At 40.7% G+C, this 288,358-nt stretch overlaps 1 protein-coding gene across 1 annotated transcript; it reads left to right on the top strand.

Annotated features, from left to right (window-relative positions):
• Positions 1–126,921: 126,921 nt before the first annotated feature.
• SPTLC3 (serine palmitoyltransferase long chain base subunit 3) lies at positions 126,922–279,108 on the top strand. The gene is made up of 12 exons (XM_066235091.1): positions 126,922–127,470; positions 157,049–157,234; positions 184,338–184,492; positions 185,542–185,690; positions 202,878–203,002; positions 204,893–204,986; positions 222,462–222,567; positions 232,221–232,440; positions 239,795–239,921; positions 267,294–267,429; positions 272,912–273,041; positions 274,633–279,108. The coding sequence occupies exons 1-12, from the start codon at positions 127,354–127,356 to the stop codon at positions 274,744–274,746; spliced, it is 1,659 nt and encodes a 552-aa protein (XP_066091188.1). The 5' UTR covers positions 126,922–127,353; the 3' UTR covers positions 274,747–279,108.
• The last annotated feature ends 9,250 nt before the right edge of the window (positions 279,109–288,358 follow it).

Below are 288,358 nucleotides of genomic sequence, written 5' to 3'. Positions count from 1 at the left end.
TGGGGGTTTCACTCAGAGCGTGAGACTGCTGGCCGGATATCCTGGTTGCAGACAGTGAGTGAGAGTTTCCTCCAAGCGCCCCGGAAGTGGGCGCCCGCTTGTGTTACCGGATAGAGTGGCAGAGCCAGAGGTCTTCGAGTGGGCGGAAAGCCCGCCTGATTATGCTAGCAGCTCTGACTGACTGAGCCTTACCCAGAGCCCTGTGCTGAGTGGAAATAGAGTGGGGAGTTGCCAGCAATTTGAGCCTCTTACTATCCAGGCAGAGGCAGCAGCAACCCCATACCTGGACTATCAGGCTACTAATTGAGGAAGGAAAGACTAGGAGAAAGGCTCCAGGAACACAGACTCTCTCACTGTCGGAGCCTATAAATGCTAATGAGCCTCGACTCCCAACGAGAATAAAGCACAATACATGACATTGCCATAGAGACTTATCAACTGCAAACCTCTACCTGAGCGTGCCAAAGGGGCAGAACCCGGGGTACAGAGTCACCGACCAGGAAGAGGGAGAGAAAAGAAAAAGCAAGAAGATAACCTCTCAAAATCAAGAATAATCTGCAGACTTTATAACCTATCCCATTTTATTATATTTGTTCGTTTGTTTCTCTTATCTTCATTCTTGAGACTTTTTTTTCCTCCTCCAATTTGGCCGATTAACTCTCTACCGGTCTTACTCTCTCCTCTCCTTGAACTACACTACCCATAAGTGTTACATCTCCCATTATCATTTCTCTTCTCTTCCTTTCTCTCTATGAGGGTTGCACTCCAAAACCCTTAACTCTCTCTCTCTCTCTCCTTTCTTTTTTGTTCTTTTAGTGGTTCCCTCTTTTTTTCTCTCTCTCTCTTTCTTTTCTCCCTCTATATTAGTTTCTTCCTTTCTCCTTTACATCTCCTCTCATTCAAACCTCAATAACAAACAAATTATCTTATCTGGGACTCAAACCTATGTTTGTGGCATTTTGGGGGGTTTTCACTTCACCTTTTTAACTCACTAGCAGTGCTCCCATCCCTGGCTCTCCATATTATCTAGTTCTTGTTCCACTAAATACAATAGTAAGTTTTTAATTTGTCCCCCCATTTTTCCATTTTCCTCTTATTCCTCTCATCATAACTCTTAGAAAACCAACACCTAAAAGCAAATCATTTTATTCTTGACCCAAATTTTTTCCTTATTTGCTTTTTGTGGGTCCATACGCTCTTTTTTTTTTCTTTTTTCTTTTTTTTTTTTTCCTTTTTTTTTTTTTTTTTTTTTCTTCTTTCTCTCTTTTTTGCCCCTTTATTACTTTTCCCCAATTCAGGCCCTCCATCACAGGCATTGTTTGTTATAACTCACAGTCCACCACAAGATTTTCTCAAGAAAGAGGGGAGAGGAGAGGAGAGGAAAAAAAGAGGGGGGGAATAATTTCCTTTTTAAAAAATTTTTATTTTATTTTATTTTTCTTTATTTCATTATTAATTTTTTTTAAAAAAACAACTCTTTTCGATTTGTTATTTTTTTATTTTTTTTAACTTTTTATTCTTTATTAAATCTCATTAATACTATCAACAAAACCACCCTCAGATGCCATTAAGGAAGAGAAAATCGAATATCATGGATACAAAAGAAAGAGAGGTAACACAGCTAGATGAGGAAAAATCTATGGAGAAAAAATTTAATATATTGGAAACCTTGGAGCTAAATGACAGAGAATTCAAGATAGAAATCCTAAAAATCCTCCGAGATATACAAGAAAACACAGAAAGGCAATATAGGGAAATCAGAAAACAACTCCATGAACACAAAGAATATATGTCCAAGGAAATTGAAACTATAAAAACAAATCAAACAGAGATGAAAAACTCAATTCACGAGCTGAAAAACGAAGTAACAAGCTTAGCTAATAGAACAGGTCAGATAGAAGAGAGGATTAGTGAAATAGAAGACAAGCAACTTGAGGCACAACAGAGAGAAGAAGAAAGAGACTCAAAAATTAAAAAAAATGAGATAGCCCTACAAGAATTATCTGACTCCATCAAAAAGAATAACATAAGAATAATAGGTATATCAGAGGGAGAAGAGAGAGAAAATGGAATGGAGAACATACTTAAACAAATAATTGATGAGAACTTCCCAAGCCTGTGGAAAGAACTAAAGCCTCAAGTTCAAGAAGCAAACAGAACTCCAAGTTTTCTTAACCCCAACAAACCTACTCCAAGGCATATCATAATGAAATTGACACAAACCAACAGCAAAGAAAAAATTCTCAAGGCAGCCAGGGAAAAGAAGAATACAACATATAAAGGAAGGCCCATTAGATTATCATCAGATTTCTCAGCAGAAACTCTACTAGCTAGAAGAGAGTGGACCCCAATATTTAAAGTCCTGAAAGAGAGGAACTTTCAGCCACGAATACTATACCCATCAAAGCTATCCTTCAAATACGAAGGAGAAATAAAAACATTCACAGATACAGAAAAGATGAGGGAATTTATCATCAGAAAACCCCCACTCCAGGATTTACTAAAGGGGGTTCTCCAATCAGATACAAAGAACAAAAAAAAACAGAGCCACAAGTAAAAGCTCCAAGAAGAACACAATAAAACCAAATTTAAACTGTGACAACAACAAAAAGAAAGAGGGGGAGAAGATGGAGATTAACAGTAGCAAAGGACGATGGAGTGCAAAAGTACTCACAAAATAGTTCGCTACAATGAACAGGGTAGGGACCCTTTTCATTACTCAAAGGTAACCACCATTGAAAAAACCACCACAGAAGCACATGAGATAAAAAAGATAGCAACAGAGGAAAGATGTATGGAATACAACCAAATAAAAACAAAAGATAGAAAAACGAAAGAGAAGGATCAAACAAGACACAAAACTAACAGAAAGCAAGATATAAAATGGCAATAGGGAACTCACAAGTATCAATAATTACACTAAATGTAAATGGATTAAACTCACCAATAAAAAGGCACAGAGTAGCAGAATGGATTAAAAAAGAAAATCCAACTGTATGCTGCCTACAGGAAACTCATCTAAGTAACAAGGATAAAAACAAATTCAAAGTGAAAGGCTGGAAAACAATACTCCAAGCAAATAACATCCAAAAAAAAGCAGGTGTAGCAATACTCATATCGGATAATGCTGACTACAAGACAGGAAAAGTACTTAGAGACAAAAATGGCCATTTCATAATGGCTAAGGGGACACTGAATCAAGAAGACATAACAATTCTTAATATATATGCACCAAACCAAGGAGCACCAAAATATATAAGACAGCTACTTATTGATCTTAAAACAAAAACTGACAAAAATACAATCATACTTGGAGACCTCAATACACCGCTGACGGCTCTAGATCGGTCATCCAAACAGAGAATCAACAAAGACATAGTGGCCTTAAACAAAACACTAGAGCACCTGGATATGATAGACATCTACAGGACATTTCATCCCAAAGTGACTGAGTATACATTTTTCTCCAGTGTACATGGATCATTCTCAAGAATTGACCATATGTTGGGCCACAAAAACAATATCAGCAAATTCAGAAAAATTGAAGTTGTACCAAGCATATTTTCTGATCATAAAGCCTTGAAACTAGAATTCAACTGCAAAAAAGAGGAAAAAAATCCCACAAAAATGTGGAAACTAAACAACATACTTTTAAAAAATGAATGGGTCAAAGAAGAAATAAGTGCAGAGATCAAAAGATATATACAGACAAATGAAAATGACAATACGACATATCAGAATCTATGGGATGCAGCAAAAGCAGTGATAAGAGGGAAGTTCATATCGCTTCAGGCATATATGAACAAACAAGAGAGAGCCCAAGTGAACCACTTAACTTCCCACCTTAAGGAACTAGAAAAAGAAGAACAAAGACAACCCAAAACCAGCCGAAGAAAGGAGATAATAAAAATCAGAGCAGAAATAAATGAATTAGAGAACAGAAAAACTATAGAAAAAATTAATAGAACAAGGAGCTGGTTCTTTGAAAAGATCAACAAAATTGACAAACCCTTGGCAAGACTTACCAAGGAAAAAAGAGAAAGAACTCATATAAACAAAATACAAAATGAAAGAGGAGAAATCACCACGGACACCGTAGATATACAAAGACTTATTGTAGAATACTATGAAAAACTTTATGCCACTAAATTCAACAACCTAGAAGAAATGGATAAATTCCTAGAACAATACAACCTTCCTAGACTGAGTCAAGAAGAAGCAGAAAGCCTAAACAGACCTATCAGTAGAGAAGAAATAGAAAAAACCATTAAAAACCTCCCCAAAAATAAAAGTCCAGGCCCTGACGGCTATACCAGCGAATTTTATCAAACATTCAAAGAAGACTTGGTTCCTATTCTACTCAAAGTCTTCCAAAAAATTGAAGAAGAAGCAATACTTCCAAACACATTTTATGAGTCCAACATAACCCTCATACCAAAACCAGGCAAGGATGGCACAAAAAAAGAAAACTACAGACCAATATCTCTAATGAATACAGATGCTAAAATACTAAACAAAATACTAGCAAATCGAATACAACAACATATTAAAAAAATAATACATCATGATCAAGTGGGATTCATCCCAGAATCTCAAGGATGGTTCAACATACGTAAAACGGTTAATGTAATACACCATATCAACAAAACAAAGAACAAAAACCACATGATCTTATCAATAGACGCAGAAAAGGCTTTCGATAAAATACAACACAATTTTATGTTTAAGACTCTCAACAAAATGGGTATAGAAGGAAAATATCTCAACATGATAAAGGCCATATATGATAAACCATCAGCTAACATCATATTAAATGGCACTAAACTGAAGGCTTTCCCCCTTAAATCAGGAACAAGACAGGGTTGTCCACTCTCTCCACTCTTATTTAATGTGGTACTAGAGGTTCTAGCCAGAGCAATCAGACAAGACAAAGAAATAAAAGGCATCCATATCGGAAAAGAAGAAGTAAAGGTATCACTTTTTGCAGATGATATGATCCTATACATCGAAAACCCCAAAGAATCCACAAAAAGACTACTAGAAACAATAAGCCAATACAGTAAGGTCGCAGGATACAAAATTAACATACAGAAGTCAATAGCCTTTCTATATGCCAACAATGAAACAACTGAGAAGGAACTCAAAAGAATAATCCCCTTCACGATTGCAACAAAAAAAATAAAATACTTAGGAATAAACATAACAAAGAATGTAAAGGACTTATATAATGAAAACTATAAACCATTGTTTAGGGAAATCGAAAAAGATATAATGAGATGGAAGAATATACCTTGTTCTTGGCTAGGAAGAATAAATATAATCAAGATGGCTATATTACCCAAAGCAATATACAAATTTAATGCAATTCCCATCAAACTTCCAATGACATTTTTTAAAGAAATAGAGCAAAAAATCATCAGATTTATATGGAACTATAAAAAAACCCCGAATAGCCAAAGCAATCCTAAAGAAAAAGAATGAAGCTGGGGGCATAACAATACCTGACTTCAAACTCTATTATAGGGCCACGACAATCAAAACAGCATGGTATTGGCAGAAAAATAGACACTCAGACCAATGGAACAGAATAGAAAGTCCAGAAATAAAACCACATATATATAGTCAAATAATTTTTGATAAAGGGGCCAACAACACACAATGGAGAAAAGAAAGCCTCTTCAATAAATGGTGCTGGGAAAACTGGAAAGCCACATGCAAAAGAATGAAACTGGACTACAGTCTCTCCCCCTGTACAAAAATTAACTCAAAATGGATCAAAGATCTAAACATAAGACCTGAAACAATTAAGTACATAGAAGAAGACATAGGTACTCAACTCATGGACCTGGGTTTTAAAGAGCATTTTATGAATTTGACTCCAATGGCAAGAGAAGTGAAGGCAAAAATTAATGAATGGGACTACATCAGACTAAGAAGTTTTTGCTCAGCAAGGGAAACTGATAACAAAATAAACAGAAAGCCAACTAAATGGGAAATGATATTTTCAAACAACAGCTCAGATAAGGGCCTAATATCCAAAATATACAAAGAACTCATAAAACTCAACAACTAACAAACAAACAATCCAATAAAAAAATGGGAAGAGGATATGAATAGACACTTCTCCCAGGAAGAAATACAAATGGCCAACAGATATATGAAAAGATGCTCATCTTCTTTAGCTATTAGAGAAATGCAAATCAAAACGGCAATGAGATACCACCTCACACCTGTTCGATTAGCTGTTATTAGCAAGTCAGGTAATAGCAAATGTTGGAGAGGCTGTGGAGAAAAAGGAACCCTCATCCACTGTTGGTGGGAATGTAAAGTAGTACAACCATTATGGAAGAAAGTATGGTGGTTCCTCAAAAAACTGAAAATAGAACTACCTTATGACCCAGCAATCCCTCTACTGGGTATATATCCCCAAAACTCAGAAACATTGATACGTAAAGACACATGCAGCCCCATGTTTATTGCAGCATTGTTCACAGTGGCCAGGACATGGAAACAACCAAAAAGCCCATCAATAGATGACTGGATAAAGAAGATGTGGCACATATACACTATGGAATACTACTCAGCCATAAGAAATGATGACATTGGAACATTTACAGCAAAATGGTGGGATCTTGATAACATGATACGAAGCGAAATAAGTAAATCAGAAAAAAACAGGAACTGTATTATTCCATACGTAGGTGGGACATAATAGTGAAACTAAGAGACATTGATAAGAGTGTGGTGGTTACGGGGGGGAGGGGGGAATGGGAGAGGGATAGGGGGTGGGAGGGGCACAAAGAAAACAAGATAGAAGGTGACAGAGGACAATCTGACTTTGGGTGGTGGGTATGCAACATAATTGAACGACAAGATAACCTGGACTTGTTATCTTTGAATATATGTATCCTGATTTATTGATGTCACCCCATTAAAAAAATAAAATTATAAAAAAAAAAAAATGGAATGGAAAAGATACATCTTTCTCTCAACAACTGATAAATCTACTAGACAGAAAGTCAACAAGGATATAGAAGACCTCAACAACACCATCAAACAACAGAATCTAATAGACATGTATAGAACAACTAACCCAACACAACATAATATACATTCTTTTCCAACACTTATGAAACTTATATCAAGGTAGATCATATTCTGGGTCACAAAACAAACCTGAACAGAATGTATTCTACCACCTCAGTGGAATAAAACTAATTATACTAGAGAAATAAAAGAAGCATTTCCAAATATTTGAAAATTAACAACACATATATTAAAGAGAATGTCTCAAGGAAAATTTAAAATACATTTAACTGAATGAAAACAAAAATATAACATATCAAAATTTGTGAAACACTACTAAGGCAGTTTTGAAAGAAAAATTTATAACACTAAATGCATATATTAAAAAGAAGGAAAGTCTGAAATTACAGACTATGCCTTCACTTCAATCATCTAGAATAAAAGTGAAATAAACCCAAAGTAAACAAACAAACAAAAAAAGAAAATAACAAAAATTAGAGAACAAAACAGTGGAATTGAAAATATGAAATTATAGAACAAAGTCAATAAAACAAAGATCTGGTTCTTTAAAAGATTAATAAAATTAACAAATCTCTAGTTAGAATGAAAAAGAAAAAAAGTGAGAAATCACAAATTACCAGTCTCAAGAATGACACAAAGGGTAAGAATACAAATTCTTTGCAAAACATGAACTGTCACAAATTCATAATCACTAATAAAAGGGAACAAATTATTGATACACTCAATATAAATTAATTTCCAAAGAATTATGCTAAGTGAAAAAAGCCGATTTGTAGTGGCTGCATACTGTATGATTCCATGTATATGACATCCTTGAAATGACAAAATTATAGAAATGAAGAACAGAATAATCTTCATCAACAATTAAGGAGGGGTGCTGACAGGAGAAAGCTAGGTGTGGCTATAAAAGGGCAAAGTTAAGGGATCCTTGGGTGATTTAAATATTTGGTATCTTGATTGTGCCAGTATCTTGGTTGTGATATTTAACTATAATTTTACAAGACATTGTCATTGCAGAAAATTGAGTAAAGAATATATTAAATTATTGTGTATTTTTCCTTACAAGTATAATGTGCATCTATACTTATTTCAAAATAAAAACTTTAATTTAAAAGGCAGCATAGTCTTGGTTGGATAATGGAATCTTAGAGATTGGAGGAATAGCTGTCTAGAAACTTTTAAGGACCAATTGTATAGCACTCATTCTGTGGCTCAAAATTTCTTAGTTTTTGTTTTATATTTATTTTAATTTTGGTTGTTATTAGTCTGTACATAGCACAGGAGAGTAAAAAGGACCTCAAACACTGTTACGAATAAAAGATTTTGGAATCTGTACCCTCCAAATTACACACGTACACATTTGTCAATGATCAAAAAGTATAATCACCATTAAAACCATTTTCTCTTACCTTACCATTTAAAAAATGTTCAAGCATTCAAGATCTGATTATATTTTATGTTCAAACCACAAACGCCAAATCCATCTCTGAAATTGTTGAGCTGTGATTGCCAGATGCAATGTCAGGATCTTTAGGGACACATGTTAATTGTAAACATTTCCACTTAATTGTTTTTTATTTTCTCATTTAAATTATTACTTTTACTTAACTTATATTTAAGTCCATTGAATATGCAGCAGACATAGTGAATGATGTCTTCTCAGCATCTTGTATTAATCAGCAATGGCCACAATTATGTTGCATAACCAACCATTTCAAAACTGACTGGCTTAAAACAGCTGGTATTGATTCTCATGCTAATAGGTCTGCAGATCTGCATCTGAGCTGATCTATGCTGGGCTCAGCCAGGCAGTTCTCCTTCAAGCTGCACATCTGCTGGGCTTGGCTTGGCTTAGCTTGGGTTTGGGTCTGACCCAAGTGTCTCTTGCATTTGTGGACCAAGGAATACTCAAGGGAAGGTTTAGATGTCAAACGGCAGTAGAGTAAAAGGTGAACCAAACCACCCAAGCCCACTTAAAGCCTCTATTTGTATCACATCTTATATTCTATTGGCCAAAGCAAATCACATGAATGATCCTGTCACCAATAAGGTGGCTAAAAATGTCTACAATAGGCAAGGAAGGAGAGTATTTGCTGAGCCTTAATCCAATATTTCACACATGACAAATTTCTTTTTAGCATTTCCTTAAGACAATGAAGGAGTTACAGGGCCCTCACTTCACCATACTCAAATGCCTCAATCAATTGGACAAAAAATATAATTACAAGTGAGACCAAATTGTCTGACTTGAATATGACTTAGAGCAGAGTTTCTCAACCGTGGCACAATTGGTATTTTAGACTGGATAATTTTTTAAAGGGTTGCCTTGTGCAGTGTATGATGATTAGCCACATTTCTGGCCTCTGTTTACTGGATGCCAGTAGCACCTCTTAGTCATGAATATAAAAAAATGTCTCTAGCCTGACCAGGCGGTGGCGCAGTGGATAGAGTTGAACTGGGATGCAGAGGACCCAAGTTCAAGACGCCGAGGTCACCAGCTCGAGCACGGGTTCATCTGGCTTGAGCAAAAAGCTCACCAGCTTTGACCCAAGGTTGCTGGCTCGAGCAAGGGGTTACTCAGTCTGCCAAAGGCTTGCAGTCAAGGCACATATGAGAAAGCAATCAATGAACAACTAAGGTGCCGCAATGAAAAACTGATGATACTTCTCATCTCTCTCTGTTCCTGTCTGTCTGTCCCTATCTACCTTCTCTCCGACTCTCTCTCTGTCCCTGTAAAAAATAAATAAATAAATAATTTTTTTAAATGTCTCTAAATCAGGGGTCCCCAAACTTTTTACACAGGGGGCCAGTTCACTGTCCCTCAGACCGTTGGAGGGCCAGACTATAAAAAAAACTAAACTATGAACAAATCCCTATGCACACTGCACATATCTTATTTTAAAGTAAAAAAAACAAAACGGGAACAAATACAATATTTAAGATAAAGAACAAGTAAATTTAAATCAACAAACTGACCAGTATTTCAATGGGAACTATGGGTTTGCTTTTGGCTAATGAGATGGTCAATGTGCTCCTCTCAATGACCACCAATGAAAGAGGTGCTTCTTCCAGAAGTGCGGCGGGGGCCGGATAAATGGCCTCAGGGGGCCGCATGCGGCCCGCGGGCCATAGTTTGGGGACCCCTGCTCGAAATATTGCTAAATGTTCCCTTGGAGTCAAAATTGCCAGCATTTAGAACCAGCACTGTAAAGAAATAGGCAAACAAGTCAATACTGATTGCCAAATAAAAAATATCAATAAAACAGTATTTTTCTATATCAAATATAAAATTTGCCCTTAAATAAACTTGATTACATCCTTTTATATGGTAGGTATTGGTTAATCAACCACAAATCCTTATAACTACTTCTGCCAAGTAGGTATCATTATTTATTTATTTTTTTTTTCTTTTTCATTTTTCTGAAGCTGGAAACAGGGAGAGACAGTCAGACAGACTCCCGCATGCGCCCGACCGGGATCCACCCGGCACGCCCACCAGGGGCGACGCTCTGCCCACCAGGGGGCGATGCTCTGCCCATCCTGGGCGTCGCCATGTTGCGACCAGAGCCACTCTAGCGCCTGGGGCAGAGGCCACAGAGCCATCCCCAGCGCCCGGGCCATCTTTGCTCCAATGGAGCCTTGGCTGCAGGAGGGGAAGAAAGAGACAGAGAGGAAAGCGCGGCGGAGGGGTGGAGAAGCAAATGGGCGCTTCTCCTGTGTGCCCTGGCTGGGAATCGAACCTGGGTCCTCCGCACGCTAGGCCGACGCTCTACCGCTGAGCCAACCGGCCAGGGCGGTATCATTATTTTATGTAATTGTTATTGAAATTGAGTTACAGCTAAATAAATTATTCAAAGACTCAAAGATTTCTTTAAAAAAAGCAAAAATGAGACTTTTGAGTTAGCTAGATGTTTACTATAAGAATACTACTGCATTCCATTTTGAAATTAGTAGGTAAAAATCTCATTGTATTGTGGGCTTTTTTGTATACAACCTTGAAACCATCACCATAGTCTATGCCATAAACATATTCATCACTCGCAAAAGTTTTCTACTGCCATCCTTATTTATTATTATTTTCTTTGAAAGAGCATTTAATATGATATCACTCACATGAGGAATCTGAAATAATAAAACTCACAGAAGCAGAGAGTAGAAATGGTTATTGTCAGGGTCTGGCAGGGTGAGGAACATGAGGAGGTGGTTGTCAAAAGGTACAAAGTTTCATTTATACAAGGTGAATAAGTTCTAGAGATGTTCAGTACAGCATAGTGTTAACTGTTAACAATAATGTTGTAGACTTAAAAACTTGCTGAGAAGGTGCAGATTATGTTAAAACAGATTTGGAAGAAGATTTTTCAACTTAAAATCAGCTTTGAATTGTAACACATATTATTGTAACACAAAGATTCTTGATTATTGCAATCGTATCTATTATGCTTCATTAGGTATTCATTTTATATAAAAATTTGTGATAATCAAAGACTTGATAGAAAATAAGCCAACATTTATGTAATATTTTAATTGAGGAGCCTTTATTCTTCACATCAGATTGAATTGCTCAAAATAATTGCTCATCATCTTCAACCACTAAGAACAGCAGTTAGATCATATGCAAATTATTTATATAAAACCTACTTTTCTTATAAACTACACCCACAATCATCAGCATCATCAAAAGCAGAAATTTCAAGTGGAAATAGTGCTAATTTACTTTTTAATTGATTTCTAGAAATCATCTAAAAGTCAAAATTCCCATCCAAGGGATTGTTATTGTTTAGAATATAACCCCTGAAGAGCTGCAAAGCTAGGCTCAATTTCTGTTTCTACCACAACTCACATCTAATCCATTAGTCAATCCTATTAAAGAATCCTTCAGAACATATCCGTAGTAAGACAATTTCTCACTATTTCTACCACCACCTTAGTTCAGGCTACAGTTTTCTCTCTGCCAGACAGTTACAGTAGACCTTACTGGTGATTCCCTTCCATCCTTGCTTCCTATTGACTCTTCATGTACAGCAGCCAGTGAGCTTTTTAAAATGTTAATAAGTAATAGTTCATCATACTCCTATTGTGAATTCTAATAGGTTCCCACCACATTTAGAATAAAACTCATTTCTTTCCAAGTGCTGCATATCTCTATAAGCTGGCTCACAGCCACCCCTCTGCCTCTCCTAAAGCTCTTCTCTCCTCACTCAGCGCACTGCAGCCATGCTGATCTACCAGCTCATCCTCAGAAACATCAAGCAAGCTTCCAAATCAGTTATTCACCTAGAATTCTCTGCCCCAGATCTTTTTTCAGACTCTGCTCAAATGCTACTTCTTCTGAGAAGCCTTTCCTGAGCACTCTATGTAAAAAGCATTTCCTAAAACTCTACTCATTTTATTCTCTTTATTTCATAGTTGAAATCATATTGCCTGTGTTTTCTGCTCTCTTGTTTATTAAGTATCTTCCCCAACAGAATGTAAGCTTTACACTGGCAGGAACAATGGTTTGTTCATTGCTCTATCTTCAGGATCAAAATAAATAAATAAATAAAGAGCATATTGCACATCTTCAATATTTGATGAGTAAAGGAATAAATGAAACCTAAATATTAACTAGCAGTTAAAAGTCTTTTGATATCTAGCCAATGTTTCCCCAAGTACCCCTACTACCTCCCACCACCACCCATACTTACTCTATAGATTCTGGAACTCTTCCTGAAACTTCTGAGAATTCCTAAAGCATTATGTCCTCAGAGCACCTCTAGTTCTAACTGCTTGCTCTGTGGTTACATATCATCTCATCATTGGATGTATGCCATCTTTATCCCACTGACAGCCTTCTTACATAAGACAGCTTGTGTGTTCGGCAAACTTTACTAAAGATTTATGGACAATTAAAGAAAGGGTTTTTACAGAAATTTTACAAAGAGAAACTCTAAAGTAAATTTCCTCATTTTTCTCAAAAGCCCCTGAGCCACCACCCACACAGGTTTTTCACGAACACGCTACCCTATAGGTTTTCCCGAGCCCACGTCAACCTCCCTGTGTGGGCTTTATGTCTTCCCCCTCCCTCATGCCGTGCCCTCCAGGGTAAAAACAAACACCTTTCTCCATCCCGCATAAACAAATCCAGTCTTCTCCTTTCTTGCCTTAGACTTTTCTGTCTTCAGGGTCTCTCTTTCCATACCCCAGAAAGCTCTTAAATGCATTGACCTAAATAGAGATTCCTCTCTCTAAATGAATGGTGCTAGCCATCAAAATTATACATATGTTGTTTCTATAGCTATGAGAGGCTCTAATATTTCACATCGACACCAAATATGGACATCTGAGTAAATATTATATCTCATTCTGACATATATATGTTAATATTTTTCAAATATACATGTACATGTGCATACATGTACAGAAACATGCATACACATATACATATGTATATAGTATGTATAATGTGTACTATTGTGCTCATAAAAGAAAAATTATTAGGACGTACTACTAAAATCACAGGAACTCATAGTAGTTCTTGGTTACTGGGTATTATGTCAATTAGTCAATTCTAGAATATCAACTTTAATCAGACAGATGCCTGAAAGCTTTAATGATGTTAAAAAAAGTTTCCGCATACTTGAAAAGTCTAATAATTTTTTGCCTAGCCTTTATCTATTTTTCAAATGAAACCTTAAAATGTAGACTAAAAAGGACAAGGAAGCCATCCTCTGTTCATGCTTGTCAAGTATGATACATTCACCTTAGAAATATCCACAAGGATGGAGAGAAAACAATGACAGTTCATTGATCTAAATCACATGAACACACTGTTAAATGAAAAGAGGTTTTATTCAAACCAATATTTGGTGCATTACCTAAAAATAAAAATATGTTAGTTGTTAGTGTTATCATTTGGTCATGAGGCACAAGGTCTCACTTACCTGGAAGAAGCAGCCCAGGACCGGTAGAACTGGAGCACCTGAAACCCCCAGCAGTGATAGCGGTGCTGGTGATGAAAGGACTGTTGTCTACCACTTGTCTGGTACCTAGACACCTCTGGGAGGAGTGTCATCCAACCACCCTGCACCCTTGACTGCCTTTCTAACAGTTGGAGACCTTTAATCTGTCATCCTGCTGCACCTATTTACAGGATGGGCAAAAGTAGGTTTGCAGTTGTGAGTAAATAAAACACAGTTTATTCTTATATTATTATTTATTAATTACTGTATTATTACATTTGCAACTGTAAAACTACATTTGCCCCACCCTGTACTAAGCGGGGTCTTGGGAAGAGTTGATAACCATTACCATGTCTCCCAAACACTGCTTCTAGTAACCCTAGTACCCTGGCATATTCCATTCAATTACGTCAGCCATTGAAATGAATTGTCTAACATTAATTTTAGATCCTAAGGCCAAACATACCATGCTAGTAGAATCTTTCTCCATTCTAAGAGGACATGGTCTCCCCAGCTGGCAAAAGAGGCTTGAGATCAGTTCTGCATTCCTAAATTAGATATTCTTGACCTATTAACTGAATCCATAGTTGCCAAATTTGGCCAACTCCATTGCTTCTATCCACCAATGGGGAAAGGGGATAGTGACTGATTTACCTCAGTGACTACACATGACTTTTCCTGACTTGGAAATGCCATTCTCCTCGGTTATTATTCCCACATAGATCATAAGACTTCCTTTTATTGCCTCAGGTGAGCATCATCTGAGCCCAAGATGTAGATAGTCATCCACCGACTCCAAGTTTTCCTGGACCTCTTCTAGAATCTTACCTGTTCTTTATGGCAATTGTGAAAAAACAGTCTCCCCAGAGTACGTCCATCAATTCAGGATCTCAAGCAAGCAGACACCAGGACACAGAAGTACACAAGAATTACTGAGAGTAACATCTGTGAAATATAAAGAGCTAAGGGAAAGCCTTCAGACTTTGATGCAGATCTGACACCAGTGAGCGGAGAAGGGAAAGAAAGAGAACATAGGGAGTGGCTCAGACTGTGGTGCAGCTTGAGAAAGTCTTAGCCACCCAATGGAAACTCCAGTGCGAAGAATGGCCATTGAGGAGTCCAACAATGAGCAGAAAAGCCCAGGCTCTAGTACTCCCGTGGTGGTCAGGCATTGGTAGGGGAAGCCCAAGAGTAGTGTGGCCTCAGCTCCGATGCCTCAGCCAATCCTGACAGTGCTACAGTTGGGTAAAGCGGCAGCAGTCTGTCTTTCTTGTTACAGGTTTTTTCTTAAAGAGAGATTCAATCAGTGTAACTCCACTGTTTCCCCTGGAGGAGACACAGCCCACTACAACTTTGATTGTAGTCTAATTTCTGGGCAGAGGATAACTGTGTTCATGAAAAAAATATAGAATTTGTCAAGCATCTAGCCCAAATAAATAACAAGATTCCCCACAGCTCAAACACCCAGAAGAGTAGCCTAAATTCTAGCATCATTTTAGACAACAGAATCACTTCATTATTTATTGGCCAGTTAGGAAGCATCTTTGCCTAGATCAACGCACCACCCATATGTACATCAGTACTGTCGAGGAGTGGGAACACTCAGCATCTCACATACGGGACAGGATGAAAGCTTGTCTAGAGCTCTCAGCCACCTATAACCTAGACTCTGGGCTGGCGCTGGGCTCCCTGAGACTCTGCTTTAGGAGAGGACTTCAAGTAATACTATGGTTTTTGCTTTTCTGCTTGTGTCATATCTATCCTCTGTCGTCTCCTACAGCAATGCCAGAGATGAGCTTCATGCGTTTTCAGATTAAAATGTAAGTCCCTGACTGAGTGGGTAAAGACACACACAACATCTACTCCAAGGGAGAAGGAGTGAGCTGAGAAATGAAGTTGAACTTTTTTGGTTCCCTGGAGGCCAGCTTCTCAGAGAAGGTGGTGGCCTCCGCAAGGGCACCACAGAGCTGTGAGTTTAAGGCAATTGATCCTGGAGATGACTGTGCTGGCGCATTTGGTCCTGTCAACGTATCTTATTTATCACCTCTGAGATGGGCTGTTAAAAATCACAGTTGTCAAATTCTCATATATCTGTCACAAGCCAAACAGTCAGGAATAGTCCACAAATAGCTGACATTTGAACATTTTCTTTTTTGGAGGAGAAATAAGTGAAAATTGCCTCTTCTCTAAGTTTAACGTGAAATCAAACTTAAAAGTAAGTATTTTCCTGCCAATAAACAGAAAATCAAAAAAATTGTTAACATCATTGAAGTATTTGATTTGAGGGTGATTAAATTAGAGGAGAGGTATAGTTATAAATTATTTGATCTAAAAAATTTGGAATAAGATTCAAAGAACTGAAATGAGGGTTAGAATGTCTAAGCATAAATGTCAAAGTCTCAGGAATTTTACTATCTCTGAACAGGTCCTGTACAACGAAGAATCTAAGGCTTACCACCAAACTCTACGTTATTTCTACATTTTTCTACTGATTGTAGGAATCCACATAGACATGTGAGACATGAGAGAATTTAAGGGAAATAATTTTTTACCACCTGTCATATACAAACCTATAGCCGAAGCTAAATTAGAAGCAAAGAAACAGTTTCAACTGAGACTCAGCAGTTGATAAGTGTCTGTCATGGTGGATCAGTGCAGAAGACTCAGGGAAAGATATGGGAAGAGACTGTCCCCAGGTAGCCATTGAGCTGAAGTTGGATGTACCCAAAGGAGAAGCATGATGTTCTAGTAACTATCAACTCTCATTTGAAGGTGCCCAAACACAGAATGTAGTCCTATGTCAGTATCTAGCTGGGAAGGACCCTAAATATTATCTAACCTTGTCCCTTCATTTTATAGAGGAAGCATCTGATCATTGAGAGTCTGAGAAGCAAAACCAAGGTTACCCACCTTCTCAGGGACTAAGCTATGAGTGAATATGGGGCCTCTTGAATCACTGTTGATCTTTCTACACATACATTATATTCACTGACCCTATAAATCATTATTGAACATTACGTGTGATTAAGGTATTATATTAGCTTCTACAGAAATAATTTAACATATGTTCACCTTTTGATCAAATACATCAAATGATCTTTACCGAAGAATCAGTTGAATAATGAGATTTAACATCACTAAGATTCATTTATTTATTCATGTCATTTCTCTCCAAATGATACTTCACTAACCACACAATCATGCTTGGGTGAGCATCCCTTCCATGACACATATCTGTGTTTTCTGATATAGTTGCTCTTTGTAAACTCTCTTTGCTGGCACTGCATTCTCTCACAAACACAACAGGTCAGCCCCCCTTTCCTCTGCAAAAGCAGAGCTACTTTCCAGCAGGCTGTAAGAGGCCATGATGCTTTAGATTGTATATCACCAAAGTGATTTTTTTCTCTATGATGCTGGTGGCCACCCCCATTTATGCAGCCACATTTTGTCTCTTGCTCCATACTGCTATGTCTTACCTGTAAGGCAGACTGAAGAGGCTGCATGGAACAAGGATTTGGTCACAGGAAAGAACACAGAGGCCATAGTAAGCCCAATATATCACAGCTTTTTATTTTATTTCATTTTTTCTATAAGTAGAAGGAGGGGAGATAGTGAGACAGACTTCCACATGTGCCTCAGTTGAGATCCACCTGGCAATCACTGTCTGGGGCCAATGCTCAATCAACCAAGCTATTTTTAGCACCTGTGGCTGACCCATGGAGACCAACTGAGCTATCTTAGTGCACGGGCCCAACTCATGAACCACTCAAGCCACTGGCTGTGGGAGGGGAAGAGGGAGAAAGGGGGAGAGAAGCAGATGGTCACTTTTGTGTTCCTTGACAGGGAATTGTACCTGGGAAGTCCATATGCCAGCTGACACTCTATCCAGTGAGCCAGTCAGCCAGGACCTATAACACAACTATTGATTCCTGCTATTTCATTATCAAATGTTTTATGGAATTCTGTGCTTTCATTATTCTATACCTTCATTTTTGTTAATCACTACCCTTTTCAGTGCAAATACTTTTGGAAAGGTTAGTTCACCAGATTCCTAATTTAGAAAACCAGGCTGTGTTCCTCCTCTATTGGAAGGAGAGGTGAATTAAGAACTGGTTAGCCTAACAATTGATGGAGTAATAAATGTGATGGCCTAACATGAAACCAATCTTGCCACGGGGATCCAGATCTGGAGGGGAAGACATTCTGTGCCGGCCCGTGGGCTCTGTCCAGCCTTCTCTGGAGGGATAATAACCATAATTGTCATTATGATCATTAAAGCAGCTGATATTTATTTATTGGGGCTTGAGTTTCAGATACTTAGCTGAAGGCATGATGTTGTTAAGGCCACAGACAGGTCTCTGAGAATCCTGACCCTTCACTTCAATCCCTGCTAGGCTGCCAGAGAGCGGTAAGAAGATCTGAGTATACATCTCTTGGTTTCACCTCCAGATGAAGTGACTGATTCTCCCCTTGTAGATCTGTCAAAATAAAATATGTTAACTGCACGCATGGTTACTTATGTAGTGGGTAGGACGTGATGCCTGCAAGCTCAAGTATACATCCAAGATACATCACTATCTTTGACAACTCAAACAAGAGCCACAGAGCTAAACTGTCCTAAGTTTGAATCCTGTTTGTATGGCTTCGATTTCTTCATTCTGAAAATGCAATGTCATCTCATAGAGTTTGTACGATGAGTAAATGAGTTGACATTTGTAAAGTGATTAGAACTGTGGCTGGCACATAGTGTCCGCAATTTAAGGGGTAGCTCTTATCATTGTCATCATTATCCCAAAATTCTGGTAAAATATACCTATGTAGAGCAGCCTGGGATGATGAGGCGTAGGCCAGAATGGAGTCTCTGTACTCTGGTTATTGCAGAGAAAGTCTTCCACCTGGTCCACAAGGCTCTTCAAGCCAATAGCCTCAGTTGTCTATGACCCTCACCAGGGACCCAGGAGCCTTCCTGTCAGACTCAAGGGGCCTGTCTCCTAAGAATGCCCTATGGCCGGTATTTCCCCAGGACTAGGCCACCTTCCAAGTGTACTCCTGGAAGGCGACAGCAGACCCACCCCCATGTCCTCCCTCTCAGTCCTGGAGCAAGGAAAACGCTTTTCTAGTCTGGCAGGCTACCAGGGACTGAGGTGAAGTTTCAGGATTCTCAGAGACCTGTCTTCTAGTCCTCTTTCTTTTTCTTAGCTTTACATCTTCTATTTCCTGCAAGAGTCAGGATTTTCGAACACAAAAGCTTGGGAGATCTGCCCGTAACTGTTGCCTCAGAGGAGAAGTGCGTAAGGCAAGGCCTGAAAACCAGCATCAGCCTGACGATCTCCCAGGTTTTTGGAGAACAAAGGTGATAATCTCCATATACTATCCTACCCGACATAAGTTAAAAGGTGTTTCTTAATATGTGATTGGGAATAGCAGAAAGTCAGTAGAAGGCCAGGTTCCAAGGTTGCGTCACTTCTGAGAACCCTAACACTGTCTTGACCTTCATTCTGCCCCCAGCATTGGCCCCGAGAGGGTACCCAGGCAAGGGGAGCAGGGGCTAATGAGTTGCAAGTGCTGAGGAGACAAAGGTCCCCTCCCTGTTTTATGCAAATAATGAGTTTCTGCAGACCTGGGACTCTAACTTCTCAAAGTGACCCCTGACCACTGAGCCACACTATCTATCTCTCTTCCCACCACCAGATAACAAAGGAGGAGGCAGTGACATCAGCTGCTCACTGGATTTCAGGCAGGTCTGACGTCACTGCCTCCAACTCTGCTAGAAGTTATTACTAGTCAGCTGGCCATTCTTTGCTTCAGCCAAGAAATACAGTTCGAACCTAAGGTCTGTTCTTCATTTCCTGCTAAGATACATCCCTTTCTCAGGGGTGTGCGTGCACTCATGTGCATTCGTGTGTGTACGTATGTATTTTTCACAGGTCTGAGTCTGACGCTGGAGGTGAAAGTCCACAGGGCATCAAGCAGCTAGAAGAGAAGGCGGCTGGCAGGTGGGGAGGAATAAGAACAAAATGGATCCCACACACATGAGCTAGAGGCCAGGAGAATGGACTGAAATCTCTGTCCCTTCTTGTTGTCTTTGACTTTCAAAGTTTATTGTCCTGCAGAAGCTGGCTCCCTCTGTTATGTTGCGAAGCACACACATGCCAAGCCCCTGAGTCAGAAGAACCACAGGAAGGCAGAGGATCACAGGACAGGGAAGCCACTCCAGGCCTGGCTGGTGCCTCCACCAATGAGGCGAGTCAGAAAATGGAATATGATGGTTTGTACCACAGTATGGCAGCCACATCGTTCTAACGCTCCCTTCTTTCTCACCTAAGAGTCAGCCAGACCTAGTCGACACATTGTAAAACCACTATGCACTTAAATGATTAGGGGGGACATGGTGGCGCAAACAGCAGAACTGCAGAAATACATAAGATGGACATATCACAGCAGCAAAGAGTACAACATACGGATAAGAGGTCGGCTGACACCCCCAACCCGTCCCTATCTTCTAGCAGATAGGAAGTATCTGGCTGGTTGGCCCAGCAGTAGAGCATCGGCCTGGCATGTGGAAGTCCCAGGTTTGATTCCTGGTCAGGGCACACAGAAGTGACCATCTTCTTTTCCATCTCTCCCCCTCCCCTTCTTTCTGTATTTCTCTCTGTCTGTCTGTCTGTCTGTCTCTCTCTCTTTCTCTCTCTTTCTCTCTCCCCCCCCTCTCCTGCACCCATGGCTTAAATAATTCAAGCAAGTTGGTCCTGGCACTGAGGATGGCTCCATGACCTCATCTCAGGTGCTAAAATAGCTTGGTTGCCCTAGCAACAGAGCAGTGGCCCCAAATGGGCAGAGCATTGCCTTATAGGGGGCCTGCTGGGTGGCATGTGCCCTTATATGGGGCACATGCAGGAGTTTGTCTGTCTGCCTTCTTGCCTCTCAATAAAAAGAGAAAGAAAGAAAGAAAAGAAATATAGCTTACAATTCTAAAAAGAGAGGCCAGCGTCATCTCTAACAATTCCAATGATGTCCCCTGCACACTTATATAAACTTTATTTCTCTCTTGCTGCAAAGCTGGAAGCCCTTGGGGAAACTGCAGAATAAGAAAAGGTTTAGGCGCTTGCATCACCTGCCAATCTGCTGGCAGGTTCCTCTTACATCTCTGAGTTGCCACAAAGCAGTAACGTTATTTTTATGCACACACACAGAGAAAGGTATAAAAATACACAAACACAAAAATAATGCTGTGGTGTCTTAGCAATGCAGATCATTTGCAGGGTTGTGCTGTCAGCCCTGTTCATCCGCGTTGGGGTACCTCAGAGAGGGTCCCAAACCAGGTGGGCACAGCAGCCAGAGACCTTGACTTGACTCGGTGGCTGGGACCTGCCTGGGAATGTGCAGCTTCCCCCAGATAAATTATGTGTTTTGGGGAAGAAAATAATTCTTCTAGACATATGGAGACAAATGGGAATGATAATAGAGAAAAATGCAGGGAAATACACCAGGTCTTAATAAAACAACTGAGAGAGAGGAAGAAAGAAAAATGCAATGTATAAGAAAAAAAAAGTGAGCCCTGGCCAGGTTGCTCAGTGGGGTTTGACCATCGTCCTGATATACTAAGGTTGTGGGTTCAATTCCTGGTCAGCGCACATACAAGAATCAACCAATAAATGCAGAAATAAGTGAAACAACAAATTGATGTTTCTCTCACTTTCTCCCTTCCTCTCTGAAATTAATAAATAAATTTTATAAAAAGAAAAATTAACAAAGATATAGACTTAAACTACAGTATGTTAGTACAGAGTCCTAGGGCACATGGTCGGGAGTCCTCTCATCATCTTGGAGAACTGTATATGATTATACATACAGCCTAGGCTGGAACATAACAGGTTTTAAAATAAATATTGCTGACTTGTTGTTTGTGTTTTTGTTACATATTCTAAATACAAAATAGAGCGCTAAATTGAAAATCTCAGGAGTAATCTCAGTGCGGGGGAAAGCCTGTTGCCTACAGTCGCTGGGCAGGGATCAAGGTGGCAGAGGCCTGGTCAGGTGTGCCGGCACTTCCCCAGAGACCACGGGTAGAAACAAGTGGATGACCTGTCTCTACAACATGAGCAATGGCTAGAATGTGCACGGCCCATGCCGCAGATCAGGGCCCACCCCGGCCAGAGCGGTGCCTTACTGTTCCCAGGAGAACGTGAACGGACTCGCCACGTTGACTGCATCGTGTGACGCTGATCGCTCTGAACTGCAAACGGCGCAATGTTTTGTCAGAGCTGCATGTCACTTTCCTTAATTATTTACTTTTGTCTCCTATGCAAACTTTCCCGCTGTGAAAATCAACTCTAGACTGAGAGAATAAGGAAAGACTGACTTTCACCCTATCTCAACCTTTTAAAATTTTTTAAAAACTTTTTTCTGTGAGTTGTATGACTTTTTCAGTTAAAAATTTTAGTTCAGAAGATCCATCATCTGCAGGTTTCCTTCTGCCATTCTTCGTAGACTAATAGCAGGTACTCACTGCAGTCCCGGAAGATCTGCTTGGAATCCAGCCCCTGACTCCAACCCTTTCTGCTGCAAAGCTGGCAGTGAGACACAGAGGTGGACCGGCCTCCTTTGCTCTGCTTATTTCAGGGCTGCGAAACCGTGACCTCCTTTAACGCCAGGACCAGAGTGCGGGACACGGCTCCATATGGCCTCCCTGCCAAGTTATTCTCTGACCACCTCTCAGAGTTTGGGTAAGAGGAATAGGTGTGAAAGCTAACCTCCATTTGGGCTCATGCTCCAGCACCTGTGTAGTAATTCTCTTCCTCAATATAGTGAGAAGAAAGAAGCAAAATGGTATCAGATAAGAAATTGGATTATGATGACCCGTTCTTTCTTCTGATCCATAAATGTCATATCTTCAAACAGTCACAGGACTTCACATCCGTCCATAATTCCTTCCTGTGTGTTTGCTCAAGAACTTGGCGCCCAGCTATGCCCTCCTCACTTGTCTGACTGTATCTTCCCCGCAAGCTCATGACCTTGCTACTTGTTGAACCATCTTCTCCAAAATCAATCACAGATCCAACTTCTTCCTCTACTTTCATGTTCAGCGACGACCCCTCATTAAGCATAATCATGGAGTGGGAGTGGGAGGACACGGGATGGATGGTTTGGAACTGGTCACAAGAAGCCAGAAGAGAAAGTAAATGAAAACAGAAGTGGGGGAAAGTGAGGCAAACGCTCTCTCCAGCCGGTGAAGAGACTCGAAGAAGACGAGCTCTAGTACAGATGGTGTGAAGACAGGTCTTGCTTTTCACTATAAAATCAAGACCATCTTCTGAGAGTCATATTAATCGAAGTTAATCCTTTTTGAAATAAAGACCTTGTATAGGCTCATTTTTATATAAATATTTTTAATTAATAGATACCTTCATCAAACATGAGAAGAATTAAGCACTAAGGCTCACCAGAGACTCTGAAATTAGATTGATTATCTGCATCTTAATTTGCTTTTTTTGGCACCACTAATTTATTTTTAATAGGCCTGTGATTTAGCTTTATCTATTTCTTATTCTGCTTGGCAGACTCAAATGCCTGCAGCTCACCAGTCAGTCTCTATAACCTTTGGGCACTGCTGTCTGCACAGTATAGTAATTCTTAAATTATCTAACTCAGTGTGCAGAAGAACTTCAATTAATTTCCATATAGGAGCCAGGCTAACACCCCGTCTTCCCCCGGTAATAGCAAAATTTTTAAATGAAAGAGAAAGCCAATTGTAAGGAGAACATTGATAAACACAAATTCTCGCTCTTACGTTAAGGAATCTGCTGCCTTTGAATCAGTGAAACTGATACACTGTTGCAGTGAAAATACATACTCCTCTGTTGTAGCTGTTTTTGGCAGACTGACTCACTGTAATATTTGTGATTGAAACATTTCAAAGGATTTCTCAATTCTTCCTCATTTCTGATTATATGCACACTGGCTATTCTGAAAAATTTACCAGAATTTCTCTCAAGCAGGAAGCTATCTTTGTTGTTGGAAAAGCCCTGGGTAACCTAATGGAGCACGAGCAAGATCCAAACAGTAGAATCGTATACAAAAAAAAAGAGGAATGGTTATGGCTCTGTGTTGGGGAGAAAGCAACGTTAAACAACAGAGATTTATTTTGTTTTGTTTATTTTGTGGGGGGAGGGTTTTGTTGTTATTTCTTTTTTTGCCTGATAAAGAGGTAAGAAAAAGAGTGCCATGGAAGGGACCTGGGTCGGGTGAAAATAGACCTAGGGGGTTTGAGTGCTGAGACCACTGCTAGAGCGTGAGCAGGGAGAGCAATCGCGTGAGTGCGGATGAAGACCATGACGGTCACAGCCAACGGCATGCAAAGGGAGACAGAGAGAGATGGCCAGGTTCCAGACACTTATTAAACAGATCCACCAGAATCACTGATGATCTCGAAACCTCTAGAATTTTATCAAGGCAAAGTGCCAAAAAAATAAAAATAAAATAATAATCATCACAGATGATTGATTGCTTGTAGTGAGGGCACATGTCATAGGTGAACTCCTGCAGCTCTGACTTAAAGTCATGGGTGACGCCTGACCTGTGGTGGCGCAGTGGGTAAAAGCGTCGACCTAGAATGCTGAGATCACCGGTTCGAAACCCCAGGCTTGCCTGGTCAAGGCTCATATGGGAGTTGATGCTTCCTGTTCCTCCTTCTGTTCTTTCTATCTCTTTCCTCTCTCTGTCTCTTTCTCTCTCTGTGTCTCCTCTCTCTAAAAAAAATGAATAAATAAAATGTAAAAAATAAATAAATTGTAAAAAATAAAAAGAAAAGAATTATAAAGTCACAGGTGACTTGTTGTTAGAGCTAATACTGAGAACAGCAACAATGGGAATGAGGGGAGGGTGGCAATGCAACTCTTCATTTTAGACAATTATGTCTCAGATGTCCGTGAGATATCCAAGTGGAAATATTACCGGAACAAACCAGAGCTTGTACTGCCCATCACGATGAAGCCAATACACAGGGACAAGGCCTGAGTTGAATGTAAGCGTCTTTAGTCAAATTACCAGTAAACCTGAGAAGGCAGAGAGCTTCAGACCCAAAGTTTGCCTTAACGTTCTCAGTTTAAAGGTTTCTCTTATCAGGTGATCAGGGCTACTTAGGGAGAGGGAAAGAACGTGGTTATGTGTCCTTCTCAGGTCCAGATGCTATTCTTTATTAAGCTGTAGCATGCTCGCCATCCTTGGAGATAAGGGTTCTGGCCTCGCGACTCTTCTCCAGAACTAGGATCTGGTCCAAGCTCTCTGTAGTCGCTGTGGACTCTTGTGTTTGATCTGGTTTTCAGTGTCTGATATCTGAGCTAGGGAAGCAGTTCAGCTGGCATCCCTATGCCTGAAAAAAAAAGAAATACACTCAGACAATTCTACAGATTAATGCATTGGGAATATTTCTACTGTCTGACCCCTTATAGAAATAGCATATAGACAGTTGGGTAAGTAAGACTAAAGCCCAAAAGAAATATCTGCCTTAGAGAGATAAAATTAAGAACTAAAATGGTGAAGGGATTAAGCAAAGGGAAAAAAAAAAAAACCCACACAGACAAAACAGAAGTATGTGATTACAAGAGGGAAAGAGGGATGAAGAGAGACAGAAGAAGGTAAAGGGGGATAAATGGTGATGGAAGAAGATTGACTTGGGGTGGTGGACACACAAGACAATATACAGATGATGTATTATAGAACTGCACACCTGAAACCTATATAATTTTATTAACTAATGTCACCCCAGTAAATTAAATTTAATATTTCCCATTATAAATAAAAGATGGAATTTAAAATTATGAAAATGGATTAGATCACTTAGGGGAAGAGATAAAAGAGAAAGAAAACACACTGACCCAGTTTTTAGTCTTTAGAAATCTCAAAATTGGATTGAAGGTAAGGAAGTGGGGAACCCGAATGGGGAGGGAGAACAGGCAGCTCTGAGAGGAAGGGCCGTTCAGGAGGGAAATCCACTTGCTGCCAGGGCAGGGGGAGGTGGTCCCAGGAGGAGCGCTCATTGTGTCCTGTGTTACTGAAAAATCAACTGACAAAGGAACAAAGTGTCAAAATTACCTCAATAAATCTGTTCATTTTTAAAATCCTTCAGAAAGCATGACGAGACTGAGTGCTGAACTCTGAGGGCAGGTCTTGATCTTCAATAAGAGTATAGACTCTTCCTCCATAAAAACAAGAGAGAGAAGAAGATAGGCATTACAGAAAGACCCCCCCCCCCCAGTCTCCACAGAGCAGGAGTCTCCAAACTTTTTACACAGGGGGCCAGTTCACTATCCCTCAGACCATTGGAGGGCCGGACTATAAAAAAAACTATGAACAAATCCCTATGCACACTGCACATACCTTATTTTAAAGTAAAAAAAAACAAAATGGGAACAAGTACAATATTTAAAATAAAGAGCAAGTAAATTTAAATCAACAAACTGACCAGTATTTCAATGGGAACTATGGACCTGCTTTTGGCTAATGAGATGGTCAATGTCCAGTTCCGTATTTGTCACTGCTAGCCGTAACAAGTGATATGACGCTCTTCTGGAGCCGTGATGCATGCGTCCCACATCACCGGAAGTAGTACTGTATGTGAGTGACGCCGTGCTTTGTGGCACTGCCACATACAGTACTCCAGGAGCACAGGATGCGGATGCATCTTATGCTTCTCTCACTGACCACCAATGAAAGAGGTGCCCCTTCTGGAAGTGCAGCAGGGGCCAGATAACTGGCCTCAGGGGGCCACATGCAGCCTGCGGGCCGTAGTTTGGGGACCCCTGCCATAGAGCATAGTGTCCCCGTGGGCAGAAGCTCTCTGAGCTAGGAAGCTGCTGATGATCTGACTTTCACACACCTCAAACACCTGCAGTCCCCTTCACACTGAATCCCAACAACACTACATCAGTCTGCTTTTCAAGGCAGCAGTGTGTGGTTCTGCCTACAAGAACTTCCTTCGGAACATATATATTCCTTGAGGAAATGAACACTGCTTTTCTCAACCCTGCCTTCTGCACAGTGCCCAACACAGTATCAAGCTTGGAATAAGCCTTCGATTTGTGCTTTTCAATCACAGTCATAGATTTTAAAATAAAAACAAAAGTCTGAGAAGTCCTTAGCATCACCATTATGTTCTAAAAGGTGGAAGCACCTGGCTCAGAAAATCTATAAACATACTGTTTTTCTAATTTAAGAGGAAATTCTCACCCAGCTAAAGAAAAACAAAAGGGTTTAATTACACAAGGGACAGGGCTCTCTGATAATGTATTAGTGGTTAGAAAAGAGAAAAGCCTGAAGCTGAGCTCAGTATTTATTCCCAACTGAAGATCGTAAGGTGAGCAGGCCAGGAACCAGAGTTCACAGTGTTTGCAGAAAATGTACCTTAAAATAAATGACTGTAGGACTCTGTGTGGTGATGCTCACTCACAACACAGGATCTGGGAATGGGGGGAAGGGATGTGTCAGATGACGTTGCTTTTATGTCTGATGCAGAGTAACTAACATTCCGAGTGCCTTTCATCCTGAGCCTATCACCCAGTTTATCGTCGTAGGAATGGCACAGTAATCTTGGGATTTATAGGAAATGTTTACACAAAATAAACGAGGCCAGAGTAAGAGAAAGATTTAGAGAGAAGGCTAGAAAAGACTAAAGAAAGGCAGAGACCAGGCAAGCCAGATGAAGCTAATTTATCAGTCTGGAGTCAAACAGAAGACTGTGACATGCTGTGCAACCAGGAAAAGGAGTCAGGGGCATGAGTGGTGACCGGGAGGCTGCTGCCCCTGCTGACCACAACTCTCCAGCCTCGTGTTGTCTGTGCAAAGTAACTTGCTGTTTCTTGCCGCGGACCAGCGCAGCTCCAAATAACGGTGCGGAATTGAGGAAACACACTTTGTCAGAACAAAATCGATGGGACCGGGAGGACTCTTCAAACTGCCTGGCAGTATCTGAGTGCCTCACAGCCCCAGTTCGCTTTATTATATGGACCTATGCAAATCAAGGACCCTGATACAAAGTTGCACATCAAAGGCTAAGACAGGAATTCTCCCAAGGCAAAAACAGGATACATTAGTGAAATTTACAAACATCTGAAACAAACAAAGAGTCAGAGGAAGGGCATGTATATTGCTTCCTGCAACCCAAGGAAGGAAGTGGAGTGGGTGCAAACACTTAGCATCAAAGCCAAATATGGAGATGGAAGGGGGAGAACTTAGCCCCCTGCCAAGCCTCGAATCTATAATGGCTTTTTGCCATTACCGGTCCACAACAGTTTCTTGCCTCATCGCTTTTCCAAAGCCCATCACCTGATCCCTCATTCGCTCTAGTCAGAATAAGACAATCTTGTTTTATGGTGGTTCTGATCTAAGAGTGAAGGTTCCAGGTGGCATCTTAGGCTCTCCTGTGTAGTGCGGACCCCTTAGACCTCTTCTACTGGATGGGTTGACAGGGTCTGTGGAACTGAGAGTCACAGAATCTACAGAAAATAACTGGGAATGTTTGAGTTCAGAACCTTTATGCTAGAATCTACAAGAGCCCAATCAAACTCACTCATTTGAAAAAAAAGAAAAATGGGAAGGAGATTCTCTATGAGTTGGAACAGGTCATGTAGCTAGTTACCTGCAGAACCAAAACCACAACTGTTAATCCAGGATAGTATCAGGTTAAGGGTCTCACCTTTTGTCTCCATTTCTTTTTTTTTTTTTTTTTTGTATTTCTCTGAAGCTGGAAATGGGGAGAGACAGACAGACAGACTCCTGCATGCGCCCGACCGGGATCCACCCGGCACGCCCACCAGGGGGCGACGCTCTGCCCACCAGGGGGCGATGCTCTGCCCATCAGGGGGCGATGCTCTGCCCCTCCAAGGCATCGCTCTGCCGCGACCAGGGCCACTCCAGCGCCTGGGGCAGAGGCCAAGGAGCCATCCCCAGCACCCGGGCCATCTTTGCTCCAATGGAGCCTTGGCTGTGGGAGGGGAAGAGAGAGACAGAGAGGAAGGAGGGGGGGTGGAGAAGCAAATGGGCGCCTCTCCTATGTGCCCTGGCCGGGAATCGACCCCGGGTCCCCTGCACACCAGGCCGACGCTCGACCGCTGAGCCAACCGGCCAGGGCTTGTCTCCATTTCTTTACCTATAAATAGAGATAACAATCACCTTGCTGGGTGGTGGGAAACAAAATAAGTGATGTCTGTAAAATGCCTAGCCCAGTGATTGGCTAATAGACTGGCACATAACAGACATCCAATAAATTCACCCTGTCTTGCTTGAACATGATGCTGTATGAAATTCTACCAGAAAAAAAAAAAAAAAAAAACAGCTTAAAGAAAACCAAACATGTTGCCAGTTTTAAGGACACCTAGAGAGGGAATTTTTACACACTCCTCTTCACATTTCAAAAGAAACATATTTCTTTATTTCCATTCACAGAGTACTAAATAGCTTAGAAGCACTTTATGTTGTCCTGCTCTTCTCACTGTGGCAACATGCTCAGGATGTCAGGAGGCTCTGGGTAAAGCTCGTGGGTCTCAAGTTCCCAGAAGCACCCTTGATGTGACCCTTCTATATTAGCTGGTTTGGACAGATTGCTCCTTGCCAGATAAGAACTGAATTCGCTTCTCCAAGCAAGCACCCCATGGTCCAGAAAATATAAATGTTCAGTGACGTTCAATAGCCATATGGACCCACTAGTAGTTTCAATATTTTTATGTGGCCAGTTGGGATGGCAACAAAATGAGAAATATATTTTATTTCTATAATTTTGGCAAAAAATAAAAAATCAGTGAAGGAAAGAGCTGGCATGTGCAGATTTTGGAATTTGCACAAGGCACAGAGAGCTGAGTCTGTCTCTCTCCACCTGATCACTCTTCTCCTGTCTTAAATATATAGTTTCCAAAATGTCGCTCATCACATTAGGTTCCCTCTAAATCCTGTCCAATACTTTTCTTTAAAAAATAAAGCCTGAAAATTATAAAGGATAATGAATACACAAAAGAGTAAAATATTCATAAATATCTGTCTGCTTTGATCCAACTTAAGCTTATTTTCTTTGAGGAATTTCTAAAGTTTATTATAGGGATTTAAGGACAGAAAATTCTCCAGAGACAAAACTTAAAATGACTCAGTCTCAGCTTAGAAAAATAAAAGAAGAAAAAGTAGAAGTTTTTACCAAGGTTATTTAAGTTCCACAGAAGGCATATTGGATTCAGGTACGTCTGGTTTTCATCTAACTTGAAAAAGGCTTAGATTTCAAAAATGAAACTATGCAAATGATGTCGGTCATTTTGTGTAAATGCTTTAGGCTTTAAATGTTACTGTGGAAAATAAAGTAAAATAAAAGAGCTTTAGTATGGTCCCAGTAAGCTTAGTCCGTGGACAGCACATTAAATCCTGAATTACATACTTCACCAAATCCTTCCTAATGAGCAATTTAAGTCTCTGATGTATGCAATGCGCCTTTTAAAAATGCATGAATAGATATTCCACCCACAGGTTTGGATGGCTCTTCTGGGTTACATAAGTTTCAAAGGAGTCCATCAGTCTCCTAGGTATAAAATTCTATGAATGCCTTAAAAATGAAAATTCAGAAATTAGAAGCTCAAAATACCTTGAAGGGAAACAATATTTCAGCCCTCAAAACAGGCCATCCAAGGCAAAGTTAATAAGACATCTGCCTCCCTGAGTTTCCTAACTTTTATCAGTTGAGTCACAATCCTTCAAACAGATGTAACTCTATTCCTTCCTTCCAACCTAATTATGTAACTCTGGCTTGCTCAATTTATAATTAGAACCCAGTGACCTCCTCAGCTCTTGTCTGTGCTGTTGTTGCATGACTGTTCTCAGATGTTGTGATGCTATTATACTGAGCAGATAGAGACAGGATGGTCAGAGCCCCAGCATGGGGTCCCCACGAGCTGTTCTGCAAAGAACGTGAAGTTTGGAGCATCCCAGCCTGAGAAAATTGATGGATTCAGAAAGAGCTGGGTAGAAAGATTACAAGAGGGGCTTATAGAGATTACTAGAATAATAACTTTTCTTCTGGGGAAGCACAAAAAATAGACAATGTTGGACTTAACAAGCAAAAGGAATCACATACAGGGGGAGAGAGGGGAAGCTGCAGAACCCAGACACAAGGGAAGGAAGAGAACATTACCTAAGAGCCTTCGTTGTGCCAGACACTGTCGTTATTGTTTTCTTCATTCACTTGAAATTAGTGAATCTGTTTAAAAGGTATCCAGAAGTTCTCAGTTACATTTATGAAACTTCTTTTTTATTGAATTTATTGGGCTGGCATTGGTTAATACAATTACATAGGCTTCAAGTGTATGATTCAACAATACATTATCTGTGTATTGTGTTGTGTGTTCAACACCCCAAGTTAATTCTCCTTTTTCTTTCCTCTTTTACCCTCTTCTACCTCCCCCCCATTTATCTATCTTAGTGCCCATTGCAATTCACCATGTAAACAAAATTATCATCATTCTATGGAAAAGGGAACTGAAGTTCAGGGAGATTTACAAAGAGGTTTTAAAACCTGTAGCATTTGGTCCTCCCTGTGGCTAACACTGGATGCGATGGAACTGAGCTCCAAGGACTGTGAAGATGGGAGAGCGTGTCTGAACAACCCCAGAGGCACTATCCAGCACAGCCTGACTGCCCATGGGCACTGTGTTTCCTCGCCTATAGAAGAGAAAGCCCACTCCATAGGGCTGTTGGGAGAATTATAAGAGTTAATATACAGAAAACATGGCACGTGTGCCTGACACACTGAAAACATTATGAGTTGGAACTAATTACTATTATGTTGTTTGTCTGATTATTTACTTCTCCAACCTGCTTGTAGTTTATATTATGGGCCCCTAGCTGTGTGTCCATGAAAGCAAGTGTTTGATGGTGTTTCGAGTTTCTGTAGGCACACCTCTTTTTTTTTTTTTTTTTACCAACAGTATAGAAATCATAAATTAAGGTGGGTCACGCATGACTTGAATGGGAACAGCAGGTTAGAAAATTGCAGGTCATTACCCGAGTTTGAAAGGAGTAAGACCTAGAAAGCTGGTCAATTCCAAAGGTTGAGGGCTAAAATAGCAATGCATTTTCATGCCACATCATTTAAATCTATAAAGAGCTGATACAAAGTAAATCTCAACACTGACAGAGGAGCAAGGAGAGAATGATAAACTCATCCAATTGATGCTCTCACTTGGTATGAGTGGACCTGGTGGCTCCAAAGAGTCCAGTGTGTCATAGCCAAGTCTGGATACCCCTCGCTGGGATCTCCACACTGCTAGTTCCACTGTGCCTGTGTCCCAGGGATATTAATGGTCATGCTGAAACACACTGAGGAATGACACACTGTCCTTGCAGTCACCATTAGTACATGATTTTCATTGCACTAGTTGGTAGACCAGATGACATCGGCGAAAATAGACAGCCCCAGCCTCCGGGATCATCCTTCGCAAGATGACTAAGATGCAGACTGAAAAAGCCACAGCCTCACAGGACTCAGGCAGGCCCCCACAAGTACAACAGGACACCTGACAACCGGCAACTCTCTGCGTATGGAGGGGGGACAGCCCTGCTGTGGGGAGAGTGACAAGGTCTTCTGTCAGCTGCCACCCTGCTCCTTGTTTGGATGCAAACCCCATCAGAGCACCCACCAATCTGTTAGCCTCTCCTCAATTTTTTCTTATTCTTCTTTTGTTTTTTGAGATATAAAGAAGAAAAGGAAAAAAAAAAAGAGGGAGTGCTTTTCTTTTTTTAATTTGTTTTTGTTTTGTTTTGAAATCCTAAGTCATGGACACAGGCTAAGCGCCATTTTTTCAAGTGGCCCTCATCATTTCAAATATCGCCTTGATCAAGTTGGAAGTCAGGAGCCACTCCATGCCTCCCAGAGCTGTGTACTCATCAAGCCACTGTGCACCTTGCCTGTCCCATCCTGGCACTGCAGTGGGCACAATAGGTAATCAGAGAAGTCTAAGACATAGTCACAGCCATGTTGGGAGACAAGGAAAAGCAGCTACAAAGATCTTCTTTGTTGGGTTGATCTAATGTAATGATAAAATTCTGACATGAAGAAGTCCAGGTTATAAGTGTTATGCTTAAAAAAGAACAAATGGAAAATACTTTCCTTAAATCAAATCCCCTAAAATCAACAGAATCACCTAAAATCCACGCTAAGGTGAGCCTGCCTTCCCAGGGGCTTAGCTCTCCTCTTGGGCTCCATCACTGCTAGCCTCGCCTCACCCTTCGGGGTTGTAGGGCCCTCGAGTTGTACTTCTGCTAACACTTCACCCCAGGTGTAATTTCCTGGATTCTAAAAAGTTCACAGACACCTGGACAAAAATCTGCCCCAACTGTCCCCTGACGCTCAGCATCCTTGTCTCAGGGAGGACAGAGGGACTTTAAGCACAAATGTTCCCCAGGAGCCGCAGTCCAATGACTTGAGATGATAGGGTAGAAATGACAGAGAGAAGAGATGTCTTAGACGCAACTTTTAGGGGGACCAGAGAAGGTGGTGAGATGGGGGAAAGATGCAGAAGAAGAGGCCATGACCATTCAGAGAAACTTTACCTAATGGCCACCGTCCACCAGGCCCTGACGGGTTGCTCCCCTGCTTCAGCTGACATTCCACCCAGAGAGGGTCTGGCTCAAACTGTGCCAGCAGCATTCCCAGCCCAGCCTACTTGGGAGGGGGAAGATTTTGAAAGAAAAAAAAAAAGAGCTATCAGCCAGTTTCCTGGCTTTGTTGTTTGCTTGTTTGTTCTCAGCTTAGTTTGGATGGAGTTTTCTTTCTCTCTCTTTTTCTTTTTTTCTTGGGGGGGGGGGGGGGTGGGATGAGGCATGAGGCTCTCTGCCCAAAATACAGTGTTTTGAAGCACAGCCCAGTCTGTTCTGAACTATAAAAGATTGAGTTAATTAACCTTTTATCAACTGATTACTTTCAACCTTTTTGTTGGCACATTGGGGAAATGTATTAGTGGTTACTAATTAAAGGTATTGAATATTCCTTTATGCTTGTTCACATTCTTGGACTCCTGGAACTAAGTTGATTAAGAAGAAAAGGGGAAAGTTTCTGTTGAATTTATTCTTGAAAATGGCTAAGAGAGAGACTATAAATAAATCCAGAATAAGGAAAGATGTGACCTTATTCTATGAACTATCTTTGTAACTGAAGTTTGGAGCTCGGGACCATTCTGTAAGAGCAATAATAGTGAGGATGTACTGTATGCTCATCAAGGAAAACAATATCAGGTTTATATGCATCATCTGATTAACTCTCACAATTACATGAGATTGTTATGAATTCCAATCCCATATTATAGATGAGAAAATTAAAGCTTAGAAGCCAAATAAATCGCCCCACATCAGAAAATTAAAACACATCACAGAAAGGACTAGGGATGGTCTTTCTTCAAAGACAATGAATTTTACTTTATTTTATTTTATTTTTTGAAGTAGGAAGGGCCTAAAAAAACCACTTGCAGTGCCAAAGGGCATCATGTTTTTTTTGCATTTCTCTCTGCATTGGATATTTATTGCTGCCTAACACATTATCCCAAACATGTTTTATCTCAATCCAGAAACAGCTTAGGCCACGGTGGTCTGGCTTCAGGTCCCTCCCAGGTTGTAGCCAAGCTGCTGGCCAAGGGCTGCAGTCATCTGTATGCTTGACTCAGGCTAGCACACTTACTTGTATGCTCACTCTTGGGATTGCTGATAGTTCCTTACTGATTGTTGACCAGAAACTTGGTTCCTCACCATGTGACCTTTCCATAAGTAGCCTGAGTGTCCTCATGACAAGGCTCTGGTATGTTTCCATAGCATAGACCCAAGAGGGACAGAATCTGTGATGGAAGAAGTCTTTTTTTTTTTTTTTTTTTTTTTACAGAGACAGAGAGAGAGTCAGAGAGAGGGATAGATAGGGACAGATAGACAGGAATGGAGAGAGATGAGAAGCATCAATCATTAGTTTTTTGTTGTGACACCTTAGTTGTTCATTGATTGCTTTCTCATATGTGCCTTGACCATGGGGCTACAGCAGACCGAATAACCTCTTACTCGAGCCAGAGACCTTGGGTCCAAGCTGGTGAGCTTTGCTCAAACCAGATGAGCCCACACTCAAGTTGGCGACCTTGGGGTCTCAGTCTTGCGGAAGACTGATGCTCAAACCTGGGAGCATCAGTCTTCCACATCCCAGTCTGATGCTCTATCCACTGCGCCACCGCCTGGTCAGGTGGAAGAAGTCTTTTATAGCCTAATCTCAAAAAAGATATACCATCAATTCTGTCATATTCTATAAGTCACAGAGATCAGTCTTGGTACAATAAGGGAGAAAAAGGGGACTACACAAGGGTGTGAGTTGCAAGAGGTGGGGTCCCTGGGGGCCATCTTCGAGGCTGCCTACCATCCTTGCCTTTCTACACTGCTCCCTCAGCATGTAATGTCCTTATCTGTCTTGTCTGTCTGCCATACTACTACTTATCCTTACAGAATAATTCAAATGTAAACTTTTTTATAAAGAATTTCCTGATTCTCATGGTTCTGATGACTAATGTGGTGATGACATCGCACTGTGGTTCCTTACTTAGCTCTGGACTCCCAAAAAGCAGAGAGGAGGTTTGTACTCAGGAAAATAACTTTGGGAAGTAATTCCAAGGAATAGGAAAAGGAGGTGGGAAGAATGAAACATGAGGGAAGGGAAAGGCCATCCAAGAGGCAATTATTGAGCTAATCGACAGTAACTGGGCTTTGTCCACTGGGAAACATGGGAGGGATTGTGTAAAGTATGCCTAAAATAGTCTGCCTACAAAAAAAAAAAAAAAAAAAGAGTATTTACTCTCCAGGTCCTTTCCCTCAATCATCAAAGGTGGATTCAGAGGATGTTGATCCTAATGAGAAAAGCAAGAGCTACAGGGCACAGCACATGTATCAGGGAGACACTGGTATGCAGCAGGTTATGCAGCAGTGGCCAGAATGTTGGGATGGGTGGACATAGTTGTAACACATACATGTACGAGTTCCAGTTAAGGTCAAGCCTCATTCACCTCTGTATCCCAGTGCATTGGACAGGACCTAGCATCTAGAAAACTTGTGCTGTCCCAAGCAACCATCATGGAGACTCAACTTATTCAATAAATAGGTATGAATACATAATATGAGGTAGGCACCTTGCAAATTACTGTGATTTACAAACTATTCAATAACTAGTGATGCATACATAGTGACCAAAGTGAACACCAGCCCTTCACAAGCAGTAAGTTTATCTGTAAATTTACTTTCTTAATCTGAACCTGGAAACAGTTAAATATTTGAGGCATAAACAAAAAATATTTACACATGTGATTAAGTGATGGGTCTTTTGGGATTTGGGGATGGAGTATAAAGAAAAGAGGTGTTGTAGGGCGCTTTCAAAACAGGGGAAAAGAACGGTCATTAGACATGAAGGAAAGGCATTCTCAGGATAGAGGGGAGAGAGGAGAGAAATGATGCACATGAAAGTACAGATCATCCATGTCTAAGTAAGTGGACCCTCCTTTCATGCAGCTGAGAGTCAACCAGAAAAATTACAAAATGTCTTGAGAATTATGAAGCATTGAGATAGAAAAGTGCAAAGTGTAAAATGGGATGTTCAGGGTTATATTAAAGATGTGAAACTTTATCCTAAGGAGCTATTGGAAGGGAAGTTTCATGTTTTTCTGCAGTTGGGATGCTGAGCTTCTCAAATTGCTGCTCAGAAATGTTTATGGATGGAGTAAATGGGTGGAGTTTAAACGTCCCACTTTATAATGAACAGACAAAACTCTGGCTTTCTGTTACATATTTTAAAAGTTGCAAGACACTGTCATCTCCACCATAACCAAGAATGCAAAAGAAATAGACTTTAAAATTATTTTTCAAACCTATGAGAGAGCTGAGGTCACAAAGAAACCTAAATGATCTAAGACGTGCACAGTAACAATCTCTTCCTAGGAGAGAAGAGAATCAAGCCTACTTCCATCCCAGCAGAGCTGGAGGAGGAGGAGGACTTGTCTACAAATAGGGACCATACTATAGGAGAAGCTAAAAGATGTTTTACAGGCTGAACAAAACTATCAGATGGGAACATCCTTAGAAAAGAATGAAGAATACCAGAAAGGGTCAACATGTCAATAAACAGAAAATACTTTTTAAATTATCATATTAAAATCAGCTTATAATTAAACTCTTTTAAACATCTATTGATTCAAACAAAAATGAAAAGGTATTTTGTAAGGTTTATAGCATATAATCGTAATAATAAAGGACGACAAGAGAATACAGGGAAGGGGAGAGTAAATTTAAGGTTACAGTTACAATTTCTAGAGTGGGTGTGAAAGAATGTAATATGCACCAGTAGACTGTGATTATTTTAAAAAGTTTATTATCATCCAAGTTGGCCAATAAAAACATGACAAAAAGAGATAAAGCTAACAAAAAAATGAGAGATGAAATAAAATGGAATATTGAAAACATACTTGATTCACCCAAAAGAAGGCAGGAAAGGAGAAGTGAAGGAAAGATGGGAAGGTGGGCAAGCAGAAAATAAAAATAAATATCAAATAATAGTCATAAACCCATTACTATAATAATTACATTAAATTTAGATAGACAAAGAAAAAAACAACCTCACACAGTTGAAACAGATAATATCTGACCAGACCAAAAAAAAAAAAACAAAAAAAAAAAACAAAAAAAAACAGTCTAAAGAGACTATTTAAATATAAAGACATAAACTGGTTGGAAATAAAAGTAGGAAAAAGAACCTAACATATAAATAATAAGCAATAAAAGCTGGAATGGCTATATTCATATCAGACAAAGTAAACTTCAAGATAGAAAGTATTATAGGAGACAGATTTTATAATGTAAAAGAAGAAATTTATTTAGAAGACAAACAATCTAAACAAGTGATGCAATAAATCACAGAACTTCAAAACACATGAAGTAAAAACTAAAATAACTAAAGGAAGAAATAGACAAATGCACAATAATAATCAGAGATTTCAATGTTCTTCATTATTGATAGAAAAATCTTGGAGAAAATATTTGCAGTGCATAAAAGACATGTGTCTAGACATATTAAAAAAACTTACAACTCAATAATAATATAAAAAATTTCAATTTAAAAAATGGGAAGAAAAAAATAGGCAGAAGACTTAGACACATAAAAGAAGATATAGTAGCCTGACCAGGCAGTGGCTCAGTGGATAGAGTGTTGGACTGGGATATGGAAGACCCAGGTTTGAGACCCCAAGGTCACCAGCTTGAGCACAGGCTCCTCTGGTTTGAGCAAGGCTCACCAGCTTGGACCCAAGGTCGCTGGCTTGAGCAAGGGGTCACTCGGTCTGCTGTAGCTCCCCCCCCCCCCCGCAGTCAAGGCGCATATGAGAAATCAACCAATGAACAACTAAGGAGCTGCAACAAAGAAGTGATGTTTCTCATCTCTCTCCCTTCCTGTCGTCTGTCCCTATCTGTCCCTCTCTCTCACTCTCTCTGTCTCTGCCACAAAAAAAAAAAAAAAAAAAAAAAAAGGAAGAAGAAGATATAGTAATGGCCAATAAGCACATGAAAAGAGGCTCACAACCATTGGTCACCAGGGGCCTGAAAAGTAAAACCATAATGAGATGCCTCTCCACATCCCCTGGAAGGCCTAAACTTAAACAGACTGGACACACCCAATACTGACAAGCATGTGAAGGCACAGGAACTGTAACACATTGTTAGTCAACAGTAATGTGGTTGACCACTTTGGAAAACAATTTGACCTATGACCCAGTAATTTCATTTCCAGATATACACTGAGGAGAAATGAAAGTATGTCCATACAAAGCAGCTTTACTTAGAAGACCCCAAATTTGAAACCACCAGGTACATGTAGAAACAAATTGTGGTACATTGCAGTACTATAGCTATACAATGAAGTACTTATCTGCAGTAAAAAGAACAAACTACTTATGCACACAACATAAATAAATCTTTTAAAAAAACATACAATGACCAAAACAAGCCAGACACTAAAAAGCTATGCTGTATGAAACCCAAGAACAGGTAAAACTAACTATAGTGATAGAAATCAGAAAGCGGTTGCCTCTTGAGTGTTGAAGGCAAAACTGGTGAAAATTGATACAAAGGGATTTGCTGGAATGATGGAAAACATTCAGTAGCTTGTTTGGGTGGCTGTGTATAACACTATCAAACTTCATTAAGTATGGTAAAAGTAGTAAGATCTATTCATTTTAGTGTACACAAATCATACCTCAGGTCAAACCCCGTTCCACTAAATCTAAGTAAAATTAAGAAACTTGAAGGTCTTTATATTAATCAGGTGTTGCTGTAATAATGCCTGCTGCCAATGTAAGGTATTTTTCCCCCGCCAAGAAGGAAGGAAGGGGGCCGGAGCCACAAGGTGTGGAATAGTAAAGGCTTTATTCAGTCCAGAGCATTTCTCAGATGAGATTCACTGGCCTGAGAGATGGAGGTCAGGAAAATCGCACATGGAGAGACTACGTGGGCAAATTTAAAGGGGTCTTCAAATCGGGCTAATATGACGTAGCAAAATCTCACTGGGTGACAGTCAGTTGCTTTTTTCCCAAGGACTCCTAGGAAGTTTCTTTTGGCGTGCTTGGTTGTGGGCGGTCCTAGCCAAAGTTTGTAGTCCTGCGTTCCCTACGTGACCATCCCTTATTATCCACCAACCTTACAGCCAAAAAACCACAAACCTCTGGCTTGCAATAGCAAAAATGTGTTTCTTGCTTACAAGCATGTAGTTTGGCCAGTAGTTTTGTGGGGCTAGTCTTTTCTGGAGGTTCTACCAGCTGCCCAAGGAAAATTCTTCTCATGGTGCTGATAAAATCAGAAGAGCAGTGAGCCATGAGGGCCCTTTGAGCCTCAGCTTATAACATGCATCCTGGCATGTCCACCTCCCATTGGCCACAACAAATCACATGACTAAGCCCACAGCCAATGGGGCAAGCAGGATCTTCCTCTAGTGAACCATGAAAAGGATGGAGAGAGAAAGAAGAACTGTAGACAAGTATTACAGTCTCACTATCTCCAGGTAATGTAAGAGGTGGGACAGAAACCAGGTCTCCTGCCAACTAGGCCAGTGCCTCTACTAGGCCAGATTACGCTGTCTCCAGGCAGTCTGGAAGCCAACCAGCTTGACCCAGCTGTGTTCCACAGGCACATTCCAGCACATCTTCACACTCCCAGACAGAGGACTGGGATGAAACCCGAACAACACAGTGCTCTGTGCTGGTCTGAGACACAAAGCCCTACCCTGCTTTTCCTAGTGTTTGTTCAGCATGCGGGAGGCTGCCTTCTTCCCAGGAGCTGCTGAGCATTCTGCTTCGGAATAAGAAATATGTTGTTGGAAAGAAAGGCAATACAGCCATCTAATGGATCCTGGGTGTCATAGTGTTTCTGCTTCCCCAAGATTGTAGCCCAAAAGGCACTGTGTCCCCACTTTGGTGGTTGATGTTGTTGAGCATAGGTGTCTGTAGGCAGATGGCCACCTGGAAAGAGGGAGGCCTTGGTGTAGGAGCTGTCTGTCACTGAATGTGCTTCTTCGATGCTTTGGCGGTCAGTATTACCTGACTTGAGCCTACCCCAGCATAAACACCAAAAAGGAGATTAGACATAACTCTGTTTCAAGAAAAGGTAAGAAACTAGACCGATTTTCCCCCACCTACATCCGGTGGAGACCAGATCTGAAGACAGGTGGTGCCCATTTCCACCGCACGTGCTTTGATAAAACAACAGAAAGAAACTGATCTTTTCAGAACTGTTAAATCATTTTTCCCTAAGTGGCCTTGGACACACAGCGCAGCAAAAGCCTCTAAATTCAGACTCTTCCCACAAAACTGTGGGTTCCCCAGATCCTCCTGACTTCAGGCATTTGTCTACTACTCCAGTCAACTGCAGAGGTAATAGGCTCCCTTCACTCTTCCAATAAACAGTGACTGCTTACCTTCTCTGTGTTAGGCACCCTGCTAAGCCTGGGGGATAAAGCTGTGAATGAGATAAACATGGCCTCTTCCTTTCCGGGGCTTAAAAAGCAGATAAGGTAGACATTAACGAAGCAGGTTCAGTGGACGGACAGGACTTAAGAAGCAGAATGGTACTAGGGTCTTCAGAGCCTCCTGAGCCACAGGAAGGACTCCCACTTCATCCTGAATGCTGAGGGAGCCGTTAAAGAGACAGTGCTACATGCTTGTGGCCTGGCTAGAGTGGTTTCCCTACAAGCTGCCAGGAAACAGGGAAGTGCTTCAAATTCCACATCCTTCTGTGAGCTTCATCTCCCTGGAGGTGGGGGGTGGAGGCATCAAGCTTAAGCACATTCGAATGCACTTAAGTTTTAACAACAGCAGTAAGTGGAACATTGAGAATGGAAAAAGTATCTCTGGTCACACCCAACAGAGATTAGAAATAGCTTTGGGAATCTCAGGGGCAGCTGGCTGGGGCAAGCAGTGGTTACAGAGACCACACACAGGCCCCTCTTACACACTAACACCTCTGCCTGTACTTTCCAAAGGCTGAGGGGAAGAAATAGTGCTTGCATTGGGATAAGGGCCAAGCATTGCCGGCCATTTTTTAAAGTCACCTAAGGAGGCAGTCTGAAGATTCTGGGTTAGCACACCACCCACCGTGTGGGGCTGGGAAAGTGACTTAAATTCCTATCTCCTTTTCTGTTTTCCATGAGTCAAGTGGGCAGAGCAAACCTGAAAGACAAAGGTCTAGCTGACATTCTGTTGTAAAGTATCATACCTTACTTCCACAGGTTATATAGAGACACCAAAGCAGGATACAAAAGAATTTTTAAGAGGAGATTTATTAATAAGCAAGCTGCATATAACTTACACGGGGTATAGCTGACCCAAATTGTGTAGTGTCGAATATAGCTTTTAGGTTAGTTATATATTCTTGATCACATACAGGTTGGGGGGAAAGGAGAGGGTGTGGTCTCGTGACTCTTTTGCCTAGATCAGGGGTAGTCAACCTTTTTATACCTACCGCCCACTTCTGTATCTTTATTAGTAGTAAAATTTTCTAACCACCCACCAGTTCCACAGTAATGGTGATTTATAAAGTAGGAAAGTAACTTTATAAAATTTATAAAGCTGAGTTTCAGCAAGGTAAAGCATATAATAATAATTACTTACCAAGTACTTTATGTCGGATTTTTGCTAAGTTTGGCAGAATAAATCTTTAAAAACAACTTACTTTAGTTAAATCTATCTTTTTATTTATACTTTGGTTTCTCCGCTACCACCCACCATGAAAGCTGGAATGCCCACTAGTGGGCAGTAGGGACCAGGATGACTACCACTGGACTATAGGTACATATATCAATCACACGATTTCAGGATGGGAGGGAGCTTACATGATGTCAGAGGATAAGCATTGATAAATCTCCCATTAAGGAGAAAGAAAGGGGAAAGGAAAGGGCTACTTAAATCTTTCTTCCCTCTCCTGCATTCCTGGCTGGCTGTTTACCTTCTTCCTCACAGGGTGGGAAAGAGAGGGGGTCCAAGTCTCCTTACTCCTTCCATTCAAAACCTAGTACAAAAACATCTCTATTTACAATATAATAGCCTGTTGGTAAAATAAGTTTGCAAATGTAATATATATGTTTGCTCGCTTATAGTTTGCATTGGGTGAGGGGGACACATTGTAAACAGGCAGGATCCTTATAGCCTAAGGCTTAGTTTTAAAACTAAGCTTTTCCCCACACCCTTGACTGTTGCATGGTGGGGTGATGCACTCTCATGAGGAATCCCATTATGCCTCAGATAAGTGACTTTGATTTTCTTGTTTGTATATTGGACTAAAGGTTTTGATTTCTACACTATAAAATGGGGCAGAGGAGCTCATGTGGGAGGACAGCAGAAAAAGGCCATGTGGAAGAAAGGAGAAGCAGCCAATATGGAGGAGTACTTGTTGGGCAGATAAAATGTATTATGCTCACTTTGTTAAAGATAACAGGAGGAGGCCGTCACTCAGGTGATATTAATGTGTGTTGGGGTGGGCTAAAGGCAGGCAGAATCCTTTAGCCTGGGGCTTGGTTTTGGGATTAAGCCTTTCCTACCCTTTTTGATGTAGGGCGGTACAATCCTATCATGCCTCAGAGGGTGACTTTGTATTAGAGACTTCCCTGTTTTGTATATTGGATTAAGGGTTTGGATTTCTACACTATAAAATGGGGATGGAATGAGAGTTTGGGTCTTGGTTCCTGAGGTTAGCATGAGAGAGCAGAGAGAATAGAGCCAGCAGCGGGAGGAGGCCACGTGGAGAAGGCCAGGAAAAGCAGCCAAGATGGAGGAGTGCTGAGTGAGATGCCAGTTTATACAGAGTTTGTATCTGGGATAAGGAAGGAGATGGGGAACTGAGGAGAATAAGTCTGGTGAGCTAGAAACCTTTGATTCTAGGAAACTCGGATAAGTCAGTAGCTTTGTGAGCACTGAATGTGACTGGGTTTTTGGAGCCCAGTGTGTATTTTTACTTGCCCGCCGGGTGCAAGGTAGGATTAAAGGCTATGGCCCACCAGTTTTTGGCTCCATGGTTTCTTTACCGACTGTCCGAATCCAATGCGAACCTGCATGGGCCAGGCGGCTGCTGTGATAGTGGCCCTGGCCGTGGCTTTTGGCTTTACAGTACTGAAGAAGAAGCCAGTTTCTCCAGAGTTTCTGCAGAGAGAGGGTGTAAAGCCAGTATCCACAGCCACCATCACAGCCACCTGGCCCATGTAGTTCGCATTGGATTCAGACAGTCGGTAAAGAAACAATGGAGCCAAAAACTGGTGGGCCATCATCTTTAATCCTAGCTTGCACCCGGTGGGCAAGTAAAAACACACACTGGTCTCCAAAACCCACTCACATTCAGTGCTCACTGTTGGGCAGATAAAATGTATTATGCTCACTTTGTTAAAAATGGCGCTGCCCACGTGAGGCCATCGCCCAGGTGATATTAATGTGTGTTGAGAATCCTTGTAGCCTGGGGCTTGGTTTTGGGATTAAGCCTTTCCCACCCTTTTTGATGTGGGGTGGTACAATCCAATCATGCCTCAGAGAAGTGACTTTGTATTAGAGACTTCCCTATTTTGTATATTGGATTAGAGGTTGTGAAGCTACAATATAAAATGGGGCAGAACGAGAGTTTGCTCTCTTGGTTCTTGGGATGATTAGCATGAGAGACCAGAGGGAGCAGAACAGAGAGCAGAAAGAGGCCATGTGGCCAGGAGAAGCAGCCAAGATGGCGGAGTGCTGAGTGAGATGCCAGTTTGTGCATTTTGTATCTGGGATAAGGAAGGAGATGGGGAACTGAGGAGAATAAGGCTGGTGAGCTAGAAACCTTTGATTCTAGGAAACTCGGATAAGTCAGTAGCTTTGTGAGCACTGAATGTGACTGGGTTTTGGAGCCCAGTGTGTATTTTTTACTTGCCCGCCGGGTGCAAGCTAGAATTAAAGACTATGGCCCACCAGTTTGTGGCTCCGTTGTTTCTTTACCGACTGTTCGAATCCAATGTGAACCTGCATGAGCTGGGCTGCTCTGGTGGTAGCCTTGGCTTCTGGCTCTACACTCACAAAGCTACTGACTTATCCGAGTTTCCTAGAATCAAAGGTTTCTAGCTCACCAGACTTATTCACCTCTGTTCCTCATCTCCTTCCTTCTCCCTGCACAAACTCTGCACAAGCTGGCTTCTCCCTCAGCACTCCGCCATCTTGGCTGCTTCTCCCGGCCTACTCCACATGGCCTCTATCTGCTCTCTGCTCTGCTCTCTCCTCTAATGCTTTCTCAGGAACCAAGAAAGCAAGCTTCCGTTCAGACCCCATTTTAAAATGTAGAAATCAAAACCTTTAATCCAATATACAAAATAAGGAAGTTTCTAATACAAAGTCACTTATCTGAGGCATGATGGAATTGTACCACCCCACATCAAAAACAGTGGGAAAGGCTTAGTCCTAAAACCAAGCCCCAGGCTACAAGGATCCTGCCTGCCCACAACCCACCCCCAACACACGTTAATATCACTTGGGCGACAGGCTTCTATGTGGGCAGCGCCATCTTTAACAAAATGAGAATAATATATTTTATCTGCCCAACAGAGGGGAATGGGGAACAGAGTGAATAAGGATGGTGAGGTAGTTACCTTTGATTCTAGGAAACTCAAATAAGTCAGTGGCTTGGGAGCCTTGAATGGAAAAGGAAGTGTTTTCCCACTGTGTGTATTGCTTGCCCGCCAGGTGCAAGCTAGAATTAAAGCTAATGGCCCACCATTAGCTTGGCTCCATTGTTTCATTATTGTCTGTCCAAATCAAATGCGAACCTGCACGAGCCAAGTGGCTGTGATGGTGGCCATGGCTACTGGCTTTACAGAACCCTTCCTAAGCATGAATGTGATCAGCCATCTTGAGCTGGTGAAATCACACACAAGCATAAAAATCATATTTACAAAATCTCTCTGAATGCTTTACCTAAATCATAAAATGCCTTTTAAGCCTCTTAGTAAAAGGGGGTTTCTTATCTCAGTATATAGTATGTCCTTTGTTGGGCAGATAAAATATATTATGCTCACTTTGTTAAAGATGGTGCTGCCCACATGGAAGCCCATCGCTCAAGTGATTGCTTGGGATGAGCATGATAATAGTAATGTGTGTTGGGGGTGGGCTGTGGGCAGGCAGGATCCTTGTAGCCTGGGGTTTGGTTTTAGGACTAAGCCTTTCCCACCCTTTTTGATGTGGGGTGGTACAATTCCATCATGCCTCAGATAAGTGACTTTGTATTAGAGACTTTCCTATTTTGTATATTGGATTAAAGGTTTTGATTTCTGCACTATAAAGTGGGGCAGACCAGGAGCTTTCTCTCTCTCAGTTCCTGAAATTAGCATTAGAGAGCAGAGAGCAGACTAAGGACATGAGGAGGAGGCCAGGAGAAGCAGCCAAGATGGTGGAGTGCTGAGCTAGAAACCTTTGATTCTAGGAAACTCGGATAAGTCAGTAGCTTTGTGAGCACTGAATGTGAGTGGGTTTTGGAGACCAGTGTTTGTTTTTACTTGCCCACCGGGTGCAAGCTAGGATTAAAGATAATGGCCCACCAGTTTTTGGCTCCATTGTTTCTTTCCCGACTGTAAAGCCAGTAGCCAAGGCCACTATCAGAGCTGCCTGGCCCACGCAGGTTCGCATTGGATTCGGACAGTCGGTGTTGGGCAGATAAAATATATTATGCTCACTTTGTTAAAGATGGCGCTGCCCACGTGGAGGCCGTCACCCAGGTGATATTAATGTGTGTTGGGGGCGGGCTGTGGGCAGGCAGAATCCTTGTAGCCTGGGGCTTGGTTTTGGGATTAAGCTTTCCCCACCCTTTTTGATGTGGGGTGGTACAATCCTATCATGTCTCTGATAAGTGACTTTGTATTAGAGACTTCTCTATTTTGTATATTGGGTTAAAGGTTTGGATTTCTACACTATAAAATAGGGGCAGAACTGGAGCTTGCTCTCTTGATTCCTGAGATTAATATTAGAGGAGAGAGCAGAGAGGAGAGCAGAAAGAGGCCATGTGGAGTAGGCCAGGAGAAGCAGCCAAGATGGCGGAGTGTTTAGTGAGAGGCCAGTTTGTGCAGAGTTTGTGCAGGGAGAAGGAAGGAGAAGGAGAACAGAGGTGAATGAGTCTGATGAGCTAGAAACCTTTGATTCTAGGAAACTCGGATAAGTCAGTAGCTTTGTGAGCACTGAATGTGAGTGGGTTTTGGAGACCAGTGTTTGTTTTTACTTGCCCACCGGGTGCAAGCTAGGATTAAAGATAATGGCCCACCAGTTTTTGGCTCCATTGTTTCTTTCCCGACTGTAAAGCCAGTAGCCAAGGCCACTATCAGAGCTGCCTGGCCCATGCAGGTTCTCATTGGATTCAGACAGTTGGTAAAGAAACAACGGAGCCAAAAACTGGTGGGCCATTATCTTTAATCCTAGCTTGCACCCGGTGGGCAAGTAAAAACAAACACTGGTCTCCAAAACCCACTCACATTCAGTGCTCACAAAGCTACTGACTTATCCGAGTTTCCTAGAATCAAAGGTTTCTAGCTCATCAGACTCATTCACCTCTGTTCTCCTTCTCCTTCCTTCTCCCTGCACAAACTCTGCACAAACTGGCCTCTCACTAAACACTCCGCCATCTTGGCTGCTTCTCCTGGCCTACTCCACATGGCCTCTTTCTGCTCTCCTCTCTGCTCTCTCCTCTAATATTAATCTCAGGAATCAAGAGAGCAAGCTCCAGTTCTGCCCCTATTTTATAGTGTAGAAATCCAAACCTTTAACCCAATATACAAAATAGAGAAGTCTCTAATACAAAGTCACTTATCAGAGACATGATAGGATTGTACCACCCCACATCAAAAAGGGTGGGGAAAGCTTAATCCCAAAACCAAGCCCCAGGCTACAAGGATTCTGCCTGCCCACAGCCCGCCCCCAACACACATTAATATCACCTGGGTGACGGCCTCCACGTGGGCAGCGCCATCTTTAACAAAGTGAGCATAATATATTTTATCTGCCCAACACCGACTGTCCGAATCCAATGCGAACCTGCGTGGGCCAGGCGGCTGCTGTGATGGTAGCCCTGGCTACTGGCTTTACATGATGGCCCACCAGTTCTTGGCTCCATTGTTTTATTACCGTCTGTCAAATCTAATGTGAATCTGCATGGGCCGGGTGGCTGTGATGGTGGCCCTGGCTACTGGCTTTATATCCTTGTAAGCCAGGAAGCTCCCCCATTCTTCTCCCTTCATTTTTCACAAAAAAGAGGGGGAAAGAAACCTGACTCTTCTTTCTAAAATATTAATATTAATTTTTGCAATTCTTCGGTACCTTATCACAATTCGTGCAGTATTAAGGAAGCCCTAGTAATAAGAAAAATAAAAGGTCTTTCTGTAGGGTCAGTGGCCACTGCTATCATCGCCATGGAGGTTCTCATTAGATTTGGCAGATGGTAAAGAAACAGTGGAGCCAAAAAATGGTGGACCATTTCATTTATTAAAGTTTCATACTGGCAGATGACTAAATAGGCAGGGAAGACCACTTCCCTCTTTTTCTTTGCTCCCAAAGCCCTGACATATTCTCCAGTTCCAAATCCCAGAGAATCTTCTCTGGTTCCTCCTGGAATCGAAGGAAGACCTCCACCAGCCTCTGCAGAGCTCCAAAGCCTCTCAGCTCCAGATCCATATCTGCACTCTTTTTCTTCCTGCAAAACCCAGGCTGGGGAAAAATCCGTTCTCCGGCAAACATTAGTAATACAATGGCCCCTCCCAAGCAGGAAGGTAATCCACAATTTGCAATCTGCTGCCCTGAGGGCAGGCGCAGCAGCCTTTCACAGACTACATACACATGACACAGCCCAGGCCAATGCAAAATATAAGCGAACAAACCTAAAAAACACATTTTACAAACTTATTTGCCCAACAATTTCCCACAGAAAATGTAACTGAGAAAATGTCTTTAGTTTCAGTTATTTCTCAGAAATGGCTTAGAGCCAGGGTCACAAAAAAGATGAACAACTGAGCAACAGTTGCTTTTCTGGGGGGATAAGGTTGTGGATTCCCCCCACCCAGAATGCTGTCTGTTGGTCAAATAAGTTTGTAAATATGATATATATGTTTGCTCTCTTATAGTTTGCATTGGGTGTGGGGGACACACTGTAAGCAGGCAGGATCCTTATAGCCTAAGGCTTAGATTTAAAACTAAGCTTTCCCCACACCCTTGACTGTTGCATGGTGGGGGGTGGTGCACTCTCCTGAGGAATCCCCTTTGTGCCTCAGATAAGTTACTTTGTTTTTTTGTTTGTTTGTTTGTTTGTTTGTTTTTGTTTTTATAATAATTTTATTTTTTTAATGGGGTGACATCAATAAATCAGGATACATATATTCAAAGATAACAAGTCCAGGTTATTTTGTCATTCAATTATTTTGCATACCCATCACCCAAAGTCAGATTGTCCTCTGTCACCATCTATCTTGTTTTCTTTGTACCCCTCCCCCTCCCCTTTTCCCTCTCCCATCCCCCCCCCCATAACCACCACATTCTTATCAATGTCTCTTAGTTTCACTTTTATGTCCCACCTACGTATGGAATAATGCAGTTCTTGGTTTTTTCTGATTTACTTATTTCGCTTCGTATCATGTAGATAAGTTACTTTGTATCAGAGACTTGCTTATTTGTATATTGGATTAAAGGTTTTGATTTCTACACTATAAAATGGGACAGAGAAGGAGAGCAGAAAAAGGTCATGTGGAGGAGAGGAGAAGCAGGCAAGATGGCAGAGTGCTGAAGGAGAAGCCAGTTTGGGCAGAGTTTGTGCAGAGAGCAGGAGATGGGGAACAGAGGTGAATAAGGCTGGTGAGGTAGAAACCTTTGATTCTAGGAAACTCAGATAAGTCAGTGGCTTTGGGAGCCCTAAATGGAAAGGGAAGTGGTTTCCCACTGTGTGTATTTCTTGCTCACCGGGTGCAAACTAGGATTAAAACTAATGGCCCACCAGTTCTTGGCTCCATTGTTTCATTACCGTCTGTCCAAATCAAATGTGAACCTGCACGGGCCAGGTGGCTGTGATGGTGGCCGTGGCTACTGGCTTTACACTATCTTTAAAGAAACTACTATTAGCCAAAATTTGGTACTTGGACAACCTAGCTTTCTGTTTGTAAACAAACACACAGCTTAAACATGTTTCTTTCAGCTCCCTAAATAGGAATAAAATCACCTGTCAGGCTTGAAGAGGTGTAAGGCCAGTAGCCACAACCACCATCACAGCCACTTGGCCAACGCAGTTTCACATTTGATTTGGACAGATGGTAATGAAACAATGGAGCCAAGAACTGGAGAGCCATTACCTTTAATCCTAGCTTGCACCCAGCAGGCGAAAAATACACAGTGGAAAAACACTTCTCTTTCCATTCAGGGCTCCCAAAGCCACTGACTTATCCAAGTTTCCTAGAATCAAAGGTTTCTACCTCACCAGACTTACCCACTTCTGTTCCCCATCTCCTTCTCTCTGCTCAAACTCTGCACTAACTGGCTTCTCCTTCAGCATTCTGCTATCTTGGCTGCCTGTCTTCTGCAATGATGATGACAGGATCTGAGCAAATGTGTCCCCGGTCTGCCCCATTTTACAGTGTAAAATCAAAACCTTTAAGCCAGTATACAAATAAGGAAGTCTTTGATATAAAGTCACTTATCTGAGGCATTAATGGGATTCCTCATAAGAGTGCACTACCCCACATCATGCAACAGTCAAGGGCATGGGTAAAAGCTTAGTTTTGAAAAGATCTTAGTATTAAAAGGGCAGGAAAGGCTTTGTCTTAAAAACTAAGCCTAGGCTATTATGACTTTGCCAGCTTACAGCCTGTCTCCCACACCCAATGTAAACTATAAGCAAACAAACATATATATCATACTTACAAACTTATTTGACCAACAAGAGGGGTTGGAGCTGTGGGGTGGGAGCCTTGGAGGAGCTTAGGAGCTTGATGCCAGAACCAGTAGAATTGACTGAGGTCGATTTCCTGTCTCTGACTGGGTGGTGTGGGGAAAAACAACTGTGTTAGGCTTGCTCGCTGTTTTACAGGTTACAAGCAGTTTGCACAATTAGTGCATGAGCACGTGACCACACTATTATAAAGATATAAGTTCTTCCCCTAAGGACCATGAAAGCAGATTGCAGTGAGGTAGGTTTTGTTTCCTGTTCCCTTGCCCTCCACTATGAAAAGCAGGGTTTTCTTTGTTTTATTTTTGGGTTTTTTTTCTTTCTTTCTTCTTTTGGCTTGCCTGTCTTTGTGAGCATCCAATAAATCGATATGGCTCACCCTTTTCCAGCTCCACAGTTCCCTTACCGTCTGCCTGAATTCAATGCAAATCTGCACGGCTAAGGCCACCAGCCCTACAGGTAGGAACACTATAAAGAGAGGACGTATAGGAAAATGATTCTTATAATTTGTTCCCAGAGAAACCCAGAATGACAGCTTTGCCCTGCAGCTGAAGCACGGCCACTCAGGGAATACCAGGCCTTGGGGAGAGGCCTGTCACACCTCCAGGTGGTGCCCGGTTTTCCTCCAGGCGGGCTCTGCTCCCGCTCCAGCTTGGGGCAGCTTCGACACTGAATGCAGCTGGGTCAGGGGCTGGGGCTCCCTGGCTCCTGAGTCCCACCCTCAGCGCTCTGCCTGTCAGCCGATTGGGAGAAGACGAGATTGATTATCTCGGCCAAGGGACAACCTGATATAAATGTCAGTGCCTTCATTTCTGCTTAAAGACTCCAGGCCAGCCACGCCTCTTCATTTATAGACAGGGTTTCCTGTGATGTCAGAGGAGCATGTGCACGCACACACGTGCACACACACACACACACACACATACGCAGAGGCCTCCGTTTTTAGCTGCACCTTCTCCTTTCTTTCAGCAGACATTTAGGAAACCCCTGTGCTGTGTGTGTGACAGGACTGGATCTGGGAGTCAAGTGGTCAGTCCAGAGCTGATGATTGAAACAGGTGCAAACAAGTTCTAGAGTGGACAAGGACAGGGGGGCATGAGTGATCAGAAGTGCTCTCAGCACTGTGGGAATAGGTCTGAGGATCCTGCAAGGTCTTTAGTGGGTCTCATGGTCCAAAGATCTGAGATCAAAGATGTGAAACTTTTTATTTTCCCTCATATGACTGTTTTAAACCCAGTAGAGAGAGCAGGAAGGAAAGTGTCTTCCATGGAAAAAGGAGAAAATGGTTTTCTGTAAAAGGTATGTGTCCTTCCTTGGCTGGTCAGTGTCTTTGTCCACTTCCCCCCAGGACCCACCTGTCCCCGGATATAGACCGGCAGTTGCAGTCTTACCCTGTGTGGTAGGCTGAGTTGCTGTCCTTCAGAGATATCTTTGTCTTAATTCGTGGAACCTGTAAATACATTATTTACAGAGCAGATAAGGAATATGTTACTTACAGGGCCCATGTGATTAAGGGCCTTGACATGGGAGGGTTCTCTTGGAATGTCCTGGAGGCCCAATCACAAGGGTTCTTATAAGAGGGAAACACATGGGTCAGAGTCAGAGAGAAGGAGGCCCATGCAGGAGAGAGAGGCGGAGGCCAGGGGGGAGATGATGCCACATTGCTGGCTTTGAGAACAGAAGAAGGGGCCGTGAGTCGAGGAAAGAAGGGGGCTGCTAGAAGCTGGAAAGGCAAGGAGGTGGAACCTTCCCTGTAGCCTCTGGAAAGGATGCCGCCCACAGCGCCTTGACTTCAGACTTCTGACCTCCAATATATAAACTTGTGTCCTTGGCCCCTAAGCTTGTGGTAATCAGGACATAACTGAGGCAGTGGTAGAAATGAATAGGAAACTAATGCGCCACATTAGTATAAGCCTGTGTGGCTTCCAGCTGCCAGCTTCTGTTTCTCTTTCAGACCTCTGTGCTTCCCCACCTGTGGCGTTCCAGAAATACCTGAAGATGGACTCTTACCGCCTCTCCCCAGCAGCTCTCAGCCACTGAGGGGCTCCAATGCACAGAGGTCCCAGCTCCCTTGTCCTCGGCTGGGCTGCTCTGCAGTCTGGGTTCCACGTAGGTTCTGTGCTCCCCTGTGGGAGTGAGACTCAGTGCCCAGGGTGGCAGCTGACATGGTTCGGTACCTGGTCACCTTCCCTTCCCTGTCTCTCCTCCCCACTGCCCTCACCTCCCAAATATACTATTTGTACTCAAATGCTTATCTCCTGGTCTGCTTTTCAGGGAACTCAAGCTAAGATGGGTAATATCAGATCTATCGTTTCCTAAGCGAGAATCACTCACTTGAATCAAGTGACTCAAGTCGATAGTTTCACCCTGGAGTGTGGACCTCAAACAGAGACAAGAACCCTTAAACCAAGCAGTGCGGGATCCTGGGGTAGCCCCCTGACCACCCTGTTCCTGCTAGCATCTCGCAGTCTCCACCTGCTTCGGAGCCCCTGTGAGCCTTCTGCAGAATCCCTTTCTCTTCAGTTGGCCATGCTCAGTTACCCAACTTTGCCATCAAAGAACTTTAACAGATGGAGAACTGAGGAAGGACTAGGGAGTCTTAGTTAAACATAGCCTTTCAATGTTTTTCAAATAGAAGGTTTCAGGGTGTTCAATTTGCCCTTTCTCTGTGGGTGTCAGCACCCCTCTGGATAAGCACTGCCTAGATACGGCCACACGATTATGTTTAGTCACGACAATAACTAAACTAGGATTTAACTGTTCTAAACTTGAGAAAATTCTTTAATAAGCAGAAATGCAGGAGCTCAGGAGACCAGCTCTTCTCATGTGCCCGGGTGGGGGTGATGAGGACCCTCTTCTGTTGTTCTGGGTAAACCCATAATGAGATGAGCCCAGGATGTGGAGAGTTTGTTCTCTGATATCAGGACAAAGTAAGGGAGAGAAGCATTGCTATTATTCCCAAGAAATCTGGAGTAAACCTGTTTAATGGTTTATGGACAGCAATAACATGTCAAAAATGAGAGAGATACTTAGGTTATAGAGAACTGGTCTCTAGTTCGAAGTCTGCCACTAACTTTGTAATGGTGGGCAAGAAGTTTCACCTCCCTGAGTCTCCATTTCCTTAAATCATGAAGTGAGAGGATTGGACAAGGTGTTCAACTCCTTGGTCTTGTCTATTAAGAGCATCATTCTTAGATGATATGACACCAGCCAAGTTGCCATAGCAATGAAGTTGAACAAGCATATTCCCCCTGTCCTGCATGGCGACCTTTTCCTCATACCAAGCCTTGGGCAACCAGGGACTTTGAAGATGCTGTGGAGGAGAGACTATTCTATGATGTGACCACTTTCTGTTCCATGAGCTAGACCCAGGCCAGAGGTTGCTTTCCATAAACTTCTCTTAGAGACTGTCTGATCATAACTGATTTTCATTGTGATATAAATCAGCACCCCTCCCTTGCCTCCTGTGCTGTGCTGGTTCCTGGAACAGGGTGTTGCCCTGACCTGGTCAAGTGTGTGAAGTTAATTTCCCATACTCGTTAACATTCATGTCCTAGTACCTATGACTACTTCTTCCTTTTACCTAGATAATTCTTAGACACCTGCCAAGAGGCATGGGTGACCCATTTCATCCTGCAGCTGCCCAAGCCATGCCTTCTGTGTAAGTTTCCCTTAATAATAAACTCGGATAATTGCCGGACTGGAGTGGCCAGCCTTGTTCTTTCTCTGCCTCCCACATAGGAAAGTAGATTTTCAGTCTCAGGGCATTTCACTGGGTGGGCATGTATGAAAACATGGGAATGCAAGTCCTTTTCTTTCAATGTGAAATAGAGGCCAAAGAAATAAAGGTAGGCACAGCTCTAAGCTTCATTTTGCTTCTAAATTACTGGTAGGTCAGAGTTGTAGGTGAATGCATTGGCTTCCAAATGAGAAAAAGCCAAAAGTATATCTTATTCCTCATTAGGCATAAAATGAAAATATCTCTGTTCTCTCCAGAATGTGACGGCATTTCATTCCTTAAAGATGCTTTAAAAGAAATATGTGTATTTGGGGGATACTTAAGTTTACAGTATTCCATAAAATCACTACTTCTTAGGATACTGGCAAAAGCTCTACTCTGCTGAACCACAGCATCTAGCAAACACTGTGAGCACTTGCCATACACCGAACACAGTGAAGCAGTGGCAGTGCAAAGCCATATACTATATAATGCCTTTTATTTAAATGCTCACCTTTATTCATTAAGTCTACAACTACATTCTGGGCACCTATTATATACTAGAAACAGAACTACTCCCTGGAGAAACAAGAATAAATCAGACACAGCCCTGGCCGGTTGGCTCAGCAGTAGAGCGTCGGCCTGGTGTGCAGGAGTCCCGGGTTTGATTCCCGGCCAGGGCACACAGGAGAGGCGCCCATCTGCTTCTCCCCCCCCTCCCCCCTTCCTTCCTCTCTGTCTCTCTCTTCCCCTCCCGCAGCCGAGGCTCCATTGGAGCAGAGATGGCACGGGCGCTGAGAATGGCTCTGTGGCCTCTGCCTCAGGCGCTAGAATGGCTCTGGATGCGACAGAACGACGCCCCAGAGGGGCAGAGCATGGCCCCCTGGTGGGCATGCTGGGTGGATCCCGGTCGGGCGCATGCGGGAGTCTGACTGCCTCCCCGTTTCCAGCTTCGGAAAAATGAAAACAAAACAAAACAAAAAACAAACAAACAAACAAAAAACAAAACAAAACAAAAAAGAATGAATCAGACACAGTCTCTACCATCGAGCAGTTCCCAGGACAGGGGTGCAGAAGGCCAAAAATGGGCGATTCTGACATTGCACAGAGGTCTATTTATATACACAGGGTGCTGAAAGTAAGGAGTGATCAGTGCGATGTGAAGGAGTCAGAAAAGGCCCCTCGAGGTGCTGACTCTTCAATAAAGGTTTCAAGGAGCCTGGTAGATGGAGAGTTGGTCAGAGCAAGATTGATCAGGAGAATTGTAGGTAAGGAGACAAGAGTGTGAAAAGGAAATCTGCTTCCTTGTTAAGGGTTAAAAAGACCGAACTTGACAACAGCAACAGGAATAAGGAAACACAGCATCTGCCTAAATCATCTTCCTTTCTCTCTTCCCATGGATGTAAAAACCATTCAAACAGCTCCCAGTGAGCGAGAAAACTCATTGAAATTTTGATGTCATCAGTTGTCTTCTCCCTCCAGGAAGGGAAGGAGGAGGACTACACTCACTCTATGATGTTGGCATCTCTCTGGTTGGGATCAATCCCAGCTCAGCCACTGTCTAGCTCCAGGGCCTTGGGCAAGCTTCTTTAACCTCATCTGTAAAATGAGATTGAGAAAAGAATTTTCTTGGCCCTGGCCGGTTGGCTCAGCGGTAGAGCGTCAGCCTGGCGTGCGGGGGACTCGGGTTCGATTCCCGGCCAGGGCACATAGGAGAAGCGCCCATCTGCTTCTCTGCCCCTCCCCCCCCTCCTTCCTCTCTGTCTCTCTCTTCCCCTCCCGCAGCGAGGCTCCATTGGAGCAAAGATGGCCCGGGCGCTGGGGATGGCTCCTTGGCCTCTGCCCCAGGCGCTAGTGTGGCTCTGGTCGCAACAGAGCGACGCCCCGGAGGGGCAGAGCATCGCCCCCTGGTGGGCAGAGCGTCGCTCCTGGTGGGCGTGCCGGGTGGATCCCGGTCGGGCGCATGCGGGAGTCTGTCTGACTGTCTCTCCCCGTTTCCAGCTTCAGAAAAATACAAAAAAAAAAAAAAAAGAATTTTCTTAAAATTTTTGAGAGAATTAAATGATAAAATGGAGATAAAGTCATCAACTAAGGGGTCAGTAAATAATACAATTATTTAAATTTTCTTTGATCTTTTATAATGAGTTTTTTTTTGGTCTCGGTGACAAATACTTGTAGTTATTCAGTGTGTTGAATAATAATTTCTGAATTGCACAGGCTTATTCTTTACACCCGCTCTGTGTCAAACACAGAGCTAGTCTTCTTCATTAAAAATAAGCAAACAGTCATTTGTAAAACAGATTCTGGTCAACATTTCCGAGTAATTTCATTTTTTTTTTTATTTAAATTGTCACCAACATGAGGAACACTAATGTCAATTTCTCCTTTCCAAGTGGCAGTGCTTGTAAGTAGACATTTCTTTTAGAAAATCCTGGCAGAGTTCAAACAATGATTCTGTGTGATCTGAGTGTGATTTTGAACTTGGTAGAGTAATGCATGTATTTGAATTTTTAGCTTCTCATCTACCACTTACTAGCTGTGTGACAGAGAAAGTTACCCCACCTCTTGTGCTTCCTTTTACACATATTTCATATTGCGTGAGACTATGGAGTTGTGAAAATTAAATCAGTTAATTCAGCAAAGCACTTAGGACAGTGCCTGACGCATATCAAGTTCACAATAAAAGTTAGATAATATTTTTACCACAAAAATCTTAGACATTCAACCAAATGGTTTGTAATTAGTAAAGACCATAATGATCTCCCATCCAAGTACTAACCAGGCCCGACCCTGCTTAGCTCCCGAGATCAGACGAGATCGGGCGCGTTCAGGGTGGTATGGCCATAGACAGTAAAGACCATAATGAATATGGACTGTGGAACTTTCTATATTTGTCATTGATTGCTATGTAACAAGTCGCATCAAATCTCTGTGGCTTAAAACTAAAATAATTATTGTCTCTTATGGGCTCTGTGGTTCAGGAATTCAGGAACATCTCGGAGGAGTAGTTCTGCCCCATGTTTCTCAGGAAGTTGCAATCAGCTGGTGGCTGACTGGGCTTATCTCAACCAGACTCAGGCCGGAGCAGCTGAGACCCCTTAGACAACTCTGTCTCTATGTGGTGTCTCTTTGAAGTCTCACAAACAGGGCGCTTAGGTGGCTAGAATTCTTGCACATGGTCCAGGATTTCCAAGTCTCCTGAGATAATTATATATATTACATATACATATGTATATGTATATATGTATATGTGTGTATATACATATATATATATATATATATATATATAGAGAGAGAGAGAGAGAGAGAGAGAGGGAACCAGGTAAAAGCCTGTCACCTCTCCTGACTCAGCCTCAGAGCTCATGTAGCATCATTTCTACCATATCCATTGTGGTGACAAGCCCCCCAAATTCAAAAGGAGTGATTTTCACATTATAAATAGAGCATGTGAGATAGGAGGTGAGAAGTAGTAGACAGACAGACTGGTAGATCGATCTGTGAAATTACAGATCCGCCAGCTTTTCCTCATTGACCCTGGAGACATCCCCCCCCCCCCCGTCCCGCCACCAGCACAGCTCATTTATTGACTTGAAAAAGACCAGAGCCTTTTGACACTTGAGTTTGGGAGCCTGTAAATCCTTAAAAGGAGAGATATCACACGGTAGCAGACTCTTGAGGGAGTCTGCCTATAATTAATTCGCAGTCCTTTGACTTATAACTGGGTGGCCCGGGACAAATTGCTGACTTGCTTTGTGCCTTGGTTTCCTCACATGTTGCATGAAGGGAATAATGGTACTCATCCCAAAGAGTAGCTTTGAGAATGAAAGATGTCAGTGTATGTCAGTGCTTAAAACAGGACCTGCCAAGCTGGAAGCCCTCAAACAGGTAAGGTGTGCTCTATGATAACTGTCATTATCATTGTCACCATCACTCCTTCAGTGGCCTTTACATGGATCTGCTGAAGAGGACAAGCAACAGAAGCATCGTGGTTTGAGTCCCACAGCAGCAGTGTCTGAGACATGAGCTTGGGTGTCAGTTTTGAGTCAGTGAGTCTATGGAGCAACAGTGAAGGAGCAGAGAGCGTGAGCCAGGGCAGGGGAGACGCTGCTAAAATGTGTGTAACGGAGCTGTTACTGTGACGGCCACCAGGGCGCTGGGGACACAGAACAAGCTTCCGAAGTTTCCCTCTGATGAAAGCTGGAGCACTTATCCACCAACCCTGTTTGAGGTTGGGTTGTTGGTTGATGGTTCGCTGAGGGTCGTTAACTCACCATGTCCACACTGTGCTCAAGGACAGACCAAGCAGCCCTTTCCCGCTTTAGAAAAAAACTCAGCAGCAGAAAAATGAAGATTTGCTGAAGCAGAAGCCTGGCAGCAGGCACCAAACTGCTTTCCATAACTCGCCAAAATCGGGGAATGCAGAGCAAATGCATAAAGTGCATCTGCTGCCGAAGGTGTTCCAGTGCAGTCCAACCCCTGGGCATGGCGGCTGGCACCCACTCGGCCTGGAGGGACTATGGCTGCTGGTAAGCCAAAGGGCATAACTGGGTGCTGGGCTCCGAGCAAGGCAGATACGGATCTGCTTCTGGTCCTAAGAGTGTGGGTACATGGGCAGTATTGCCGCCTTCTTTTTTATTTTCCTCTTCTTTCCCAAGTTGAGAGCAGAGAAGATAGAGAGACAGACTTCCACATGCGCCCGAAGCCCTGAGCGGGATCCACCTGACAAGCCCCGTCTGGGACAGATGCTTTGCCCATCTGGGGCCATGCTGCAGATGAGCTATTATTTTTAGCGCCTGAGGTGGAGGCTTCATAGAGCCATCCTCAGCGTCCCACCAATGCACTTAAAGCAATTGAGCCATGGCTGTGGGAGGGGGAAAGAGAGAGATTGAGAGAGAGAAGGGGAAGGGTAAAGGGTGAAGAAGCAGATGGTTGCTTCTCTTGTCTGCTCTGATCAGAAATCCAACTGGGACATCCACATGCCAGGCTGACACTCTACCCTTGAGCCCACCAGCCAGGGCCCAGTATTTTCTTCTGAATGTGTCTTAGTACGCCTAAGACCCAGGAGAGCAGGACCCTTGTTTTAGTCACTGGTGAATAGTACAATGTGCCTAGAAGAGTTCCTGACACATAGTATGCTCTCAATAAATACTTTTTGAATCAATGAAGGAATAAATGAATGAGCCTTCAAAAGCCCGATATAAATCTCTGGCACTTTCAGGAGTCTCTCTGTTCCCCTCTCCATACTTGAAAGAGAAGGACCCACCTTCATGGCCTAGAAAAAGAATAAAGACAATTTAAAGATTGTTTGAAAAGTAAATCATTAAAAAGAGATCCAAGGTTCAAATGGCAACCTGTCTGTCCGAGCAGACCAGTCAGGGCCGGGGCTGCCCTCCGTGGCCGCGGAGGGATCCCCCCGCCCCCGTCACTCTGGAGTGACCCGCGGAGTAGCAAGGGCGCAGGGATAATTGAATGTCTGGCCATGCCGTGATTGCAGCTTTTGGTTCTTTTCTGAGCCACCAACGAGAGCTCTGAAGACCAATTTGCAGGCTGCTGTTTGGGGTCAAGTGGGGGACTTTTCTTCCAGAAGCAAAGCACTTAGGGACACCATTCAGTTCTGAGCCCTACCTGCCTATCTATCTACTCCAATGAGAAGCTTGCTAATGAGCCTGGCCCCACTTGGAGCGTTGTGCTCTCCGAGGCACTGTCGCAGGGTGGTTCTCTGAGGCTCCGAAGAGCAGGTCCGCAGCCCCTGAGAAGGAAGTCAACAAAATAGGCTATAGGTTGCTGTGTGCACATGCAGGGGAAGCAGAGAGAGCCCTGACTCCTCAGATGTGGGCGAGGAATTAAATGAACCCTGCCATCGGTGGCAAGTGTAGGCAAGCCTGACACTGGCAGATTATACACAGGCGGTACACAACATGATGTCAACCGAACATCCCCATAGGCAGAACCAAGACAGAGAAAAATCACCCACACACAGACTGGGGACACTGTGCACACTCAAAGCTGAGGAAGTTTGTGTCAGCTCGAGAGTACGAGAGTACGTGAGATGAGGGGAGCCAGACACGAACTGCTAGGACATGTCTGGTGCTTTTAAAGTGGTGGCTTTAAAAGTGCCCAGAGGGATGTCCTTCAAAAACACTTGCACACGTGGCACTGCTGTGCTGCTCACTGGAGGCTCTGGGGAAGGGCGTTTCCAAGCTCGTTCAGGTCATTGGCTGAATTCGGTTTCTTGCAGTTACAGGTCTAAGATCCTGGGGTTTTTTGCTGTCAGCCAGGCTAGTTGCTGCTCCTATAGGCTTCCCACAAAAGCATTGTACTCTTACCTGGAGAATCTAAGTCACTTTGACGCAGGAAACAACCTGGACTTAGAACTCCTGTGTGGACCTTCAAATAACAGGTTCCTGGCCACACTCTTTCACACCTACCTTAACTATACTGTTTCAAAGGGAAAGGACCCTGGGTTCTCTTTGTGTACAGACATGATGCTGACCCCTTACACACAGCCCTGCTTGGCTGTGAGCCCATCAAAATGCCGCTTCAGTTAAATTTCAACTAAACTCGACCCTTCTCCAAAATCCTGCGATACCGCCTGCTTTCACTTCTTTGGTAAGATGCACGCACCTCCCCTGCTATGTGCCCTTCCTCGTTTCAATGGCTCAATAACCTGACTTAGTAGATCTAGCGGCTTATTATCCCTGCTGGTCTTGGGCTGATTGAGCTAGAACAACTTAAAGTGCTTAATACAGAGATTGGCACATGGCAATAATGGATTTAATTTTATCTGTTGTTAAAAATTCAATAATAATAATTATCATTATTATCATAAACTCTGTGGGAAATGCAAACAAGAGGGCACCGATGCTGTGCCAAGAATGGAAGCTGTGACAAAGCTGACATGCCTGTCACTGCAGAATCTGATCGTCCAGGGGCAAATGTCCACTTCGGGATTCCCTGTGACTGTCATGTGACAGTACCCTTGGTGCTGGCAGAAGCTTCCGGTCATTTGGAAGACTTCTTCAACGTGCAGCATGGTCCCGTGTCTGCTCTTCTGGACAATGAATTAGAACAAGCCACAGCATTTAATACAAAAATGGATAAAATTAAATCCATTATTGCCATGTGCCAATCTCTGTATTAAGCACTTTAAGTTGTTCTAGCTCAATCAGCCCAAGACCAGCAGGGATAATAAGCCGCTAGATCTACTAAGTCAGGTTATCGAGCCATTGAAACGAGGAAGGGCACATAGCAGGGGAGGTGCGTGCATCTTACAAAAACTGCTTTAAAATGAGACCTCTGACTAATTAATGCTAAGTGAAAAAAATAAGTTGATCTCTGAGATGTTTCTCACTTTTTCTTACTATAAATGTAATTTTTTTTACATTTTAATAATTATGGATAACCCTAACATAATGTAAAAGGCTTTGGGCTTTGGGGATCTTTTAGAAACATGCAGACACAATTTGGGATTCAAGGAGGAACTGGTGAGAATGGAAGACATTGAGGACCATAAAGCAGTCCCTCGGGGAACCCTATGTTTCTGGACCACCCAAACAACATCTATCATTTTGGGAATTAATATTCAGAAAAATAGATTCAAATGCTGTTCATCAAACACCCAATTTGGAAGAGATGAGTCAGTATCCAGCATTGCTCAGCACATAAGAGACTGTCTATAAATATGTACTGAATGAACAAATGGGCTCTGATATGTGCTTCAGACAGAACACCACCCTCTAGAAATGTAAACATGAGAGAAAGTACTGACACGGGCATGATAAGGAGCATCCAGACAACAGTGTAAAAATAGTTCAAATATAAATGGACAAAACTTACATAAAATTCAGGAGACACAAAGCAATTTTGTTCGCTTCTATTGGAAAAGCTAATCACTTCTTCATTCTTAGGTCAACTGCCCAGTCTTCTGCAAAGCTGTGGGTGTTCACCAGAGAATGCTGGGTGCACCAACCTCTGCATTGTGTAGTGTCTTTCCAATCTTAGTGACTCCAGTGCCATTTAGACTTCTTTGTATGAACACTTCTGATATTCACTATACAGGATCTTACTAAGTTAAGAAGTAACTACTATTCACGGAAAATACATAAACACTTGATTCACTAAGATGTTATTTTTTTCTGTTGCTTTTTGTTGATTTACTTTGGGGCAATATTTAAGATGCAGCAAAAGACATGAGGAATGAGCCTGACCAGGTGGCGGTGCAGTGGATAGAGCGTCGGACTGGGATGAGGAAGGACCCAGGTTCGAGACCCCGAGCTCGCCAGCTTGAGCGCGGGCTCATCTGGTTTGAACAAAGCTCACCAGCTTGGACCCAAGGTCACTGGCTTGAGCAAGGGGTCACTCGGTCTTCTGTAGCCCCATGGTCAAGGCACATATGAGAGAGCAATCAATGAACAACTAAGGTATTGCAACAAAAAACTAATGATTGATGCTTCTCATCTCTCTTCATTCTTGTCTGTCTCTCCCTATCTATCCCTCTCTCTGACTCTCTCTCTGTCTCTGAAAAAAAAAAGACATGAGGAATGATACAGTGATCACTCAGTGTAAGAAATAAAACAACAATCTAACTGACATCCTCATTTCTGATTACAGACTCCTCTCTCTTCATCAAGATATCAACAATCCTGAATTTGAGTACTGTTATCCATAACTTCTTTAAAGTCTTAAAATATTTGTAATTCTTCCTTTTAAAATATATACAATACTGTTTACATATTTTGCATAAGTATTACTAGTGTCATACTTTATCTGAAAGTTATTTTTTAGTAAACAATATATTTTTGAGATTGATCCTTGTTGCTATGTATACTGACCATATAGTATTCCATTATATGAATATAAATTTTATTCATTCATTCTTTTTCTGTTAAGTAAGTTGTCAAAATGTTTTGCTATTATAAACAATGGTGTTATAGGTTTCCTTAGGGATATGTGCAAGTTTTCTACAGTACATAGGTAACAAAAAATCAGATGTTATGACTACTACTACTACTGATAAAAGGTAACTTTCATTAGTCTATTTTATGGTTTCTACCTCATTTAATACTATGAATTCTGAGAATGACATCAGAGTAATGGCAGCATGAGAGATACTGCTGATCTCCCCCCTTGAAATTTCAACAAACTGAACAACTACAACACAGCGAAGGAAATGCAGCCGGGCTCCTTGGCGCACCTGAAGGGTTCACGCACTGAATGGACTAAAGGTGGGATGAGGTGAAAAGGGGGCAGAAGATGAAAGCCATTCATGGTCTGCTCTGGGGAAGAGACAAACCCAGAGTGACTGGGGTTTTTTGTTTGTTTTTTGTTTTGTTTTGTTTTTCTGCTGGACTGCAAGGAGGAGAGAAGCTCGGGCTCTCTGGAATTTGTCTGAGGGGTACAGAGGGGAAACTCAGAGTGACTGGATCTACTTCTATGGGGAGGAGCAGTGAGACAGAGGGGAAGATAAACCAAAGTGGCCAGAGCACAGAGTAACAGCCAGTGTTCCTGCGGTCTGCCTGCAGCTCACACTCAGCAGAGACAGAGAAAGTTAAAGTGCGGCACCCAGCCTCCCAGATCCCGTCTCCCTCACCTTGAGGTATGGAGAGTGGCAGAGACAAACCCCACAGCTAGCTCTCCAGAGCCACTCTCTCTCCCTGAAGAAATGAGGTACTCTAGATCTAGTCCTGGATCTGTTGAGAAGTGGGAAGGAACAACCAGTGGCCTGAGATCACTAATGCTAGAGCTTCAAAGCCAGAAAAGCAAAGCAATAAAGCCTTCACAACACTCCCACCCACCAATGCAACGGCAGCCCCGACTACATCATTCTGACAGCAACATTTCAGGAGAGAAAAGCTCAGGCCCTTCACAGAGCTAAAATTTGTAATTCATTGACACCTACTGGAAGAAACCTCTCAAAACCAAAAATTTTTTTTTCATTTTTTCTTTTTTTTATTCTATTCTTTTTCTTTTTTGATTTCATTTATTTTAATTTTTATTCTTATTTTTCTATGGGTGTTGTGTTTTTGATTTTTTTGTTTCTTTTTCATCTTTTTTTCCGTGGTTTTTCTTCTTTAGTTGTCATAATTTTTAAAATTTGTGTTTTGTAAATATTCCCCAACATGTTTTATGAGGCCAACATAACCCTCATACCAAAATCAGTCAAGAACAATAAAAAAAAAGAAAACTACAGACCAATATCTCTAATGAATACAGATGCAAAGATCCTAAACAAAACAATAGCAAATCAAATACAAGAACACATTAAAAAAATAATACATCAGCCTGACCAGGTGGTGGCGCAGTGGATAGAGCATCAGATTGGGATGCAGAGGACCCGGGTTTGAGACCCTGAGGTCGCCAGCTTGAGCGCGGGCTCATCTGGTTTGAGGAAAAGCCCACCAGCTTGAACCCAAGGTCGCTGGCTCCAAAGGGGTTACTCGGTCTGCTGAAGGCCCGCAGTCAAGGCACATATGAGAAAGCAATCAATGAACAACTAAGGTGTTGCAACGCACAGTGAAAAACTAATGATTGATGCTTCTCATCTTTCTCCGTTCCTGTCTGTCTGTCCCTGTCTATCCCTCTCTCTGACTCACTCTCTGTCTCTGTAAAAAATAAATTAAAAAAAACCTTTAAAAAAATAATACATCACTATGAAGTGGGATTTATCCCAGGAGTGCAAAGATGGCTCAACATGTAGAAATTGATCAATATAACAAAGACCAAAAAATCATATGATCCTATCAATAGATGCCAAAAAGTCACTCGATAAGATACAACATCCCTTTATGTTTAAAACATTCAATAAAATTGGAATAGAAGGAAAGTACCTCAACATAATAAAGTCCATATATGACAAACCATCAGGTAATATCATACTAAATGGTAAAAAGATGAAAGCTTTTCCTTTAAAATTAGGAGTAAGACAAGGCTTCCCACTCTCTCCACTCTTATTCAACATAGTGCTAGAAGTTTTAGCCAGAGTGACTAGGCAAGAGAAAGAAATAAAAGGCATCCATATTGGGAAAAAAGTAATGGTATCACTTTTTTGCAGATGACATGATTCTGTATATAGAAAACCCCAAACACTCCACCAAAAAACTATTAGATACAATAAACCAATACAGTAAAGTCACAGTATACAAAATTAATATACAAAAGTCTATTGCTTTTCTATAGATCAACAATAAAACTTCAGAAAATAAACTCAGAAAAACAATTCCTTTTGCAATTGAAACAAAAAGAATAAAATACCTAGGAATAAACTTAACAAAAAAATTTTGATCATAAATTAAAAAAAAAAAACCACACACGAGAGTGCTCTAGAAGAATTTCTGACTCCATCAGAAAAAGCAATATAAGAATAATGGGTGTATATATATATATCAGAAGAAGAGAGGGAGAAAGGAATGGAGAGCCTATTTAAATAAATAATTAATGAGATTTTACCAAGCCTATAGAAAAAATTAGAGTCTCGAATCTAATAAGCAAACAGAATGCCAAGTTATACGAACACTGAGATAATATAAAACATTATTGAAAAAAAATTGAAAAAGACACAATGAAATGAAAAAAATATTCCATGTTCATGGATTGGAAGAATAAACATAGCTAAAATGGCCATATTACCCAAAGCAATATACAAATTTAATGCAATGCCCATCAAAATCCCTATGTCATTTTTTAAAGAAATAGAACAAAAATTACCAGTTTTGTATAGAACCACACACAAAAAAACAAATAGCCAAAGCAATCTTGAGGATAAAGAATGAAGCCAAGGTATCACACTACGTGACTTCAAATTATACTATAGACCCACGATAATCAAAACAGCATGGTATTGGCAGAAAAACAAACATACAGACCAATGGAACAGAATTGAGAACCCAGAAATAAAACCACATATATATGGACAAATCATCTTCAACAAAAGAGCCAAAAACACACAATAGAGCAATGAAAGCCTCTTCAATAAATGATGCTGGGAAAATTGGAAAACCATATGTAAAAAAATAAAACTTGACTACAGTTTGTCCACCTGGACAAAAATTAGTATCAAATGGAACAAAGTCCTAAATATAAGACCTAAAACTATAAGTTACATAGAAGAAAATATAAGTACTAAACTCATGGACCTTGGACATAGAGAACAATTTATGAATTTGACACTTAAGGCAAGGGAAGTAAAGACAAAAATAAATTAATGAGACTATGTCAAACTAAAAAGCTCCTGCACAGCAACAGAAAATGACAACAAAACAAATAGGCAGCCAACTAAATGGGAGATGATACTTTCAAACAACAGCTATGATAAGGGGATACCATCGAAAACATAAAAAACAACTCACAAAGCTCAGCAACAAACAAGCAAGCAATCCAATTAAAAAATGGGGAGAGGACATGAACAGACACTTCTCCCAAGAAACCATACAAATGGCTAAGAGATATAAAAAAATATGCTCGGCCCTGGCCGGTTGGCTTAGCGGTCGAGCGTTGGCCTGGTGTGCGGGGGACCCGGGTTCGATTCCCGGCCAGGGCACATAGGACAAGCGCCCATTTGCTTCTCTACACCCCCCCCCTTCCTCTCTGTCTCTCTCTTCCCCTCTCACAGCCAAGGCTCCATTGGAGCAAAGATGGCCCGGGCGCTGGGGATGGCTCCTTGGCCTCTGCCCCAGGCGCTAGAGTGGCTCTGGTCTTGGCAGAGCGACACCCCAGAGGGGCAGAGCATCGCCCCCTGGTGGGCAGAGCTTCGCCCCTGGTGGGCGTGCCGGGTGGATCCCGGTCGGGCGCATGCAGGAGTCTGTCTGACTGTCTCTCCCTGTTTCCAGCTTCAGAAAAATACAAACAAACAAAAAAAATGCTCATCTTTACTAGCTGTTAGAGAAATGCAAATCAAAACTACAATGAGATACCACCTCAAACCTGTTAGATTGGCTATTATCAAGAAGACAGGTAATAACAAGTGTTGGAAAGGCTGTGGAGAAAAAGGAACCTTCATTCACTGGTGGTAGGAATGCAAATAAGTACAGCCATTATGGAAGAAAGTATGGTGGTTCCTGAAAAAATTAAGAATATAATTACCATATGACCCAGCAATCCCTCTACTGGGTATCTACCAAAAAAGTTCAAAAACATTGAGTTTTTGCACCCCCATGTTCATAGCAGCATTAGTCACAGTGACCAAGACATGGAAACAACCAAAGTGTCCCTCAATAGAAGATTGGATAAAGAAGATGTGGTACATACATACAATAAAATACTACTCAGTCATAAGAAATGATGACATAGTGACTTTTATGATAACATGGATGGACCTCGAGAACGTTGTAATGAGTGAAATAAGTAAATCAGAAAAAGCTAAGAACTGTATGATTTCACACATAGGTGGGATATAAAACTGAGACTCATGGGCATAGATAAAAGTGAAGTGGTTACCAGGGGTAAGGAGAAGTGGGAGAGAGGGTGTTAGAGAGGTGGGGGGAAGGGTGTAAAGAGGAACAAGTATAAGGTGACAGCAAATGATTTTACTTTGGGTGATGGGTATACAAATTAATCAACAATTCAAATGCTATAGAAATGTTTAGCTGAAACCTATGTACTCTTATAGATCAATGTCACCCTGTTAAAGTTAATTTTCTAAATAAAAATTTTTTTAAAAATCTATGAATTCTATGAAGTAGATACATTTTTAACTCCATTTTACCAATAAGAAATACATTAGAAAGGAATTAATGAGTTGTAGAGTGTAAATTTTTCACCTTATAAAATATACAAAATAATAAAAGCTGATTGTTCCTGTTGGTCATTCTCATCATAACTTGATACTATCAGATTTAAAATTTGTCTTCAAATATGTATAGAGAGACTGATAGTGTGAAAAATATATTCATTGACTATTTGGAATATAGATCAACAATAATTGAGAAAGAGAGAGACTGGGAGAGAGAGAGAGAAGGAAATCAGGATAAAAGAAAGGGTGTTTTAGGACAGCATCCTAACTGAAGCATTAAGCTTAAATGATAGTCTCACGCATACCCATCCAAGCAACAGAGCCGCACACATGCCAATTCTTTTTGCAGAGCTCATCTGGCTGTCAGATTACAGGGGGATATCTGAACGGAAAATTCCTTTATCTCTAGCTCTTAATTCTTCCATACTTTTAACATTGCAGCCCTTCAATAAATGTTGTGTCCCTAAGCCCCTCTGCTTTCTCCTTTTCATTATGAATAATTCATATAGTACAGAGCAAATCAATAACACTCTTTTTAACCTAAAGTTATCACTTTATACCAGCAATCGCTCATTTTCTTTTGTCTTCTCTAAGAGGGAGATATGTGTATTATGTATGCTTGATCAGTGAAAAAACATACCCAAACCATGAACACAAGAAGATTAAAAGTGTTAGTACAAATAAGACCACTCCACCTCCCCCACCCTTTTAAAAAAAAGAAACCTTTATAACTCACTAGACCTTGAGAGATGTCAGTTCTCACTAGATCGTTAGTATTAACCCATTAAGCCCACAAGGACTTTGGAGTGGTACCAATGGGAAAATTCCCACAGTGTGGGAAGGAGACTTCTCCCCATAGCTGTTACATAGTCTTCCCTCATCAAAGGGACTTCTGTGTTGAGCAGATTCCAGAAATTTGGGCAGTTTTGCAAGGGAACTATGAAAACATGCTTAACCGGAATAAAGGGTAGCCTTGTTCTACTAAAAAAAAACTAATTCAGGCCATAAAAAGTCAAGAAAGGCTCTAACAACAAAATAAATTATATTTTAGTTACACATCGTCTGTTTTTTATGGGAAACTTCTTTCTCCACAGAAAAATTTTAAGGTACTGTCTCTTCCATTTAATAGTATACCCTAAATCTCAAGGGAGAATTGTAAAACTCTGAAAGTTCTAGGTCCCTATTAAACTTTATTTAAGAATTTTACTGGCTATCAACCACTTTCTTTGACCTTGCAGCGTTAACAAAAAGCACCAACAGTATCTCCCTTCTTCTGTTTCTCAGTCCCATCCATTTTGAAACAACCGGAGTTCTTAAAATGCCAACCTTGATTATCCAATGGAAAATGCTAAGAGAAATACATATTTTGCTTTGGCATCCCAGTTTCAAAGAGAAACCCAGGTTCGGTATCATTGTCACATGCAAAACCACTTAGAGTCAGGGATGGAAAGAAGGTCTCATCCCTCCCTCTTCTCTGAAGCAGAGTAAACATGCCTCAGGGTACCCCTTCCCCACTGGGTTTTCAACACAGTTGGCTGGAATAAACAGTCTTTATTCTTGAATGAAGCCACTGGAATTTAGGTAGAATCTGCCATGATTTCAAAACTAAAGAAATTACCTTTTATCATTTTAAAAGCTATTTCTCTCCATCTGGTTTTTGATCAAGCTAGGATACTCCACTAAGAACTTTATGTCTGAAACCTCTTAAGTTACTCAAAACTTGTAGCTATGATTCATGATTCTAAGAACACCCAGCAACTTTTTTTTTTTTTTACAGGGACAGAGAGAGAGTCAGAGAGAGGGATAGATAGGGACAGACAGACAGGAGCGGAGAGAGATGAGAAGCATCAATCATCATTTTTTCATTGTGACACCTTAGTTGTTCATTGATTGCTTTCTCATATGTGCCTTGACCGCGGACCTTCAGCAGACCAAGTAACCCTTTGCTCAAGTCAGCAACCTTGGGTCCAAACTGGTGAGCTTTTTGCTCAAACCAGATCAGCCCACGCTCAAGCTAGCGACCTCAGGGTCTCAAACCTGGGTCCTCCGCATCCCAGTCCGACGCTCTATCCACTGTACTACCGCCTGGTCAGGCAACACCCAACAACATTTAAGAAATATTCTAACTAGCAGTACTTGAGCTCTTTCCTCAGAAAACAAATGTCTTTTAAAATAATTTGGCAATAAGTAAGGATATCAGGTGTATTATGCAGAAATGTGTTAACCATCTGGCTAATGCCAGTAGGAGCCATCTAAAGCTGGTCTTCTTTTTAAGGTGTGTGTAAGGAGTAGGAGAGGTCCAGAAAAAAACAAACGTGGGGAGGAATATGGATTGACAAGAGGAGGAAAGAGGCAGGAAAGAGAATATAGTTGTCTTTTCATTTATGAAAGTGGGTCTGGAATCATGAAAATGTGTCTTGTGTTCTGTAATTTCTCATCACATAGAATCCTCCCATCAACACTTGAGCAAACAGCCTATTATTATATGGTAATGAATTTGGCTGGCTTTTGCCCCTGGATCCTGGGAGAAAGCTTCTAAACTTTTGAAATCTCTTCAGCAATAGAACAACAAAGATACTTCTATCTCCAGTGTGGATGAAATGTTGCTCATCCAGATCATGCTGCCTGGAAGGGGACTAGAGTTAGTCTCTGCTGCTCCTTGTTTCAGGATGAGTAGTTGCATCATCTGACATGCCAGTGGCTGCCCAACAGAATTTAAAACTGGATGGGCTAGATCAGTCAACTATATTGCAGGCAGTAACCAGAAACAAAAATGGTTATTAGCCCTTTGTAACAGACCAGAATCACAAAACCAAGGCGAGAAAACATGGCTTTAAATTCGGCAGATTTGGTTCTAGAAAGGTGAGTGCCTTTTCCTTGGAGCCTGTTCACAGGCCATTTTACTTGCCTGGAATAGGTAGGTGAAACAAGAAGTGTTTGCTGTGGCTAGTTAACAGAAAATTAAGATCTTTTTATTATTCATGACAAGTCTGGTCAATAAATTCAAACTAGCTTGTTGGGTTTCCAGAGAAGAAATTGTGTCACTCATGACATCTGCTAAGGTCAGAGATAAGTTTTGGATTTCGTACAGTTTTTCCGGTTGCATTATCCCTACCATGGAAGTTCTCCCTCATATTGTATGCATGGAGAAGTCAGCCCTTTTGGGTCTTTCTCAAGTAGACTCTGCTTGCCTCTTTCTAGAAGTTTCCACGTATTTTTTATTTGGAGAAATACTAGAGGTATAGTAATTTTAACTATCTAAATGTCCTAAATATGCAAGAAAACACTAAGTTATTCTTGTATTCAGGTTAAGCCTGGTGGCCACATAGCAGCAGATTCTAGTGGAGCGTGAACTTTATTTAGATTATTAATTTGTAATAGTAGTGATGAAATATTTTTATCTAGGAACTAAACATCCTGCAAAGCATCTTGGAGTGTATCTATTGGACCAAGCAGAGTCCAGTATCAGTCCCCACTAGGCTAGGCTTTTCTGAGAGGGTTGTAATCGCTTTAGCAGAAGTGTTTTGTCAATATGGATCAAGGTTTGATTTTTTTATCAGACTAAATTTGAAACCAGTTATGTGAGAGAGACTTATGTGCCAAAAAATAATCTATAGAAGAAAATTTTCCTTGGCTGTTTAAAAGGACAGTAATTTTTTTCTCAGAAGAATATGCCAAAGGGCTTTATTTATTCTAAAGTGGCAAAATTTCATGGTATCGGGGTTGGGGGTAAGAGGGGTCAAAAGTAACAGGATGGAGTGAGGAAAAATTACATTAAGAGAGTGACAAAGTACAACACTGGGCATGATTTGATTAGTAGTTGAGAAGGGAATAAAGAAGGATGCTGAAGAATCAGGAAATGCATCTTATTCTGACATTTTGGGTGACAGCTAACAACATCCGTACTCAGGAACATCTGGTGAAAAAGGCTTCAGTTTCAGGCCTCCTAGAAGAATGATCATCCAGTAGACAGAAGAAAGGGAGTTGTCTTTTATTTGGGGAAACATAAACTGATACCTTAGAGTTTCACTGTGTTAGTAACAGTCCTTGATTGAGTCTTTTCCCACTGAAGGTCAAGGGCAATTTTTCTCAGCTGCCTTTTTCAGAGAACCAAATCTCTAGGTCTCAGATCATGCAGAAGCTGCTTTGGTAGCTGTTTTAAAAATTATGTGTACCTGTTGGTGATAAAGCCAGAGGGAATGTATGAGTACTTTGCTGTAATTGCTCATTTCTGCCTATAATAGAGTAGCATCTAGAATTAAAATTCATTCTCATAATTTTGAGGCATCCTGTTATTAACAGAGGACATAACATCTGAACCGTGGAAGGGATTGATCTTACTGACATCAAGGCTAATGGAAATAAGACTTTAGAGATTTGAGGGTTTTTGAGAGCTTCGATCATTGGAGTTTTAGGATTCCATTAGTTATTTATTTCCCCAAAGGTTTATGGATGATGAAATAAAGTTTCTGAATAAAAGATAACATTTACAGAGTTCTTAATGATAGTATGGGTGCAATACGTGTTCCTTTTCCTGCAAAAAGAGGAGTTAAGATTCCCCAAGTCAGGAATGCAAAAACAAGCAATATTTTCCCCTTCTCATTATTGCCATAGCTCTCCTGAAGGAAAGACCCCAACCATCACCGGGTCCCACCTTTAGTCTTTTTGTGTCATCTGCAGGTAGGACATGATCAAAAATACCCTCAGTAAAACCTTCATGCTCTTGTGAATAATATGAAGCATTATCACAAAATTCTGCCTTCGTTATGGCTTATCATAACTTCAGGTAAAAGGAAAATATCTCATTGTCTCTAATTTACCATCTTGTAGAGGTCAGGACATCTCTTTGTTCCTGAAGTCTTTCAAAGTCATGAAATAACCTAAAATCCTACCTACTATCAGGATATATATATATATATATATATATATATATATATATATATATAAGGTCTACCAGAAAGTTCTGTTCGTTTTTATAATAAAACAAAATACAAATTTTTCTTACCGTCAATAAACTTTATTAAATAATATAATTGCCATTATTATTGATGATTTCTTGCCAGTGTGAGGGCAATTTGTATATCCCATTTTTGAAAAATGTTTTATCTTTTGATGCGAAAAATTGAACCAGTGTTTGTTTGATATCTTCTTCATTTTTGAATTTTTTGCACTTCAAAAAATTTTGTAAGGACAAAAACAACTGATAGTTGGAGGGTGCTAAGTCCGGGGAATATGGTAGATGCGACAGACATGCTTCTGTAGCATTTCTTTCTTGTTGAAATTTGTAAAAATTACAATGGCGTAAATGAACTTTATTGGTAGCCATGGGTACACTATGGCTTCACACATAAGACTAACGTGAATCAACTTTGTTTTAGTTAATTTGCTACGTCAGTATGTATACATTAAGTGATAAAAATAGAGAGGCACACATGCGCCAAATAAACATGTGCTTACGTGTCGAAACTTGTTGTGGTCGAAACAAACAGAACTTTCCGGTAGACCTTATATATTTACTTCTTTACCTTTTGTCAGCTGACAGGTCTGGGTGAAGACAGTTAAGTTAGCCATCTGAAAATATTTATAATTTCTGAACAAAGCTTAGATTCAAATTTCTGATGGCATAACCAGCTCCATAAGTTTTATTTTTTCTTTTTAAGTATGAACCATATAAAACCAGAGTTATCTCATTTAATAGGTCCATACTGGTGATAGATAGTTCCCAAAATGATGTTAAACAATTATTGGGGTCTCTTTTCTTCAGGCATAGAAAGGAAAGTGGTTAGATTTGGAATGGCACAGCAATGGATCAAGATGTCTGAAGGAGAAAGCAGATGGCTATGGCTACCGGGCAGATACGTTTGTAGTTCTTTGGTACCAAATCTTTAAGGAGCATTCCATGGGGCATGGCCTAGGTTCAACTGACGTCCAAAATAGAAGAGGCTTCAAGCAGATACAGGAAATCAACATGTTTCATTGCCTTTGACATTTGAGAAATAAAAAAATAAAATAAAACCTGGGCTGCCACCAGTGGATCAAGATTATGTTAGTTTAAAAGACTTGATAATAAAAGAACTTTGAAAGACAAGTTCTCAAAGAATTTATTTCTGCATCCATGTGTAGCACTCTCGTGAGAAAATCGCTACGTACCTTCAGGTAGCAGCAGTAACCGATAGATGCTTGGTCCACACCCCGTGGGTAGGCTCTGAAGATAAGTGGCTAAGACTTTTCCTCTGCTGTCCAAACACTTTGCTGCAAGGACAGCGGCATCTTCAACTCTAGACTGCTGGCCTGCTCTCCATAGCACAGGAATGGCCCGCTACTGCTTCTGTTTCTGTGACAGCTGTGCTTCTAGATAATCTTCTGTTGTGTTTTGGTAGTTGTTTGATTAAATTTGTAACTGTCTTGATGAGAATTTTGTCACTATAAAAGTGCTGAACCTAGCCCTGGTTGGTTAGCTCAGTTAGTTAGAGAGTAGTCCCAACACACCAAGGTTCTGGGTTCCATCCCTGGTCAGGGCACATACAGGAACCAACCAATGAGTGCACAACTAGGTGAGACAACAAACCGATGTCTCTCTCTCTCTTGCTTTCTCTTTCTCTAAAATCAGTCAATAAATAAACTTTAAATAAAAATGAAACTGCTGAGCCTATACAGGAAAAAGATGCAATATCTTTCTTTTCAAAAAATTTCTATAGAGATCTGTAAGAATTGGCTAATACGAATTCAGATGGTCAGTACAGGATTATGTCGTTATTTCTGGAAATCCTAAAGTCCCACTTTTCATCAGCAAAGCATTGACACATTCTAGTAAAAAAGAAGTGTGGTTTTTTTGTTGTTGTTTTGTTTTCTGTATTTTTCTGAAGCCGGAAACGGGGAGAGAGTCAGACAGACTCCCGCATGCGCCCGACCGGGATCCACCTGGCACGCCCACCAGGGGGCAATGCTCTGCCCCTCGGGGCATTGCTCTTTTGCGACCAGAGCCTCTCTAGCACCTGGGGCAGAGGCCGAGGAGCCATCCCCAGCGCCCGGGGCCATCTTTGCTCCAGTGGAGCCTCGGCTGTGGGAGGGCAAGAGAGAGACAGAGAGGAAGAAGAGGGGGAGAGGTGGAGAAGCAGATGGGCGCTTCTCCTGTGTGCCCTGGCCGGGAATCGAACCTGGGACTTCTGCACGCCAGGCCGACGCTCTACCACTGTGCCAATCGGCCAGGGCAAGAAGTGTGTTTTTAAGTTATTCTCTGGACCCTTTTTAATATTGCAACTTATTTCAAATATAACAAGTTTAAATATCTGTTTTGAGAACATTTTGTTTTAAAGATTAATGAAGTCATATATTATCACTATTTGGGTCCTGAAAAATTTTTAGAACCAAAAAAGTTACTATGATGGTTATGTGAGATGTCGCTTGCAACTGCGTCTGGGATGTGTGGCTGTGCCCCTACCACAACGGCTTTTGCTTCAGTACCTCCTGGTGTCTGGAGCAAGAGCCTCCAGAGCCAGGAGCCACTAGTAGCATCTGTATAATTTGTCTCTGCGTGGGTTTGTTTGTTACCTTCTCCCGGGTTCAGTGCAAAGATAGAGGCATGGGTGAGCAGGAGTCAAATCAGGCATGACTTGGCTTGCCTATGGATACCTGTCTCCAGGGCTTGCCATAATTGGGGTGGGTTAGCAGTAAATGTATGTCTTTTTCTTTTTCTTTTTTTTTAATTTATTTTTTTCTTTACAGGGACAGAGAGAGAGAGTCAGAGAAAGGGATAGATAGGGACAGACAGACAGGAACGGAGAGAGATGAGAAGCATCAATCATCAGTTTTTCGTTGCTGCTCCTTAGTTCACCGATTGCTCTCATATGTGCCTTGACCATGGGCCTTTACCAGACTGAGTAATCCCTTCCTTGAGCCAGCGACCTTGGGTCTAAGCTGATGAGCATTTTTTTATTTTGCTCAAGCCAGAAGAGCCCGCGCTCAAGCTGGCAACCTCGGGGTCTCGAACCTGGGTCCTTGGCATCCCAGTCCAACGCTCTACCACTGAGCCACCGCCTGGTCAGGCAGTAAATGTATGTCTTATTCAACTGTTTTCTCACAAATTTAGTCCTTTATTTTGGCAACATTGGTAAAGCTAATATGAGGTCTGATTTTAGTCTGTTAATTCTTAGTGAAATATAGTTAAAGGAAAATGTTGAAAATGGAGCAGTTTTAAAGCCCCTTCATTTTTTTTAATGAAATGTTTTATATTTTTATATCTTCTAAAGTATGACACAGTTTTTAAAATGTGGGGGGGAGGGCAGGCCCTGACCCTGGCCCTGGCCGGTTGGCTCGGTAGTAGAGTGTCCGCCTGGTGTGTGGTAGTCCCAGGTTCTATTCCTGATCAGGGCACACAGGAGATGTACCCATCTGCTTCTCCACCCTTCCCCCTCTCCCTTCTCTCTCTCTCTCTCTCTTTCCCTCTTGCAGCTGAGGCTCCATTGGAGCAATGTTGGCCCGGGCACTGAGGATGGCTTCATGGCCTCCACCTCAGGTGCTAGAATGGCTCAGGTTGCAAAGGAACAATGCCCCAGATGGACAGAGCATCACCCCCTAGTGTGCATGCCAGATGGATTCTTGTCGGCGCATGTGGGAGTCTGTCTCTGCTTCCCTGCTTATCACTTTAGAAAAATACAAAAAATAAAAAATTTAGTGGGGGGAACATAATTTGTGTAGAATGAGAAACCATTAAGGGTATTAGAGACCCTATAACTAAATGAATAAGAGTTTTCTTACATTTGCTATTGTTTTTGTGCATCTTAAACAAGGTGGGTGTGGCTTGGTTACTGGATCTAACCAAACAGTAAAATAGGCAGGAGGCCTCTAATACTTTCCACGTCACTGAGTCAGTACTTCTACTGCTTGTTCAAAACTTTCATAAATAAAAACAATGAAAGAAATTTGTGAATCTAGAGTCTTGGAGAAAAATCTTTTGATTAACAGTTATTCAGTATGTATGCTTAAACATGAGCATGCTTCTTTAGTTTGAAAAATATACAATTATTAAAAACTATTTCTATTAATACATGTTACTTCTATACAATTCAGCTAGAAGATAAACTCTTTTTTGGATTTGTTAGGTTGTAAAGTTTGTTTTTCTGTTTGCTTTTTATATGTCCAGATTGGAGGTTAACGTCTTTCACTAAATTTTTTAATTAAAACCTAAAGAATTTTAACAAACCTAATTATTTCTATTTTCTTTTATTTTGTGGGATAATACAAAATTATTATTATGAATTTTGGAAGTTCAAAATAAAGACTGATAGCTGCAGAAGACATGATTATAAATTATAATTATCCAAAATCAGAAAGAATTTTAGACATTGTAAAAACATAAAAATAAAAATTTTAATTAAAAACAAAATTAACAAAAAAACAAGGAATTTATGAAAAATTGATGAAAGTGTAAAAAGTGTGCTAAGGTTTAACAATAATTAAGTTACAAAAGAAAACTCCATATTCTAAGCATAAAATAGCTCATTTATTTTAATTTTTGTTTTATATTATTTATATAACAATTTGGAGTATAGAAATTATTTATTTATATATATAACATACATAGAAATTAATACATTTTTATATGTATATATAAACATGCACAGATATATAACAGGGAATAATTTAAGTTTGTACCTAGAGCTTTAAAATATAATTATAATTAATCAGAATGTTAAACAATGTATATTTTATTAAATCTGCCTTATGAATAAACTGTTAGAAATGTCTTAAGAAAAAAATGTACATTTTTCTTTCTTTTTGTGGCAGAGACAGAGTCAGAGAGAGAGAGAGACAGACAGACAGGAACGGAGAGAGATGAGAAGTATCAATCGTTAGTTTTTCGCTGCAACACCTTAGTTGGTCATTGTATTGCTTTCTCATATGTGCCTTGACCGGGGAGCTACAACAGACTGAGTAATCCCTTGCTCGAGCCAGCATCCTTGGACTCAAGCTGGTGAGCTTTGCTCAAACCCAATGAGCCCGCACTAAAGCTGGCGACTTCGGGATCTTTAATCTGGGTCCTCCACATCTCAGTCCGATGCTCTATCCACTGTTTCACTGCCTGGTCAGGCTGTACATTTTCTTTATACATATTTCTACTTCTCTATCATAGCTTATGTAATTAAGTAGTTGTATAAAAATAATCTTTAATCCAACTAAACAATTTTTTTCAGATACAAAAAAATGAATTAAAAGACAAAAAAAACTAGAATTGTTCTGATATTTTTCTCTCTCTGAACACTTACATAATTTTAACAATTGAGTTGTGTGGATACACACAAATATAAATATATACATATGAATTTTATATTTGTATACTTTGGTGAGACAGATGTCATACAAAAATAATTACATATTTTGTTATTAATCTATTACAATTTAAAACAGAATAGAATTATGTTTATTAATGATTTGTGTCTGCTTTTTACTTAGAAACATTCCAGGCTTTCAAAACTTATTAAATGACTCATCTGTCTAAAATCTTAAAGTCAGATAAGAATGGGGAACTTATCATTTAGATAACACATTAATTCTTTATGACCATAAGAATTTAATAAAATCAAAACCTTTGGCCCTGGCTGGTTGACTCAGTGATAGAGCATCAACTTGGAGTGTGGAAGTCCCAGGTTCAATTCCCAGTCAGGACATACAGAAGAAGCGACCATCTGCTTCTCTCCCCTCCCCCTCTCTCTTACCTCTCTCTCTTTTCCTCTTTTGCAGCCACGGTTTGATTGATTCAAGTGCCTTGGCCCTGGGCACTGAGAATGGCTCTGTGGAGCCTCACCTCAGGTGCTAAAACTAGGTCAGTTGTGAGCATGAGCCCCAGACAGGGGTCACCATATGGACCCTGGTTGAGGTGCATGTGGGAGTCTGTCTCTGTATCTCCCCTCTGTGCACTTAAATAAAAAAAGAAATAAAAAAGAAAAAGAAAACTTTTAAAATGACATCCATTATTATCATTTCAGTTATTTTATTATGTATATATATACATAAACTTACATTTATACATATAATTTTAAATTTTAAACCAGCATGTAAATAGTGGTTAACTTACATAATTTATAAATCTAATACAAGAAATTTATGAAGTTTAAATAATGGGAAATTTCACTCTGGTCTTTAACAAACAGTAATCCTTTTCTGACATAATTATATGGTAAACTGATTTTTAACAGTAACAGCAAACCACATTCAAATCACTCTCTTTACTTTTATTTCTCTTCACATATACTGTGTGTGTGTGTGTGTGTGTGTGTGTGTATCTTTTCAGTCAGTTTTAAGAGAAACTTGTCTTCTTATTATAAAAAGCAGATATGTCAGCCTGACCAGGTAGTGGCACAGTGGATAGAGCATTGGACTGGGACACGGAGGACCCAGATTCGAAACCCTGAGGTCGCCACCTTGAGCTCTGGCTCATCTGATTTGAGCAAGGCTCACCAGCTTGAGCCCAAGGTCACCGGCTTGAGCAAGCGGTCACTCACTCTGCTGTAGACCCCCCAGTCAATGTACATATGAGAAAGCAATCGATGAACAACTAAGGTGCTGCAATGAAGAACTGATGTTTCTCATCTCTCTCCCTTCCTGCCTGTCTGTCCCTATCTGTCCTGCTCTCTGTCTCTGTCACATGTACACAAAAAAACTAATTAATTAAATTAATTTAAAAAAAATTTTTTTACAGAGACAGAGAGAGAGTCAGAGAAAGGAATAGATAGGGACAGACAGGAACGAAAAGAGATGAGAAGAATCAATCATTAATTTTTCGTTGCAACACTTTAGTTGTTCATTGATTGCTTTCTAATATGTGCCTTGACCATGGGGCTATAGCAGACCAAGTGACCCTTTGTTTGAGCCAGCGACCTTGGGTTCAAACTGGTGAGCTTTGCTCAAATCAGATGAGCCCGCGCTCAAGCTGGCGACCCCGGGGTCTTGAACCTGGGTCCTTCCACATCCCAGTCCAACACTCTATCCACTGTGCCATTGCCTGGTCAGGCTAATTAATTACTTAAATAAAGAGCAGATATGTCAGAAATAAGATAGCATAATTAGGTGTCTTGAACTCTTCCACTGTAAGACATATTGGTGCATGTGCCAGTGGCCACTATTTACATCTTCTGAGCAATGCCACTTACCTACACTTGGCTCTGCTGTCCTCAGAGAGGCTCCTTTTGTGTTGTAGTCAGTTTCTGACTTCTTAAGGCTTCATGGCATCAGTTTTCCTAGTAGTTGAGTGGCCAGCAAGATATTTTCTTGCCTTGAAGGCTTTTCACTCTCCTAAAACCCAGGGGCTTCTCCAGGGTAAACTATGCCAACACACAAGGCCACGTATTTGAGGTCTTTCTCCAAAACCTCTGCAGGAACTTATTAACAGCAATGATTTCATGGTACCACACACGAGGTGAGCTGCGTCTTCCTCAGCCTTCTCTTCTAATTGACCTTGCCATAAAGCCTTAACTCTTTCTTCTGATAAGACACCTTTCTCATCTGCGTCGTGACCCAGAAAACCTACATGCCCATCCCGTCACAATAATGCAAGCCTCTGAAGCTGCTCTTGGGGTCCTTGAAAGAGTGCCATTAGGAAGAGGTCGTGGTGAAAGGAGCCAGAAGGAGGAGCAGAAGCCCAAGTGTCACCCCTCCATATCCAGCTTTTCTCTGCTGGGCTGAGGCCCTGGCAACCCACCTTTAATCAACCCTTCTTGTCTGCTTGGCCAATCCCAGGCCCTGCTCTGGCAGGGCACAGTGAGACCTTTGTGACCTTATGTCCCCCTCTCCCACTCTTGATTCAGAAGTCCCAGGAAGTCCCCTTGAGCTGCTCCTGCTCCAGAGAGCTCCTAGTTTCCTATTTGTTCTTGTTCCCCATTTACCCATCCTACCTCTCTCTGCCCACTGTGAAGCTACACATCCTAAATGTTCATGGGCCAGTAGTTGGACAAAGGAGTGAGCTGAGTCTGAGAATCCAAGCAGATGGGCTGCCCAGAAGCACTGAGTGTGGGGCCACCCGGCAGCTCTGAGTCCAGCCCATGCATCTGACCCCACCCTGAAGAGCATCTTCCAGCACACTCCGCTGAGCTTTCCAGGATGACAGTAAACTAGCTCAGTAAACAAGCTCTGATTGCCTTAAATTCCAAGTCCACAGATCATACTCTGAATAACAGTTAGGCACTATTTCCTCCCAAAATATGGGGCGCTTTAATACATAATATTTAGTCCATTTTTATATATTTAACAAATCATATATGGCATACTGCCCTGTACTTAGATTGCTCTCAGTACTTATTAGAATTATACAATGATACTGCCTTGGGTTCATAATCGGTTATGCCCTTGTACACCCAAGAAGTCTTTTTACACAGTATTTTCTTCAGTTCGAATCAAAATAAAGGTTTGTGCTATATTTGTATTATTTTGACAGTGTCTTTTCTTGGTGAGAACTCAGCAGCAAAAGGTTTGGTTAATAAGAACTCTCACTCAAGCCTGACCAGGCGGTGGTGCAGTGGATAAAGCGTCGGACTGGGATGCAGAAGACCCAGGTTCGAGACCCCAAGGTCGCCAGCTTGAGCGCTGGCTCATCTGGTTTGAGCAAAAATGCTCACCAGCTTGAGCCCAAGGTAGCTGGCTCAAGCAAGGGGTTACTCAGACTGCTGAAGGCCCGCGGTCAAGGCACATATGAGAAAGTAATCAATGAACAACTAAGGTGTTGCAACGTGCAATGAAAAACTAATGATTGATGCTTTTCATCTCTCCATTCCTGTCTGTCTGTCCCTGTCTATCCTTCTCTCTGACTCTTTCTCTCTCTGTCTCAAAAAAAAAAAAAAAAAAAAAAAAGAATAAGAACTCTCACTCAAAGCACAGTGTAATCATTGATTCTTCCAAGACTATTTTCTTACTTTATTATTTATCCCAATTTCTCACACCTCCCCCAAAGGATATCATTACATATGTAATATGTCTTTTATTTTTATGAGTGCATATAAAACGTGTGTTTTAATGTGTGCATATGCTTTAATTTTACTAAATGCTATTATGTTCTATCTCATTTTTTTTTCTTGCTCTTTTAGTCTTAACTTTCTCTACACCACGCCAGGAGTATGGGCCTTGCTGGCACATTAGTGAACATTTTATTTTCACTCTTTTTAAAGGACCTAACTAGATTTGTGGTTGGCAACCACTGCTGGCTGTCTAGATCTGGCCCTGTGTTTCTTTATAAAAATAAATTTCTAGTGGAACACAGCCATGCCCATTTACTGGCGCACTGTCTATGAATGCTTGCATGCAATAACGGTCAAGTCCAGCAGTTGCCACAGAAACCATATGACCTCCAAATCCTATCACATTCACTACCTGACCCTTTACAAAAAGTTTGCAAACCCCTGAACCAGATGATCCACTACAATTTTTACCATATTTTTGTTTTCCAGAGTTTTCCTTTTTCTACTGCCATTCTTTCTATAGGGACTTGAGCTAATTGAGGAAGACAAACAAGCAACATTCACTCTGATGGCAGACATTTTTCCAAAAGCAACTTTCCACTTCAGAAACCCCATTTGCGGTTATGTGACTAGGCCCCAGCATGGCACAACCCATCACACGCTGGAAATGCTGCTTCAACAAGCTCAGTGTAAGCGCCTGTGGGTTTTATGGGCTTGAGCAATTAAGTCATAGTGTCTAAGACTGTTTTTTAAATCATTCCCTTAGCTAATGCTCAGTGGGAAAAGAAACTGATCTGAGTAAGAACTGTTTCTCACTCTTTATTGCTAAGTGTGCTCTTATATTTTTAAATATTGATTATTGATGGCAATTGTTATCAGTATGACAGATTGCTATAAAAGGCTCCAGGATTTGAGGGAAACATTTAAAAATACAGAAGAAACAAACACTTGGTGGTTAAATTAGGGCTTGTGAGGACAAAGAACCCAAAGCTATTAGCATCAAACAAAGTTCTTTCAGAATATTATCACTCTTTGGTCTTTCTATGCTGGCTTAAGCAGCATCTCTTATTGGGATAGTTTAAGAAAGATTCAATTAACAATGGCTATATCACAGTGTAGTACAGTGCTAGGCACATAGTAGGTGCTCATTAAATGTCTGTGGAAGAATAAGTGGGCTGTAATGGGTGCTTTCAGTTGAACTTCAACCCTCTAGAAACTTTAAATGTTAAAGAAAACACTGTCAATGACATTCACTGATGGGCATCCACAGCAGAAAAAAGAGTTCAGACATGAATGAACTATGAATTATGCTAAAGACCCTCTCAATGGCCATGGGGTAAGAGGGAGAGAAAGGTTGGGCAGGATACAACAAAAAATTGAAATGACGAGCTTCACTGAAGTCTTATTTACACTCAACTGGTACAATTAACTTCAAGAAAACTGTTCTGCCATTATTAACCCCATCAGTAGGTACTTGCTACATGAATTTTCATGGTGTATTTGGATTTTATTTGTCTTCAATTCTTTTGCAAGGATTCAAATTAAATCAAACCTTCATTATTTAAAGCACATATTCAAGTCAAAGGGCCATTTTAGTAAATAACTTTTTCCAATAAATATATAAAAATATGGTTCATCAATATGTTATTTGTTCTTTACTATTGCTATTTGTTACTTTTCAATTTTATTATGCAGTGTATAATATTTTCTGGAAGACATAAGGAATGGTATAACAAACATGCATTTACACACTACCCAACGTGATAAATTAAATGTTTTCAACCCAAAAGAAGTCCCTGGTGAGTGTTCTCACCCCTGATAACAAAATTCTTTCTCCTCATTAGATGTAACAACTCTTAAAATTCTGGAGGTTATTATTACCATGTCTTTCTTTATACATTTCTACATATGTATTTATTCCTTGAAATATACAATGTTGTCTACACACTTAACACCTACATGTAATGTGCATATTTTCTGCAAATCATTTTACTTCACTCAGTGTTATATTTTTACTTTAATCTATATGAAGAGTCTAGACTATATAATAAACAGAATCCCTTTAAATGGAGCTGGAGCTGCCCTAACAGAGAATTGTCTTGCTCATCTTATACATCAAACCTTAGAATGTTGGAAACAGAGCAAAATTACCTTTGGTTTGGACCTGAGCAACCTTGTACCTTGCACACACACAAAAAAAAGTCACTTGCAAAGACAACAAGAAAGCAGTTGTTCTGACAACTAGACTGAAGACAACTGGACTGAAAACTGAGAACATTGTTTAGAATTAACATTATCTGCACCAGTGAAATACCTTCCTTCCACTGATAGAAATTTTCCCCCTTCCTTTCTCATCAATACCCATTGCCTTTGTCTCCTAATCAGAACGTTATTTGAGTTTCTGCCTGAATTAATGATTCCCAAAGGGCTATTCTTATTGATCTAAAAAAAAAATGCTTGTTTGCCTCTCACTTTGAAAGGGCTTTTTTATTTTTAGGTTAACAACACATGCAGCTATTGAATAATAGTCTGTTGTATAAATATATAACGTGATACTTTTAGCCATTCAATTTTTTATTTAATTTCTTTCAAAAAACTTTTGCCACTATTAACAATGTATTTGTGAACATTCATACACATGTGCATAATTTTGAACATCTGTAAGAGTTTTCTAGGGTAACATTTAATAATAATAGATAATACTACCACAAAAAAATCAGATCTGCAACTTACTGAAAGCTTAAAGTGTAATTTCTAAATATTTTACATTTATTAAATTATTTTATGCACACATTCACACTATGAGATGATAACTGTTATTTTCCTTTTATGAATACAGAAAACATCATTGAGCAGTTAATAGGTCCTGTGATGTGCAAATTTTCAATTTTAACAGATATAACAAATTCTCCTTAAAGTTATACCAATTCCCATTCCTATTAGAGGTATATACAAGTTCTTATTGGTCTATTTTCTTGCAGCACTTGAAAACGCCAGGCTTTCAAAAGTGCGTTTTAAAATCTTTAGAGATAAGTTATATATATTTGTGTATTATTTGTATCAATAACTCAGATGGGGAAGAGAGAGACCAAAATAAATTCTGTCTCGAGAGTGTGGGTGAGTAAGGCAGTCACAGAGGTTGGAAAGTGACAGCACAGTAAAATGTCTTCTAGAGAGCCAAATGATCAACTGGCAGATGTTCAAAGGGTGGAGCCACACACAGCGATATCTTTGTATTCCCCATTCTCATAGGCTTATTGAGCACTGATGCGAATGTCTAAAGTCAGAATCAGAGCACAGAGAAGTCTCATCTTCAACTTTTAATTTTTTTCTGGCTTGAACACTATAACTTCATAGCGAGTGATGCATTCTAAATGCCTCTACCTCCTCTTTCTATTTGGGAATGATTCAAAAAGCACAGAGAAAATAGTACTTTTTTTTAACCCAAAAACATTTTTTTTCCAGAATTGATTCATTTTTCTTATATCTCCTAATGGAAAGCATGTGTATTACATGTGTTTGATGGAGAGACATACTCAAATCATGAACACAAGGAGATTAGGAATCTTTAAACTATGGTCAAAGCAGATAAAGATAAAAGTTTCCAACTCATGGCAATTGTGGGAAATGTCATTTTAAACAAACGCACTTATATTTACACTTTAAACACAGAGAGAACTTAAAAACCCCACCCAACTGAACATCCCCCCAGTGTGGGAAGCAGGCGTCTAGCCGCAGGGATTGCGGATCCCCTCCACATCCCAGGGATCCTTGGTGTTCAGTAGATTTTGTTTCAGAAACTAGAGCAATTTTTATAAAGGAGCGCTGGGAACACACTCGACTGAGTGACAGTATTAAATTAACACTTGTTTTGCAAAGAAACAAAATTCAGACCATAAAAAGTTAGGATGTGCTCACAGCAACAAAAAAATCTCCATTTTAGTCATATATCCTATGTTTTTAAGGAAAACTCCTTTCCTCACAGAAATCTTATCAGTACTATCCCCTCTGTAACATGGTACCCCCAATCATCAAAGGGAGCTTTCAGAACTCTGAAAGCTCAGGTTCCCTATGGAATTTTACGAAAGGATTGCTTCTGCAATTGCAGAGAGAACATCAACAGTAACAACAGAAGCTTCCCTCTGTTGTTTCTCAGTGTCATTCCTTTTGAGAAGGTCTCTAGAGTACTTTAAACATCAACCTGGATTATCTGGTAGAGAAAATAAGAAAAATAAACATTTCTTCCTAGAAGTTCAGTTATGAAGAAAAGCCCAGGATCAGTGTCCTTGTTAATGGCCAAATCCTCCCGACTCAGGATTAAAATGTCCTCTCTTCCTCCAGCCTGGAACAAAGAAAATATAATTCTTGGTGGACTCTTGGTTCTGCAGGGTTTGGCTTCCGAGTGACTTAGTGATTATAAGAAGACGCGGATTAAGCTGTGTTGAGTCCCTGGGCACAGAAAAAAATACGGGCCCCTTAAAAGAGAAAGAGAGAGAGAGAGGGGGGAAATAAAAATACATGTTAAGCATATTTTTAAATAAATAAAAAATATTATGTACTATTAATGTTAAAATTGCACATATGAAACCAAACTTGGTGTTATTAGAAAAAAGTATAGATTTGGGGTTTTGCAGGACCCTTCAGAAGTTGGGGCCCAGAGCGCACGCATGGTGTGCCCACCGTTAAATCCGCCTCTGATTATAAGCCAGTCCTTAATGCTCCCATGAAACTACTTGAGAGCAGATGGAGGCTGCCATGGTATTTTTTTTTAAATATCTCATTTTTAAAAAAATACTACTTCTCGTCTGAGTTTTGATTGAGCCAATGTGTGTCTATTCTGCATCAGATCTGTGTTAGGCTCTCTTTAGGTATCAGAGATCTCAGACTATAACACATGACTCCCAGATTGCCCATCCCACTAAACAATATTGTACTTAACAAGACTTCAGCTCACGGCCTGACCAGGTGGTGGTGCAGTGGATAGAGCGTCAGACTGGGATGCGGAAGACCCAGGTTCGAGACCCTGAGGTTGCCAGCTTGAACGTGGGCTCATATGGCTTGAGCTAAAAAAAAAAAAAAAAAAAAAAAAAAATGCTTACCAGCTTTAACCCAAGGTCTCTGGCTTGAGCAAGGGATTACTTGGTCTGCTGAAGGCCCGAGGTCAAAGTATATATGAGAAAGCAATCAATGAACAACTAAGGTATTGCAACAAAAAACTGATAATTGATGTTTCTCATCTCTCTTCGTTCCTGTCTGTCTGTCCCTGTCTATCCCTCTCTCTGACTCTCTCTCTGTCTCTGTAAAAAAAAAAAAAAAAGACTTCAGCTCACGAAGTACTCAGAAGCCAACATCTTTTAAATGAATTTAGTACCAAAAACAGATCTTGCAAAGCATGCTATTATCTGTGCAACTATGTTCATCCTGTGAGAGGTTTCCAGTTTAGTCATCTGATACTTCTTGTTTAAAGTGGGGTAGAATGTTGGAGTTCACAGAAAGACAAAAGATTAGGAAAGATGCATGACCAGGAGGTGGCACAGTGGATAGAGCGTCAGACTGGGACACGGAGAACCCAGGTTCTAAACCCAAGTTTGCTGGCTTGAGCGCAAGCTCATCCAGCTTGAATGCAGGATCACTGACTTGAGTGTGGGATTATAGACATGACCCCATGGTCACTGGCTTGAAGCCCAAAGTCGCTGGTTTGAGCCCAAGGTCACTGGCTTGAGCAAGAGGTCACTCGCCCTGCTGTAGCCCCCTGGCCAAGGCACATATGGATGCTTCTCATCTCTCTCCCTTCCTGTCTGTCCCTATCTGTCCCTATCTGACTCTCTCAGTCTCTGTCCAAAAAAAAAAAAAAAAAAATTAGGGAAGGAATGTGGAGAGATAAAAGGAGGGGAAAGAAACAAGAGAAGGTCTGATGGAAAAAATAGAAGAACTGTTCAGTAGAATGAATCCCATCTGTTAAAATATTTCATCCCCTCTGATAAATCAGCACATTCGGAAACCTGTTTTCCTTAAAGGAACATTTATCTTTGTTATCTTTAAGATATTCTCAAGTTACTTCTCTGGAGTTATACTGCACTCTGGTGAATCTGTATTTTGGGTAGGGGAAGCAACCTAGATGCTATCAAACATAATGATTAACTTTAGAGAGTATGCTAATGAAAACATGCATGTATCTACCAAAATAAACCAATACCCTGTTTCTAAATCAGTCTCATACCATGGTCGGCAAACTCATTAGTCAACAGAGCCAAATATCAACAGTACAATGATTGAAATTTCTTTTGAGAGCCAAATGTTTTAAACTTAAGCTATTTAGGTAGGTACATTCCTTATCGAGGTAGCTCCTGCATGTGGTATTTTGTGGAAGAGTCACACACAAGGGGCCAAAGAGCCTCATGTGGCTCCCGAGCCTCGGTTTGCCGACCAGGGGCTATAGCAACAGTGGGAAGGGGTGGAGAACAGAATGAGGCAATAAACTCAAGAGTCAAAAATTGGAGTCAATACTGTTGGTCATTGTCCTAGTTTGGGTTACCCCAGAGGCAAATGCTAAGACATGGATTTGAAGCAATTAGTGTATCTGAACAGTGAAGAAAAAAATAAGTAAAATTATAGAGAAGTGAGACAGAAAAGAGAACTCACCCAATAATGATATCAGGCCAGTTGTTACTGGAGTAACTGAAGCTCAGACACATTGGAGAGTTCTGGGAGTCAGTGTAGGACACATGCTTGAGTATTATCTCTCTCTAGGAGCAAGGGAGCTAGGATATTAATTGAATGCTGCTTTGAGGAGCATTAATTCTCTGACACTTTCAGCACCTTCCCTGAGCAGACAGTGCCAGCTTCACACACCAGAAAGAGCCTACTGGCACAATGGCACAGGAGCTGGCAGCTGGACTCTATGGATGTACACTGAGGTGGTGGGCACCAACAGTGCTGGCTACAGTTTATATTCAGCAGGGTTAAATATAAGAAAAAGATTGTCCTATTCCCGGATTGCATTATACCCCACAGAGCAGCTGACTTCCATGTAGCACAAGCTATTTTATAGATACATCACTTCATGTGGCAGATTATTATGCAACATTAATCAGAGACCAATTTAATTTTAACATTGCCAATGCAACTAGCATTAGATCTTCCGCAAGGTACCAAAGCGCTGGAAATGTGGAGCTCCCATGGGAATTACAGTGCATGGGCGTGTTCTGTCATTCCTGAAGACTGATGTGTAATGATCAGGACATACCCTGTGCATGCACTGTGCCACGGACTTGGGTGGCAGCGTCTCTTGTGTTCTTACAAGGTTGAGGGTAGAGGGTGGCCCAATGCACAAATGACCTCACTGGTGAGGAAGTAGCCTGAAATTAGGTGGTTCACCTTAGGACTGTTAAGAGGTACGGACTTGACTCACTTTCTTATTTCTCTTTTCTCCTTTCTGTTATATCTTGCTATATTACAAGTCTATGGACAATTTGCAGAAGGTTTTAGTTCAAGTTCATTTAATAACTCCAAGGATATTGGGATGTTTGTTATACTTCCAAATTATTTCAAAATAAAAACAAAACCAAAGAACTAAGGTAGTTTCAACAACTAACACATCTTTCATGAGAGTTTGAAGAGATGATGACCAAATCTTCTTTTATATTTCCAGTCACCTGAAATTAATTCTAGATAATTTACTACTCTAGAGAGTATTAAATATAGAAGCAGCCTGTGTTTCCCCACGTGACACCACTGCCGCTGTACTCAGGAACTGTCTTCCAGGGCTGCAGATTTTTGACCCACTTTCTTTAGCAAAAGCACATGAAGTGAATCCACGCTTTTGCTCACATTGCTCTCAAATGTATGGAGAAGTTTGGCATCTTTATTTCTCTAACATTGATGTTTTGCTTCTTACAAGTGCCACCTGCTGGGCTGTATGTGCATGTGCTTAGGAATGTGCCTAGAGTTAGGAGGCAAATTTTCCAGCAAATTTTTTTGTTGAATGATAACATATGTGGGAATATTTTAAGTGTCCAGCTGCATGGGTTTTTGCACAGTATACACAGCCATGGAGGGACCCTCAGATCAAGGACTATCAGCAGCCCAGAACCACCTCATGCCACCGCCCTGTTACTAAGTCTGGAGTATGGGGTGATGGATATACTTCAGTCTGGTCACCTCAGTGTAATTCAATATTTTAAACTGTGCATAAAATTGTTCACTAAGTAAAATGTTCAGTCTGTCAGATTGCACACCATTCTCCCTTCTTCGCCCTCGGCAAGAGTGCATCTGAGTACAGAGGGTGTAGGGTAAACGTGGTCTCATGGTCTGGAGGCAGAAGGGCCTCAGCTCTACACTTCGAGTCCTCACTGGTTCTGGAACAAGAGTCTATGCCCAGCCTGCTGTCATCAGCTGCTGGCTGTCTGCACCACTCGGGTAATGCTTAGCTGAGCGGTGCTCAGTGCTATCCCTACCGGCTGGGTCCCATCAGCACCTCAGCGCTGGGTGCTGTTCCGAGTCCCTCCCCTTTTATGGTCATGACGTTGGCCCAGACAGTTCCAAGATGGTGCTTTTCTCACTACCATAATGACCATTCTTCCTATCATCTCTATTTCTCCTCTCAAGGGGCATCATGAGAGTACGTGGGTTGCATTCTTGTCACACAGGAACTGAGAATAGCTTGGGGAATACCCGATTTTAAGCCTTCTTGTGCCTAAGTACATTTCACTGCCTTTATCATCGTGAAGGTTTCTTTTCCCAAGGTCATAAACAGGAACAATGTCTCAAAATGGATCTGAGACAAGTTTGATTATCTATGTCCCCTACAGGAGCACCATGGCCCGCTGTCAGACTGAAAGTGGCCAGATACAGTGCCCTTGTAGTGACCTACAGGTTCTCTCCAGGGTGCCCGGGGAAGCAGACCACAGGCCCAGAACTCTTGGGCTACTCCAGACCTATCAGTAAGAACTTAGGAAAAGGTAGTCACATTACTGGAATAACACCTTCAGCAACAATATATTCATTCTCCTGCATCTCTTGTCTTCCTCTCCTCAGAGCACTTTGAGTATTTAATGCAATAATCTTCAGGCTTGGCTTTCTTCAATATTATATTCTAGGACAGAAGCCCTTCTACTGGATTCTTCTTTTCTCCACTGTCTACTGATTTCCCCTTCCTTGGTGTCACAGATGGAAGAGATGTGGAAGAACATCTATGATCTGAGCCTCCAAGTCCAACTCTTGATCTGTTCAATGGGACTTAAAGGAATTTTGGGAGATCTTTTCTCTCATAATTAAGACTGTCAAAACTCTTGTTTAAAAATGATAGCGACAATTGTCCATATCAAAAGACTATCTTCTGCTCTCTTTGAATTTCTCCTATAACAATTCTTATCTCTCCCACCCCAGCAGTTCTCCCACATCACCCACCTGTTCAGGGCCACAGGGCACTTACTGTAGGTTGACCGAAGCCATATACACAGAAACATAAAATAACATTTTCTCCCAATATGACTGCATTGGCATAGAACGATATATTACAGCTAACGGACACTAATTTACTAGCTTCAGAGGTATTAAGAAGACTTGAAATGCCAGTCAACAGACACTTATGGTTATATATATATATAAATATATATTCTTCCTGGTTTACAAGATGCTTTCCTGTAAATTACCTCACTGTCTGCAGTCAATGAAGCATGTATTACTGTCCTCATTTGGTGGCCCACAGAGGTGAAACTCCTTACCATCAGCATAGAATGATATGGCGACAAACAAACAAACCTATTTTAAAATACATCTTGCATGTAGCATTGAAAGTAAAAGCTAAAATTATGGACCAAGATAGACTCCCTTGATTTTGAAAACCGTCCTTCTGAGACACTTTGGTCATGAAATGTATCAATAACAGGGCCCATTATTCTTGGGAGAATTCTGAACATTGGCAGCACTATCTCAATTAAAATGCTTCACAATGTCCTGTTTAAAAATGTGACCAGCCTGAGTATGGGCAGGCTTATCACTGCAGAACTCAATATGGCAGATTCAGCTTCGCTTCCATAGACAAGAACCAGAGGCAGGAAGACATTAAAAACTTAAACTTTGCTTGGGACAAAGCACATGCCCCAGTAACATAGCATAATGTTAGAAACTATGGCCAGTGGAGAAATGAAAGGGAAACAGCAGTTGACAAGTTCCAGGGAAACAGAGTTGGGAGTATATTTTTGTTTCTCTTCCTGCAAGGCAGTTTCCTCATGTTATTCTCAAGTGTCAGGAAAGTCTCAATTGGAGGGATCATCTTTGTCTATATTCTCTGACAAAACAGACCAGAAAGAATAACTACAGCACGGGAAAGGGGCCATGGTTGAGAAAGAGGGAGAGAACAGAGCCTGAGCTCAGAGCATGAAGTGCTAAGGGGCACAGGTGGGCCTGAGGAATATTCTAGCACTCCTTGGGGTTCTCAGAGCTAGCTGACAGTACCCACAGGGCACTCAGATTACAGTAAAGGAAAGGGGACTTCCCATACACTGGGAATTAATTGGATATTAAATTAGTAATATTTATGGATAACTTTTACCTGTGGCATTTGGATTAACCAACAATAAATTATTACAGTTAAATAGTATCTTTTCCATAGAAGAAATGTCATTTAAATGCAATTAAAGAATATCATCATACAATCAAGATCATGATTTTGTCTTCTTATATTCTGTGCTCAGGGCCACCTCTCTGTCCAGCCATGTGCCAGCCTGTGGGAATCATTGCTTAGGGAAGCTCCTATTTCATATCCAACCAGAAGATGTCAGCCCAAGCTCAGTCATCTTGGCAGTTTCCTGGACCACAGAGTAAGTTTCGCTTTTTCTCCTCAAGACCGTCAGGATCAGGTACAGTGACCACAGTGGCCACTTGCCTTGGAAGCTCTTCACAGAGGAAACCCAGGGCCTCTGTGGCTCTGAACAGACGAACAATCTTGGGATTGTGGGCACTAAATAAATAACAGTTGATTGCACTGAACTCTAGACACCTCAAAAGGGCCTCTGCTAACAGCAGTTTGCACAATCTCCGGAAGAGCCACCTTTCCTTCCCACAGAAGTCCCGAAGCCTGGGAGGGCACTGGAATTTCCTGTACAACAACAGGAAACAGAAGTCCTGACCTGCGCTCTGAGGACACCCCATACCTACATCCGGCGAGGTGCAGGTGGGCAACTCCAGGGCCGGCTCAGCAGCTTGGCGATGCCTTCGTGATGTAAATGACCTCTCACTTGCAACCTGTCCTCCCCCATATGTCAGCAGAACCTCCGGGGTCCTAGATGCCTGTGGTAGCTCTAAGAATTACAGTCTTACCACGAAACCAAGAAGAAAAAGTGGGAGAGGTGTTGCTTCTTTTTCCTCGTGGGTTTTTGTGAGGGCAAAATAACCTCTTCCAGACACCTCCCAGCAGGTATGGGTTTACAACTCCCAGGCCAGCCTGTCCCTGCAACTGTCACCAGGAAGAGGAGTGGGGGGTGCCATGGTAGGTATTGATTGGTTATTAGACCATCCCCTGGGGCATGACATTGCCCCACACTTGAACAAAGCAGGACTTTATTGTCAAGGCTGTTGGGAGAGCAGCTAGCAGAATCTGCTTCACAAGTAAAAATGGCTGCCAAACATCCACATGAGAGTATACTCTATTCTATTAAATCAACATTAAAAACGTATACTGTCCAGGCAACACCATCGTGAAATCTTTTGTTTTGTGTAGCTCTATTGACTGCTTGCAAAGATAATTTGTGAAAATTGTATTTTGAATGCGTTTGGGGGCAGTTTATTAAGTTTCACTATAGTGGGGTAAAAACGGAGGTTTTCTATTTCCCCCACTATTACTTTCCTTGGAGACCTGCTAGAGCTCCGCATCCAGCCCTTTAGGGACCTCCTGGGCAGATTCCATCATTTCCTAGTTGTTTCCAATTACCAAGATTCTATTCTATTCATTTTAAAGTCTGAATCTAAATAGCTATCTCAATCTCATTTCTGCCCTTCTCCAGAGACTCCACACACCTGAAGAACGCTCAGAATGGGTGAGTTTGTGATCCACTCTGTTCTTCTCTCTACTCTAGCACTTTGAGGTTGGTCAATGGGGAGACATACTGCATCTTCTTCAGTTCCTCTTGGTGCTCTTTCTTCTAGCCTCTAAGTCCTCTGAAGTTGAGTGAAGATAAAAGGATCAGAGAAAATGGTCAAAAGCCTTTTAACTGACCAATTTTGTCATCATTTCTCTGTAGTGGTGGTTGCTTTTACATTACCACAGACTGTCCACCATACCCTCCAAGTGAAAGGGATATTCAAATACTGGCTCGCTCACATGTTGCATGCACAAAATCCTTTGAAGGATTTATTAGGATCCTTCTACAATGTGCTGATGTAATAATGGCTCACTTCAATCTCTTTCCACTTCCCTGACCTCCCTCTCGGGTAGGAAACTCTACAAACTTGTTCCATATAGGCCACCTTTACAGCCATGTTCAGTGGAGAACTGACAAGACAACACAGACTGGTTCTTTTCTGTGATACGATGGAAAACTCTGCATTCCAGTTGTGGGTGTGCAAACATCTCCACCGGGGGTTCTTGCTCTCTATCCTGCCTCCTTGTCCTTTCCCCCACTTTCTATTTCGGTTCTGAGGCAGATGGGCAAGTTTGTTTGCCTTGAAGACATCCATCTCAGAAACAGATCCAGCCTTTCCCTTCTCCAGGTGCCCCTCAGCCTCATGGAGAGATCCTATCCCCTGGCTTTGGAGAGGAGACAGCACCTTTATCATGAACACGTGCTTCCCCAGGCTGTCATCCACACTTCCTGTGAATCTGCTGGTTCCGACAATGCTTTCTGGATAGGCTGGGTAGTGACACTACTGACCTTCATGGACCAAAGGGATGATGGGTCTCCTCTCAGTAAGCCTTGGGCAGGGCCGGGCCTGGTGGTTTGCTGCTTTTTTTAGGGGTGGGTAAGTAAATCACTTCATCCTTAGGTTTGGTTCACTGCTGCCACTATAGAGCCATGGTGAATGGCCTCCTCAACATCTTTTAAATTCTGGATAGAAAACAATTATTAAAGAGAATTTAAAGTTTTAAATTAGGGGATATTTTATAGCTTCATATTCATTTTAAAATATCCCCTAATATTTGTGAGCAGTATATATAAATCAGTATGGTGCATTCAAGAAAGAAAACTGTAACGTGTTTTGAGCACTTTATTTCATTTAATTGTCATCAAGGCAATGAAGTAATATTATCCTCCCTTGACAAATGAGGAAAATTTAAGAACAAAAACTATTCAGTGACTTAAAATCTTACAGCTAGTAAATGGAACAGAAGCACAGGCCTAATTCCATGGTAAAAGCCCATACTTTTACCACTTCTGCTGCTTTCTATGCAAATAGTATCTGCTAAGCCGGTTTGATAATCTCTCCGAAGAACCAGTTTTAGAGGAGATGAAACCACAGTACAATTCAATTAAAAAAGAGTGACCACCACCAGTCAGAAAGAGCACTCGCCATTTCCACGTACAATTCACTTAGTGTATTCATTCCTTCAGTGAAGTGTGCTTGAAAGTCCACTGAAGAGAGAAGAAATGGAATATGACTTGACTTTCAACTAAGTTGTGATTAGGAAAGGTCCTAAAAGCACACAGAAAATGAACTATAGTAAAAGGTGAAAATGAAACATACTTGAACAAAGGCAAATTTGACTGGAATTCTGAAGTTCAGTGTCACGTTTGGGGAAGCCAGTGTCCTAGACAGTTACAATCTGTGCTGAGTCCCAGGATGGCTAAAAAGATGACCGATGTCAGGGAGGAGCTGTAGGGTAGAAGGGGGCAGAGAGAAAGGCAGAGAGGCAAGAAATCATCTACCAGGTTCGGGGACGGACAGCATAGCTAGTTTGGCTGGAATGTAAATTGTGTGGAATTTATAGATTAGAGATTGGGAGATAAAATTAAAAATTCAAGTAAAGGTCAGATCACAGAAAACCTTCAGTGTCAGGTTAAGGTAGTGACTAGGACACCATTGAAACAATTTAAGCTGAGTATATCTCTAGATTGAGTCTTAAGACAGTGAGCCTTGGAGCAATGTCAAGCAAATATTACAGCTGTCACGGGATGCACTGTAAGAGGAAACACTGCCAAAGATGGGGAGGACTGGAACTTTGTGCACTGCTGTTGCCAGTATAAAGTAGAACAATCACTTTTCAGAGTTTGGCAATTTTTTATAAAGCTTAAGTTTACTTTATGACCTCAGCAAATTTTCTTCCTACATACTACCCAAGAGAAATGCAAACACACATTTTTTTTAATTTTTTTATTTTATTTATTCATTTTTAAAGAGGAGAGAGAGACAGAGAGAGAGAGAAGTGGGGAGGAGCTGGAAGCATCAACTCCCATATGTGCCTTGATCAGGCAAGCCCAGGATTTCGAACCAGCGACCTCAGCATTTCCAGGTCGACACTTTATCCACTGCGCCACCACAGGTCAGGCCGCAAACACACATTTAACAAAAGGATTTGCATGAGAGTATTTCTAACACCCTGACTCAAAATATTGAAAAACTAGAAACCATTCAAAGGCCTACCAATAAAAAAAACAACAACAACAACAGATAAACAAACTCAGTATATTCATTTAATGGAATGCTATTTAACACTAAAAGGAATGAACTACTGAATGTTAATCTATGGCCATAGAAATCAAATGCTCAATGTTGAGGGAGGGAAGGAAAGGGACGACGGACCAGTGGTAGTCAACCTGGTCCCTACCACCCACTAGTGGGTGTGCCAGCTTTCATGGTGGGCAGTAGTGGAGCAACCAAAGTATAAATAAAAAGATAGATTTATAGTAAGTTGTTTTATAAAGATTTATTCTGACAAACTTAGCAAAAATTCAATATAAAATACTTGGTAAGTAATTATTATTATATGCTTTAACTTGCTGTAACTCTGCTTTATAAATTTTATAAAGTAATAGAAAGTTGCATGAGGAAACTTTCCGGAGGGTGAAAATGTTCTGCATGTTATTTTTGGTGGTTACACATATAAGTGTTAAAAACTCATCAATCTGAACATGTGATTCTTCTGCATTTTATGTTATATTAATTATATCTTGGTTTAAAAAAAAAGATTCTAGCTAGGGCCCTGAAAATGTAGCATCCATTTAACTTTTCTGAAAACAAAACCTAACAAATTAAAACATTCCAATGCATTTCCTAAGGGATCAATCTAGATAAAATGGTAGAAATAATGGTTTAAAAATGTCTAGAGGGGAGCAATAAAACCAATAAAAATGTATAGTAAAGATGAAATTATATGCTTAGATTTTTATTTTTTTATCCTTTTTTTTTTGGTGACAGAGACAGAGAGAGCAACAGATAGGGACAGAGAGAGATGAGAAGCATCAATTCTTCGTTGCAGCACCTTAGTTGTTCGTTGATTGCTTTCTCATATGTGCCTTGACTGGGCAGCTACAGCAGAGTGAGTGACCTCTTGCTCAAGCCGGCGACTTTGGGCTCAAGCTGGCAAGCCTTCCTCAAACCAGATAAGCCCACACTCAAGCTGTAAACCTCAGGGTCTCAAACTGGGTCCTCCGTGTCCCAGTCTGTCTCTCTATCCACTGCACCACTGCCAGGGCAAGCTATGCTTAGATTTTTAATTAACTTAATCCTTTTTGTAAGACATAATGTTATAAAATTAGTATTTTAATAATAGCCTATATCTCTGGCCTGTGGTGATGCAGTGTATAAAGCATTGACCTGGATCGCTGAGGTTGCCAGGTCAAAACCCTGGACTTGCAGGGTCAAGGCACATACGAGAAGCAACTACTGAGTTGATTCTTCCTATTCCTCCCCGCCCTTCTCTCTCACTCTCCTCTCTCTAAAATCAACTTAAAAAATAATAGCCTTTATCTCAAATCTTAAATTATGGCCAAACATTCTGAGAAGTCAGTTGGAAAAGATAAAGCAGTAGAGTGGGTTTTTTTAAATCTGTAATTAAAAGGACTAGAATTCTATTGCAGAAAAAAAACCAGTATTGTGCTCAAATGCTATATTTATACATTTAAGGGTATTCATTGTAAGCTCTTCTAAGAAATATTTTTTTTCAATTAAGTTCATGGTTCATAAAATTTACCTTGGAATTAAAATGAATTTGCTGCATTTGCTTTCACACTGAGAAATAATATAGTTTCTACTGAAGTGTGTCATATCTGTTGGGTAGATAGAGCTCATACATACATCAAAACAAAACAAAACAAAACCCCAGCATGTAGCTTTATGTAATTAGCTTAGGAAGCAAAATTAAATTATTATTCACTATCTCTCACCCAGATAATCTGTAAGAAGTATATACTTAAAGTTACTTGTTTGGGGAGTCAGAAATTACATTTCCTGTTTAAAAGCAAGATAGAAATCTGTAGAACTGTCATTCTGGTGACAGTTCACCTGCTTGGTGAGCAAAAGTGGGTTAAAATGAAAGTCCATTCAAAAAGGAAAATGTAGCCTTCACCATGTGTAACTCGAGTGAGTCTCTCAAGAAGAAAAGATAAACTGCTACCTGGAGATGTATTTTCTGGTGATAAGCAGGTGATGTTTATGTGTGGAAATCAGATGCAAAGCAGACAGTGACACACCAAATACAAACTCCTGAAATATGTTACAATAAGTTGGATCTCCTCTGCTCCCTACTCTGGATACCTGTAAATTCTCTGGACTTTTTCTACTCTCAAATACTAGAATTTAGTTACTAGAAATAAATGAAATGATTCTTAATGGGCAAGTGGTTGACTAAGTAGTGGTAAATCTTGACAAGGAATATTAGACAGTTTATAAGTAGAGTTAGATATATAATGACATTGCGTAGTGTTAATATGTTAAAAGAGAAAAAGAAAATTTCAGAATAATGTGTATTGTGATTATTCATTTTGGTAAAAACAAAACGCAAGGGAGAATATCTTAATACAAGATATAAAAATAGGCCAGCAAATGCCATTTTAGAAGAGTTAATAATATTGTACAGATTTAAGAGGAAAGACTTGACAGATCTATTTATAATGCATGTGGCAAATATATACTATAAGGAAATAACTGAGGAAATGTATAAGAAAATGAATGGACTATGAATGAAGGTTCAGAAAAGATGAGGTAACATGGATGGATGGATGGACTGACTGATGAACAGAGAGGAGAGAAGAAAAGAAAAAGAAAGGAAAGGAAATTATTTTTCTTCAGAAATCTAAAGGCATTTTTCTATTATTTTTTAATGCCTAATGTTTTCAATGGTAAGTCTGTTGCTAAATATTTTTTGTTCTCTTAGTCTGATATATCATAATCAGAATCTAGATGTAACTCTTTTCTATTCTCTTCCCCTTCAGATCTGTGTGGGTGGGTGTACAATTGAGTTATCCTAAATCAAAAGAACAGGGAGTGAGATTATGACTAAAGGACAAAAGATGTCCACATTTTCCAGAAGACAGAGAATATATTAAGGATCATTGATGACTGAGGAAGAGGCAAGGAGGAAAAACTGTTTCTTAGAATGTGTGCTGGGGAGTGAATGTGGAAGAAGAAGTCAACGACCTGGTGGAAAAAAGTTGCCACCAGCACTGCCACATTATCTATTGAGCCTAAGAATTTCACTATATTCTGAACTTTCAATATTATGCAATAGATCAAATTTACAAGAGGATATGAAATATATTTTTATATGTGTGGTTTCATTACCCAGTTTAAGACATTGAAAACATAGTATTTTGCAGAGTATTCTAGAAGCTGCTCTCTGTGGCTTGTCCAGATCACATCTCTCTCTCACTCCTGATCTTGACTTTTGTTAATCATTCTTTTCTTTCAGCTTGTTTAGTTTCATCATCTATGTTTGTATCTTTTTTTTGTGGTTTTTTTGGGGGTTTTTTTTTGTATTTTTCTTAAGTTGGAAACGGGGAGGCAGTCAGACAGACTCCTGCATGCGCCCGACCGGGATCCACCCAGCATGCCCACCAGGGGGCGATGCTCTGCCCATCTGGGGTATCACTCTGCCGCAATCAGAGCCATTCTAGCGCCTGAGGAAGAGGCCACGGAGCCATCCTCAACACCCGGGCATACTTTGCTCCAATGGAGCCTTGGCTGTGGGAGGGGAAGAGAGAGACAGAGAGGAGGTAGAGGGGGAGGGATGGAGAAGCAAATGGGTGCCTCTCCTGTGTGCCCTGACCGGGAATCAAACCCGGGACTCTTGCACACCAGGCCAACGCTCTACCACTGAGCCAACTGGCCAGGGCTATATTTGTACCTTTAATATTTATATTATCCCTAGTCTGTTTGCTCAGTGGTAGAGCATCAGCCTGGCATGTAGATGTCCCAGGTTCAACTCCTGGTCAGGGCACACAGGAGAAGCAACCATCTGCTTCTCCACTCCTCACTCTCCCTTTCCTCTCTTTTTCTTTCTCTCTCTCTCTCTCTCTCCCCTCCCACAGCCATGGCTCAATTGGTTTAAGTGCATTTTCCCTGGGCACTGAGGTTGACTCTGTGGAGCCTCCACCACAGGTGCTGAAAATGGCTCCATTGTGAACATGGCCCCAGATGGGCAGTGAATTGGCCCCAGACATGAGTTGCTGGGTAGATCTTAGTTGGGGCACATGTGGGAGTCTGCCTCTATCTCCCCTTGTCTAACTTGGAAAAGAAAAAAAATATATTAGATATATATCACTTACACATAATTATGTGTAATTATGTATATAAATTTGGTTTTGAACTTATATAAACAGAATTTTGCCTTAATATTATAATACTTGTTTCTTTCATTCACCATTAAGTTTTTGAGACTCACTCACATTAAGACATGCTGCTGTCATCCTCATTTCTGTATTATAATTTATTAATTCACTCTACTTTAATGAAAATGAGGTTGCCTTTAGTTTTTGGCTATTATGAATCATGATACTCTGAACATTCTTATCCATATGTTCTGTTACATGAGTGCACAATTATCTCCTGAAGAGAATCATTGTGTTATGAAACTGCACAAGTTCAGTACCATGTTAGATGCTAAACTGATTTCCAAGTTGTAGCGTAACACCCAAGTCCACAGTGGATAAATATTCTAGTTCCTCTACATCTTAAAGATTATTTGATGTCATCCAATATTTTAAATATTATCAAACTGGTAATGTGCAATGGTGTCTCTATTTTAATTTGTATTTATATTCTTACAATGAATTTGAGCATCATTTCATTGTGTATTGTGATGTTTTTTTACTGTGGGTGACTCATTTTATCTGGGAAATGTTCCTAATGTGTCTGAAATTGCGTTTTACAGAAAAGGTGGGCATTTTCGTCATCCAAATACTATGAGCATTATCAAAAGGCATCACTTAAATGATCGGATTGAAATCCTCCAGACCACAGAGGCAGTGTGAATATGGACTAAAACCCTTGTGAGAGCTGGTGCACTATTACCTGGTTTTAAAGAGGATTGTTATTATTTTTCTATTAAGTATCAAAAAAGACCTATTCTATTGATACTCCTTTTTGCAGAGTGAGGTTTCTTTCTAGTTCACCTTACCTCCAGTGGCATCACTCTTAAGAATCCCAGAATTATGAGGAAAGGTCCTAACAGACGTCTATTGTGGGGACATCTTAAGGTTTGTTTCCTGCGCCCTTTATCTCAACAAGTCCTCAAGTTTCGTAGAAACTGCTGGAGAAGTTCCAGCTGTGGCACTGAGCCTAACTCACAAGGTTCTTGTTTTTACTTCAGTTTGGAAGCTACCAACTTCTTTTTTTTTTTTTTAAACCAGCTCACTGAGGCACTTACATTTTTTAAAAATATATATTACCTGACCTGTGGTAGGGCAGTGGATAAAGCATAGACCTGGAATCCTGAGGTCGCCGGTTTGAAACCCCGGGTTTGTCCAGTCAAGGCACATACAGGAGGCTTCCCACTTCTCCTTTGACTTTCTCTCTGTCCTCTCTCTAAAAATTAATAAATAAAATCTAAAAATATACATATATTATATTCACCACTTTTTTTTTTTTTTTTTTTTGTATTTTTCTGAAGCTGGAAACGGGGAGAGACAGTCAGACAGACTCCCGCATGCGCCCGACCGGGATTCACCCGGCACGCCCACCAGGGGCGATGCTCTGCCCACCAGGGGGCGATGTTCTGCCCCTCCCGGGCGTCGCTCTGCCGCGACCAGAGCCACTCTAGCGCCTGGGGCAGAGGCCAAGGAGCCATCCCCAGCGCCCGGGCCATCCTTGCTCCAATGGAGCCTCGGCTGCGGGAGGGGAAGAGAGAGTCAGAGAGGAAGGAGGGGGGAGTGGAGAAGCAAATGGGCGCTTCTCCTATGTGCCCTGGCCGGGAATCGAACCCAGGTCCCCCGCACACCAGGCCGACGCTCTACCGCTGAGCCAACCGGCCAGGGCCTATTCACCACTTTTATTGTTTCACTTGGAAGAATAATTTAACATATTTAATATAATCTAATAGGTTATAAATCCTACTTCTTTCATCTTTATCAAATAGACCAGTGCTGCCCAATAGAACTTTCTGTGTTGACAAATATTACATCTCTCCACTGGCCAATATAAAAGCCACTAACCACATGTAGCTATGGAACAACTCAAATATGATTCGTGTGATTAAAGAAGTAAATTTTTATTTTCACTTAATTTTAATTGTTTAAAATTTAACTTTCCAACGGCCACTTGTGAATAGTAACCATTATATCAGACCGCAGAGAAGTAGAACTTTAGCCACCATTACATAAATGCTCTTATGATGCATAACTATTAGAATTATATATATAAATCAGGAGATGGCATTGTTGCCTACATCAGTGGTCCTCAACCTTTTTTGGGCCATGGACCGATTTAATGTCAGAAAATATTTTCACAGACCGGCCTTTAGGGTGGGACGGATAAATGTATCATGTGACTGAGACAAGCATCAAGAGTGAGTCTTAGACGGATGTAACAGAGGAAATCTGGTCATTTTTTAAAAATAAAACATTGTTCAGACTTAAATATAAATAAAACGAAAATAATGTAAGTTATTTATTCTTTCTCTGCGGACCGGTACCAAATGGTCCACAGACCAGTACTGGTCTGTGGCCCGGGGTTTGGAGACCACTGGGCTACATGATTGAGAATGCTACAGCCAAAGAAAAAACAGTATTAAAGAAAGTTTAAAAGAGAGATTAAAGAAAGAGGCCTTTCTTTAATCCTTCCTTTCTTCCTTCCTTCCTTTCTTTCCCTCCCTCCCTCCCTCTCCTTCTCTCTCTCTCTCTTTCTTTCTTTCTTTTTTTCTTTTCTATCTTTCTTTCTCTCAAGAAGAATTTTGGATGTGTGGCATCCACCTGACTACGTCACAACAAAGGACTTAGCATAGTTTGTGGGATTGCACAATTCAAAAATATAAACAACAAAGGAAGTGACAGGAGGCACTCCCCAGGAGGTTTCATTAGGACAGATCTTATCTCAGCTGCAGTGGCCTGGCCTACCAGCCCAGTGAGCTAGCTCTGACTCAGACTGGCTCCTTGAATTCACACCGAGGCCCGGACCTGTTCACAGCTGGGCTCTCACCACGCAGCCTCTCGTGTTTGTATCTGTGACTTGAACCTCTCCTTTCAACTTTGGAGAATCAGCCATTCAACACTAGGCCCATCCAGAGAGGGGCCAACCCCGGAGTATTTCTACTGGACACACAGAATTAACATTTCTTTTAAAGAAAAGGAATAAATATCTGAAGCATTCTTCTCTCTGGAGGTACATAGGATGGGAATAGTTCTGTGACAAGAGCACACACAGGACATAGGGTCGGGAGGAGTGGGCTCCTGCCCCAGCTCTGTCATTAGCTGGTGGTGCTCTCCCTGGGCCAGTCACACACTGTCCAGGCCTCAGGGTCTCCTGCTGGGAAGGACCTGGTTCCACCACATCAAAATCCACTCATACAACTCAGAACCACACCCCAGATCATGGTGGTAAACTTTCACAACCTGGAAAATGTCGAAACAGCCGTTCCTATTTTTGTTTGTTTTTTTATTAAATCTTTCGTCAAAACAGTTCCCTCATCACAGTCTAATTGGGAAGGTTGTGTTACTACCCAGAACTGACCCATGTAAACATGCAGGAGATGGGACAAATTGAGGGTTCACCTTCCATGTAGCTGGAGTCTCATAATAGGGCATCTCAGGAGAAGGAAAACCTACGTGGTAACAGATGTCTTATTTATGCTGGAGGACTTGAGGACACAATTTGGTGTCCAGGTTGCATCATTTGTCTCAGTAAGCCATGAGGCTCCTCAATGACACATAGAGAAGAGCAGCACTAGATGGGCAGGTCGGATGGGGATACGGTAGGTAAGGAGATACTTTCGATTTCCTGCATCTGGAGCTTCCCAACAGGCCGTGGCAGATGGTCACTGTGAGCTCTTTGTGTTGCTGTAGGTAGCCTTCTTTACGTCAGTCATTATTCATCCTATTTATCTTTCTTTTGCACTTTATTCTCACTGGCCTGTTTTCTAACTTAGAGGAGCTTAAATACTCACAGTTTCCGAGAGTATTTCTGAGTCAATTTCTGGGTTTGTGTCCTCTCTTTAAGAACAATATTTTATTTGCCACAAACCACTTCCAGAAATAAAATCCTTTGCATTTATAAGATATCTGACAAGGTAGAAATTATAGGATAAAGTTATTCTTAAACCAGTAGCTTAGTTTTGTTTTAAATTTTAAAAAATGGGTTTAATTATTGATTGGAAAAATACAATAAATACACCAGAGAGTATCAAAAGTCTAAAAACAGAAAAAAATAATAGTACCTGTGCCACACATAATACAGATAGGGACATTGAGTCTCAGAAAGGCTGATAGCTCAGTTAGTAAGGAACAGATTCAGATCTAGAATTCAAGCCACTATTGCCTGCCCTCAAAGCAGCTTAGCTTGTCTCACATTAAGTATAAGCACCTCAAATCAGAACCAGCTCCCTAACACATTTGTATATATTTTTTTCACATTGGAAGCTTACAAATAACAGTACAAGACACCAGCCAACCCACCTTGCAAGAGATTGGATAAGGTGGTGAAGGCACTTTTATTGTATAATGGAAGACTCTAATTAAACTTTGATCACATTAATACCACCACCCCCCAAAATTCATAATCTTTTAAATTTTTTCTTAAAGAATTTTCTGAAAATATCCCTATACTTTTCAAAAGAAAAGTTTTTATGTTGAAGCTCATTCTGTGTATAACCTGTGTATAATTAATGTGCACATCAACGTCCTCCGATTAAAATAGAGTGCTAATTGCAGGGTGCTGTCATGTCTAACTTGTTTCTGCAGCATGTGGCCCAGTACACTAGCAGCTACGATGATAGAGACTTAAAGAATCTTCAAATGTTTGGGCAGCATGAGAGGTTATAATAGGCTACTTCCAACCTCCTAACTTCACAGATGAAGAAACTGGGAGTTATTCATTTATTCAGTACACCTTTGTTGAACATCTGTTGGATGTCTTCCATCAGATTCAGGACACTAGGTGAAAAAAAAATGAATCAGCTCCAGGAAGTCAAATGATTGCCCAAGAACACTCGCAGCTCCACGCCACATCCAGGGTAATGATAATTGGGGCAATGGTGATCAGAGAACACTGAGGAGTTAAATGAGATCGCTCAAGGATGACATTATTTATGAAGGTGCTAATAGTAAAAAGCCCAATGAATGCAAAAGTCAGTGAGCAGCAAAGGAAGGAAGTCTGGGGGATGTTTGTAAATATTAAGATAAGAGGACCTCAAAGAAATATGTCAAAGCCTATATAGCAATGCCACTTATATTGGAGTGACATGACCTGAGTGAACAGTTGAGCATTTACTTTATTGAAATCTAAGAAAAATACAAGTTTTGCTGATGATATGATGTCTAGTAACCTCAAAAAGTCAAAAGGCCTTGCTAGAAAATAAGTGACAGTTACTCAAGGGTCTTAGTGTTTGCAAAGTGAAACAAACTACACACAACATAGATATGTTGCAAAGAAGAAAGAAAAGCTGAGGGTTCTTATAGTAAAAAGCACATTCTTGAAAAGAATCAGTCCTGTGTTCTTTGCCCTTGGATTATTTCCAGATGGTAATTTTCAGATGTCCAGTGGTTCAGATAATGAAACAATTTTTTTAAGTCACCTACATTCTTTTTCTTTTTTAAAAATTTGTATTGAATTTATTGGGGTTAGGACATTAGTTATTAAATTATATGGATTTCAAGTGTACAATTTTATGATATACAATATCATCTGTTTATTGTATTGTGTGTTCACCACCCAGAGTCAAGTCTCCTTCCATCACCATTCATCCCCCTTTACCCTCTTCTATCTCCTCCACCCCTTTTTCTTTTTGTAATCACCATGCTGTTGTCTGCTTTTAGAGTACATTTTTTTCTTTGCTTAATCTTGAGGTCATTCAAATGGTCATCTGAGGATTCAATGCCTGTCTAAGCATCAACACACAATAATTTAATGGGCATCTAGGTATTAACACATGACTGGAAAGTTCAGAAGTTTAAGTGGCTAGACTAGTTGAGGCAAAAATAGAACTCTTTTTTTATGCCGAAACCTGCCTTATTTTAATAATTTAGCAGCTTGACCAGAGTAACCTCATTTTATTTCTTCACTCTATTTCTCAGGGTAAATATAAATATATGCTACATATATATTTGCACTTATTTTTTTTCCCTTGGTGAGTGTGTTTACTCAGACAGTTTCCAATGCAAACTACACTACAAACAACTCATGCATAAACAAGAAACAGAGGAGTTTAGATATGAAATGTCACACTCTCTTGCTCTAATTTAAGAAATCACACTGAGGAGTTATTGCTCTAGGGAGGTTCTGGGCTTAGGTATAAAGAATTAACAACTGATTGGTGTTCAGAAATGTCATCCTGTTTTTCATATGCTATTTAGAAGACTGTTTCTCAAACTCCCAGGTAAAACTATGTGTGCACCTTCATTTACAAGGTGAGATCAGGCAATTAGCTTAACCCCCCTTAATATAATTTTATATTCCTAAAATAAAAATAAAATTTCTGTCTTTCTCTCTTTCATGATTGTTGTCATATGTCATCACATAAAGTAGAAATTATAAGACAAATATATTTCTATTTTAGTAAAAATAGCCTCATTTAAAATAAAAATAACTTATCACTTAAAATTTATGTGTATATTAGAAACATCCTGGTACATAACATCAGTGAGATGGCAGGACAAGAAGTCCCAGTCCTTAATCCCTCAAAAATATATTTCACAGAGATAAAATCTCTTTTGGAGGCCCTGGCCATTTGGCTCAGTGGTAGAGCATTGGCCTGGAGTGCAGGAGTCCCCGGTTCGATTCCTGGCCAGGGCACACAGGAGAAGTACCCATCTGCTTCTCCACCCCTCCCCCTCTCCTTCCTCTCTGTCTCTCTCTTCCCCTCCCGCAGCCAAGGCTCCATTGGAGCAAAGTTGGCCTGGGCACTAAGGATGGCTCTATGGCCTCTGCCTCAGGTGCTAGAATGGCCCTGGTTGCAACAGAGCAACACCCCAGATGGGCAGAGCATCGCACCTGGTGGGCATGCTGGGTGGATCCCAGTCAGGCACATGCAGGAGTCTGACTGCCTCTCCATTTCCAATTTCAGAAAAATACACACAAAAAAATTATCTCTTTTGGGGAGGTCTAGCTCACATTACAAGTTTATAGTATTCAAGATAAGTACACCTGTTTGATGGTAATCATCGAAATATTTTGTTAAGAGAATTTTCTAAGATGGTGATGGAGGAGGTAGATGTTCCAACTACCACCTCCAAGAACCAAATTGGATTACAACTTAATTTAAGAACAATCATCTTGAAAAACCAACTTTGGACTAAATGAAGAGGAGCCTATAACTAAGGATCACAGAAGAAGCCACATAGAGACTGGTAGGAAGGGTAAAGGCACAGAAAAGGCTGCTCTGTTCTCAAGAGTGAGCAGAGTGGAGGGGCTGGAGGATTCTCACTGTGGGGAGGTTTGCCCTGAGGGGGAAGGGACCTAAACCCCATGCCGGCACCCCAGCCTAGAGCCCCAGAGCCTAGAAGAGGTGCCACATAGCATTTGGCAGTGAAAAGAGCTAAGGTTTCTGTTTCAAGAAAGAGATAGAGCTCTCAGAGACACAGGCTCTGTCTTAAAGGACCAGCGAAGAAAATCTCATTCACAGTCACTTACCTGGGGCTCCAGTGGGGGAAGGCTGAGAGGACTAGAGTTGCATGAGGAGAGTGTGAAGTCAGCTTCCCAGGGAGAGATGCTGTGGGGATGGCCACTGGAACCCCTGTGCTGAGTCATTCTCCAATACCGCAGTCACCATCTTTCTTGGGTGGAGCAGTCCCCTCTGTGCAGCATTAGCTTAGGGGAAAGCAACAGCCCCATCCTTGGAAGTTTCTCCTGCACCACTCTATGGAGATGGGGCAATTTTGAGAAGTCAGCCAGGAAGCAAGGGGTGCATCAGTGACTCAGTTTTCTGGCATTGAGGCTGGAGCTTTTTTCCCACCCCCTCTCAGTCTATGACTGGTGCTTTTGCTTCATGGGAAACTCAGTAGAAACTGTCAGAGACCACATCCACTTGATACCTAGGGGCAACACTACACTGATGTCTGTGAAAAAACTCTAGACAGACTGACACTTGGGGCTGAGAGGTAGAGCCACACCCACCACCCTTCCTAATCCTTGAATTGCCTCAGGTTCTAGACTCTACCAGAGGTTTTATTTCATTGGTTGAGCCTAACAAGCAGCCAGCAGAAAGAGACTTCAGGAAGTGGGGCTTAGGGAACCTTGGCCTTTAGCAGATCTTCTCCCAGGCCCAGTGTGAGTAAAAGCCAGCTTAGGTGTCTGGCTTGGTATTTTCATGTGCACCTGGGCCCAGCAGAGGCAGCCACAAACTCTGGATCACTTGTAGATCCAAGAAGGTTGCTGAGGGTCAGTCATGGGCAGTGTCCCCCACTGGTCTGCTCCAGGCTCCTTCCAAGGAGCCCCAGGGCCAGCACATCCAGTGGCCAGCTACAGAAAGCATCGGTTCAGGACCTAACAACCCTTGTTGCTGGCATGTCCTAAGGAAAGGCTCATTGCACACTGGGTCTAGCTGAGTTGAGTTCTGCTTTCTGTGATCAGAATGGGCAAGATAGTTCATACACATTGGAGAGGATGGAGCTCCATAGTCAGCCAACCTGAATTCTAAATATCCTTCCCTGCTAGGTTAGGTTCCACAGGGGTAGGAAGAGAGGCTTGAAGCACAGACATTCAAAGAGTAGGTTCCTGCAAGCCTATTGTTGAGTCCAGTCAAGGGACTTAGCCACTTGGGGGGGGGAGCACAGTCATTCACAGGAGAGGACTCTCCCAGTCTTTCTCCATGATACCAGGCTCTCACCAGCCTGGAAGAACTTCTGCAGAAGACTGTTGGCCCCACCCAATCTGAACCTGCTCACCTCGCTGGGGAGAAATAGAATAGCTCAGGGATTAGGCTCTGGAGTAGGGGCCAGTTTCCCCATACTGAGGCTCTGACCAAGAGATCCCTGAAGTAAGGGTTTTAACTAATGTATTCCCTAACATTAGCTTCAGCTACCCTAACCCACCAAGCTTGCAACCTGTAGAGGGGTTGGTTAGGTGAGTCTGGTCTGAGCTCACACTACAGCTTTCTTACAGAAGTCTCTGTGGGAAGACCATGCATCTTCAGTGGAAAGTAGAGCAGCTAAAAAGTGGAGACAAATTTTACAAAGTTTGGGGTTTTTACAGAGCTTCTGTCATCTCTAAGCAGGAAGAAGCTGATCCTTATACACAGATTGACCCCCCCATACTACCCAGGCCCAGAAAATTCTGACACAAACAGAGAACAGAGCAGTAGCTGCAGACACATAGCCCACAACAGGTTACAAACAATGGCTGATGCCAACCCAAGAAGACTCAGAAAAATACAACCAATAGTGAGTGGCAGAGAGCACCAAAACTAGACTCAGATAGCTACACAAGCAGCACACCCAAAAGGAGGAGTACAGCGGGCACCAGACACTGCAGAGAATAAATATGCTCAATAAGACAGACACTGCACAGTGTCTAATACATATGATCAAGGGTGACCCTTAGAGCCAGTCAGCCTGAAGGGATAACTGCACCCATGAAAGGACCAACTGCATTCAATACTCACATACAACAGGAAGGTAAATGCCACTCTCAAAAAGCATTCCTAGAGCAAGGAAAGAGGGTGGTCTGGAGCTCAGTACCACTGAGCCCATATTTCTCATAAAGACACCACAACAAATTTCAAAGTCAGAACAGAGCTACCTAATACACAGACAAAACGAGCAGATAAAGATATATGGCCCAAATGAATCAATAAGAGAAATTCCCAGAAAAAGAATTAAGTGAAATGGAACTAACCAAACTACCAAGCACAGAGCTTTAAAATAATGATTATTAGGATGCTTAGGATCTTAGAACAACAATGGATGGTCACAATGAGAACTTAAGCAAAGAGATAGCAAACATCAAAAAAGCCACTGAAATCATAAAAAAGAACCAATCAGAAATGACAAATACAATATCAGAAATGGATGGTCACAATGAGAACTTAAGCAAAGAGATAGCAAACATCAAAAAAGCCACTGAAATCATAAAAAAGAACTAATCAGAAATGACAAATACAATATCAGAAATGAAAACTGCACTAGAAGGAACAAAGAGCAGGCTGGATGAAGCAGAGAATTGAACCAGAAATTTAAAGAACAAGATAAATATAAGCACAGAAGCAGAACAGCAAAAGGAAAAGAAGCTCAAAAAGACTGAGGAAACTCCAAGAGACCTCTGCAACAACATGAAGAGAAACAAACATCAGCATCATAGGGGTTCCTGAAGAAGAGAATGAACAAGAGATAAAAAAATTGTTTGAAGAAATCATAGCAGAAATTACCCTAAACTGATGAAGCAAAAAGTCACACAAGTTCAAAAGCAGAGAGAGTTCTATTAAAGATGAATCCAACATGGCCTACACCAAGACACAACAATATTAAAAAGCCAAAGTTAAGAGACAAAGAAAGAATACAAAAAGTTGCAAGAGAAAAGCAATTAATTACTTACAGAGGAGCCCCATAAGGATGACATCTGAATCTCAACAGAAACACTTCAGGCCAGAAGGAATGGCAAGAAAAGTTCAAAGTGATGCAAAACAAGAACCTACAACCAAGACTACTTTATCCAGCGAGGCTGTCATTTAAAATTGAAGGAGAAATAAAAAGCTTCCCAGACAAAAAAAAAAAAGACTCAAGGAATTCATTACAACCAAACCATTACTGCATAAAATGTTAAGGCACATACTATAAAAAGAGCAAAGGAAAAAAAATTGAAAGAAAGAGGATTGTAGGTTTAAAGAATAAAATGACAATAAATAAATACATTTCAATAATAACCTTAAATGTAAATGAATTAAATGATCCAAACAAAAGACATAGGGTAGCTGTGTGGATAAGAGAACAGAACCCATACATATGCTGTCTACAAGAGACACACCTTAAAACAAAAGATGCACATAGACTGAAGGTAAAAGAATGAAAAAAAATATTTCATGCAAACAGAAATGAAAAAAAGCTGGGGTAGCAATACTTATATCAAACAAAATAGACTCTAAAACAAAGGCTATAGTAAGAGATAAAGGAGGTCACTACATAATGACAAAGGGAGCTATCCAACAGGAGGATATAACCATTGTAAATATTTATGCACACAATATAGGAGCACCTATACTGTAGACATAAAGGTCGAGATCAAAAGTAGTATGATAATAGTAGGAGATTTTAATATCCCATTAATATCAATAGATAGATTCTCCAGACAGAAAATTAACAAAGAAACAGCAGCCTTAAATGACACACTAGATGAACTGAATTTAATTGATATCTTCAGAACCTTTCACCCCAAAGCAGCAGAATATAAATTTTTTCAAGTGCTCATGGTACAATTTCTAGGATAGACCACATGTTCAGACCAAAAACAACTTTCAATAAATTTAAGAAGATTTAAATCATATCAAACATCTTCTCTGATCACAATGGCATGAAACTAGAAATCAACTACAATAGAAAAACTGAAAAACATTCAAACACTTGGAGGTTAAATAGCATATTATTGAATAATGAATGGGTTAACAATGAGATCAAGGGAAAAATTAAAAAAATTCTTTGAAACAAATGTACATACAACAACCCAAAATCTGTGGGACACAGCTAAAGCAGTCCTAAATCGGATGTTCATAGCATTAAAGGCATACCTTAAGAAGCAATAAAAAGCTCAAGTAAACAACCTAATCTTGCACCTAAAAGAACTAGAAAACGAACAACAAATAAACCCCAGAGGAAGTAGAAGAAAGGAAATAATAGAGATTAGAGTGGAAATAATAACTTTTAGTGATATGCTATATAACATTGTCCTTATAGTTAATAATATGGTACATACATTTAAAAATTTGTTAAGAGAGTAGATCTATTCTTACAACAATGGGGAAAAAAAGTAGGTATGGGCCCTTTTAGGATAACACACTTTTATAACCTAAAACATTGTAATGCTGAATTCCAAAGTCAATTATAGACTTTGGAAATTAAGCCTTATCATTAGTTAAGGACAGTCTTTGTGGGATATTTGGTGAAACAAGAGGTTTATGGTAAAAATTCCCTGAGATCTGAAGCAGTATCTTCTCTTTTTCTGTAATTCAGTCACTTTATAATTCTGCATAATACATAATAGAAATTTGAGCTCTGTGCTTTGGGGGACAAAGAGGTAAAAATCACTTGTTGAAGTTTTCTCATCAGAATATAAATGCTGGAAAAGAAATGTAGGTAAAGAAAAAAATTAACCAAATTTGTGCCCATAGGTAATGATTTCTCTGGAGCATCAACAGTGGCCCATCAGCCCACTTGGTTAGTTGCACCAGGTTCTTGATCAGAAGATCTTTTGGCAAAAGGTACATGTAAAACTCAGGAACATTGCTTGTGATAGACCCTGGGGACTAGACACCCAATTTCTAAGCATTCTAAAAGTGTTTCCTCTGGTCTCTTCATGGCTCTGCCACTATACTTGCTGGATAATTAAGAGCTCTTATCCCACCTGTCCTCACAAAGCAGGTGGCTCCTTAGGACAAGGCTGAAGGGATTCTGCTCTTCAATAAAGTTTGGAGGACATGATCAGGGTTGAAAACTGGGGAACGCCATCAGCTACAACTGGATGGTGGCTCAACTTTCTGCCCTGGCCTGTTATAAATAAACAAAGGAAGGGGAGACAACATTTCACCAACTTAAAGTAAGTCTCATATTTTTATTACAGTAACAATTTTTACAACATAACAGATATAGAAAAAAAAAATCCCTCCATAAATATTTTCCAGTTCTTGTCCAAATGCATTTGAGTTTTATAAAGATATGGATCTAGTATCATGCAGTTTGGCACTTTGTGTTTCTACTAGACATTTCAAGATAAGTATTTTCCCTGTTGTTATGGAGTCTTCCATTTAACAGCTGCTTAATGTTCCATCATTAGTATCTATAAATTAATTAATGATTCATTTATTGTTGAATGTCTGAGTTACTTTGTGGCTTAATAATTACAGATAACTGTAAAAGTATTCAAAATATAAAATCATCTTTTTTAAAGCAGATTTACTTTGAATAAATTACCAAGAACAGAATAGAATAAATGTTTAACAGATCTGGAAACATATTACCAAATTATTTTCCAAAAGTATGGAAAATAATTTATGCAGGCATAAGCAAAGGATTAAATTTCTGAGTAAAATTTAAAGATCTCTAAATAAAAACCCAGCAGTCTTTATTTTTAATGAGTTGATGGGGGTTTGTTTATTTTTACATTTTAAAACTATTCTTTGATATTATAAGCAGTGGTTATCTTTGGGGGAGGCAATGACTAGAAGAGAGAGCTAGTGGGATTCCACATCCCTGGTTGTATTCTGTTTCTTGATTTGGAAACTGATTAGTCAGATGAGTTCAGTTTGTGAAAACCAAGAGAGCAAGGCACTTAGGATTTCAGCATTTTTCTCTAGTATGTTATACATCAGTAAATGTTCAAGAACTGCATTTTGGAGATTTCAAGAAAATGTCTGTCACAGTGCAGAGACATAGGAACAATCTGGAACATTCTGCCAAACACCACTCTAAATTGGAATTGGAAATCTGTATACACTCATATATTTTGCTACAAACCATCAGATGTTTCAAAACACCAAGTCTGTGGATATTAGAAAATAGCTTCAAGTCCCAGATGACCAAACAATCTTTGTTTTCTGAACTGTGACAGCAGTCTAACTTTGGCACACTAAGAAAACCAGATCTATCAGCTTGGAGCTTACTGTCTATAAAAAATGAGCTTTGAGAAACTTACCTCATGAGGATGCACAGAGAGGTGAAATGACTGATCTGAGGCACTCAGCTAACTAACTAATGGCAGAACTACAATCAAACCCAGGTCTCCAGTGTACTGTAACAGGACTTTTCCCACTGTAGCAGGTTGCTTTCTGTCTGAGACAAGCACCAGACAAAGTCACTGTTGAGTCAAGTCCTTCAGCAGACTCCCAGGGGGACTGGTTTCAGTTCTCTGATTCTGTCTTTAGTCCTTTCCCAAGGTGTTCCAGCGCCGCTGCTCTTTTATTACCTCCCAACACATACTTTCACCCTGGAAAAAATATGTACTTTTATGTTCTGCACCTGTCACCTCCTTTACCTGAAAGATCCTCTTGTGTTCAATCGTTTGTGTGTGTGTGTGTGTGTGTATTATCTCATTTAAAACATTCCCCACAAAAATCTTTTTTCCCCCCACCCCCCACTCCTGTTGCCATCACATTCTTGTTCATGTCTCTGAGTCTCATTTTATGTCCCTTCTATGTATGGATTCATGTAGTCCTTAGTTTTTTTTTCTGATTTACTTATTTCACTCCGTATAATGTTATCAAGGTCCATCCATGTTATTGTAAAGGATCTGATGTCATCATTTCTTATGGCTGAGTAGTACTCCATAGTATATATGTACCAAAGCTTTTTAATCCACTCGTCCACTGACGGACACTTGGGTTGTTTCCAGATCTTCGCTATTGTGAACAATGCTGCCACAAACATGGGGGTGCATTTCTCCTTTTCGAGCTGTTCTATGGTGTCCTTGGGGTATATTCCTAAAAGTGGGATAGCTGGATCAAAAGGCAGTTCGATTTTCAGTTTTTATGGAGATTCCCCACAAAAATCTTATAAAGTAGGTTTTACAAATGAATCCATGAGCACACAGATACTAAATGTGCACCCAGTTCTGTTTAATTCCAAAGTCTATATCTGAGCCACTTCTCCCTGTTGCCTCTGCTCCTGTGAGTCTTAGCAGTTACGTGCACATTTGCACAGCCAGAGTCTCCTTTGTCCTTCCTTACAACTCTTTGAGCTAAGCGTTATTATTGCCCTCATTTACAGATGAGTAAACAGAATCTCAGAAAAGTGAAGCGACTACCCAAGTCACATGATGATTATAGCCCCTACCACATAACTTAGTCTGGTTCTATTGTTATCTTTTAGTTAATTACAGTAATACTTATTGAGAATTTACTTGAAGAGTGCTAGACTAGATACTCTGAACATTAAGTAGATTGCTTCCTGTGTTTGCTATATATCTTACATCTAGTTTATAACATCCTAAAGAGAACAGAACTCATCCTGCTTATCAGCTTCCTACACTGCTTTGATCAGCCTGGGGCCAGAATCAGTAAGTATGTATTACTAGACTGATTACCTTAGATCAGTGATTTTCAACCCGTGTTTTGCAAGAATTTTTAAAACATGCCATATCTGACTATTTAGTTAGGGGCACTGGCCTCTTTTCCCTTAGATTGTCAAATTAAAAAAAATGACAACAGCCAACACAGCAATAACAGTCTGGTGTGAATACCTTGTCTTGAACCATAAATACAAGTCAAATAGTAGGGTTGCATCTTACTGGTCACGTTGCATAATGAAGTGGCATCTGATTAGTTAATTCTTGGTACCATAAATCTTTATATACAATTATGGCACCTGCTTTTGTAAAAAGTGACTTTGGAGCAAAAATGCTAATTCTTATTATTTTTTATAAGTCAGTCAAAATTATACCTTTTTTTGTCAGATAGGTAAAAATGATAATTTTTTTTGGTGTGCTGTGGAATTTTGGTAATTAGTTTATGTGTGCCATGAGATGTAAAAGGTTGAAACTCGCTGCCTTCGGATCTTCTCATCTTGGTTGCTAAGATAACCACATGCCAATCAGCTACCATTTTTATCCTGTGGTTGATTCCAGGGTCATTCATCTTCTGGGCATCCTTATTTCCCTTGTTAGAAAAAAAAAGCCATTAAGATTTTTTTAATTTAAACTAGCTCTAGGTAACCAGTGGGAATCCCAAACTCCTCGAAACATAAAAAATCATTTACTGCTTTGCTGTTAGAAATTCTTCCCTAAAATTATAGTAAACATATTAAGTTCCAGGAAAAGAATACAATTAATTTTTAAACATTAATAACTCAAAAATGCTTTGAAATCTTACATAAGAATAAGTGCAATGGCACCAAAAGCACAAGTGAGAAAGAAAAACAGATAAATTAGACTTCATCAAAGTTAAAAACTTTTGTGCTTCAATGGATACCATCAAGAAAGTGAAAAGACAGGGACGTATATTGCAGCATAAGAATATAATCAATACTATTGAAATAACTATGTATAGTGTCAGAGGGGTATCAGATTAATCAGGGTGATCACTTAGTTATATAATGTCCAAACACTGGGTTGTACACCTGAAATGAATATAATATTGTATGTCAGCTTTAATTGAAAAAAACCAACACCCCTCCCCCATACACACAAAAAAGAAAGTAAAGAGACAACTTACAAAACAGGAAAAAATATTGCAAATCATTTATATATAACATAATACTTGAATCTAGAATATCTAAAGAATTCCTAAAACTTAATAATGAAAAGACAGCACAGTTTAAAAATGGCAAAAGAGGCCTGACCTGTGGTGGCACAATGGATAAAGCATCAACCTGGAATTCTCAGGTCACCAGTTCGAAACCCCGGGCTTGCCTGGTCAAGGCACATATGGGAGTTGATGCTTTCTGCTTCTCCCCCTGTTCTCTCTAACTCTTTCTTCCCTCTCTCTCTCTTTCCTCTCTCTATCTAATAAAAAATGAATTAAAAACATAAAAAATGGCAAAAGATTTGAATAAACATTTCTTCAAAGAAGACATAGACATGATCAATTAGCACAAGAAAAGATGTGCGATATTATTAGCCATTAGGGAAATGAAAATCAAAACCACAATAAGATACTACCTCATACCTACTAAAATAGTTACAATAAAAAAACCCAGATGATTGGAAGAATTAATGAGGATATGCAGAAATTGGGACCCTCATTCATTGTTGTTTGCAATGTAAAATGATGCAGGCATTTTGGAAAACAGTCTGGTAGTTTCTACAATGCTAAACAGAAAATTAATATATAGCCCAGAGATTCCTATGCACATACCCCCCCCCAAAATAAAAACTTATTTCCACATAAAAACCTGTACACAAATGTTCATAAAAGCATCATTCATAAGAACCAAAAAGTAGAGACATCAGTTGATGAATCAATAAACAAAATGTGCTGTATCTATACAGTAGATACATTATTCGGCCATAAAAAGAAATGAAATAGTGAAAGAAACCACTAACAAAAGAACATAAAGTGTATGAATCCACTGATAGAAAATGTTCAAAAAATGCACAATGTTAGAACATTGGGGAGGTGTAGAGTATTGGCTCTCTAGCTAGGGGCAAATGGGGAGGGAGAAGGACAGAGGGAAAAACTGGGAGTAAATAAGGAGTAACTGTCAGTGAGTATGTAGTTTCCTCTTAGGGTAATGAAACTCCAAAATTTATTGGGGTAATGACTACACAACTCTGTGAGTATAATGAAAACTATGAATTGTATTCTTTAAAGTAGTGAATTGTGTGGTAAATAAATTATATATAAATAATTTAATTAAAAATAATAAAAATTAGTCTTGGAAACTTCAAAAGCAGAATAAAATATTTGATGGCATACTCCTGCATTCAAAACAGTGAAGGTGTAATTGATATATATCTTCTTTGCAGTCTGTTTGTGTGATTTTTCTTATAAGTCATTATATATGTGTGATTCCCTCATACTCATCATCGTACTAACATGATGAGATCTAAAAACCAACTAATAGGCAATGGGGTGAAGAAAAATGGTCAGGTTCCCAGAACTGGACAAACAGGTTAAATACAGATTTGTCATGTCTCCAGCTAAAGTTTCCTGCACTAGCTTACTCACAGAAAGAAAAACCTGTAGCCATTTGGAAGGGAAGACAATGTGATTAAATGTGTCAAGCAATATCTTAGGGAGATTGAACACATCTAGTTTCTGAGCAACAAACAACCTATATAAAAATCAAAACCCAGTAGCGGGCAACCTTCCCTTCCGTACTTCCATTCAGAGTAGACTGAATCATCATAATGAGTGTGAGTGTGTGTGAGTGTGTGTGTGTGTGTGTCTGGAGGTATGTCTATGTGTGCTCATGTCAGAGGTAAATTCTGGAGGAAAATGAACCTTACTATGATACTAGTGCTAACAATTTTAAGAATCTATAACAATGAATGTTATCCAGCAATAAGAATGAACTAATTATAATTATAGGCAGGCATATGGAAAAATCTCACAATCATCATGTCGAGCAAAAGAAGCCAGACTCACTCTCACACACACAGAAAGTATATTCTACATGATTCTATTGATATAAAGTCAAAAAGAGGCCATGCTAATCCATGCTATTAGAAGTCAGAATGATGGCTATTCTTGAGAAAGTTATGACTGGGGGAAATACAAGCTAGACTCTAGAGTGCTGGTTATGTTCTGCATCTTGTTTGAACAAAGTCCCCTCGTTTTTATTCTTTATCAGGCCTGCACATTAGGTAGCTGGTCCTTCTATACGTCATTTGACAGAGTGGGGCAAAAGTAGGTTTACAGTGCTGGGTATGCGAAACACAGTTTATTCTTGTATTGTCATTTATTATTGTATTATTTTCCATATGAACAACTGTAAATCTACTTTTGCCCAAACCTGTATTTTCTTCTGGAAATTCAAGGAAAAATGTTTACAGCATCTCCACGAAATATCATAAATCATGAGTTCAGAGCAGGGGGAAAAAAATCAATGAAGACAAGCCAGCCTGAATAAGTGTGAATTCTTATAGACATTATAAGTACCCTAGTACTGATGCCATTCAACTTTGAATCTTACCTTTCCCGTGTTGTGCAGAGGGGAGAACAAGAAAAACCATCAAGATGGACTGAATTTTGAACCTGATATAAAACATGATTTTTGTGTGTTTTTTTTAATTTCATAAAGGAGAACAATTCTTTTGATCACCCATTACTAATTGGTTGTGATGTCTCATTCATTTCTTTTCTGAAAAATGCCGCTTAGATTTTTTAATTTTATGGATGTTTTAAAATGTGACATGCCTATGCTTTGCCTTCACAACAAGACTGTTGAATATTAGTCACTTAAATACCATATAGTCCTTGGTGTGAGTGACAACTATTATCCAATCTCCCACAGGCCACCACCCTCTGTAAAGTAGGAATCCTGAAGTTAATTGGCTGACCAGTTTTGATTCCTTACCAAATGTTCCTTTAAATTGAAGCATCCCCAAGATAACAGTTTGCTTTTTCTTAAAATGAGAACTATCGGGTCTTCTAATACTTTTCATTTTAAAGGAGAATTGTGCAGTACTGAGCAATTTTTACTTTAAAATGGTTCAGCATAACACAGGGGAAAGGGTTTGAAGCAAAGTCAAAAATTACTGAAAACTCAGCTATATTGCAGAGTATTCTAATTATCTGGGACCTACAATTAAACAATCATTCTTTGAGCCTCAGTTTTAAATGTTCAAAATGGAAATTTTATTGACTGTTATTGTGGAAATTATTGTGAAGACTAAATAGAATTTGAAAAAAGCCTGAGAAACTATTTAGATTATTGTTGATGGAGCAAGAAGAGGATTAGAGGCCATTTAAATACCAAAGAAACAGCTTATTCTACAAACTAAAAAGCATAGTTTTCAAAAAGTAAAAAGTAACTTTCAGACAAATATAAAGTGAAAAAATCAAAATTTATATTTAACTTATTAATCAATAATATATTGAGACTGGGTCAAAGGAAAATTTGAGAACAGATAAATATAGGCAGATATAGATAGATACATAGAAAAAAGACAGGGTTGCAGAGATCAATTTTCTAATATATAAAACTACTGAAGGGTGTCCATTAAGGCAATGCACTATAATGTTTGAGGTTATCTTTTCAAATTGGCAGAAACCAATTGTATCTCTACCAGTCAAATTTAATTTGCATTTTTAATTGAATTTACTAGGATGACACTGGTTATTAAAACTATACAGGTTTCAGGTGCCCTATTCTACAACACATCTCTGTACACTATATTGTGTGTTCACCCCCCCGTCCAAGTCAAGTCTCTGTCCATCACCATATATCCCTCTTCCACCTCCTCCCTTCCCATCAATCCCCACACTATGGTCTGTGTCCATGAGATTTTATTTCTTTTATCCTTTTTTTTTGCTCAATCCCTCCACCCCCTATCCATAAAGAAGATCATTAGCATTGCTATTAGTTCTCTGCACATTAACTTCTATCCAAACAGAATTGTAAAATAGCAAAGGGCACACACTTATAAAATCAGATGACTCCTGAGATTTCACTAGACTATGTGCTACCCTCCACAGAAAGGCACTTTGCCATTTTTCTTGCCCATTTCCAAGTCTTGGGCAATTGTATCTTACAACATTATCCACAGTATAACTCAGTGTAAGTGTATGTGCATGTGTATGTGTATGTGTAGTTGAATTGCAACAATGTGAAGTGTCTAATCTCATACACATTCATTTCAAATGCTATCATGGGCCAATGCATTTGATTCTTCTTTTGTATTATGTGTTATATGTTGTAAGGATGGAGGTGAGTTACTGTTGTAGAATATTATTCTAATAAATAGTAACTGATAGGCATTGTGAATCTCTTCTGGATTCCTTATACTAGCTGTTAAGTTGCTCTATTCTAATTAAACCAAGAAGGAGTGCAAAATACAAATAACCTTCCCTGGACTTCTATGTTCCACAAATGAAAACCTTAGAGGAAAACAGGAGACACACATGACAGCCCAGGTGTGTGGAAGAGAACTGTTCTCAGGACTAGAAATAGACGCTTCCAGGTTGGGAAGAAGGAAATCAGAAGGGAAATGATAGGAGCAGAAGCTTTCCCACATGGCACAAGGAGAGCAGAGAGAAATCCACTAGCACAGGAAAAGGCAGAAGAGCACATGAAAAGATACTCTGTAGCACACGTCAATGACCAAAGACTTTGTCATCCTCCAAACTCCACAGTAATCTGATTCCATATCAAGTACCCCGTACCTAGGCCACCTGATGGAAAGGAGGAAGTGTTTCTTCAAAATTAAAAAGTTATGTTCTAAATAAGTTATTTATTTGCACAGCTGAATTGTGGGCTTGATGTATGCTATCTTTATGAGTACTGGGTTTAGAGAGGTCCAGCCCTCAGCCAACTCAATGCTTGTTATCTAGAATCTACAATACAGAACTTCTTATTGTTGTTATCAGAAAGGCCCAGCCACAAGCCCCTTGGAAACTTAGAAAATTTTTCCATCCCAAAATACTCGAATCACTTCCGAATTTATATCCAGGGTCATGTCATCCCAGGATAGGATTACCCTACAAGTGTCTGGAGCCAGGGTAGGGTAAGAGAGTGCATCTTGAGTACCTTTTTTATAAAGTGAGAAGAAAGGAGATAGAGAGATAGATTGCCTCGTGCACCCCTACATAGCAGGACCCACTGGACAACCACCGTCTGGGGCCAGTACTCCAATCAACCAAGCTATCCTCAGTGCCTGAGGGAGAGAAAAAGAAGAGAGAAAGGGAGAGAAGCAGATGGCTGCTTTTCCTGTGTGCCCTGACTGGGAATTGAACCCAGGACGATTGCATGCTGAGTCAACACTCTATCCATTGAGCCAACCAGCCAGGACCTTGTGTACTGCTTAGAAGTACCCAGCTCTGTATTTAGAGAATCTGAATTCTAGACTTTTTTTGTTGTTGTTGTATTTTTCTGAAGCTAGAAACGGGGAGAGACAGTCAGATAGACTCCCGCATGCAACCGACTGGGATCCACCCAGCACGCCCACCAGGGGCCACGCTCTGCCCACCAGGGGGCGATGCTCTGCCCCTCCGGGGCATTGCTGTGCCACGACCAGAGCCACTCTAACGCCTGGGGCAGAGGCCAAGGAGCTATCCCCAGCGCCCGGGCCATCTTTGCTCCAGTGGAGCCTCGGCTGCCGGAGGGGAAGAGAGAGACAGAGAGGAAGGAGGGGGTGGGGGGTGGAGAAGCAAATGGGCACTTCTCCTATGTGCCCTGGCCGGGAATTGAACCCGGGTCCCCCGCACACCAGGCCGACGCTCTACCACTGAGCCAACCGGTCAGGGCTAGACTTTTTTTTTTTTTTTTTTTTTGTAGATGTTTAGTTTCATAGGCAAAGAGTTATGACATCTGTAGGGAGGATGTAAACCTGTTTTTTGCTCAGGGGCATTCTGAAGGTAGCTGCCATTACAAGAAATTGCATGAACACTACTATCTGGAAGAAAAGCAAAAAAATATTCCATTGTTGCTGACCTTGGGATAGAGTCATTGATAACATGTGTTTCTAACTTAAAATAACATTGACATTCCATTAGGCCATGTTTTGAAAGAAAGAAAGAAAGAAAAAAAAAAACCCTGACATCTGACATAATGTTGGTATCTGGCCTTCTATGTTATTGTGTTTACAATCTATTGATAAGAAAGATTTTGTGCCATATTATATCTACACTGAAAATTTTCCAGTCAAAATGTTTTAGAAAATTTAAATACTTCCCTGTAAAGTAATCCCAGACTATCAAACCCTATTAGATATTAAGATGTCATTAGATCTTTGCCTCTATTTAACAGATGACAGCATTTTAAAGAATCAGAAAGGCAAAGTAAACTATTTTTATTTGTGTTTTGGCCTATTCAGTGAAACTTCCCAAGTTCTAACAGTTTCTGTTGTCTTCTTGATCTGGGACAACAGCTGCAGGGAAGATATGTATTACAGAAAGGGGACTTGCTCTGGACACAGAAAGCCTAGCATTTGGGACCTACTTCTGCCACATATTCTTGAAGCTTCAAAAAGGTCACTAAACTTGTTGGAACTTTAGTTTTTGTGTCATCATTACCCTCCATTATATTAGTAAAGATTGATTCACTAAATATACATAGATTTCTAGTTACTGTACAATTCTAACCATTGATTCTGCTCATTTCCTCCCCTTTCTGTCAACTTTCCTTTCTTCAAATGGTTCCCAGCGCTTTTTCAAACACATTACCAGGCCTCTAAACTTTCTTTTCTTGCCTACCCCTAGAAACTGGTATGTGGACAAAAATGTTCCTTCAGGGAATACAACAAGGTCATTGTTAACTAATTTTATCTTTGTCCTTAATACACTGAAGGACAGGCTTATATTTACCTTCAATACTGAGAGATCTTGAGTGGAAGACATTCAGCGGCTGCTAACTCTTACTTTTATTGAGGGTCAAGACTCTCTGTGTCTTGTCATTGTTGTAGTGAAGGGCTTGGCAAATAACCTTCTATACAATAGTTATACAAGCATTTATTGAGTTTACTGGTTGATCTGAAATACATTTAGTTATTCAGAGACACTAAACCAGTGGTTGTCAACCTGGTCTCTACGCCCACTAGGGGGTGTTCCAGCTTTCATGGTGAGCAGTAGCGGAGCAACCAAAGTATAAATAAAAAGATAGATTTAACCATAGTAAGTTGTTTTATAAAGATTTATTCTGCCAAACTTAGTGAAAATCTGACATAAAGTACTTGGTAAGTAATTATTATTATATGCTTTAACTTGCTGTAACTCTGCTTTATAAATTTTATAAAGTAAAGTTGTTTCCCTACTTTATAAATCACCATTATTGTGGAACCAGTGGGTGGTTAGAAAATTTTACTACTAACAGAGATACAAAAGTAGGCGGTAGGTATAAAAAGGTTGACTATCCCTGCACTAAATCACACTCACTATTAAGTCTATGTTTTACTGTTGATTAATGTCTTAGCCTGTACAGGTCAATATAACAAAATACCATTAACTGAATAGCTCATAAACAACAGAATTTATTCATCACAGTTCTGAAAGTTGAGAAGTCCAAAGTCAAGGAACCAGAAGATATGGTGTCTCGTGAGGACCTGCTTCCTCAAGGGGCATCTTTTTGCTATAACCTTACATGGCTGATGAGGACAAGAGAGCTTCTTGGACATCTTTTTATAAGCACACTATTCCCATCATGAGGACTCCATCTTCATGACTTAATTACCTTCCAACAACCCCACCTCCTAATATTATCGCCTTGGGAGTTAGGATTTCAGCATATGAATTTTGATGGGGACATAAACATCCAGACTATAAGCAATCAGCATTCTTACACTCAAAATTACCACTCACTTAAACAGGCTTTCACCCTTATTTTCACTGGCAGTGATATGAAACAATGAGCCATCAATGACTATGCATATATATCCTCAGTACTTGAGGCTGAACGGGTGGTGTCTTCAGATGGCTCTGGGCACACAGCAAGCCACATAATCCAGCGTGTCAAGTAGAAAAGTTTCAAGAGTAAGAATATGTGTGATTCCCTAATCTTGGCAAATTGGGATATAAAAAAGTAAAGCAAATTTCAGTTGTTTTGAGATTTCTTTTATATATGGTATTTGTCCCCTTGTAAAAAGAAAATAAATAAAAAGAAGAAGAAGAGAAAACAAGAAAATAGGTGAACAAGAAAAACTCAAGGCCCTGGCTGGTTGGCTCAGTGGTAGAGCATCGGCCTGGTGTGCGGAAGTCCCGGGTTTGATTCCCAGCCGGGGCACACAGGAGAGGTGCCCATCTGCTTCTCCACCCCTCCCCCTCTTCTTCCTCTCTGTCTCTCTCTTCCCATCCTGCAGCCAAGGCTCCATTGGAGCAAAGTTGGCCCGGGCGCTGGGGATGGCTCCTTGGCCTCTGCCTCAGGTGCTAGAGTGGCTCTGGTTGCAACAGAGCAACACCCCAGATGGGCAGAGCATCGCCCCCTGGTGGGCATGCCGGGTGGATCCTGGTCGGGCGCATGCGGGAGTCTGTCTGACTGCCTCCCAGTTTCCAGCTTCAGAAAAGTACAAAAAAAAAAAAAAAGAAAGAAAAGAAAAACTCAAGAGAGGGAGAGAGGGAAGAGAAAAAGAAAGTAGAAAAGTTAAGAAGGAGAAATAGAAATACTATAGTTCATGTTCAGAATTGAGTTTCATCTCCAAATCTCATTTTAGAAATAATTTAACAGGTCAATAGAGCTCCATCAAAATAACAAGTGTCTTTAACTTGTCTTTCTAAGCTGATGCAGTCAGGCCAACAGTCATCAGTGCCTGCTCCCTCCTACCTTTCCATCTCTCCTTTGCTCAAGTCTAGAGGGAAATAAGCCAACAACACAAGTTTAGCTCCCTCCCGGTGTAATGACCATGGACAAGAGACCAATAAAACACTAATGCTGCCCTAATGGCCATGGTTAGGTGGGATACTATAAAAATTCTGAACGTGAGATACAAAAGACACTAAGTTGGTATTAACTCCATCTCATTATTTGACCCAAGATCTTATTTCTTCAACTCTGCAGGGGATAAAAAAATAAAAATAAAATAAAAAAAAGACAATGCCTCATATGCAAATTATGTTAAGAAAAGTTAAGAACCAGGAAACCAGGTTTTGACCCAAAAAAGCCACGCCTGTCTTTATATTTTTGTTTTTCCTTTGTTTGTTTGGTTTTTGTCCACTGCCCAATAAATGCCTTGTGTTAAAGAAGCCTTGATTCAGGAGAACAATGGAAGTGGGCTTGGAAGGACTCACCAGGTTTTAACTGATTGACACTCTAACACACCATATCATTACCAGGCCATTCAATAGTGATAGGAGAAAACATGCTTCCGGTGATGGTGCATTGAGAGTTTAAGAGTTAATCAGTAAACTAGAGGTGTTTGGGATGGGAGGCTGCAGTCACGATCTGCCTCACAGCATCCGGGTCAGTAACAAAGCCATATCAGTGTCTTATTTTTCTACTATTTCATCAGGCATTAGCCCACAAAAATGTTTTATTGTTGTTGTTTAATTTTTTTTTAATTTTTATTAGTTGATTTTAGCAAGAGAGGAAGAGAGAGACACACACAGAGAGAGACAGGAAAGTTGATCTGTTCCTGTATGTGCTCTGACCAGGGATTGAATCAGCAACCTCTGTGCCTTAAAACAATGCTCTAACCAACTGAGCTATCCAGCTAGAGCCCCACAAAAATGTTTTATCTCATTCTATAGGTAGAGAAAGTGAGGCATAAAGAGAAAAAAAAAGGCTTTTCCAAGGTCACATGCTAAAGGTAATGCAGTCAAGTTAAGAAACCAAATATTCTGTCTCCTAGAATTCTTAATGAGTTAGTACTGCTCATTTTATAATTAGTTTTAACATTAGGTTAAACATTAGGTGGGTTCTGAATGTTCTTTTTTGTTGTTGTTGCCATTTTTGTATTATGGTAAAATATGCATTTACCATTTTAACTATTTTAAAGTGTACAGTTAAGGGTGTTAAGTACATTCACATTATTACACAACCATTACCACCCTCTATTGCCAAAGGATTTTTGTCTGCTCCAGTTAAAACTCTGTCCATTAAACAGTAACTTCCTATTCTCTCCTTCCTCCAGCTTCTGGCAATCACTTTTAAATGTTTTTCGCAAGAAAAAAAAATAGTGACTTTGACCCTGATATACAACCAAAAAAAAAAAAAAAAAAGTAACTAGATGCAGGAGGGAAAGGTGAAGGACAGATGGAACTTCGTTTATGTGTAGAAGACTCCATGTGGGTGTGCTGCTGTGTGTGTATGTGTGTGTGTCTTTAAAAGAGTTTCCTCCTCCCAGCCCGCCCTCTCAGAGTTTGCCACTGGGTTTTACAGTCTCCTGATTTCCTCAGTCCACAAGAGGAGCCAACATGGGCAATCTCCTTCCTAGTTCCAGGAGCTAGTTTGTTGCCGGGAAGTTACATTCTGAGTTGAGAGGTGGAAGCGTAACTGTTTGTTTCATTTCAAAGATCTGCCCAAAAGACACTGTTGCTCTTCTTCTGGAAAAGCCTGATTGGTAGGATTCCGCCAAGGGCTCAGCCCCGAATGCTTTATGCCATCCCCTCACCAACTTCAAAACTGAAGCTTGCAAAGAACCATCAGAGGAAGACCTACTGGGTTCCATCATTTCACACAAATGGCCAATTCTGGAGGTGGTGCTGTCTGCAATGGGAATCTTCACAATCACAAGAAACAGAGCGACAGCTCACAGAATGGAAACTGCACAAAGAATGGGATAGTGAAAGAAGCCCAGGTAAGAGGCAACCCCTTCCTGACTCTGAATGACTGGAGCATTTTAGTAGGTCTTTATAAAGCTGTTTGAAGCTGCCCTAACTGAAAGTACTTCTTATGAAGTGTTATGTGTTTTGACTCTTCACTCCAGCTCATTTCAAATTCTTGGCTGCCGAAATGGTTAGGTGTGGATTAAGGAGAGAATTTCTTCTCTATATAAGAGAGTAAATACCAAATCTCAAGAGCCTTTTAAACCCTGAGAACACAAACATACTTAGGAGACTTTAATTTTCTCTCTAGTGTTTCAGGGGCAAACTTGTGAAGGCTTAAACCTTTCAGCTAAGATTCAATCCATCAAGAAATCGTGACAGGCTGCATCCATCATGCTTCATTAGAAAATGAGGAAGTGGAAATGAAGTGAAAGTCGCTGAGATTATGTGGTATGGGTGGCATTTTTCCTCGTACACAAGAAATGCCTGTCTGGGTGAAAGATGAATTATTTGGGGTGTTTAGTGGAGCATTGTCATAGCTTCGTTTGATCTGGGACATCAAAAGCTTGACATCACAGCATTCCTTTGGAAGACACTTTAGAAAGTGTGGCTTATTGTTACATTCTGCATGCAGGAACCAAACAGACTTTTAATTGTTTTCCATTTGATACTTTTTTTTTTCCTTGGCTCCTGCTGAGACAGAATGTTTGATGGGGCTATACTGAAGAAGAAGAGGAACTCTAGAAATACTGTCAGCTTATTCAAAGAGGGAGCTGGGTTCTCTGAGGCGCTTGTTCAAAGGCAATTCCCCACTTTCCACATGATGCGCGGGCTCACTGTCCGGAGTAGCAGGAATGAGTTCACCTGCTTCAGAAGCAAATTAGCATAGCCAAACAGGTAGCTTCACTGTTGGGAAATAAGGGGCTGGGCAGGGCACCTGCACAGTCCTCCATCGCTTATCCATCCCAAAAGAACTAGCATCCACCCAGAGGAGAGGTCACAGGACAGGTTGGGTTCTCAGGAAGCCAATCCACCACACGGCACATTAAATCTGTGTGTCCAGTTGGAAGAGGCAAAGGGGCGGCGGGGAGAGGAGGGCTCTGCAGTGTGAGCTGCATGTGAATAGGTTGTGGTCCTCTCTTAAAAAAAGGCAGGACCCTAGCCTTAGAAGGATTTACTGAAAAGCTCAGGCCCAGCCTCTCTCAACTAAGTATCTGAAACCTAGTGCAATGTCATGAGAAGACATACATCTCACACGATTTGCATGAGGCCAATCATAAAAAGATGGACTATTGGTCACTGTGTCAATTCAGACTGGTGTCACCCAAGATGCTCCTTGTCTCTGAAATGGCTGTGACACTGGAAACTTGCCAATTCACCTTCTTTTTTTTTTTTTTACAGAGACAGAGAGAGAGAGTCAGAGAGAAAGATAGGGACAGACAGACAGGAACGGAGAGATGAGAAGCATCAATCATTAGTTTTTTGTTGCGCATTGCGACATCTTATTCATTGATTGCTTTCTCATATGTGCCTTGACCACGGGCCTTCAGCAAACTGAGTAACCCCTTGCTTGAGCCAGTGACCTTGGGTCCAAGCTGGTGAGCTTTTTGCTCAAACCAGATGAGCCCGCGCACAAGCCGGCGACCTTGGGGTCTCAAACCTGGGTCCTCAGCATCGCAGTCCGACGCCCTATCCACTGCGCCACCGCCTGGTCAGGCCCAATTCACCTTCTGAACTATCCTGATCCCAAAGGCTTTCACTAGGACAGAGGTACCTTCAAAGCCATTCTTCTTTCTCCTTACTTACCTTGATTTCATAACCACTTTCTGGTGTCTGAGGTTAGAAACTTAGCTAGATGGTAACAACCATTCCTAAGTAAGGGCAAAAGCCAGCATCCAGGGGTTCGTTACTAAACCCTCCTACCAGACTGTAAATAGTCGTGGACTTTGAGGCTTTCCTGAGAGCAGTAGAAGTATCAGGGCTGCTGTTACCTTTTCCAACACCTCTTTCTGAAGGGCCATCCAGAACCTGTTGGCTCAGGTCAATCTAGATGTGACTAAGTTGGAGCTGGCAACCACTGAGAGCCTTGATTATTGCTTAAAAGATATTTTCTAGTAAGAATGAAACCCGCTGAGATTTTAATGTAGTATAGAGCAGACTAGGGCTTGCTTTTCTCACCATGGTGTGGATGAAATCATCTTTGTTATCATCATCTTCAGTTACTAGTTCTAGTCCATTTCACCTCAAGGCCCTTGAACAAACTGGGTCGTGACCAAAAACCTTGATGGTTGTTAGCAAGCAATCCATAAAGGCTCTGGATGTCCTGGGCCAGTCGTCTCCCAAGTGCATCTGCCATGCCTAGGGTCCTATGACGCAGCTTCGGAAACCCTTCCAGCTCCTCTAATGATCCCCTAACTCTTCTCTTCCTGCTTTTTGAAACCACGTTGCAATATATTGGTCTCTGCTATCTACTGGGGGACCCTGTAAGATTCTGTTGACATAGGTTCTCTGGAATAAAAAACAATTTGAAAAGCACCATTAGGTAGTCTCTCAGGACCCCTCCTCTTCTTTGTTCTAATGAAGCCTGGCTTCCACACCAGAGCTCTGGAGGCTGGGCTCACTTCCCCAACCTCGCAACTGGCAAGGGAGCCAGACTTTTCCCATTCTGGAAACTTTCTAGAGTTATTTTCTGGATCTTTTATTATTATTAGTGTTAAGTGAGAGGTGAGGAGGAAGAAGAGAGACAGACTCCTGCATGTGTCTTGACCAGGATCCACCTGGCAAGCCCCCTATGGGGGGATGCTCTGCCCATCTGGGGCTGTAGCTCCATTGCCTGGCAACTGAGCTATATTAGTGCCTGAGGCGAAGCCATGGAGCCATTCTCAGTACCCTGGACCAACTTGCTCGAATTAGCCATGGCTGCAGGAAGAGCGGAAGAGAGAGAGAGAGAGAGAGAGAGAGAGAGAGAGAGAGAGAAAAGAGGGAAGGGGAGGAGTGGAGAAGCAGATGTTTGCTTCTCCTGTGTGCCCTGACCGGGGATCGAACCTGGGACTTCCACATGCCAAGCAGACACTCTATTGCTGAGTCAACCTGCGAGGGCCTGGATTTTTTGTTAACTTGACTGTATTGCCTGTTTTTCTTTTCTTTTTTTTCTTCAAACCTCATACAACCTGAGGATGCACTGATTATTGGTTTTCATCACTGATAAAGTCCGTTTCTTTGTTCACTTCTAATATGTTATTTTATCTCTTAGTTCTGATGGATGGAGCTATTGTCCTAGAGGATTTGTTCTCCCTCCTCATTAGCATATCCATGTAACAGAGAAAAGGGCCTTTCATATCTTTATTCCAAACCTGATATTTCCAATAATTTCTTATTCATTACCTTAATCTCTATATAATTAACTTGGAATTACTATTCACATAATTGCTCTCTCACCCCTCCCTACTCAGTATTTTGAACATGGTCATAAATTTTATTAGGGAAGTGTGCCTTTGTTGCTTAATACTTCATTTCCCCAGAGGTATCATTTCATGGAATGGAGTCTGCATTTTTTTCTATTAAATTGATCTTATAAGATAAAAGAAAACTGTTAAAATTTTTCCTAATTATTTCCTTTCCTAGCAAACAGAAATGTCCAGGGTTAAAATTATTCTATTTCAGTGAGTTCTTGACCCTTAATGTTATAACATGACAAAGTGTTGTGCAGTAAGCACTAAAGAGGTAGTTGTTTATTCTATTGTTTATTCATTCACACACCAATGTTTTTAAGAATCTATTATCCTTGGGACATATAAAGATATATTATACAGTTTATAATTTACCTATTAGGAGAAAGTTTATAATCACTGAAGCTGACCTTCCTGTTCTCCACACCTATCTATGTCCTCTTGAGACCCACAATATCTTGGTACATCTGCTTGTCTGTTATGATGTAAACTTCTAGAAAGTAAGAACCATGACTGATAGTTCAAATGCACATAGTGGTGACTGCCTGACAAGCCCCTGTAGATACTAGTGTCTGCGGGGCTCATCTAGGCTGCACATTGATTGAAACAGAAGTCAAGAATTTTATCATGCCCTGGTTGATTGGCTCAGTGGGAGAACATTAGCCTGGCATGTGGAAGTCCTGGGTTCTATTCCCTGTCAGGGCACACCATAGAAGCACCCATCTGTTTCTCCACCCCTCCCCATCTCCTTTCTCTCTATCTTTCTCTTTGCCTCCTGCAGCCAAGGCTCCATTGGAGCAAAGTTGACCTGGATGCTGAGGACGGCTCCATGGCCTCCGCCTCAGGCACTAGAATGGCTCCTGTTGCAATGGAGCAATAGCCCAGATGGGCAGAGCACCTCCTCCTAGTTGTCTTGCCCAGTGGATCCTCGTTGGGCGCATGCGGGAGTCTCTCTGCCCCCTCACTTCTTACTTTAGAAACCCCCCCCAAAGAATTTCATTAGCTATTAGAACTCATGAACCAAAAGCTTTGGAGATCCTTTCAACTACTCTGAATTGTATTCTCATTCTCATCTTCCAGTAACTCTCTAGTGCCTTTTGATTTTTTGGTTCTCATTTCCCCAGAGAAAAAAATCCCCAATATGACAAGTCTTCTCTGTGATCTCCCTGACAAGCCCCCCTTTTTTATGCAATCATCATTGTAGAGCTTTCTTGAGTCTCAAGGTAAAAATATTCTATCCCCATTTATGCACAGCTCCCAAGTGTGAAAGACAGGTAAACCAGTAATTATAGTATGTAATGGAAAGGTCTATTATAGCCATTACAGGTATCTATTGCTATGTAACGCCATCACAAAACTCAATAACTTAAAACAACCACTGTATTGTTCATGATTTCTGGGGGCCAGCGACTTGGGCAGGGCTTGCTTGTCTCTCCTCCGTGTGTTGGATGATGTGTATTCCAGAAGGACCTCCTCACATGTCTGAGACCTTGGTGCTGGCTATTTTCCAGGGCACCCTGTGTCTCTTTCCCAAGGACACCATCTCCGTAAGGTATCTCATTATCTGCAGAGTTATCTAAGCTTCTTTACACAAAGGCTGTTTTCTAAGAGAGTGTAAGTGGAAACTGAAAATCCTCCTAAGGTTTAGGCCCAGTTCTGCCACATTCTGTCATCAAGGCCAGTCACAAAACCAGCCCAGATGCAAGGAAGGGTAGGGCAAAAAAGATTCCCCTTCATAATGGGAAGATCTACAAAGCCACATTGCAAAAGTTTGTGAGGGATTGGCGAGATTACTGTGACCATTTTGGGGAATAGTGGATCACAACAGAGATATGTAGACCATGTTTGGGAGCATAGAGGAAGGGGCATCTGACTTAGGTTAGGAAGGCAAAGGTCAGTCTAGACAGAATGACATTCGACTCAAGTCTTAAAAGAAAAATAACCAAGCACACCATCATGGAAAGGGAAAGTTCTTAGAAAGATAGAAAACCTCAGAATATGATGTGCTTGGGCCTTTGAGGTGGGTTGAGACTAAGTTAAGGATGCTTAATGAAGAGAAGCAGGCAATGAGGTTGTAAAAGTACATGGGATAAGCCCGTAAAAATAACTTTGTCTTATTTTACACTCCCCAAGAAACAACCCAGAGATAAGGATTTGAGTGCAACAAAAGCATCTGGAAATTAAACCCAGAAATTAGGGAAATGGTGAAGTGAGACACAGAAGAAAAGGAAGCCAATACATTCATGAATAGGTTACCACCGTGGGAAATTGGGGCTCAGGCTTTCCTGACGTATGGATGATGATATAGAACATGTCTTAAAGTTTCTCAATGAAGGCACAAGTAAAAGAGATACATACCAACTGACGACTGTCCAATACCAGTTGAGGGATATTCCCAAGGACATTAACCACATAGCACTTTTGTCCTACTAACATATGACTAGAGAAAGCCCTCAAATCGATCTTTCAGGATGAGAGTATCAGAGTTCAAGGTGATCTGGATGTGGCACCATGGGTCTCTGCCTTAATATATATTCATAAAGGATGGATGTTTGAGAAGAGAACTGGCACAATCAGAAGTGGCTTTTTCAGTCTGTGTGGGTTTTATCTCTGGTGATTTTAGAACATGGCTTATGGATTATCTATGGCCCAATGGGCTAATCATTGTGGAAGACTGGTTTATGTTATTAAGCAATGTAAATAGAGCCTACCTACTGTGTGTGGCAATGGAGAAAACATGAGGGACATGTCAAGGCTGTATAGCATTACCATGATTTGCTCCCTTTACACTCAAGCAAAGTGAAAGAACAGAAATCTTGAAGAAAAATTTAGTTGTTTTATTTACATTAAAAAAATCTAAAATTCTATATGGCAAAAGATGTTATAAAGAATGATGAAGAAATCAATTGGAAAGTGTAATTGAAGTAAAAACCCCATGTGCAATAGCATCAGAAACATAAAACATCTGGGAATAGATGTAAGAAGTAAAGTTAAAATGAACTTGAAGACTCTGAAAATGCTACTGAGGGACATGAAAGAAACGGGAATAGGTGAAAAAACATACTATACTCATGAACAGGAGATTCAAGATGAAAAATATGTTAATCTTGCTTAAATTAATCTACTAATTCATGTGAATTCAATAAATAAAACAACATAATTGCTATGAACCAGACAAATATTGTTAAAATTTATTGAAAAAACTAAGAAGTTAAACAGAAAACTTATGAAAAAGAGTAATAATAAGGGGTGACTAACCCTGCCAACTAATAAATCATGTATGCAGCACAAGATTTAGAGCAGGCATGTACCAGCACATAGATAGATACTTATTATATTTAAGTGTTTATTTAAATTAACTTTAAAAGCGCTCAAAATATAAATTTTAAAGTAATATAAGCATGAGAAAAGTTTTTATAACTATGATATAATAATACCCTGAAGCCATAAAAGAAGAGGTAAAAAATTTGACTACATAAAAATCAAACAGTTTTTCCTTCATGATAAAACAAGGGAAGCAGGAGCTTGAATCTGGCACCTTAGACCACTCGGCCATCCTGACAAGGACTTATGATAAAACAAAACAAGCTAAAGTAACACCATAAAATACTCAAAGGGCAAATTACAGATCAGGAAGTATTTGCAATACCTATTACAAAATGCAACTTCTTAATATAGAAAAAAACTTTTAGAAATTAACACAGAAAACACTCAAACAACAAAGAGAAAATAATGGGCAAAACATGTGAAGGAAGTAGAAATTAAAATAGAAAAAGTGACAAAAAAATTTTTTAAAGGAAAAAAAAGGGAAGGGAAGTAATGAAAAGAAAGAATAAGCTAAAATCATCTTCCATGAGAAGATAAAAAAAAGTACATTTTCTTAGGTTGTGTCTATAAAGCATGAAATTAAGTTGAAAGTTAGACTCATTCAGTTCTTTTGATCAGCTCTGTAATAATATTGAGTAAATAGCACTGTTGGTAGCTGCTTTGTGCCAAGTCACTTTGCCGCAATTTGCTATCATAACAATACTGCAAACTGAGTACCATGTATTAGCCATGTCTGTATAGATGAGGAAATTGGGACTCTGAGAACATAACTTCTCCAAGATCACCCAGCTCTAAAAAAACTGGAACATAAACTCTAAATAATTTAGCTTCGCCCAGCTTTTTTTTTTTTTGTACCAGGACCCCATGATATTATCCACTTCTTACTTTTAGACCTAAAAATCCTTATTTTAAGAACTGAAAATTCTAGTTGAAAAAGGTATCAGTAGCACATCAGAAAAGCAAGGAGATTATACTTTCATTGTGACCATAAATATTCAAGAATATCATGTTCTCCTTCCTAATACATTGGCCTATAGTTAAAAACCTTGGGAAGTAACCAAGAAAATAATAATTATGTATTGCATAATCCCTGACATGCATCGAATTCTTTCTAAGTGCCAGGCATTCTAACTGCTTTGCATTTATCATCTCCCAACATTCCTGCAAGGTAGATATTATTACTATCAGGCCCATTTTAGAGCTGAGGAAACAAAGCTTTAGCATGTTAATCAAAGTCATCAGCTCAAAAGCATCAAAACCAGTTTTGGAACCCGGTTTTTCCAATTTTAAAACCCAAGTTATTTGTTAGTCCATGCTACCTGTCTAAACACAGATGTTAGTAGAAGTGAGTTTTATGCCTGCTTCCACGGGGAAGGGGCAAGGTAAACACAGCCTTAAAGGGCAGAGTCATTGAGAATTAAAGTTTCATGGGTTGTTTTGCTTGCTTGCTTAACTGTTGTTAATGGAAACTTCACATTATTGCAAATGACACCCAACTGTCACATACCAGACCCTTCAATATACAGCATTATCCATTCACAGACACACTGCATCAGTGTACTGGTCACCACCATTTCTTCATTTAAACAACTCTGAGTTAAATAAACCAACTATATGTAACTCTGAGTCATATGGATTTATACTGAGTCCCAGATGGAGCTCTACAGATAATCTGCCTTTCAAAAACTTTCTTCAAGAGTACATGGTAGTACTCCTAAATAGGCAGTTAACTTAGCACGGCATTTCCTGGTAACAGTGATATCTTAGATATATGATGCAGTAGATTAAAAAATAGTTACAAATTATTTGATATATTTTCTATTAAGAGGTGAAATCTATTTTACTCCCCTTCAATCTGGGCTGGACCTAATGATTTATTTGGTCTATAGAATGTAACAGAAAGCACTATCTGGGACTTCTGAGACTAAACTGAAAAGAATCCTTATAGTTTGAACCCTGTCCTCCTAGAACACTTACTCTTAGAGCCCAGCCACCATGTTTGAAGGAAGCCCAAGCAGTCCAGAGGAGAAGCCCAAATAGCAAGAAACCAAGTATCCTTACAGTGCTTGTAGCTGAAATGCAACACCAACTTGTAAACTGTATGAGTAAACTATCTTAGAAATGGATCCTCCAGCCTGGGATTTATTTATCAACTCTAATTGATACTTCATGGGGTATTGGTGGGTTGTCCCTGCTGAGTCCTGCCCATATTACAGGTTCTTAAGCAAACAAATAATTTTTTAAGTGTGGTGATGGTTTGTTAAGCAGAAATACTATATAAGCAAACCCATTCTTCAATTTATCATCCTCATTCTCAGTGCTGGTATGTACATTTTGAGGGAAGAAGTTTATTGTGGCCATCTATTTGCTCTCAGTTTGTTTTGTGCTTTGACATAAAGACTGTATGCTTACGTAAGTATCTGGTTGGTTTAGCCAAATTCATTGAACTCAAATATTATCCATGCAAAGGTACAATCATCTGAATGCTGCCAAATCTGAAGCGTAATTATTCACCTGCAGCGATCTGTAACTTAATTACATTGCCTATGAAGAAAGAGCTGGCTCAGATGACTGTGTATTCGGGAGTAGGTGTTTTCATAATTATAAAAATACAAGTTTTTGAGTATATTTAATATCAGCCAATTATAAATTAATTCTATCTATTGGCTAAATTTTCTTTTAAAAAACTATTTTGGAAACACTGTTAGAGGTAGATTGATGTTAATGTTAATCTGAATACTTGCAAGGAATCTACTACATTCATTTTAAAATACCCTGAATTTAATATTTTTACTAAATATTGACTTCTTTATCTCAGTTGGCCTGAACAAATAAGAGTTTTACTGGAATTCTAAAGTATACCAATCTGTACATGAATGTGAGAAAAGAGTTGTTGCCACCTTATTAGAAACCAAGATATTGACCAGATGATTTGCAATTTTGATTAAACATTAGGAGCAAGGGGACACTATAAGCATAACTCAAAGAAGTATTCAAAAATTGTTCTCCACAATCTATTTAATCCATCACAACACCTTCTGAATCCTGCCCCACTCAAGAGTCTTGTCACACTGGGGATCAGTTGATTACAGCAGAGACTGAGGTCACAAATGCCTGGAGGGGTGGGAGGACCTGGTATGGAACAATAGGAAGTGGTAAGAACGGGTTTGCCTAACAAAGCTCTCCCAGAAGAAAGAACTTGTCCTGTGTTGACAGATTTTAGGGTTTTCAAAAGAAGTTGTAAATCCAAAGGAGGTGAAAGGAGGAAAGAATCTCCCCATTTTAATAAATTAGAACCTAACCTTTAAAAAATTCAAGTCCTGTAGATTTCAAGGAAATATTGCTACTGGCCACAAAGGTGTGATCTCTGAACTATAGGTCAATGGGGTGAGGAAAAATAAGAGGTTATAAACGTGATATTTTCTCATATACATTTAGAAAGGATGGTTCAAGGAATTTGACTCCTCTTAATCAAGATTTACTTCTTTTTTTAAAAAAAAGATGATATAAATATATATCATTTTCCTGAGTTGTCATATTAACACTTGACCCTGGAATGTGCAAGTTTGAGGAGCAGTTATGACCAACTACATACACTAGACTTTCCTGACTAGCCCTGATTTTAAATATTAGATACCAACATCTGACAGTATTTTACTAATCAAACTTCATCTCTCAAACTTGATAGGAAATGACGTACAAACCTTTCGTTAGACAATGCATCATAAAGCTTTGTCACCATTATTATTCTCTGGATATGGTGTAACTAGGCCTTCAAAAGTTGCCCAAGAAAGGCTATGCAAACCATAATTATTCTGTTAACTATAAGTTATGCCTGAGTGCTTTCTCTACCAGCTGAGGCTTAATCATTTGAAAGTCAAGGATCCTTTGAGAAAAGCTGATAGATAATTTTTATAGAAAAATGAATGTGTTCATAATCACCAAATTTTCCATGTAGAGAGTTCATTTACTCTGACTTTCTCAGAGCCCTAGGTTAAAAACCTCAGTGATGGAATGCTTTTATTAATTAGGATACATCTGCCCTCACAACCTAACCAGAAAAACCAGCAAATCAACCTCTGTAGAGGAGAAGCATAGGTATTCATAAATTGATTCACCAAGGACAGAAAACCACACAAAATCCAAAATGATTTAAGCAATATACACACATGGGCTATTCATTTATTTTAAAAAATTATATTTGAATTTTGCATTCCGATGTACTATATTCTATAATACATTTATATTTTTTATCACAAATGCAAAATTACTTTTATGTCCTCCCTTAAAACCTTGAGTAAACATAAACTCCCAGAAGGATGTTTCTTTCCTAATGACCTTTCATACCCAGAACCCCTCAGGATTTCCCAGGGAACCTCTTAAGGACGAATGCTATTAGGAAGATCAGTCACTTTGACATCAAACGAGACTGGGTTTGCGAGCCAGCTATGCTCCTTACTAGCTGTGTCATGTCGGGCAGATACCTTCGTGTCTCTTATTCATATTTTAAAAAGCTATGAAGATGAAATGAGATAGTCTATATAAGGTTCCCACTAACTATCAGATATATAGTAGATATTCAATAAATGATAACTATAATCTAAAATTTGCCTGAAGCTATCTCTTTCTTTACTATTATAATAGTGTGCAGTACAATGCCTGGCATATAATAGGTGCTCAATAAATGATAGTCTTATATACCCTCAACTTCTCTCATTCAATGGTGGCTTCTCAGTTCTCATTGTACTTGGCCTGTCAGCAGCGTTTGACACAAGTAATCACTTCCTCCTCCTTGAAGTACTTTCATCTCTTGGATTCCAGAAGATGACTCCTATATCACTAGTTTCTTTCTATTCCTGGTTCTTCTTCATCTCCTGGACCTTTAAACACTGGAGTTATCCAAGGTTCATTCCTTGTACCTTTTTTCTTTTCTAACTGCATATCTATCATGATCATCTGATCTTGTCTCCTCACTTGATGTAGATGTCATTTCCAACTGCCTACTTGATCCTTCCACTTGAATAAGCAAAAGCCGTCTTCAAGTTCACATGTCCAAAACTGAGCTCCTAACATTCCTGATGCTCCTCTTTCTGTCCCCAAACATGCTCCTTTTACAGTTTTTCTCCCATCTCAATGAATGACAACTCTATCCTTCCAGTGGCTAGTATGGCCAGGAGCTGCCATCGTGGCCATTCACATGCAGGTTCCAATTGGATTCAGACAGACAGTAAAGAAATGGCAGAGTCAGAGGATGGTGGCCCATTCTGTTTATTGGTGTCTCACCAAGACAGGCAAGCCACAAGAGAAGCCAAGGGAAAAGCAGAAAATCTGCTTTTCCCATGGAGGGCAAGGGATCAGGGAGGTCTCTGCAATGGTGATAGCAGGAACCGAGCGTGAGCAAGCACCCGGTCTGCCCCATTTTACAGTGTAGAAATCAAAACCTTTAATCCAATATACAAACAAGGAAGTCTATGATACAAAGTCACTTAGAGTAGGAAAGGCTTAGTCTTAAAACTAAACCTTAGGCTATAATGACCCTGCCTGCTTATAGCCTGTCCCCCACACCCAATGCAAACTATAAATAAGCAAACCTATATATCATATTTACAGGCTTATTTGACCAACATGGCTCAAACCAAAAAGTTGGGTATCATTCAAGAGTTTTCTCTTTCATTCTACATTCAATCAATCAGCAAATTCAAGATTCCACCTCCACAGTGTATTCAGAGTCGGACAACTTCTTACCTTCCCTACAGCACCCACTCTGATATCAGTTAGTATCATTTCTCACCGGGACAGGTACAGGAGCCTCATCTCTTCTCCCTCTATCCCAATTATCCATTGCTGCATAACAAACCATCCCAACACACAGTGGCATCAGACAACAACCATTTTATTATGCTTCTGGATCCTGCTGATCAGCAATTCAGAAATATACAAAGTGGGGACTGCTCTTCTGTGTTTCATGATATCCTGGGCCTCAACTAGGATGACTCAATTGGCTGGGCCTGGAACACCTGGATCAGGAGGGTTTTTCCCAAGATGGCTTCCTCACTCCTATGTGGCATCTGGACTGGGATGGCTGAAGACAGGACAAGCCGGGACTGTGGACCAAATTGCCACATGAGTTCCCTCTAACAGGGAGGACTCCAAGAGAGAGTTTTATAGTAAATGAAGTAGAAGTCTCACCACCTTTTATAACCTATCCTCAAAGAGGAGCTTCCCTTCCATCCTACTTTATAGATTAAAGCACCACAAACAAGCCCATTCGTTTCAAGGGGAAGGGACTATCCCCCCCTCAATGGGAAGAATATCAGAGAATGTGTTGAACAGATTTTAAAACTGTCACACCCTTCTTCCACCCCTGACCTCTCCTCCACTGCCACCACCAAGACCACAAGACCATTATCAACACAACAGCCAAATGATCTTGAGAAATGAAATCAAGATGTCACTCTTCTGTCCAAATCCTTCCCATGTCTTCCATCTGACTCAGAGAAAAAGCCAAAATCCTTCCCATGGCCATAAGGCCCCATGGCTGGGTCCTCCCTGACTCATCTCCTGCTCTTCTTCCTGGTGCTCAACATATTCCAGTCACACTGATGCAAACAGCCATGTGTGCTTCCCCCTGAGGCCATGAGCACTTCCTCTCCCATTTGTACTTCCCACAGGTCCAGGTGCCTGTGCCCTACCTCGTGTCAACCCTTTACGCAAATGTTATCTTCTCTATAAGAGGTCATCTTAGTCTTATCTAAAATGGCAAACCTCCTCACTTCTGGCCTCCTTTTCATGTTTGTTTTCTTTAGTACCTACTATTAGCTACAAGCACACCGCACATACACACGATCTATTTCCTATTGGTCCATCATGTGAGCTTCACATTGTCAGGGATTTCTATCTTATCCACTGCTGAATGCCCAGTACCTAAACCAGGGCCTGAATAGTTTGTGCTCAATAGTATTTGTGGAAGAAATAAAGAGCATCTTTTTTATTAATCTTTTGCTTCTAAGAATTCTCATTTCAGCTTGTTTTGTTCGCTTCTCAAACTGCTAGTTGCTATCCACAAGCCTAGTTCTTCAAAAGATTTAAAAGGCCCCGCTCACGATAAACAGACTTCTTTGTAGACTTCAAAGTGTATAATCTCTTACAAATTAATTTCCAGATTTTTCTAACCTCTGTGGGAGAGCATTCACTGCCCTTATTTTTAAAATGATTCAAGCACTGGATGATTTTGTGTGACCAGGTAGCTACATGCTATTTTCTGTCTGGCTTATTTCATTTAGCATAACGTTCTCTAGGTCTAGCCATGTTGCAGATGACAACATTTCATTCTAATTTATGGTCAGGTAATACTTTTTTGTACATATGTGCCACATCTTTCTTATTCATTTATCTATCAATAGACCCTAGGTTGTTTCTGTATCTTGCCTTTAGTAAATAATGCTGGAATGAACATGGGGGTGCATATATCTTAAATTAGTGTTTTGTTTTCTGTGGATAAATACCCAGAAGTAAAATTGCTGGATCACATGGTAGTTATATTTTTAGTTTTTTGCAAAACTTTAATACTGTTTTCCATAGTGGCCACACTAATTTACAATCCAACAAACAGTGCACAATTTATATAGATATCCAGATATTATGAATAATTCAAGCCTGGGGTTAGAGAACATGCCTTAAGCAAGTGAAACTTTTTAGGGAAGTGAAAATAGAAATTAAATATTATTAATACTGATAATTCTATTACCTCTTGGCAGGAAATAAAATATGCCTGGATTAGAAAAAAAATGACTAATACCTCTGGGTATACAGACTGTCATCTGGTTTTAATAAATTCTCCATTCTCAGGGTTGAATGTCCAAGAAAGTCAGTACAATTTGTTTTCTCACCAATGATCTTATATATGAGATAATTTTTAAATTTTTATTTAACATTTTTGTTATACTACATATAAAGAACTTTACAAATAATAACTTATTTGATCTTCACAATATCATTATGTGTTTGATACTGTTACTATATCCATTTTTTTTTAGATGAGGCAACTGATTATACAAACATTAGGTAAATATGCCCAAGATTAAACTTTTAGTTAGTACTACAGGTTGACCCTTGGGTCTGTGTCTTTATACTAGAAAGAAAATTGCCTCCGCTCAAACATCTTATTATAAATATTTGCAACCTCACAGCAGAATTCTACAATGAGTGCTTGTATATGTACCACCTGAATTCTATAGTTAACATTTTACAATATTTGTTTTATCTCATTTTTATCTATCTCTCCATTCTTCTCTCCATCTATCAATTCATATGCTTCATGCATTTTTAAAAAAGTTATTGAATCAATACATTTTACCTGAACATCTTCCATAGACGTATCATTAACCAGACTTCAAATTTTGTTTAAAGTTCCTTTCTTCTTTTTTTTGAAATATAATGAAATATACAAATATAAAGAAATGAAAAAATCTGCATTCAGTGAATTTTGACTTGCACAATGAATTATACTACCTTTTGATTGTTCTTATTGGAAATGGTTTCATAATATAGTTTTGACTACAGAAAGATACAATCAAACTGTTAACATTGGAGGGTTTAATTTCTAAGGGAAAGAACTGAATAATATGTAAATTAGCATCTAATGAGGCAAGGAAAGGGCTTAAGTGAAGGCTGACTCACTAGACAAGTTCTACTGTACACATTTAATTCCAACAACACCGAGAGCCATTTTCCTTTTTGATCTTTAGTATAATCCAGCTAGTAGTATGGGACCTTAGTTTAGAAATTTTTACAGTTTCACTCCATCTCCTGTCTCCTTACACATGGAGAAATGAGACTCAGCAAAGCTAACTAACTGACTGGCTCCAAAGTCACACCTACGTGATACTCCCTTGGTCTCTTGTCAACTGAAACAAAGTCCTCTCTGGGAAGTTGAATTTTCTGTGAAACCTCCAGAGAAGGACCCTCAACTGAATCCTTGGCCAGTTTCTCCCTTTATGAGTAGGCAGGCTTCCTGAATTTCATGGTGCTGAATGGCAGGGACTGTTTGGTCAAGCTTCGGGGAATAGGAAGTTTTGGGTGGGGTTCAGGATCATGGAGGTACAAAAAGAAATTGTTTCAATTTGACTCAAAGAGAAATATTATTGTTTATAATCCAAGTTGAATCCACTGAGTTTAGCCAAATAACTCTCAGAACCACATTTGTGTTTCCAGGGGCCCCACCCTTGCCATAGTTCACCTATGAGTCATTGGCTGCTTGCAATGGGCAATGCCACTGTGCACACCTTGCTGTAAAGTCGAAGCACATCTCTGCTGTTGGTTCATTCTCATGCAGTTTAGGAGACTGCTTTCTTCTGATTTCTGGTTGTAAGTTCAAAATTTCAAAATCAACTGAACAAGTTTGCTTCATTAACTCTTATTCTTCAATGGATATGTAGAGACTTTCAAGCACCAACCACAGAAACATGAATCACTGTGTGTCACTGAGTGGGAGACCTCCTTGGAGGACGTAGTCTCCATCCACACAGACTTGCAGAGGCCCTCTGGAAAACACATACCCGATCAGAATTGTAAGCCATAATTTGCTTAAAACTCATCAGTGGCTTCCCTTATTAGGATCAGTGCTGCAGTCCTAAACTTGGTTAATGATCTCTGCATAACCTACTGGGCTATTCAATCATTCACCATTTAATCAATACCTACTTCATATCAGATGCCATTCTAGGCACTGAAGTAATAGCAATGGACAACATTAATGGAGTCACCCTCCTGGAACTGACAGTCAGCCAGACTTGCCCCCTCACTGTCCCTGCCAAACACACACACACACATGCACACGCACACACACACCCTTCCGGAAGATTTTCACACTCTTCTTGCTTCTGGGAACACTGTGCCAGGTAAACCCCTACTGATTACTTCAAACTCATTTTAAATACCATCATCTTTAGGGATGCCTTTGTCTTTTCCTGACTGGTTCAGATCCCCGTCCTATTCACTCCTCAGCATACTTACTTATTCACCACTTCCTTTTTGGTAAGAATGGGTTCTGCATCTGTATTTCCATTGGAGCAGGGGTTAGCAAACTTTTTCTGTAAAGAACCAGATAGTAAATATTTTTAACTCTGTCTGTCACTACTATTGAACTCTGCCATGATATTGTGAAGGCTGCCATAGACAATACATAAACAAATGGATGTAGCTGTATTCCAATAAAACTTTATTTAAAAAAGTATGTGGTGAGGCCCTGCCCGGTTGGCTCAGCGGTAGAGCGTCGGCCTGGCGTGCGGGGCACCCGGGTTCGATTCCTGGCCAGGGCACATAGGAGAAGCGCCCATTTGCTTCTCCATCCCCACCCCCTCCTTCCTCTCTGTCTCTCTCTTCCCCTCCCGCAGCCGAGGCTGAATTGGAGCAAAGATGGCCCGGGCGCCGGGGATGGCTCCTTGGCCTCTGCCCCAGGCGCTAGAGTGGCTCTGGTCGCGGCAGAGCGACGCCCCGGAGGGGCAGAGCATCGCCCCCTGGAGGGCAGAGCGTCGCCCCTGGTGGGCGTGCCGGATGGATCCCGGTCAGGCGCATGCGGGAGTCTGTCTGACTGTCTCTCCCCGTTTCCAGCTTCTGAAAAAAAAAAAAAGTATGTGGTGAGTCAGTTCTGGACTGTGCACCACAATTTGCAGACCTTAGACAATAGAACCTACTGAGCTGATAGAAATGTGGTCTCTCTGCACCTCCAGTAATGTAGCCATTAGCCATATATGGTTATTCAGTATTTGAAATGTGGCAAGTGCAATTGAGTATCTAAATCTCTAAATTTATTTAAACTTAGTTATTTACGTTTAAACATAAGTGCCACATGTGGTTAGTGATTACTGTATTGAACAGCATATAGGTAGACCCTGAGTGTTGTGAGGATAGAAGATGTGTCCCTCTTAGTCAACACTAGTCACCTGGACCCAACACAGCAGCTGGCACAGAATAAGTGCTCAAGATGTGTTTGTTGAGTGAATAAGCAAATATATAAATATGAAATGACTTATCAATCGTTTTGGATTTGGGGTTTTTTTGTTTGTTTGATTGCTTGTTTTTTACCACTGCTATACACTTGAATAGATGTTGCCACTGGATAATTCTTACTCTCCAGTTTTAAAATATTACATTTTTGTATGCACATTTTATCTCCCCATTATTCCATGAGTTCCATGAGGTTGGGAGCTATCAAAGAGACTAGCTGAATGCTCTTCTAGTGTAGCACAGGTCCATGAGCATGGTAGTCAGCCTTCCCATGGAGTGTTTGCCACTACCAGTACCCCCTGGAAAGAAGAAAGATTCAATCCTCTTACTATATTATTTCTGAAATATGCTCCAATCTGTCATGTCGTAAAAATCGAACTTCCAGCTCTCCTGCCTCAACTCTGGTGTCGTGGAGTTAAGAAAGCCAACATAGTTTTGCTTTTTCCTGCTTTGTAAACTTGGGCGGGTTTTTTAATGCCCTGTGTCTCTTTTATTAAGTGAAGATAATTCTAATTCTATTACAGCTACTTACCACCTACCTTTTGTAATATTATGTAAATAAATAAAATCATGGTCATAAAAGCTCTTTAAGCACCTCAGAAATAAGCACTGTTTTCACATGGCACATTATAACTGATCAAGAAGATAGTAGGTAATAGTTATTCTCGGAAATTAAACCACTGGTGCATTCTTTGCTCTGGTTTGTCAAGGTAACTTAAAAAGCTCTGTGATCCTCAAGTGAGTCAGCAGGTTACAAATAAGATCAGAAGAATATAATCATTGCAGGGTGATAAGAGAGCTACACTGTGTTCCAAAGTTGAATTATGTCTAATTGGCTTCAAAGCCTCCACCCCAGCTGTCATCCCAGGTAGGATCTTAGGACCCTACAAATCTTTCCACCCTGCATTCCTTCAGCAGTTCTCACTAGGGGGCATTCCAATAAAAGTACATCTTTCTTCTACTGCTATCTAAAATAGAAAGTCTGGCTCACCCTGCCATAAAAGGCCTATTACATTACAGTGGGCTTTATACATCTCATCTCTAAGTAGGTACCACATGAGGTCCAGCCAGAGGTCCATGCAAGCTCCTGCTTATCTTGTTTTATCCCACTAACAAGAGCCTATGTTGGTCCTCCTGTCCTAGAAGGCCCTCACTTCCTCTCACAACCTTTTCCAATCTTGGCTTTCTCTCTATCATTCATTCATTCATTCATTCATTCATTCATTCACTCTTTTATTCCTTTCTATAGCAGAGAGTCACTGGCATTCTGCTGGGGACTCTGTTTGGACCCCTTCGTGCAATCTTGCTCTTTCTGTGAACGCTTCACTTTCAAATCTGGGTGTGCCCTGTGGAGACTGAGGCTCACTTCATAAGCTGCTCTGACTTATTAGCTAACTTCACAGGTGGTGAAGAGAAAAGTGAAGACAATTGGAAACAAGTTAACTACTAAAAAAAACCTAACTTGTTTACTAATGAAAAGAAAGGGTTGGAGTAGCTAATATATGTATAAAGAACTGGTCCCCTCTATAGTTCCATGTGTATAATCCATCTTTCTCTCTCTGACTTCTGTGGTCACTGAAGCCTAAGTCTTACCATATATGGTACTTTCCTCCCCCTATCATGTACTGTTTCACATGCCCCAGATATAAATTTGAATTTTGGTCAGCTCAGATGTGCCCTGATAACAGGTTTCCTTGGGAAGGTAACACAGTTCTCAGACTTCTTTCAATTGCTTCTAAGCAAGGGTTAAAAATGGAAGTATTGCCTGACCTGTGGTGGCGCAGTGGATAAAACATCGACCTGGAAATGCTGAGGTCACCGGTTCGAAACCCTGGGCTTGCCTGGTCAAGGCACATATGGGAGTTGATACTTCCAGATCCTCCCCCCTTCTCTCTCTCTGTTTCTCCTCTCTCTCTCTCCTTCTGTCTCTCCCTCTCCTCTCTAAAATGAATAAATAAATAAATAAAATTTTTAAAAAAGAAATGGAAGTATTTTGATTAATTTCTGTAATGTGTATTCATTAAGGTAATGCTAGATTTCAAAATAAAAGAGGCACCAAATAAAAGTTAATTTTTCACTCATGTTACGTCTAATTGGCAGTGATAAGACGTTAAGAGGGAAGGTGATAAGGACTCTGCTCCACACAGTGATTCAGGGAAGCAGACTAACAAAAGCTCTGAAGTCCTTAACACATGGCCTTCTAGGTCATCTTGGCTATCAGCATTCAGATGGCAACAGCGGGAAGAGAGAAAGAGATGGGAGAGAGGCTTTTATGGGCCACTCCTGGAAGTGGCACATTTCTTTTATACCCTTTTCACATTGGTGGAACTCCATCACATGGCTGCATTTGTCTGCCAGGTTATGGGAAATGTAGTCAAGCTGAGAAAAAATGTAAAGGATAATGGGTTTGGTGAACAGCCAGTTTTTGCTACACTGGACAACAGGGGTAAAATCTTTGATATATTTGAAAGGCCTGGATGAGAGATAATAAAAGCCTTTTTCCGTCCTGCTATCAAATGACTTGTCTTTTAAAAATATTATTGTAATACAATGTAGTGAGTATAATAATAGTGTTATGCAGTGAGAACATCTATATTTTTTAGAACATAAAACTGGGTCTTAAACAATGGATTTGAGGCAGGTAAATCATATATGTATGTGGAATAGGAGAGGAGAGGTGGCAGCAGAGGACAGTTTAAAAAAGGAGTGAAAACTAAAGAAATTACAGAAAAGTTTGAGGGGGATAATAATCAGAGTGTAAAATGGAAGAAGTCTGATTGTGCTTAAAAGCAACAAATGGAAGACAGGAAATTAGCAGACTTTAGACAGGCATTGTCCTCTATGGATGCTAAGAAACTTAGCTTTCTAGTAGAAACAAACACTTTCCAAATAGAGTTTTGTCATGGTATAGGTAAATTCATATGAAAGGTGATAAAGACATTTGGAACATGTGCTGGGTTTCCCAAAGTGAAATAGATATTCACTTTGGTATTTTAATAATATTCAATAAGCCAAGTTGATCAGCAAATGTTTATTCAGCACCTACTATGTGAAGCTTTGTGTTGACAATGGGATTATATACACTGTGAAGACCACCCAGGAGGTACAGAAGTATGTAACCTTTCCAAATCCCTTTTTGTTGATGACCATCTCTAGGGAATACTATAGAAATGCTGTTATAAATAGTGCTTCCATGTGAGAAATAAAGATGAAGTTATTTAGCAACTGCAGATTTGGAGAGTCGGGCTGGAGTAAAAAGACCATCAGGGAAATGATTGCAGTGGTCCAGGAGAAAGGGTGATGAATAGCTCCCTGATGCTCTCAGTCCTATCTTGGAGATTTCTCTCTATATATGCATTCCTACTGCCCTTATCCTTCCAGCCCTTATACTTCCAACCCTTGGTCAACTGTCTTCTCATTCATGAAAGCTCCTTACCTCCTCCAGCTGGTGCTAAATGCATCTTCCTCCCAGTTCCCAAGGTACTGTGAGTGCCCTGACTGTCTCTCCATGGTACCATTTGTCAGCCTGTCGTAAGTCTCAGAACATCCTGTCTCCTAGAAGAGCATTTGGTAATACAGGCACTCAGAAAGACTTGGTTTAGTGTTTAAAAAAAAAAGAATAAAACAACAATAAAATATGTTTTAGATCAGGGGTCCCCAAACTATGGCCCACAGGCTGCATGCAGCCCCCTGAGGCCATTTATCCGGCCCCCGCCCAACTTCCGGAAGGGGCACCTCTTTCATTGGTGGTCAGTGAGAGGAGCACATTGACCATCTCATTAGTCAAAAGTAGGCTCATAGTTCCCATTGAAATACTGGTCAGTTTGTTGATTTAAATTTACTTGTTCTTTATTTTAAATATTGTATTTGTTCCCGTTTTGTTTTTTTACTTTAAAATAAGACATGTGCATAGGGATTTGTTCATAGTTTTTTTTATAGTCTGGCCCTCCAACAGTCTGAGGGACAGTGAACTTGTCCCCTCTGTAAAAAGTTTGGGGACCCCTGTTTTAAATAGACGGGATAATGGAATTTTAGGGCAATATGAAAACAATAAATTTTAATTAGAGTTGACATATATTAGTATATCTCAGCAGTCTGAACATTTGAGTTGACTGAGCAATTCAGGCTATTCTACTCCAGCTGTCCACCTGGGATCTCCTAGATTGGAGGTCCAGCTGGCGTGTATCATGTGGAACATCATATTCCAGGGTCTGCCCATAGGTAAATGATTACTTGCATCAAGAGTGAATCATATGAGTTTCATAAAGCATTTCTAAATACATGATAAGGCTATGGTTAAGATACTCATTTTTCAAAAATCCCCAGACAACTTTAAGACATGAAGTCCTTTTCCAAATAAGGTAGAACTGTGTACTCTCATCATTTGTATATCATTTCACTTTCATGCGCTTTGGTGCTTGTAGGGCCGGGGGCAGAGGCTGTCATTGAGCAGGTTCCCATTGGATTCTAGCAGATGGTCAAGGAACAGTGGAGCCAGAAAGTGGTGGGCCATTCCGTTTATTAGAGTCTCACAATATTAGATGAGCAAGCAGTCAGGGAAGACCGCTGCCCTTTCACTCAGGGCTCCCAAGCCCAGAATTGGACTCTGGTTCCACACCACGGACTCATTCTCCAGACTGACCTCTGGACTTGTAGGCCCCAACAAGCCTCACTAAGGCGCTCTCTCTCTCTCTCTCTCTCTCTCTCTCTCTCTCTCTCTCTCTCTCTCTTTTTCTCTCCCTCTCTCTGTACTCTTCTGCAAAACAGACTGGGGGAAAAAAACCTTCTCCAGCAAACAATGGCTCCTCCCAAGCAGGAAGGCAATCCACAATTTGCATTCTGCAGCCCTGAAGGCAAGCATGCACAGCCTTCCATAGACTATACACACATGGCGCTGCCCCAATACAAGTGAGCAAATCTAAAAAAAACTTACTTGTTTACCTAACAGTGCTGCATTAATTATATAACTTCAACCATATCTAATGGCATTCCATACATGTCAGAAGAAAATTAAATGGCAACCTTGAAATCAATATGACACTCAAACATTTTAGAGTAAAAGTGAAGAATTCTACTGAGGGAAGAGCAGCTTTAAATTTTACCTACCAGGTCGCCGGTTCAAAACCCTGGGCTTGCCTGGTCAAGGCACATATGGGAGTTGATGCTTCCAGCTCCTCCTCACCTTCTCTTTCTCTCTCTCTCTCCTCTCTCTCTCCCTCTCTGTCTCTTTCTCTTCCTTTCTCTCTCCTCTCTAAAATGAATTAAAAAAATTAAAAAAATAAAATTAAAAAAAAAAAAGAAATCTAAATTTTACCTACCATTAAGGATAATAATTTGTGTGTGTGTTCATGTGCATTGTGGCCACTTGTATATCTTTGGAAAATGTTTATTCAGATTCTGTGCTCATTTTTAATGGGATTATTTGTCTTTATTATTGAGCTGTGAATGTTCTTATATATTCTGGTCACTAAATCCTTATCAGATAAATGATTTGCAAACATTTTCTCCAATACTGTGAGTTGTCTTTTCATTTTCTTAATCCTTTGAAGCACAAACACTCCTACATTGGATGAAGCACAACTTGTCTGTTTTGTCATTTGTGCTTTTGGTGTCCTATCTAAGAAGGTTTTGCCTAACTCACAGTCACAAACATTTTCTTTTACATTTCCCTGGGAGAATGTTACAGTTTTAGCTCTCACATTGAGGTCTGTGATCTACCCGTGTTTCCCCATGTATAAGAAATACCTTCTCTTGAAAAATTTGGGGTCTAAAAACTAGGTGCCTCTTATACAGTGATTGTAGACTATTTTACTTGCATTTCTCGCTTTCTCACTCTTGTTTTTGTGCTCATTGCAGAAGACAGTGATTGGTCATCAGACACAGATGAGGACAAGCTAATGAATGGGAGTTTTGACAGTGATGAGGAGATGTATGGATTTTATGATGAATAAAACTTGAGTTCAATAGCTTTATGTAATACATTTTTTCAAATTTTGGGCCCCAAAATTAAGGTATATCTTATACATGGGAGCATCTTATACATGAGGAAACATTGTATTTTGTGTTCATTTTTGTGTATGTTGTGAAGAAGAGGTCCAGCAACACGTGCTCAAGTTTTCTTGTGCAAATCCCCATATATGATGGTCTTTCTCAACTTCGGTTTCTCCATCCCCACCACTCTTTCCTCTTTGACCTTCCATTTCCTTTTTACCTCTCACACTTGCTGTCTCGTGGGGGACTCTCACTCTCCCATTACTCCTTCTGTGGAAGGATTGGCCATGGCTCTTTATATATTCTTTCTCTTCTTTTCCAGATATTTCTCTAAAAGCAACAACATCCATTCTAACAGTTTCATCTATCATCTCTATTCAAATTTAATGAAGATTGTAACATGTAATGGGCACTTACTCTCTGGAAAATTCTGTGCATATATTATCTTAATTAATTTGTGGGCTAGGTCATACAGACAGCAAATGAAAGTGCCTGGATTTGAACCCAGGCAGTCTCATTCCTGTGCAAACACTCTCCACCTTCACGCTGTATCCTGCATAAGACTGGGCTCAAATCCTACATTTTTCAGGAGTCTACTCCTGATCACTTAATGTGATACAGTCTCTCCAGTTGTGTCACTTGTATGCCACTGACTTTTTGCCCTATGTGTTAATCATTTGCACTCACTCCCTTTGTATACCATTATCTTATTGATTCTGGAGGAAAAAGACTGGATTTATTGATTTCATGTCCCCTTAATAATATCCTAGAACAGTGAAAAAGGGCAGCTGGTGAATGACCAGCTAATTTTCAAGATGTTTATTGTCAGATGTGACAGGAGTACAGGAAGTAAACCAATCCCTGGGGGTCACAGTGTCCCAAATGACCTAGCACTCTGGCGAGGTGGCTCAGGATCTCCTCATTTTCAAGGCTATGAAAGAAAAGCTACAACAAAGAATGAAAGTGTGTTACAGATAAGCATGCTGTTGTCTGCCTTAGCCACCAACTGATTAAGCAAAATTTTATGCTCCATTTACTTTGATAGGGCAAGTTCTCATATTTCAGAATAACCAACCCTGGTCTGAGCAAGGCTTCCCATGAGGCATGACTAACTTCCACTTGGAATAAAAGAATGTAGTAAATGGGTCACTTTCCATCTGTTAAGAAAGACCTGTATGTTCCCAGATAACTTTATTCTCCATCGAGGCATCTTATTTTTTTTCCTACCAAATGAAATCACATGACATTAAATTAAAAATAAATAGTTACATGAGAGAATAAAGCAGATATTGATTTGGACTGATGGATATTGTTGAAAGTGTCATCTTTGTGTTATAAATATCATAGAGAAAAAGTCATAGAGGCAGAAAACAAAAAACAAAAAAGTTACAAGGACTCAGACTGAGCATCCAATGGAGGGTCCTGTTTGTATGTCAGTAGAGTCTGTTATGTCCTGGGCAGTTTGTCTCAGAGCCTCAAATATCAGCAGAAAGTTCCCATGAATTTCAGGGGAAACGTTCAGCTTATTTTGGCCACATACAGAGTTCAGAAATGGATAAGGGGCCAGGAGAGAAGAAATGGAAAACCTTCTGTAGATCTTTGACTGTCTTGGCAGTTCATTTTTTTCTCATGTGGCCCCAGAACTCAGCTGTCCTCAAAGCCAGGGAAGGTGTTAACTTGTAAGCAGGCTAAGTCGAGGTTTGGAAGTCACCCACATGGGGTCCCCTTGACTCATGCTTCCCTTTTAAAACAAAGGACCCCCAAATCCTGTCCCAAGCCCACTGCTCTCCTCTCTTTATAATTTGTCCTTTACCACATTCAACCATGGCTTAAACTGGGCCTCACATTCTCTATTTCAGCCAGGCTTTCTTTGTGCATTGCTCACTGCCTGGTGAACTGTCCCTCTTTTGCATGCAATCTCCACCTCCAACTTAGCATGTCCCCAACATAGTCACTGTCTTTCCCCATAAGTCATTGTCTTTCCTTCTTCTTATCACCAACATTATAATGCTTCTTGCAAATACCTTTGATTTTCCTCTTCCTTGACGTCATAACTAACCAGTCACAAAATTTTATCAAATCTTTCTTCATGAGGAATTCAGTCCATTTTTTGAGAATCCATACAAATCCCAAAAGAAAGGAAACCAATTGCATGTCCCCATGGTGTGGAAGGAACAAGGACATGGATCTTAACTGGGTCAGAGGTCACCCGGAATACTAAAGACAGACACTGTTCGAAGGTCAAACACAGAATAGAGCCCTGGCGGGGAGCCAAAAGTTGGCAGTAGAATAGTAAAATCAGTCATTCATCAGACTCATGGGACTAATGTGTGGACTTAATGAGAGGAAGGTCAAGAAGTCAGGAGCAAGAAACATGTCTGTTTGGTCATCTTTGATTTCCCAAAACCTAGGCCATTGGCAGCTGACAGTAGACACTCAATAAAGGTCCTATATTCCCAAACACAAGATATTTGATATAACCTTTCATTCACCTTCTATTTAAGATCTCATATTAAGCAATGCTCTCTCACTTTTATTGTTTTAAACCACCAGGTAGTGTTTGGGAATGATACGTCGAGCAAGAACAATCTTCTTCCATGTTAGTTTTGGGTGGTTAAAGAAGAAACCTGATATAATGGATAAATAAGGAGGCAAGGAATTTTAATAAGATTTGATAATATTTTGTGGGGTTTTGACTCAAGAACTTAAGGGTTATATGTCATTATTAAAAGGTGTTGTTGTTGGTTTTTTTTTTGCCCTGGCCAGTTGGCCCAGTGGATAGAACATTAGCCCAGTGTATGGATATCCTGGGTTCAATTCCTGGTCAGGTCATACAAGAGAAGTGACCATCTGCTTCTCTTTCCATCCCTCTCCCCTCTTCCCTCCTTCTTCCCCTGTTGCAGCCAGTGGCTCAATTGGTTCAAGCATCGGCCCAGACATTGAGCATAGCTCGATTAGTCTTAGTGTCAGCCTCAGGCATTAAAAATAGCTTGATTGATTAGATGTCATTCCCAGACAGCAGTAGCTGGGTAGATCCCAGCCAGGGAGCATGTGGGAATCTTTCTATCTTTCCTCCTATTACTTAAAAAAAGTTTTTTTAATTGTCTTAAAAACAGGTAATATAGGGATCAAAAATAGTCATCTACACAAATAGATTTTTTAAATTATCATATACTTTATGGATTAATAACTAAATTATGGAGATTCCAAAAATTCTCCATTTCAAACAACATAGAGGAATCAAACAGTGCTTGTAGTGATGATGAAGAGAACATGAGTGACAAAAAACAGTATTTCTCATCGAATGATTTTACAAAATATCTTTCTAAATATACATGTGTAATATAAATTAATACATTAACCATTAACTATCTATAAACATTTGACAGTAGCATTAGAAATGATTTTTAGTGTTGGATTTCACTAATCCATCAAGTTATGAGGTATAAATCAAATAAACAGAAATCCAAATGGTTCAGTACCAAAAGTCTACTTTCCACTGGAATGTTCACATCTAAAATAAAAGAGAGAAATACTTTAACTTTTTATTATGAAGAATTTTAAACCTATAGAAAAGTAAAAAAAAAATTAACAAGCATTCATAATCTCTACCTACATCCAAAAGTTATTAACTTTTTCCCCAAATTGCTTCATGTATATATTTTATGTTTGATGGATAACTTAAAAGAAAATTATACCTGTCATAGCTTTGCCCCCATAACACTTCAGCATGCATCTACAAAGATTAAACCATTCTCCCACATAACTATAATACTATCATTCCTAACAAAATTCATAATTCCTTAATACAATATATTTTCAGTTCACTTCTTGATTTCTACAGTTGTTCAAAATATGTAATTTTACCTTTTCTTTTTTTTTTTTTACAAAAACAACAGATTCAATGAATGACCACAATGCCTTTCAGTCTCTGCCTCACTTTTTTTCTTTTCTTTACAGTTGAGTGAAGTATAACTGACAAATAAAAATTGTATGTATTTGAGGTGTACGTGATTTGACATAAGTATATGTTGTGAAATTATTATCACAATCAAAGTAACACATCTATCACCTCACCTAGTTACCAAACTGTGTGCGTACAGTGACGGCATTTTAGATCAGCTATCTTAGTAAGTTTCAGGTGTGCTATATAGTATGTTGTTAGCTGTAGTCACCAAGCTAAACATAGATACTCAAAACCTATTCATCTTATAACTGAAGCTTTGTACCTTTTGACCAACAGCTCACCATTTCCTCACCAACACTCTGTTCTCTGCTTCTGTGAGTTCAGCTTTCCTAGATTCCATGTTTCAGTGACAACATGCAGCATTTGCCTGGCTTATTTCACTTAGCATCATGTCCTACAGGTTCATCTATGTGGAGCACATTTTCAAATATCTGTTGGCCATTTGTATGTCTTCTTGGGGAAAATGTCTGTTCATTCTATGTCTTCTTGGGGAAAATGTCTGTCTGTTCTGGTCCTTTGCTCATTTTTTAATTAGGTTCTTTAGGTTTTTTTTTTTAATTATATGTTTCCTATATATTTTGGGTATTAACCCCTTATCAGATATATGGTTTGCAAATATTTACTCCCATTCACAAGTTACTGTTAAATATTTTTTGATCATTTTGATTGCTGTGTAGAAACATTTTAGTTTGATGAAGACCCATTTACTTATTTTTGCATTTAAAGACCAAATCAGTTGTCATATAGAAAATTCCACATGTGGATTATCTGATTGTTTCCTCACGAAGCAATTTACCATGTTCCTCTATCTTGATATTGCTTATGAAATGGAAGTTAGATATGAGAGTTTGACCAATTCCAGTTCAAATGCGTCATTGCATATTGACTACTACAACATAATAAGAGCACAGAGTGACTAATTGTTCCAGCATCTGTGATGTAATTTTATCACCTGTTTAAGGTAGTAGCCCCAGCTATGTGACGAGGTAGTAACCTATGGGTGATACTTTGTCATCTTATAAAAACTTGATTCTTTGCCTGACCTGTGGTGGCACAGTAGATAAAGCATCGACCTGGAAATGCTGAAGTCGCTGGTTCGAAACCCTGGGCTTGCCTGGTCAAGGCACATATAGGAGTTTATGCTTCCAGCTCCCCCCCTTCTCTCTCTCTCTGTCTCTCCTCTCTCTCTCTCTCTCTCTCTCTCTCTGTCTCTCCCTCTCCTCTCTAAAATGAATAAATAAATAAATAAATAATTTTTTTAAAAACTCAATTCTTTATTAACTTTTCACTTAACAGATTTAGCATCTATTGAGAATTTTTACCTTAATTATTTTTTAGAGGGTTGTAGAATAAAATGTACACTTCTGACTATGTTTTCAGTTATCAATTTCCAAAATGGTTGAAAGTCCAAACTTAAGTATTATTCTTTTCTGAAGCTGGAAACGGGGAGAGACAGTCAGACAGACTCCCGCATGTGCCCGACCGGGATCCACCCGGCACGCCCACCAGGGGCTACACTCTGCCCACCAGGGGGCGATGCTCTGCCCCTCCGGGGCGTCGCTCTGCCGCGACCAGAGCCACTCTAGCACCTGGGGCAGAGGCCAAGGAGCCATCCCCAGCGCCCGGGCCATCTTTGCTCCAATGGAGCCTTGGCTGTGGGAGGGGAAGAGAGAGACAGAGAGGAAGGAGGGGTTGGGGGGTGGAGAAGCAAATGGGCGCTTCTCCTATGTGCCCTGGCCGGGAATTGAACCCGGGTCCCCCGCACGCCAGGCCGACGCTCTACTGCTGAGCCAACCGGCCAGGGCCTTTAAGTATTATTCTTTATTGTAATGGGAGAGTACTAACTGATTTTTTTGTGTTTGTTTTTAGCAAAATGGGAAGCTTCATTTTTGTGATAAGCCAATTGTTGAATCCTTTGAGGAAGCACCTCTTCATGTGATGGTTTTCACGTATATGGGATATGGAATTGGGACTCTGTTTGGCTATCTCAGAGACTTTATGAGAAACTGGGGAATAGAGAAATGCAGCGCGGCTGTAGAGCGAGAAGAACAGAAGGTATGTATGCACACCTCGAATCTTTGACAACGCTCTTCTGTTCTATGTGTTCTCAGAAGTGGTGATACAAGTACAAATCGTCAAAAGAGGGAGGAGCTCAGAAACTACTCAGGGGAGATGCTATTGGTTTCCACCCCTAGACCCCATTCCTTGTATGTTCACGGACTTGTTTTTCACAAATGTTCATTGAGAAACTACTATTCACCAGATACTGAACTAAGAGATTTTTGTTACACATTACCATATTTAACATTTACAAAACTCCATGAGATAGAAATTAATACACCATTTTAGAGATTTTTAAAAAATTGTAAGAGCAAGGCACATAGATGGGACTATACTCTCGTCTTCTAGTTTTAAGATAAATATTATTTATGTTCTCTCCTGTAATGGAAAAGTGTGTCTAAATGAAATGTGAGATTTTTATTTCAACTGAATCAGGACTTCTCAACTTTGGTACTATGGATAGTTGGACTGGAGAGTTCTTTGGTGTGGGAGGGCACCCTGTGCATCATAGAATTGTTAATAGCATCCCTGGCCTCTACCCACTAGATGCCATCAGCACTCTCCCACACACTAGTGATGATCAAAAATGCCTCCAGACATTGACAAATGTTTCATGGACGGCAAAAGCACCTCTGATTTAGAACCACTGCTCTAGATACTTTCAATAGCTAACCTATAAAAGTCTACATCATCCTCTGTTCACATAAAGCTAACAGAACAACCTGAAAACTATTCAGAGATCTGCAAAGAGGCTACATTTTGTTAACATGATTTCCACACTGGTTCAAACAATTTATGATACCAAGAATCTTTTTTTTTTTTTTTGTAAAAATGTTTTGTAATATTATAAATGTGGGCATGGATTATTTGACATGACGAAGCCTTATACATATCTAGGTAAAGAAGATGAATGAGGCATAAATTTTAATGTAATGAGAGAACCTGAAATTCTGAAACCTAGCTACCAGTACCAATGGTGAGATAAACACTTATTACAGTAACGCTTCCATGAATAAATCATGTGGCCATTTCTTTTGGAATTGTCTTACTTTAAGTACATCATTTTTAGAAGAAAATCAGGCTCGGGTTTATTATCACAATTCCTCCCACCTTTAGCAAGCATGTGAGCATATGTTCTATACCAGCTAGGAGGTGCCAATATACCTAGAAGAAAAGACAGGTTCTGCTATCAGAGAATTTGAAGTCTGGTGTGGAAAAACAGATTCATGAACAAAATACATAACAAAAAGTGATGATGGGGAGGAGTGTGATGTGGGAAACAGGAATCTGTGATCTGTGACTCCTTGAGGAAGGAAGGAAGGAAGGCAGGATGCTGGGGTTTGGATGGTAAGCAGGAATTTGCCTAGTAAGCAAGCGCAAAGGAAGACATTCTTAGAAAAAGGCCTTTCCTTTGCCAAGGTATTCATTAACTCATTAATCAAGTCCGATTCTCTTTGAGCATGAATTTCTGTGCCAGGTGAGTGCTGCAATCAGGGATACAGGAATAACCAAGGCAGATATGGTTCTTGCCTTCGGGGAGCTAGCTATATAAAAGAAATTGCAATAGAATTTGATAAGAGGTAGCATAGAGGATGTCAAGAAAGCTAAAAAAAAAAAAAAAAAGAGAAACATCTAACCCAGACTTGGTGGTAGGTGAAGGCTTCTGGGAGGAAGAGAAAGTTAAGTTGAAATGTGAAGGCTGAAAAGTAAGTAGTAAAGCAAAGGATAAGGCAAGAAGAGGCTGAAGGATTCTGCAGGGAGACAAAACATGGTGAGACCTTGGCCGGTTGGCTCAGTGGTAGAGCATCGGCCTGGTGTGCAGAAGTCCCAGGTTCGATTCCCTGCCAGAGCACACAGGAGAAGCACCCATCTGCTTCCCCACCCCTCCCCCTCTCCTTCCTTTCTGTCTCTCTCTTCCCCTCCCGCAGCCAAGGCTCCATTGGAGCAAGGATGGCCCGGGCACTGGGTTTGGCTCCGTGGCCTCTGCCCCAGGCGCTAGAGTGGCTCTGGTCACAATAGAGTTACACCCTGGAGGGGCAGAGCATCACCCCCTGGTGGGCAGAGCATTGCCCCCTGGTGGGCATGCCCGCTGGATCCCGGTAGGGCGCATGCGGGAGTCTGTCTGACTGTCTCTCCCTGTTTCCAGCTTCAGAAAAATACAAAAAAAAATAAAAAAAAATAAAAAAACCATGGTGAGAAATAGTTCAGAGGTAAGAGAAAGTGTTTTACATTCAAGGAACCAAAGAACTCCAATGACTGAAGTGAGAGCGAGAGAATGTGGGGAGAAAATTGAGAGGCAAGTGGGGCCAGACCATAATGGGTGTTTAAAAACCATAGATATTTATTAGAAAAACAAGGGGGGCATTGAATGGTTTTAGAAAGAGGAATGCAGATTGGCAGATTAGAAAGATCATGTTCACTTGCTTATGAAAAAGGGATTGCAGGAGGATAACAAGAAGCTAATGTAGAAGTCCAGATTAAAAAAAAAAATCTAGGTTAGAACTTGAGCTGGGATCATGGTCATGATAACTGGGGTGCTGATAAGAGGTAAAACCAAGTGATGTTTAAGAAAATAGTAAGAGATGATTGGTTCGACTTGAGGAATTAGAGAGTTGGACAGACCAAAGACCACACCCAGACTTACAACTTGGGCAGAAAAAAGAAAAGAAAGAGAAAAAGAAAGAAAGAAAGAAAGAAAGAAAGAAAGAAAGAAAGAAAGAAAGAAAGAAAGAAAGAAAGAAAGAAAGAGAGAGAGAGAGAGAGAGAGAGAGAGAGAAAGGAAAGGGAAGGAAAGGAAAGGAAAGGAAAGGAAAGGAAAGGAAAGGAAAGGAAAGGAAAGGAAAGGAAAGGAAAGGAAAGGAAAGGAAAGGAAAGGAAAGGAAAGGAAAGAAAATAGAGGGAGGGAGGGAGGGAGGGAGGGAGCAGTTAAATTAAACAGGAAACAGTCTAGTACACTTGCAAAGAAAGATGCAGATTTCTCAGGTTGTAGCAGTGCTGACGATGAAACTGGAAAATTGAGAGGACGTTCTCCTTAGCCACATGGGTCTCCATAGACCTTCCTCTCTCCCTGACGCCAGTTGGTCTGTTCTAGAAACTCATCACCGGTGCTCCCCGGGTATAAGTAACTTGTAGCATGCACAGTGCACACTCCAGAATATTTGCTGGAACAAAGGATCAGAAATTTACATTTCTTAGTGTGGCATCTGTTAGGCTTTAAATTTGCTATCCCATTTCTCTCTGTGTGTCTCTTTTTCTATGAGAGAGAGAGAGAGAGAGAGAGATTTTTTTTCAAACAGAAAGGAAAGGAGAGAGATGAGAACTATCAACTTGTAGTTGTGGCATCTTAGTTGTTCATCGATTGTTTCCCCTATGTGTCTTGACTGGGGGGCTCCAGCCAAGTCAGTGTCCCCTTGCTCAAGCCAGCAACTTTGGATTCAAGCCAGCAAACTTGGGCTTCCAGCCAGCAACCTTTGGGCTAAGCCAGTGACCATGGGGTCACGTCTATGATCCCATGCTCAAGCAGGTGACCCTACACTCAAGCTGCTGATCCTGCGCTCAAGCCAGATGAGTCCATGCTCAGTGAGTGTGCTATGCGTGGTCAGGCACATCCAGTTTCTAACCTGTTTCAGTATTTTTGCTCTGTTAATCCTGTGGGATTGGTTGTTTTGGCTTTTCTAAAGCATGTCTTGCATTTCAAGCATATATATATATATATATATATATATATATATATATATATATATATATATGCAAGGTGGTTGGTCCTTAGTGCAACTGACTCTGAGATGGTTGAGGGCAACAAGGTTATAGGAGTCCTGATATCAACACTCAGGAGGAAATGAAGGGGCGAGATGATGCTGGTGAATTGTGATGCAGTCCCAGCAAAGGTCTCACATGAGAGGGCCCTTCAGAAGCATTGAGGCGAAGGGTTGAGCCTTCAATGATGATAGATGGGGCTGCCACCAGGGGGGCATTTGACCTTGAGTCAGGCTGCTCCCTTCATTGAGCTGTCAGCCCCCAACACTCCCAGCACCAGGAAAGGAAGAGGTGCGTCAATCTGAACGAGGATAGGCACAGCGCACAGCAGCTGGTCTGTAACACCCGGCACTGTTGCTGCAAGAACGGCTTGCAGCAACACCTCTCACGGGGAGGACATTGCATTCAATGAATCAGTATGTTGTTTCTCTCTACAAAATAAGTAATTTCCTGCCCAGTTGATCTCTGTGAAGTAGAGAGCATCAGTCAATTGATACACCTTAATAGATACTCCTTTTCTATGGTACCTTTTTATTGTGTGTTCCTTCCTTCTGAGCCCCTGGAGAGATTGAAGCTTTCAGAGTGACTGGTCCTAGTCAACTGTAATGGTTGCAATCCCTAGATACTTTTTTATGGGACCTGGTCACTGGACACTATCTGCAGGCTGACCTTTATCCTTTTAATTGCCTGTAACCCTGAACTTCTACCAATATCTTTGCTCTGGGTTTCTAAACAATCTGAGGCACATCTTGAAGTCTCTGGCTAGAAACATGCAATTTGCTGCTTCTCGATGACCCCTGGTTCTTTTAGCAAAAGTGAACATTACTCAATACTAAAAACTCGTCCCTGGGAGGACAGAATAGATTGTCCCATGAGAGAGACCAGCCATGCACAAAATGACTCCAGGAAAGAAAGCAAATCTGTGAAGAGATGGTGGACAAGAATTATTCTGTTTTCAAAAATATCATAAATGTAGGTTCTTATTTCCAATTACACTCTTTGATTCTGTTCATTTTTAAACTTTTTAAATCTTACTTTTAATAAAAAATTATATATTTCTTGATATTTTTATATTCATAATGAAATGTAGATAAAAATATAGTCAAACTAATGGACATGTCTATCTCCTTACTTCTCTTTTCTTAATCAAAGATGAGCATTTATTATTAATAATTCAATTAAAACATTTTCATTGCAATGCTGTGTTCCCATTAGACCCAGATAGTCCCCAGTGCCCCTACAAGTCAATCCCAGACATTTCTGACCCATCCTCAGAGATTTTTTTACTTCCACATGAAAGAGAGAAGGTTCAGCAAGTTATAGCTATAGAAAATTTTAAGACACATCTACAAATGAATTAAAACTTGTTGTTTTGCATCCTGATGCAGCAGCCCAATTCTCTCAGAGAGACTCTCTTCTGAGTCATTTAAAGTATGGGGTCCATTAAGATCACTGAGTGTGAGATACGATTTTATGCAAAACAAACAGATGGCCCAAGCACTGTTTGAACCTGGATGCCTCCAAACTGAGAGAGCTGTGCTGGGTCTTCCCTGGGAACCTAACATGTAAGCCAGCTGGTTGTAGAGTGTATCAGATGGGTGCTCTCAGCCTTGGCTGTGCACTGGAATTACTCGAGAAGTGGTTGTTTTGTGGTGTGCCCTGGCTAGCGGGGTTCAGAAAGGTTTCCCAGGTGCTTCTCATGTGCAGCCCAAGTTGACCCTTTCCACCAGTATCACCTGCCACTTCCATGCCCTCTCTCGTGCATCACTGTAGTTACCTCCATGTGTTCCCCAACCCAGAAGACTTTGACTGCCATCCTTTTGAGTTTTTACAAATGCTTTGTTACATAGTTATGATTGATTAAATCGGTCCTCTCCCCTTCTTAAGGCTGGGGGGGGGGGGGTAGGACTAAAACCCTCTAATGACATAGTTGGTCCTTATGCTTAAGTGCTTTCTAATAATCACCTCATTATCACTATCTCTCAATCAACCCTGTCCCTGGAGCCTATGAGCCCTCAATTTTAAGCCTTTTCATTTTCTTCCTCTTATCCAGCTGAAATTTCATGGACTTGATACACCCTCAACTGGATTCACCCACCATACTGATGGGTCTTTTTTTTTTTAAGTGAGAAGAGGGGAAATATGAGACAAGCTCTTGCTTGCGCCCCAATGGGAATCCACCCAGCAACCCCATCTGGGGCAGATGCTTGAATCACTGAGCTATCCTCAGTGCCAAGGGCCAATGCTCTAATCAATCAAGTCCCTGGGTAGGGGAGAGCAAGGAGAGAAGGGGGAGAGAAAGGAGGAGAGAAGGAAATGGTTGCTTCTCTTGTGTGCCCTAACTGGGAATTGAACCCAGGACGTCCATACAGCAGGCTGGTGCTCTATTCACTGAGTGAAAAAGCCAGGACCTAGGTCTTCTTTAAAATTCAGGACCACTGTCCTCAAGGTGGCCTTCAGTGCTGCCTGCTACATTTCTTTAGTACATTTAGTCACTAGCTCTTATAGATGACTATTTTATACTTTCTCCTTTCCATCCAAACTTCCAACACTTTTGTCGCTCCTGACTTTCAGCTAATAATCTTTTTTCTCTTTCACTGCGGAAACAGAAAAAGGTCAGAACTTCCATACACTTCCTCAGCTGCCACTAACACGTACCGGCACTCACATATTTGACCTTCTCACCACCTCTCGTGACCATGGAGTAGGTATATGAGCTCCTGTCTGGGCCAAGCTTCCTACCTGTGCATTGGATGCCATTCATTAGCAATCACTCAGTCTTGCCATGTTTAAAACTGTGCAGTTGAGCTTCCCCTTTAAGTTTGTCCTTTCTTACAACCTTTCTCAGATCAGTAAGTGGCAACCCCATCAGTCCAGCTATTCTGGCCAAAAACCTCAGTCATTCTTGAACCCCTCTTTCTCTTGTTTCCCAAGTCAAATTTGTCTGCAAATACTGTTGGTGCTGTGCTCGAAGTATATCTGTTCTTTGTCTAGTGCTTACCATCCCTGGTGCCACCAGCTTTGTCCCAACAGCCATCTTCTCTTGCCTAGATGGATCCTGCTTTCCTGCTCGACCATTCTATCTTCTCAACTAACAACCAACATGGTTTCCTTAAAACCTAAGTAAGGTCACATAGCATAGCTGGGCAAGAACCTTTAAAGCCTTCTCAGTCAGAGTAAGACCCAGAGCAAGCCAAGGCCCTACAGAATAAAGCCCCGCTTGGCCTCTACCTTCATTGTTCTACTCCTTGGCTCTCACACTCTGCCTCAAACAGGGGGACCTCCTCATTCTTCCTCAAGAAGAGCTCACATGTACCTGCCTCAGGGATTTTTCTCGCCTTCCCCTCTTCCTGACATCAGTGGTGGGATTCAGCCAGTTCACACTGGTTAGGCAGAATCAGTACCTAATTTTTTGTTGAGTTGGTGAACCGGTTGTTAAAATGGCACTTGTAATCAGGGTTCTAACTAAGGTGGGCACCTGGGCAGCTGCCCAATGTGGAAATCATCACAAATTTACATCCCTTATTCTTTTTTTATTTTTATTTTTTATTTTTCCAAAGTTAGAAGTGGGGAGGCAGTCAGACAGACTCCTGCATGCGCCTGACTGGGATACACCTGGCATGCCCACCAGGGGGCAATGCTCTCCCCATCTGGGGTGTCACTCTGCTGCGACCAGAGCCATTCTAGTACCTGAGGTAGAGGCCATGGAGTCATCCTCAGCGCCCAGGGCCAACTTTGCTCCCATGGAGCCTTGGCTGCGGGAGAGGAAGAGAGAGATAGAGAGAAAGAAGAGGGGGAAGGGTAGAGAAGCAGATGGGCGCCTCTCTTGTGTGCCCTGACCGAGAATTGAACCCTGGACTTCCACACACTGGGTTGGTGCTATACCACTGAGCCAACTGCAACTGGCCAGGGCCTCCCTTAATCTTTTTTAATGCTCACCTATGCAACATCATATTCTAAGCACCTGTAGTAATGTTCATTCTGTCCATAGATGAAAAAAATTGCAAGTGAGGATGCCAATCAAGAAGCAATATGGAAATAACTTAACAGTTTTATTGTTTTTTGTCAGGTACTATTTAGTATTTTTTCATTAATATTTTAAAACACTTTCTTATAATCTAGTTTTGTGTACCCCTTTTATTGATCTTGTTTAAGCATTAAATGCATGAAGTAATAAACTACCTTTCACTATATACAGTGTGTCTGTAAAGTCATGGTGCACTTTTGACCGGTCACAGGAAAGCAACAAAAGACAATAGAAATGTGAAATCTGCACCAAATAAAAGGAAAACTCTCCCAGTTTCATACCTATTCAGTGCAGTTCAACGTGGGCTCACGCACAGATTTTTTAGGGCTCCTTAGGTAGCTATCCCGTATAGCCTCTACAGACTCGTCACTGACTGATGGCTACCAGAATGGGGTTTCTCCACCAAACTGCCAGTTTCCTTCAACTGCTTATCCCACCGAGTAATGTTATTTCTATGTGGTGGCACTTTGTTATAAACGCGCTGATATTCACATTGCACTTTGGTCACGGATTCAAATTAACGAGCCACAGAACACATTGAACTTTCCTCTGTACCGTCCACAGCTCGACTGGCATGGCCGTGGGCTGCTCCGCTGTATACACGGTATTACGTCATCTTCTGTGCATGCACACATGCTGCTACATCATCCTACAGAAACTGGGAGGGTTTTCCTTTTATTTGGTGCAAATTTCACATTTCTATCGTCTTTTGTTGCTTTCCTATGACCGGTCAAAAGTGCACCATAACTTTACGGACACACTGTAGTTTTGTTATACTTAAAGCGGTCATTAGGGCAGAGAACTAGTTGTTAAGTTATTTGAATCCCACCCCTGCCTGGAACGGCCCTCCCTCAGCAGGACTCAGTAACCTACTGCCCATTGAAAGCCCCAATCCCCCCAGCCCAGCTTAATTGCAAATACCTTCTGGCTGCTTCTAAAAATTATATACACCTTCACAAGGGGTAAATATTTTTCACAATGACATCTACCAGAAGATCATGTCCCAGAGGCTAGCAAAACAGCTCCAAAATCGAAGTTCTAGAAATATTTAGTAAAATAAGGCCATCAGTAAAATTTGAGCACAGCCACCCCACAGTAAATACTCTGGTCAACATTTATACACATATAAACACATACACACTGTGGTGGGATTCAAATAACTTAACAACTGGTTCTCTGCCCTAATGACCCTTTCAAGTATAAAAAAGTGATATACCAAAAGGTAGTTCATTATTTCATGCATCTAATACTTAAATAAGAACAATAAAATAGGTACACAAAACTAAATTATGTTATAAGAAAGAGTTTTAAAATGTTAATGAAAAATATTAAATAACACCTGACAAAAAACAATAAAACTGTTATTTAAGACATTTCCAATGACAGCTTGTCACCCCCTGGTTGTTTGGCACCTTTCTTTTTTACGTTAATTGTTTGTTTACTGAAATGACAAACGTGAGGGAATCAAAATGTAGTATTTCTTAAAGGTATAATGAGTTTTATGAGATTAATAAATAAATATTACAAGCATAGTCCTGTCAATTTTTTTTTCACTTATGGACAAAACGAACATTACTACAGGCCCTTAGATATGGTATTGCGCAGATGAACATTAAAAAGAGTAAGGAATGTGAATTTGTGATTTCCACATCGGGCGGCTGCCCAGGCGCTCACCTTAGAGAGAACCCTGATTACAAGTGCCATGTTAACAACCAGTTCACCAAACTCAACAAAAAATTAGGTATCGGTTTTGTTGAACTGGTGCAAACTGGCTGAATCCCACCATTTCATACACATCTCCAAATGTCCAAATATATACATACATATACTCATGTACATAGACACACACACAAACACAATTTCTGAATGTCATTAAGTGTTAGGGAAATAATTGTTCTAATTCTTTTGCAACATAGAACTATCTGCTTTCCTTTGCCAGAAGGAATATGTGGTAATAGGCAGAGTTGATTGATTTTAATAAGGTAAAGCTTTGCTAATGTATAGCAGCGAGTACTAAGCCAATGTGAGGGATAGGTGGGTTATCCTCAACCCTAGTCAAGAGCCCTTCCTCGCCCTGGCCCGTTGGCTCAGCGGTAGAGCATCGGCCTAGCATGCGGAGGACCAGGGTTCGATTCCCGGCCGGGGCACACAGGAGAAGCGCCCATTTGCTTCTCCACCCCTCCGCCGCGCTTTCCTCTCTGTCTCTCTCTTCCCCTCCCGCAGCCGAGGCTCCATTGGAGCAAAGATGGCCCGGGCGCTGGGGATGGCTCTGTGGCCTCTGCCTCAGGCACTAGAGTGGCTCTGGTCCCAACATGGCGACGCCCAGGATGGGCAGAGCATTGCCCCCTGGTGGGCAGAGCGTCGCCCCTGGTGGGCGTGCCGGGTGGATCCCGGTCGGGCGCATGCGGGAGTCTGTCTGACTGTCTCTCCCTGTTTCCAGCTTCAGAAAAAAAATGAAAAAAAAAAAAAAAAAAGAGCCCTTCCTCAAACTCATCTTTGTTGGGGTTTTTTTTTTTATGGAAACAATGAGCAAAAGTAGTCTGTGCATCCTTTCTGTCTTTATCATGTACTTTATTACGCATGTATTCATTTGCACTTACTCTGTCTTTCCCTTAACTTAAATGAGAGTATATCATACATACGTGTGACTTACTTCTTTTAACCTAACTATACATCTGGAGATCTTTACAGGCCAGTACAGGATTACAGTATTTCTTTTAACAATTGCATAATGGCATTCCATAATGTGGGTAGATGATTCATTATTTATTATTATAGCCCCATATTTTTATTATTGTAAATAATTATTTCATGAACAGCACATACAGTTATTTGAGGATAATTCTTAGAGGTGGTTTTCTGGGTCTGAAGGATGTACATTTTAACTTTTGAGAGATTGGCAAGTTGCCTTTCAAAAAAGTTCGCCTAGCTAGCCTCCAGTCAGCAGTGCCTGAAAATTCTTGCTTCCTTGCCAGTACTTGATATGTTGACATTATCAGCATATTTTTTTTTATTTTTGCCAATCTGATAGGTAAATATTTTTGTTCTTGTCTTAATTTGCATTTACTGATTAACAGTCAGACTGAACATCTTTTCCTATGATTTTTAGTCATTTACACTTCTCTTTAATTGCTTATTCATATCCTATGCTCATCATTTTATTAAATTATTTTTTTTACTGATTTTGAGAAATTCCTTCTATATATCTTTATATAACAATTAGTTCACTAAATGTATTTTAAATTTTTATTTAATTCTGTTTCTTGTTTCTTAACTTTTTCTGTGTTATAGTTAGCCACACATACGGTTTTACTTTTTGTCATAAGTATAAAACACTTGTTATTTTTGTTGTTGTTGTTTTGATGTTATTTTCTCTTTGAGGAGGAGGACTTAATCATGTTTAGAAAGATATTTTTTAATCTTAAAAATTATAACAAATTTTTCTATAATTTCATTCAGTACTTTTATAATTTGGGAAATTTATATATTTAATTCACAAATCCATCTAGAATTTATTTCTTTGTGCTCTGTGAGGTAGGAGGACTATTTTAAAAGAGATTTTTAGGTTGATTCAGTATCAATTAAATAGGTGGTTTTTTACCCACTGATTTGAAATATTGACCTATATTTTTAGGTAAATATACAATTTTTGGTAATTCTTAAAGCTTTTCCTTCTTTGTATACTTTAGAATTACCTTGTTAGATACTGGATTTTAAGAAAAGAACTCGTTATTTTAACTAACAATGCATTAAACTTACAAGTTAACTGTGCAAGATTTGACATTTTAAGAATATTTAGTCTTCCTGTTCAGAAACATGATATGTCTCTGCATTTATTTAGAAATTTAATAAAATTCTATATTTTTATTTATTCTAAAGTTCTATCATTTCCTCTTTATTAATTGGTTATGATTTTTTGATGGTGGTGTTATTTGAATACTATCTCTTTTTTCCCTATCCTATATTCTAGTTATTGATTTCATATAAGAAAATTATTGATATTAATATTTTCATATTAATTTCAAATGCTACCACCTTAATGAATTCTTACCTTAGTTGTCATAGCTTCTCAAATAGTTGTATTGCAATTTTTTCCCCTGAAGCTACTGGGCATGTATTCTCATTAAATTCTTCAGGCATCTATGAAATAAGAATAATTATTCCCGCCTGACCTGTGGTGGCGCAGTGGATAAAGCGTCAACCTGGAAATGCTGAGGTCACCGGTTCGAAACCCTGGGCTTGCCTGGTCAAGGCACATATGGGAGTTGATGCTTCCAGCTCCTCCTCCCTTCTCTCTCTCTGTCTCTCCTCTCTCTCTCTCTGTCTCTCCCTCTCCTCTCTAAAAAAAAATGAATAAATTAATTTAAAAAAAAAGAAAGTACTGACTTAACATCACATAATAAACCTTCATGAGGACACTGAGCTTAGAGGGGTGAAAACTTTGGCTCCAGGTTATCCAAGGAGTAAGTGGCAGAGCCAGATTCACACCCCTGTGCCTTTACCCACATTCACTCTCCTCTGCACGAGAACATCTGTCGGGCACTGAGCTTTCCTACATATTTCTGATCACTTCACCACAGCTAGCCTTTATGTTCTCTTAATGAAGAGGATATTAATATCAGAGAAGTTAGCCTGACCTGTGGTGCCACAGTGGATAAAGCGTTGACCTAGAATGCTAAGGTCACCAGTTTGAAACCCCAGGCTTGCCAGGTCAAAGCACATACAAGAAGCTACTATGACTTTCTCTCTCTAATATCAATAAATAAAATCAGAGATGTTAACTGACCCATTCAAGATCATAAAGCAAATAAAAAACGGAGCTGGGTTCAACCTTAGGTCTGTCTGGCTTCAAAGCCCTGTACTCTTTGCTGCCTTAAACCAACCCACCTTTTTTTTATTTTTTATTTATTTTTTTTTTCCGAAGCTGGAAACGGGGAGGCAGTCAGACAGACTCCCGCATGCGCCCTACCGGGATCCACCTGGCATGCCCACCAGGGGGCAATGCTCTGCCCATCTGGGATGTCACTCTGCCCCAATCAGAGCCATTCTAGCGCCTGAGGCAGAGGCCACAGAGCCATCCTCAGCGCCCGGGCAAACTTTGCTCCAGTGGAGTCTCGGCTGTGGGAGGGGAAGAGAGAGACAGAGAGGAAGAAGAGGGGGAGGGGTGGAGAAGCAGATGGGCGCTTCTCCTCTATGCCCTGGCCGGGAATCAAACCCCGGACTCCTGCACGCCAGGCCGATGCTCTACCACTTAGCCAACCAGCCAGGGCCCCAACCAACCTTTGTTATAGACCAAATATCCCTGGCAACTTAACCCTTCATCATATGACATGTTTGCTGTCAGAATCATTTGAACATACATGCACCCATCCTGGCTGTCCTTCTCTGGGCATAGCTTGTCAAAAGGACCTTTTGAAATCTGATGCTGTCCTATACACACTATTCTGGATGTGTCTGACCAGCACAGACGATCAGACTCCTCTCATTTCTCTTGATTCCTTCGTTCTCAAACCCTTGGGTTTGTGTGTTTGTATAACAGCACTTGATTACATCATGGGTTGACCACTCAAGGTTTATGTGTATGATTTATTCCCCTAACTAAATTAGTATCCTCTTGAGTGCTGAAATCATGCCCCATACCTGAAACTTAAGTGTTAGTGGATAGATATGTTATTTGGTACTTAGATCACATTTTCCCATAGAAACAAGTTATTTTAAAGACAGCTGGTTTCTGGGCTAGGGTCAACGGCCCATTTATTTAAAGATCAGTGATCTGGAGGAGAGGATCCCATAAGATTTCAAAAGGACAAATGGGACCTCCCTCTACTTTCAAACACAGAACTAGGCCCGGGTAAACTCTGAGATGATACTTCAATTTCTTATAAGTTTTCCATGTGTGCTGTGAAAATCTACCAATTGTCCTCTCAGTCCATTACAACACACTTGTTAATTTTGTTATTTGAGTCTGCTAGACTTCATTTTCGTCTACTTAAACACGAATTCTGAGAAATATGTGTTAATGCCTTCCACTGTGACTGTGGATTTGGTAGATGTTTCCCTCATGTATTTTGATGTAACTGTCAGACACTTAAAAGTCTATGGCTCTTACCGTTCTCAGTGGCTTTTTCCTTTTATCATGCTTTTTCTTTGTACTTTGCTTGATATTAATACAGGTACATCTGCTGCTTTGTCAATAAGCTCTCATCATTTTCAGGCTTCAGCATTTTCAGAAAATATGTATCTCTTGGAATCAGCATATACCATAGGTTTATTTTGAAAACAAATGTGAAAGCTTCTGTATTTTAATAATATAATTTATAAAAAATTACTTAAACCATATGAAATTGCTGTTTTTATAGGTCAAAAACTCAAGCTTTGGCAATTCTATATGGTTAAGCCTAATATCTTAACTATGCATGTGTTTAAACTTATTCCTTGCATCTTTATATTTTATACTTTTTGTTATTTTTCATTTTAACCATTTCTACATTTTTTTAAAAAGATCACACAGATTTTTATTATGAAAGCTCATTGTAAAAAACTGTGGGTATATACACATAAAACTGTAAAGACCATTCATGATCCCTTTCACTCAAGATAACTGTCAACAATTTTTATTTAGTATTCAAAATACTTTTATTGAAATAATGAATAAATCAAAGAATAAATAAGCCACTTTTAAAATAGGAATCTTAATATAAAACTACCTCTTCTTTTGTACCTTTGGTACATTTAGTTGAATTTTCTTTTTCTGAATTTCCACTAAGAAGTTGTGTATATACATCTCACACAAATTAGGGGATATTTTAAAAATGAATATGAAACAATAAAATATCCTCTAATTTTTATAAGCAGTATAATATTTCCCGTTATTTTTTTTAATGATTATCTTTGAATATTTAACACATATATTTAGATGTTAGATATTATTATTCAGTAACTAGAGTCCCCCCTGCCAGGAGAAGAATTTAATAGTTTCACTTTCGTTCTCCCATGTGGGAGGAGTGGAGATAGAAAGACAGACTCCTGCATGCGCCCCAACCAGGATCCACCGGGCACCCCTGTCTGGGGATGCTCTGCCCATCTAGGACCATACTCACAACTAAGCTATTTTTAACACCTGAAGCAGAGGCTTCATGGAGCAATGTGCTGGAACCAATCGAGCCATGGCTGCAAGAGGGGAGAGAGAGAGAAAGAGAGAAAGGGGGGAGAGGGGTGGAGAAGCAATTAATCACTTCCCCTGTGTGCCCTGACTAGGAATCGAATCTGGGACATCCTCACACTAGGCCAACATTCTACCACTGAGCAAACCGGCCAAGGACCAGTTTCTGCTTCTTCATATTACATAAATAAAACTACTGGGGCTACCCGTATTCCATCAGTGTCTTCACTCACTATTTTTCCTATTATTTCTGGCATCTCTTGCCCTCCTCCTTAGTTATTTCATTGTTTGTTTTGTTGAGGTATACACTCAAATATTGCAGAAAAGGCCTAAGGTAGTTCATTCAACTCATGACTTCTTTTTTATATTGGAATGTTTTTATGTGGATTCTCATTTGATTGTTGGCTTGACTGAGCGCAGGATTTTAACTTTAAAATAACTTTCCCTCATAATTCTTTCTATACCATTGTCACCTAAGTAAAGTCGGAAACAATCTAGTTCTTATTCCCTTCTATATAGACTGCCTTTCTCCTTTTTCTGAACACCTTTGAGATTTTCCCCCTTTATCTTTGAAGAGCTGAAATTTAACCAGAATGTATACTGGTTTTGGTTTTTAGTTATTTGATCCATTAATACCTAACTGATCATTTATAATTCAAACCTTTCTTCCTCTCTGGAATTTTTTACCTCTTCTTCCTCCTCCTCCTCCTTCTTCACCTTTTCTTCCTCTTTCACTTTTCCTTCTTTCAATCCTGCAACTCCTATTACATCTTCTAAATTGGTCCTTCATATCTCTTGATTCTTCCTTCATATTTTCACTTCTCTTTCTTTTCTTACTAGGTCCTGAAAAAGTTACTCAGTTTATTATTTTAGCTTATTAATTTGCTTTTCAGCTGTGTCCATTATATTTTTAAATATTTTATCTTTTTAAAGGATACATTGTTTTGTTGTCTTTCTAAAGATGTCATATATATGTATTTATATATATCCATATATAAATAATTCTGTTTGCTCTATTGTCTTTTCTTTTCTTTTATTGATTTTAATTTATTGTGTTTACATAGATTCTAGTGTCGCCCCGAATGCATCCCCCCGCCCTATATTCCTCTCAGCATCTCCCTTGCCCCCCTCCCCATAGTGCCCTCCCCACTTCCCTTCAGGATTATCCTATCCTCTCATCCCCATTCCCTCTGTCCTCTTTTCCTCTGGTCCCTTTAATCCCTCCTCTGTCTCAATTCCGTTCCTCAGTTCACATTGTTCATTAGATTCCTCAAAAGAGTGAGGGCATATGATATTTTTCTTTTTCTGCCTGGTTTATTTCACTTAACATAATAGTTTCCAGGTCCATCCATGTTGTTGCAAAAGGTAATATTTTCTTTTTCATAGCCCCATAGAATTACACTGTATATATGTATCACAGCTTTTTAATCCACTCATCTACTGACGGGCACTTGGGATGTTTCCAGATCTTTGCTATTGTGAACAATGCTGCCATAAACATGGAGGTGCATTTCTTCTTTTGAATCAATGATATGGTGTTCTTGGGATATATTCCTAAAAGTGGGATGGCTGGGTCAAAAGGCAGTTTTATTTTTAATATTTTGAGTAATCTTCATACTGATTTCCACAATGGCTGCACCTGTCTGCATTCGCACCAGCAGTGCAGGAGGGTTCCCTTTTCTCCACATCCTTGCCAGCACTTATTCTGTGTTGTTTTGTTAATGTGTGCCATTCTGACTGGTGTGAGGTGGTATCTCATTGTGGTTTTAATTTGCATTACTCTAATGATCAGTGATGTTGAATATTTTTTCATCTGTCTATTGGCCATCTGTTTGTCCTCTTTGGAGAAGTGTCTATTCATTTCTTTTGCCCATTTTTTGACTGAATTGTTTATCTTCCTGGTGTTGAGTTTTACAAATTCTTTATAAATTTTGGTTATTAACCCCTTATCAGACATATTGTAGAATAGGTTCTCCTATTGTGTACTTTGTCTTTTTATTCTGTTCATATTGTCTTTAGCTGTGCAAAAGCTTTTTAGTTTGATATAGTCCCATTTGTTTATCCTGTCTTTTATTTCACTTGCCCGTGGAGATAAATCGGCAAATATATTGCTGCGAGAGATGTTGGAGAGATTACCGCCTATGTTTTCTTCTAAGATGCTTATGGTTTCATGACTTACATTTAAGACTTTTATCCATTTTAGTTTATTTTTGTGAATGGTGTAAGTTGGTGGTCTAGTTTTATTTTTTTTCAGGTAGCTGTCCAATTTTCCCAACATCATTTGTTAAAGAGGCTGTCTTTACGCCATTGTATATTCTTACCTCCTTTGTCAAATATTAATTGTCCGTAAAGGTGTGAATTTATTTCTGGGTTCTCTGTTCTGTTCCATTGATCTGTATGCCTGTTCTTATGCCAGTACCAGGCTGTTTTGAGTACAATGGCCTTATAGTATAACTTGATATCCGGAAGTGTGATACCTCTCACTTTATTCTTTTTCATGATTGCTGAGGCTATTCTTGTTCTTTTTTGATTCCATATAAATTTTTGGAATATGTGTTCTATATCTTTGAAGTACGTCATTGGTACTTTAATTGGTATTGCATTGAATTTATAAATTGCTTTGGGTAATAAGACATTTTAATGATGTTTATTCTTCCTATCCATGAACACGGTATATGCTTCCACTTGTTTGTATCTTCCTTGATTTCTTTTATCAATGTTTTATAATTTTTCAAATACAAGTCTTTAATCTCCTTGCTTAAATTTACTCCCCAGTACTTTATTTTTTTGGTTGCAATAGTAAGGGGGATTGTTTCCTTAATTTCTTTTTCTGACTGTTCATTGTTGGTGTATAAAAATGCCTCCAATTTCTGAGTATTAATTTTGCATTCTGTCACCTTGCTAAATTCATTTATCAGGTCCAGTAGTTTTTTTTGTTGTTGTTGTTGTTGTTTGTTTTTTGTTTGTATGTTTGTTTTGTATTTTTCTGAAGCTGGAAACGGGGAGAGACAGTCAGGCAGACTCCCACATGCGCCCAACCGGGGTCCACCCGCACGCCCACCAGGGGTGATGCTCTGCCCACCAGGGGGCGATGCTCTGCCCCTCTGGGGCGTCACTCTGCCTCGACCAGAGCCACTCTAGCACCTGGGGCAGAGGCCAAGGAGCCATCCCCAGCCCCCGGGCCATCTTTGCTCCAATGGAACCTCGGCTGCGGGAGGGGAAGAGAGAGATAGAGAGGAAGGAGGGGGTGGGGTGGAGAAGCAAATGGGCACTTCTTCTATGTGCCCTGGCCGGGAATCGAACCCGGGTCCCCCACACGCCAGGCCAATGCTCTACCGCTGAGACAACCGGCCAGGGCTAGGTCCAGTAGTTTTTTGACTGAGACTTTAGGGTTTTCTATATACAGTATCATATCATCTGCAAATAATGATAGTTTTACTTCTTCTTTTCTAATTTGGATACTTTTTATTTCTTCTTGTTGTCTGATTGCTGTGGCATGGACCTCCAGAACTATGTTGAATAAGAGTGGTGAAAGGGGGCACCCCTGCCTAGTTCCTGATCTTAAGGAGATTGCTTTTAATTTTTGCCCATTGAGTATGATGTTGGCTGTGGGTTTGTCATAGATGGCCTTTATCATGGTGAGGTATGTTCCCTGTTTTCCCACTCTGCTGAGAGTTTTGATCATAAATGAGTGCTGGATTTTATCAAATGCTTTTTCTGCATCTATTGAAATTATCATGTGGTTTTTCTCCTTTTGTTTATGTGATGAACCACATTGATTGATTTGCAAATATGGTACTAGCCTTGCCTCTCCAGAATAAATCCCACTTGATCATGGTGTATGATTCTTTTCATATATTACTGGATCCAGTTTGCTAATATTTTGTTGAGGATTTTAGCATCTAAATTCATCAAGGATATTGGCCTATAATGTTTTTTTTCTTTGTAGTGTCTTTGCTGGTTTTGGAATCAGAATTATGCTTGCCTCATAAAAAAAGCTTAGAAGTGTTTCTTCCACTTGAGTTTTTTGAAATAGCTTGAGAAGGAAAGGAGTTAGTTCTTCTTTGACTATTTGGTAGAATTCACCTGTGAAGCCAACTGGCCCAAGGCTTTTGTTTGTTGGGAGGTTTTTGATAACTGTTTCTATCTCATTTGTTGTAATCGGTCTGTTTAGGTTTTCTAATTCTTCCAGAATGATTTTTGGAAGATTATATGTTTCAAAAAATTTGTCCATTTCACCTATGTTGTCTAATTTTTTGGCATACAGTTCTTCATAGTATTTTCTTACAATTCTTTGTATTTTTGTTATGTCAGTTGTTATTTCTCCACTGTCATTTCTAATTTTATTTATTTGAGTCCTCTCTCTTTTTTTCTTGGTGAGTCTGGTTAAAGGTTCATCGATCTTGTTTACCTTTCAAAGAACCAGCTCTTGGTTTCATTGATCCTCAGTATTGTTTTTTTAGCCACTAAAAAACAATTGTTTTTTTTCCACTGTGATCTTTATTATTTCCTTCCTTCTACTACCTCTGGGCTTTACTTGCTGTTATTTTTCTAGTTCTTTTAGATTCAATGTTGTGTATTTGAGCTCTTTCTAGCTTCTTAAGGTGTGTCTGTAATGCTATGAACTTCCAACTCAGTACTGCTTTTGCTGTGTCTCATAAATTTTGAGTTTTTGTATGCTCATTATCATTTGTTTTTAGGAATTTTTTTAATTTCTTTTTTGATCTCATTGTTAACCCATTTGTTATTTATAATAGGCTATTTAGTTTCCAAGAGTTTGAGGGTTTTTATGTTTTTCTATTGTAGTTGATTTCTAATTTCATGCCATTGTGATTAGAGAGATGCTTGATATGATTTCAATCTTCTTAAATTCGTTGAGACTCCTTATGTGTGCTAACATGTGGTCTATCCTAGAGAATGTACCATGAGCACTTGAAAAAAATATATATATTCTGCTGCTATAGGCTGAAAGGTTCTAAAGATATCTATTAAATCCAGTTGATCTAGTACAGTGGTCGGCAAACTCATTAGTCAACAGAGCCAAATATCAACAGTGCAATGATTGAAATTTCTTTTGAGAGCCAAATTTTTTAAACTTAAACTATATAGGTAGATACATTCCTTATTGAGATAGCACCTGCACATGGTATTTTGTGGAAGAGCCACACTCAAGGGGCCAAAGAGCCACACGTGGTTCATAAGCCGCAGTTTGCCAACCAGGGATCTAGTGTGTCCTTTAAGTCTCTGTTTCTTTGTTAATTTTCTTTCTTGAAGATCTATCTAGTGATGGTAGTGGCGTATTGAAATCCCCTACTATCATACTATTGCTGTTAATCTCACTCTTTATATCCATCAAAGTCTGCTTTATATATTTAGGTGCTACTATATTAGGTGCATAGATATTTATAATGGTTATATCTTCCTGTTGGATTGCTCCCTTTATCATTATGTAGTGACCTTCTTTATCTTTTACAATAGCCTTTGTTTTAAAGTCTATTTTGTCAGATATAAGTATTGCTACCCCACCTTTATTTTTCATTTTTATTTGCATAAAATATTTCTTTTCAACATTTTACTTTCAGTCTATGTGTATCTTTTGTTTTGAGGTGTGTCTCTTGTAGACAGCATATGTATGGGTCCTGCTTTCTTATCCACACAGATACCCTATGCCTTTTGATTGGATCATTTAATCCATTTACATTTAAGGTTATTATTGATATGTAGTTGTTTATTGCCATTTTATTCTTTAAAGCTACATTCCTCTTTTACTATATTCTTTTCTCCCTTTATTCTGTTTACAACAGGCCCCTTAACATTTCTTGCAACATTGGTTTGGTTGTAATGAATTCCTTGAGTTTTTTGTTTTGTTTTGTTTTGTCTGGGAAGCATTTTATTTCTCTTTTAATTTTAAATGATAGCCTTGCTGGATAAAGTAGTCTTGGTTGTAGGCTCTTGTTCTGTATTACTTTGTATATTTCTTGCCATTCCCTTCTGGTCTCAAGTGTTTCTGTTGAGAAGTCAGATGTCATCCTTATGGGGGCTCCTCTGTAGGTAATAGACTGCTTTTCTCTTACAGATTTTTGTATTCTTTCTTTATCTCTTAGCTTTGGTATTTTAATTATGATGTGTCTTGATGTAGATTTCTTTGGGTTTCTCTTTAATGGAATTTTCTGTGCTTCTTGAACCTGTGTGACTTTTTCCTGCATCAATTTAGGGAAGTTTTCAGCTATGATTTTTTCAAACAAGATTTCTATCCCTTGTTCTTTCTCTTCTTTTTCTGGAATGCCTATGATGTGGATGTTATTTCTCTTCATGTTGTCACAGAGCTCTCTTAGAGTTTCCTCAGACTTTTTGCATCTCTTTTCTTTTTGCTGTTCTGTGTCTGTGCCTTTTTTTTTTATCTTGTTCTCTAACTTGCTGATTCAATCCTCAGCTTCATCCTTCCTGCTTTTAATTTCTTCCATTGTGGACTTCATTTCTGATATTGTATTTGCCATTTCTGACTGATTCTTTTTTTATTATTTCAATGTCCTTTTTAATATTTGCTATTTTTTTTTATTTAGGTGCTCATTATGTCCATCCACTGTTGTTCTAAGATCTTTGAGGATCCTTACAACCATTATTTTAAACTCTGTATCCAGTAATTTGGTTATATCTGACTCACTCATGTCCTTTTTTGGGGATTTCTCTTGATTCATTTGGGTTGCATTTCTCTGACTTCCCATTTTGTCTGTGTTTAAGAAAGGTTTGGCCACTGTAGTCTAATGGGTGCAGCCTCTGTGTTTCCTAGGTGTGATTTATCAGCAGGCCTGCCACCCCCTCTGCTGCTGCCTCAGGTGTTCAGGAATGCGCATTGCTGGCGCCAACCCATTGCAGCAGTCTCTGTGGTTTCAGCCTCTCCTCTGCAAGTGGGGCTGTATTCATGTGCCTGGGCTACAAGCCCTGGCAGGCCTTAGCTGTTATCCTGCCCCCACGGGCAGGGCTGCACTCGTGTGCTATGCCAGGGCAGCAAGCCTCAGCTTTGCAGGTGGGGCTGCACACCTATACTCAGCTGCAGGTCTCCATCAGTTCTCTGGCTTTCTCTCTGCTCCTGTGGGTGGGGCTGCACTCATGCGCCAGGGCACAAGCTGGCTCTGTGGGCAGGGCTACACACCTGCGCTCAGCCACTGTTCTTCATGGGTTCCCTGGCTTTTGCCTTGCCCCTGCAGGCAGGACAGCAGGCTGGACTGCTCTTGCTCACCCTGCCCACAGCCATGGGTCCAACCACTTTGGTGTACCCCTTCTGCCCCCATGGCCACTCTCAGCTTCTGCCCCTGCCAGGCAGGACTGAGCTCACACCAGGCCTCAGTCGTGGCCAGACTGGCTTCTGCCCCCACTGACAGGACTGCGCTTCTGAGTCCCACCGCCACCACCTGCCTTCCAGAGAGCACTCAGCAGTGGGGGGGGGTGATGCAACTCAGACTTTAGCACTCAATACTTTATTCCTGATTGCTCCCTCCTTCTAAGTGACTCTGCTCTGAGTACTGTAGGAGAGCTTCTGTTTGGCTGGTGTCCTGCTTCCCTTTGCTGGTATTGCTGGTTCCAGGGGAAAAGATTCACTTTAGATTTGGGGAATGACTCAGCCCAGGGTTTAGGGTTTGAGCTTTCCCTCAAAGTATTTCTCCCTGTACCTCCTAGATTACACTTTCTTCCTGCTACTCTGGTCCTCTCATCTCTCCCCTGATCCCTGGGTGAGTGGTTGTGAAAGAGGTTTACTTCGCAGACCCTCTAAGATGAATCCTGGGTCTGAAAAATATGTCTCTTTCTCACAAACAGTATCCCTGCTTGTTTTGCTGCTAAATACTGTCTATACGCCTCTTCTAGGCTGGGGCTTCATTCCTGGGCCCCAGAACCTTCCCCTCTCCACTAAACTCACTTCCCACCAGGTAAGTCTCTCTGGGCTGCCGTTCACTCCCAGGAGCTGGGCAGCCCTCTCCGCATTTCTACTTTTCCTACCCGTCTCAAGTGTGGCTTCTTCAGTAATCCTTGGTTAAAGAGTCCTCTTAGTTTAGTCCAAAGTTGGTTTTTCCAGATGATGGTTCTTAAAATTAAGTTGGAACCCACATCTGGGATGTGAAAATTGGTATGTCCGCCTACTCCATCGCCATCTTGCCGCCCCCCCTCTATTGTCTTTTCTCTGAACTTTAGTTCTTCTGCTTGTTGAATTGGGTGTCTCTTATTAGTGCTAGTTTTTATTAAACAGCAGGGACACATTTTATGTTCATTTTTTTATATTTAGCACCCTTATTTGCCCACATATTCACTTATCTTAAGTGACTATACGGGAAATTAGAATGAGTTGTCAGTAATAGTCGTGTCTGTTCTTTCTGTTGGGCTCCCCACATTGGGGCATTGTTCTTCTGTTCAGCTCTTGTTGCCCACCACAGTGCTTTGTCCTGTAGACAATATTATTTCTCCTTACTTATTAACCCAATAAAAGGAGGACAAAAAGATCTAGCTTTCCAGTTACTCACCCTAAGAATCAACTTCTTGCAGGTACTGACTCTCAGCTGGAAACTACCTTATGGGGAGCTTATGCCCACTCCAGTCTTCTTTGAAAATGTTTCAGAGCTATAGTTTCCTGTTGTTTTACATCTCCATTGACCAGATCTTATTACTTTCTATCTTTTGTGATCCTTCAATATTTTTGACTTATGATATTCTTGACTATCTTTCTAATATTTATAAATTTAGTTTTTAAATTTCTATTATTTTTGCCACTTTACAGGACTTTCAGACTAGTGGTAGAATACATACAAGCACTGAGTCCACCATGTTTATTCAGCCTGCTTCTAATTTCTTAATAAGAAAAATTAAATTTAAGCCATTTTTCCTTTGTGTTTCTCATACTTTAAAAATCTGTTTATAATAGTTACCCTTTTTAACAGGAAAAAAAAGCACAACATATTTTATTATTATCCTGAGCTCAACTCTGATAAGAGAAACAACTATTTTTCAAAAGGAAATAATGATATAAAATAAAATACTAGGTGAGAACAGAAGTGTCAATATAAGAACAAATGAATAACAGTGCTCGATAATAATTCTTTCTCTCTCTACAAATCCATGGTTCTATTTGCTACTGAGTGGTTGTAGTTAATTCAAATAAGAAAAACTATGCTTTCAAATTTGATAGTAATTTTTTTACAATATACCATGGATATGTTCTTTTTATTTCTTTATAAACTCCTAGCCCTGCAGTATGATTTATTGAAAAGAACATTGGTTTAGAACAAAGTACAATTCGAAATTTTTCCACTCAAATTTTCTGCATTTTCATTAATTTGTTTATTAAACTTGGATAGAAATATATGTAACACTTGGAAAATTATAAAGTACCTAACAAGCTTAAAGGTGGAAAAAGAAAGATTGTCATATTATAGAAGAAACAAGCCATTTTTGTAGCCCCATTTTTAGCTTTTGCTGAACCCTCCTACTCCTTACTCCTAAAATCATTGCACCCTTATAGCCTGGGGTTTACTCTCATATCTAGTCTGTTGTGTCAAGGAAAAAAATAGAGTGAGTAGGTCAGGTGACAAGTTAAATCTACAGATGGATAAAGATATCACAATGCTATTGCAGTGCTCTCCTATTGCAATGCTTGGTTTAGCAATATCTAGTCTAATTTCATTTTCTGGTATAGTTAAAATGCTGTGGGAGGCTTACCTGAGACTAGAGGACATTGACCTTTGCAAGGTGTTGACTGATCCTGAAGAAACCTCACTGATGCTCAAAGGAATGGGGTGGGGTGACAACAAACACGTGCAGTGGTAGGGAGCCATGCAGGTGCAGAGGAGGTAGTAGAGGAGGCACTGTAACCAAGGCAGCCTTCCCTGGACCAGATCTTGAGTTCTAAGTAGGTTTCCAAGCTCAGTTGTCCCTCTCAGGAACGTGTAGACTGCTGAGCTTGATTTTCAGACCTGGGCTTGTGCTCACACCACCCAGATGCAAAATAGCCCATAATTTTGACAAAGACATTTTAAGCACTTAAATAATAAAAATGTATTTTGAATGTAAAGGTCATTCCCTAGCACAGGTGTCCCCAGACTACGGCCCGCGGGCCACATGTGGCCCCCTGAGGCCATTTATCTGGCCCCCACTGCACTTCTGGAAGGGGCACCTCTTTCATTGGTGGTCAGTGAGAGGAGCACTGTATGTGGCGGCCCTCCAACTGTCTGAAGGACAGTGGACTGGCCCCCTGTGTAAAAAGTTTGGGGACCCCTGCCCTAGCAGAAAGTTTTCTCTGATCCTGCAGAACAGGTAAAAATCTTTGTATTTTTCCTCTGAGCATTTATTCCAGTTAAGAGCTAGCTGCTGGTTTCCTCACAGACAGAAATTTTGGATCTCTGAGCCAGAAGCCAGAAAGGTTTGGCATGATAGAATGTTTTCTCACCTCCCCTCGGGGCCATGATGGCACATCTTTATACAGCATCAGTGATGGGAAGCCCCTAGTTAGTTGCTTACTGGGCCTAACTAGTAACACCTCAAAGCCTTTCCCCAGGGTTCCCCTGTTCCCTCAGGAAATTAGCTCCATTTCATAAGGAGAAGAAGAACAGAGAAATAGGATGGGCGGGAGAATGAGAAAGCTCACTCCCAGTGATTCAGTGGTTCCCCACTGCCTCCAGGATAGTGCGTGAGTTCCTCATTTGGACACTTAAGGCTCCTGTGTTCTGCACTAGCTGACATGACAGCCTCACCCACACCATGGGGAAGAGTAGAGGATGGCACCAGAGAGGGAGCAGGAAGCCAGACCAGCCAAGATCCTGGCTTTAACTCCCATGAGGTGGGAGCCATTATAGGTTCTAAGCAAAGAGTAACAGGATATGCCTTCTGTTTTATTCAATCAATGGGCACTTGGTCTTGTCCAAACTGCCCACGGAGACATTTTGATATTTGGTCCTGTCCAAAGTGCCCATGCTTAGAAAACCTCCCTCAGTTTAAACAGCCCATAACGTTCATTTTTACTTTTGGCTTATAAGAGTTACACATTAATATATATATATATATATATATGTATATATATATATATATATATATATACACACACACACACACACACACACACACACACACACATATATATATAATGTTTTACTGGTCCAATATTTGTGTTGTGGCTGTATTGCAAATAATAACCCTTCTCGCCTCAGTATCTTAGCTGGTAACGACATACAGGGTGAAGTAGATGGGTCTGTGTGGATCAAATGTCTCCATAGACCTTTTGTTACATGACCAAATGTCCTGCAAGCATTTTATTTTTATTCATTCTTCTCAAATATACCCTCCATTTTCAGAATACGGACCCCCTCACCCTGACTGGGTCCAAGCATTCCAGCCAACAGCAATCTCATTCTACCTTTACTGTCCCTTCTACATAAAGCCACCTTGATTCTTCCAGCAGACGTGTTTCTCCCACCAGTTCTAATCTTACAAATTCCCAAAGTACTTGGCTTGGTCCAAGGTTTTGTATTTTCTGCCTTATACTGACTGTTAGGAATTAGACAATAACATTATATGTCTTGCTTTGAACCTCATCTGGATTGCAAAGCCCTCGGGTATAGATTACATTTTACATAGCACAACAATGCTATTATTTCAACTGTGAGGGCAACTCAACTCAGTTTCTAGGTCCCTGGCTATATGACAGCCAGTTACCTGCCAATAGTTTTGCAGGTCCAAAGTACAAGTTCATCCACATTTCAAGATATACAATTCATGTTTTAAAAAGGGAAGACCAATGTGTCACCCAACCAAGATTATCGAAATTTCTTTGGACATAAACACCTATTGTGACTCTTCAATAAAATTCTGCAGGTTTTCAGGGTTTTCACCACATGTTTTGGGACTTGTTTTATATTTTTCTGTCATCCTTGTTATTCTTATTTGCTACTTTTTTCTTTTTACTTTACCACTAAAATGTAAATGCTTTCGGCATGGAGTCCTCACAGTTATTTATGGCCCCAGCTTGTCCCCATACCCACAAATCCTTGCTCAAAAAAGTGTTTGCAGATGGAATATTTGCATGACTTTTCCAGGTCTTCTCTTGCACTCAATTGCAAATGAGATGCAAAAAAGCAGGGGACCAAAGGTAAACTTCTGCCTCTGTCATACAGGATTTTGTGCCACTGTATCAAAACTTTGAGAATTTTTACACACGGAACCTTTACATGAGAATCCGAGACAACTGGAACCGGCCCATTTGCAGTGCCCCGGGAGCTCTGTTTGACGTGATGGAGAGGGTGTCGGATGACTACAACTGGACATTTAGGTGAGGCAGCCTCCTGGAGGTGCTTGGTTGAAAGAAAATAATTTCAAGGATATCTCATCACGGGCACCAGATTACAGATCTGGAAAACCAAAGCATGGAAGCAACTGGTCTTCCATCATTCCGCCTTTTTCGAGCCCTCACATGCCAGTGAAGGAAGTCACAGGAATTATGCTGCCAAAGGTGGCTTGTTTATATTGCAATTTAAGCGAGACCCATATCAGAAGGTGTAGGATACACAGAGCTAGCAAGGAAAATCCCTTTTTATCTTTATTGACAAATTATATCTTCCTACTTCTTGTGGAAGGAGAGAGTGATGACCATGGTATTTTCTCACTTAGAAAGTTGGAATTTGGCCCTGGCTGATTGGTTCAGCGGTAGAGCATTGGCCTGGCGTGCGGGGGACCCGGGTTCGATTCCCGGCCAGGGCACATAGGAGAAGCGCCCATTTGCTTCTCCAACCCCCCTCCTCCTTCCTCTCTGTCTCTCTCTTCCCCTCCCGCAGCCAAGGCTCCATTGGAGCAAAGATGGCCTGGGCGCTGGGGATGGCTCCTTGGCCTCTGCCCCGGGCGCTAGAGTGGCTCTGGTCACGGCAGAGCGACGCCCAGGATGGGCAGAGCATCGCCCCCTGGTGGGCAGAGCGTCGCCCCCTGGTGGGCGTGCCGGGTGGATCCCGGTCGGGCGCATGAGGGAGTCTGTCTGACTGTCTCTCCCGTTTCCAGCTTCAGAAATAAAATAAAATAAAATAAAAAAAAGAAAGAAAGTTGGAATTTAAACCAGAGCATAGGAGTCATGAAAGCAAGTGCCCAAGGAAAATCAAGCTAAGTAACATGGCACGGCTTGGGGTATCTTTTCGTAATACTTTACCTAGCTCCATTATGGGGATACTTTCCTTTAAGGGCAAACCATTTTGCGATGACAACAATGCAAGTCTAAAAGAAAATATATGATTAGGGCCAGGCCCAAGATCTCTTTGTGAGAGTCTTTTACGGAGCACGAAGATGATATTAAGTGACAGAGCCCTTTGTGCTCACCTGCCTTTCTCTCTGCAGGTTCACTGGAAGAATCATCAAAGATGTCATCAACATGGGCTCCTATAACTTCCTTGGCCTGGCAGCCAGGTACGATGAATCTATGAGGACAGTGAAGGATGTTTTAGAGGCGTATGGCGTAGGTGTGGCCAGTACCAGACATGAAATGGGTATGTATGTTCACTATATTGAAATTTTGTCTCAGAGTCCCTGTTGCTACTTCTCAAATCTAGATCGCATCTAGACTGTGTGCCCCAAAAAGCTGTTACAAACTGCAAAAGGGAAAAGGTTTACAAATGTCTTTAGCGAAATTCCAAATGTTATGGTCTTGCCAAATAGTTTATTAATTATAGATTTTAGTTATTCAAGATAAAGAAATTACATCTTTCCTGACTATTATAATCTAAAATAATAACTATTGTCTCTTCTGCCTGGTCCCTTTCTGGGTATTTTCTCCTCCCACTTTTCTTTTTCTTTTTAAAACAGCTTTATTGAAGTATAAGTGATATTCAAAAAACTATACTTATTTAACATATACAATTTGATAAGTTTAGACATAAGCATACACCCATGAAACCAGCACCACATTTAAGGTAATAACACTTACTATGATATCCATCTTTTTAGCAAATTCTCAAGTGCATGACACAGTATTAACTATAGGCACTATGTTGTACAGAGAATATCTGGAGCTTATTCAATTGCATAACTGATACTTTATACCCATTGAAAAATAATTAGTCATTTGGAGTGGACTCTTTCTCCCACTTTTATAAATGACATTCATCACTGATCTTATGTTTATATTTGTATGTTGCATGTCTCTACAGAACACGCAATACAATTCACAGATGATGTATTACAAAAATGTATAACTGAAACCTGTATAATTTTATTAACCAATATCATCCCAGATATTCAATAAAAATTTTCAAATAAAAATAAAAAATAATTCTGCAACATACATAGTAACCTTAACATAATATTCAAAAATTAGTAGCATAATTTTGAATGCCATTTATTTCAAGATATACAAGTAACTTTCAGAAAACTTATGCTATGTGGTCTTAAGAAAACTAGTTAATAGTGTCAATGTATTAACAATAAAAACTTGGGAATACAGAGACTTAATTTTTAGTAACCAAAAAGCTTCTTGAATAACGAAAAGTAAAAGTTTAAGAGTGTTTAACCACTTAAAAACACTTCCCAAAGCTTTTATAAATAGTTTTCAATGTCTTGGGAGTGGAAGGGGGGAAAGAACACAGAGATTAAATGGCAAAATAGGAAAATTAAGCATAAAGAATATCAAGAGAAAGTACACTGTATTTTATTATTATTTTTTTTTATAATTTTATTTTTTTAATGGGGTGACATCAATAAATCAGGATACATATATTCAAAGATAACAAGTCCAGGTTATCTTGTCGTTCAATTATGTTGCATACCCACCACCCAAAGTCAGATTGTCCTCTGTCACCTTCTATCTTGTTGTCTTTGTGCCCCTCCCCACCCCCTATCCCTCTCCCATTCCCCCCTCCCCCCCGTAACCACCACACTCTTGTCAATGTCTCTTAGTTTCAGTATTATGTCCCACCTACGTATGGAATAATACAGTTCCTGGTTTTTTCTGATTTACTTATTTCGCTTCGTATCATGTTATCAAGATCCCACCATTTTGCTGTAAATGTTCCGATGTCATCATTTCTTATGGCTGAGTAGTATTCCATAGTGTATATGTGCCACATCTTCTTTATCCAGTCATCTATTGATGGGCTTTTTGGTTGTTTCCATGTCCTGGCCACTGTGAACAATGCTGCAATAAACATGGGGCTGCATGTGTCTTTACGTATCAATGTTTCTGAGTTTTGGGGATATATACCCAGTAGAGGGATTGCTGGGTCATAAGGTAGTTCTATTTGCAGTTTTTTGAGGAACCACCATACTTTCTTCCATAATGGTTGTACTACTTTACATTCCCACCAACATACACTGTATTTTAAACATGATAAAAAGATAAAAAACCACATATATTATTTTGACCAAATATATGTAACTAGAACACGTTTGCCTACTGAAAGAACTGAGATTTGACCAAAAACATAAACTCAACTATGTTTATAATAATAAAAAAATACAACTAAATTAAACTTGTTTCAAGGGATAAAGGTAGAAAGATGAATCCCAGCTAGGCACCTCGTTCCCACTTTCCAGCTGCAACCACCACCAAAATCCCTCAGTGCCCAAGAGGGAGGTCAATTTAGTTGAAGGAGCAACAAAGGAGTCCAAGAATAAGGTTGTTTGCCAAATCTGCACCTGCAGATATTCTGACTAAGCCTAAAATACAGCTGAAAGCTATACATTTCTAGACACATATTATGGATTTGCAAATGCTGTTTTGAAGAACCAAAATGATGTGCTGTTGTTGATTGTTGTGTGCAACTGAAAAAATAGTGGAATATGGGATTAACAAAGGCTTTGACTCTCTTGTGGATCAATTTAACAAGCTGCAGGCTGATGGGGCTGGGAGGATTGTACATTTAATCATTATTATTATTTTTTGTATTATGAACATTAGGCAGAGTGAAATGGCAATTTGGAGTCATAAACAAGCATTGAAAATGTCTGACATTTTAAATTTATATCTCCTATACTCGCGTTGGTTTTTATTAGCATGCTCACCAATCTAGACTGTCTCCTTCAAATTGTGTGCTATGTGTAACAACTTCGGTAATTTCGGCACAGTTTTTCCTAATAATGTTGTTAATGTGCTGTGACAGGTTATAAACTTTAGAGGAGTTATGTGTGTGTGTATTCTCTTTTAAAGGTGGTTTGCACCCCTATTTTTACTCGGAAAGTTGTTAGAATAACTGCAAAGAGATTCTAAAACTACATGGATCTTTAAACCTTCAGCGTTGAGATTGACAAATGTGTACAAATTTGTATAATGACTGAGTATTGACATCAAACAATAATCAGTGCTATCTCCATTATGCAAGATATTTTCACATTGATCTTAGAGTTTCTTTATCTGAAAGAACTATTTTATTTTTTTTCTGTATGTGGAAGATGTTTGTTTGAATATATTGGTTTAAAAATGAAAGACATAGTGCAGCTCCCTATAAGGCAAAGTAAATGCATAATTGCTTGTTTTTCTTTCATATGAATTAAGCTTCAAGTAAAAAAAAATAAAACAAAACTTAAAAACAAATAAACAACAGCTTTAATGTGTGTTACAAATAGAAACAAAAAGGAAAGCAAAAGTTAAGCTTAAGTTATAAATCAGTAAATATATTTACCTTAGAGAAATTATACGGGGAGCGTGTAATGAAAATAACTACAACATCTATATTCTCCATGTATCAAGTACCACAGCAGAGACATATATAGCTGTTTATTTTTCTGTACAACTAGAAATCAGTATGATAATGAATATGAGAGGCTCTGAAAATCATGTGGCTCAATTTAATATTCCACTAGCTAATTAGAAACAAAAGCTAGAAAAATTAAATAGTGATAGATCATAATGTATCTCCTAGTCCTTGAAAAGGAGAAAATAAACAAATAAAGACATAAAAGATATTAACAATGTAATTGTTGAGTTTAGATTAATATTAATATATTGATCGCTGACCCTTAAAATATATTATCAGTATACTGCATTTTAGTTAAAATGCAAAAGGTTGAAGACAAAGAAAGAATCTTGAAAGCAGCAAGAGAAAAGTAGTTAGTTAACTACAAGGAAGCTCCCATAAGACTGTCAGGTGATTTCTTAATGGAAACTTTGCAGGCCAGAAGAGACTGGCAAGAAATATTAAAAATGATTAAAAAAAAACCCCAAAAAACAAGAACCTACAACCAAGATTACTCAGCAAAGCTATCATTTAGAATCTATACAAATCATTGGATTCTTGAGTCACAGTAAAACAAAGCTAAAAATGAATAGCAAAATTAGAAACAAACACTTTTTTAAAAATCAATGAAAGTTTTAAGTCCTCTTCTAAGATGCCCTTGACTCAAAAGAGGAATGAAATTTACAATGACATCACATATAGAAACAATTATGGGAACCCCATAGGATCTAGCTAGTTGTGTATTCAAGGAAGTGTGTATATATATATATATATATATATATATATATATATATATATAGTTTCTTAAAGAAGAAAGATTGAAGCTAATAAATTAAGCATCCAGTACAGTAAGAAATAAAAGGAAAGCAAAAGTTTTAAATTATTAACAATAAAAACAAAAACTTATGAATTAGAGAAGATAATTTCTATTCAGCAGAGTCATCTATATTTTAATGTCATTCAGACATAATTCTGATAAGCAACCAGAGTTCACAATTCCTGAGTCACATTTTCTAATCCCCAAATTTGACAAGCAAGCATTTAATAAAAGGAAAATTGCCCCTGGCCAGTTGTGTGGATGTCCCAGGTTCAATTCCTAGTCAGGGCACACAGGAAAAGAAACGATCTGCTTCTCCACCCCTCCCCCTTCTCTATTTCTTTCTCTCCTCTTTCTCTCTCTTCCCTTCCCGCAGCCATTACTCAAATGGTTTGAGCAATTTGGTCCCAGGCACTGAGGATGGCTCCATGTCCTCTCTTCAGGCACTAAAATAGCTTGGTTGCCAAGCAACAGAACAGTGGCCACAGATGGGCAAAGCATACTCAGTAGGGGGCTTGCTGGGGCATATGTGGTAGTCTGTCTCTGTCTCCCTGCCTCTCACTTAATGAAAATAAATAAATAAATAGGCAATATTACTTAGAAAAAATATTTTAAAAATTGGCATTGCAATTCCAACAGTATATTCAAATAACAGAATACTATGATTTGTTAGTGCTAGTTAGTTCAATAATAAGAATTTATAACATTGCAAGATTCAAGAAGCAAACATGATTATCATGATAGATGTTGCTAAAGCATTTATAAAATTCAAAATATATTTCTTATAAAACTTTTAAAAGAATAAAAATAGGATATTCCTGATTAAAATAAAAAATATCTAATTCAAAGAAACTACTATGCTTTGTGATGAAACACTGAAGTTTTCACTTTAATATCAGGAAAAGATGAAAATGTCTTTTTGCCATCATTTTTAATAACCTTTAGAAGTACATTAGACAATGTAGTTATTTTGATAGAAAGTATTAATCACACTTAGATTTTTTGCATAAATAACAGGTTGTAAGGATACTATTTCTTTCTTAATGAATAATAAATTTCCTCAAAACTATTTATTTAATACTTTATATTTTCTACACTGATTTGAATTGCCAACTTTATGATATAATATATCCTCAAATGTGCCTGGGACATTTTTGATGTGTTATCCTATTGCCCTAATTTACTGAAGTCATAGGAACAAAATCAAAATCTCAAAATAAGCAGCAAAGTACTAGCTAGAATTCAAAATTCATTCATGTAGAAAACAATCTTAAGATTTTGCTAAAATAATCTCTTATTCCACATTATTCATAGCGGTCCCACTTTCCTGATTGAACCTCAACTAGTACAATAATTTTACTTACGGTCTACTTCTTAAAATTAGCCAAGTTTACAAACAATATATATTGAACTTTATCATAAGAGATGTAAGGAGACAATGAAAGAAGTACATTATAAGAAAGAGCAGTAGAATAAAGTAAACCAATTAATAAGAGGTGGCTATTTCTATTCTACTGATGAGAAAACTGAGGTACACAAAAGTTATAAAATTTCTCCTATAGTCATATATCAAGAAAGTGGTAGAGCACAAATTTAAACATAAGCAGTTACACCAGATTCCATGTACTTAACCAATAGATGCAGTGACTTCCAGTTGGAATAGGATTAAACAGTCATAGTGCAGAATAGCTCTTCAAGTGCTCCTGTAGTGTTTAGTCCAAGCATATTTGTTTACCTATATTCCCCTACTCACTCCTATAAGAAAAATCAATCAATTTCTGCATGACTACAATTTTAAATAAAAATCCTAATTACTCCTTTTAACTAGCTAGGGCTTGAAATAAACTAGATGTCTTCCTATTCCTCAATTTTCTTATTTTTAAAATAGAAAATGCATCATTAAAAGACTAAAATAAGATATAAAACAATATGTAAATTATGGCTTCACTTTTTTAATACATTTTACATGAATGCCTTCATTGATAATGGTAATTATGTTTTATTTTGTAGTATTTTCTAATTTTTCCACAATGAACATATATTTTGGGAATTAATTATTTTCTTAAAAGTCAACAGGAGTCTAAAATGAAGGCACAGTCTTACAAAAAGAGTTCTGGCATTTCCAAGATATTGCCACTGACTCAGACTGACCATATTTTTCAGTCTGCTGGAGGAACCCTGCCCAAGCTCTCTGGATTCTTTAGCTTGTTCATTGAACTCAAAAAAAGCCTGGAGTCTTTAGCTACAAATAAATGATAAGATTTATTCAAGAGTCTTAAGGTTTGCAAACCAGAAGTGCAATTAGCCACTACCCAGAGTGTTCTGAAGAAGAAAAGGTTCATATCATAAAAAGTACATTTTTTTTTTTACAGGGACAGAGAGAGTCAGAGAGAGGGATTGAAAGACAGGACAGAGAGAGATGAGAAGCATCAATCATCAGTTTTTCATTGAGACACCTTAGTTGTTCATTGATTGCTTTCTCATATGTGCCTTGACCTTGGGCCTTCAGCAGACCGAGTAAGCCCCTGCTTGAGCCAGAGCCAGAGACCTTGGGTCCAAGCTGGTGAGCCTTGCTCAAACTAGATGAGCCTGCGCTCAAGCTGGCAACCTCGGGGTCTCGAACCTGGGTCTTTCCGCATCCCAGTCTGATGCTCTATCCACTGCACCACTGCCTGGTCAGGCAAAAAAAAAAAAAAAATAAGTACATTCTTGAGAAGAACCAGTCCTGTATTCTTAGCCTCTGGATTGATCCATGACGGTAATCCTATATATAACCCAGGAGATAATAGATATCAGGTGGTCTGAATAGGTAACCACTCTTTCCTTAGACCTCTAGGACTATCAGAGAGTTATCTAGACCAGTGGTCCCCAACCCCCGGGCCTCAGATCAGTACCGGTCCATGGGCCATTTGGTACTGGTCCACAGAGAAAGAATAAATAACTTACATTATTTCCGTCTTATTTATATTTAAGTCTGAACGATGTTTTATTTTTTAAAAAATGACCAGATTCTCTCTGTTACATCCGTCTAAGACTCACTCTTGATGCTTGTCTCTGTCATGTGATACATTTATCCATCCCACCCTAAAGGCCTGTCTGTGAAAATATTTTCTGACATTAAACCAGTCCGTGGCTCAAAAAAGGTTGGGGACCACTGATCTAGAGGTTGGTGTATATCCAGGCATTGACACAGAACTGGAAAGTTCAAAAGTTTAAGTTCCTAGGCTAGTTAAAACAAGAATAGAATTACACCCTCAAGCCTCAATCTACTTGATTGTAGTAATTTAGCAACTTGATTGTTGTGACTCCATTTTATTTCTTTACTCTATTCCTCAAGTTTAAATCAGTGGTTCTCGAAGTTTAGGCTCACATCAGAATCACCTGCATGGCACAGAAAAACACAGGTTGTTATATCTACCTACAAAGCTTCTGATTCGGTTGGTCTGGAATAGGACCTGAGATTTTGCATTCCTAATGAGTTCCCAGGTGATGTTGCTGCTTTGGGGACCATATTGGGAACCACTGGAAACCTTTAGCATGGCTAACTGTTAACCAAATTAGTCTAAAAATTTTCAAAATGTATTTTACTTTGTGTGAAGTGAATACCTTATATGCTTAGGAAATGGAGTCTATCAATAAAAACTGAAAAGTAAGTAATAGACACCCCAGAAAATCAGTGAAGATAATTGGTTTTGATAGCTGAACATCGCGTACCTGACACACATCGCTGGTCCAGATTTCCAAAACCAGGAAAGGTTAAACTTATGCCCCACTTTTATTCTACAAGGGTATATAGGAGATGTGTAGTAACAATATATTATTTGACTATGTATACTCCATTAAACCTTTTGTGCTGCTGTAGTTTTACCCAGCAACTATCAGTCAGAAGTTTACTTCTAGGAAAACGAACTCCCGGAAAGCCACAGACTAACTCTGTGCCAATGCAAGCTCATCAACCTTGTGTCTGATTCATCTCATTAGGCACCCCTGAATAGTATGCATTCCTAAAAAGTGCTTATTTGAGGACACCTCTTCAATTATAATTGCAGTTTCAAGAAGTGGCCTTCAAATATTTTTTACCTTAAAAACATCAGAAAGGACACATTAACTTGGGAATCAATGCAACTCAATATAACAGGAAATTTTTTTCTCTACCCAAGTTTCAGTTGTGATTTTTGTGTTAGGTGTAATATGCAAATTTGCTCAAATGTCTTTCCTATTTCTCAAAGTTTGAGAACATTTTCTTTAATCATTAGATGGATTGTTTCCTTCTTTATCATCCAGGGAAGTTCTCTGCTATCATTTAATTCAAATTATCAAGGCTTGTGTTTTATTCTCAAGTGTTTGTTGCTAGATACAGGACATGTGCAGTTTTGCTAACCTGAACTACAGAATAAGGGGCCAGCCTAAATTTGCAAAATATTGAAATTAAAGCTTGTTTCAAATAAATATCAGCTTATGGCCTTCAAATTCTCATGGGAGTGAGCAGTTTCAGAAAAAAAAAAATTGTTACCAAGTAGAGATCTTGCTGCCTTGAAGAACAAAAGCAATTTTAATTAACATGGTTTTATGCAAATCAATGCTATAAACATGCTTAAAAGCAGTAGGTTCATTTAAATAAGCTATAAACATCCCTACCTCAATTAGTTTTACATTCTTAATTTACACAACAAAACTCTTCTTCATAAACACTGTCAGTTTCTCTCTGACCAAATTATTATAAAATCTGATTAATGAGATTTTTTTGCTATTCTCTCAAGCTTTCTTATTTTCCACTAAGAGTATTTATAAAGGGAGAAAGGCTCTTAGAGAAATTGTTTGGGAGTAGGAAAATAAAAGTGCATCTTGATTTCTGAAAGCCTTTTGGAAATTTCTTGATACCTGTTGTAGTTCTAACAAGATAACTGCCCTTCTCCTGGCACTGATAGAAAGTATAGCCCAGCCAAACTTTGCAAATGTAGAATTTGGCCCTGAAGGCTCAACTAAGCCAAGCAGACATCACAATTCTACAAGATATGCCAATAATTTTCACAAGGATGATTGAACAAAGCTAGAACTGAGGGAGTTTTAGAATTTGTAGATAACATACTACCTTTACTCCAGCCATGCAAATACCATATGATGAAATACATGTCTGGAGATTTTTGTGAATGGCTTGCAGTGAGTGTTCATGTAGTCACGAGGTTGAGAAGCCAAGGTTAGACACTCGTTCTCCTGACTCTCACAGAAGAGTGGTTCACACTATCTTAGACTGTTCATAGCTAAAACCAGAGACCGTCTACATCAGGACTCACCAAAATGCCCCATTGCCATACTGCACACAAGTTACAAATAATTTCTACAGTTCTACGTTGCTTTAAAATAAAAATAAAAATAATATTTTGCAACATGTAAAATTATATGGAATTTGCCCTGGCCGGTTGGCTCAGTGGTAGAGCGTCGGCCTGGCATGCGGGGGACCCAGGTTCGATTCCCGGCCAGGGCAAATAGGAGAAGTTCCCATTTGCTTCTCCACCCCCCCTTCCTCTCTGTCTCTCTCTTCCCCTCCCGCAGCCAAGGCTCCATTGGAGCAAAGATGGCCCAGGCGCTAGAGTGGCTCTGGTCGCGGCAGAGTGATGCCCCGGAGGGGCAGAGCATTGCCCCCTGGTGGGCAGAGCGTCGCCCCTGGTGGGCGTGCCGGGTGGATCCCGGTCGGGCACATGCGGGAGTCTGTCTGACTGTCTCTCCCCGTTTCCAGCTTCAGAAAAATACAAAAAATAAAAAAAATTAAAAAAAAATTATATGGAATTCAAATTTCAGTATTCGTGAGTAAAGTTTTATTGGAACGCAGACACACTCATTCTCTTGTATATTATCCATGGCTGCTTTCACATTATAATAGCAGAGTTGAATCATTGTAACAGAGACCACAAAGCCCAAAATATTTTGTGTCTGACCCTATATAAAAGTTTACTAATGTAGACAAGTTCTTACCCTCATAGTAACTTGTAAGAAGAATCCTGTAGATTTAATAATTGTCCAGATACCCAAATTCAGTGTATATCAGCATACATTAAATTTTAGTCTTCTTTGCTTTATTCAGGCTAAAAATCCTGTTTCACCCAAATATACTAAGGATACAGATGAACTTTTATTGGCATAGGTACCTGGTATACCCTTGAAAGCCACTGATATCAACTTGAGGAAGATGCAAGACCAAGGACATTGGCATTGTCTACTACTAATTTTCCACATTTGGACAATTATCTGTGGGAATGGGAATATCTGGAAAGACAAAAGCAATACTGGACAGAAATGTGATACCCATTTTTTCTGTATCTTCTTTACAGTGCAAATGAGTTAGATGGTGGTATAATCAAAGACATTTAGATTATTTTGGCACTTGTGTTTCTTCTAAGACACAAGATATAACCTAGATACAGCTTCACACCTGGTGGTAACAAGCACAATTAATAAAACTTGAGTTGCAGTTAAGGAATTTATCCAGGCTTCTTCTATTTTCCCCCCATTTATTTAATGTGTCTTTCCTACTTCTCTAGTGAAAACACCTGTTTATATTTTCTTATACTCTATACCAGCTGGACACGCTGTATACTGCAAATATATTTCAGTAAGCCAAGAGGAGCAGGATAAGCTCTACAAGTAAAAAATGAGAATTGAAAGACTACATAGGAGCCTATAAATTAATTTCTTTTCATGCTACCAGGTAGAACTTATCCATTTTATCATGCACTGTGTCCAGACTTAATTCTCTGCTATTTTATGGAAGTAAAATGGAGAAGATAATGGGAATCACAACTGAGTGTTGGCAGGTCCTTAGTGTTTCATCTAACTTCCTCTTATAAAAGAGCATACCTAAGTCTCAAATACTTTCCCAGGGTCACATAGTTAATGAATGAAAAGCCAGATAGTTCACAAATTCCGATATTCCAGAAGCGTTCAAGTTCTTTAAAAAAAAAGTGAAAGTTACCTCTAAAGCCCAATCTAGCTGTCCTATTTTTAGTTCATTTTGGGGCTCCCATTCATCAGAGAGCAAATGTTCTGGGTATTGCATCTCCCTGGTCTTTGGTTTTCTGTTGAGAGGCCCACTGCAAACACCCATGGGCCAGCAGCCCAGGGATTTTTGCCCCATGCTAGGGCCGAGGCATGGCTGGTATGGATAGGAAGCCCAGTGGCCAGCAGTCAAGCTACACTTACGCACCTTGCCGCTGTCCTCTCACAGCTACCACCAAGAAATACACATAGATCTGTCCCCAGTCCTGATCAAATCCCCCTTACCCTCTCTGTTTCTCAGATCTCTTCATTTCTCTCCTTTGAGTACACCTAGTGGAACTCCTTCAATTTGTGTAGGCTTTTTCTGGAGACAGGAAGGAAACAATTTTCACTTTGGGCTCTATTTCAAGAGCCTCTCCAGAAGCACAGGCTAAACAGTTCCTGGTTACCTACTAAATAAACATGCAAGAAAAGAAAACTATTTAAGGAGAGCATGAATGAGTTATTATTTCAAACTGTCCTATGATGTTTCTAACAACAAATCTTTTCATCTTTAAAAACCTATAGATGCTTAGTACCCCTCAGACCAGACTTTGGAAACTGCCATGGAACAGTGAAGGTTTCCTTGTCTAGAGTCCGACTTGCCTGGATTGGAATCTTGGCTCCAGGCTTACTAACTGTGTAGCCTTGGGCAAGTGAACTCTCAAGCACTGATGCCCTTATCTGTGAAATTGGGATAATAGTAGAACTACCCTCCAAGAGTTATATTACAATTAACTGAGATAAATCTTTAAATATTTCAGCATGGTGGGTTGACATATCATAAGTAGGTGGCCTGTACTTACTAGTCTGTGTTTTTTAGGCAAGTGACATCACTTCTAAAACTATTTCCTCATTGATAAAGTAAAGACAAGAGTGGCTATTTATAGTTTGTGCAGGTGCGATGATTAAATTAATTATGACATATAAATTATCATTCATTATAAGTTGCTTCATTCCACTTCCTTCTACCTGTTTTGTTTTAGAGATGGGATTTAAAAGTGAGAGAATCAAATCTGAATTATTTTTATACAATAGATAATACTATTGTATCAATGATAATAGTACTGTGGTTACATAGAGAACTTCTTGTTTTTAGAAACTGTATACTGAAATACGTAGGGGTAAATGACATGGTGATTGCAATTTACCAAGTAGTTCAGAAAGAATTACAAATATATTTATGTTTATATATAATATTTATATATGTGGAGAGAGAGGGGAGATACATTTAAGAAAATATTATATAAAACAATAACATTTGGGGAATCTGAGTGAAACATCTAGAGAATATTAGTACTATTCTTGAAACTTTTCTGTAGGTCTGAAATTACATCAAAATAAAACATTAAAAAAAAAAAGAATGGTAACCCTGGCTGGATGCTCAGTTGGTTAGAACTTCGGCCTGGTTCAATCCTCAGTCAGGGCACATACAAGAAAGGATCAATCTCTTTCTCTCTCTCTCTCTTTCTCTCCCTCTCTGGCAAAAATCAATAAATAAAAATAAAAAAAGCAGGGTAAGAACATAAATTTAGTGATCATGGTAGGGGTGAGTGAGGTACAAGTCATCATTGGCCTACTTAAAAATTCAACGTAAAATGCTAAAATAAAAATTCTTCTCTTATCAGGATCACTTGTGACAGGAAGGTGCATAATAATTATATACTCATACCTCACTTAAGGTTTTTGTCTGTATCAGATTCTAATGATTTACTACTGCTTTAACCTGCCAAGAGATGCAAGTGGTTTGCTGAAAATGAAGGCTTGGGTAGGTGGGCAGGTAACAGGCGTTTCTTCTATTTCATCAGGATGGAAGGTCTTTTAACTCAGAAGCAGTGGCCTATGTGCAGTATAAAAGTATGTTCTAGACCCATTTTAGACACCAGCTGTGGCTGTTTTACACTTATTCTGAATGTTTCACAGAAACACAAAGCTACTGAAGAGGCATCGTAGCTCTATAAACCCCAGCAGACTGAACACAGTGGAATAAGGAGGAAAGCAAGGGAGTCTAAGAGCTTCTGGGTGCTGAGCTGAAAGGTAGAATTCTTTAAGTAGTAGCGTTAATGCTGGTTTTAATGTAGGAATTATCAATTCAAAGTGGCTCAGAGGTGTGCTGATCATCACAGCACAACTGCAACAGTGAGGTGAGCCAGCTGGCAGGTTGCCATGGGAAATAATAGCCTGCTCCTAGGTCACATCTAAGGGACAATCTACAAACAGGATACTCTGGACAAATAGTGACTATAGTCATAGTGTGGAAGATTTTGTGGCTGGCACAGGATTGTTAATAATACCCACACTCTTTACTAATTAATCAGTGTTAAAATGAAGGCCAGCCATCTACATATTCTAACTAAAATGTATTAACTGGTCAATATCAATAAAAATCCAGCAGAAGTTATGTTATCCATAAAGTAATATTGGTATTTTTTTCCTGAATCTGATTTTTATTTATTTGACTGATAGTGGCAAACCCAGTATTTGGCACATAAAATAATGCTAGGAGTGTTGGCAAGACGATACACCCAGCTTGTACTTATTCTTTTACTCAGTGTCCCATTGGATAAATAAATCTTCAGGAGGAAAACAAGTGTCAATATATGCACAACATAGCAATTTGAAGAGCCTTCATCACTGCCTATTTTACAACTCTTATTGACCTTCAGAGACTAAAGAAAAGACTAAAGTCATAGAGGAAAAAGAAATAAAAATCATTGTTAATTTATCTTTATTTAGGGTAATAACTGTAATTTCTTGAGATTAAAAAAATGTTCACATTTAAAGACAAAATGTCAAATATAATTTCTAGAAGTACTGAAGTATTCGGACCTCCTACTGCAACTTGGCATGAAGATATGAACTGAATATTTGTGGAAACCAAACTAGTTCAGTTTCTTGTGACACCTTTGTTGCCCCCAAGATACTCCTACAGTTTTATTCCTTGACTGTCAAGTGCAGGAGGAGGAAAGTAACCCTTGATTAATACAAAGGAGTCATACTTTTTATTATTCCTTGTCAATCCCTACCCATCCCCACACTAGCCCAGGCTCGCTTTAAAAGACACGGCTTCCTGAAGTAGAAAATGGCAAAACATCCTGGGGCTTTCTCTAATTTTTTTTATGAAATTTGAGCTATGAACACTAAACAAAGAAATTCTATGATAATGAGGTTTGGGATTAGAAACTGTTGTTTTCGATAAATGAAGGTAAGCCCCTAGATACACAACACTCATGACTCATAACTCAGCTGTGAGACATCTTGTTACAGAAATTGGTGTGGCCCTGGCTGGTTGAATCAGTGGGAGAGCATTGGCCAGGCGTGTGGATATCCCTGGTTTGATTCCTGGTCAGGGCACACAGGAGAAGTGACCATCTGCTTCTCCACCCCTTCCTCTCTCCCTTCGCTCTCTCTCTATATATATATTTCTCTCTCTCCTCTCTCTCTCTCTCTCTCTCTCTCTCTCTCTCTCTCTCTCCTTCCACAGCCATAGCTTGATTGATTTGAGCACATTAACCTGGGCACTGAGGATGACTCTGTAGAGACTTCTCAACGCTAAAAATAGCTCAGTTGTGAGCATGGCCCCAGGTGGGCAGAGCATCAGCCCCAGATGCGGGTTGCCAGGTGGAACCCAGTCAGAATGTATGCAGGAGTCTTTCTCTCTATTTCCCCTCCTCTTACTTGGAAAAGAAGGGGGAAAAAATTAATTGGTGTACTTAAACATTGCTTTACTAACCACTGCACCACTAGAAATTCAGAAGGCTTGATCTGGAGACCTCGTATAGATACCTGCATTTTCTCTCTTCCTCTTCTTAAGCCAAAGTTAAGACCTCATAGATGGCAATTTCTCAGGATATCCTTAGATATATGCATTTCTCATTAGTTGGTTAGCTGTTTGGTTGCTTAAAACACAATACTATATTAGTCTAAAAAATTGTAATGACACAACTGTAATAGAAGAACTGCTGCAATGGCAGATTTGGAGAAGATGACATTGGAAGAAGATAGCACAAAGATTCATTAAGTCCTACTCACTCATTTCTGGGTGACTAGGCAGAACACTATTGTCCCCTAATCTTCTAGGCAGGAAAATTTCTTGGGGAAAGTTTTAAAAAACAGGTACACTCCTTATATTTTCCACCCAATATATCCCAAATATTATCACTTAAACATATGACCAATATAAAAATATTCTAAGCTCTTTTACATTATTTTTGTTGTACTAAGCCCTTAAAAATGGGGTAGATGGGCTATATTTTGCCCTTATAGCATATCTTAATTCAGACACTACATTTCCATTGAGTAAAGTAAAATAAGTGGAATGTAACCCCATAAAAACAATAAAGTTGTATTTAGTAGGAAATATTTTACAGTTCTTCAGTTTTGGAATTTAAATTAAGTTATATAAAATTTAAAACTCAGTTTCTTTATTGCACTAACCACATGTAGCTATAAACTACCCTATGAGACAGTGCAGATTAAATCTTGATGTTAGAGTATGGCAAACAGACAAATATAGGAGCACTAGATGTGCTCTCAGTAAAGTATGAGGGCATTATGTATAAAAAAGGATTATGGAGTAATCATGGAAAAAATAGTACGAGTGGTAAAACATGAACTTTGGAGTTAGACTAGATTATCTTCGTTGCTTTTTCTCTGTAAGCTCTTTACACTTCAGTTCTCTTATCTGTAAAGCAGTAATACCTGCATGATTGGGCTATTAAGATTAAATAAGATAACCTAAATAGTGGGCTTTGAAATCTAGCACATTCCAAAGGTTCAACAATTATAACTGGAGTTATTAGTATTTATGGAAGTCATGGGTTCTGTTTGCATTTAAGTGTGGCGAACCTCTGAGGAGATATGATTTAATCAATTAGATGTAGGGTTTAGAGCAGGGGTCCCCAAACTACGGCCCGTGGGCCACATGTGGCCCCCTGAGGCCATTTATCCGGCCCCCGCCACACTTCTGGAAGGGCACCTCTTTCATTGGTGGTCTGTGAAAGGAGCATAGTTCCCATTGAAATATTGGTCAGTTTGTTGATTTAAATTTACTTGTTCTTTATTTTAAATATTGTATTTGCTCCTGTTTTGTTTTTTTACTTTAAAATGAGATATGTGCAGTGTGCATAGGGATTTGTTCATAGTTTTTTTTATAGTCCGGCCCTCCAACGGTCTGAGGGACAGTGAACTGGCCCCCTGTGTAAAAAGTTTGGGGACCCCTGGTTTAGAGAGAAAGAAATTGTGGCATTTTTTTGTAAGTTTTATTGCATTATAAGATATTTACATAGAGAAGTGCACCAATCACAAGTATGCAGTCCATGGATGTGCGCAAAGCAAACATACCTGTGGAACTAACACACAGGTCTAGAAATAAAGCACTTAGAGAAACTCAGAGCTCTTCTTATGTTCTCAAAGAAACCATCCTGACTTCCAACACTATAGGTTAGTTGTATCTGTAAATTTTATATAAATGGACTCATACAACCTGTATAAACAAAGGTAGTCAACCTTTTTATACCTACTGCCCAATTTTGTATCTCTGTTAGTAGTAAAACTTTCTAACCACCACCGGTTCCACAGTAATGGTGATTTATAAAGTAGGGAAGTAACTTTACTTTATAAAATTTACAAAGCAGAGTTACAGCAAGTTAAAGCATATACTAATAATTACTTACCAAGTACTTTATGTCGGATTTTCACTAAGTTTGGCAGAATAAATCTTTATAAAACAACTTACTATAGTTAAATCTTTTTATTTATACTTTGGTTGCTCCACTACCACCCACCATGAAAGCTGGAACACCTACTAGTGGACCGTAGGAACCAGGTTGACTACCACTGCTGTATAAATGTAAAAGTGTCAGACTTCTTTCATGCAATCATAAATTTGTGAGATTTTTTATGTTGTTGTGTGGGGCAGTAATTTGTTCTTTCTTATTGCTGTGTTGAATTCCACTATATAAAAACTCCCATAATGCATTGATCCATTCTATAGTAGATGGATATTTGGGTTATTTCTACATTGGACAATAGCAAATGTATGTGCTATGCACACTCTTATCTATGTATATTGGTGATGGATATGTACCAGAAGTTGAGTTTTTCTTCTTGGACTTGTTGAAAGAGAAGGATCACTCATCCTACTTTTTCATTTGCAGGGACCTTGAATAAGCATAAAGAGTTGGAGGACCTTGTGGCTAAGTTCCTGAATGTAGAAGCAGCCATGGTCTTTGGGATGGGATTTGCAACTAACTCAATGAATATTCCTGCACTAGTTGGAAAGGTGAGAATTTTTTAACATAATTATCTTCTACTGTATTATTCCTAAGAATTATAACTGTGAGAAAGTCTTTTGTTAGGTTTTCTTCTGATGTTAAACCTATTGGAGATCAAGCTTTTTAAATAAATGTATAAGCTTAGTCCAACACATCTCTTTACCATGATATTCTGGTTATAGAATTGCAGCCCCAGATGTGTGTCTGCCATGATGGTTTAGCAAAATCAATTGAATTTTAGACTCCCAATTCATCATTTGTAAAGTAGGCAACACTTATTAAGCATTTGTTTAAACAAAACATTTTGTTTGTACCACTCATTTATTATTCGTTCAATAATCCCTGATTAAGAAATTGCTGTGTCCTACTGTCAGGCTCGATACAGGGCATACAAAGAGAAGCAAGCCTTGTGCCTTGTAAATGTATGCAGTGTGCATTCTAGTAGGAGAAAAACACACCAAATAAAATAGGATGACTACCACAAAATGTTTCCCCAAAACTCTTCTTGAGAAAGCCTACGTAAAGTGGGTGATGTGAGAGCTTATCTGGTCAGATTTAAGATAGGTAAATTAGTAAGACAAGGAAGAGGAAGCACATGTGCAAAGCCATAAGTTTAGAAGACCAGGAATATAAGATAATGGATAAAGAAGAGTCCAGATATCAGAGATAAAGGCAGATACCAAATTGCAGAGTCTTACAGTATAAATCATGTTAGAATGTGTGAATTTTTTCCTGTGAAAACTGGAGAGTTGATTGGTTCATTTTAATTAAAAGCAAATGTTATAACCAGATTTATATTTATAAAAAAAAAATCTGACTCAAGACAACTAAATGTAATGGATAGTCTTTGATTGGGTCATGCATTTAAAAATAAAAGGAAAGAAAACATTGATAGGAGATATTAAGATAGTTGGGAAAATATAAATTTGAGATGTATATTAGATAATAATATTATATGAATGTTTAATTTCTTGGACATGGTAATTGCTTTGTGATTTCATAGGAGAATGTTCTTGTTCTTAAATATATGCTGAAGAACTTCAGGGTGAGGTATCATGAGGGTTACAAGTAACTCTCAAATGTTCATCAAAACATAATAAATACACACACATGTCTAGACTATAGAGTATGAGAATGTTGAGGTTCCCGCCTCAAAAAAGTAAAACACTATATATATGAAGTTTCCAAAATATAAGGAAGAACTCACAGAGTCTACGAGGCCATGGAAGACAAATGCATTTCGGGTAGGGTTGAGCAATTTCATAATTTAAAAAAAATTAATTAAAAAATAATAATTTTACAAGATGTAATTTATAAGCAGTAAATTAAATTGGGCTTTTTCACGTGCTTCAGGCTGAACTGCCACTCATACTTTTCCAAATGCAATGTGAATTTTCAACTGTAAAGCAGCGATGCCCTTGTTACATGGAGTTCACACAGTGAAGAATGAGAATTGGAAAACAAGAGTTCAAATTGTCGTGCAGAAAACACCCCTGCCTTTCACAGGAATATACCAAAACTGTCCCAAATAATACAGCATGGGATCGAAGGGTCCCAGTAAGTCCACAACCCACCCAAAACTATCAGTTTTCCTGTCAAACATAAATTCTTCAAACAATAGTGAGTGCTTAACCAAGATCTTAAATGACCTTTTCTGCTGAAAATTACATGCAAATGACTGAAGATGAAATCCCTTAAAACAATTCCATCTCTATCAGCTAATTTGCTGCATAGCACTTTTTTCATATAGATAGAAGGTTGAACTCTTGGGCCTTTAAAATTGAAGAGGGTTTGCAGATCTATGTTTCAAGTCTCAGTGTGTTTTCCTGTTCCCACATGTTGGGTTTTCCTTAGTTTTAGTTATGTATCTGTATTTTGTGTGCTTGTTTTCTGAACAGGGATGCCTCATTTTAAGTGATGAGTTAAATCATGCATCTCTTGTGCTTGGGGCCCGACTCTCAGGTGCAACCATAAGGATCTTCAAACACAACAGTGAGTATCAGTATGTTTATCCAACATGCACTGCTTATTTCTATAAGAAAGTAGAAATGATTGATGGGGCTTTGTCCTTGCTCTTCAAACTGGAAGCTTAGCCTAATGAAACACAATTATGTTTATATTCACTACTGGCTTGTTGACCTCTGCTGACCTAGAACAAATGGCTGAAGTGCATAAAATACTCGGATTGTTAAGTGCAACCCAAACACATTAGCATCACTGTTATTGGTAGTCTTGCAATGTGGCCTCTGAAGTCATGACCACTCTCTTAGGACTGCCATTTAATGATCAGAAGTGTTATAACTCTTCCTTTTCTATTGCTCTGCCTTGCGAAACTTTGAAGACTTATTTAAGTTGTATGTTATGGTCAGATAAGAAGTAATCTTCCTTGTCATAATGCTTCCTTTTACTGTCCCCTCCCACCGCATGCTCAGACACTGCCCTCGCCCAAGCGGTCTGTCTATTCAACTTCATTGAAATGTTCCTTCAGGCTCTAAATCAGTGGTAGTCAACCTGGCCCCTATCGCCCACTAGTGGACGTTCCAGCTTTTATGGTGGGTGGTAGCAGAGCAAGCAAAGTATAAATAAAAAGGTAGATTTAATTATAGTAAGTTGTTTTATAAAGATTTATTCTGCCAAACTTAGCGAAAATCCGACATAAAGTACTTGGTAAGTAATTATTAGTATATGCTTTAAATTGCTGTAACTCTGCTTTATAAATTTTATAAAGTTACTTCCCTACTTTATAAATCACCATTACTGTGGAACCGGTGGGCGGTTAGAAAATTTTACTACTAACAGAGATACAAAGTGGGCGGTAGGTATAAAAATGTTGACTACCCCTGCTCTAAATGGTCTGGTTGGGTGATGAGGAGGAAGCAGAGGCTATTTATTTTTAGAGACTTGGTGAGGCAGTATGGACAATAGTACAAAATACTTCAAAGGAGGTGGTAGGGGACACCTGTATTCTGCTGTCCAGCTTGCCCCTGGCTTGTTGCATCATCTTGTGTAAATCCTTTATTCATTCCTGTACTCAGTTTTCTCATCTACAAGATATTTGGGTTGAACTACCTGATGTGCAAGAATCCTGTTGGTTCAGTTTCTAATTCTAATTCTTCGTTACTATCATCGGAACCCTCCTTTCTTTCTATGTGTGCACATGTGTGGACTCACACATATACACACATACACACTCTTGTCTTGTTCCCTCTTTCTTTCTTTTTACCACCTTTCTTTCCTGCTTTCCCCTCCTGTCCACTCTTTCCTTTTCCTCTTCCTTGGCACTACCCTCCATGCTCCAAAGAAGTAGCAAAGACTACAGTGAGAAGAAAAGTAATAGAAAAATGAGGAAGAATTGTTCTGGTTGTTATGTCCACCTCACAAAACAAACCAAGGAACAATTGTTACACAGGAAGAAAGGCAAATGAATGGGAGAGTTCTAAAGTGAATCTTGACCCTGGCTGGTGGCTCAATGGTAAAGCGCCAGCCTGGCATATGGACATCCTGGTTTCAGTTCCTGGTCAGGGCACACAGGAGAACCAACCATCTGCTTCTCCTCTGCTCCCTCTTCCCCTTCTCTCCCTCCTCCCCTCCCACAGCCAGTAGCTCAATTGATTTGAGTGTTACCCTCAGACAGGGGTTGTTGGGTGGATCCCAGTCAGGGAGTGTGCCTCACTATCTCCCTTCCTCTTACCTAAAAATAATAATAATAAATTTTTAAAAATAAATAAAGTAAATATCCTTTTTAACTTGTAGAGTTTTTTAATGAAAAAATCTATTTTCCTCACTATATGGGGTGAGATCTGGTTATGCCTTTACTGAACCACCTTCAGCAATTGTGTGAATATGAATACTCTAGAGTGGAGTTCAGAACCAGACCCTCTGGAAGAACCAGACTTGAAGTCACTCAGACCTCACTCAATTATGACATCTAGCTCAATGGTAATTCAAAATATGTTTTCTCCATTTCTTAATTTTGCATCAAACAATCATGGCTAGTCTCTGATAAGCTAAATTACATTTCTCTAGTTCTATTTCATTTACTATTGATTGTCACATCTATACTCAAATTATTTTGACAGTGTTGGGAATTCATGTTTGGAGTAGACATCTTTTAGAGGTTCAAGAAGTGATATTTTAAGAGATCACAAGAAATATCTTTGGTATTAGCACAATTATGCTATACCTTTTTAATTCTTTGGCATGACAGGTGATTGATGATCAAGAATTTTATCTACTTGGGAAAGGATAAAGAATAATTGACAATTATTCAACTGTAGTTTCATCCATAGATATGATTAAATGTAATAATATTATTCTTGGAGGGAGACATATTCAGGTTGTTATCTCTAAGGAGCTAGTCAACCAGATCATAGTCAAGATGAACCTCTTATTCCTTTATTCTACTGAGAACAGTGGCTCATGACCTTAGTTGTACAATAGAGGTATCTAGGGATTATCTATGAAAGATGGATGACAGGACCCACTTTCAGACCAACAAAATCCAAACATCTCAGTTGGGGTAAAGGCAGCTGAATTTTTTCAAAGTTCCTCCATATGATTCTGATGCATAATAAGGACTATAAACCCTAGACTCTTATTTCCTAGCCTCCTTTTGTTTAGGCTGACACTGGATGGTGCCAATATATCCTGGGATATTTCACCACACAACACATTGCCATGTTAACTATCTGTGCTCTTCTTCTCACCATGGCTAGCACTCTTTCACACTCTTCATCTAAAGTTGACAAAAGAAGTGAAAAAGGCAGAGAGAGTTTTCCAAGCCAAAATTTATTGAGCACTTATTTATTGAACACCTATTCTGATTCAGGCACTGTGTTTGGCCTTTATAAAATATGATAAGGTAATATCTTAGCTATGAGAGCTTACAATCTAGTAGGAGAGACAGATATAACCATACTAAGGATTAAAGCAAAAAAGGTAATGGCAGTATCAAGCTAAGAGTACAGGCTCTGGCTGGTGCACTCCCACTAGAACAGCTAGAATAAACAAGATGACAACACCAAATGTTAGCAAAGATAAGGAGCAACTAGAACTCTTGTCCATGGCTGGAAGTTGAATGATACAACTTCTTTGGAAAACTCTTTGGCAAAGTCTTATCAAGCTAGATATATCCCTGTACTATGATCCAGAAATCCCACACCTCAGAATTTCCAAGTGAAAGGAAAGCATATGTTAACAAAAAGACTTGTACAAGAAAGTTTATTTTTTTATTTAATTAATTGTGTTTATATAGATTCTAGGGTCACCCCAAATGCATCTCCCTTCCCTCCTATTTCCCTCAACATCTCCCTTTGCCCCCATCCCTAAAGCACCCTCCCCTCTTCCCTTCAGGTTTATCCCATCATATCATCTCCTTTCCCTCTGTCTTCTTTTCCTCTGGTCCCTTTAGCCCCAAACTGGAAACAACTCAAACATCTATTAATAGCAGGAAAAAAAATGTGTGACTTATTCATACAATAGAATATGACTCAATAATAAAAAAGGAATAAACTACTGATACATAACATACATAACATGTATGACTCTAAAGAAACATTTTCATAATCAAATAAACCAGACACAAAAGAGTACAGATTGTATAAGTTTGTTATAGAAAATTCAAAAACAGACTAAATTTACCTATGGCAATAAAAATCATAGCAGTTCTGGCCTCTTATTGGGGGAAGAACTTGGTGAGAAGAGGCAGAAAGGAACTGTCTAGGTGATAGAAATGTTTGATACTTTAATAGGGTGATGCTTACCATTTTATTAAAATTCATTGGATTGTACACTTAAAACTTGTATATTTCCTTATAAATAAACTTCCCTAAAAATATTAGGATGATACAGTAAATGTAAATTTAAAACCATTAATTTGGTATTTAAGTGTGTGTGTGGGGGGGGGGGGTAGGCTTTGACCCAAGTATTTCTGTTCTTGTTCTATAGCTTATATTGTTCTAGGCAAATTACTTAACCTTTTGGGATCTCAATTTACTTATTCTAAAAACAAAAATAATTACAATACTTGATTCTTGGTATGTTGGAGGAAGCATATAAAAGTACTTAACTAGCACAGTACCTGGTAATGGAAACTTCTGTTTGTTTGCACCTGCTGTGTTACTGTGATGGAATCGTTGTCATCACTAGCACCACTAAGGAATAGAAAAACATTATGTGACTCTGAAGAATACAGAGGTCATTTTATTTGTGAGACTGCATGAAATGGATAGTATTTGCCATAGACTTTGAAAGATTAATAGACTTCTAAGCAGGAGTGAAAGAAAGGATATTTCAAATAGAAGAATGATCTGGAGTGTGAAAAGTGCATCAGGACCTCCATTGTGCCCAGACTATGGGGCTGAACTACTGGAGAAGAACCTGAAAAATAAAGCCTTAACCAATTAATATAGAGCCGCTAAGATGTATAAGCTAAGAAGTATGTATTTAAGAAGCAACAAAGATTAGCTGGGGCACTTGGCTTCATGCCATGCTGTTCTCTGGATGAACTGGCTTTGCTCAAAGTATTTGGTAACCCTCTCACATGTGCAGTGGAGATGAAATAGACATACAAGCTTTGAATTAAATTAAATCTTTAAACAGCAACAGATAGAAAAGAATATTTACTTATGGATTGTATAGTTTGGCTTTCCCCATAACACTTCTGTTACACCTCCTCTCTCCTGCATTTATTATTGTTTGAAATTCAGTCCAAATTCTATTATTCAGTATCTGTGAAGAGTCTATAGCAAGAGTCCCCAAACTTTTTACACAAGGGGCCAGTTTACTGCCCCTCAGACCGTTGGAGGGCCGGACTATAAAAAAACTATAAACAAATCCCTATGCACACAGCGCATATCTTATTTTATTTATTTATTTATTGTATTTTTCTGAAGCTGGAAACTGGGAGAGACAGTCAGACAGACTCCCGCATCCGCCCGACCGGGATTCACCCGGCACGCCCACCAGGGGCGACGCTCTGCCCACCAGGGGGATGCTCTGCCCCTTCGGGGCGTCGCTCTGCCGCAATCAGAGCCACTCCAGTGCCTGGGGCAGAGGCCAAGGAGCCATCCCCAGCGCCCGGGCCATCTTTGCTCCAATGGAGCCTTGGATGCGGGAGGGGAAGAGAGAGACAGAAAGGAAGGAGGGGGTGGGGGTGGAGAAGCAAATGGGCGCATCTCCTATGTGCCCTAGCAGGGAATCGAACCCGGGTTCCCCACACGCCAGGCCGACGCTCTACCGCTGAGCCAACCGGCCAGGGCTCCGATCTTATTTTAAGGTAAAAAAGCAAAATGGGAACAAATACAATATTTAAAATAAAGAACAAGTAAATTTAAATCAACAAACTGACCAGTATTTCAATGGGAACTATGCTCCTCTCACTGACCACCAATGAAAGAAGTGCCCCTTCTGGAAGTGCAGTGGGGGGCCGGATAAATGGCCTCAGGGGCCGCATGTGGCCCGCAGGCCGTAGTTTGGGGACCCCTGATCTATAGAGATGATGACAATGTTGAGTGTTATAGATAGCTACATGTCAGATAGATAGAAGATAGACAGACGGACACATATATATGCATACATACCCAACTGGGAGACTAAGCAAAAGCTTTATTAATCATTAACCAAGCAACCCTAATCTCCAGCTTAAGACTTTTAGGTAGTGATCCTCCTGGATGGCCACCAAAGATCCCCTTCCTCCTGGTACTTATGTCCTTGTATAGTCCCCTCCTGCATTGTCTCAGGATTGGTTTGTGTGATAAAAAAAAATACAGTAGAAAAGATGATATGTCACTCTTAAGATTATGTTTTGAAGACATCATGGCTTCTGCCTCTCCTTTCTTGGATCATTTATAAGGATATTCAGACAGCTTATGGAGAAGAACTGGGACCTCTTGCCAGCAACTGTAGGAATAGGACATCTTATCTAAACTTCTGGCCTCACTTCAAGCCTTCAGATGACTATAGGTCCAGCTAACATCTTTAGCCTCACAAGTTTCTTGGGCCAGAATACCCAGCTAAGGTTCCCAAGTTCCTGGTCTGCAAAATCTATGAGATAGTAAGTGTTTGTTGTTTTAAGCCTGTAGGTTTTGGGATACTTTGTCACATAACAATAGATAACTTATATACTTTCTCTGGCCACCATTGCTGGAGTAGAGGTGGACACCAAAAGACTTCCTACTTCCTCCATCTTTGACTCTAGAACAAATAACTCATTCTAAAATAAATGGCCCAGCGGAACCTGAGTCCTTCAACCCAACTACTTATTCACCCTATCACTGGCAAAGAAGCCAAAATAAGACAAGTTGGAAAATAAATCATACACCAAGATAGATGGACAAACTGATGATAGACAATGGTAGATAGATAGATAGATAGATAGATAATAGATAAGATAGATGATAGACAGGCAGATAAATGATAAGATGATAAAGCAAATGGTAAAAAGTGTTAATAGCCCAATCTGGGTAAAAGGTATATTCTTCTTTGTAATAGTCTTCTCCTTATAACTTTAAAATTATTTCTAAATAAAGTTTTGTTTTAAATCTTTAATTCGTTGCTGAAATTGTAATTCGAGAGTTTAACTTAACCTTTCAAGTTTACAAAGCTCTTAAAATATTCAGTAATATGGCCCTGGACGGTTGGCTCAGTGGATAGAATGTCGGCCCAGCATATGGATGTCCCAGGTTTGATTCCCAATCAAAGCCCACAAGAGAAGCACATCTGCTTCTCTCTCCAACCCCTCCACATCTCACTTTCTTCCCCTTCCACAATCAGTGCCTAGATTGGTTCAAGCATCAATCTCAGGCACTAGAAATAGCTTGGTTGATTCAAGCATCAGCCCAAGACAGAGGTTGCTGGGTGGACCCTGGTAAGGGTGCATGCGAGAGTCTGTCTCACTATCTCTCCTCTTCTCACTTAAAAAATAAATAAATAAAATAAAAATTTAAAATAAAAAAATCAATAATCTATTCTTCATTCCCTCCTTTTGTAGTCCCAGAAAATAGATAATAGTTCTTATCTGTATCTTTATAATAAATGTTAGCTGTGGTTATTTTATACCAGCAACTAGCATTTATTGAGACCTTACTCTGTGCCCAATGCTGAGCCAATGATCTCCTCTTATGCACTTATTTAACCTTTGAACAACCCCATGACGTTGGTACTGGTTTACAAATTAGACAATTCAGGTTAGAGGTATTAAACCACTTGTCCAGGATCATACAACTCTTCAGAGGTGAAGCCTGGAGCTGTCTATATAAATGATGTCCTTCCTGACTAGCAGAGAAGTATGTGCTGTGAGGGTCAGAAGCCCATCAGCTAAGCCACGGCAGTCTGTTAGCTATGAGCTACTGCTACACTCCCACTTCTGCAGTAGGTAAAATAATAGCCCCCAGAGATGTCCGTGTCCTAATCCCTAGCTCGTATGGCTATGTGACGTGGCAAAGGGGAAGTAGGTTGCTACTCCTCTAACCTGAAGATAAAGAGAATCTCTGCATGGGTCCCGGATAATCACAGACTTCCTTAACCATGGAGGAGGGAAGAAGAGTGTCAATGACGCCAAGTGGCAAAAACTTCAGTGGTGCTGCTGGCTTTGAAGATGGATGAGTGCCGCAAGGCAGAGAGAGCCAGAAGCCTCTAAAAGGTGCAAAAAGCACAAACCCAACTCTCCCCTGGAGCATCCAGAAAGGCGGGAAGCCCTGCCAGTGCCTCGATTCCAGCCCAGGGAGACCCATGTCTGACTTCTGGCCTCCACAGCTGTGAGATAATAAATTTGTGTTGTTTCTAAGCCACTAAGTTTATGTTCATTCCTTACAACAGCAGCAACAGGAAACTAATCCCCTTTCATCCTCAGGTGCACAGAGCATCTTCCCACTCGCCAATGTCTCAGTAGAACTTCTACCCGTGAGCATACTCTCTCTATTGTTGTATTTACATCACGAAAATAGCCACCAGGGAAAGCAGGAGCATCTCCAGGTGCCTGAGCATCTTCAGACTTACCTGAGAAGTGAGGGCGTGAGAAGGTGTATGAAGGGGAACAAACTGAAATGAATTATAATATGTATGACATCAGTTCCTGCTGGTTCTCCGTCCTGGTCCACTCATCCCCGGATAATACTGACTACCTCAGTAAACAATGATGCTTTAATCCTTACTATACATCCACGCAGACTGGAACGATGATGTGGAGATTGTGTAACGATCCACAGAGATGTCAAGTTGCCTTCCTGTGTGTGAATGAGGCAGGCAGCCAGCCCGGGGAGAAGTTAATAACCTGCGAGACAGGTTCTTGCACATGGCCGCCTAACCCAGAATGCCCTTCAACCTCAGGAATATGGGGTTTCACGCCACTCTACACATGCTTGCCCCCTGGACGTTACCCCCAGTGCATCTGCTGCTTACACATCAAGACTGATCCCTTGCCTTTTGCAAGAGTGGAGGTTCTGCTTTATGTAGATCAGTACCAGAGGATTTGTCTGGTACTGATTTGTCATTTGTCATTGAGAGCAACTCTAAGTAAATCATAATTCTGAACCCTTGAATTCTGAAACTCTCCATGGGGAAAAATATACCTAAGGTGTAGTCAAACCTGTTCAGACTACTGTAATAAACTCAGAATTCTTTGTGAACAGGCTTGACCAGGCTATTCATCATTTCTCTTTTTTATTTCCCACAAAATCAAAACAAGGAACAGATAAGACTAAGCAGAAAATGTTCTGAAAGGAACAATATTAGAGCAATGAAAGGCTACTCTCTCAGGACTCAGAAGTGCAGTGTTAGCAGTGCTAAATTCAAACTTGGGTACCAGAATCCTTTACTGCCATGGATTAGTTCTCCCTGGACAACACAATGTGAAGTTACTAAGATCGTAACTAACTTATTCAGCATTTGTGGGGACCATGAAATGCATTGAGCCTTGTACAGAAGCAGTCCACTTAATTTTAACCAAAACCCAGATTCGTACATAGTTCTCTTCATTATTCACACTTAAGGAAGAGAAAAGTGATCACTAAAGTGATAGAATGGCCTGCTCGAGGTCACGCAGTTGATACATAATGAAAGTCAAAATTCAAACCCAAGCCCATTGCTCTCGTCTTGGTTCATTTCTCCCAGGAGCAGACCCGGAGACAAGAGTCTGAGTCCAGTCACTTCTTCTGGAAGTGGTCCCGGGAAGCACCAGCAGATGAACAGGGAATGGAGACAGAGCAGGACAGGCAGCCAATGAGGGGCATGTTGTCAAACAAGTTACCACAAAAGACAAGTGGAGCTTAATCCTACCAGGAAGCTCTGGGTGGCTGTGTCGACATCTCTCAGTATCATCCCATCTCCGGGGTAAAGGAGCTGGGTATTTATATACCAATTCACGTTTGTAGTTGGTGGAAGGTTGTCCCTGCTCATAGACTGAGTTTGCTCCCACAGCTTGAAAAAGAAAAAAGTTCTTGAACCAAGAATGGCCTAAGTCTGCAGGAGGAGCTGTGCTGAGGGCTATAGGCAGGGCGCACACAGCACCTGCTAACACTCCTACCCACCACCTAAGTCTAGCTGCTGCCACACCATAGGCAGGACCCAGAGAACTGGAGGTCCTTGTGTCAAAATCAGTCTTATTCTGTTCGTAGCTTGAATTTCAACCCAGAATACTGAAGTTTGGCTTCTAAATTCTCTGGCTCAGTGCTAAGAATAGCTCTTGGATTTTTCTACTGTGGGCAGCATCAGTGAACTAGCCAGTCCTCGGTTTGCTTTTGTGATTCATTGGGTGACACAAAACAGAGCCTCCAGACATTGCACACTCTAAGCTAAAGCATCAGCTCCAACCACAGATCAAGCTGGATTACCACTAGGATTTTAATGCATTTGAGTAAATGGGCCAGAGTCTCTTGTGGCACTTGTCTGCCTTTGGCAAACACATCCCTCAGGCTGAATGTGTTCACACCGGGGACCTCAAACCCTTGAGTATGTTTCTAATCTCTGCAAAGGTCAACTTCTTCTGTTAGAGATTTGTACATATTAAGACTGAGTGATTGTTTCCCCCTGAATCTGTTCACTTCACTGGTAAATACGTATAATTTAGATTCTAGAGCTACGTTTCTCAGATTTTAATGCACACAGGAGTTACTGGAGGTCTTGTTAAAAGGCAGACTTTGTAGACTGGGGTGGGGCCTGAGTTTCTGAACTTCTGACAAGTTTCCAGGTGACGCCTACATTCTTGGTGCAGGACCACACAGGAAACAGTGAGGCCATGGGCCATCTCCGTCCTCCAGCGAGCCACAAAGGGCTCTTGAGCTGGCCTTGGTGAGGAGAAGCAGTCTTTTCAGCTAGGAGAGTTGCCATGAGGTCAGTGGGCTGGGTAGGCCAGGAATTTGGATTGGTTTGCAAAAATAAAGCAGAGAAGAACCAAGACTCTACCTAGAGGCATTTAAAGGCCAGGAAGAGGAAGAACAGAGAGTGCAGTGTTAGTGGGAAAATGGAGTCCCACCTCATCCGCACCACGGGGGCCCCTGAGGGCTGTCTGAATAGAAGGTCAGACCTATAAACATCACATAGGTGACTTTATAAGCCGTGACCTTTTAGATCTCAAATATGACTTGGGTTCCCAAACTAGGATCCTTACTTTAATAAATACAATCGCCTCTATATTATAGTTTTAACAATAACTAACAGTAAAAACCCTTGCTATAATGAGCTTTTTTACATGTGTTAGCTCATTTTAGCCTCACAACTATGCAAGGAGGCACCTGCTCTGATTATGCCCTTTTTATAGATGGAGAAACAGAGGCACAAAGTGGTGAGCTGATTTGCTTATTAGCACAGAGTAGAAAGAGGCAGAGCTGGGATTTAAACCAAGAAGCTCTGACTACAGAGTTTCCATTTTTAGGCACAATGCACCTGACCCCATACCGGGCCTCGTCCGGCCTCCACCTCCCACACAACTCTCCTGGAGTCAGGGCAGTGGGGTGCAGTGGGTGCAGCCAGCATCCCTCCAGCTTCCCTTGCTGACACCTTGCCCTGAGATTCAGGGTCCCAACACTGATCTCTGAGCTTCCATATTGCTTCCTGAATCACATCTCACCATCCTGCATTGAACCCACTCACTTAGGGATCCTCTTTCAGTACCTTGTCTAATGTACAGTCCCCTGCCTGCGGATCGCAGTCTCACATGCTGCCTCGGGTCCAGAGCCTGAGTGTGTGGGACATACTAGGCCTATGGATTAAGCTTGGCCTATTCTTTGTCCCATGTCCTTAAGGTCAGAAGTTGCGGGCATGACCTCCTTTCCCCAGTCACACAGGCCTTGTCCTAGCACCTGCCTCACTTTCAAACCCAGTCCACACCCTCTGCTCCCCAGCTGCCTTTTGAACTCTCCCAAGAACATCATTTGATTCTGTGACTTATCAAAGGCCGTACAACACCTGTCCACATATTTTCAGAACCATCAAGGGAACCTGAACCACAAAGTATTTGCTCAAATTGCTTTGCAAAATTTAAAGCACCAAATTGTCAATGCATCAGAAATACCCTCGTTGACCTTGTGGAAAAGAGACTCGGTAAACGTGACTTTGAGGAAAACATTTGCTTTGTTTGCCAAAGCTGGACATTATGATTATGTTTTCTTCCAAAGTCTAAATGAGGGAATGAGGGCCAGTTCTTTTTTTTTTTTTCTTTCTTTCTTTTCTTTTTTTTGAAGCTGGAAACAGGGAGAGACAGTCAGACAGACTCCCGCATGCGCCCAACCGGGATCCACCTGGCACGCCCACCAGGGGCGACGCTCTGCCACCAGGGGGCGATGCTCTGCCCATCCTGGGTGTCGCCACGTTGCGACCAGAGCCACTCTAGCGCCTGAGGCAGAGGCCACAGAGCCATCCCCAGCGCCCGGGCCATCTTTGCTCCAATGGAGCCTCGGCTGCGGGAGGGGAAGAGAGAGACAGAGAGGAAAGCACGGCAGAGGGGTGGAGAAGCAAATGGGCGCTTCTCCTGTGTGCCCTGGCCGGGAATCGAACCCGGGTCCTCCGCACGCTAGGCCGACGCTCTACCGCTGAGCCAACCGGCCAGGGCGAGGGCCAGTTCTTAAATGTAAAAATAATTTCTCTGTCATTGTTCACAGTTATTTAAGTACCTATGGCTTAATGTTTTAATATTTCACATTTGGGCTCAATATTGAATGATGAAACTGGGTATCTCTGAAGAAACAAAAGGAATGGGAGAAAAGATGGGGACCAAGGAATTATAAAAATTAACAAGCAGCATTCCATCATCCAACCATAATTTGATATAAGCACTAACTGTTGAGTGCTTATCATGGGCGTGTATAAGAATATCTTGGGTGCTCAGCCCATGGAATGGAGAAGCAGAGGCTGTATCTAAACACAGCTAAGGGTAGGGTTTGCAGAGCTTTCAATGATGAAGGATGAACCACCAACCACACTGGGCAACTGGGCTGCATGTGGAAAGTAAAAGCTGACCCTCATCCCAACTAGGGCCACAGGCCCTGGCTCCTGAGAGGAAGAAGGGCCCTGAGGGATGGGCAGGGAAGGGAGTCCTCACGTCTCCACAAAGCTCCGGTGCACAAGAGAAGAGGAAGGAGGAAGCTTGGCAGAAGAAACAGTGTTGTCCCTTTACCACAACATAAGGACGAAGCCATAAATCTAGTTCTTATCTTCTGGAAGGCACTCTATAAGCTACACCCACCCTTTCTGCTCAGAACACTGTGGCTGGCTTCCCTGTTTCCTGGGCCCTCTTTCCCCAGGGCTGTATCCTCAGCTTTCCCAGCTCCCAGAGGCTTTGAATTTAGGACATGCCCAAGAAGAAGCTCTCAAAGTATATTTGTTCCCTAAGCCTGATTCTAGTTTTTGGCACATAGTTGGGTGATTGTGGGTATTTAGGAAGCAGTACTCCAGTAGCCATGCCTGTGACAGAGCAGGACCAGCTCTGCGCAGGACCCACCTGGAATGAGGTCCCCACCTGGTCATTCCTGACAGCTGTGTGCTTATCACCCACCACGCCAGCCAGGCCCTCTCACCCCTTCTCAAACGCAGGGACACAGCCCCGGTGAGGCAGACTTAATGGCAGATAGTGTCTAAGGCATTGTTGGCACTCAAATTTGTGATGATTACAGGTCTATAGTGGGCCATTATAACTTCATAACCACATTGTACAATGTATAGATGCGCCTTATTGGTGTCCAGTATGTTCTTTTCATTTTTGTATCTCAGAGTGTTTTTTATACACTGACAAGAAAGTTGTTTGTTTGGGATTGTTTTTGTTTTTGTTTCGAGGGGTTGATGTAGCTGTTGATTTTATAAACCTTATAGCATGAGCTTGCTCATCTGAAAAAACAAACACCAATCCTTCTTCCCTATCTCTCAGACCTGTCATGAGGACTAACAGAATCCGAGTATAAGTGTTTTAATAAACAGTACCTAAAAATCCCTTGTAGATGTTAGTGTGCAGCTTGTTAAAACAGTAGACCCTCGGCCCTGGCCGGTTGGCTCAGCGGTAGAGCGTTGGCCTGGCGTGTGGGGGACCCGGGTTCGATTCCCGGCCAGGGCACATAGGAGAAGTGCCCATTTACTTCTCCACCCCCCCCTTCCTCTCTGTCTTTCTCTTCCCCTCCCGCAGCCAAGGCTCCATTGGAGCAAAGATGGCCCGGGCGCTGGGGATGGCTCCTTGGCCTCTGCCCCAGGCGCTAGAGTGGCTCTGGTCGTGGCAGAGCGATGCCCCGGATGGGCAGAGCATCGCCCCCTGGTGGGCAGAGCGTTGCCCCTGGTGGGCGTGCCGGGTGGATCCCGGTCGGGCGCATGCGGGAGTCTGTCTGACTGTCTCTCCCTGTTTCCAGCTTCAGAAAAATACAAAAAACAAACAAACAAACAAAAAAAACAGTAGACCCTCATAAGGTTTGCAGAACATAAGACACAACGTCCTGATCCCTGTCGGTCTGTGACCTACACGCTGTAACATGATTGAGCAAGACCGTAGGAATGAGAGAGAAACTACCAGATGCTAACATGGGTCCAGAAGCCCACGCTGAGTGGCATCATCCCTTTCCTTATCTAGTTTCTGTGATTCAAAGAGGTCAGTACGTTTGTCCCCCCACAGAGACAAACTGCTAATTGATTTTCCTTCTGCCGAAGGATTCCAGGGTGTGGACACCAGGGGTTCCGGGAAGTTCCACCAAAACCCTCTCCCCACGGAAGTCTCCATTCGCTTTGAAGGCAAAGACTTCCCTTGCCGAGGAAAGACCTGGGATCCCCCTGCTCCCGTCTGCAAAGTGCATAAGTCACATCACGGCCGTTTAAGGACTTGTTTTCAGATCTGGCTTGTTCTTTAAAAAGTGGAGAGAAATTTCTCTTCTCTTTAGTGGCATTCATTTAAAATTTAATCCCTGACTAAGTCGATGCTATGTCTGTGATCTCTTTGACTGCATAAAGAAAACCAGAATCTCTTCCTATACAGAGTTTTCAAAATCTTAGAATATCCATTTTGAAACGACTACTAATTTGGTTCACTTGGGTATTGGAGCCACATTCACTGTGTGTCATTTGTGTACAAAACTTATAGATTCCAAGTCCCAGAAGATAAAACACTACAAAGGAATACTTTTATTCATCATCTCTTTGTTTCATTCAGGGACTAACAGGCTTGTGGTGGGTTATATAAATGGAGCTGGTTCCCCAATCATATGGGTTCCTTCAATGTTTTAGAAGCCCAGCCTAGAGCAAAAGTGAAACCAAGTTGTCAGTGCAAGTGAAAGTTTGCTGTCCCTAAAATTCTCAAAGTAAGAAAGCTGCTTTTTGTTTCCTTGGCTGCCATCTAGTGGTTAATGATATAGTGTCAATAAAACACTACATCCGTGAAGACAGGGCTCCTTAAAGCAAAAGCAAAAACACCGTTAAATAAAGAAATATTATTGCAGACAAGAGGCTTTCTTAGTAATTCACAGTTAGTTCCATAGTGCCATTCTCTTTTCTAGTTCTTGGTCCACATTCTATTCTAGGAAGAAAGAACAGATTGAATTATCAAATATAGATTTAGCAGTAATGCTGTGCTCTAGGACTAGGGCTATTGGGATAGATAAAATAATGTGCCTGCCTTCCATGGACGGGAGATATAAAACAGAATAATGAGAAACATAATGAGTGCTTTTAAAAAAAGGCACCAAGATGACAGAATATCTGTCAGGTCAGCCAGAAGAGTTTGAGTTGAGGCTTGAGTGATGACGGAAAGTTCTCCAGAAAGACAAGGGGGAAGAAGCATAAGGGAGCCCCGGGAGGCTGTGTGTCAGGGACCATCAACTATGTCAAGAAGATAGGCAGGGCTGCCTCAGGAGATAGTCCCCCCCATCCACAGTTTCACTTCCAAAAGTTCAGTTACCTCAGTCCACCATGATCTAAAATATGAAATGGAAAACTCCTAAAACAAACAATTCATAAGTTTTAAATTGCATGCTATTCTGAATGTGATGAACTCAAATGTGCTCGATCAATTAAAAAATACCACCTGGAGGCCCTGGCCAGCTGGCTCAGTGGTAGAACGTCAGCCTGACATGTGGAAGTCCCAGGTTTGATTCCCGGCCAGGGCACACAGGAGAAGCGTCCATCTATTTCTCCACCCTTCCCCCTCTCCTTTCTCTCTATCTCTCTCTTCCTCTCTCACAGTCAAGGCTCCATTGGAGCAAAGTTGGCCCCGGCGCTGAGGACGGCTCCACGGCCTCCACTTCAGGCACTAGATGGCACCTGCCGAAACAGAGAAATGCCCCAGATAGGCAGAGCACCACCCCCTGGTGGGCATGCCAGGTGGATCCTGGTCAGGCATATGTGAGAGTCTGTCTCTCTGCCTCCCTGCTTCTGGCTTCAGAAAAATACACACACAAAAAAAAATTTTTAAAGACCACCCATACCTTCACAATTTTATTTCAGAGAAATACTGGGTGGCCTCACTGGGAGCAGCAAGGTTGCAGTGTGAAAAAGTAAACGCCCCCTCGATGCATTCAGCCAGCTGTGGGGTAACCCAACACAGAAAGGGGGCTAAGAGACAGAGTGGAAGGCTCTCCCCTGAAACCAAGAATCTCAGCTAACTCGAGCCTGCACCTGTGATAAACCTACAGATGCCTGCCTCTTGAAAGCTGGTGTGCAGTGGCCAAAACCAATACTGACAGTACTGTTTCAGATTTCTCTTTGCTAGGTTTCTCTTTGTGAACATTTTAAATTAGGTTGGAGAATGACTGGTGACCAGTATGTAACAGACAAGCCAGCAGTTCGGTAGCATTCCTATCTTTTCAAATTAAGATTGGGTTCTAGGTCCAAAGTATTAGGTCTCAGGTTTTCAAAAAAGGAGTGCTTAAGGGGTACAAGGAAATACAGCAGAAATATAATGAGTGTAAAAAAGATACACATAAACCTCTCTTTTTTTTCTCTCTCTCTCTAGACTTTGCAGGCTACACACACACACACACACACACACACACACACACACACACACACACGGCTGGGTTGGTAGGCAAGTCGTTTCTAAAGGTCTGTCAGCCAAAGCCCAGCCATCTATGTCTGATTGCAGATAAACGAAAAGTCACTATTGATTATATTTGACATCAAAAGTTAAGAAACCTCTAGCAGACATTCATCTGCCCTTGTTCTACATCACTGTGGAGAATGCGTGGCTCTCACGGAAAAGATAGTAGTTACAAAGGTGGGTCATGGTACAAGACCACGTAGGTTCAAATCCTGGCTTCACTATTTATGACCATAGGCCTCAGGCAATTTACCAGAGCTTTCTATGCCTCCATTTTCTGAACATTAAAATGCAAATACCTCCACCTAGCGTCATTGAAGGAGTTAAATTGCTTATTATAAAGAATGTGCTTAGAAGGAATACAGATAGGGCATAATAATTGTAAGCTATTATTAATGTGTCCAGAAGTCTACAAATGTTTTGCCAGAAAAGGCAAGCTGTCCCACTGCCTTCACACGCTGACAGCTCTGAAGTTGGAATATGCCAACAGTCAGTTCCCACAGCCCAGGAAGCTGGGCGGCTACCTGAAGTGCTGTCTCTCGATGCAAACTCAGCTCAACTCTAACACACTCACGTCTTCGAAACTAAGGCAAATTCATTATGCCTCTCATAGTTCCATTTAACCTGGCAAGAAAGCTTATGCCTAAGAGGTGCACTCCATGGAGAATTTCCGTCTCCACTAAGGGCAGGAAAGGAGAGCGTTTGAAGAGTCCATGAAGTCCTGTGCCTCCAATGGAAGTTTATTCTGCCTGTTATATTATACAAACCCCAACTTGTCAGAGTTCCATTTTACTAACAAAAAGACTCCTCTATCCCACCGGGTGCTCTCTGATTCCATCCAGCCTTGCTTTCTGAAAGTTCAGGTCAAGCCTGAGCCTAAAAAATCTGGTACCTCCCCCCAAAAAAGGTAATGGGGGAAGACAAAAAAAACACTCTAATAATGACTCCTTTTTTTTATGGTTTATTTAAAGACATGCAAAGCCTAGAGAAGCTCCTGAGAGACGCTGTAATCTACGGCCAACCTCGCACCCGCAGAGCTTGGAAAAAGATTCTCATCCTGGTGGAGGGCGTCTACAGGTATGTAAATAAGCAGAGATATTTGAATATTCTTAAGTCCACAGCAAGCTGACAAATGGGGAAAGGCTGACCTCTCCTAGTGAAAAGGAACCATGGATTTGATATAGACATTATGGAGAGAGCTAGAGCTATTCATGGGAGCTGTCAGGCCTTGGGTCCCCTGTCTTTCTAATGAATATATATATGCTAGAGCATCTTGGAGGCCAGCATGCTGGTGAAGACTTCTTCAGAGCTACCCTCACAGAGCACTGATGACTTGCATTGACTCTTTCCTTTACCTTTGGCTACCCCACAGTTTCAAAAGCCTTTGGGGGCTGAGTGATTTCATCTCAGAATGCTCCTTGCCTTTATAACTCTAGTAGATGTTGCTCTTGGGCAGCTGGATGTCCCTAACTTCACAGGGCCCTCAGTCTCCGGTTGCTTGCTGAACTTGGCCAGTAGCTGGTATCGGAATACAGAAAGCTTACTCATTTTCCTCAACCCAGAGCACAATTCTCCATGGAGAGCCCGGGGCAGTGGGAACGGTCTTGGCATCTGAAAGTATGCTCAAGCCTGAGTTCTCCCACCCCCTTTTGAGCTGAACAGACAAAGTACCCATTAAAGCCATTCAGAGATGCCCTTTTATATTGCAGCTTGGGAGTGATTGAGTTTGCCTCATTCTCTGTCTGAACTGATTATTACCTTCTGTCAAGTACCCTAGTCTGAGGGTCAGGGAAACATTAACTCAGAGTTACTCACTCCTAAATCAATTCTCAAACAATCCTAATAGTAGAGGAATTGAGGAAGGTGTTTCCTATGAGATAATTATAGAAGAGTGGAAAATATGAAAAGGAAGGGAATAAGTGCTTACCTTGCCAACAAAGAGGAATGTGGCTGCAAAGGAGAATTTAGAAGAAGTATCATTTCTTCCAGTCAGTTAATCTGATTGGTCGTGGAGCACACACTGTTTCGCTTACATACATAAACAACAGGCAGCTGATGAAATATGTCTTTATCTATTCTGGGGGGAAAAAATGCTTTCTCTCAAATTTAGAGCTGTCGTCATCATAGTATCATTTTGTTTTCTCCTTTAGTACTTACTGCCCCACTGGTTGGTGTTCTGGGTGTTCTGTGCTACCCCAGGGTTGCAAAGTTGGCATTTCAAGTTGCTAGAAGGCCACCCTCTGCATCACCTACTGGGATCCCCTCAGGTCAGCCCAAGAGTGTGGCCTGTTTATAAACTCTGTGAGATCACCTGAGAGCAGTGTTCCAAACCAGGGCGACTTCTCACCACAACTCACCCCCGTTCCAGGCACATTTGGCCAATTTTCAGTTGTCACAACTGCAGAACATGCTGGCATCCAATGGGAAAAGTCCAGGGGTGCTGCTAAGCATCTCACATATACAGAATTGTCCCCTACAACAAAGAATTACTCAGCTCAAATGCCACCAGGGCTGAGGTTGGGGAACCCTGCTGAGAAAGAATTGAATAATTCCCTGGCCCCAAACTTGCTGCTTTTAGGAAATAATCTTTTCTTGTCTCTGGGTTGTGATAACCGCAAGCATAGATCTCTCTTCCTGGGCGACTGGTGCCAGCTGTCAGTGCCAGCTGTCAGCCTGGGAGGGGAGTCCTTGTCGAAACACCTGCCACTCAGTCCTGGACTAGCAGGAGGACGTATCAGCTGCAGGAGAGCAGACTGGGCATCTCTGTTAACCAGAGTAAACAAAATTCAACTGCAAATAAATAGAACTTGATTCCACTAAAGGGAAATTGCATTTTAAGCACTCTGGTTGTGGCTGAAATCAAGTGGACCACTGGCAATTGACTCTCCAATATTCCCATCAGTAACAAGGGAAATCCCTCCAGCAGCAGTCTTGCTAATGGCTTCAGTGGGTTTATGTCCTACCATGTTCTCAGGAGAACGGGGAGCTGGGTGTGAACTTCTGGCCTGAAGCCAGCATGGCGCCAGACCTCACTGAGGCCTCACTAGTAATGATGACTGTTCTTTTATCTGCTGCTGCATAACAGACAGCCCCAAACATAATGGTTTATACAACAATAAGTTGTGATTTCCCATGCTACTGTGTGCTGTCTGCCCCAATTGAGCAGTTCTTCTGCTCCACATGGTATTGGCTAGGGGTCACTCACTGGGGCTATATTATGCTAAGAGTTCAGCTGGGGCAGGAACATCCAAATGACCTCACTCACACATGTGGGCTCCTTGTTTCAGCTGTTGATTGAAGTGCCTGGTTCTCTTCTCTTTGCTGAGGGGGGGGGGGGGGCGTTCTCTATATGTACGCTCGTCTCATTCAGCCAGAGCTTCCTTACAACATGGCGGCTGGACTCCAAAAGAAGGAAACAGATGCTGCCAGCCTTTTTAGGGCGAGACCCAGAGCTGGTACAGTATCAGTCTTGCCATACTCTATTGGTCAAAGCACATGCAAGGCCAGCCCAGATTCAAAAGAAGGGGAAATAGAGCCTATCTCTTGATGAGAGGATTGGCTGATGTGTACAAAGGTGGGAAGACTTATGGGCAGCCATCATGGGTGGGAACCAACCCCAATGTCTCAATTAATATGGCACGTATACCGAGTGAAGTGTCTACTTCCCATGGACGTGCCATCACTGAGAGGCTGCTTTAAATCTCACCTGCATAAAAATCTTGTCTTTAAATGAGTCTGCACTACAAGTCTTCATTCATAGATAAGAAACAAAGCACCTCTCAGATAGGCCTCAGGACCTCCTGGGACCTCTGTTTCCTCATCTATAAAATAAGGCTAGCCTAGGGTCGAGTTCTGGAACCTATGGATGTTCTCAGATGATGCAGTCACCAGAAAATGAAATTCTTTTCCACAAGATTTTGCCCAAGGGCCAAGGTTAGGAATGTGAAATCAATAGTTTACAAATGCAGGTTGACTTTGTAGAAATGTACTGTGGATGCATACTTGGTTGATGTCTACATGAAGTCCTCCTTTGAACTTCCACTCCCAGGTATTTATCTCTTGCTTATGGTTTCCCACCATGGGAAAAGTTCTCCCACCACAGAGAGCTCACATGCATTAATGTTTCCGTAACCCCAAAATAAAGCAGTCACCAAACCAGAAAGTGTCAGGCAAGTATCAATGTAGAAAGGGATGCCGAGGTCGAAAAGCCAGTAAATTCCTCAAAAGCAGTTATGACAGGAACAGCAATAGTAATAGTAATGTCACCATCCATAAATCCTCTATATATTATTAGGTGCATATGGCATGTAGAAGAGTCAGGATTTAGAGGGAGGCATGGGACCTGGATTCACACCTTATCATTGGTGCCCATAGCAGAGTGCTCTTCATAATGTTCTTTTGTGAGCATTAAATGAGGTCGCATAAGTTAGTGTTTGCCAAAGCCCAGTGCATAGTAAGCCTGCCACCAAAGGTAGCTGCCTTCATCAAATTTATTTTCAGTTGAGAAGGTTGCGGCATGGAAAATAAACCATCTGTATAGCGAATCCATTTGTTCTTCACCCACCTCAAGAAAGGGTGTCAGAGGAAGGCACTCACACTGATCATGTTTCTCCTTCTTGCTAAACATTTCACATGTGCCATCTTGAGTAAGCCTCCCCATCTCCTGAGGTTACTGTGAGGATGAGGGCATTGAGGGTCAGACACATGGAGAGCTTGCCCCAGGGTAGAGAGCTGAGATAAAACAGAGTGAGGATCTAAACCAGGTGGCCACTCTGGGACAGAGGCCCTCTGTAAACAGGGGAGTCAGCTAATGTGTCCTCGTCTAATGAGGTAAACATAGAAACGGCCAGGTCATCCACTTGACTTTCAACTGTGCCCATTGAGAGCTTAGTTTCTTTGTCCGTAAAACAGGAAGATTGAAACTTGTAGTCTAAAGTTCCATTACTCAGTGAATTTCAGTTTCAAAGCGCAATAGCAATATTTTACTGTTCCAATTTTTGTATTTCCCTTTAAGTATTGTTTTAAAGTCACACTCTTCTAATTTTGTGTCTCTGCAAAGTCTAGTTTTGGATTCATTGTGATTGAAATCTCAAAGTCATTCAAAAACATACTAGAGAAGGAGAGAGAAGTCCCAAATAACCTGAGATATAAACTAGCATAGGTGGAGCACAAACTTTCAAAATAAAATTAACCAAGAAACAATATCCAGCCCTTCAAAAATAGCACATATATGTATACACAAATGCTGAAGTCTCAGAATGCCATTTCCTCTAAGAATAGAATCCATTCTCTGCCTCAAAATAATGTACATTCAAGGATTGAGAACTTCAGTGGTATTTTCTAACCTATATCTCTGTCATTTAAACAGATATTGACAAAGAATAAGAAAACACTAATTACTCTATTTCTCATTAGTCTTGGCTCTTTTTATTCTCTCTTTCCACCTTCCTTTCTTGTCTTGGATTATACTTTGGGCCAACCAAGAAGATTTTTCCACCATGTAAGTTGGCAAACCACTGGTTTAATTCCTAATCCTGCCAGTGGATAAAATGGTTTATATGTGGAGGGAAGGTGGTGAAAGGGAGATTTCTAAAAGGAGTCCTGTCACTTAGCTAATACATTATGTAATAGAGAAGATATAAAGAAATTATTCACTGGCTTGCTAGTTTAAAAATAATTCAAATCCCTGACAGAGCTTCAAATTAAATGATGGAGTTATCTTTACCTACAGTTGTATTTTAGTTGATTTTCTTCCATTGAAGTCAAAAGAAAACACAACTTTCCATTCAGGAAGAATAAAATACTCTTGTTTTCTGTATCATTTTTGACAAGAATTCCCGGGAATAGCATAGATAGCATTTTATGCATGCACCAAACTCAATAGCCCACTATGGAAATGGTTCAATTCAAAGTGGGTCACAATGAGAAATGGAAACTTAGTGTGAGTAAATATAAGTCTTTATAAAAATCTGCGTTCTCCATGGACTCATGTGTGCCCTGCATAAACTCCAGAAATCAGCAGCATTGTCGAGTCATTAATCTTACCGGGATAAATATAAACCAGGTGGGCCGCCTCCTAACATCAACTAGACCAGCCCCAGTGAAGGATGGCTAATTAGCGGCCCTCAGTATCTGCAAACTGTTCAACATTAACTCTGTCTCCTGCCAAATTCAGTTCCAGAACAAAGAACGGTTATTTGTGACATGTCAGGTTTTTAGTATATTTGTGTTAGCAACTTAAAACATTTTAAAGATGAGAAGAAAATTCTAGAATTTTGAGGGCATAGGGCCATTTATTATGTATGACACCCATATGCCTCTTTCCTAGAAGATGCAACACAGAGCATTGTCAAGGGCTCCCACTTTCTCAAGTTAGACATTGTTGTAACCATTTTCTCTAGCCTCCTCCTGTTCTCAGGAGCAACCCAGTTGAGCACTCATGTATGTGTCAGATGGTTTACCAGCATTATTTCTAATTATTCTTATAAAGACATTATAAGGAAGGTCTCATAGTCATGTTTATTTTACATATGAGAAAACTGAAGCACAACACAACATAAGTTGTATACATCTTCAATTAGTAAATGGTATGGCTACAACCTGAGCTTGTACTTCCTCCTTCTCCATGGAAACAAGTTTAGCAAGCAATTAGTTACAGAAAATATTGGAATTAAGTCATTAGCTTATGTAAGAGAAGATTTGGTCTTCATTTCATTGAAATCTGGAAACAGCCATTCGGAAGAACCTTGTGTGAATCACAAAAGCAATAATCTGGACTTTATTACAATTAAGCACTTCTGCTTTGCAAAAGACAATGTCAAGAGCATTAGAAGACAAGCTACAAACAGGAAGAATATATTTGCAAGTGCTACATCTGATAAAGGACTGTTATATAAAAATATAAAAGAACTCTGAAAGTTCAACAATAAGGAAACAACCTGATTTAAAAATGAACCAAAGATTTTAACAGACACCTCGCCAAAGAGAATATACAGATGGAAATATTCATGTGAAAAGATGCTGCACATCATATGTCATCAGAAAATTGCAAACTAAAACAGCAATAAGATACCACCACGCACCTCTTAGAATGGCCAAAATCTGGAACACTGACAGCAATAAATGCTGACAAGAATGTCTTACAACAGGAACTCTCATCCAGTGCTGGTGGGAATGCAAAATGGTATAGCCACTTCTTTGGGAGATAGTTTGATAATTTCTTACCAAACTAAATGTACTCTTACCATACAATTCAGCAATCATGTCCCTTGGTATTTATCCAAAGGAGTTGAAAATGTGTGTCCACACAAAACCTTGCACATAAATCCTTATAGCACCTTTGTTTATAATTGCCAAGCCTGGGATGCCATCAAAGTGCCGTTCAGTCATTGAATGGAAAATAACTGCAGTACCCAGGGGTCAGGAACCTATGACTTGCGAGCCAGATGTGGCTCTTTTTATGGCTGCATCTGGCTCGCAGACAAATCTTTAATAAAAAAAAAATAACGTTAAAAATATAAAACATTCTCATGTATTACAGTCCATTCATTTCCTACCACTCATGTTCATGGTTGTGGGTGGCTGGAGCCAATCACAGCTGTCCTCTGGGACAACACCAAATTTTTATTGGATAATGCATAACATACACGGGTCATTGTATGGCTCTCACGGAACTACATTTTAAATTATGTGGCGTTCATGGCTCTCTCAGCCAAAAGTTTCCCAACCCCTGAGCTAGACAATGGAAATTATTCAGGACTAAAAATAAATGAGCTATTAGGCCATCAAAACACATGGAGGAGTCGTTATTGCACACTACTAAGTAAAAGAAACCAATCCAGAAAGATTACAACTACATGACATTCCAGAAAAGACAAAATATTGGAGACAATAAAAAGATCAGTGGTTGTCAGGGTTTGGGTGGGGGCAGAGATGATTAAGCAGACCACAGTGGATTTTTAAGGCAATGAAAATAGTCTATATCAGTGGTCAGCAAACCGCGGCTTGCGAGCCACATGTGGCTCTTTGGCCCCTTGAGTGTGGCTCTTCCACAAAATACCATGTGCAGGCGCTACCTCAATAAGGAATGTGCCCACCTATATAATTTAAGTTTAAAAAATTTGGCTCTCAAAAGAAATTTCAATCGTCGTACTGTTGATATTTGGCTCTGTTGACTGAGTTTGCCGACAACTGGTCTATATGATATAGTCATGTCCATATATATATATATATATATATATACACACATTTGTCCAAATTCATAGAATGTACAGCACCAAGAGTGAACCTTAATGTAAACTATGGACATTGGGTGGTGTGTCAAGGTAGGTTCATCAATTGTAACAATTGTTCCACTCTGTGGGCAGGATTTTGATAATAGGGACAGTTATACATATGTGTGAGACAGGGAATATATGGAAAATTTCTATACCTTTCTCTCAATTTTTCAGTGAACCTAAAACTGCTCTAGACACAAAGTCCTTTAAACAACCCCCCCCCACACACACACACACACTGCACTCAGTTCTCATACTCCCTCCAAACCAACACCATTGGTCAGGGTAATCGTACAACCAGCTGGACTGTTTTGATTGAATTGACCTAACACTTAAGTTTATTTTTTAATGTATGAACTTTAATAAATAAACTAATTAGGAAGAAAGGAAAAGTTCAACTCTCTGTTTGCGTCAGCTGATTAGTTCTTGAACTAAATTGACGAGTTGCTTGAATTGTTTGACAAACTCCTTTGTGTGGTGAGGGTGCGAGTCTGTGTGTTTTCATAGGCCTCGCCTGTCAACGCAGTCAAAACTGTGTGCAGTGTAGACACAGCTCACCAAGTGTGCTGAGAACTGATTAAAGTCAAAACTTCTGTTAAATCCATTGAGTTCCGGAGTTGCCATATAAATATAAATTATAATTTTACTTATTTATTTACTTTGTATTAATATTTTTTCCATTGCTGAAGAACTTGAAGTGTTTTTGCAATTTACAATACCATGAAAAATTATGCTCTTAAACAAAAATAGTTTATCTGTAGCAGCGGTTCTTCGGGTGTTGTCCCCAACCAATAATATGGGCATCTCCTGGGAGCCTGGTAGAAATACACATTCTCAGCCTGTCCCAGACTTTTGAAATGAGAAACTCTGGGGTTGGAGCCTAGCTATCTGGGCTTTAATAAGCCATTCAGGGGGTTTGGATGCTCACAACACTAGATTGAGGCCCTAACAGAGCAGAAAGAGGGGATGCCACCTGATGCCTCAAATGAATCCCTGACTTCCTATGAGCAGTAGTCCCCTGCATCCTCAGTTTTGCTTTCTGCTGTTTCAGTTACCTGTGGTAAATCACAGTCCAAAAAATAGTAAATAGAAAATTCCAGGCCCTGGCCAGTTGGCTCAGTGGCAGAGCGTTGGCCTGACGTGTGGATGTCCCAGGTTCGATTCCCAATCAGGGCACACAGGAGGGGTGACCATCTGCTTCTCCACCCCTCCCCTCTCATTTCTCTCTCTCTCTCTCTCTCTCTCTCTCTCTCTCTCTCTCTCTCCCCCCCCCCTCTCCCCCGCAGCCATGGCTTGAAATCAAGTGAGTTGGCGCTGGGTGCTGAGGTGGCTCCATGGCCTCCACCTCAGAGGCTAAAAAGATAGCTCAGATGCCAAGCAACAGAGCAATGGTTTCAGAGGGACAGAGCACCCCCTCATAGGGGGCTTTCCGGATGGATCCCGGTTAAGGAACATACAGGAGTCTGTCTTTCTGCCCTTCCCTGCTCTCACTTACTAAAAAAAATAAAATAAAACAGAAAAAGAAAAGAAAATTCCAGAAATGAACAATTCATACGTTTTAAGTTGTGCACCATTCTGCATAGCGTGATGGAATGTCTCCAATCCACCCAAAGTGTGAATTATCCCTCTGTCCTGAGTACCCACGTGGTATGCCCTCTCCCACCATCTGTCACTTAGTAGTTGCCTCAGTTATCAGATTAGTTATCAGAGAGAAAGACCAGATTCACATAACTTTTATTCCAGTATGTTGCTAACATGATTCTATCTTATTATTCACTATTGTTCATCTATTATTGTGCTAATTTATAAGTTAAACTTCATCATAGATAAGTATATATAGGAAAAAACATTGTGTATGTAGGGTTTGGACTCCCCCAAGGATAAGTGGGAATGATTGTATTGAATAAGAGATCCTATGAACTTTCTCTTGTGCTTTAATTAATACTGTGTGTCCTAAATAAAGTTATTTGTGTGTTTTTAATTCCTTCTTTAAATCTTTGGCAGTTTAAGCACTGAGTTTAGGTCAGACAGAACTGGTCAAATAGACAGCCAGACAGGTGGATAAGGATGGATCGCATAGAGCAATATAATTAAAACTAAAAAAAATAGCCCAATAATGGTCAGTCTAATTAAACCAGTCATCTTTACAAATAAACTGATCAACAATGCTGTGCGCCAGTTGCTTACTTGGGAATTAGCTAGCACAACTCTAAGTGCTTAAACCCATTGAATGTAAATTATCATTTTCATATAAAATACTGCCAGATTAGCCTTATAAGATTGAGAAGGTTGTGTCAGCCAAATGAAATATCCCTGAGAAGAAAGGAGCGGCACAGTCCTGTCAGGCCCAAATGGTGTCAGGGCAGGCTGTGGGAGAAACACTGGGAGGGGGACCGACACCGCGCTTCCTAGGAGGGTACACACGAGTGACAAGCATTTCTCCTTATGTCCTAGCATGGAAGGTTCCATCGTGAATCTTCCCCAGATTGTGGCTCTAAAGAAGAAATACAAGGCTTACCTCTACATAGATGAAGCTCACAGCATTGGGTCCGTGGGCCCAACTGGCCGGGGTGTAGTGGAATTCTTTGGAATGGACCCTCGAGATGTCGATGTGTTCATGGGCACATTCACCAAAAGCTTTGGAGCCTCGGGAGGTTACATAGCTGGAAGGAAGGTAAGAGAGGGACTCCTCGTGTTTATTTAAAACTTGGACAATTGGGGGGATGCAGTCTGAATGGCTTCTCTGGGTTCCATGAGAGCTGAGGTCAGTTCACCACCTCTCAGTTAATAACTGAAGCCTCCAGAATGTCAAGGAGCTCACACAGAGGAACATGTGGTGAGTAATATCTGAACTTTGCCCATTGTTTCTTTGCATTTTCATGCCATGAAAACTACTTTACTTACAGTTTTGTAGCATCCCGTCATCATTTCTGTGGTTTGGTATACAGAATGAATACCAAACATTCTGATGAAACGGCAATGCTAGCCTTGTGCACAGGTGAAGGCAGTGTGGAGGAGAGGACTGATTAGCTCTGCAGGGCAGCGTGGGAGAAGTCTTAGGATGTCAGTTTTGTAGACGGATCCTGGCAGGTTATAGTTCTGTATACCAAACCACAGAAATGATGACGGGATGCTACAAAACTGTAAGTAAAGTAGTTTTCATGGCATGAAAATGCAAAGAAACAATGGGCAAAGTTCAGATATTAAGGAGAAAATCCCTGTGCTACAATGTGGACTTTAAGAATTATAATCAAAATAGTAGTAGCAGGGTCAGAAATATCCTTTACAGGGATTTTTGTCTGCAAAATAATGACCTCTCACAATTCTGGATAAGTCATGGATCAAATCTTGTCCTCCTCTAATATCGATAGGCCTTCACAATCCTGATCTGATGAGGTGAGACTGTTAAGTGAGTGTCACTTGGGTTATTCTAGTGCCACTATCACCAAGGGGGTTGCCAATATAAACTAATACATGTTTTAAAGAAATGTAACAGAAGAGGTAAGCAGGAAAAGAAAATGAAGTGTTTCAACCTGGGTTTGAGGGTTAGAGGAGACAGTGCCCGCTTCATTACATGATGGTTCTACCCAAATCCTGAGTGCCTGTCCCAAAGAGACCGTGGTGTCGGCTCTGCCCAGGAGGGTACAGCAGGCCCAAATCCAGCCTGAGCAGGTAGCATCCACGGCTTACCAAAAATCCCTAGTTCCTTACTCTTTGTGACAGGCAGGAACAAGAGCCCAGACTCCTGGTAAATCAGTTAGACACACCAAGGAAGACAGCTGAAAACAGTGTGGTCATTGAAAGCCAGTAATTTAAAAGGAGAGATTTCATTGTGGCCACTTGCCCTGCTGTAAGCTGCACAAATGCTTCAAATGTTGGGAGTTTCTGGGGGTCTTTCCCCTTCCATAAGCACTCCTTCTTTCTGAGCTCAGAGCATTGGTTTTCATCCTGCGGGAATTAGCTGGGTAATGCTAAGAACATAGGGAATGCCTGGGGTCCTCCGGAATCCAGCTAAAACCACAGAAAGGTTAAATGTTCTCTTCCTGGATGGTGGAAGCCCTGGGATCAGAGAGTCTCTGGGCGCAGGCACTCCATCCTTTAAGGATACAGTGCTGCGTGAGCTGGTGGCTGTGTGATTACTTTTACAGCAGTTCTGAGCTACAAAAATTTTAACCAAGCGTAACTGTTTCCTGAACCAGAGGCACCTGAGTAAACGGAAGCGAGCAGATCCTTGAAAATTTGTCAAATTGGGTAGATGTCACGTGTTCCCCTTAGAAGTCCTTCACTTTAAACAAAGGCTCGTGATTACCCTGGAGTGGGGACCAGCTCACAGCCCTCTTGCACTCTCTATCCCAAAGTCAGTACGTAGAGTTGTAGATGAATTTAAAAGTGTATTTGCTCTTGTCTACATAACTGCTGTTCATTTGGGGTAGATACTCAGCAATTGTGAAAATTACTATGGTTTGCATTAATCAGGATGCAGAAAATGTATGCAGAGCTGTTCACTTTCTTGCTCTTTACAATACTGATGCTGTGCACACCTGGATCCAGAGAACTGCATCATTCCCTCCTTCCTGCTCCCCAGAGCCTCTTCCTTGCCCTCCCTCTTCTTCACCCTCATGTTGCCCTGCAGTCTCTGAATTTACCACTAGATGGCAGCTTTTGCTTGAAAAAAATCTTGTTACTTACCTAGTTAAATAATTAGAATACAATTTTCGGAGTTTTATCAGATAAATTTTCCTGAATATCTTTCAGCATATGTCGCAATTTGAGGGGTACTTCAAATTATTCAGGATTCTAAACCAATGGGCACAAAAGCAATAAAAATGTTAACCATAAAAAATGTTAACACGCACGTACCATGACTTTAGGTTTTTCTGAAACCTTAGTGATTTCAATTTTGCTATGCTCATAGAGCTCTTAGTAAATTGTGAAATTTGAAAATAATTACTTAGGTCCAAAAATCTAGAAAAAGATGGCTTACTGGCTCTTTCCTCTCTCTATAAATGCTAATGTTAGGGTTAGTAATGGAGGAACTATATGTATGCCCACTAGTGGTAACTGGCAGGTTCTAGATAGAAATCTTTGTGGAGTTAGTCATGGTGAGAACTACGTACATTAGTAACCAGACGCATCACATGAACAAAAGTATTTGGAAATAAACAAGGGGAGAAAACAATGGTTCGGTGTGAAGATTCTACCACAGAGAGTAGAGATTAAATCCTGCCTTCGGTCTTCCTGACCTTCATGTTCACCTCTGCTTACTGCCGTTTGCTGCCCTGACCTTGACTTTCTCTCCCCACCTCAGAAAAACTTCTTCAAGGTCTCTCAGAGGTCAGCGAGATCCTGCTATTTTGCTCACTTTGAGTTTAGAGCTGCTATAACCCAGCGTGGAGCATTCTGTCCTTGTAAGACTTTGGAGGTGAAATATCAGGTCATTCTTTCACCTGTCAGAGCTCCACGCCATGACTAGCTTCTTTAAAGAGTGCCTGAGATGGTGGCGCTAGGTTTCTTGTTTATTCTTTAACTTTTATTGATCCAGTTGAGATTGGTCGACGCTGCAAACCCACGTTAGGGGGTCTTCGTGTTTCTCAGACACGGCCCTGAGCTTTCTGGCAGGCCTGGAGCTGACCACAGTCTTTCACAGCTCCCGCAGGCTGGCCAGAGACTTGCAGATGAATGAACACAGCAAAGGTAGCCCCCATGATTGATAGTTTGCAGGGCTGGAATGCTGGAGGAGGGAAGCAGCACAGGGCAGCCAAGTTTGGAGCGAGCGTTAGCCCCCAAGCCTGTGTGCCAGACGAAGGCGGGCCCCCACAGAAGCCAACCCTGTCCCGAGTGCTCAGCCCTGACTGCATTTAACAGGCCTTTGAAGTAAATGGGGGTCATGGAATGAATGCCAAGATGTTTATTCTAAGAGTCTCCTGTCTGATTTTCTCAGAAAAGCCACCCTTGTCCTTGAACTCCAGGCCTATGGGTAGAGAAAATAATCAAGGTTTTGAACGTACAAATGGACATGGAAACTTCGGTCTGAGAAGACCTCTAACCCACCCTGAAGGAAGACACAACCCAGACTCGCCTTGCAAAAGACCAAAGCCCACTTCTAATTCGTGGCTCATGGCACCCAATGGGGAACGCTAGGAGGGAATTTTTAAAAAAGCAGAAAACAAGGCTTTCCTTGATGCTCTGCAGAAGTTACTCCAAGAACACACTTTCTGAACCTCCCAAATTAGCCCCCATCCATACACTCAGACTCGTACAGAAAGTGGACTCAGTCTAGCATAAGCGAGATAGTCTTCATGTCAAAAAAAAAGAAGTGATATTGGACTGATGAGGTATTTATTCAAACTAAGAATGCACATGATCTTGCCTTGATGAAAGTTCTCGATTTTCTAAGGAAAACTGGGGGTTGGGGATACTGAGACAAGCCCTTCAGGGATCAAAGGCAGCTTTGTTTTATTTCTTTGTCTGACCATTGTCAGCAATGCCCAAGGCTAAGAGAGTATTGCTGCATTTTTTCCTCCTAAGAATGCAGCTTAGTCTACCCCTGTATCCTTCAAGAACCCTCACCATCCTTCCTCAATCCTTAAAGTTCCCGGCTCTCCATGAGACCATCAGTATTCACGAGGCCCCTGCTGACTACCCACCACTGCAGGTGTTTAGGGAAGTATTTAACTTTGTTCCCTGCTCTCAAGAAGGTTTCAGTCTCTTTGGAGAAATAAGATTAATAGACATTAAACATTTGATACTGGTGATTTCACCATTATCTCATTTTTCAGACGAGAAAACTAAGGCACAGAAAGGTTCAGTAACTTGTCCATGGTCACATATCAGTAAGTAGCAGAGCCCGGGTTTGAACCCAAGCAATCAGGTTCCAGGGTCTGTGTTGTAAGTCCAAGGTCAGACCTCCCCTCAGGGAGACAACCCCTCATCACCTTTTCTTGGAAGCACTGGTTTCTCTCTCTACTCCCAATCTATTCCCCCATTGTTTGCTGATTAAGATGCCATCTTTATTCCTGATTTTAGTACTATCAATCTCCTGCTTAGTACTATAAACATTTGAGAACATAAGGAATTCTCCCATCCTCCCCTAGAAAAGAGGAATGATTTCTATGGACTAGAAAAACGTCAAAGTGAAGGTGGTCTTCCCTGAGCCCTCCAGGTCCCCTCTTCTGGCCTGGAGAGGTAATATAGTGTGGTGTTAAGGGTGGGGACTCTAGAGCCAGATTTTGGGGGTCCAAATCCTTGTTATCCAACCACTATTTGCTGGCTAATTTTCTGATCCTCTCTGTGACTCAGCAGTCCCATCTATAAAGTGAAGATAAAAATCGTACCTACCTCAGAAAGTTATTGTAAAGCTAAAATGAGTCAACACATAATAAATTCTTAAAATGGAGCCTTGAGCCATGAATGTCAGTGGTGGAACTATCAATGGCTATAGCAGCAATGCTATCTCTTCAGCGGCGCGCAAGGATGGAGGAAGTGCTAGGTTGAAACTCTCTGGTCTGATGTCTGGGTCCAGTGCTTAGTTGCAAAGCCTTAGAACATCATCCTCTGTGAAAGCTGGGATGAAGAGACTCCAAGGAGTTTTTATATTTTCGTTCCCTCCTCCCACCCCATGCTCCCCGTTCTAAGACTCTCTGAGTTCGGAATTCATTAATTGCCAATAGTATCAGGTATTCACTATGTACCAGGTACTATTCTAAGCACCATATGTGTATTAACTCATTTAATCCTATAATGACTCTGAGGTAAGTATCACCATTATCTCATTTTTCAGACGAGAAAACTAAGGCACAGGGAGGTTCAGTAACTTGCCCATGGTCACATATCAGTAAGTAGCAGAGCCTGGGTTTGAACCCAAGCAATCAGGTTCCAGGGCCTGTGTTGTAAGTCCAAGGTCAGACCTCCCCTCAGAGAGACAACCCCTCATCACCTTTTCTTGGAAGCACTGGTTTCTCTCTCTACTCCCAATCTATTCCTCCATTGTCTGCTGATTAAGATGCCATCTTTATTCCTGATTTTAGCATGTCCATGCCTTTCCTTCTTCTGCATGTATCCAAATCTACCCATCCTTCAAGGCCAGACCACCCTCCTGAATCAGCTCTTTCCCGACTCAGGTGCACAGGAGTTCCAGCATCCCGTCTCCTGCATCCCTCCCAGGTGACCTAGTTGGCTTCCTCAGCATCCTGGGAAGGATGCACCCGGAGGCACCAGTTCTCAAACAGGGAAGGAAAACCCTGCTGCAGCTCAGAAAGGAGCGCTGGACACAGAGCTGTGAACACAGCCCGGCTGCAGCTACTGAGAAACGGCTGCCTCCTCGCTTTGAATCCCCTCCCCCACCCTCCAAAGTGAACTTCCCAGCTGTCGTATGGCCAATGCCTTGGGTCAGGCCATCATCTTTAAATATGGTGGAAACCCACCCAGCTGTCTTTATGAGATTCACTAAACAAAAGAATAGACAGATATCAAATTTTAATTTTAACAGAAGTGGGTAAGAGCTGCCAAGGATGAGTTTTTCTAGCCTTCTGTTTTTGGATGCCCACATCCCAAGCAGAGAAAGAAAAAAATAATAAGAAGGGAGGGAGTCAGAGTAGAAGAAAAGAGAAAGGAAAGGAAGAAAGAGGAATGAAAATGAAGAAGAGGGAAAAGGAAATTAGGGACACAGAGAGCATGGAAAAGGGGATTTAGAATGAAGGACGTATTGCAGGAGGCAGGGAGGACAGAATGGAGCTACTGGCTCCCCTCATGGCCCAGGTAGAGGCGTCATGTCAGCAAGCAGGTGTACCAAGTCACATTTAGCGCCTGAGGCTGATGTCCTCGGCTCAGCACCCAGGGCCACACTTGAACCAGTGGAGTCACTGGCTGCAGGACAGGAAGTGGGAGAAAAGGGGGAGGGGAAGGGGGAGAGAAGCAGTTGCTTCTCCTGTGTGCTCTGACTGGGAATCTAATCTAGGATGTCCATTTGCTGCACCAACGCTCTATCCACTGAGCCACCGGCCAGCGCCAGTGGGAGTCTAAACTGTCATGTTATTCTAGAAGAGAAGGTAGCTGATCCTCTACAGACCCCACTGCTGGTACAGCGAGATGTCAGCAGCCCGTTAGCTTTTTGCTTTTCTGCAGAACGCCCTGAAGGTCCCCAGCAATGAACCAGCACAGGTGGGCAGACGGATGGTCTTCCCAGCCAGAGCTGAGCACCTCCAGATGCCAGCGCCAGGCCCTCCTGACTGTGACACTAGGTTACAGGAGCCTCTTCAGGATCTCAGCAGGCTTACCCAGACCTTACGTTTGGCCTCAGGAGGCAGGCATGCAGGTGGAGAATCATTCCTCCCACTGATTCTCCAACATTCTGTAGTGAGTTGGCATTCCAATAGTGTTGCACAGAAACTCCAGTAGTTTCCCAGCCCCCAAGGTATAACCAGAGTTTATCTGGTTCTGACCTCTACCCTGATTTAATTTCCCAGCTCTCCCTTCTGCCACTCTGTCGCCCCACCCAAGTTTTCTTTTGCTCTATAGTTTCTTTATCAATTTCTCTTTCTCACTGGAACCTTCCCTATCTACTCTGGCTAGCAATGCTCCTCCCCTTCCTCTGCAGCCTGTATTCCCATTGCATATACTACTTTGTATGTCTTGTTACTTTTCCTACCATGACTTTTCGTGGGCACCACGTAACATGCCTAATGGCAAGATCACATCCTATATTCTTTGGATGCTGCTGAACACTAAGCCAGTGCTCATACATACTGGGTCATCAACAAATGTTTGGAAAATCACTTTTACACATCCAGCTTGACCTTACAGATCTCAACTCCAAATTTCAGCCTTTGCTGCATACCTCCTAAGTTTTTTGAGGGAGAAACAAAGAAGAGGGATAGAAAACAAGTTTGGTAATACCCATTGAAAACTGGACCCCATTCAAGTATCCAACGTCTTATGCTGTGATGATTGGGGTTGGAACGAGATATGATGACCACCCTCAATGCTGAGTCTGACTTGCCTTCTTTTTGGATTTCCCTCCTGCATTAAAGGACCTTGTGGATTACTTACGGGTTCACTCACATAGTGCCGCTTATGCCACATCCATGAGCCCCCCGATAGCCGAGCAAATCATCAGATCAATGAAATTCATCATGGGCCTGGATGGAACCACGCAAGGTAAGAGGGCCTGCAGTGAGCACAGCTCCCATGGAATCCCTTGCCAGTCCCTTCCCCGTGTCCTTTTGTCTCATCAGTTTCTCTCTTCTAAAATATATACACCTGACTGAATGCAACCCAACTCATTAATCAAGCCACACGTACATAAATAGTACGGGGCTAGGATGTATATATTAGAACTGCTGTCAGCACACAGAAAATAGTTGCATTTTTTTAGAAGCAAATTAAACTTTCTAATTTACCTCATGACGTGATCAGAAAATTGGATAATTTTGTGTAATGAGTTGTGTTGAAATGAATCAAATAATAGCGTGTGTCTGCCTGTGCTGTCTCAGGCTGTCAGTCAATTTAATATTTACTTATCGATCCACCCCCTTCTCTTTCTCTCCCTCTCTCTCTCTTTCCTTTCTGGGAGAGGAAATCCACCACTGGCCATTTGAGAATATATGGACAAAACAACCCACAATGGTAACTTTCCAGCCGTTTCTTTAACATTGGATCGCCACAGCTTAAGTGTGCTACCTTGCTCAACCCAAATGAGTTTAACCTTCTTTTTGAAAAACTGTTTCATCAAAACCTCTTAGAGATCTTCTTCTATCATTCACATATAGTGTATAGAGCTTCAACTACATATCACAGTGCATAAACAGTGGTGAATAAGGCAATTCTTGCTGCCAGACAATCTAGTGAGTGCATTCATGGATGTAGAAAATTATTCTAGCCCCGGTAGGCCCTGGCTGGTGGCTCAGTGGTAGAGCATCAGCCCAGCGTATGTACAACCCAGGTTCAATTCCCAGTCAGGGCACACAGAAGAGGCAACCATCTGCTTCTCCATCCCTCTCTCTTCCCCTTCCCTCCTTCTTCCCCTCCAGTAGCCAGTGGCTCAGTTGGTTCAAGTGTGGCTCCAGATACTAAGGATAGCTCTGGCAGAACCTGTCAGCCTCAGGTGCTTAAAAATAGCTCAGTACTCAAGCACTGGCCCCAGGTGTGGTTGGTAGGTGGATCCTGGTCAGGGTGGATGGTGCATGAGGAAGTCTGCCTCCCTGCCTCTCATCTAAGAAAAAAAGGAAAAGAAAAAGAAAAAATTATCCTGGCCCAGAACTGACCACTGGGCTAAGCAATCCATGTGCTCCATGCCTCCTCCCAGCTGACATAAAGTCCTATTATTTTGTTTAACTTACAAGTTTACTACTTCAGTAGAAGTCTGGAGAAATCCATTACTTTTTAATTTTATCATAGTGGCAGAATATTCACATACAAATTGTACCCAGAAGCCTTCTATTTAAAATAGATTAGAACAGGGTTGGTCTGTTCTAATTTCAAAACTGACAGCCCCTGAGACCTTCCTACTGAGCTGTAGTGTCTCCAGGTCACTCGTTTGAAAATCCCCAAGATAGACCTTTTTCCACAGGCAAGAAAATGGCTCACGGGGAGTTTCGTTCCTCCTCCATGTAAAAGGAAGTGATTGATTGATTTGTAAAGTCCCTTCCAGCCTTATCTTTTGGGTATTATGATTCCTTGGCTTATTGGACAGTCCGTGTGGAAAGAAAATGAAAATCCAACCTAGGAAAGCCGCTTGGCGCGACAGTTAAGGGCACGGACTGGCTTTGGCTCCTAGGATACTACTTCCTCACTGTGTGGTCTTAGGCACGTACGTTACTTAGCTTACATCTTTAACCCCGTGGGAGTTACTTCTCTGTGCTTTAGTCCCACCAGCTGTAAAATAAGGGAAATATTATTGATGCATGAAGGTTTTTATGAGACATGTAAAATACTTAAAATTATGTCTGAAAACAAGTATACGGTGAACATTGTATCATTGCTTGCTATGTTATTTGCTGTTATTATTCCTGAGGTGTTCAAGAAGTCTTTGGACCATGTCTCAGGGCTGCTGTGGGGAGGATTCTTAGGATGGGAGTGAGTTAAGTCCACATGGACTTCAAGGTTCTGGATTAGTCAGGATTAATAAAACCAAGTTTCATTTCTTGTTTGTACTACATCTAATATAAATCGGACAGCTGTGCACAGTTTGCCTCCATGGGGGCAGTGAATCAGGCTGCTGCTAGCCAGGGGGGGTGGCCATTTCAGCCCATGGCTTCCATGGTCACTGTCATAGAGAGAGAGCCTCAGCCTGGAAGAGACACTTATCACCTGGCTTACAGCCCATTGGCTACAGCTAGGCACATGGCCACACCCAAATTTGGGGAAGGTAGTAAATTAAGGGATATGGATATGATATGGATGCACAGATATCTATCAACTTCTTAAAACTGAAGCAAGAAATAGAGCTATTTCCATTCCCACACAAGCTGTCACATTGCATGAAATACTGGTGTGATACCATGGCTTTCTCATGAAGCCATTTAATGATCTTCTTAAACTCTGTGCGTTTCTTAATGGAAGACAATTATTTGAGATTTAAGCTAGAAGCAAATTAAATAAATTGTCTTACAATGTCCACAATTATCTTTTGATCTTATTTTAGAGGTGACTAACTAAAAGAACAGTTGCTCTGAAAATTAGCATATTTTTTAAGCCCTTTGGTGTATATGTTGTCAGACTCGGATGATTTGCATGTTCCCATCTTGACAATCATTTCCTTCTTTCCTGCGGATGGCATCACCACTTCACGCCAGACAGAACTCACTCTGTGTCTGATCACAGCTGAAGATCTGCAGAAATATTGCATTAAAGATATAATCATTTCTCCTTTGATAGTTGCCTATCATCAATTTTTATTCCTCTGAGGTGGGAGATGTTTTTCTTGGTTTTCTCTGTTAGCCTTAAAATTAAAGAATTATTCAGTTGTTATTTTTAACCTCCTGTTTCAAGCTTCTCACTTCACTGCTCTTGCCATCTTAAGAGAAAAGCGAGATAAATAACAGAGAAGTCTATGTGGACTGCCTGTTTTCTTAGAGCCAAGATAGAAGAGCCAGGGAGAAAGAGAAGACAGTTTCTTTTCAAAGGAATGAACAAAGGCAAGGAGTAGGGAAGAAAATTGACAGACCCATCAGCCACGTTTCAGATGGTTCTGCCTGACACGTCTTTTGAAGAATTCAAAGGCACACACTGAGTGATCATGCTGGCCTCATTTACAACAAGGCCTGCTTTAAATAAAATGAGCAGGACAGGTTAGGAACATTGCGTTAACTCACCCCTCTCTGCTGAGACAGACTCTCGGGGTAAAGTTGCCCCAACACTCAAAGGGAAGCACTGTGTCATGCCGGAGCTGCTGTACAGGATCTAAGAAAGAGAGGGCCCAGCTCCAAGCCTTCATCCTCGGCCGCTACTGTGATTGGAGCCTTTCAAGGCTTTGTTTCGGGTTGGGTTTGCAGAGCGGTTGGCCAGATCTCTTCCTTGATGAATGTCTTCACTTTAATCTGCAATGCAAAGCCATACGCTTCAAAGAAAGGCAAGCTACAGGAATAAGGTCAGTATTCCTTTGAAGCCAAGGTTCAAAGATGAAATAGAAGTCCCAGCGAAATGACAGTGTTTATGCACAAACAGCCACCTCCACTCCACAGCAGGCTGCTGGTGGAGTTAATGCGCACAGGCTGCGCGGGTGGGTCCCACATGCGCCGAGCCCCTCTCGGCCCCTGGCCTGTCAGTCTGTGCAGCACAACGAGCCCAAAGTGAAGATTTGGTTTCTCCATCCTAATGTATGTTGGGTGGTCCACCAGCCAAACCCATGCTGTAAGCCCCTTAAGGGCTAGAAATGTGTCTTGAATTAATTTGGTGTTCTTCTGAGTGTCGAAGCCAGTGCTCAGCTTAATAAATATGTCATGACTCGGCTTCCATCTTGCCAGCCTGCTCGATTTCAGGGTCAGTGTTATGCTAAACAAGATCACAGGGATGCTTATCTCACAGAACAGGGAGCCAGGCATCAGTTCCATACCCGTTGTGGCCCCTCAGTGATTGGGGACCCTCAGTGACTGGCATCGCTTTTAAAGTGGTCCAGAAAGATTGCAGCTCAATCATCTTTATCTAGACAGATGTGGCGCAAGCTGACACAGGAGGGTGAGCCCCGAACCACACGCCAGTGATTCCCCTAAAGCAAGCATTGTCAATAGTTCTCTTGTTATTTATTTAATTGTCAATGCGTATTTTTCAACTAATCAGTCAACACTCTCTTTGAGCTCCCAGTCTTGGCCCTGCCTTGCCACCCTCCCTCTCCCCAGCTCTGGTCCCCTTGCAACTTCTCAGAGAACAGAGAGGACGTCACAAAGAGGATTGAGGGTGTGTGTTCTGCAGCCATACTGCTCAGCCCATCCCCTGCCTGGCGCTTGCTCCGCAACTGGCAAGGTGCTTAGCCTCAGTTTCTTCATTGTAAATTGGGGTTGTAGTGGGCAAAGTGGGGGAGAATTCAATGACGTAATATAGACAATGAACTTGGCATGATGTTTGACACACAGTAAACTCTCAATAAGAGTTAACAGTTACTGCCTGACCAGGTAGGGGAGCAGTGGATAAAGCATCAGACCGGGATGCAGAGGACATAAGTTCAAAACCCCAAAGTCGCTGGCTGGAACAAGGGCTTATCTGGCTTGAGCGAGGGCTCAGCAGCTTGAATGTGGGGTTGCTGGCTTGAACATGGGATCATAGATGTGACCCCATGGTCTCTGGCTTGAGCCCAAGGTTGCTGGCTTGAAGCCCAAGGTCACTGGCTTGAGCAAGGGATCACTCGCTCTGCTGCAGCCCCCTGACCAAGGCACATATGAGAAAGCAGTCAATGAACAACTAAGGAGACTAAGGAGTCACAATGAAGAATTGATGCTTCTCATCTCTCTCCCTTCCTACCTGTCCCTATCTGTCCCTCTCTCTGTCTCTCTCTCTCTGTCTCCGTCACACACAAAAAAAAGTTAAAAGTTACTGTTATCTTTAACTCATCTGATTTCTTCCTCTCTCTAAATTGTCCAATAGTTTTGAACCCATTCTTGAATTCTGGTTTCTCTCAGGCCTTAGACCTGTTCCATCGGCGAATCCTAAGGACTTCCTCTGACCCATGTCCAGAACCTGCTCCCCTCTCTCCACACTCCTCCTCCCTCTGTCAGCTCTCACCTGGATGGCTGGCATAGCTTCCTGAACAGTCCCCCCTTCACTTCTGTTCTGGCTTTTTAAATACTTGTTCTCCATACAGAGCCAGAATTATATTTTTAAAAAATGTCACTCAGGCCATATCACCCCTCCACTCAGTGTGCTTCCCATCTTACTCAATGTAAAGCCTAACTGTGGCCTTCACGGCTGCTCACAATCTGGCCTGTCATTTTCCACCACTCCTTCCCTTCTGTCCATTCCAAACAGCTGGCATCCTCATTTTTTCTAGAATGCAGAGAACAGCTCCCACTGAAGGGTCTTAGCTTTTGCTGGCCTCTCTAAAACACCATTTCTGACCAATATCTGCATGACCCATACTTTTTCGTTCCTCGCATCTTTGCTCAAAATCAACCTTATGAAGGGAGCAGCCCTATCTTAGATTGTACACCTCCTTGTCCTTCTAATGCTCTTCAACTTGCTTCTGTCTTTGTAGCATTGACCAGTGCCTGACAGCTTATATATAAGTGTGAGTATATCTGTGTCTAATTTAGATCTACATCTAAGTCTAAATCTAGATCTAAATATAGGGCCTGACCTGTGGTAGTTCAGTGGATAAAGCATTGACCTACAACACTGAGGTCACCAGTTCGAAACCCTGGGCTTGCCTGGTCAAGGCATATATGAGATTTGATGCTTCCTGCTCTTCCCTCCTTCTCTCTGACTTTCTCTCTCTCTCTCTCCTCTCTAAAATGAATAAATAAAATCGTAAAAAAAAAATAGAAGTACAATCTTTTGCCTGACCTCTGGTGGTACAGTGGAGGGAGCGTTGACCTGGAACACTGAAGTCACTGGTTCAAAACCCTGGGCTTGCCTCAAGGCACATGAGGCAAGCAACTACTGCTGCTTTCTGCTTCTCCCCCCTCTTTCTCTCTCCTCTCTGTCTCTCCCCTCTCTCCAGAAATCAATACATGAAATGATTTTAAAATAGATCTAAATATAGATATAGATGTATACTGCTCACAAAAATTAGGAGATATTTCAAAATGAATATGAAACTATAAAATATCCCCTAATTTTTGTGAGCAGTATAGATCGATAGATATAGATATACTTATTTTCTGTTTCTTTACTATAAACTTCGGGAGGAAAAGTATTTTGTCTATTTTATTCATTCGACTGAAAACAGTGCCTAGCAATTTCAGGTACTCAATAAATATGTGTTGAAAGCTAGACTCCTTCTATATTTCCCTCCTAACTCAGCAAATAAAATACCCTTACCTCCTCCACATCTCGGTGCTTGATTCTCTCCCTTTTTACCTTCTGAAAGCACTGGGCCCTTTTCTCAATGATGAACTTATGAACCTGGTCATTTCCTTCCATCTAAAACCTTCCCAGCCCTGGACAGTTTGCTCAGTGGATAGAGCTTCAGCCTGGTGTGCCATCATCCCAGGTTCAATCCCTGTTCAGGGAACACATGAGAAGCAACCATCTGCTTCTCTCCCCCTCACACTTCCCCTTTTTTCTCTCTCCCCTCCCACAGCAAGTGGCTCGGTTGGTCCAAGCATCGACCCCAAGCAGGGGTTGCCGGATAGATCCTGATTGGGACGCATGTGGGAGTTTGTCTCACTATCTCCCCTCCTCTCACCTAAAAAACAAACAAACAAACAAACAAAACCTTCCTTTATCCCTTCTCTTTCAAACAGCCACCAAGTCCCATCCCTTCCATTGCTGCATGTAAGGCTTCTTGAAAACATGGCCTATTCTGCCCCACCTCTCTCAGCACTCAGTACCTTCAGCCTGTCTTCCGTCCCTGTCCATATCTGCTCCCTCGGATAGCTGCCCTGCCCAGCTACCCACCTGACCCTCCTCCAGCCAGATTTAACTGACCCCTCTGCCTTCGTCTCTCAGTTTGAGAACAGTCTTCCCTTAGTTGTGGGGAAACTCTCCCTTTTTAGATTTTCTGTCTGTTCTTTCTCTTTTTTCTGTTAAGCCTCTTCCCTCTCTGCATTTGCCAGAATTTTCTCTTTGGTTTTATTTACAGTCCCCTCTGCACCCTATTTCTTTTCCTTTTCTTTCCTTTCCTTCCCTCCCCTTCCTTTCCTTTCCTTCCCTCCCCTTCCTTTCCCTTCCCTCTCTTTCCTTTCTGTAAAGACACAGTTCCGAAACGTGAGTACGCTCAGTGTCATCAGAGGGACAATAAGAACAGACTGCAGACCCTGCCCCCGGAGTCTCTTGTTCAGAAATGTGTGTTGCAGTCTCATGAGTTCCAACGTGATGCTGGTGCTGCTGGCTGGGGAACCACACTTTCTGCGTAATGATGTCATAATCCGTCACTCTCTCTCTATCATCAGACACCAATGGACTGTGTATTTCTTATGAACAGAAACCATCTTCATATCACCAGTGATCAGCACAGCACTTGACACATAGTAGACCTCCAATATGTATTTTCAAGTTGAATAAAAAAAGATATGTTCTCAGCCCGTGCTGTACATCACCATGATTCTGATGCCGGAGAAGTATCTGTCAGGGCCATCTTTTCATCAGTGGACTCAGCAGAATCTCTAAACACTGACTACTGGCCATCTCAGCATCTGAACTTGCTCACCAAGGCCAGACTTTCGTTAGCATTCTTGCCTATGTCCATGTCTAGTTTTGCTCATTATATTTATATGCTAATTATAATGCCACGAATGTGGGGAAAAGTTGCCCATGTGTTCCCAGTCATCTGAAGTGATGGGTCTACCTGATGGGAGAGAAAATGAATACAAATCATTGTACACAGGAGATTCTCGAAGTGTGGTCCCTGAACCAGCAGCCTCGGCATCCCCCGGGACCTGTGATAACTGCAACAAGCATTCCTGAGTCGGAAACTCTGAGGGTCAGTCAGCCATCTGTTTCCACCATTCCTGCAGATGATTCCGCAACAGGATCAAGTTTTAGAAGCATATTTCTGTGTAAAGGAAAGAGGTGAGGATATTGTGCTGCAGGGAAGAAAACAGAGGATGAACTTCTGGCAAATGCAGACAGGGGTAGATGATCTAGCAGCATAGGTGGAAGTACAACAGACGAAAATAAGAGAAAACCCAGGGGGGAAAAAGCATAGAACACAGTTCCATCTACTTCTTTAAACCCCTCTGATTCTTCAACCCTGTTCACTCGGTTACTGCAAAGCACCTCATCTAATTCCTCCCAGTGCCTGCGACCACTCCGATATCAGGAACAGCCAAGAGATTCATGTCCTCGTGAAATATATATGTGCTTCGCAACAGGCTCCCACTGAAACCTGTGTTTCCATATATAACTTTTTGAAGTCTGTAAAGTCATTAAGAGTTCACAGTCGCAAAATTGCTTGACTCAATAGCAGGCATCTGGCAGAGATACTGCCATTTCTGTAATAACTCATGGCTCTTGGTATGGACAGAGTACTACCCATATAATTAAATTTTTTACCTCTTTAATGCATCTTCAATAGATAGAATCCAGTTGGTAAAAAAAAGAAAATCATCAATGGGCAACTCTGCTAAGTTTAAATTATGACAAATTAAGTTTATGTTAAATTATGACAAATTCATAGCTTAGAAAGGATGGCTTTTCCTACAATTATGTGGAGTCTGCTTGACTTTACACTATAATTATCACCCTCCTGTTGGCTATTCATTTTCCTGCTCTGAGGGTTACAATTTTTTATAACAGTGTTAAAGTGGTACTGGTGCTTTTCTAAGAAAAGATGGTCTTGCTCAACCCGTAGCCACCATGGAATATCAGATACTAAGATTCCTGCTACGCTTTCAATTTCATATTTCTCAATCGTTTTAGGTATTAGCAATAAAACTGGGAATATCATTTAGATAATTACCTCAATTCTCCACTTCCAATCTGAACATAAAGCTTACTAAGCCTTCAGAGCACAGAAACCCAGCTCTCGGGGAACTTTAGAAGAAGGTCAATAAGAGAAAGATGAGGAAACTGAGCCTGACAATTAAAATGAAGTACCTCCAGCCACGTGGCAGCACCAGCCACCCTTCCTCCAGCCAGCTTCCTTTGCCCTTTAGAGAATGGAAACCGCAATCAGCCCAGGGTCTGAGGAGGAAGTATTAAATAGACACGCTCCCCAACAGAGGGCCTCCTCACACTAAATCTTTCTGAGGTTTTAGTTTTTGCTTGACTTGGGAAGTATTCAAAACATTCTGCCTGCGAAGAAGTTGTCACCTCAGCCCTAGAACTCTGTTTGCACTTCACGTGCTGCCTTGGCAGGTCTGGGGACAGAAGGCTCTAGTTAATGGGATCACCCTTTTTTTCCTGAGTATCCAGCTCTGGGAGGAAGACTCCGTTCCTGAGCTAGAGAGGCAATGTCCTTTAAATCCACGTTGGGTTATATGGTGGTGTAAGTGTTTTATGGTGATGTTGTCTATTCTAAAATTAAAACTGGGTATTCCATCTCTTCATTGCAAAATCCCTGGTCCTATGAATGGAGAGCATCCAAGGGGCTAAGAATGACTGTTTTCTAGGCAAACAGGAACAAGAAATGGATGGGGGGGGTGCGGGGGGCATGTGTTTGTTCTGTTGAAGGAGTTCAGATCCTGATCAGAATCACAGAGAATTCAAAAATTGTCACTGACAATATTCTTAACCCCACAAAGAAAATTTTTTTTTTACAGAATCAAAGAAAACAATTGGGGCCTTCTCTGCTTATTCAGTTACTCATCAGCTCCCCTTCTATTTGACCCACTGACCACCACACAGACCTTCCTCACTTCCTACCTCAGACACAAATGCCCTCATGCTTTTCTGCTACTTGAGCTTATCTCTCAGAACAAGCCCAGACTGAAACTTGGGGCCCAGATAATATATGGACTCAGAACAGTTTGGAATGGTGGTTCATGCAAAAGTGACCCTCCTTATTTCTGTCACCAACCCAGAGCGACTTTCTCTATCCACCCTTCCTAAAATGTCACCCTGTTCCTTGTGGGTTACTCTAGATACTCCCTTATTCTGAACCATTCTTTTTCACAGCATTATCACCATCTGAAATCATGTAGAAGTCTCCTTGATTATTGTCTGTCTTCCCCAGGAGAATACAAGTGCCATGAGGGCAGGGACGCTGTCCTTAACCTCAAGTAGTATATGTTGATTAAATGAATGACTTCATTCAGTGAAATCTTTGGCCATATCCCATCAACTATTCACTAGGCATTGGTACCAGGGTCTGGTATTGCCTTTATCTGAAAGGACCTTATCTTTCTCCACAACTCATTATACCTATTCTTTATCTTCTGAGCCCCTACTCAGCCTTCCAAGCCCTATATTGATGGCTGCAGTCAGAAAACAATCCTTCCCTTCTTAATCTCATGCAATCTATTGCTTCTATAATGTTAGTTATATACACCCTACTCTACCCTTTCAAATAGGTAGTGATTAGTTCATTAATTATGTCTTAAGAATCATATACGTGAATGAATGAGTACCAAATGGTTGGTTGGTTGGTTGGTTGGTTGGTTGGTTGGTTGGTTGAATGAGTATTAAATGACCGGATATGGTTTTTAAAGCAGATATCTTGGACAAAACTTAGAATCTGATCATCATCTGTAAACAATTACAATATCATTTCTTTAGAGGTTACCTATAGAATGATTTGGATTCAAATACTGGAGTTATATTTACTTCCTTGGTGGATACACGTACAGGCCAAAATTTGAAATTCCTTTTCTAGTTTTTTGATAAATGAATGATTTTACATTTTTACATATATACTAAAGCTTTGACTAGATACCATCTAAATAGAGGTGAGTAAGCTGTATAATTCAAGCCAATGATGCCCAAATAGCAAAAGCAAAACTGGAGTCTTTCCTCTAATTGTCCAAGCAGTTAGCTGACTCCCTCACTTTAGGTTTCCTGTGGGGACACCATCCAAAGCTCAAAGGTGTATTTGACTTTTTTATACACGGTCACCAGCAAAAAGTGGACAAAAGCCAATCTTCTATGTCCAAGTCGAAGTACATTTCTAAAATGGAGGAGAGTAGGTTGATTCTTAAATATGCAAAAAGTGCATTTTCCTACGCTGGACGGACTTCCCTCCTCTTCCCCGTTTTAATGATGATTTGCACTTAGGATCTTTTTCAATCAAGACACTTAATGTTTTCACAGCATTACTTGGCGAGAAGTAATGAGAGGTTGAGAAATGAGAATTCCCACAGAGAAAGCAGTTTTCCTTTACACCATATAGCCAATGAAAACTAAAGGGCGTTAAGCTTTTGAATCCTAAAAAATTTTAGAGTATCTTTCTTTATAATAAATTAGTACATTAGTTATTGTAACGGACTAACCCAACATATCAGCGGCTTAACAGAATAGGAATTTATTTTTTACTCCTACTAAGCCCAAACGGGTATTCCTGTTGAACATGTCCCTCTTCCAGGGACCCAGCCTCCTTCCTTCTTGCCCTCCTCCAGCTTGAACATGTGGCTTTCAGGATTGCCACCAACATGGTAAGGTGCAGAGAAGATGGATCATGAGTGTGATATTTTCAGGGACCAACACTGGAAAGGCACATTTTATTTCTGTCCACATTCTATGGACTGTAGCTCAGTCACATGTCCTTGCCTCACCACAAAGGAGCCTGGGAAATGAAGTTCAGTTTCTCATCGGCCAAGGAAATGGGTTCGGTGACGAGCTAGCCAGTCTTTGCTTCAGTTCTTAACCTCAGTCCAGCACATCCTTTCCCCAGACTTTCTGATGGGTGTACACTGTAGGAAGACACTGTATATTTTAGACAGTTTCCCAATCTTTCTCTATTGACTCAGTAAATAGACTCTTGACCTGGAATGGAATCAAAGTAGCTAAGGACAAAAGAAAAACAAAGTCTGAAGGACTGAAGAAGAATCTCTCTCCCTTTTATAGGGACTCTCAGGGCTTATTGTCTGGCTTTTACTACAACCACTTCTGCTTCTTTTTCATGGAAACTTGTCCCGGGCCATGGTGAGGGTTGAGATCATTATCGTTATTGTGTCGCTAAATTTCCCAGTGCTGTGTACTATTTTAAGGGTGAAAATGAACCCTGGGCATCATGCTTCCCCAGAAGAAATGAAAATAACATGAAGTTGGAACAGCCCTGGAAGTCAGGCCAAAACAGGAGAGAATGTATATTTTGGAAGTAGTAATACGCTTTCAGACATTCAGAACATTTTTTTGCAAGGGGTAAGGGGGTATCATGAGACAGAAAATTAGAAATTGCAGCATTATCAGAAAATTGTAAATTGCACTTTAAAACGTGCAATTTAAAAACATAGACATTTAAGTTAGCTCTCTGTGCTGGATGGGTTTATTTTGAGGCTCCCCTCCTCTTCTGTTCAGCCACACTTTGGTTCTTTTGGGACTATGGACTAAACAGAGTCTAAGAGGCTTGAACAAGGATCAGATCTCTGATGTTGACCACATCAGCACCTAGCACTTAACTTGTCAAAGTAACCAATCACAAGAGAGCCCTACTAGAGATAAAACTAATGACTCCATATCAAGATTAAATTCATGGGATAAAATGATCCTGATCAGCATGACTTAAAGCACTTCGTCTACTTTGAGAAGCACGAACAATGTATTTCTGCTGTAATGTCCACATGGGCGAGTTCTCTCCAGATAATTCATCCTGTGTCATATCCGAGATTTAAAAACGTTCTTTTGCTAAGGCTTAAATTTCTGTTGTTTATTCAACTATTAGGAGAAGAAGTTGTATAAAATGGCAGGGCCTTTCAAGTAACTTCATTAAATCTATTAATCTCTATTATTTTCTTGTTCCTTTCCCCTCCGCAAAGAAAATATAAGATAAAGGGGTAAAAAGGGAGACTTAGAAAGCATTAGCTCTGGAAAATACAACCAGGCCTCGTTTCCAAGTCATCTCATCTGGATTATTTCATTCATCCTGATCATTTGTGAAATTTTATCATAAGAGTGGCAGGTGAGGCATTGACCTGCCTCTAACCCAACACGGACTTGGAGAAGTGGCACCAGCACCTTCCAGCTGTGACCTTGGACCTTTGCTTTGGTCCCTGAAACAGGGCACACACATTTTTGCACTTCAGTTTGATAGGTTTAAAAAACAGAAGTGGCTAACTGGGAAGATTTAGGGCTTTGAGGGAGGAAAGGAAGGAGTAGGTTGGGTGACAGCAGTTCGCTCTCTGGAGGGGAATTTTCTCACTTTCCTACTGTTTATATTTGACACGAGATACGTTCACAGACTTCTCTCGGAAGATGTTGCTTTTCTTCATTCAGCGCAGCCCGTTTGGGGTCTGCAGACCACACTTACTCATTCATGCAGCATCGAGCTTAGCTTGCAGCTGTTCTTGCTCCTTTACTCTCCATCTCAAATTCTGCCTCTTCCTCCGCCAGGGGAAGAGAGGGAGAACCAGAAAGGACTGTGTTTGCGGCGATAGCACTATGATAGTTAGACGCAAGGTTCCCAAAGGCCTTGTCACATTTCTCGGCCCCTACCTTGGTGGAGAGGTCAGTGCATGCAGAATTGGCTTCCTATGATTTCTTCTCTCCCAACAAACCCAGGAAGGCCTGTCAGTCCATCCAAGAGCCTTTAATGAATGCGAGGAGGCCGTGGAGGATTCTACCTGAGTGTGCCGTCGGAGGGCCCTGGCACTGATGGCCCTTGCATTGTTGAGGGAGAAACTAGCTGCTGCTTCTTAAATACATTTGCTACTTGGTTACCGGCTGGAGACGCAGAGAGAGGCAGAGAAAGAGGGCATGGAGAGCCGCATTTTCTAAATGGTTTCAGACCACGGGCATTTCAGCAATCACTAATACAGAACAGATGGCGGGTGCTACGCTCCGCTGGCCTTCAGCTGAGGGGCTGCCTGCGTCCGTGATTAATCACCTGTGCTGGGGAGGGAGGTTCTACCTGGTCCTTTTGTGTGTGTGGACCTCAGGTTGTGGTTAGCAGGCCAAGTGACAAATCTGGTCTCTCTACCCTTTTGCTGCTTCTGTTCCTGTAAGTGACTCGGGTTTGTCCCACAAGCACAGAATTAGCCAGCAAACTGAACTTTCGCTAGGAGAAGGGAGTTTGTTGGTGCCGAAATCGCTTGCCAAATGTTCCACAACCTTCTCTGCCCCTTTATTCACTTCATCTTCACAGTTAGCCAAGGGTAGAATTTTTATAGCAGCTCGGTAAACTCTATACTTGATTTGGGGGCTGCAAAAGTGTCCCTAGCAAGAGTGGAAAGTACATTTGTTTGTCTTTTCGATGGCAATGGGGCAAATGGATAATGTGGCCACTTCCTTCCACCCAGCCTGCAAACAAGGTATCCTTTTACACCATGAGCCCTACAGAAGCGTCCTCTTCGCTTTTGTTTCCTCTGCGGAGACGGACTCTGAGACGGGGGAGTTGTGATGTCGCACACCGGGAATTTCGCATCAGTCGGCACAACTGGAGAGGAGAGAACACGACTCCAGCTGTAGCATCTTTTGAGGGTGGAGGGAAGCTCCTCTTCCTCCTTGATCTTTGTTTTTCTCACCACGGGTTCATTTTTAGCTAAGCAGCAAAAGCCCCAAATGCAGCAGGGGCCCCACCTCAGCCCCACGTTTGTCTGGAGAAGTTCGTGGAGAAAAGCGGCTACCCTAGCAGCCACAGCTGGGGAGAATTAAGCAGGTGGATATGTGCCTGGGGAAGCCTAGCGTGTGTTCCGGACCGGAGTGAATGGATTCGGTTTCTATCTCTAACAGATTACCACAAACCAAAAGCGGCTTAAGACAATGTCCATTTATTATCTCACAGTCTCCTTGGGCCAGAGTCTGGGCACAGTTTGTTCTCTCTGCTCCTGGAGACTGCTTGAATCCCTTACCGCATGGCCCCATCCATCTTAGAGCCAGCGATGGACAATCTTCTTCGGGTCAGACACCCTCTTCTCTTCTTGAATCTCTTTCTTCAGGAAGAGCCCAGTCCCTTCTAAGGGCTCACCTGATGTGTTTTTAAGTACTAGTTGATATCCTTAAAATGTATTTTTACCTTTGCAAAATAGGAGGACTTTATGTAATTAGATTTCCAGTGATCACATGTTTCAGCTTGAATACTAAGAATAAAAATTAATTTCATTCTTAGTATTCAAGCTGAATACTTAATCCCCGGAGATAAAAAAGATATCTGAAGACCTATCTCAGACACACACACACACACACACACACACACACACGACTTAGGAGGGCACAGGAATAGCCAGATGGGCTGCAGGTGCCACAAGGTCACTTTGATCGATCACAGAGGTCCACCCGTAGAGGGCAAATCCAAGTCATCCAATCTTGTCTTTGGTTCAAGTGAGTGGTTTTCAGTATTTTTGAGCCGCAGAATTTCTTCCAAATGAAATGTACATAGAAGTTCATTTTATAAAATATATATAGTTTTTACATTTTACAGCACTCATATAGGGCTTAGTGTGTGGCTGACACTCTTCTAAGTACTTACTTAATACTTAATCCTCGTTAACAGTATGTAATGGGCATTATTATTATTATCACTGCCATTAGTCCCACTGTACAGGTGAATAACCTAATATACAGAAAAAGAAAGTACCTTGTCCAAAGTGGAAGAGCTGGACTCACAGTCCTTGAGCACTTGGCCTTGGTGCTGCCGTTGTAGTGGGGTCTGGCTGGGGAGTGGAGTGGTCTGACCTCCCATTTGCTGAGCCTCCGTGTAGGCAGCGCTTTGGATGGGGCTTCCTGGTGGCCACTTTCACTTAGTTGCTCAAAGTCCTTTCAGAGCTCCCAAAACCCGGTTCCTCAACCTGGGACCTGTCCTTCGCCACCTCCTTGGCTTTCTTGTCATAACTCAGACATCTGCTGTCACTCTGGCTTCCTACCTTGTCTTGCCACCTCCCATTTCTTCCTTATCCTAATCCATGCAATATACACAAAGAGTTTTTCTCTTCCTAAACTCCCACGGAGCATGGCATTGCCTTCTTAGGATGCTGCCACGGCTCCCTGTTACTCACCAGAACCTTCCAGCTATTAGGTCAGAATTCACAGATCTCAATGGTCTGACTTTCTTGTGATTGTAATCCAAACATTCTAGGCAAGTAAATTATCCATCGTCCTGGTGATTCCCGACCCAGCCTCACCTTTAAAATTACACGCACAAGATGGTAACCTATCACCTCTAAGTCTTTGCTCCAAATGCCTTTAGCATTTCTTCCATGAATTGTTCAATTTTACACCTTTCTTTATAATTACATGACTTATTCTAGCTTATATGCTCCTAGAAAATCATTGAAATCTTTGCTTTTTAATCCTCCACTGATAATAATAGCGACTAAATAGCATCCTCCCCAAAGTCCTTGGAAATGGATGAAAAGCTATTGTTATCATCCCTAGTTATCAGATGAGTAAATTGAAACTCAGAGATAATGAGTGACTTGCTCATCTTCATAGAAAAAAAGGAAAGGTCAGATGGAACTTGGCACACAGATCTGTTGATGGAGGGCAAAATACTGAGACTAAATTGCTCTCTGGTGTCTTTAATTAAGGCCAGCCTTTTTATCTTTTTTAATTGAATTTTTTTTTAGTGTGACAGAGACAGAGAGAGAGGGACAGATAGGGACATACAGGAAGGGAGAGATGAGAAGCATCAATCCTTTGTTGTGGCACCTTAGTTGTTCATTGATTGCTTTCTCATATGTGCCTTGACCAGGAGGCTACAGCAGAGCAAATGACCCCTTGCTCAAGCCAGTAAGCTTGGGCTTCAAGCCAGTGACCTTTAGGTTCAAGATAGTGACCATGGGGTCATGTCTATGATCCCATGCTTAAGCCAATAACCCACGCTCAAGCTGATGTGCCCAAGCTCAAGCCAGCAACCTCACGGTTTTAAACCTGGGTCCTCTGTGTCCCAGTCTGACACTCTATCCACTGTGCCACTGCCTGGTCAGGTTTTAATTGAGTTTATTGGGGTGACACTGGCTAACATAAGTATTCAGGTTTTAGGCACCCAACGCTAGAACACATCCCTGTACACCATATGATGTGTTCACCTCCCTAGTCAAATCTTTGTCCAACATCATTTAAGCCCCCCATGCCCTCCTCTTCCTTCCTTTCCCCAATCACCACACTGTTGTCCATGTCCATGAGTTTTTATCCTTTTTTGCTCTAGCCCTCCACCTCTCTCATCCAACACCCCCTGACCACCGTCAGCCTGCTCCCTATGTATGAGACTGTTTCTCTTTTGCTTGTTAGTTCATTTTGTTCATTAGATTTCACATATGAGTGAAATCATATCGTATTTGTCTTTCTCTGACCATCAACAAAATAAGAAGACAACCCACTAAATGAGAGAGCATATTCATCGATATAGCTAATAAGGGGTTAATACCCAAAATTCAAACTCAACACCACAAAAACAAACAATACAATTAAAAAATGGGCAAGGGCCCCTAATAGACACTTTTCTAAAAAGGACATACAGATGGCCAATAGACTTATGAAAATATGCTCAATGTCACTAATCATCAGAGAAATGCAATTTAAAACTATCATGAGATATTACCTCACACCTGTAAGAATGGCTGTCATCAACAAGTCAACAAACAACAAGTGTTGGCAAGGGTGTGGAGAAAAGGGAACCCTTGTGCATTGTTGGTGAGAATGAAGATTGGTGCAGCTGCTGTGGAAAGCAGTATGAAGTTATCTCAGCCGCATTATCTTTTTAGAATCAAAAGCACCACAATATAATTTGTGACTTGGAGTGATGGTTCTTAACTGGGGTGCACACCAGTTTTTCAGAGTTTTGATAGAAGGTCCACACCAGTTTTTCTGGATCAGAATCTCTACAGAGAGGGCCTTACTGTGTGTATCCTAGAAAAAGAATCCAAATGACTCTGTGTTCTCCTGCTGAAGAATCGCTGATTTACAAGTTTCCCAGAAGACTCTAGCCCTGCAAATTACCCCACTTAATGTGCAAAATTTCATAACTGCTGACTTTTGAAGATACTGCTCTCTATTTCATGCATGTTAAAATTAAATCATTATTCATCCTGGAAATATTCATGAAGTACTAGCACGTGAAAAGCCTGCTCACTCCCTTGATAGCTGTCTATGGCTCTTCTTTTCTGTTGTATATTATCTGATACCTGCTGTCTCCACCAGTAAGTCATTCCTTTGTAAACAGCCTCGGGGTGTTTTCATCTTCTGCCCCAGCTGGCCTGGCTCTTGTGCATAGTGAGTGCTTTTCATTTGTGAAATGTATGAATCCATGAATCATGGAATTCGCACCTCATCAGGAATGAGTTTGCCAGCTTCTTTCCAGAGAGCAGATTTTGATAGACTCAGAGGCACAGCTCGTTTCCGGGTCAGCTGGGTAACGCATTAATGATCTCCCAGCCTCAGTTTCCTCATCTGGAAAAAGGGCCCAAACACACCCTGCTCAGCAGGGTGCACAGGTGATGTCCATCCGTGCCCCTCTTTGTGGATTAAACCGCTGACGGTCTATTTAAGCAGCAGAGTGTGGGGGTTGGGTTGGAGGAGGTGGCGTCTTCCCGGGGCCCTTGAAATCAGGCCATGCAGACAGACGTCTACCCTTGATGTCCGGCCCGCCGGCTCCCGCACGCATTCCACAGGGGCAGGACTGAGCAGCCCGGCGAGTCCTTGGAAAATGTGTATGGGACTATAAAACATGCCGTAACCTTGGAATCGGGACATCAAAAGGCAGAGCTTCAGTGCCTGATAAAAATGTGTGTTGCTCTCAGCCAACCGCTCCACACACTGTTTTCCCCATCCTACCGGGAAGCTTGTCACTGCTAATGCAATTCTTACGAGTCTTGCCGCCCTGTGGCCTCTTGATCTTTACTGAGATCTCTCTGCCCCTGAGTGTGTTGGAAACAAAATGTCCTGTCTGGTGTCCAGAGCTTAAAATAATAGACGCTGGGTTCCTGCTGCCACGTTGAAACTTTACTCCAAGGTCTCTCTCCAACACCCTCCCCCCGGTGCTTCCCACCCCCTTCCCATGTCAGGGGGAGAAGCTAGGCTAACCAGCCAGACAAAGAAGGGGAAGAGGCAGGGAGATTAGGCATTCTTAGAACACTGCAAGCATTCTTTAATATCAACTTGGTTTCGCAGTGAGACATGTATGGAAAGCGTCTCCCATCTCCGAAGACAAGGATGCCGGCTTCCATGCAGTACTTCCTAGGAGCGAGCTTGAGGTCACGAAGTCGGTATTCAGACAGTGGGGTATGCTAAAGAATTTAAGGGAGGAAGGCAGCATGGATTTCTGCATGTGCGTTTTCAGCTCGGAAAATCAAGCGGTGTCGCCCTGTGGCATCTGGGCGTATTCATGTTTCCTCTGTGTGAAAGTGAGCTTGCAATGTCTGCAGAAAATAGAGAGAGGCAATGGTGTTGGCTCGTGAACTCCTCAAATCTGCCTCTTTTGCTTAGTCTCACGGGGAGAAATGCCTGTCTCTCTTTTTTTCTTTCTTTCTTTTTTTAATTTTTTTTTCTTTTTTTTGCGTGCTGATGGTTCAACAGAAAAGACATTTTCCTTCTTTAGCTTCCGACAGGTTATTCTGTGAGTCCCCACTGTCCACAGTTCCTTCTGGCCCTCTGGAGACTGAGTTGTCCCAAACATATTTTTGGAAAGGCCACAGATGATTGTTTTTATTAGGGGACTGCAAAGCTTTGTAGTGGGATGCTTTGTGTTTTATTTGTTTTCCTTCCCCTGCCCCAGCTGTTTTTGTTTTAACAGCATTGGAGGGAAGGTTAAAGTAGCCGTGCCCTCTGTGAACCTAGCCCGTCTCTCCAGGCGGCTGAGCTCGAAATCTGAATGGACGGAATAGTGGCATACCGGTCACCCACCCTGACAGGCTCATCCCGACTTCATCCACCCTCCACGCTCACGAGAGGGGTGAGGCTGACACTGGGGCCGACCTCACACTAAGTGAGCACTTCGGAAGAGATAGGTATCAGGGGAGCAGGTCACCCCACAGTACTACTGTCTGAGTGCCCACGCACTCAGTAACTGCGTCTTGGGATGTCGTCTTGCCCAATGACAGGCTATGCCATAAACCCGTATTTTACTCTCTGTGTCCAACCAGGGAGCATGATGCAGCCAGGACACGATCAGCATCTCCCACCGCCATGCACGCCCTGAGGGGTGAGCCAGAATGGCAGTTATTTCGGAGACATCTGAGTCTCCATGGCTGAACCTTGTGAAACCCAAAACTCATGCCTGGTCCCATCCCAAGAGAACCTCTTTTAAATGGTCTGGGACGCAGGCTGGGTATGGGCTTTTGCCAAGCTCTCCAACTGATTCTGAGGTGGCACCCAGGCTGCTGATAATGGTTGCCCTATGAAAAAGGTAATAACCTTTCAAGCAACCTATTGTATGCCAGTCACAGTGCTAAGCGCTTTCTCTGCTTTAACCCCTTTATTTCCTCCGACTTTCCTTGGAGATGAGCTTATTTATCTCTATTTTACAGGTAAAAATGAGGTTTTAAGACCTTAGGTTGTCCAGGTATAGTTTGATTCTCAGACCATTTAACTCCAAAGGCTGTCCTTTTCTACTCACCAGCCTCTTCAGAGAACCCAGAAGATAGCAAAATAAAACACAGATAAACTCTCTAGAACCCTACATAAGAGATCAGCTCATTCACTTATTTATATGCTCCAGGACATTCCCTGTCTTCTACAGAATAGGTGGGAGGAGGATCAGAAATTAATGATGGACTTTGCGTGTCATGAGGGGAACGTGACTGCAATGGCCAGTCTCCATGTCATCTTGGAGTTAAGATGGCTGTCCCTGTACAAAAGGACAAGTACTAAAAATCCCTTCTACTTTTACAAAGCATTCTCCAAGCAAGGATCTCAGAGCACATCGTAATTAATAAAATCACCCACATCCTGTCTAGATGAGTAGCATTTTATATGTACAAATTCCTCTCTGCCCCCGGGCCCTCCAAGAGTAGGAGAATGTTTCCAATTTTAAAGAGTGAGCAATAGAGTAATTGAAAGGAGCTGTATCTTGGCCAACTCAAAAGACCTCAAAGGCATTTATAGTGACCTATACGAGAAAACATGGTGACCACAAAGTGTGTCATAATGGCTTGTAATCCATGCTTTGCTAAATGGTTCAAAGATAGGAAAGATAGGGCAAGAATAAAACATTCAGTTCTTAAGAGTCAGCTACCCCTGGGATTGATATTCTGATCTGTTCGGTCAACTCTCCAAAAGCTCTACAAGGAATAAAGTGATGGCATTAGCTGATGATTCAGTTACTTGGGTTAATCAAGGCAGAGGAGACAGAGGGGGCCAATTAAAGTAACTGGGCAGCCCAATGATAGATGATTCATTATGGGCAAGTGCAAAGATAATGCCATTGGGAGAAGCAATTTACATCATTCATGCACTTCCAGGTCAGGAAATCCTTCTAGTCTTTGAGGGGGATCATTTAGGAATGACCAGACCTAGTCCAATGAAGCCATCTATTCATTGTGCAACTAACGATCAACAAAAGAACTGAATGCGCAAGGGGACAGGCCATATGGAATATATAAATATTTTGGTGGCTGGGATGTGTATCTGCCATTTCAGTCACCTTTTTTAAAACAAGTCTTACTCCATCCCTCTTTTCTTTTCCTTCCCTGTTCACAATCTCCCAACTCCTTATTCTCTCATCTCACTAAATACACAGATTCAATGTAAGGATGAAAGAGTTTTAAAAAGAAAAACAAATACTCTCCTTTCTAATTTTTAGTTCTTTCCTTCACATAGGTTGCTCTCTCTATATATGACAAGGTTCCAAGGGATGTTTTAGCATGTTAAAAAACAGATGGTTTTTTTGTTTGTTTGTTTGTTTTTTGTTTTTTTTAAGCACCAAGAAAGCTGTGTCTATAAAATTTATACAGGTGGGTCTATGCCTCTCTGAACTCCTTACTTGTATTCAAGTTTTAAAACTAGAAATTTAGGGTGGGAGAGGTATATCTTTTAAAAAAAAAAAAAAGACAGTGGGTGAGGAAATAAAAGCATATGTGAGTTAAAGTAAACCATACTCGCAACTACTTGGTTTTTGGTTTGTTTGTTTTTCTGTATTTTTCTGAAATTAGAGGCGGGGAGGCAGTCAGACAGAATCCCGCATGCACCTGACTGGGATCCACCCAGCATGCCCACCAGGAGACAATGCTCTGCTCATCTGGGGCATTGCTCTGCTGTGGCCAGAGCCATTCTAGCACCTGAGGCAGAGGCTATGGAGCCATCCTCAGCGCTCGGGCCAACTTTGCTCCAATGGAGCCTTGGCTGCAGAAGGGGAAGACAGAGATAGAGAAGAAGGAGAGAGGGAAAGGTGGAGAAGCAGATGGATGCTTCTCCTTTGTGCCCTGACCAGGAATCGAACCCAGGACTTCCACATGCAGGGATGATGCTCTACTGCTGAGCCAACTGGCCAGGGCCTCAACTACTTGTTTTTTAAAACCAAAATCCCAATAAGGAACCTGAAAGTAAAGGTTATCAATGATGGGTACATTGATAAATCCAATGAACACTGTTGGGCAGATGAACATCAAAAAAAAGGAAGGAATATAAATTTGTGATTTTCACATTGGGAGGCTGCCTAGACACCCACCTTAGAGAGAACCCTGATTACAAGTGTCATTTTAACAACCAGTTTGCTAAACTCAACAAAAAGTTTGGTATCAGTTCTGTCAAATTGGTGCAAACTGGCTGCATACCACCTCCCTCCCTCCCTCCCTCCCTCCCTCCCTCCCTCCCTCCCTCCCTTCCTTCCTTCCTTCCTTCCTTCCTTCCTTCCTTCCTTCCTTCCTTCCTTCCTTCCTATAGATATGGCTCTAGATTGTGCCTTGCCAGCAGGTTAAGCAGAGGATACCTCCTGTTCAGCATCCTTCCTCCAGGGGACCATGATGTTCAGGGTGATTTTGCCCTGCCTTTCCATTTTGCCACAAAGGTAGCATGTGATCAAGCCCTGGCCAATTGGACTACTTCATTTCCATAGGTGAAAAAAATTGCAAGTGAGGATGCCAATCAAGAAGCAATATGGAAATATCTTAAATAACAGTTTTATTATTTTTGGTCAGGTACTATTTAATATTATTATTAATATTTTAAAATTCTTTTTATAACATTTTCTAGTTTTGTGTGCCTCTTTATTGTTCTTTTTTTATTAATTTTAATGGATGACATTGATAAATCAGGGTACATATGTTTAGAGAAAACATCTCCAGGTCATTTTGACATTTGATTATGTTGTATACCCATCTCCCAAAGTCAAATTGTCTTCTGTCACCTTTTATTTGGTTTCCTTTGTGCCCCTCTCCTCCCCCACCACCTCTCTCTTCTCCCTTCCCCTCCCCCTGGTAACCACCACACTCTTGTCCATGTCCATGAGTCTCATTTTTGTGTCCCATCTATGTATGCAATCATACAGTTCTTAGTTTTTTCTGAATTACTTATTTCACTCAGTATAATGTTATCAAGGTCCATCCATGTTGTTGTAAATGATCCGATGTCATCATTTCTTATGGCTGAATAGTATTCCATAGTATATATGTACCAAAGCTTTTTAATCCACTCATCCACTGACTGACATTTGGGCTGTTTCCAGATCTCTGCTATTGTGAACAATGCTGTCATAAACATGGGGGTGCATTTCTCCTTTTGGAACAGTGTTATGGTGTTCTTGGGGTATATTCCTAAAAGTGGTATAGCTGGGTCAAAAGGCAGTTTGATTTTTAATTTTTTGAAAAATCTTCATACTGTTTTCCACAGTGGCTGCACCAGTCTGCATTCCCACCAGCAGTGCAGGAGGGTTCCCTTTTCTTCATATCCTCGCCAGCACTTATTCTGTGTTGTTTTGTTGATGAGTGCCATTCTGACTGCTGTGAGGTGATATCTCATTGTGGTTTTAATTTTCATTTTTCTAATGATTAGTGATGTTGAACATTTTTTCATATGCCTATTGGCCATCTGTATGTCTTCTTTGGAGAAGTGTCTATTCATTTCTTTTACCCATTTTTTGATTGGATTGTCTGTCATCCTGGTGTTGAGTTTTACAAGTTCTTTATAAATTTTGGTTATTAACCCCTTATCAGACATATTGTTGAATATGTTCTCCCATTGTGTAGTTTGTCTTTTTATTCTGTTCTTATTGTCTTTAGCTGTGCAAAAGCTTTTTAGTTTGATATAGTCCCATTTTTTTATCCTGTCTTTTATTTCACTTGCCCATGGAGATCAATCAGCAAATATATTGCTGCAAGAGATGTCAGAGAGCTTACTGCCTATGTTTTCTTCCAAGATGCTTATGGTTTCACGACTTACATTTAAGTCTTTTATCCATTTTGAGTTTATTTTTGTGAATGGTGTAAGTTGGTGTGAGGCTTTTTCCTGCCTCAATTTAGGAAAGTTTTCAGCTATGATTTGATTGAACAAAGTTTCTATCCCTTGTTCTTTCTCTTCTTCTTCAGGAACCCCTATGATGTGGTTGTTATTTCTCTTCATGTTGTCACAGAGCTCTCTTAGAGTTTCCTCAGACTTTTTGAGTCTCTTTTTTTTTTTCTGCTCTGCTTCCATACCTTTGTTTATCTTGTCCTCTAACTTGCTGATTCGATCCTCAGCTTTATCCATCCTGCTTTTAATTCCTTCCATTGTGGTCTTCAATTCTAATATTGTATTTGTCATTTCTGGCTGATTCTTTTTTATTATTCCAATTTCCTTTTTTATATTTGCTATCTCTTTATTTAGGTGTTCATAATGACCATCTATTTTTGTTCTAAGCTCTTTGAACATCCTAACAATCATTATTTTAAACTCTGCATCCAGTAATTTGGTTATATCTGACTCATTCAGATCTTTCTCTGGGGATTTCTCTTGATTCGTTTGGGTTGCATTTCTCTGCCTGCCCATTTTGTCTGTGTATAAGAAGGGTTTGGCCTCTGGAGTCCAATGGGTGTTGCCTCTATGTTCCCTAGGTGTAGTCTGTCTGCAGGGCCACCACCCCCTCTGTCACTGCCTAGGGCATTCGAGTATGGGCATTGCCGGTGCCGGCCTGCTGCAGCTGTCCCTGCGATTTCTGCCTCTCCCCCACAGAGGGTCTGTGTTCACGTGTCTGGCTCTATAAACCTCAGAGGGTCTCAGCTTTTGCCCCGCCCCTGCGGGTGAGATGCATGCCGGGCACAGACCACAAGCCTCAGCACCAAGGGTAGGGATAAGCACCTTTGCTCAGCTGCGGGTCTCCGCCTGTTCCCAGGTTTCTGCCCTGCCCCACGGTCAGAGCTGGTTCACATGGGGGGGGAGGGCACAAGCCTCGGCTCCGCAGGCTGGGTGGGGCTGTGGCCGTGCGCTCAGCTGCAGATCTCAGCCTTTTCCCAGGCTTTCACCCCGCCCCCACAGGCAGAGCCTTTATTGTTTTTATTTAAGTATTAAATGGATGAAATAAACTACGTTTTGCTATATAATTTTTTATATACTTACAATGATCATTAGTGCAGAGACCGGTTGTTAAATTATTTGGATCACACCACTGAGTAAAAGACACATTTACTGAATGTTTTACCCATTTGAAATCTGTAGGCAACCAGGAGTGATGCTCAAATTATTGAATCACTGGTAGTGCTACAGCTCTAATCAGTTTGAATGGACACCTGACCAATTAGAATGGAGGTCAATGGTAGCAGCACATTCTTGCTGAATAGTAACCTTGCATCAGATGCAAATATTGTACTGATTTCCATGGGACTTCAACACCCAATCTTTTTTTTATCTTATTTTTATTAATTTTAATGCAGTGACATTGATAAATCAGGGTAAATATGTTCCGAGAAAACATCTCCAGATTATTTTGACCTTTGATTATGCTGCATACACCTCACTCAAAGTCAAATCGTCCTCCGTCACCTTCTATCTGGTTTTCTTTGTGCCCCTACCCTCCCCCCACTCCCTCCCTCTCCTTCCTCATCCCTTTCCCACCCCTCATAGATGGGACATAAAAATGAGACTCAGAGACATGAACAAGAATGTGATGGTAACACCCAATCTTATTCAACCTTCTTTATTGAGGATTACACTGACTAGTTGTGGCTGATTTGCTGACTTTTCTGATTAGAGGCAGGATTGGAATAGACAGATATCTTTTTTTTTTTTTTTGTATGTGTGACAGAGACACAGAGAGAGTCAGATAGGGACAGACAGACAGTAATGGAGAGAGATGAGAAGCATCAATTCTTCATTGCAGCTTCATTAGTTGTTCATTGACTACTTTCTCATATATGCCTTAACCAGGGGTCTACAGCAAAGCAAGTGATCCCTTGCTCAAGCTAGTGACCTTGGGCTTCAAGCCAGAGACCTTTGGCTCAAGCCCGTTGCCATGGGGTCATGTCTATGATCCCACGCTCAAGCCAGCGACCCCACACTCAAGCTGGTGAGCCCACGCTCAAGCCGGCAACCTTGGGGTTTTGCACCTGGGTCCTCTGTGCCCCAGTTTGACACTCTATCCACTGCACCACCACCTAGTCAGGCAACAGATGTCTTTAGAACTCTTTCTGCTTTTTAATTCTATTGTCGTCTCACATGTGTAACCTCCCCACTGGACACATGCTAAGGACAGAGGACAAGTTTTGATCACAAGCACCAAAAACCTGCAAATGGACTCATGTACCTTGGCTTGATACAGTATGGGTCAACACTGTCATTTTTTTCTGCTTGGGGAAAGGCCCCCTCTTCCCTTCCTTTTATTGCTCTATAGCCACTAAATACCTCACAAAACAGTCCTGGTTTCAGCTGGGCCTATCTCATCCAGAAATATGCTACCCCTTCAAAATCAGATTGGGTGAAATGTTCTTTAATTAGAGACTTAAATGAAGGGAAATTTAATGGGCCAGTTTACCTTGAGTAAAAATCCTCTATCCACCACTAGCATGATATTGTGTGTGTGTATCTGTGTGTGTGTGTGTGTGTGCATCTTCTATTGACAGTCCTTTTCTTGAGCTAATGTTTTTTAAAGTAGTTAGTATAGAGTGAATACAGAATAACTAGTCAATGATAATTCATCTCCTTCCTTTTCGCTAGAAACCTTCCCCGCCACCCCACCCCGCCATAGTCCTGCACCCGAGCCGACCTTTAGTTGTTAACAGTACCTGACTGCACCATTGCCCCTAGATCCCATCTTCTGGGTACAGGGCAGTTCCCAGGCATCAGTGCCCACAGCTGCTCACCAGGAGACACATTCCTGTTCTGCTTCTACTTCCTCCCAACTAACACTGCAGGCCTGAAGAAAGACTTAAGAATGCTTGCCAACCCAGTCTGACCTTTGCTTCCCTCTTCCTGGTGTGAATTGATGGATTTCATGCCTTCTCCTTTCAGGGTTGAAAAGAGTACGACAACTTGCAAAAAACACAAGATACTTCAGACAGAGACTGAACAAAATGGGATTCATCATCTATGGCAATGAGGAATCTCCCGTAGTCCCCCTGCTCCTCTACATGCCTGGTAAAGTAGCGTGAGTATCCAACGGACTCTCAGAGTAACACCTAAGCCCCAAGGTGATCTGAGGAGGGTGTTGCTTCTGACACTGTGAGGCTCTTGCGGCATGCGCATTTGATCATGCACTCTGAACACATGCTAGGTTCAGAATTCACTTGGAGAGCTTCTCAGAAGCTACATGGCAGCCCGTGAGCAGGGTCTTTTCACAGATGCAAAGGCCCACCATTTTCAAGCTCTGTGAGTTTAGGAAAATTACTTACCCCCTGAAGTCTCAACAGGAAATGAGGGATGATCCTGAACATCCTTCTCCCTAAGGCTTTTTCAGGGAGAACTTCTGGAGGCCATTTCTACTAATATTTAAATACAACCTTACCAGGCTCTGTGCTTTCTCCCATTGAACTCTTATGGCCATACTCAGAAGATGGCAGCCTCACATCAAGTGTGGGGAAACTGAGGCTGAGAGCAGTTAAGCAGCTCACTCAAGCCACACTTCTCAAGCATTTGTAAAGCCAACAAACCAACCCAAATCTAGGCTTGCTCCAAAAGCTCATGCTGTTAACACCGAATGTTAATGCCTCTCCAGTGAGATTCTCTGGAGTTCTTCTGCATTGATTGCAACTCTGAGCATTAGTGACAACTGCATGAAGAGAAAAGAAAATGTCTTGTTCTCAGTATGTCATAGACAATTTTATATATGAGCCAATCTCCAACCTGCTAGGGACTAATTACCTCTGTTATTAAAAGAAAGTTAATTAAAATTCTTTCTAAATATAAAATGCTTATTTTTATGTTTGGCCAACCCCATAGTGGAAGGTAATAGTCAACATTTATTTATGATATTTTAGAGGTCCTAACTCTCTTTTGACATAACCCCCTTGTTGGAACTCTCTGTTTGGCTCTCTAACATTCTGGCAGAGCATTAGAGGTACAGAAACACGGTTCAGAGTTATTTGTTGAGATCTCATGATAGAGGGTAAGAGTGAGTTCATAGTTCCCAAAAGATTGATTCTTTGGAGTAATGTTTTTGTGTCGTTTCAGCACAGCGAAATCCCAAGCAGTTAAAACATATGTGTGAGTTGTTGGTGTGCCACCGCTCTCCCACCAATTGGCCTTTTGTTCACAAGTCTGGGTTCGGATAGCAATGCCTGCAGTGCCTAAGGAAAGGTCCCACAGGATACTGCTCTGGGCTGATGGCAGAGAGGGGTGGCAATGATGACTCAAAGTAGCAGATAATCCAAAACTTTTTACCATCTGATTTTGAAAGGCACACAAGAAAACCTACATTTATTCAGAGTGGTTGGGGAAATGGGGAAATGGTATTTTCTGGAAGACAGACTCCACATTTAGCTCCTGTCAGTTTAATATTTTATCATTAGCGCAAATGAAGACATCAAATATCAACTTTAGTTTTTTAGAGTGTGACATGCACAACGCTGACAGGTGACAGTGGGGTGTGCTAGATAGTCCTCACTTTGTCGATGAAAGCTGGAATTAAAATCTCAACAGGTTGGGAAATGGATTGATCTAAAGAGAAGAGGCCATAAAGAGTAAACAAGAATGCATTTAAATTCAAGAACTCAACTGTAAAATAACAGAAAAAGAGTTCCTTCGTCCTGTCCTGAATGGACATCACTAAACATGAAAAAGAAAATAGAGCTGAGTAGAAGGTGTCATGTACAAGCTATGCTCCATGGTGTAGTGAGATGTTTGGAGTGAAAAAGAAATTTGACTCTGCCTCTTCCTAGCTGGGGAAATCTTGGACAAGTTATCCAACCTTCTGATGTCCCAGCTGTTTTCATTTTTGAAAAGAGAAATAATAATACCTATTTCATATGGCCATTGTGAAGATCAAACAAGATGAGGTCTATTGGCCTTGGCATTGACTCTTATAAAGAAGCTACTCAGTGTTGAATATTATTATTAATTGTACTAATAATATGTATAAAGTACCTAACATAGTATTTGGTATACTGTAAGCACTCCATCAGTGGCAGCCTTTATTATTACGACTACTTTTAACTCTGCTACAATGATGATTATTACTAGTTTCAACTGAGTGTAACATTGAGTCACCATTGTTGCATGGCTCTTCATAATTATTATAGCACTCTTTAGTTACATTAGTAAAAATAGAAATTCTAGGAGATAGTAGATACTGCAATATTCTGCATCAATTATGCTATATTGAACACTGGAGGATATGTCAAACTATCTAGTACCTTCCAATTTAAGATGAGGAGCTAACATTACTAAATGCTAATTATGTGTTACTTAAGTCTCTTGGACCCAGTGATCATTTATTAAGGGTAGGACACTTAGTCCTAGATTACAAATGAGGACACCAAGATTTACAAAAGTCAAACTACTTTCTAAGGGTCACTCAGGTTGTAGGTGGTAAGTAGTAGAGCATAGAGTTCAAAGCCAGTTCCATTTGCTCCTAAACCAGAGCTATATTTGGTCCACAGCACAGCTTCTAGAGCTTTAGTCTGTAGGGGAGGAAAATGTACATCTCATTAAAGCAATGAGGGGTATAAGTTTAATCCTCTTTAATGTCATCTTTGGTGAACCAAAGGCACCAATCACTACAATAGGGAGAAAAAAAACAAAACAACTCTAATTGTTTGGATTGTCTAAGGAAACTTAGAGAAGGTTAGTTACAAAAGGTCCTATCTGCCATTAGCGGGAGTTCCTGGCAAGAGCATACCCTGCCACTTGGCCTGGTTTCATTCTCTGACATTTCTTCCATGAAAAGTTTATAAAGAGAGAAGCTACATTAACTCCTTGGAGACAAGGAGTTGATTACATAAGCCAGTGTATGAGCCCTTCTTTCATTTGCTCACTTTAAAACAGTTGATTTCATTAAAGAACTGCAGAATGAAAATATAATCTCTAGCCAGTTAAACTTTTGAAAAAAAGTCCTGTTGCAACTGTACCACTGGAATCTTCTAAGGAGCTCAGTATTATGTGATTTCACTCATTAAAGACGCACTTCAATAATCAAGAATGTAGCGGGCAGGGGGGGGGGGAGAGGAGGGAGGAGAGAATGGGAGAGGGGGGAGGGGAGGGGTACAAAATAAACTAGATAGAAGGTGACAGAAGACAATTTGACTTTGAGAGATGGGTATGCAACATAATTAAATGTCAAAATAAACTGGAGATGTTTTCTCTGAACATATGTACCCTGATTTATTAATATTAAATTCCCCATTAAAATTAATTTTAAAAAAGAAAGAAATACATAAATAAAAAAGAAATCAGTTTGGGGGGAAAAAAAGAATGTATTGTATTTACTGTTAGGTACAGAGCTTACATTCATGGTCCTTGTTACACACTTGAAGATGGTGGGACACAAGATGCTGTGATGCTACATGCAACACATGCTAATTTTATTATTATTATTATTAATTATTATTATTACATAATTGAGTTTCTTTTAGCCTACGCAGCTCTGATTTCCTTTGGGGAGTACAAGCCCAGAGTCTCATTATATAAAATGTTCAGGGCAATTATATGCATTAACTGAAAGAGGCGAAGTCTAGCAGTATAAGTTTTTAAGTTCCAAAGTGCTCCAGGGAGGCCTCAGATTAGTCTAATGAATCAACAGTCATACAGTGTGCTGTACATTCTTGGGCAAAACTCCCTTCCTCTGCTACAAAGGGAAGCACGCAGACAGTGAAACGCTCCTTTGGGAGTCCCAACCCCTGGCCTGAGATCATGGGTCAGGCAGTCTGGACTCTTGCAATAAAAGCACTTGACTTGTTTCGCAGGCAATTATGAGCTCTCATCCTGTGTAGTTCCGTGGGCAGCCTTCCATAGGGTGATCAAGAAAGAGAAAGAACAGCCTCTGTTTTCAAACTTTCTCCGCGAGGAAGCTTCATCTCCTTGTAAACTTCCCAGTTCAAATCAAAGGGTGAATCTTACCTTACCCAAGCCAGGGGGCCAGAGAGGCTATGTGTTCAGTAAGTAGGTCTTGTTATCTCGACCACATCGTTTTATAACGGGCATGCGGCAGCAAAGAGGCAGACAGCTAAAGGGCAAGAGGAATGAATGAATGAGCAGGCTTGCTCTCACATCTGGTTCAAGAATTCATCCTGAGTTATGACTGGAAGCTTTAGCTGAAAGATGCTGTCAGCTTCCAGCCTAAAATAAGACACCAGCAACCTCTTAATGCTAAGAACAGACCTGAGGCATTTACCTCACTCAGTAATTCAAGTTTCATGCAGAAAAACAACAGAGTGTGAGGGGGAAAGATTCACTTGGGGCATGTCTTTGTCTGACATTGGCTCTTGGCACAAGAAATGTACAGACTTTGACAGCTTGATATTCTAGAATTGTTACTGAGGTTAGTTGTGGAAAGGAGACTAGATGCAGTTAAGGGGAATAATTCACAGCTTTCAAAGGTTTTACCCTGCCTCAGAAAGCTTTGCAGTTATGGAACTTATATTCTACGAGCTTCATTTACTGGCTTGCCTCCCTCTGCCTGCACATTCTCTCCCGTCTCCCTCTCGCCCCACTCCCCTTTTAACCAGCCAATGAATTTATTATCCCTGAATGTATCTGGGTGTGTTCATTCACACATGAAGAAATGAGGAGACCCTTGCTATTTCCTCTCTCTCGTTCAATGGAAAATAAATCTTCAGCTCTGGAGTAAGAATATGGCTTGGGGCTGGCTCCTGCAGACCCTTGGATTCTGGTCCTCAAATTAAATTTATTAAGTATAGGCTTCTAGAAATTTTTATACCATATTATTGGTGTTAGGTTTTTAATCATATAGATGTGCATTTACTATATATTCTTTCTTTTTTTTGTGGCAGAGACAGAGAGAGTCAGAGAGAGGGTCAGATAGGGACAGACAGACAGGAAGGGGCAGAGATGAGAAACATCAATTCTTCATTGCGGCTCCTTAGTTGTTCATTGATTGATTTATCATATGTGCCTTGACCGAGGAGGCTACAGCAAACCTAGTGCCCCTTGCTCGAGCCAGCGACCTTGGGCTCAAGCTGGTGAGCCTTGCTCAAACCAGATGAGCCTGCACTCAAGCTGGCGACTAGAGGTCTTGAACCTGGGTCCTCCACATCCCAGTCCGATGCTCTATCCACTGCTCCACCGCCTGGTCAGGCTATATATATTCTTTCTTTATGTAATTGCACTCTGTTAGCTGTTTGGTTTTTATTCCTAGGAATCCTGCAGATGAAAGATTTAATATTAACACAGAGTTGTTAAATCAGTGTCACATACATCAGTGTTTTCTGCTCTATATCAGAGAGTCGGTACCCAAGATTGTTTAATGAGCATGCCAGGTCTTATAATATACAGTCAGTTAGAGGTGACATCAAATGATTGCCCTATTTCTCTTTGAACTGTATTTGACAGATGTTTAATAACTTCAATCATCTTGTACTAATTGTTATTTTTTTAAAAGACAATTAGTCATTACCTTTTTTTCAGTATGATTTTGTCATCTCTCACTTAACCTCCTCTTTTTGTCTTTTCTTTAGGGCTTTTGCAAGGCATCTACTAAATAGAAAGATTGGGGTGGTGGTCGTTGGATTTCCAGCTACTCCGTTAGCGGAAGCGAGGGCGCGGTTCTGCGTTTCAGCAGCTCATACCCGGGAGATGTTAGACACAGTGAGTACGGCATGGACCAGTGGGACCTCCAGTACCAGTACCTTGGATTCTGAGCAACTTCTTTTATTGAACTAGCTTAGTGCTCCCTGGGTCCCTCTTGGGAGGTTTAGAAAAATAACATTAATAACACTCAATGCTGAAAAATAAGTATATGCCAACACTGCCCAACAATGTGATCAACTCAGTAGACAGAAAAGGAAATCAGTTTAGTGAAGACTTTGCATCAAGTTAGTGCTTTGGTTTTATAGACAGAAGTCTGACCGAGTAGCCAAGTGTTCTGCTATTTACTAGTTCTAAATGCAAAAGCTAATCCAACATGCTATTTCACCATCAACTGCCTGCATTTGTGACACTTTCCATAGCCACCAAATTTATCATAACACATAAGCCAATTAGGCAACATGTTGGGAAAAAAACAATAAAGACAGACCTATCCTATCAGCCATTTACATGAGGTGTTAATGATTAACAACCACATTTCATTGTCCTTTGATTTAAATCTTTATGTGAATGAGGGATATCAAAGAACTAAGCCATCTCAATCACTTTGGAGTTGGTAGAACTTTCTTATAATGTCAGTGCAATTTACCAAACACTACTGTCTACTATGTAAAAAATCCTGGAGCAACAAAGTCTAAGAAGAGATGCTAATAAGTAAGCAACTAATGATAATACCAAACAGAATAAATTCATCTTGAAAAAGAAATGTAGATGAGTGCAGGACCATGAAGGTGGGATGAGTAAGTATATGTGAAATTACATATGATCATGTATTATATGTACACTATTATATATGAAGGTGGGAATGACTTCTAAAAGGAGAAAGTCCATAACCCCATTTCACCTTTTTCAAAACATTAGACCCTGCTATTATCATCCTCCTCATTTGCTAGGTTAAGAAAAACGGGCTCAGAAGAGAGTAAAAAGTCATGCCCACTATCATCAGATTAGTGATACGCTAACATTATATGTAAAAATTAGATGTTGTATATCCTGGATCTTAGTTATTTAATTTGTAAAATTGGGGATCTATTTACCTACCTAAATTAAGAGATTTAAAACAGATGAGTTCTTGGTTTCTTGTGTTTTTAACTTCTATTATTCTGTGGAACACAGAGAGGAGTACTTAAATCTGGGGGAGGAGGAGACAAGTATGGGAGAGAAAAGAGGAAACTAACCACCTCCCACAATGTTCTGTTTGGTTCTTAGCCAGGTTGATTTTCTGTGTCATAAAGACATAATCCAAATGTAATCCACAATCTTATTTTTTTTTCTACAAGTTTATCTATGTCATTAAATTTTAAAATACAGATTAAGGGTAAAGCATGGGCCAGATGCTTTTTATTCTTTTCTTCATAACCCCAAAATAAGTTCATTCATAATGTGCAGTAAAGAATATGAAATAAAGTAAATCAGCATCTAACACTTCTCTGGGTCTACCTTAAACACCACACCGGCATAATTTAGATCTTACTTCTTGTCTTTAAAATCAAAGACACTGGCAAAAGGAGAATGTGGCTCTCAGTGAGGCCTGGGAGAGCAGAGCCCTTGGGGATTTAAAGATAATTGATGGAAGACAATCTCTTTACAGGTGCTGGACGCCCTGGATAAAATGGGTGATCTCCTGCAGCTGAAATATTCTCGAAACAGGAAGTCTGCGCGCCCTGAACTCTATGATGAGACAAGCTTTGAACTCGAGGATTAGGTTTCCTGGTCCTGAATGGAACCTAAAGACTTTGCCAGAAAGACCCTCTCCTTGCCTCAAAAGGATTATCAGTAGATTTCTCTCCCTTGCTAAAGACAGTTTGGTTTCCGATCCAGCTTAGTGAACAGAGGGAGACAATGCTGTTCTTAATGTCCTCCCACTCAGGACTACAGAGACAAAAATGGTTTCAGATTTTAAGTTTCTCCTCTCTCAAGTACCCTGCTACAAACACACATACACACGCTCCTTAGAATGTTTTTAGTGGCAACGAGCCCGTGTTTTAGTTGCTACTGTGCAGTCTCTTTGGTCCAGACCCTTTCAGGAATTCCAACCAAATGAGAGGGTTTCAATGTTTAATACAGTAGATCTCCCTATATGTTTACTTATTCCATCTCCAGACGTGAGCAAGGGTGGTTGGTGGGCGGTGGCCGACCTCCTCGTTCGTGAAAGCACCAGCTAGAACTCATTCCCGTCACAGGGAGTTCCAGGCAGGAAGGTAAAGAAATGTTGCTTCTACCATTTGAACCACATTTGGACTTTCTCCAAGGACAAGTGTCAAAAGCCATAGTTAACGTGTCAAGGGAGAGAGCTGGGCTGGCCAGCAGCACCTAGAGACGTCTTTGAAGGAAACTTGCCTTTTCCTCTTGCTGGTCTCCTACAGTTTTACAGCTGAGCTTCTGAGGTTTGGAAAATGCAAAATGTTTGTTTCATAAGGAAGGCGGTAATAGAAAGCAAGCACAAACTAATTTTAGGCCCAGACTAAAGCTGTAAAGTTAGAAGACTCTGAACATTTTTGTTGCTGTGCGCAGTGAATGTTTAGCCTGCACAGCCTCTACAACTTTGAGGAATGAGTTGTCATTTTCCTATTGAATTTCGAGTAAATGGTTAAAATTCAATTTTCTCTCGAGTTGACTCCCAAGACTACAGTTGAAGAATTGGTTCAAAAACATCTAAAAGCAAATTCCATTCAACTTTTTCAAGACTGACACCCCATTTAGGCCTATTAATGTTAAATAGTACCATCATCTGCCACATGCACTTCAATTGGTTGCAAGGTGAACTTATACACTATTAGCATCTAACTGTAATTTACTTCAGAGCTTCTCTCTCTCTCTCTCTCTCTCTCTCTCTCTCTCTCTCTTTCTCTTTCTCCCTGAACATACAGTCCTCCGGAATAGTACCCCTTTGCTAATTGGATCTAGTTGGTATGGAAAAAGCCAGTGGAAAACCTTATCTTTAACAAGCTCCCAGATGGTGCCCAGATTTGGAAACTCTAAAGAGCAGTGGTGACCTTTTAGCAAAGCTTCTGTACTAGTTTGAATGAGTTACAGAACATTCCACTCCATCAAATGACACTATAAACAAATCACTTCAAGAGAGGGTTGACTTTGTGTGACACAGATGGACCCAAGCTTTCATGCTGTGCACTGGAGGTAGAAACTCGATCCAAAGCACCAGTGTTAGGTGGAGCAACGTGCCCCGATACTCAAAACTTATTGAAGGATAAAGGTAATCTCTGTGGAAAGTTTTTTGTGGGGAAATAATAACCTCTAGTAGGTACAAGAGTTTAAAAGTAGATCATGAACATTTTTCATTTTTAATTAGTGGAAGAGGAGAAGTTCCTAATGAACATTTTTAAAGTATATTAGCTAAAAAGGAGAAAAAGTAGGTTCTGAAAATGCAGTTGCCCCATCCAATGACTGTTTTGAATAACTAAATTTCAGTTCTTCTCAATGATCCAGTATAGCATTGCTTGTGCAAAGAAAATAAAATACATATTGTTTAAATGTACAAAGACAAGGGAGACATGTAGGTCTTTCCTTTTGAAAATGTGCATTTAGATGAAATCGATCCTAGTTAGTTCTGCAAAGTGCATGAATGTCTTCCATCCTGTAAAACAAGCAGAAGACAAAGAAGGCATCAGTACATTCGGGGCTTCCCTGAGATACAGCAAGCAATGAACACCCCCTTCCATTCTGGATGGCTGTGGTCTTCACACCCACCCTTTGACTTTTAGGCCTCTAGAGGAGTGTCTTCATGAGCAGGAATTATTATCATTATTACTTTTATGGAGGATCTTGAATCTAATTCATGATAGGAAACTAATTACCTAGCCACCTGGCATGGGAGGCAGGGGGAGGTCTCTATTCACAAGACCTAAGAGTTCTGGGGCAATTTATTACTCTCTTGGGTACAAGATAAAAGAACTATCACTGTCAGAGTTTATGTTAAATATACACTTATAAGAACAACTGCAATCCAAGTGGAATGTTTCTTGAGCACATGAGGAGGGATACAGGTTCCACGGGGCTGATAATATAAGGGAATATATTTTATATATCATATAGAATGAGGTTGGTTAAAAGGGAATTATGAATACTGAGTATTGGTCTATTGCTAGATTAATAAAATCATGATTGTAGTCCAATAGGGATTACTGAGCTTCCATAATTATAGCAAAGCCAAAAATGTCTCTTTGGTTTGTCTTTTGGGGGAAAGAGATTTTTTTTTAATTTTTATTTATTTTATTTTAGTGGGGAGAGAGAGAGAGAAGGGGAAGAAGCAGGAAGCATCAACTCCCATATGTGCCTTGACCGGGCAAACTCAGGGTTTTGAACCGGCAATGTCAGCATTCCAGGTCGACACTTTTTCCACTGCGCCACCATAGGTCAGTCAGGAAGGAGAATTTTCTAACAGAACTATGCTGTGTACCCCCAACCTTCCCATTTTCCAACACACACACACACACACACACACACACACACACACACACACACACTTACTTTTCCTTAACAGAGCAAGTAAGAGTATAAAGGTAAAGAGAAAGAATCTGATTGGTTGATAGATAGATGGAAGGTACTGTCCTAAAAATGATCTTCAGGGAAGCAGAAAATAAAGTATCCAGACTGCTATTTTTTTGTTTGTTTGTTTTTGTATTTTTCTGAAGTTGGAAACAGGGAGGCAGTCAGACAGACTCCCGCATGAGCCTGACCAGTATCCACCTGGCATGCCCACCAGGGGGCGATGCTCTGCCCATCTGGGGTGTTGCTCTGTTGCAACCAGAGCCATTCTAGAGCCCGAGGCAGAGGCCATAGAGCCATTCTCAGCTCCTGGGCCAACTTTGCTCCAATGGAGCCTTGGCTGCAGGAGGGGAAGAGAGACAGAGAGGAAGGAGAAGGGGAAGAGTGGAGAAGCAGGTGGGCGCTTCTCCTGTGTGCCCTGGCAGGGAATCGAACCCAGGACTCCTGTGCGCCAGGCCAATGCTCTACCACTGAGCCAACCGACCAGGGCCAGACTGCTATTTTTAAGAAGGATGATTTGCATAATAAAATGGCATGGGCCACTTTCAACAAATTTTAGTCTAACAGAGACCATGGGCTTCAGAATTTTCTAGGAAGCTTGATAAACTGCAGATCCCTGGGTCTCCACATCAGCCTTCCTATAAATCAGAACAGCAGTAGTGCCCAGGAGTCTACATGTCCACCAGCCTTCCCAAAGGATGCTAATTCTTGTCATAATTTGAGAACCATTATTGGAGCTTCTGTTTTGATAGATAGACCAGTTAGCTCTGATAACATAACAGAAACTTTGTTCAGATTTTGTTTACAGTTGAAGGTATTTATTCTACCAAAGTGTATTTTTCCAACCCTTTCTACTCAATTGGACATTTTGCTCCCAGTTTCCAGGTATCTTCTTTTCCTACAAAATGGAATCTAATATTTAAGAATAACTACCATTCATTTGGATAAATTATTCTTCCTCTAATTCTCCCATGTACATCCTACAAGATGTTTCTTTTCCTTTCATCACCTTGTTCCATTGAATGTGGTATCTTGTTTCTTTATTTTTTTTCTATCCCTTAAAAAAAATCTTCACCTTTTGATTATTTATTTATTCCAACAACAGCTGTTGAATAGGATGAAAGTCATAACAGTTCTTCAAACATCCAATACTCCTATGTATGATATTTTCTTCAGGAGTAGTAAATACAAGTGGCTTATTCTGACCTAACAGCTCTTGTAATGAAATCTTAATTCTTCAATATATTTTTTGATTTACAGCAATGATAATAATTGTATTCTGAACTTATCTAGTGATTTCTTGGCAATTTTTACTGATCTCAGTAAGAACGACATTATTTAAAGTCTGTTGTCTCAGAAAACCCTTTGCAGCTGTGTAATGTTTAGGAAATTTTATAAAGTCTGTATTTTAAATGTTTCTAAGCAATGATTGTGAGACACAGTGTCTTATGCTATTGTGGTATATGTATGTGTTTCACTGAAACATTTGAGGTAACCAATTTCATTTCATTCTGCCTGTGAAATGTTATTTAATAAACAAAATGCCAAAATTGATGATACAAAGGTAATTGGTGGTTTTGTGTTAATTTAGTTTGGGTTATTATAAATAAAAAAAACTAAAGTAGAGATGAACATTTAAGAACTTCATTGAGGAGCCTGACCAGGCAGTGGCACAGTGGATAGAGCGTTAAACTGGGATGCAGAGGACCCAGGTTCGAGACCCCGAGGTCACCAGCTTGAGCATGGGCTCATCTGGTTTGAGCAAAGCTCATCAGCTTGGACCCAAGGTCACTGGCTTGAGCAACAGGTTACTCGGTCTGCTGTAGCCCCACGGTCAAGAAAGCAATCAATGAACAAATAAGGTGTTGCAACGAAAAACTAATGATTGATGCTTCTCATCTCTCTCTGTTCCTGTCTGTCCCTATCTATCCCTTTCTCTGACTCTGTCTCTGTAAATAATAATAATAATAATAATAATAATAATAATAATAATTTTATTGAGGAAAATTGGCAGGAGTGGATGGTGCTGCCTTGCATTTTATCACAAGGACCAATTGTACTCATCTCTTCCCAATTCTTAATTCAGTGACATCAAATTGGTAGCTTAAAATGGGCCATGTTGTAAGTGTTTACATCACAGAAATTAGAGAATGCTACAAGTTGGGGATCTGGAGAGCCAGCTGTTAGACAGTTACTAGCACTGCACTGAGACCACATACAATGGTACAACATCTAGGTTTGAGTGAGCGAACAGGACTGGAAGAGAAAGAAGTCAAACTGTGATGCCACAATAAAGGCCTTAGTCAACTCCATGAAGAACTATGCAACTGGCATGGTCATTTTAGATTATTACACAATGAGGCGAGGAAGCCAGGGCATGATGTTCCCCCCATCAGTTAGTCATGGGATGTAAGTGAGGTGTGGGGAAGGGTATTACTTTTGCCAAGACTATTCAGCTGAAAGCAATTCCTGTAGAGGAACTCAGCTGTGAGCTAACAGCAGTCAAATCACTTAAAAAATTATTTCTAATTCAGTCACTTAAAAATTTTTATAATGGAAAATTTAAAATATATAGAGTAACACAGAGAATAGTATAATGCACCTATCCCCAGCTCCAAATATTAGGAATTCATGGTCAGTTTTATTCATCTATTTTCCATACCAATTTCACTCCTGTTCCCATCAGATAACTTAGAAGCAAGCCACAGAAATCATAAGATTTCATCAGTAAATATTTCACATCTCTCTAAAAGGTAGAGCTGTCTTAACTTGTTCCTTAATTTGTTTCAATTCCATTAAAAAATAAGTCTTCATGATAACAAAGGCATCAAAATGAGTCCAATGTTAAGCTGTTCTTTCTCTATCTTATACCCTGCATACAAATTTCATGGATCAAGACTAGGAATTTTTTCTGAAGTAATTATGCAATATCTTAAAAAATAATAAATCAGGCCCTGCCTGGTTGGCTCAGTGGTACAGCATCAGCCCAGCATGTGGAAGTCCCAGGTTCAATTCCTGGTCAAGGCACAAAGGAAAAGCAACCATCTGCTTCTCCACCTCTCCTCGTCGTCCTTCCCTCTTTCTCTCCCTCTCCTGCAGCCATAGCTCAAATGGTTCAAGCAAGTTGACTCTGGGCACAAAGGATGACTTCATGGCCTTACCTCAGGCACTAAAATAGCTCAGTTGCTGAGCAATGGAGGAGCAGCCCCCAATGGGCAGAGCACCCCCAGGTAGGGGGCTTGCTGGGTATATCCCAGTTGGGGCACATGTGGGAGTCTGTCTCTCTGCCTCCCCACTTCTCACTTAATAATAATAATAATAATAATAATAATAACAACAACAACACAATAAATAAATCATTTCAGGACACTTACCATGTGCCAAACACTATACTAAGAACTATAACATGCATTATCTTCTGAAAACTCTTGGAAAGATTAATAATGGACTCATTTTGGAAAGCAACAGCGTTGAGTTGTCAGGGCATTAGCAGAGAGTAAAGAGGAGTTCCAAGATTCTGACTGGCCATTGCTTTTTTTTTTTTCTCAGCATGCCCTCCCCTCTATCAAAGCCAACTTCTTAAAAAGTTATTTCATCTAAATTTTAGGTATTAGCAGAAATAATTGAATCAGGAATAAGAGAACATGTGAGGATAGCTTACCCATTTGGAAAAGTCTGGTGCCTATGACACCAAATTGAGGTAGAACTTGTCACTCTCATTTTCATGGCGTCTCTGCAGATGAAAGGTTTAAACCTGATGGTTGTCAGTCAGCAGATCTGAAGAGTTATCATAGATACAAATCAATAAAGTATCTAACATCAGAAGGTCAGAGTAGAAGCAAGAGAGGATTTTTTTTTTTTATTTTTATTTTTTGCTGTGGCATGAAACAGTGCTCCCTTTTATTCAGCCCAGATGCTAATTTTTATATCAAAAATATTGATTGAAAGAGCTAGTGATTTTGGCTCTCACCCAAGTTTATTCAGGATCTTTCTTAATTAGGTTTGGGTCGGCTGCACTGCCCACGGCCAGGGTTGGGTCTGGCTCCAATCACCACTTCATGCTCTCTACTTCATCACCGTCCAAGGAATAAGGCAAGGAAATTGCTGCTTCTTTGTTTCTCCAGCCCGTGAGTATTTTTTTTTTCCAGATTTGAAGCATGCATGGAGCAAATGTGTAAGGAAGACCGAAAGAAGTGTAATGGCTTCACTGTGATGAGATCAATCTAACCTACAACATGACTGTGATCCCCGCCATGAATAAGGCTCTGTGTGAAAAATGAATGGGTAGCAATGTGAGATCATGGAAAAAGATCTTGGCATCTTTTGAATGAAAATTTTTCACCAGTCTGATGCAGCCAGTCTATGAATTTCTTAAAAGGGAAAAATAATCCCTTTTGCCAACAATACCTGCTTTCCCCATAATGTATCTATTTTGTAAATAATTATAGTTAGTTATGCAACTATTTTAATAGTGTCCATATCAACTTCATATACATTATACCAGTCTTTTAAAAAGTCTCTGCAACATGTAAGGCATCAATAAATTGCAGTCACAAATTATAGGTTTTCTTTTATATATAAAAGAGTGTGTTAATATTTAAATTACAGTTTAGTTTTTCTAAAACATTTTAAACTAAATAGCTATGAAGAGTTTTTAACTCAAAAAACACTTAGATAAAATTTCAATGTATTTAGATATATTTGAAAGATATTTTATTAGTAAATTAATTCAAATGTTAAAGATTTCCTATATAAACAAGTCTGTAATGCTTATAGATAGTCAATGTTATAGGTATACTATATTTTAAAATTAAAATATTTTACTAAAGTAGGTTTATTTCTAATAAGGCTAACACTAACTCATTTAAGTTACATTTTGACAGTGCATTTAAATAATAAATTATTTATAATAGACAGGTAGAGCAGAAGCTAGTCAGCTCTTCAAATTAATTAACATGGACCTTGATTATGAATAAGAGTGGAAGATCAAAAATTGCCAAGTATTTTAGGAAAACCCCCAAAATCAAAATGAGTGGCCAGGAGAAAAAATAGAAAAACTTCCACTGACAAAAACAGACAATCATGAAAAAGAGAACTTTTTAAATAGTTTAATTATTATTTTTGTTGGTCAACCTAATTGTATGAAGTTATAATATCCACAGAACAAAAACAAGTTAATATGAAAAGGAACCAGAGTTCATAAAATTTAACTATTTACTATTTAAATGTTTGATGAAAACAAATCAATATAAAGCAAAGAATAAAAATTTTCTAATCTTTCTCAAAATAGAAAGCAACGGACCAAAAAAATTTAAAAATAACAGAACATTGAAAAGATATGGCAGATACCTACAGGAGGACCATTATTCATCTAATAAGAAAGTTGAGAAAAAAAATGGGGAAAAGTGAAGGCAGAGAAATAATCAAAGAAGTAATAGAAGAACTATTTCTCTGAAGCTAAAATAAAGCAAAGGTGGAAATAACCCAGTAAGCGCAAAGCCAATTAATGAAAATAGATTTTCTTTTTTTTTTTTTTTTCAATTACAGTTGACATTCGATGTTGTACATTAGTTTCAGGAGTACAGCATTGTGGTTAGACATTTCTGTAACTTACAAAATGATCCACGCAATAAGTCTACTACTCACCTGACAGCATACATAGTTCCTACAATACTATTGGCTCTATTCCCTGTGCTGTGCTTTTCAGCCTGTGACTATTCTATAACTGCCAATTTGTACTTCTTAATCCCTTCACTTAAAAAAAACAGGTTTTCGGCCCTGGCCGGTTGGCTCAGCGGTAGAGCGTCGGCCTGGCGTGCAGGTGACCCGGGTTCGATTCCCAGCCAGGGCACATAGGAGAGGCGCCCATTTGCTTCTCCACCCCTCCCTCCTTCCTCTCTGTCTCTCTCTTCCCCTCCCGCAGCCGAGGCTCCATTGGAGCAAAGATGGCCCGGGCGCTGGGGATGGCTCCTTGGCCTCTGCCCCAGGCGCTAGAGTGGCTCTGGTCTCGGAAGAGCGACGCCCCGGAGGGGCAAAGCATCGCCCCCTGGTGGACAGAGCGTCACCCCTGGTGGGCGTGCCGGGTGGATCCCGGTCGGGCGCATGCGGGAGTCTGTCTGACTGTCTCTCCCCGTTTCCAGCTTCAGAAGAAGAATAAAAAATTAAAAAAAAATTTAAAAAAAAAAAACAGGTTTTCACCTAAATGTATCTTCATGAAACTTTGTTACATGAAGGATAAAGAGAACTAAGAAGTTTCTAGCTGGAAAAAAAAAAACAAAAAAAAACACCTCACCTATCAAGGTAAAATGAACAGATTTTATTTCAGAATATTATAAACTTCATCAAGTTCATTTCAATTTTCACACCCCTCAACAGCATGTAAAAATATTCATTTCCCCAACCTGTGCCAATGCTGAACATTACTATTTTATAATCTTTATCAATCTAATAGAGAAGAAAATGGGTTTTTTATTAATATTAGATTCCCATTCACTCGTGATGTCTTTTTATGTGTGCATTGGCTGTTGTATTAGTCTCTTGCACATTTTTTGTTTGTGTCCTTTGCCACTTCTTTTTCTATCACTAATGTTAAATTAGCATTACTGGATGCTAGTAGACAATGAAAAATGCCTTAGAATTCAGAGGGAAAATAGTTTTGAATCTAAAATCTTATATTCAGAATAATTAATCTAATCAAGGGAGGGTTGTGATTGGAACTTTTTTTTTTTTTTTGCATGAAACATTCAGAAGGTTTATTTTTTCAGTACCCTTTCTTGAAAAAATTACTTGACCAAGCCTCCAATAAACACATCCAAATAGAAAGAAGATGTATTATCTAGAAAAGAACAGAATTAACCCAGGAGTACAATAGAAAGAAATCTCAGAATGATAATTTATTGGTTAAAGTAGATTAAACTTTTATAAGAAAACATGAAGGGCTGATTTTTGCTCATATAGAAGTCAAATTTAGTGTTTGTGGTTGGCAAGCACCTTCTTCCACATGGCGTTTCAAGAACACAGGCTCATTTCCTGCCTGAACATTCTCCTAGTGCAAAGACTTTGTCATCTCACGCATAGATGAGGCTGCAGATGTCAACCTATGAGAAAGGAAAAGCGAGTGTGGAAGAGACCGATATCTTATTCTTGTCTGATGATTGACTTAACTCTGATTCTTTGGACACATTCTGAAGAGGATGGCAGGCCCTGATTCCATGATCTAAAGGAAGTATCCAAAGATTTATAATAAGAAGCAGAATTGTTCTGGATAATGTGCTAATATCTCAGTTCCTAGAGATCATCCTCCAACACCAACCCCATTGATTCCCATCAGATAGAGGAGACCTTCTCAGCTCTATCTACTCTCCAGTCCACGAGCCCTGGGTTGTGACCCCACAGCCAGCTGGTCAGCAGTCAGACCAGTCACTTATCCCATCTCTCATTCTCATCACCTCCACTCAGAAGGAGGCATTCACCTGGTTCCTCAGAAATTCTTTCTGCAATGTGGCTATCAGACCTGAATGCTCTGAGCTAAGTAAGGCACATTGGGAAAGGCTGGGCTGGGCCAGACTGGAGGAAGGGAGCCCACTGAGGTGGATGTTCAGCTACGTGCAGACCTCAGGCAGTGGCCAACGAGAACTATGGTCATGCCGAGTTCAGCCCATATGCTCCTCGGGATATAAAAAGAGAAGTGAGAGGTTTCTCACCTCTCTGATCTTCACTCTGCCTCTCAAATTGTCACACCTCACATTGGGACCCAACTGGGTTTCATTAGTGATGGGGAAAGCCAGCCAACTGGGGATTAGTATAAGTTTGTTTGGGGTTGATTCTTTTAAAATTCCACTTTCACAGGGTAATAGCCTGGGGTCACCTCTTCAGTGAAATGCTGGAAAAGAGAAAATACAGTGCACTTTATGGCTTGTTTATCTATCTGTGTCTTCCCTGGTGCACGTTCCTGAACTCTCTCCCCTCCTGGGTTATGACCTTTCGGAGTTTTGCAACTTGTTCAAAGCTACTCTTCAGTGACTATTTAAGAACTAGGAGAGGTAGCCACTAAAAATAACAACATGCACAGCAATCTGTCCCTGCCCCACTGCCACGCAGCGCCTTCCTTCGCTTTCACGGTTCAGCCTCAAACACGGGTATATGTGGGGGATGTGAAAAAGTGTATCTTTTAGGTGCTCATCTGGCAGAAGCGAGAATTGAGGGACCCACTTTTAGAAAACCTTAGTTTGCCAGAATTCCATGAACATTCATGGTCAGGTCTTTTGGGTTTATACTTCCAAAGGTCATGATGAGACAGATCTTGTATTAAAAGAAAAAAAGTACCAGAAACAAAAATCTAACAGTGTGCTTCACACTTGGAAACTTATTTTTTCTGCTTCTAGGGGAAAAAAAATTGTAAAGTTCTAATAACAAGATGCTTAAAATGAGAGCTAGGCAAGTTGAACACAGACTTAGTTAACCAAAGAGCTGAGAAATTATTAAAAAGCTGCCGTGTGTCACTGTGCTCTTGAATTATACTCATAAGATTTTCCAGTGAGGAAAATCTGCTTTCAACATTGCTTATTATATATCAAATTTTAATGTATGAGATCCATTCAAATGTACACACCTATTAAATTTGAAATTCCTCCTCTGAAAATTTTCACTAAAAAAAGGATTAAGAATTTTAGTTACTGGCCACATCAAGGTCTAAATAACCAGAAAACTTCTTATTGCAAAGTGAAAATGTAACCAGACAATGGAAACACAGTTCGGCTGCCTGCCACAACAAAAGCCAAAATCACAAGTCAGGTGCTAGTACAAAAGGTTTATTCAGGTGCCATGACCTGGGAGAAGGGTAGACTCCCCAGCTCAAAGACCATCACGCTTTGTCTGTTTGTGCCCGCAAGTCTTATTGTGATAGGGAGGGAAGTGAACTTTCTAGCTTCTGGCACACTGGGGCCCTGTCCATTCATGTTTCTAGCTTTCATTGCATAGGTTAAAAGAGCCTCCCCCCGTGCCATCTTGGGGGAGACTCCCACTCCCTATTTACAGTAAAAGATATATAGAGAAAACACAAGATCCTTTTAAATACAGAGCTTAGTCTGCAAGAAAGTTAGGGAGGTACCCAAGGATAAAAATTAAAAGGGGACATGAAATATTAACCTGTAACTGTTGAGCTGAAACTCTGGGTGGCCCTATGGGAGTTTTCTGGAATCAGTAACATAGAGGCTTGGGTTTTAAATCCAATTTGGGAACACAGGCAAGAACTTAGGCCAGTGAGAACAATCTACCCAGAGGAAGAGAGAGATGACAATGATGTTTTCTGTCCAGGTTCTAGAAGAAGAAAAAAAATTTTGTCTACTCTGAAAATTTTATAACCATAGAAGTGGTCTCATGGGTTTGGCATTCACACTTACACTTGAATTCCCATGTCAAGAAATCAACATAAAATATGCTCTGAGCTGATAATTCCCATTGTGTACCTGGCGGAAACTATCAGAAAATCACTCTGAAGGGTTATAGAGTTACACCAGGATCTCCACAGAGGCCCCACATCTGTGAAGATGAGTTCACGGTCCAAAATTACAAAACTCATGAGGAAATAATCCCCTCTGAGAAAGAGCAATAGAAGTCAATATCCCACCACAAAAATCATGTTTAAATGATTGAAGGCATAAAAATGAACAGAGAATATGAGAAAGAGAATCTGGAAATAGATCTGGAAAATAGAACTTTAGAAATGTCAAAATATCATCACTGAAAGTAAAATCTCAAAAGATGATTTAGATATAGCTTAAGAGAAAAGTTAGTAAACTATAATAAAGGAAATTATTCAGAATACAGCCCAGAGAGATAAATAGATACAAAATATGAAAGAAAAAAGGAGCTTAAGAACAAATAGAAATATCACAAAAGTTTAGCAACAAAAATCAGAGTATTGTTTGTAAAATCTAAATATTGGAAATAATATAACTCTCCATAGATAGAATAATAACATCTACATTAAAGTAAATTCCTGTCAACTGCCAAGCCTTAGTCTAGATACATAATACATACAGTAGCAGCACCAAAGGGATGTTTGCAAGGGCTTCCTTAAGCTCCACCAATCTTTCCCCCAATCAAGGGTATGTTCTCAATCTTCTGCAAATACCTTGCTTTCCTTCCACCCTGACAGTTATCTGTCCTAAGTTCTCCCAACACAGAAATTCTAGAAGAGCCATTGAACATGTTGCCTCATTTGCTTCTTACAATAATATTTGAACACGGCATCATTATTTTATTGTTAAAGATGAGGAACTGGACTAAAAGGAGCAAGTTACTTGCCAATGAGAACATGGTGGCAAAAATCACCAAGCCACAAGTCTACACAGTCTGTCTATCCCAAGGGGCCAAGCTCTCTCTACTTTCCTAAATTGCCTCCTTGCACTAATATTTATTGGGTAACAGATGTGTCCAGCTTTTAACTAAACATTGGGAAAGTAAAACCACATCTGTTCCTACCTGCAAGGTGCTCACTCACAATAGCAAGTTTTTTTTGAAGAACAGCTCAATTCACAGCAGTATTTAATAAAAGGAGTCATTGCATCCTCAGGCTCATTTTCAGCTTTGCTTTCTAGTACTTTTTTGTCCTCTCAGCCTTCCCTTGAGTTTACCTGCAGCTCAGTGGACATTTTCCCATACACTGACAGCTTCCTCCAGCAAGCATTGCAGCCTTTTTTTCTAAGGGTCTTCTCTGGACTCGACAGTCCTCAGTTCACACAAACCAAGAGTGGATACCCCAAGAGCAATGGGAGTTGACAGACGAGCACTTCAGTTTCTTTGCCATA

The sequence above is a fragment of the Saccopteryx bilineata genome, chromosome 6 (genome assembly GCF_036850765.1).
Source record: "Saccopteryx bilineata isolate mSacBil1 chromosome 6, mSacBil1_pri_phased_curated, whole genome shotgun sequence".
In the NCBI taxonomy this organism is placed as follows: domain Eukaryota; kingdom Metazoa; phylum Chordata; class Mammalia; order Chiroptera; family Emballonuridae; genus Saccopteryx; species Saccopteryx bilineata.
This window is presented reverse-complemented; position numbering and strand designations above follow the sequence as displayed.

Bases quoted from the DNA above. Each gene is read 5' to 3' on its own strand.
- SPTLC3 (XM_066235091.1), top strand. From the start codon at position 127,354: ATGGCCAATTCTGGAGGTGGTGCTGTCTGCAATGGGAATCTTCACAAT. The intron at 184,493-185,541 runs GTGAGGCAGCCT...TTCTCTCTGCAG, and splicing joins GACTACAACTGGACATTTAG to GTTCACTGGAAGAATCATCA. The intron at 203,003-204,892 runs GTGAGAATTTTT...TTTTCTGAACAG, and splicing joins TTCCTGCACTAGTTGGAAAG to GGATGCCTCATTTTAAGTGA.